The 288,358-nt window shown below is 45.3% G+C and overlaps 1 protein-coding gene across 6 annotated transcripts; it reads left to right on the forward strand.

The window, feature by feature from the left end:
* Positions 1-68,093: 68,093 nt before the first annotated feature.
* On the forward strand, positions 68,094-180,738 carry ADPRH (ADP-ribosylarginine hydrolase). 6 transcript variants are annotated; one of them, XM_086955503.1, is made up of 6 exons: positions 68,180-68,248; positions 78,802-78,875; positions 108,700-108,750; positions 131,667-132,009; positions 147,175-147,535; positions 178,365-180,738. In XM_086955503.1, the coding sequence occupies exons 1-6, from the start codon at positions 68,188-68,190 to the stop codon at positions 178,750-178,752; spliced, it is 1,278 nt and encodes a 425-aa protein (XP_086811629.1). In that variant the 5' UTR covers positions 68,180-68,187; the 3' UTR covers positions 178,753-180,738. The 6 variants fall into 6 exon arrangements, with proteins under 6 accessions (XP_086811631.1, XP_086811635.1, XP_086811634.1 ...); XM_086955506.1 differs by having other exon boundaries at positions 68,186-68,248; positions 108,700-108,808; XM_086955505.1 differs by lacking the exon at positions 78,802-78,875 and having other exon boundaries at positions 68,094-68,248; positions 108,700-108,808.
* Positions 180,739-288,358: the final 107,620 nt, after the last annotated feature.

Genomic DNA, 288,358 nt, shown 5'->3' on the forward strand with positions numbered 1-288,358 from the left:
CACTAGATCAAGCGCAGCCTCCTGCAAGTGTCCTCATTTCTTTTAAATAGCAATTGAGCTGCAATCAAGGAAGAAACCAATAATGTTAAGCCTCGGCTCTTCTTTCAGTAACTCGTGGTGTTTTACTCAATTACCAAGTTGAGAACATTACACTGCCGACGACATTGTGAACTGCACATAAAAGGTAAAGCCTGCTCATTTTTCTCAGCACCTCGCCTCGCTCTAAAACATGATGCAATTGTCGTCCTCTCTCTGACATCAACTAGGAAGTCACCCACGGTTGTATTCCCCGCATCCTCTGAACCTCTTCCTTGGGGGTACCTTCACCCTTCAGTCTGCTTGATATGAATAACTTAGGCCCCAGATGATGGTGATGGATAAAAGACTTTGATATATACCCCTGGGGATTGACAGTGAAAAGAGACTAATGGGCCTCCTCAAGCACTGCGTTGAGCCAGCCAAACATAACATAACATATCAATTTGATGGTTTTGATAATATATCATACAGGTACCTCAAATAACAATTGATGTAATATTTTCCTCCGAAACGCAATGCTGTCTATAAGATTTCACTGGTAGATGCAAAAGCAAGGAGAAATGACTGACGCTTGTCCAACAATGTTAAAAGAATATCTGCAGCACTGTAACATTGGGGCCAGATGTACGTAGCTTTTTTGAGGTTGCTAATGGTCCAATTCGTACCAAATCGCAAACCGAATTTGCAATTTGGTATTCAGAAGGGGTGTGTTTAGGACGTCCCTTACTAATAGCGACTTGTAGAGTGTGTGAATGTTTTGCGACTGAAATATAGTCGCAAAACATTCACTTTTTACCGCCAAGTCCGAGTTGATGATAACCCATTCGCAAATGGGAAGGGTTCTCCAAGGGACTCCTGCCCCTTTGTGAATGTTGTAGAAAACCTTTTTTAAGAGCAGACATTGCCCACTCTTCAAACATTAAAAGAAGACAGTTATTTTTTCATTTTAAAACAGATTCCATTTTCCTTTAAGGAAAACAGGCTGCATTTAATAAAAACAATGCTTAATTTAAAAGCAATCACAGATGGTGGCCTCCTGACCCCAGCAGACCATCATCACTGTGATTTTTGTGATTCCCAAGGGGTCGCAAACCAAGACCCACCTCATGAATATTAATGAGGTAGGTCTATTTGTGACCCACTTGTAATCACGAAATGTGTGAAACACATATTTATACATAGCTGTTTCCAATTACCAAATAGCGAATCACAAAACATTCGCCATTAGTTAATCGCAAACCCAAAGCCAGAGCAACTTGTCCTTGGTAACTGCAATAGTGATGAAACGCTAATATCAAAAATCATTGCTGGTTGCGAGTTAGTGGAGCTCTAACAGAAACTACTGCAAAAAAACAAGAAAGTTAGAAGATTCTCTATCAATGGCAAAAATCTCACATATGCCTAATGTTGGAAATGGCCCTTTTTGCAGGGTTATCCCCAAACTTTTTGCTTCTTCCTCCCTTGTTTTTCCTGACCTGTGGTTGTTGGCAATAGGACTCCGGGCACTTTACCACTGCTGATCAGTGCTAAAGTGCATATGCTCTCTGTGTAAATTGTTATTGTAATTGGTTATCCCTGATTGGCATATTATTATTACCAAGAAGTCCCTAGTGAAGTGCACTGAGTGTGCCAGGGCTGGTGATACAAATACTACTAGTGGGCCTGCAGCACTGATTGTGCCACCCACATGAGTAACCCTAAAATGGTGTCTCGGGCCTGCCACCGCAATGCCTGTGTGCAGTCTGTGAACTGCCATGTCCTCCTGGTCAGTGTCCCCACTGACCAGGCCTAACCCTTCCCTTTCTGTGCACATTGGTCACCCCTATGGAAGGCCAATGGTATTCCCTTGGGCAGGGTGCAGTGTATGTGAAAGGTAGAGCATGCACTAGTGCAGGTGACATGCTCTGGTAGTATATTACAGCCATTTTCGTTTTTCACAATTGTAAGGCTATCTTGCCCATAGGCTATCATGGGGAATGCTGGCTACAGTGTTTACCTACTTATCTTCCCATAGGAGCAAGATGGAAAATTAAAGTGTGGTATCCCTGAACTCAGAATTTAATAACACATCTTTTAGGAAGGATGGTTTTTAAATCCTGTGTTTGAAAACAGCACTTTTAGAAAGTGGCTGCTTTCTTGTCTGACCTTTCTGTGTGCCTTGGCCTGTTTGTGAATTGACTGTCTGGTTTGTGAGTGACAGGGCTGGGGGATTCCAGGAGACAGAATAAGTCCGCCCAGTGGTGAATAGAGAGATCTGCATCTAGATGGGAGGGAGGAGTTGCACCTGGGACCTGAATAAAACTGTGCCTGCCCCCCACAGTGCTGGCTCCACCCCCTGTGGTGCGTCTGATGTCTCTGCCCTGCACTGTGAAAGAAGAGAAGGAATCATGTAAACAAAGTGCTCCAGGGCTGTGCTTTCCCTCCACAGTGCTGGCTCCACTTCATGTGGGGCGTCTGATGTTTCTGCTCTACACTGTGAAAGGAAAGAAGAAGTCATGTAAACAGAGTGCTCCAGAACTGGTTTGGACTGGGCTCAAAGCCCTTCTGCACAAAGGGAACAAAGACTTTTTGGGGAATAAGTACAGGACCCCAGACCACTGAACTTTAGATCATCCTGGAATCCAGAAGGAACCTCTGCCAAGGAGAAAGCTGAAACTGAAGACGGAAGACTGTCCTGATGTTGCTCTGCTGGACTGACCTGCTGTTGCTTTGCTGCCAAGGAGAGGGGAAGGACCTTGCTTTATGCTTTGTCCCCTTGCTTAAAGGAATCTCCAAGGGCCTGAGAAGAACTGGCTCCCTGTTAAGAAGTCCCAGGAACAAAAGGACTTCACCCCCAGCTTCCCTGGACTCTACTGAGAGAGTTCTGTACTTCCTAGAGTGCTTCAGCCAGTTGTGGTGCCTCTGGAAGTTGTACCTGTGTTGGGAAGCTGGGAACCAAGATTTTAAAGACTTTCTGCAAGTTTTAACACACCGCTCACTTGCGGAGCGCATCCCCGTCATTGCGAGGAAATTCCCGCCGCTACGAAGGAAGAGAACGTCGCAGCGCCAGTTGCCGCTGCCAAAGTCATTGCATCCTCCGTTTGCGGGACGCACCAGTCCGGTGCAATAAGATACCATCGCTGCGAGTATCGTCGCAGAGCCTGTCGTCACTGGGTGAGATCGCCGCACTGCTTGCTTACGGATTGCATATAAAGTGGGTTTTAAAAGGATGTCCAAAAGTGAAAGAGAACTCTACACAATAAGATGTTCCATCATCATTTATATTTCATTTTTCATTTTTTTCTTTTTCAAACCATCATTTGAAATTTTTCGATCAAAATTACATTTATACACATATAGCGTTTTAAATACAAAAGTGCAGAAGTGATCCAAAGTTTATTAGAAGAACCAAAAAACCACATCAATAACATTTACAAAGTGAATAATATAGGGTTTCTAAAGGGATTATTATACAGAAAAGAATAGAAAACGACCAGTTATTTGATGAAAATGAAAGGAATATATGTCTCAGTGACTATCATGAATCATAGCCGCTGTTTGTAGAATTCGTTTTCTAGGGGCGTCGACGGCAAATCGACCCAATTAGTATAGTGGGTCTCGTCAGGACTGGAAAGGTGTAGGGGACTTCTGTGAATTGGGAAAAGTGAAATATATAAAACACTATTACTACCGTGATTACTTTCATTTACTTTACTTTAATTTAGGAGGCTTACTGGTGAGTTACCTGATTTTATCAAGGCACGTTGGCAAAACTGATATTGAGATAGGGGTAAAACACCATATGTGATGAAAATAATTACACTTACAGTTAACCCAGCCGGGTACTGTTGCGTGATGTATCAAAAGGAGAAATAAGTACCGAATTAGTATTCCGTTACTTAACGTCTCATTTATTTTATTCTGATTCTCAAGTAACTTACCACTGTACTGGTGTAATTACACAGTCTCTAGTTGGATGAAGACTGGATAGGTCATTGTGGCAATCAGGGTGGCACCTTTAATAAAATGATTAGAAGTAAAGACCTTTGAATTGCGTCAAACATCTTATATCATTTAGCTAATATCCGGAGGAGTAATTCTTACCCGAAAGTACAGGTGCGCTCTTCTCTATATTTTTAGTCCACTGCCAGGTTGAATAAAGGATATATTCAAATGGAGGAAAGTTTCGTGGTTGCACAATGGCACCAACCAGGTGGTATATTACCTTTAAGAAAATGAAAATGTGGCATTGAGAATCTAGTCCAGAGTTCTTATCTTGTTGTCACGAAGTCAAGCATTTAATATAAAGGGCAGCGTCTTACCCAGTAGCGTGAAGCACAATCACCTGTTCGCTCTTCCTAGGATGGGAATCGATGACGGACTACGTGCCCTCACGCATGTTTACACAACGTTCACGAGGACGCAAAGGGAGCCTGTCTGGGAGCCTTGTCTGTCCACGTAGGGACGTGAAGATAGACGAGTAATAGATCTCGTATAAACCCACTGCATACCGAGCTCCGAATAGAGGATCCCGTCCGCTCTCCACTTTACATAAGAGATAAAGGATACCATTACCCCATCTCTATAGTCAATCCAATGAACTACAAAAACAGGCCATAGTTATTTAAAGAACTGCGATCTTATGACAATATTAATCCAAAAACAAAAATTATAAATGTACATATATAATCTTCAAGTATGTCTAAAGTGTGCAAATATTTAGAGCTGGTACATCAATTCTATACAAGTATACCTATTTTCATGTTCATATATATGAATAATACTATAACATGTTAGAACCATACAGTGCATTGATTCCTATCGCAATATGTTTTGTAGAGAATATTTGAAACAAAATATACAAACACAATATATATAACTAGTTAATTATATGGTCACAATTCCATTTCGAGCATACAATAGTTAAAATTCATTTCGGAACATTTGCAGCTCTAATTACAGAAACATTTTATTGCAAGAGGGAACGTGGCCCCATACATCATACAGTATAATCTTATTGTACTTTCTTAAAGGAGGGAAGACACATAGCCTCTCTATTCCTCCGCTGAGTTCAATCCATGATTGATAGAATTAACCTTATCAATCCAATGGCATTCACGTCTTTGCAATATTTGAGCGATGTTACCACCTCTCTCTGGTAATTTAGCAACATCAATCACCTGCCATTTGATATCATCTGTCGTGTGTTTATGATCTATAAAATGTTGTACCAAGAAAGCAGTAACAACAGATCATCTAATAGGGCTACGGTGTTGGCTTATCCTTGCTTTAATCAATTGTTGTGTCTTCTAATATAAGATAGTCCACATGGGCACTAAACATAGTACACAACATTTTGAGTGTTACAATTTGAAAAGGAATCCAATTTATATTCCAATTCACCTTGTCTAAATGTCGTTATGTTTTCCGTAAATGGGCATATGACACAGTTACCACATTTATAGTGGCCAACAATGGGTGGGAGACCCCATGCTGTTTCCAAAGTACCCAGGTTTTTTGTCAGTTCCGTAGACAATCTTACTAAATGATCCTTTATATTTTTCGCCCTTTTATATGCAAAAAGAGGGGTTTCGAGTGAGGGATCTATGCTTTTGATAATTTCCCAATGTTTAATGATGGCATTCCTAATTTTATTTGTGTGAGTCCCAAAGGTACTCATTCAAACAATTTTGGATATCTGCTTCTTTGGTTTTGCCAAAAGAAGTTCTTCCCTCGGGCAATACCAAGCTCGTTTGAGCGATCTTTTGATTATTTTCTTTGGGTAGCCTCTTAGCAGCAACTTTCCTTTCAGTATCTCAGCCTCTTTAAAATAATCTTCCCTTCGGGCACAATTGCGACGAATGCGCAAAAATTGCCTGAAGGAAAGCCCATCTCTAAGGGCTCTCGGATGTTGACTCTTATATGCCAACAACATGTTTCTTTCAGTAGGCTTTCTGTGTAATGACGTAAAAATCTTGCCCTCCTCATGTTGAATATTTCGATCCAAAAATGCAACCAAATTTTTGGGGAAAGTGGAAGTAAAGGTCAAATGTGTTTGTACATGATTGAGATAGTGTACAAATTCATTGAAAGATTCAGGATTACCTTTCCAAACCAAAAAGATATCATCCAGATATCTTAACCAACATCTAATGTTGGTATGCTGAGGGTTCAAATCACTAAGAGCATAATGTGTCTCAATAAAATTCATGTAAATGTTTGCTAAATTTGGGGCAAAAATTGCGCCCATACTAGTTCCGCAACATTGTTGATAATATTGACCATTTGATACAAAATAGTTAGTTTGTAGTGCAACATGTAATAAAGCAATTATAAAAGAGCTGGCACATTAAAAGGTCTCGGTCTTGTGTCCAGAAGTTGTTCAATAACTCTGATACTGTCTGTTTAAGGTATATTAGTATATAAGGATGTAATATCCAGATTTGCTAACCAATCTGTTTCCTCATTAAAACTCATGTTTTCTACCAAATTTATCATGTGTGTCGTATCACGTACATAGCTATTCTGTAAAGGGACAAAGTCCTTAATAAAAAAGTCAATATACTGCCCAAGGGAAGAACTTCTTTTGGCAAAACCAAAGAAGCAGATATCCAAAATTGTTTGTGTGACTACCTTTGGGACTCACACAAATAAAATTAGGAAGGCCATCATTAAACAGTGGGAAATTATCAAAAGCATAGATCCCTCACTCGAAACCCCTCTTTTTGCATATAAAAGGGCGAAAAATATAAAGGATCATTTAGTAAGATCGTCTATGGAACTTGCAAAAAACCCCGGTACTTTGGAAACAGCATGGGGTCTCCCACCCATTGTTGGCCACTATAAATGTGGTAACTGTGTCATATGCCCATTTACGGAAAACACAACGACATTTAGACAAGGTGAATCGGAATATAAATTGGATTCCTTTTCAAATTGTAACACTCGAAATGTTGTGTACTGTGTTTGGTGCCCATGTGGACTACCTTATATTGGGCAGACACAACAATTGATTAAAGCAAGGATAAGCCAATCTGTTGTTACTGCTTCCTTGGTACAACATTTTATAGATCATAAACACACGGCAGATGATATCAAATGGCAGGTGATTGATGTTGCTAAATTACCAGAGAGAGGTGGTAACATCGCTCAAATATTGCAAAGACGTGAATGCCATTGGATTGATAAGGTTAATTCTATCAATCATGGATTGAACTCAGCGGAGGAATGGAGAGGCTATGTGTCTTCCCTCCTTTAAGAAAGTACAATAAGATTATACTGTATGATGTATGGGGCCACGTTCCCTCTTGCAATAAAATGTTTCTGTAATTAGAGCTATAAATGTTCCGAAATGAATTTTAACTATTGTATGCTCGAAATGGAATTGTGACCATATAATTGACTAGTTATATATATTGTGTTTGCATATTTTGTTTCAAATATTCTCTACAAAACATATTGTGATAGGAATCAATGCACTGTATGGTTCTAACATGTTATCGTATTATTCATATATATGAACATGAAAATAGTTATACTTGTATAGAATTGATGTACCAGCTCTAAATATTTGAACACTTTAGACATACTTGAAGATTATATATGTACATTTATAATTTTTGTTTTTGGATTAATATTGTCATAAGATCGCAGTTCCTTCAATAACTATGGCCTGTTTTTGTAGTTCATTGGATTGACTATAGAGATGGGGTAATGGTATCCTTTATCTCTTATGTAAAGTGGAGAGTGGACGGGATCCTCTATTCGGAACTCGGTATGCAGTGGGTTTATACGAGATCTATTACTCGTCTATCTACACGTCCCTACGTGGACAGACAATGACGCGCGGCTCCCTTTGCATCCTCGCGCACGTTGTATAAACATGCGTGAGGGCGCGTAGTCCGTCATCGATTCCCATCCTAGGAAGAGCGAACAGGCGATTGTGCTTCACGCTACCAGGTAAGACGCTGCCCTTTATATTAAATGCTTGACTTAGTGACCACAAGATAAGAACTCTGGACTAGATTCTCAATGCCACATTTTCATTTTCTTAAAGGTATTATCCCACCTGGTTGGTGCCATTGTGCAACCACGAAATTTTCCTTCATTTGAATATATCCTTTATTCATAGTGGCAGTGGACTAAAAATATAGAGAAGAGCGTACCTGTACTATCGGGTAAGAATTACTCCTTCGGATATTAGCTAAATGATATAAGGTGTTTGACGCAATTCAAAGGTCTTTACTTCTAATCATTTTATTAAAGGTGCCACCCTGATTGCCACAATGACCTATCCAGTCTTCATCCAACTAGAGACTGTGTAATTACACCACTACAGTGGTAAGTTATTTGAGAATCAGAATATAATGAATGAGACGTTAAGTAACGGAATTCTAATTCAGTACTTATTTCTCCTCTTGATACATCGCGCAACAGTACCCGGCTGAGTTAACTGTAAGTGTAATTATTTTCATCACATATGGTGTTTTACCCCTATCTCAATATCAGTTTTGCCAACGTGCCTTGATAAATTCAGGTAACTCGCCAGTAAGCCTCCTAAATTAGAGTAAACTAAATGAAAGTAATCACGGTAGTAATAGTGTTTTATATATTTCACTTTTCCCAATTCACAGAAGTCCCCTACACCTTTCCAGTCCTGACGAGACCCACTATACTAATTGGGTCGAAACACCATCGACGCCTCTAGAAAATGAACCCTACAAACAGCGGCTTTGATTCATGATAGTCACTGAGACATATATTCCTGTCATTTTCATCAAATAACTGGTCGTTTTCTATTCTTTTCTGTATAATAATCCCTTTAGAAACCCTATATTATTCACTTTGTAAATGTTATTTATGTGGTTTTTTGGTTCTTCTAATACACTTTGGGTCACTTCTGCACTTTGTATTTAAAACGCTACATGTGTATAAATGTAATTTTGATCGAAAAATTTCAAATGATGGTTTGAAAAAGAAAAAAATGAAAAATGAAATATAAATGATGATGGAACATCTTATTGTGTAGAGTTCTCTTTCACTTTTGGACATCCTTTTAAAACCCTCTTTATATGTTATTGATTAACGGTTGTTATATTGATTAATTATACAACCAATGTGCCACATGAACCATTGTTTTTGATATATTGTGTATACCCTGGTTCTCTTGTGAGTAGGGTCTCCTTGTCTCTGTTGTGACTGCTTACGGATTGCATCACGTCACTGCGAGAGTCGTCGCAGAACCATCTCATCAAGGGGCAGCAAGAGGAGAAGATCGCCGCTGAGCCACACTTCGTCATCGCACCGGAGATCGTCGCCGCCCCAAAGATTGTCGCATCGTTCCTTTTGCGAGCCGCTTCCACTGAAACCTGTGCCCCGGAATCCATGCAAGGTATTGCATCCCTCCCCAAACAGACCAGAGTCACTGCAACACGCCCGCTGCGTCCAGCGGGGTTGTCACATCGCCTCCCCAGGGTCTCTGGAGTGACGCATTGCTTGCTTTTCACCGCTACAGCTTTCACTTGGAACTTTGTCGCATCTAAAGGTACTATTGGCTAAAACGTGACGCAACTGTGGATTATTTTAACGCAACCTTAAGAACTCTTTTGAAACCATTTTCTTGAACTGTGTATGTTGGATTTTGTCGTTTTGGTCTTGTGTAGTTTAGATTAAAATACCTTTATCTTTCTAAACTGTTGTGGAGTCAGTTTGTGGTGTTTTCACTGTGTTACTGTGAGTGTTGGTGCAAATACTTTACACATTGCCTTCGATAAGCCTTGACTGCTCGTGCCAAGCTACCCGGAGGGTGAGTAGAGGTTATCTAAGAGTGTTTCCTCCTTACCCTGACTAGAAGCAAGGGTCCCTATTTAGACAGTGGTACCTACCTCTGCCAACTAGGGACCCCCAGTTCTAACACCTAATATCAGGTGGAAGGGATGAAATTCGATAGGTTCAAGAAAGTGGTCAAAGAGTTGGCATGCAAGATTGAAAACTCAGGCTCATCTAAAAATCCCATCAGGCTCACCTGATTCTGATGTGATTCCTGCGCACCCCATTCAGAGTACGTGCCACCACTATGAGAAGACAGGTCACTTTAAGTCAGTCTGCAGAAGTGAGAGTGGGAAGAAAGCAGAACCTCAGGTGCTCCAGAGTTTTGAGAAAGCCCCTGTGAAGTAGAAATCAAAGTGCAGCCTTCACTCTCAACAAAGGGCCAGAGGAGTAGCTACACATAAAACACCTTCAACGTTATCGGCCAAATCAGTGTTGTGGTATGAGAGACATCAAAAGGCAAATGTTTTCTTAGTTCGAACCATCAAACCCACTGTGTCTGAGCAGGACATGAAGGAACGTATCACAGACTTAGATGTGGGTGGGACCACCATTCTGTTCCTAGTAGACACAGGAGACACTATCAGCGAAATGAAGGAGACTGGTTTTGCAACATTATCACACCCACCTGCACTCAATACAACAGATTAATGTATATAAGCTTATGGACCACACCAACCCCTCCAATGCATATGTATTTTCAGCCAGTGCCTCAGACATTTACTATTAGACTGAGATATGCGGTGTAGGCTGCTGCAGGATAAGGATGTCTGCTGAGCTTGTGTGTGGTGATCAAATTAGGACTCGTCATGATACTCTGCAATGTTGCACACAGTATGCTGGTAAATGTACATAAACGTATTGATGCACTATTCCCAGCACTGTTTAGTGGCATAGGCAAGCTGAAAGTGTGGCCAATTCATCTCCATCTAGACACGGACATAAGACCCATTGCAAAGCACTCTAGGGGCATACCTTTAAGCTTTAAAAAACAAGCTGAAGATGAACTGAAAATTTAATGGCGTTTGACATTCTTGAACCATCACAAGGTCCTACATTCTAGGTCTTAGCTATAGTCCCTGTTCCAAAGAAAAAGGTCGGTGTTAGATTGTGTGTTGACATATGCCAGTTCAACTAAGCAATCCAAAGGAAAAGGCTTTTCGCCCCCAGAATACAAGATATGATAGACCAACTCAATGGTGCACATGATTTCTCCAGCCTTGGATACTATCAACTAGAACTGGCATAAAAAACTCGATACGCAAGACATTTTGCAACACACTGTGACCTGTGCTGACACAATAGACTCAGTTTTAGTGTTTCTTCTGCAGCGAAGATTTTTCAGGAAGAAATAGGACAAGTAATTCAAAACATTCTGAACTGCATAAATTACAGCGATGACATACTGGTGCACAGAAAGAACATAGAGGAACATGGCATAGCGCTCATGAAAGTTTGTCAGGCACTACAAAATTCCAATCTAACAGGCAACGACCCAAACAAACAAACTGCCCACAACACCACCACTGGATAATATGTCTGCACTCCGATTATTTCTGGGGCTCGCTAGGTATTGTTAAAGATACATACCAAAGATTACCGTCATAAGTGCACCCTTGCGCTCACTTATGGAAAAAGGGTCTATTTTCAAGTGATGTCTGCAACGCAAGTTGGCATTCCAAGATATAAGGGACAAACTTTCAGCAGCTGACAACCTTGCATACTATAGCAGCGCTCTTCCCACTGAATGGGCTGCTGATTCAAGTCCTATTGGGTTTTGAACCATACTACCACAGAGAGCAAATTACTCCGGGGCACTGAACTGAACTCGAATTTACACACTCAAGCCAAAAAAAAATCTTGTGAAATTGTGTGGGCTTGTGAACATTTTCAACTCATTCTATATGAAAAATACTTCACGGTTGTGATTGATCACCAAGCTCTAGTTGCAATATTTGGCAAAGCACAAACCAAGATGCCTCCTTGCATACAGAGGTGGGGACTGTACCTTCAAAACTACAAGTTTTAAATCATCCACTGAGCCTGAAAATACAAGAACCCTGCAGGTTTAATTTCTGATGTTCCCATACAAAAGGTAAATAAAAATGTTATCTATTACAGAGGAGAGCCTCAGATATGTGGTCTGACAGACTCACCCATGTGCAATGCAAAAACGAGAGATAATAAAAGCCTTTCAACAGGATCCCACTCTGTGTGTGATATTTACCCATACTGTGTCTCAGAGATGGCTAGAGGAGAATCACAAAAGACATCCCCACAGATCGAAGAAAGACCTCAAGGCAATAATGAATGTCAAAGAAGAGCTAGCCTGTCATCCAATGAGGCTCGTCCTTTGTGGAAGCCGCCTGGTCATCCCTCGGATGCTCCAGGATCAAGTTGTTGAACTCGCCCATGAAGCGACAGGGGGACAGGATAAGGAGCCAGCAAGAGGCTCCTCAGACAAAAGGTCTGAGTGAATGAACTACGCATGCGTTTACCACGCATGCTGGTACCATGAGGTCTTAACCATACAAGTCTTAACCATGCAAAAGCCTTTACCACGCATGCCTTTACAGGTAAGTCTTACCCCCAACCCCTGCTCTGAGACCTAAAACGACTCCCTCCCTTCTGAAAACCAACTCCCTCTCATCGAGCCCTAAAGAATTCCCTGCCCCAGCCCTAAAAACTACAACCCCTCCCCTAAAGCCTAAAATCGACCCGACCTGCCCTGAGCCCTAAAAACTACCCTGCCCACAAGCCCTAAAATGTATCCTGATCCCTGCCCCCACCCTGAGCCCTAAAACGGCCCCCAAGCCCCTACACTAGAGCTAAAACTACCCCTCTCTCCTGAAAACGAACTCTCTGCCCAAGCCCTAAAAACAACCCTCCCCTCCCTAAGCCCCTAAAAACTACCCGACCCCACCAGCCGTGAAAACAACCCCAACCCTTAAAAACTACCACCTAGCCCTCAAAACGCGTCCCCAGCCCCAATCAGCTCACTGCGTCCTCTACCAATCCTTCATGGTTCCGTCCAGCAGCAGCTAGACCGCATACTGCCTTAACCACGCACATGCATGATTAAGGCATATGCATGGTTAAGGCAAGCATGGTAGCTCTTGCGTTGTTGGAACAGGGATGGCTCTGCCCGCACTGTTCTGATTGTTTGCCAGTTCCCGCAGCTAGACTACTTGGTGGAAAAAAATGTGGACTTTGTCAAGTATGCCAAGTTATGACGAAACAAAGCTCTTCTGACCCACTTTAAATGTCACTAATACCAACCAAGATTTGGAAGGAGTAGTTGTTGATTTCTTTGAGCCAATACTAAGGGGTCAATATTTGCTTCTGGTCATTGACAACTGCCGCTAAAACGGCGATAATGGCCTTGATAAAATGTCCTTGTGAATTCCCATAGCAGCCCATGTTCTGGTGTTAATCTGGGCTGCTATGGGAATTCACAAGGGCATATTATCAAGGTCATTATCGCTGCTTTAGCGGCAGGAAACTGCTGCTAAAGCGGCGATAATTGAATCGCCTTTCTTGATAATATGCCCCATTGATTCTAGCTCAGATGGATCAAAAGAGGCTTTAAAAAGCATGAGCCATGGTCCCCCGGGGGACAGATGCTTTGCAAAGATTACCTGTCACCATTTCCTTGCTGACAGCTGTATTCAGGGGTTAGGGTGCTGCCAATGAGGAGAAATGTTTGCCCAGACAGTACTACTGTGTTGTAAAATGACAAATTAGCAAAATATTGGACCAAATGTGCCATATTATGCTACATCATTGCACCTCTTCTGTGTCTGATTACCTTTGTACCTCTCCAGTCTCTGCTGACCTGGGTCACATGCTCTACAACAGCTCTGCTGACCTGGGGCTATAGCTCTACAGCAGATCTGCTGACCTAGTTCTCTGGCCCTACGGTAGCTCTGCTGACCTGTTTCACTGGCTCTACAGCAGCTCTGCTGACCTAGTTCTCAGGCTCTAGAGCAGCTCTGCTGACCTGGTTCTCTGGCTCTACAGCAGCTCTGCTGGCCTGGTTCTCTGGCTCTACAGCAGCTCTGCTAACATGGTTCTCTGGCTCTACAACAACTCTGCTGACCTGGTTCTCTGGCTCTACAGCACCTCTGCTGACCTGGTTCTTTGGCTCTACAGCAGGTCTGCTGACCTGGTTCTCTTCCTCTAGAGCAACTCTGTTCACCTGGGTCTCAGGCTCTACAAGAGCTCTGCTGACCTGGTTCTCCGGCTCTATAGCAACTCTGCTGACCTGGTTCTCTGGCTCTACAGCAGCTCTGCTGACCTAGTTCTCTGGCTCTACAACAGCTCTGCTGACCTGGTTCTCTGGCTCTTGAACCGCTCTGCTGACCTGGTTCTCTAGCTCTACAGAAGCTCAGCTGACCTGGTTTTCTGGCTCTATAGGTGTTCTGCTGACCTGGTTCTCTGGCTCTAGAACAGCTCTGCTACCCTGGTTTTCTGGCTCTACAGCAGCTCTGATGACCTGGTTCTCTGGCTCTACAGCAGCTCTGCTGACCTGTTCTCTGCCTCTAGAGCAGCTCTGCTGACCTGGTTCTCTGGCTCTGGAGCGACTCTGTTGATTTGGTTCTGAAGAACCGGGTTTTAAACCCAGCGGCACCAGGGGCACGCCCAAAGTCTTCTGATTCACCTGTCTTGGTATACAGAGACACGGAATATTTCTAGGTGGCATCAAAGGCCAAATTTATTAGCTGCAGCGGGTAACAGAAGTCCTAGAAATACAACACGGTGTACAACTCAGGAGACTGTTCAATTTTGTAAGGCAAGACATCCCTTTTTATGCCAAAATTCACATTACGAATGCACACCCACTGCGCAAAATTCTAGCCAATAAGGTACATTCTCAAACAAAGTATCACATAGCAAAAACCTCAGTTTACATTGCCCCAACCCACAAGTTAATTATTAGGAATGTCCCAAATCCAATCTCCACAAGCCGGACAAACCCATAATTGAAAGCACAATGCATGTAATGAAAGAGCATAGAAAAGAAACAATGACAGATAGCGAGCAAGATAAAGCATGTGTAAAGAACCTAAAAGTTAACGATGTCCTGAACAGTGATTGGCAATCTCAGACAACAATCAACCAAGGAAATTGGCTTAGCGAGGTCACTTTCTTACAGTTCACCTTAGAGTCAAGAAAAGACCTAGTTAATAAGTGCATGAACAGCGAAGCCCATGAAACTTCTTTCGTTCAGTTCCCACCACGGGCCCACGGGCCTACGTGATGGCAACACAAAATGGAGGCACGGACAAAATGGAACCCATATTCGAGACAAAGTCTCTGAATACGTAATGAACTTGCTAGTTAACGTGACAAATTCACTCCATATTAGCCGCACTTACTAAATACGGTACAACATCACCAAAATCGTGACGGAACCATAACCTCACGAGACAAGACAACATTTCACAGAACCTCAGGCCCTCCTTTTGCCATTACGTAGGCAATAACCCAAACTCACGTTAATCTGAATCTAGGTCTATATCAATATTTATCAGATCATCAAGATCTCGCTGGAGCATCATCCTACTATTCTCTACTTCACTCGAGACAGGTCTCTGCACACACAAGGTGTGGCTACAAATGGCGGGACCACACTGGATGCAAAGACAACAAGAGAAGAGAATAGCTAAAACCATACCAAAAAACATCAGAATCTTCCATCCCCATTTCGGCAGTAGTCCCCAAAACCATCCAGTCAATGAACAGTCTCCTTCATCCACATGAATAGACTCAGAGACCTTATGCAGTCTAGAAATGGCCTGGTATACTGTAGGGGCATTGTCTGGTATGAAAACACATTACTAAGGGCACCTGCAGTTTCATTTACAGTGGCCTCAACCACTCTCGTAAGTTGTTGTATGTTCCTGCTATTGGCCATAGGACCCCAAAACGGTAGGAAACCCTTGAAAAACTCTCCTACTTCCTGTGCTGCGGTATCTTCCTGATCGAAGACACCTCTACGATATCTTGTCCTATGATAGTGTGGAGCAGCAGTGTATGTAGGGGGAAGCAAAAATGCTACATAACAAGTTCCCGAAAAATCAGGTGGCAACCATGTATAGGCTCTGTCGTGACAAACAAAATACGTGCCTTTAGCTGGCACGAACGGAGGAGAAGTCTGAGATGTATAAACATAGGTGTGAGCACACACACACTCTTACCTAACTGAGCTCTCGGATTCCGACCACTACCTTGCAAACAAAAGTGGCCTCGATGTGGTACAATCCAAATCGGGGGAGACCTTTTTCGTCTCTCCTTCTCTGTCAAACTAGTACTGTATCCAGTCACGTTCCAACCAACATAAGCCTGCACCTCATCCTTAGGGATAGTATTATATGCATCAATATCTCAAATCATATCTACTATTCCCTTTATCAAGGCACTATTTCTCGGATTGTCTTTCACGGAACGTAAGGGATATACCTCATTTGCATAGATGAACATAGTCTGAAAAGCCCATACAGACCCATTGAAAGAAAAAGGCAAAACCAAATAAGGCATACCTCTATCTGTCATATGAGGCATAAGACCACAAACCCAGAAAATAGTGGTATTTACTACCAACTGATGCTGATGCAACAGCTGTATAAACGTATTGTTGACAAATTCTGACCTCCTTGTCTGTTCATGTTCAGGCAACGTGTAAAATTGGTGCGAAGAAACAGTAGTAAAGGAAAGCATAGGTTGGGAAGTGGGTGCAGATTTCGATGATGTAGCATAAACAATCCAACCCACACAAGCTAATGTGATACTTAAAAACATAAAAGAGCACAATATTATAAAACATTTGCTACGTATTAATGTACAAAATCTCATCTTAAAATTCATTTTGTCATCAACGCTCTCAGTTACAAAAAACTCCATCCTCTAACGTGTTGCTCACTGCAATTTTCCCTCTTCACTTAAGTGTGCGTCCAGGCGTCCTAGACATCCTTAGAACCGCAGACCTTATGTCAATACGCGGGTCACCCCTTTAGAACTTATACCGTGACCCTGCAGCTGAGCTCGGATGGTAGCTCAAAAATAAAAAAATAGAAACGAAAAAGTTTCTTGTCTGAAAGAGTATAGTTCTCAAAAAAAAGCTCACATTTTATTTGTCCATGTTAGTCCTCGGATTATAACGTTCTTTACCAGACACCGTCTGATCCTTGAAAAGCAACTCTGGTTGGGGAGTATCGAGTCTCATATGCGGAGGCACAGCTTCTTGCAGAACGTCGTCATCCACACGTTCCGACTGAGTCCATTTCAAACATGCATCACTAAAAGGCACAAATCTCGGGACCCTTTCAGTCTCGGAATCAGCAATTCCCTCTCTGACCTATTGGTCATATGGTAAGGGCAAAGGTATCCTTTTACAATGGGTGGCTTGCACCCAATTTTTCTTGCTGCACACCTTGACAGCAGTCCTAATTGTCAGTAACACCTGGAATGGACCCTTCCACCTCGGTTCCAGATCCTTTGTCCTCTGGAAATTCCGTATTAGAGTCCAGTCACCAGGTTGAATCGAATGATCCGCATCCACAGAAGCTGAAGGTAAAGTATCGTGCACCTGTTGGTGAAGAATACACAATTTAGCAGTCAAGTCATGTAAGTAATCAACCAACATAGGATGCTCGATGTCACAATATTCATTCGGCCTTGGCACACTCCAAACATTCGCCGGGCGACCAAAAACAATTTCGTATGGGCTAAGTCCCACACGAGAATGTACTGTTGTCCTCGTTGATAAAAGTGCCAACGGCAAAGCATCGGGCCATGTAAGACCAGTGCTCGCTTGTATCTTGGCCAATTTAAGCTTAAGAGTGCCATTGTAGCACTCAACTAAACCAGCTGACTGGGGGTGATTCGCAGCATGAAATTTCTGTTTCATTCCCAAACCTGCACACACTTTCTTCATAATCTGACCCACAAATTCACTTCCGTTGTCACTCCATACCATTCTCGGCAAACCATACCTAGGGAAATATTCCTTGAGCAAAACCATGGCTGTAGATAAAGCAGTATTATCCTTGAGGGGGTAGGCCTCTATCCATCGGGAAAAGGCACAAACAACCACAAGGACATACTTTAGGTTGTTGCATCTTTCCATGTGAATAAAATCCAGCTGCAACACCTCAAACGGATACATTGAAGGAGCAAAATGACCTGCTGGAGTTGGGGTTACCTTACCATGATTATGCATCAAGCAAATCATGCAGTTTTTCACCAAATTCTCAGCACATTTAGGAATTCCAGCATTCTGCCATACCGGAGCCAACAACTTACATATCCCTTTTGAACTGATGTGAGCCAATCCATGAGCCATTGTAACCACTGGGAGCACATATGCATCCGGCAACAACCATCGCTGGTGCTCTGACAACTCAACTCAACAGCCAGTCGAATCCAACGTTCCCGTAGTCTCTCTCCACACATTCAATTCTTTCACAGTAGCTTCTGCCTGAATCGATTTCACACTTTCTAATGTGTCTTCACACATTCCTCCTGCCATAACCCATGTAGCAGGACCTGCAACATACATACGCCTCGTCAAATCTTTCGCTGTTTCTCTCGCTACTTCATCCGCAAACGCATTACCACGACCAACATCATCCGTAACCTTCCTATGTGCACTGCATTTCACAATCGCAACTTGTGTCGGCAAAGTAAGTGACTCAAGAAGTTCATTCACCAATTGTCCATGCTGAATTTTTGTACCATGAGAAGTAAAAAATCCTCTTTCTCTCCACAAACGTCCAAAGCTATGGGCCCCACCAAATGCATACTGGCTATCAGTATACACATTCACTCTCTTTCCTTTCGACAACACACACGCTCTCGTCAATGCAATGAACTCTGCTGCTTGAGCTGAATTCTGTGGAATACGTGCAGTTTCAACAATCGTGTGCAAAGTCGTAACTGCATACGCTGCAGTCGTATCGCCATTCGGAAGCTTACAGCATGAACTATCTACCCATAGAGTACCATCTGGATTCGCAAGAGGAGTATCTTTCAAATCAACTCTACCCTTCGTTTCCTCCTCTGTCCGAAGACAACAATCATGCTGTTCCTGAGCATCTGTCTCTACAGAAATCGGCAACAATGTAGCTGGATTCAATGTGTTGCACAGCTTAATGTGCACATGACTAGCCAAAAGCGTCAACTCATAACCTGACAAACGCAAACTAGTAAGGTGCTGAGTTCTTGTTATATTCAATAAGGTATCCACTGATTGTGGGACCATCACAATCAACGTATTATCCAATACCAAACCAGCAGACTGTCGGATAGAAACAGCTGCTGCCGCTGTAGCTCTCAAACAACTCGGCAACGCCCTAGCTACCGGATCTAAAGTAGCCAAAAAATAAGCACATGGGCGCTACTTGTCTCCAAATTGTTGTGTAAACACTGACAACGCAAAACCTTCTCTCTCGTGTACGTAGAGTGTAAAAGGCTTACTGTAGTCAGGGGGACCCAACACCGGAGCAGAACACCATGCATCACGCAATTCAGAAAAACTCTTCTGACATTCATCAGACCAAGGAAGAGGAGTCGGTGTATCCTTAAGGGTAAGTGCCAACAAAGGTTTCGCCAATAGAGAAAAATTCGGAATCCACTGCCTACAATACGAGGTGATACCCAAAAACGCACGCACCTCTCTCTGTGTGGATGGCACAGTCATTTGAGCAATCACTTGAAAACGCTCTGGGGTCAATCGTCTTCCCTCCTTCAACAAGAGATGACCTAAGTAGGTCACTTCTTGGCGGCAATACTGCAACTTCGAAGGTGATAATTTATGGTGAAGGTCAGACAAATGTTGCAACAAAGAAAGTGTAGCCGCTTTACAAATCTCTTCATCATCAGCAGCGACCAACAGATCATCCACGTACTGGATAAGAGTCGCACCAGGAGGCAAGACAAAAGCATCAAGCTGAGTTTTCAAAGCCTGACTATAGATGGAGGGACTCTCACAATAACCTTGAGGAGCGCGCTTAAACCGGAAGCTTCGGCCTCCTAAAGAGAAGCCAATAATATCCCTACTTTCTTCAGCAATCGGAATACTAAAGAAAGCATTCTTCAGATCAATAACAGAAAACCAAGCCGCTGAAGCAGGGATCATAGTCAATAAGGCAGTAATGTCCGGAATAACAGGAAACTGTGGCACGACAATTTTGACCTCTCGAAGGTCAATCACAAACCGATACACACAGATGGCTGAGAAGAGTCAGTACGCTTAAGGACAGGCAAAACAGCACTATTACACACATTACCTCTTGTTTCTTCACTCACATCTTTCTCAACCAAATCATAGATAATCGCTAAAAGAGCTCTCTCACCATCACTAGAGATCTTGTATTGGGGAATGCGAGGTAGCTTAGCATTAAACTTGAGGGTAACAACATAGGGTGGAATCTACAAAAGGACAACATCATTGGGACCTGTAGCCCACAGAGTATAAGGGAGCGAACGCAATTCCAGTGGAAGCCGATCTTTAGACAAATACATCAGAGAAATCACTCTCTTACCCAATGTAAGCTGTACTCCCGAAGGAGAACAATGTAATATCGTTTGCAATGTTTTCAACAAATCCAAACCCAACAGATTATCACCACAACCTGTCGTTAGAATAAGGGGTGCTTCTAATTCAAAAGGACCAATAGAAAGAGGCAAAGGACTAGAAACCGGATTACGAACTGGGGCGCCAGAAAATCCCACCGAGACATTCATCAAGCCAGACAAAGGTGTGCCAGGGAGTTTAGAGTGCATGATAGAACTCTTAGCCGAATCAGTATCCAAAAGAAAAGGTTCTAACACACCTGATGTAATTTCCATTCTGGTCTACTGGAACTGGCACTACTTCCCTCTCTTTGTCCATGGCTGTCCTAGCTATCATTAAAACCAGCACTCTCGCTTTCAACATAATAGTCATCCGCGTAGTACTGAGCAGACTGAATAGACGAAACGTTCTGTTGATCAAAATAATTCATAGAGTTCTGATGGGGAAAGGAACGTTCATTCTGAGGAAACGTACCAGGTCCTCTACCCCTAGGTGCTTCCTGAAAACCACCACAACCTCTCTGACCAGACACACCATTCGTGCGTTGTAGCAAAACCGGACAACTATTCTTGAAATTACCTTCTTCCCTACAATTAGCACACTGATTAAGGCCTAGCGGAAGTCGCGGAGGAAAAGACTCAGGCTTCTGCAACAATCTCTGGAACTGTGGAGGCTGCTGAAACTGGGAAGGTTGCTGACGCTGATTAGAGCTAGGCAGATACGCCTGCTGTATAAGAACCTTTGTTTTCAATTCTTTAGTCTTCTTTTCTGCTTTATCCTTCTCATCTTTATCTCTATTCTCGTAATATTGTGCAGTAGCCAATATCTGGGCCGAAGAAGAAACAGCCCATGAACTCTCAGAGTCCTTCAACTTATTACAAAGTTCAGGAAGCAAATTAAAAACAAACTTGTCCACAAACAATCTTTGACCACCTTCTGTACTCATGTCCTGACCACTGTGATCAATGAATGTTTCTTCAAACCTAGTGAAGAAATCAGACACACTCTTGTCTTTCTTCTCTTTGCATGCTGCTAACTTGTCCCAATTCACTCGCATAGGAGGCATCAAGGTTTTCATTAAATTAATTATCCTACCGGATAATTCAGCAACTAAAGCTTCAGGCTTGGCAGCTCCTACCTGTCAACCATCTGCAGCAGCAATATTAACCCATGGATGTCCTAACTCTACCGCATGATCCTCGTGACGGATCTTCGCCCACAGAGGTTGAGGGACTACATTACCCAACAACATATCCACGTCAGCAAAATTCATAACACACGCATCAACTGTCTGGGACAACTCCTTATAGTAACCAGCAGGATTCTTACGGGGGTCAGGCAAAGCCTGCTTAAGAGCCAGAACCTCTGCTCTCTTCCAAGGAACATGTACCCACACTCGCTGAAAATGAGCCGGTGCAGCCACAATACCATTATTAGGATCAGCAGCAACTGCCTCTCTCCATACAGGGGGAGCCTCTCTCATCGGATACTGCTTCACTTTCCTCCTAACAGAAGGATCAGGTTCAAACAATGACTTAGAAGGAAGTCTACACCTAAACGCAAGAAGCGTCTCCACCGCTTCCTCAACATTGGGACCCACTATCGTCCCTTTAGAAAATTCAGACCGAACATCAAGCACTTCCTGCGGAATCTGACCCAACTCATTATTTTCCCATTCTTCGTGAAGGAAAGTACACATTACATCAAAAACATACCTTTGCTTAGGCGGATCCCACTGTAAGAAAACATCCATAACCGCTTGTAAATTATACCAAAAGATCCAACACTGCCCGCTCTTTGGGACTAGGAAGCTGACTACGACTCTGCTTACGTTCCGAAACCGGGGTCATACTCAGTGACCCAAAGAGTGGAAACAAAAGACTAGCAACAGTCTCCGTCTTCCGTTTTCGAGCAGAAGGAGAAGAAGTTGACATAAGGACAGGAGACAAAGTGTTTTGAGGTGATAGAGACATAGGGTCAGTAGAAAAGGAAGTCGAAGGCAAAGGAGAAGAAGGCAAAGGAGTTTGAGGCAGAACTGGTAGCAAAGCTGGCGGCCCTAGAGAAGGCTGCGCCAATGGAGAACCAACTGTGGAAGAACAGCTGGCGGCTGAACAACACCAGGGGGTTGAACAACTGGGGGTCGCAGAGGTGCCGTAGCACTCTGCACATAAGGGGGTGGTAATCTCAACAAATGCGACATCAAAGGATCCTTTTCAGGGTCATTTGTCGCATTCGGAAGAAGAGGGGGCAAGGCCGGATAACATTTGTCAATGGCCATACAATGTTGTCTATCTGACACCTCAATCGCACGATCTTCTTCATCTTCTTTAAACTGCCTAGCAGCTTGCATTATCGATATATTCTTTTCTTTCCTATCTCTCTTAGCTTGCTTAATTTCTCGCTGTTTGGCTTCCTTTCGCCAGAGGCGGAAAGAGTCAAACATCGCCAGCCGGGCTTTCTTCCTAAATAGCGCAACTTCTAGGTTATCTAAAACCTCTGATTCAAAACTACCATGTTGGGACCATCGTAAGACGCCATCCTTCCTCGTATAACGGGTCCATACTTCATTAAACGTAATGGGACCCATACCATGCTTTGAATAGAGCTCATACGTTGGAGTTCCAACCGGAGGTATCGGCCACGAGTCCTCCAATCGGGAATCCCTGTTACAACTACAACAAAACCATTTCCTAAATTTGCTAAGATCAGGCATCTTATAGCTCACTAATCTAGCTTCAAACTTCAAGGGGTTATCAACACGATATACTCGCAAATATACGAGCCCCTCGACTTTGGTAATTGCAACAACCAAATCAAAGAAACCCAAGAAACGGTGAAAGAAAGGTGAGAGAAAATGACAGGGCGGTGCGCCAGTTGAGGGGGAGGTTCCCATAGATAAGGAATCCCTTGCTGGGTCTAGTGCCCAATCCCTGTTCCTGTCCCAGTGTGGGTAGATGGAAGAGAGGGAGAGTGGAGGAGAAATGGCTGGTGGCTGGGGTGGTTATCCCCTGAGTGTAGTGTGTGTGTGTCTGGATTCCCCAGTATGGTAGGATCCAGTGGTGGCAGCTAAAATGTGTCCATTGCGTGAAGTCCCATTCCCAGTTCCCAGAGTATGGTGCCTGGTGCTCAGTAAGAGGAGTACAGGTTGAGAGTCAGAGGCAGTGAGGAACTGTCTCACCAGTCTGGAGGGGGAGTGTGTGGATGAGTGGTGTGTTGAACTGGAGGAGTTGGTGTGAGTTTTTTTGAAATAAAAGGAGCTTTTACAGGAGGTGTACCTCTGGTGGTGTGCAGGGGGTCCTGCAGAGGCACTGGATAAGAAGGTGGACATCTGGCGGTGTGCTAGATGCCTTGCAGAGGCATTTGGGAGTGATTCTAAAAGTAGTGGCTTGTGTATCTGATGATCCTGTGTAGGGGAAGAGGTTCATGTGTAAACCAGCTAGGTCCCAGTAGGATGGTAGGGGTGTAGGGGCTCACGTCCTGTCTCAGTGGAGGTGGAGTGAGTGTGGGATGGTGTGTCCCACGGTTGCCCGAAACCCTATCTCAGGGCCTGGAGGGTTCCCTAAGGGAGCACCAGGTCAGGGGTCTAGGCCGTACTTACAGGTCATTTGAGGAAGATCTTCCTGTGTCTAGAGGACGGGGAGTGTCTGTAACCAGAACTCCAGCGGTCCTGGTGTTGGGCAGTACCGCTCCTAAGTGGAGGGTGCAGAAGTCCTGGTTCGCTGGGCATTTGACCGTCTAGAGTGCTTGACCGTTTGTGGGGCCTCTGGAGGTCGTTCCCCGAGGAGGGGGGAGGTCAGGTTCAGGTTCAGCCTGATCTGGAGGGAAGGGCATCTGTAATCAGTGTCCTGACCAGTTTTGGCTTCCAGGGGTACCGCTCCAAGGTGGGAGGGTGCAGAACTCTGGAAGGGGGTGCAGAGGGACGGTGTCCTTGTCTCTGACCCCGGTGCAACCTGAGGGTTTAGATCCTAGGTTGGGAGATTAGGAAACTTCCAGGTCAAGAAGGAATCTCTGCCAAAGTAGATCAGCTGAAGAGACTGAGGGGGGAGTCTAATGTGTTTAGACTAGTGAGAGGTTGCCTACTGTAGTTTTTACTGGTTAGGCCCAAATGTGAGTTATGCGTATTGTGCTATGACATTATGCCTGTGACACCTCTGAATTTGTTTTATGCATTATGTGTCTTACCTACACCTCTGAATGTTTTTATGCATCATGTGTTTTCCTTCCCTTACACCTCTGAATGTTTTAGGCATCATGTGTTTCTCTGGTACCTCTGAATGTGTTTTGATGCGTCATGTGCCTTGTTCTTACACCGCTGAATGTATGTTTATACATCATGTGTCTTTCCTACACCTCTGAATGTTCTATGCATCATGTGTGAAACTTCTGATTGTTCTATGATCTACAAAGTGCTATTTCTAACAGTATTTCTAGTTCTAAAAGTGTTGATTCTGACAGTGGCCCATGTGGCCCTGTCCTGTAAATAATCCCTTGTGAATATTGCCTGTGCCAGTTGGCACAATGTATATTGTGTGATTACTATCTGATGTGTTTTGACAATACAAAAGTTATTTTTATATAACCTTGTGTGGAGTTCCTTTTGTAGTGTGTCTAGGATGTTGTTGCTGTTGTGTGCGTGCGCAAATGCTTTACACATTGCCTCCGGGATAAGTCTGTCTGCTCGTGCCAAGCTACCAAGGGGGTGAGCAGGGTTTATCTTGGCGTGTGACTCCCTTGCCCTGACTAGAATGGCGGTTTCTGCCTAGCTTTGGCGTCAGCCTTAGCCAACCAGAAATAGCCAGTTCTAACAGGCCCCAAAATGCAACAGTGTGACCAGAATTGCGGCATTCTACGTGATAGCAAGGCGGATACGGCTACAGGCAGTAGGAGAGAGGATCTGGAGACGGGAGGAGCAAGTCTACAGACAGCTGATAATGCTCTTCCAACTCATTGAGGCAGAGATCTTGCAAAGGTACAGGCTACACCCCCACACCATCCTGGACTTGATTAGGGACCTGTACCTACTCCTGGAGCACCCAACACCAAGGGTGCACGCCATCCCACCCCATGTGCAGGTGCTCTGTAGCCTACACCTGCTTGCATCTGGGAGTTACCAAGGGGTGATAGCTGCAGTAGGTGGGGTGTCCCAGAGCTGCCTGTCCCGTTTCTTCCGGACGTTCCTAGTGGCCATGATGCAGAGAATGCATCATTACATCAGCTTCCCTGACACACATGCGGAACTGCTAAAGACCAAGACTGACTTCTATCAACTGGCACAGTTCCCACACGTCATCGACTGTATTGATGGCACAAACATCCCAATCTGCCCACCTGCTGCCACAGAGTACTTATACAGAAACAGAAAGTCTACCCACTCTTTCAATGTAAAGGTAATCTGTGATGCTGCCAACATTATCACAGACATTGTGGCCAAATTCCTGGTAGGCACCCACGACTCCTACATCTTTCAGAACAGTGGGATCTACACACGACTGACAGCAGGGGAATTCGGAGAAGGATACCTGCTAGGTAAAACACTGTGATACACCCTGATAGATATTGCAGATGTATGTGTTTGTGCACATGGGAATAATGGCTCTCTCATTTCCAAATATGTAATAGCGCATATGCCGTCTGCTCGTTCATTCTGACACCCTACCTGAACCCATCAACCCCGAGCGAGAGACGATACAACGTGGCACACAAATCTACTAGTGGTAGGTAATAACGGGGTAAACCCTTGATACTAACCGACCTGGGTCATAGTGTAATTGCAGAAAAGTGGTCGGCTATGCAACATTTCATAAAACAAACTTTGCAATGAATGCTTAAAGTGGTACACAAAATAAAGGAAATTAGAAAACTGAATTTTAATTCAGCTGTATGCAATAATGTTAATTTCATTCACATATGATATATCTCTCATTTCATCACATACAGTGTAATTACTAACATTGTTCAAATAGTAATCACATATTATAGTATACATAGAGAACCTTGTGATCTATTTGAGACTGGAAATGCTCTTAGATTGATTTAGAATTGTTCACAGGACACAATTCCTTTTCTTTGTCCCCCCATCTATTCCAACCACACCCTACCCTATCTGTTTGAACCCTTTTCTTTTGCACCTACGGAGCACTATAATATGTGATTACTATATGAACCATGTTAGTAATTACACTGTATGTGATGAAATGAGAGATATATCATATGTGAATGAAATTAACATTATTGCATACAGCTGAATTAAAATTCAGTTTTCTATTTTCCTTTATTTTGTGTACCACTTTAAGCATTCATTGCAAAGTTTGTTTTATGAAATGTTGCTTAGCCGACCACTTTTCTGCAATTACACAAATCTACTAGGAACGTTGTGAAGCGCACCTTTGGGCTGTTAAAAAGCAGGTTCCGCTGCCTCTACAAAAGCAGAGGCGCACGGCAGTACTCACCACTCATCTGCTGTAAGATCATTGCAACTTGCGCAATGTTTCACAACCTTGCGACCAAGAAAGGTACAGAATTGGAATTAAGTGATTATGAGGACCACGATGACGAATGTGCACAGCCTGAGCCCAACACAGCAGGAGGGTCGCCAGCAACAGATGGGAGACAGAGACGGGCACAGATCACACGCAACTACTTTTAAGTAAGTAAAGAGACACAGCCAGGTGAAGTATGTACCCAACGTAGTTTAATTTTTGGCACTACGCAAGTACTGAAAGGCACAAATGTGCAACACAAATGGTATCCATCAATAATGGGAGTCCTGGGTCACTTCCCCATTCAAGGTCATGGAGTGTGGGCAGCATTAGTCCTTTTCAGCCACGCCTACCGGTGCCAGATGAAATTGGCTGGCTGTCCTCACTGGGTATGTGGGCAGTGGGAGCACCATGGATCCTGCTGCTCCTCCGTGTTTCAGCAATAAGTGGGTTGTCATGCTGCACCTACTGGTGCTTTCCTCGCTCTCAGGTACATCCAGAGCAGCAGTATGTGCTGACTGCGCATTAAGCAGCACCTCTACAGCACTCGTCACCCTTGCAAGGCCCATGGACACCTCATTGCTGCTGTGTGCTAGTCCCTCTTGCATGTTCACGCATCGCCTGCAAAGAAGGGAAGTGGCTGTGGCCAGGCGGTTGACTGCCTTAGTGTGTTGCTGTGCTTGCTGCCTGTTCTTACGCCTTGTATTCCTGTCCTGGTCAAGTTTGGTGCACAAGAGCAGCACGGACTGTGACATGTCCCGCTTCCCTGCAGCCATCTCCCTCATGCCTGATGCCATCTCCCTGTTTTCATCCACCAATGCGCTGATGCCCTTTCCTATTGTTGCCATGTTTCCATGAGGTGCCTCATCTGGCGTTGCACCGACTGGATGACCTTCCCCTGCATACGTTCTATTTTCACCATGCTACCCTCCAGTCCACGGAAGACACTGGGACCCTCCACATGTTGTGAAGCACTGCTGTCTCTGGGCCTGTGGCGTCTGGTACCTGTGCGGGCACCCTCGGGCTGGGCTGCTATATGGTGGTGCTTTCTTCACCAGCCAAGGTTGTCGTCTCATCCCTCACCGTGTCACCTGCTGATGGCTCCATTTGAACTAGTGTGGCAACTACATGCCTCTTGCTCTTTTGAACTGTAGGTGTTGTGTTGTGCCTAAAGCCTTAGCCCCCTGCTAACTCAACATGTATTTGGTAAGTGTAGATACATGACTAAGAAGCAGCTGCGATTCCCCCAAATTAGCGAACAAACCACCTCGATGTCAGCATTATGCTGACGACATTGTTTACTAAGTCAGACCCCAATTTGCCTCCAGTGCCTAATCACCAACGTCATTCAATACATCCAAAAGCTGGGGTTGGAACTCAACCATACAAAAACAAAAGTGAGTTACTTTTCAGCTAACTCAAGAACCAACCATCCCACATTTAAGTGGAAAGCAGACGGAAATAAATTAGAACTGGCCAACTCATACAAATATCTGGGAATGGTAATGAATGCCGGACGATCATTCAAGGAGTATTTCTTTATTTATTTATTTTATTTTTGACATTTGTAAAGCGCGACAAATACCCGCAGGCATCTCGGCGCTGAAGAAATAAATAAATAAATAAATAAAATAATAAATAAATAAATTATAGGGGCATGATGCAACTAAGTTAAACCAGCTGCTATCTGCCCTATTCTAAAGCATTGTTCAGCTTCTGCAACATATCTCACAATCACAGATGAGACTGGAGCTTGATTTGTTCCATCAAGCCTAGGTCAAGATGGATGCAATCATCAAATTATGCTGGAAGCTCCGAGCCACCCTACCAGTATCACTTGCTGCCCTGTGTTGGTCGGTAATGGAGTGGCAGCCCAACAATACCAATTCTTGGCCAATAGCCCTTCAGCAAGTACTAACCAACCTACATTTGGCCAACGCCTGGAATTTAAATCTTGACTTTACCGCTTTAAAAAAAATCACAGACAAGGCGGTCAAACTCGATTCTTGGACAATTGACAAAGCAGAGATTGCCCTCAAAAGGCATGAATGGATGGTTCTTATCACCTATACCACTTGGAGACCACAAAAATACCATCACTATCCACGGTGCAGCACCCATTCAACACTCACTCCTTCTATTGCGCATCGCTGCCTTTCTATCAAAAGATCAGTTCCCCATTTGACAGAATCCTGGCCAGACTTCCAATGCAGTTTATGCAGCTACACAGAAGAAAGTGTATTACACATCTTGTGCATTTGTTCAGCTCTTACTCACCTTAGGCAGAAACTGTTATGACCTGCCCTGACAGCTCTTCATATGATGGTGCTCCTAAATAGGCACAGTATCCAGATTTCTTGCAGGGCCAGAAAGTTTTTGCTGCAAGTGAAAAGGCTACTTCTACAGCAAACCGCGAACATTCGCGAAGCATAACCTTTGCACTACATCGCACTTTAGACTACTGCTGTACTTCGCCATAACTGTTTAAAATGTAGCTAATCTTAGAAGTAGACTTTTATTAAAATGGTTATATTTACTCTGCAAATTTTAACGAACAGATTGCATGTTGTTTTAATCATGTTAAATGTAAATTTAATTCTCGCTGTGCATATTACATGATTTTCATTAATCCGCAATAAAGAATGTGCTTACTATTTTTGTGTGAGCTCTGATATGTCGGTACATAGAACATTATTGTGCAGATGGGGAGTGGTTGCACACATTTTACAAATAACTGACTATCATAAGGAGAAGGAGTAACAACATCGGTTGTACATTTCTAGACAATGCACTAAACTATTTAGACAGGGTTACAATGGAACAATTAGCAATTTGGCCAGAACCACACAACATGCTGGATCCATTATTGGAATCCAGGTCTGTAGGATGACTCTGCCATGGCCGGTCCCAAGCATGGCTCCAAAAGAAGGCGGTTATGCCGATTATGCGTGAGGCTAGTTAACTCAACATGTAAAAAATCATAACTACAGAAATGCCAACCAAAAGACATCTGGCCTTGCGGAGAGAAGAATCTTCTTCACAGAGATCTAGGACACCTTGTGGTGAAAGCGAACGATCCCTGGAAGCCAAAAAGAAGAAGTACCTCTTTCGACCAAGAGCATCACCATCAAGACATGAAATGTGAGGACCATGCATGAGCCAGGCAAGACAGCCAAGCAGAAGAGGAGATACAAAAACTACAAACTTGCCCTGTTTGGCATCAGAGAGACCAGATGGGCACAGTCCGGACAGAAAATACTGTCTCCTGGACGAATGTTGATGTATTCTGGACAAGAGGAAGAGAATGCCTCACAAACTCAGTGAGTAACACTGATGCTATCGCCAACAAATCTCTGATTGGATGGGTAGCCCATGGTGCCCAAATCATCAAAGCGACCTTCTGCACAAAGAAAAAGAGATTCATCACAAATGTTATCCAGAGCCATGCACCTACAAATTACAGCGAAGAAGAGAAACTCGCTAGAACAGTTTTACAACAAACTCAAGTTCATCCTGCAGAAGTTCCCTGATAGAGCCATACTGATGGGGGGGCCTCATTACCAAGATTGGAAGAAACAACATTGGGTTCACTGAAGTAAAAGGCAACAATAGCCTTGATGACATGAATGGGAATAGTGAAGCACTTGCAGATCTTGGCACCCTGAACATTCTGGTGATAGGAAGCTGTGTGTTCACATGCAGAAGAATACACAAGGCAACATGGTTGTCACTAGACCATTTAGCAGAGAATCAAATCGACCATGTCAGAATTGACAAGAAGTTCGGGATGCCTCTGCAGGTTGTGAGAGCGATTAGAGGAGCGGATATGGTGTCAAACCATCACCTTGTAATGGCCAGACTGAAGGTAAAGCTGAAGAAAGCATGGATGGAACTGGCAAACCAGCACCAGTGATATGACACCACACTCATCAAAGATGGACCGACTGGAGTGGGTGCAGTAAATTTAACCCTTCAGAAGTTCATCACTTTCCCTACTGTAGCACAGGCTGGAGTGGGAATAGTAACCCGCCGAAGGCCAACACTTTCCCTACTGTTCTACAGACTGGAGTAGGAATAGTACATTTAACCCCTCTGAAGTCCAGCACTTTCCCTACTGCTGCACAGGCTTGAGTGGGAATGGTAAATCTTCCCCACTTCCATAGTCCAACACTTCCCCTACTGTTGTACAGACTGGAGTCGGAATAGTAAATCTTGCCTCTCCGATATCCAACACTTTTCCTTCTGTTGCACAGACAGGAGTGGGAATAGTACATCTTATTCCTCCGAAGTCCAGCACTTTTCCTACTGTTGCATAGATTAAAATAAGAATATCAAATCTAACCCTCTGAAGTCCAACACTATCACTACTGTTGCATGACCCGAGTGGTAATAATAATTTTAACCCCTCTTAAGTCCAAAACATGCCCTACTGTTGCACAGAGTAGAGTGGGCATTGTAAACTTAACCCCTCTGAAATCCAACACTCTACCGACTGTAGCACAGAGTGAAGTGGGAATAGTCAAGTGTTTTATGGGGTTTTAAATTTGTAATATTTAATTTATTGTCTAAATTGAATTGCTTGAATTGTTTATATTGTTCATGGTTTTATTGTACATGTAGTATATATATGTGTTTGTTTATTTCATAGTAATACATTAAAATAATTAAAAGATTTATATAATATAAAATAAATAATTTTTATATACATAAATTATATAAACACACACACACACATATATGTTTATATGTCTGTGTTTATATATTTATTTATAGCATTAACTAGTAGTGGATTTAATGCCATTTACATGTTATTAACTTTATATACTAAAATACCTAACATTTACAAATTTAAAATCTATTTATGTTACAAAATCGATATTTTTTTTATATTTTTGGACGATATTAGTGTCAATTATATTTTTCATGTTATTTTTGTACATACCATTATAAGTATAGGGACACAATTTTTTGATAAACAATATTCATATCAAACAATATTGTTTACCTCGATATTGTGTCAGTTATCCGTTTTTATATATCACGTCTCAAATGTTCATGCTTTCTCACTTTAAAGGTACCATCTTGGGAAAATTGTATGTTCTTGTCATCAGAAGTGATACTGCTCTAGTCTTTAACCCACAAACGTGTGTAAATCCTTGTTGACTGCCATGTTATAGGTGGGTGCACCTTCAGGCGGCAATTTCTCTCTCTTACTAATGGGAACAGAGGAGTTCCTAAATGAAATTAGCATTTTTTTCACTAAAGTCCCTCTATCAAACCACTTGTTACAAACAACAGCAATCCGCCACACTAACCAAAAATAACCAATCCAAGCACAATTCTTGACATGAACCAACTAAATCTAGGGCAACATCCAATGATTTAATTAATAAATGATAGCACAATTCACAGCACAATCTACTAATTGCAACACATCCAGCTCAAAGGTTAGCCAATTACAACGTGTCACTGCGTGTCACCATACAACAAACAAATCACAGTGCGACTCACAGCGATATAATATTCGAATCCATGCCACTACAATGATTAAATGATAATCAATTCATAAGAAGGGTGATCGCTCAGTAACGGCTAATTATCGACCTATTAGCCTTATTGATGCTGTACAAAAGATTGTGGCTCACCTACTTCTGGGTAGGATCCAGAGTTGGATCTCTGATTATGATGTTTTAAGTCATCTCCAGGCGGGTTTTCGGCAACATATGGGGACCTTAGAGCAAGTTTTTAGATTTATGCTATTATATTGGAAGGTGGTCTACCTAGGGGGAGGTCTGCTGTTTGCGGCATTTGTGGACCTTAGGTCCGCTTTCGACCTAGTACCTAGGATTAAGCTCTGGGAAGTCTTGTTGGATTTGGGCATGCCCAAAGAGCAGGTGGCGTTGCTTATCAATCTGCATTCAAACACCTATGCCAAAGTAAGATGGGGTGGTCCAGGGGAGGTCACCAACAGTTTCAAAGTTGCCAAGGGGGTTAGACAAGGGTGTGTGTTGGCCCCCACCCTTTTTTTCTTTGTTTATTAATGGGGTGACTAAGTATTTTTCTAACTTTCCAACGGACGCCCCCTCCTTTGCTGGAAGGAAAATTCCCCTCCTCATGTTCGCGGACGACACTCTTATTATTTCTAAAATGAGTCAGGGCCTTCAGTCCGCGTTGGCCCGTTTTGAGTGTTTCTGTAGCGAGCATGAGTTAGAGGTGAATGTCTGCAAGACCAAATTTATGGTTCTGCGAGGCCCCATGGCGGTGAAGGCCAAGGTGTCGATGAGCGGAGCCATTTTGGATCAAACGGAGGTCTTTACATATTTGGGTGTCACATTAAGTGAGAACTTGAGCTGGAAACTCCAATTGGATCTTATGACCCTGAAACATGCTCAACTTGGGGGAGCCTTATTGAAGGAGCACGCAAAATCTTTCACTAAACCTCTGGCACCGTTGGTAAAAATCTATGGCTCCAAGATAATTCCTTCAATTATCTACGGTGCAGAACTGTGGGGGTATAGTGATTTATCCACTCTGAGGGTGGCTCAGAATAGGTTCCTCAGAATGGCAACTGGTCTCCCACAATCAACACCTTGCTTACCCCTACAGCTTGATTTAGGTGTTAAATCTATCGAGGACGTGGTACGGTATAGACCACTGGCGTTCTGGCGTCGTCTGTGGACTACACCCGAATTATCCCTGTTTGCTGAGGCCATCGTTGAGGTGAGGGGGCTCGAAGGGGCCCATAGGGTACCCTGGTTCTCTCATCTCAGGATGCTTTTGAAAAATCTGAGCCTGGAGGCACTATGGGTTGATCCAGCACGTGCTACCTTTCCATCAAAAAAGGCACTCAAAGATATTTATTGGCGCTGGATCGCTGAGAGGAGATCCACCATGGTTGTTGGTCCTACCATGTCACTGGAATTTTTGGTTGTTAAGGATGTCCCTAAATACGAAGCTTACTGGGACTTAATAACCACGCCAAATGATCGTAAACTGTATCATCAATTACGAGTAGGCTTGTTACCCGTGCGGGGGCTTACGCACTCCTGGTCGGCTGGTGGCAGCGATAAGTGCCTTTCTGTGTAACAGCAGTAGAGAATATTGAACACTTTTTCTTCTGCTGCCCTATGTACTCGTTACCCAGAAAAGTTTGGCTTTTACCAGTTTGCCGCTTATTAAGTACTAGATCTGCTGTTGCAGCGATTAGGATTCTAAAAACTGATACTTCTGCCCCTATCACCATTGGTGTAGCAAAATTCGTGAGTTGGGCTTGGTCATCATTGTCTAAATGTAATACTCTTTTTAACATGGTTTTAAAATGTAACGTATTTATTATCTTATATGTAAAATTGTATGAACTGTTTTTTTATGTATTTTGTCTTTTATGATGCAAATCGAATAAAGACCTCTTGACTGACTGATAATCAATTCTTGATGGCTTTACCTTAGAAAAAGAAAAAGGGAAAAACAAATATCTTCAAAAAGAGTTATATAAACAGGTCTTCGGGGAGTGGTAGCAGACTCCTAATCAGTATGTTAACTCCTGTGCACTATAGAATAAACAATTACTAATCTGGATTAATATGCATTCAAAACTAGACCTTTGGTAAATCCGAATCATGGTCTGGAATTGGTGCCTCACAACACACACCTCAATTTTAACAGACATGTTTCAACAACAAGTCTTTGTCTCGAGGGAAGCCACAGCGGACCAATGCTGGAATCGGGCTAGCAGGCAAGTACAAATACGATCTCCGTATGCACCAGAGATCCCGCTGTTGGTCTGTGAAGCGCAGACCCATGGTGGGGACTGGCATAGACTACGAACGTGGGAGGAGGCGGGGATATCTACTATTGGAGATCTCTATGAAGACACCACCTTACTCCCTTTTAATGATTTATTAGAGCGATACTACCTCCCCAGAGGTGATTTCCTTTTACATGCTGCCCTGACAACAGCTCTCTGTAAACATTGGCAGGAGGGGCTGACAGAACCTTTGACTTCCCTGGCATGGCAGTATATCTTATTAGCGGCTGGGACGATTAAGGCAGTCACTTGCCTCTACCGACGCCTTACGCAGGAAACACAATGCCCTCTAACAGCCCTACGTCTCAAAAGGGAGGCGGGCTTAGGCGAGCCCATAGATGGGAATCTGTGGGGAGAATTGGTAGAAAGGGCTTGGAAAAGTTCTAGAAATGCGTCCTTCCAGCTGATACACTTTTTTGTCTACCGCAGGGCGTACCTTACTACGTGCAAGATTAACGAATACTTTGGGGCCCAATCTGCCTGCCCACAGTGTAGCCTGGAAAACGCTGGGTTCTTACATATGTTTTAGGACTGCCCGCTATTGGGAGGGTTCTGGAGAGAGGTAACGACTAGACTAGAAGACACACCAGAACGGGATGTGGCGCTGGCACCAGAGTGTTGCTTCCTACACTGCCAGGAATAAGGTCATTAGCATATTTATAGATCTGGGGTTGGTATTGGCCAAAAGGGAACTCACTAGCCATTGGAAGGCGAGAAATGCTCCTAGCGTACTAAGATGGACAAGGGAGCTTATAAAGTGGGCGGACTGTGAAGGGATCTTTAGACTGCTAATGACCCAGAGGACTGGAAGTGAAAAGACAATGAAGGCGGCGAGAGCGTAGGTGGCATTAGTAGAGGTGTTAAAAGAGCCGAGCAGTGATAACGAAGCACCTCCTGACAGGGCTGACCCAGATATGGGGAACTGAATGCTTGATTTATTGAGTGACCACGATGGCCGCTTAGGAGATCGTGATGCCCGATGGGGGACCTGATGGGAATGGGCCCTCTTAGGGAACTACATTACTTGGAATAACACGCCCGCTGCCACGGAAGACTGGCTAAAACTGCCATGCAGGGCATCCGATGAACAACAAGCGACATGCATGAGGGAGGGGGAAGGGTTGATGTTGGGAGGGAGGAGGGTTCCTCTTTGTTGGGTGTTTCTTGTTACTATTGGCACAGAATATTGAGGCGATGCATGCCTATTAAGGGTGCGCAGAGGCTGACAGGTCCGAAGACCCTGAACTGCATGGAACTGCACTAGGTGAATAACCCATCCCTTGCGATGGCACAAGACCAATGCCTCCTGAGAGGAATCGACCTGAGTTTAATATGTATGGATGTAGACGACTGATTGTTGGAATCGAATTGTAAGTTCAGGCTTATATCTGTAATGTTACTGATTGCTCTATTACCAATTAATAAAAATCTGTTTACAAAAAAAACAAGTCTGTCTCGAGATCTTGCAGTTTTGACAACATTTGATAATCAAACCACAAACTGAAACAATAAACACATCAACCACAATAAGCACATTCAATAAACATAATGAATACCTAAAACTTCATTTCACACACCAAGCACTCTCACACCCAATTAGTGGGCATAACTCAAAAGTGAAACTAAAATATCTAAGTCGCAATAACCAAAGCTCTTAGTATCATACAAACCAAAGATGCATAGCCAAAGTGCGCTCAACCTGAATGCATTTTTCTTGACACTGAAAACCCAAACTACAGATCCCACAATGCAATCTAAACGCACAAAAATACTTTTTCAATGACGCTCTATACAACGACAAATCACTCTATTTATACTCATGTCTCTTTAATTCATGGATCTGCTTGAGGAACGAGGGAACAGTGTCATAAATCCAAACAGGACCATTGGGATGCGGGAGTCCAGACTAAATAGAGGCAATTTGCAATGCATATCCCATCCCTGGTGTCCTTCTTGAACCTGAAGTGGTAATACAACTGTAGCTACTTAATATACAAGGACACATTCTCATGGTAAATCAACGCGGTCCCAATAGGTGAGGCCTTGGAAGCATTCACTCTCAGTGAAACAGTGTGTTACAGAAACAGCACTCTGTACCTGGAAAGTGACATTTTTATTTTAGTCTGTTAATGCTAAAAATATAAAACTCTTCATCAGACATGTTGCAAGCATTCCTTCCTTTTGCGTGTTTGCCGTACAAAGATAGTATCACATCTTTTCATCATAATAGTCTTTTTAGTGGGTTTGCCACCTTGCTAGTATATTAGCAGCATAGGCATTATTTCTGTCGAGACCAGTCAAAATATTGGAAAAATATGCAAATGCCCCTATTTTTCTCCTTCGAGGTTTATATTTAAAACATCATGAACATGAATAGAACAGTTGGAAAATTATATGAGAGTTGACTAATCTTTCTAAATATTTGAATGCAAAGCGAGGCAAAACTCCAATGCTAGGAAAGAATATAAAGGATTTAATCCATAATCCTATTAGTTTTACATAAACTAGTCTATGCTTTATAGAATCTGAAAATAGAACCCAAATGTGTTTTTCATGTAACAAAGAAAAGAAAAGGCGCAACCCAAATTTTCAGATGTTCCAGATTAAATAAGGCTTCTGTTGTACATTCCAAATGCATTTCTGACAACCATCCAACTGGGACTTTACTACGGGGACTAGTATATTAAAAAAATGCCACCACATTGTGGTTGTCGAGCTACGACGTGTATGCGAGAGCGAGTGAATCACTTTCGATGAATTTCTAGAAAGAGTCGTACAGGGCGCGCTCGCGCCACGCCCAATGGCAATTTTAGAAAGAAATTAAACGGAAGCAGAGAGTGGTGTATCCAGCTGCCGTGGTCTATCTGAACTAAAAGCAGCACACAGACGGTCCCTGATGGAAAGTGGATGTATTAAAACTGCTGCTTTTCCACCTGCCAGTGTGTCGGCTGGCCGCATCCTGAGATTACCGGTAAGTGATCCTTTTAATGTAATTATGTGAGGGCAGTCTGGACTGATGGGGGAGAACGACTCAAGAAAATATATGTGAAGACTTCTTTGTTCGGGCCCTGGCGTAATCGTCGGAGTCTCGTTTGGAAGCGCTCCGAAAGTTAAGGGGAAAACCCGAAGTAAACGTGAGGGACGTCCGGATGTGGTCTTTAAACCCCATGTTTTAATAGTAAACCCAAGATTACTCGAGCTTGTTGGGTCTCGTTCAAGACTGCGCTGTCTGTTGGGAAACATACTGTTAAAAGTGCCCAAGGGCGCCAGTCTTTCAACTGGAGGACGGCTGGTGTCTGGGGGAAGGGGGGGCGGAGGGGCCGGCTGTGGCATCTTGTGGGTGGTCAAAGAAGTTGGAGAGTGTTCTGATCTTGAGTTGGAATTGGGTTCCAAGCTTGTTGCAGAGTTCTTGGGACGGGGTGACGTCTGTGGCTTCGATGCGTGGGTTGGTGAATTCTTGGATGACACTGAAGAGTTCCTTGGAGTTGGCGGAGTTGGTGAGAGTTTTGTTCTGGATGAAGTTCCTTTTGGTTGTTCTGATTTGGTTGTGGTAGTCCGTCATGGCGTGCCTGTGGGTGGAGTAGATATCGATTGTCTTGGTGTTCCTCCAGTTCTTCTCTAGGCGTCTGCAGGTGCTCCTGCTTTTTAGAGATCGTGGTGACCCCAGCGGCTTTCCTGGGGCGCTGTTTGCCAGGGTTGCGTATCGGGGCGAGCCCATCTGTGCATTTGGAGATCCAAGTGTGGAGTCTTCTGGCTGTGATGTTTGCGTCCGGTGCCCGGCTGTGGCTGTCTCGGGTGAGGGTGGAGTTCAGTTGTTCGTCAGTAACCTTACTCCAGTTTGTTTGTGGTGCGCGGGGCTGGTTTTGGTGCCGTGGGTTTGTAGACGTTGAAGTGAACGCAGTGGTGGTCGGAAAATTGAGGTTGTGTTGTGTGGCTGAAGTGGACGCTGTTACCTGCAGCGAAGATGGGGTCGAGGGTATGTCCTGCTCTGTATGTCGGGTAGTGACGAGTTGTTTGAGTCCGATGCTGGCAAGGTTGTCACAGAGGATGGTGGAATTGGGGTCGCTGGGGCAGTCCTTCCTCTGGATCTTGTATCCGTCCGGGATGGTGGTGGTAATGTCGGGGCAGAGGTCTCCGTGAAAAAGGCGGTGTCGGGCAAGCTGGAGTCTACAAGGTTCCAGAGTTCCATGGTATGTTTGTGTATAGAGCACAGGTCGAGAAGGATGCATCTGAGGGTGTCATCGGTGCTGGAGTCGGTGGTGTTGGAGGCTGGGGTGGTGGTGAAGGTTCGGTGGCAGTGGGGGCACGAGAACTGGCCATGGGGTGTGTTCAGTGAGGCCTGTTGGCAATCTCTGTGAGCTCCAGGATTGAGTGCATGGAGAGCGGTGGAGTCCTAGGGTTGTAGGTCCAGGGTTACTGACTTTGGCCGCGGTTGTGACGCGGAGGGGCGCAGATGGGCTTGCCTTTGGCACACCTTCGGCGCGCCAGCGGCACAACCCCGCAGCGGCCGCCATTAAGTAGGGGAGGTGTGAGGGAGGAGAGGCTGGGAAGCGGGAGCGGGGGTTTTCTGAGGGGAGGGGCCACAGGGGCAGCAGCGGCGAAAGGCGAAGGAAAATAAAAATAAAATAAACAATGGTGGGATTTGAGCAAGACGGGTACAATAATTGGCACAGTATCAATACAATTGCAATAACAGTGGCACAACAGGGAAAATGAAAAAAAACAGCTGACAATGGTTACAATGGATTGCAGGCAGTCTGGTCCCAGTTGGAGCGGGCAGCAGGCGCAGGAGCGGGCAGCAGCCTCGAGCCTCCCAAGGAGGAGGTCGGGTCTGGAGGCAAGAGACGGCACAGCGGAGCTGCAGGGAGAGAGTGGATCCAGACTGAGGGTCGGAGGTCTTACGCGCGCTCCTCCTTAGCGGCCGCCATTAAGTAGGCGAGGTGGAAGGGAGGAGAGGCTGGGAGGCGGGGGATTACGGGGGGGGTGGGTCTGCAGGGGCAGCAGCGGTGACAGCTGAAGGAAAATAAAAAATAAAAGAAACAGTGTTGGGATTAAAGCAAGACGGGCACAATAATGGGCACAGTACCAATACAATAACAATAACAGTGGCACAGCAGGGAACATTTTTTTTAAACGGCTTACAAAGGTTACCGTGGATTGCAGGCAGTCTGGTCCCAGTTGACTTGCGGCAGGTGCAGGTGTGGGCAAACGCCTCGAACCTCCCAATGAGGAGGTCAGGGTCTGGAGGCAAGAGACAGCACAGCGGAGCTGCAGGGAGAGAGTGGATCCAGACTGAGGGTCGGAGGTCTTACTCCCTTTGGTGATAAGCCATGTTTGCCCAAAAAAATTCTCTTACATTTTTTTTGTTCTGTAAATCTTGTCTCCAGTGCTGGAATAGGAAGAAAACTCCTCAGAGGAACACATATTTGTAGGTCAAGATGTGGCAGAGGAAAGGGGGTGTAGCTTGACAAGCACAGTCTGACAGTCTCGCACAACTATTATCAAAAAATCTGCTACAAAGAAATTGGAAACAAGGGCAAAGGTGACAGGAAATCTGAGTTAGTTTACTTAATGAGTCATAATTGGACTGCATTTTTAAATATCTTACAAGGTTAAGACACCTGCGGCATTTTTGTGTGGCCAGCAATCTTTAGAGTATTATAATTTTATTTATTTTAAAATCTTATATAGCGCGCAGCTACCCTAGGGCGTCCCGGTAATAGCAGCATTTTCTTTTTCAGCTTTGTTTTTATTATACAATAAAGCACAATACAACAATACAGCAAACTAACACTCATCAAAATTCCCAGGGTTACGCAGATGTCATTATTAGGTTCACATTGAATGTAGTAACATGCAGTCAGGGACTTACTGATGATGCAGGACACTCAGGCAATGAGGGCAGTGCGGTGGGTATTGAGTCTGCACAGTCCTGGGCCAGGAAGGAAGGCCCTTGATCCTCCCTGAGAGCAAGGTAAGTAACTGAAAGGGCTCAAGATTCCTCAGGGCGAGATCTCGCAGGCATTAGCACCCTGTAATCCTCAAGGTGTTCTTGGCAGTAGACCAAGTCCACAAGCCAATCTGACAGTTTGGGGCTACCCCTGCGACCCCTATTCCTAATGAGTCTTCATTTTACAATAAATAGCAACATTGCCGTCAAGTGGTGAACGCCTGTCGGGATGCTGCTTACAAACCCTAGTAGAACGACGAGAAGGGGTTCTAGGTACAGTCTGCTATCACCAAGTCAATGCAATCCAGTATTGCTGTCCAGTAGGTACCTATCGCGGGCAGGACTAAGCAAGATATAGGAAATCTGTGTCTGCTGTCCTGAAGCGCATGCAGCATGCCTTTTTCAGCAGGCCCATGCTACACAAGACCCCTGGAGTATGGTATAAACAGTGTAGGACTTTTACGTGTATGAGTTTCAATCTATAGTTTGACGACAGCATGCTTTTTTGGGAGCAGGAATACCTCCACTTGTCCCATGTAAGGTCATCCCCCAGGTCTGCCTGCCACTCCAATAGGGCTGTGGGTTTAAGCGCAGGGGCCTTTTCTTCATTGTATAGTACACGCATGGGATTTGTCTCCTAGGGCAAGGGATGGCATGAACGCATGCCTAGAGCATGCAATGCTGCAGGTTCACGGGGAGTGGACTTTGAATGGTTTTACAGGTGCTGCACACACTATAGTAGAAGAAGATGTATAGCAGTGAACAGGCAGAGTGGGCCTGAAGGTCCCGCAGGGACTGGAATTTGCCACTGGGGAGGAGGACGCCAATCTTCTCGAAGCCCAGCTTAGGCAGCTGGAGCAAGGTAGACTCATTGGCCAAGCGAGGCAAGTCTGGGTAGTCAGCAATGGGGAGATTAGGAGAATAAAGGCAGTCCAATCTGGCCCCGTGGCAAACACAGTGCCAGGCCCAGAACATGCATTGAATGATGTCTATGTCCTGGGCCTGGCACTGTCGCATTTTCCGACTCTATCACCATATGCAAGCGTTGGATATTATGCACCCAATACTGTGCAAAACAAGCTTGGGCACAGGAATAGTAAAATTAATTGTCAGTAGCACACACACCTCTCCTTCTCAAAAGAGAGCATCACTGTCTCCCAGACCAGACGTGGCTGTTTGCCGGCCTACGTAATCTGAATTGAGGAAGCATGTGTACTTGAGGAATGCTGCAGTGAGTGGGATTGGGATGTTTACAAACATTGGGGAAAGCTTTAGGAACACCACAATGTAAGCAATGGCAATACGCCCATTGAAGGACAGATTCAGTCTAGTCTACACCAGGTGGCGCTCCTCCATCCACTCCGTCACCTGGCCAAAATTCTCTCTCCAGATCTAGGTCACTTCTCTACTCACAGGAATCCCTAAATACTGGACACTGTCAGTTGATCATTTGAGGAGGTACTTGGTGGGGAAGTGTTCTCTGCACTTGGTGAGCAGTAACAATGTTGATTTCAACCAGTTGATTGCAATTTCAGTGAGGGCCGTGTACCAAATGAATTTGTGCAGTAGAGGTGCAATGTTAACAGCCATGTTCCTCACGTAGAGGGTGACCTCTTCAACATACATGGATACCACAAGCCATTACAACATGTAGTAAAGGCAACCCCCCGCGTTCAGCGTGGGGTTGCCACAAGCGTGTCCCCAATGGCACCATGGCAATGGCATGTTGAATCGGGGAAAGTGGGCAAGCCTGTCTGGTGCCTCCATTTATAGCTATGGATTTCGAAACCTTCCCGTTGATGTGACGTCTAGCGGCCTGCAGAGTAAACAATAGCTTGATCGACTGGCGGAAACCTTGGCTAAAGACCATTTGCCATAGGAGCAGAAATAAGTACTACCACTCCAGCAAATCAAATGCTTTAGTCGCATCAAGGAAGGCAGCCACTGCCGGGAGTTGAGGGTTTAGTGTGTGGAGGAGAACAAAGAGGGTGCAGAGTTTATGGTTTGTCAAGCAACCAGGTACAATTCCCAAATGGTCTGGTCTCACAATCTCAGGTAGGAGTGGCAGGATACAGGCCGCTTTCATTGTGGTCAGTATTTTATTATCCACATTGATCATAGAGAGAGGCCAGTAGAAATCGCAGTTGTTAGCTGGTTTATTAATCTTAAGGATGGTGACCAAGAGGATCTCTCTCACTGAGAGTGGTAAGTACCCAGTGTCCCTGACTTCCTCATGCATATCTAGGTGATAGGGTGACAGAAGCTTTGCGTATTCCTTATAAAGGCGGATCGTAAGACTGTCCACTCCTAGGGCCATGCCTCCCGCTATACCGGTAATAGCCTGAACAATGGCTTCCCTGGTGAAAGGGGCGTTTAAGTAGAGTTTATGATTATTATCAAGTCAAATTAGTTGTATGGAATCAAAGAACTCGGCAAGCCTGTGAGGCTGCACCTCCCCTTGGGATGTGTAAAACTCGGTATAGAATTTGAGCCCGGTCAGAGTAATACCATTGGAAGCGTAGTGGGGTTTCCCATCAGGATCCAGTAGATCAGTCATTTAGGAACTGATCCAGCACTTCTTGGTAGTGCCACAAGCTTTCGACTTGCCCTATCTCCCTTTCTATAGTGACGGGCTACATTGATGCGCTTTATACGTTTTCATTACATAACATAAGTTATTTGATTCTCATTGGATGAAATGCTAAAAATGTAAGGGGAAGGGCTGCAGGAAAAATATATTTTTTCTTGAAAAAGCCAGGGAAAGTCCTTTCAGGGTAGAGCCCAAGGTTGAGCTGAAGCACCTTTTTAGGTCTCGCCTAGACGAAAGCAAAAGCGAAGCTTTTGCTGTCTATGCGAGACAACTTATGTTGCCACTTTTCTGGGAATATTGTGGACATCAGACTGTTACGAGCTTTTTCTGCTGTAGTCAGGCTGTCACGAGCTTCTCCTTTGGAGATTTGACCTCGTGAGCGCGCCTTGACTGCATCTAATGGGCCGTGCGCTTCCTTTAGTCAGTTTCACTTTGTTTCATTTCAAAGTGCAGGCGTCAATGTGTCTGGTAGTTGTTCATGTGGAGTGCCTTCTGAGTTCGTGAGCGCGCCTTGACTGCATCTAATGTGTGTGGCTTTTTTTTTCAACGTGGCCCGGGCGCTTGCTTCAGTCAGTTTCGCTTTTAAGGTGCAGGCGTCAATGGGTCTGTTACTTGTTTTTCAACGTGGCCCTGGCGCTTGCTTCAGTCAGTTTCACTTTTAAGGTGCAGGCGTCAATGGGTCTGGTACTTGTTTTATTTCCATTTAATGCTCTTTGGAACAACAATTTTATATTACTTGTGTGTATTACCACTGGCCAGAATTTCAAAGACTTATATTCACGCAGGTGAAATAATACTATTGTGATTAGGGCCGATTTTTGGAGTCTGACCGTTCAGAGTGCAGAGTGGAGCTTCAGAGTGGAGCTTCAGAGTGGAGCTTCAGAGTGCAGAGTGGAGCTTCAGAGTGGAGCTTCAGAGTGCAGCTTCAGAGTGGAGCTTCAGAGTGGAGCTTCAGAGTGCAGAGTGGAGCTTCAGAGTGGAGCTTCAGAGTGCAGAGTGGAGCTTCAGAGTGGAGCTTCAGAGTGCAGAGTGGAGCTTCAGAGTGGAGCTTCAGAGTGCAGAGTGGAGCTTCAGAGTGGAGCTTCAGAGTGCAGAGTGGAGCTTCAGAGTGGAGCTTCAGAGTGCAGAGTGTAACTTCAGAGTGGAACTTCAGAGTGGAACTTCAGAGTAGAGCTTCAGAGTGGAGCTTCAGAGTGCAGAGTGGAGCTTCAGAGTGCAGAGTGGAGCTTCAGAGTGCAGAGTGGAGCTTCAGAGTGGAGCTTCAGAGTGGAGCTTCAGAGTGCAGAGTGGAGCTTCAGAGTGGAGCTTCAGAGTGGAGCTTCAGAGTGCAGAGTGGAGCTTCAGAGTGGAGCTTCAGAGTGGAGCTTCAGAGTGCAGAGTGGAGCTTCAGAGTGGAGCTTCAGAGTGGAGCTTCAGAGTGGAGCTTCAGAGTGCAGAGTGGAGCTTCAGAGTGCAGAGTGGAGCTTCAGAGTGCAGAGTGGAGCTTCCGAGTGGAGCTTCAGAGTGCAGAGTGGAGCTTCCGAGTGGAGCTTCAGAGTGCAGAGTGGAGCTTCAGAGTGGAGCTTCAGAGTGGAGCTTCAGAGTGGAGCTTCAGAGTGGAGCTTCAGAGTGCAGAGTGGAGCTTCAGAGTGGAGCTTCAGAGTGCAGAGTGGAGCTTCAGAGTAGAGCTTCAGAGTGGAGCTTCAGAGTGCAGAGTGGAGCTTCAGAGTAGAGCTTCAGAGTGGAGCTTCAGAGTGCAGAGTGGAGCTTCAGAGTAGAGCTTCAGAATGCAGAGTGGAGCTTCAGAGTGGAGCTTCAGAGTGGAGCTTCAGAGTGGAGCTTCAGAGTGGAGCTTCAGAGTGCAGAGTGGAGCTTCCGAGTGGAGCTTCCGAGTGGAGCTTCCGAGTGGAGCTTCAGAGTGGAGCTTCCGAGTGGAGCTTCCGAGTGGAGCTTCAGAGTGCAGATTCAGAGTGCAGATTCAGAGTGCAGATTCAGAGTGGAGCTTCAGAGTGGAGCTTCAGAGTGCAGAGTGGAGCTTCAGAGTGGAGCTTCAGAGTGGAGCTTCAGAGTGGAGCTTCAGAGTGGAGCTTCAGAGTGGAGCTTCAGAGTGCAGAGTAGAGCTTCAGAGTGGAGCTTCAGAGTGGAGCTTCAGAGTGGAGCTTCAGAGTGGAGCTTCAGAGTGCAGAGTGGAGCTTCAGATTGGAGCTTCAGAGTGGAGCTTCAGAGTGGAGCTTCAGAGTGGAGCTTCAAAGTGGAGCTTCAGAGTGGAGCTTCAGAGTGGAGCTTCAGAGTGCAGAGTGGAGCTTCAGAGTGGAGCTTCAGAGTGGAGCTTCAGAGTGGAGCTTCAGAGTGGAGCTTCAGAGTGCAGAGTAGAGCTTCAGAGTGGAGCTTCAGAGTGGAGCTTCAGAGTGGAGCTTCAGAGTGGAGCTTCAGAGTGGAGCAGAGTGCAGAGTGGAGCTTCAGAGTGGAGCTTCAGAGTGGAGCTTCAGAGTGGAGCTTCAGAGTGGAGCTTCAAAGTGGAGCTTCAGAGTGGAGCTTCAGAGTGGAGCTTCAGAGTGCAGAGTGGAGCTTCAGAGTGGAGCTTCAGAGTGGAGCTTCAGAGTGCAGAGTAGAGCTTCAGAGTGGAGCTTCAGAGTGGAGCTTCAGAGTGGAGCTTCAGAGTGGAGCTTCAGAGTGGAGCTTCAGAGTGCAGAGTGGAGCTTCCGAGTGGAGCTTCCGAGTGGAGCTTCCGAGTGGAGCTTCCGAGTGGAGCTTCCGAGTGGAGCTTCAGAGTGGAGCTTCAGAGTGGAGCTTCCGAGTGGAGCTTCCGAGTGGAGCTTCCGAGTGGAGCTTCCGAGTGGAGCTTCAGAGTGGAGCTTCAGAGTGCAGAGTGGAGCTTCAGAGTGGAGCTTCAGAGTGGAGCTTCAGAGTGGAGCATCAGAGTGGAGCTTCAGAGTGGAGCTTCAGAGTGGAGCTTCAGAGTGCAGAGTGGAGCTTCAGAGTGGAGCTTCAGAGTGGAGCTTCAGAGTGGAGCTTCAGAGTGGAGCTTCAGAGTGCAGAGTGGAGCTTCAGAGTGGAGCTTCAGAGTGCAGAGTGGAGCTTCAGAGTGGAGCTTCAGAGTGGAGCTTCAGAGTGGAGCTTCAGACTGGAGCTTCAGAGTGCAGAGTGGAGCTTCAGAGTGGAGCTTCAGAGTGGAGCTTCAGAGTGGAGCTTCAGAGTGCAGAGTGGAGCTTCAGAGTGGAGCTTCAGAGTGCAGAGTGGAGCTTCAGAGTGGAGCTTCAGAGTGCAGAGTGGAGCTTCAGAGTGGAGCTTCAGAGTGGAGCTTCAGAGTGCAGAGTGGAGCTTCAGAGTGGAGCTTCAGAGTGCAGAGTGGAGCTTCAGAGTGCAGAGTGGAGCTTCAGAGTGGAGCTTCAGAGTGCAGAGTGGAGCTTCCGAGTGGAGCTTCAGAGTGCAGAGTGGAGCTTCCGAGTGGAGCTTCAGAGTGCAGAGTGGAGCTTCCGAGTGGAGCTTCAGAGTGCAGAGTGGAGCTTCCGAGTGGAGCTTCCGAGTGCAGAGTGGAGCTTCCGAGTGGAGCTTCCGAGTGGAGAGTGGAGCTTCAGAGTGGAGCTTCAGAGTAGAGCTTCAGAGTAGAGCTTCAGAGTAGAGCTTCAGAGTGGAGCTTCAGAGTGCAGAGTGGAGCTTCAGAGTGGAGCTTCAGAGTGCAGAGTGGAGCTTCAGAGTGAAGCTTCAGAGTGGAGCTTCAGAGTGGAGCTTCAGAGTGGAGCTTCAGATTGGAGCTTCAGAGTGGAGAGTGCAGAGTGGAGCTTCAGAGTGGAGCTTCAGAGTGGAGCTTCAGAGTGGAGCTTCAGAGTGGAGCTTCAGAGTGCAGAGTGGAGCTTCAGAGTGGAGCTTCAGAGTGGAGCTTCAGAGTGGAGCTTCAGAGTGGAGCTTCAGAGTGCAGAGTGGAGCTTCAGAGTGGAGCTTCAGAGTGCAGAGTGGAGCTTCAGAGTGCAGAGTGGAGCTTCAGAGTGGAGCTTCAGAGTGGAGCTTCAGAGTGGAGCTTCAGAGTGCAGAGTGGAGCTTCAGAGTGGAGCTTCAGAGTGCAGAGTGGAGCTTCAGAGTGGAGCTTCAGAGTGCAGAGTGGAGCTTCAGAGTGCAGATTCAGAGTGCAGATTCAGAGTGGAGCTTCAGAGTGCAGAGTGGAGCTTCAGAGTGCAGAGTGGAGCTTCAGAGTGGAGCTTCAGAGTGCGGAGTGGAGCTTCATAGTGCAGAGTGGAGCTTCAGAGTGGAGATTCAGAGTGCAGAGTGGAGCTTCAGAGTGGAGCTTCAGAGTGCAGAGTGGAGCTTCAGAATGCAGAGTGGAGCTTCAGAGTGCAGAGTGGAGCTTCAGAGTGGAGCTTCAGAGTGCAGAGTGGAGCTTCAGAGTGGAGCTTCAGAGTGCAGAGTGGAGCTTCAGAATGCAGAGTGGAGCTTCAGAGTGCAGAGTGGAGCTTCGGAGTGGAGCTTCAGAGTGGAGCTTCAGAGTGGAGCTTCAGAGTGGAGCTTCAGAGCGGAGCTTCAGAGCGGAGCTTCAGAGTGCAGCTTCAGAGTGCAGCTTCAGAGTGGAGCTTCAGAGTGGAGCTTCAGAGTGGAGCTTCAGAGCGGAGCTTCAGAGCGGAGCTTTAGAGCGGAGCTTCAGAGTGCAGCTTCAGAGTGCAGCTTCAGAGTGGAGCTTCAGAGTGGAGCTTCAGAGTGGAGCTTCAGAGTGGAGCTTCAGAGTGGAGCTTCAGAGTGGAGCTTTAGAGTGGAGCTTTAGAGTGGAGCTTCAGAGTGGAGCTTTAGAGTGGAGCTTCAGAGTGGAGCTTCAGAGTGGAGCTTCAGAGTGCAGATTCAGAGTGGAGCTTCAGAGTGCAGAGTGGAGCTTCAGAGTGCAGAGTGGAGCTTCAGAGTGCAGAGTTGAGATTCAGAGTGCAGAGTGGAGCTTCAGAGTGCAGAGTGGAGCTTCAGAGTGGAGCTTCAGAGTGGAGCTTCAGAGCGGAGCTTCAGAGCGGAGCTTCAGAGCGGAGCTTCAGAGTGCAGCTTCAGAGTGCAGCTTCAGAGTGGAGCTTCAGAGTGGAGCTTCAGAGTGGAGCTTCAGAGTGGAGCTTCAGAGTGCAGAGTGGAGCTTCAGAGTGGAGCTTCAGAGTGGAGCTTCAGAGTGGAGCTTCAGAGTGCAGAGTGGAGCTTCAGAGTGGAGCTTCAGAGTGCAGAGTGGAGCTTCAGAGTGGAGCTTCAGAGTGCAGAGTGGAGCTTCAGAGTGGAGCTTCAGAGTGCAGAGTGGAGCTTCAGAGTGGAGCTTCAGAGTGCAGAGTGGAGCTTCAGAGTGCAGAGTGGAGCTTCAGAGTGGAGCTTCAGAGTGCAGAGTGGAGCTTCCGAGTGGAGCTTCAGAGTGCAGAGTGGAGCTTCCGAGTGGAGCTTCAGAGTGCAGAGTGGAGCTTCCGAGTGGAGCTTCAGAGTGCAGAGTGGAGCTTCCGAGTGGAGCTTCCGAGTGCAGAGTGGAGCTTCCGAGTGGAGCTTCCGAGTGGAGAGTGGAGCTTCAGAGTGGAGCTTCAGAGTAGAGCTTCAGAGTAGAGCTTCAGAGTAGAGCTTCAGAGTGGAGCTTCAGAGTGCAGAGTGGAGCTTCAGAGTGGAGCTTCAGAGTGCAGAGTGGAGCTTCAGAGTGAAGCTTCAGAGTGGAGCTTCAGAGTGGAGCTTCAGAGTGGAGCTTCAGAGTGCAGAGTGCAGAGTGGAGCTTCAGAGTGGAGCTTCAGAGTGGAGCTTCAGAGTGGAGCTTCAGAGTGGAGCTTCAGAGTGCAGAGTGGAGCTTCAGAGTGGAGCTTCAGAGTGGAGCTTCAGAGTGGAGCTTCAGAGTGGAGCTTCAGAGTGCAGAGTGGAGCTTCAGAGTGGAGCTTCAGAGTGCAGAGTGGAGCTTCAGAGTGCAGAGTGGAGCTTCAGAGTGGAGCTTCAGAGTGCGGAGTGGAGCTTCAGAGTGCAGAGTGGAGCTTCAGAGTGGAGATTCAGAGTGCAGAGTGGAGCTTCAGAGTGGAGCTTCAGAGTGCAGAGTGGAGCTTCAGAATGCAGAGTGGAGCTTCAGAGTGCAGAGTGGAGCTTCAGAGTGGAGCTTCAGAGTGCAGAGTGGAGCTTCAGAGTGGAGCTTCAGAGTGCAGAGTGGAGCTTCAGAATGCAGAGTGGAGCTTCAGAGTGCAGAGTGGAGCTTCAGAGTGGAGCTTCAGAGCGGAGCTTCAGAGTGCAGCTTCAGAGTGCAGCTTCAGAGTGGAGCTTCAGAGTGGAGCTTCAGAGTGGAGCTTCAGAGTGGAGCTTCAGAGTGGAGCTTCAGAGTGGAGCTTCAGAGCGGAGCTTTAGAGCGGAGCTTCAGAGTGCAGCTTCAGAGTGCAGCTTCAGAGTGGAGCTTCAGAGTGGAGCTTCAGAGTGGAGCTTCAGAGTGGAGCTTCAGAGTGGAGCTTTAGAGTGGAGCTTTAGAGTGGAGCTTCAGAGTGGAGCTTTAGAGTGGAGCTTCAGAGTGGAGCTTCAGAGTGGAGCTTCAGAGTGCAGATTCAGAGTGGAGCTTCAGAGTGCAGAGTGGAGCTTCAGAGTGCAGAGTGGAGCTTCAGAGTGCAGAGTTGAGATTCAGAGTGCAGAGTGGAGCTTCAGAGTGCAGAGTGGAGCTTCAGAGTGGAGCTTCAGAGTGGAGCTTCAGAGTGGAGCTTCAGAGCGGAGCTTCAGAGCGGAGCTTCAGAGTGCAGCTTCAGAGTGCAGCTTCAGAGTGCAGCTTCAGAGTGGAGCTTCAGAGTGGAGCTTCAGAGTGGAGCTTCAGAGTGCAGAGTTGAGCTTCAGAGTGGAGCTTCAGAGTGGAGCTTCAGAGTGGAGCTTCAGAGTGCAGAGTGGAGCTTCAGAGTGGAGCTTCAGAGTGCAGAGTGGAGCTTCAGAGTGGAGCTTCAGAGTGCAGAGTGGAGCTTCAGAGTGGAGCTTCAGAGTGGAGCTTCAGAGTGCAGAGTGGAGCTTCAGAGTGGAGCTTCAGAGTGCAGAGTGGAGCTTCAGAGTGCAGAGTGGAGCTTCAGAATGGAGCTTCAGAGTGCAGAGTGGAGCTTCCGAGTGGAGCTTCAGAGTGCAGAGTGGAGCTTCCGAGTGGAGCTTCAGAGTGCAGAGTGGAGCTTCCGAGTGGAGCTTCCGAGTGCAGAGTGGAGCTTCCGAGTGGAGCTTCCGAGTGGAGAGTGGAGCTTCAGAGTGGAGCTTCAGAGTAGAGCTTCAGAGTAGAGCTTCAGAGTAGAGCTTCAGAGTGGAGCTTCAGAGTGCAGACTGGAGCTTCAGAGTGGAGCTTCAGAGTGCAGAGTGGAGCTTCAGAGTGAAGCTTCAGAGTGGAGCTTCAGAGTGGAGCTTCAGAGTGGAGCTTCAGAGTGGAGCTTCAGAGTGGAGCTTCAGAGTGCAGAGTGCAGAGTGCAGAGTGGAGCTTCAGAGTGGAGCTTCAGAGTGGAGCTTCAGAGTGGAGCTTCAGAGTGGAGCTTCAGAGTGCAGAGTGGAGCTTCAGAGTGGAGCTTCAGAGTGGAGCTTCAGAGTGGAGCTTCAGAGTGCAGAGTGGAGCTTCAGAGTGGAGCTTCAGAGTGCAGAGTGGAGCTTCAGAGTGCAGAGTGGAGCTTCAGAGTGGAGCTTCAGAGTGGAGCTTCAGAGTGGAGCTTCAGAGTGGAGCTTCAGAGTGCAGAGTGGAGCTTCAGAGTGGAGCTTCAGAGTGCAGAGTGGAGCTTCAGAGTGGAGCTTCAGAGTGCAGAGTGGAGCTTCAGAGTGGAGCTTCAGAGTGCAGAGTGGAGCTTCAGAGTACAGAGTGGAGCTTCAGAGTGGAGCTTCAGAGTGCGGAGTGGAGCTTCAGAGTGCAGAGTGGAGCTTCAGAGTGGAACTTCAGAGTGGAACTTCAGAGTAGAGCTTCAGAGTGGAGCTTCAGAGTGCAGAGTGGAGCTTCAGAGTGCAGAGTGGAGCTTCAGAGTGCAGAGTGGAGCTTCAGAGTGGAGCTTCAGAGTGGAGCTTCAGAGTGCAGAGTGGAGCTTCAGAGTGGAGCTTCAGAGTGGAGCTTCAGAGTGGAGCTTCAGAGTGGAGCTTCAGAGTGGAGCTTCAGAGTGCAGAGTGGAGCTTCAGAGTGGAGCTTCAGAGTGGAGCTTCAGAGTGGAGCTTCAGAGTGCAGAGTGGAGCTTCAGAGTGCAGAGTGGAGCTTCAGAGTGCAGAGTGGAGCTTCAGAGTGCAGAGTGGAGCTTCAGAATGCAGAGTGGAGCTTCAGAGTGTCAAGAGCAATGCCAATAGCTCTAACTTTAACAAAGGCAAAACCATTGCATTGTAAATGCTTGTTATTTTACCGAATCACATGCTCATGCTGCTGCCTGGTTTGTCTACATGCACACAGGCAGAATCACTCGGTACAAAATGGCTCCTGTTCACTCGTCAGTACGGTCTTGCGCCGCCCCACCTTCCCCCTGCCAAATACATTCATTCCAAATACTGCTTATTTTCATATCAGACTGACTTCTCACATCTGGGATAGCAGGGGCACCTTCCACAGTGATTAGTGCTTCACAAAAAATAATTCTCGGCTAGCGCTCAGAAGCCTTGAAGCTTTGATTGAATGACACTGCAGTTTGATGCCCCGCTCGTTTTTTGATGCTATGCGTTCCAGACACTGATTTTATTAAGACTCACTTGGAGCTCTAAACTGTCACTTGATCTTTCTTTAGGTCATTTCGTTTGCCCGGAAGGACTAACATATCTGTGAAACCCTCTTCTTTTATAGTTTGAGCATCGTCTTCGTTTAGCAGGATAAAATTATACATTTGAAAATACAAATATCCGGGAAGAGCAGAGAGCAAATCTCCGCGATGTTGGGCATTCTCCTATCATAAAGGAAGCGTGTTGGTGGGACCTGTGGCATCTAACGCATCATTTAACCCTATATGCGTGGGCACCTACCACAATAATGTATAGGATGAGTTTGTTCCGTTCCCGTTTTTAATTTGATGTAAAACTCAAATCACTGCACACTCTCTACTACACACTCTCTACTACACACTCTCTACTACAGTCACTACTCTCTACTACACACTCCCTACTACAGTCACTACTCTCTACTACACATTCTGCTACACACTCTCTACTACAGTCACTACTCTCTGCTACGCACTCTACTCTCTACTACACTCTACTACACACTCTCTACTACACACTCTACTACACACTCTCTACTACAGTCACTACTCTCTGCTACGCACTCTACTCTCTACTACACACTCTACTACACACTCTCTACTACACACTCTACTACACACTCTCTACTACAGTCGCTACTCTCTACTACACACTGTACTACACACTCTACTACAGTCACTACTCTCTACTACACACTACTACACACTCTCTACTACAGTCACTACTCTCTACTACACACTCACTACACACTCACTACTACAGCCACTACTCTCTTCGACACACTCTATACTAGACACTCTCTACTACACACTATCTACTAAAGTCACTACTCTCTACTACACACTGTACTACACACTCTACTACAGTCACTACTCTCTACTACACACTACTACACACTCTCTACTACAGTCACTACTCTCTACTACACACTCTACTACACACTCACTACTACAGCCACTACTCTCCGACACACTCTATACTAGACACTCTCTACTACACACTATCTACTACAGTCACTACTTACTACACTCTCTACTACACACTCTACTACACACTCTACTACACACTCTACTACACACTCTACATTACACACTCTACATTACACACTCTACATTACACACTCTACATTACACACTCTCTACTACACACTCTCTACTACACACTCTACACTACACACTACTACACACTCTGCTACACACACACTCTACTACACACTCTACTACACACTCTACATTACACACTCTACATTACACACTCTACATTACACACTCTACATTACACACTCTCTACTACACACTCTCTACTACACACTCTACACTACACACTCTACTACACTCTACTACACACTCTGCTACACACACGCTCTACTACACACTCTACTACACACCCTCTACTACTCTCTACTACTCTACTACACATTCTCTACTACTCTACTACACACTCACTACTTTCTACTACACTCTACTACAGACTCTCCACTCTCTACTCCACACTCTCTACTCCACACTCTCTACTTCAATCTCTCTACCTCAATCTCTCTAATTCAATCTCTCTACCTCAATCTCTCTACTTCAATCTCTCTACTTCAATCTCTCTACTTCACATTCTGTATTACACACTCTCTACTACACACTCACTACTCTCTACTACACACTCTCTACTACACACTCTACTACACCCCCTACTACACATTCTCCTACACACTCTACTACACACTCTACTACACACTCACCACTCTACTACACACTCACCACTCTACTACACACTCACTAGTCTCTACTGCTCACTCTCTACTACACACTCTCTACTACACACTCTCTACTACACACTCTCTACTACACACTCTACTACACACTCACTACTCTCTACTACACACTCACTACTCTCTACTACACACTCACTACTCTCTACTACACACTCTACTACTCACTTACTACTCTCTACTCACTCTCTACTACTCACTACTACTCTCTCTACTACTCACTACTACTCTCTCTACTACTCACTCTCTACTACTCACTCTCTACTGCTCATGACAATGCCATTTATTTATCTGTTTCCAAAACCAACACATAAATAAAACATTTGTCATTTACAATGCCAAAAGCGCTAACTTTTGCAAAGGCGAGACCGTTGCATTGTAAATGCTTGTTAATAATCCCAGGCTCAGTCTGACTCCCAAGAATCCAATACATCAAGAATATTTGTGAGGGGCAGTGTGAGCCTGGTTGCTGAATTTTTATCCAGAATGTCAGGTTAGTAGGCCTTGGAGGTAGTAAGACAAGGTTATGCCATAGATTTCTGATAATCTTCCACAGCATTACTTTTATACCAATCCAGGAAAGAGGCAATGTTGGGGGTAGTGTAGACTTTGTTACTGAAAGAGGCTCTTGTGTACCAAAACCGGGTGGGAGCTACAGGCTAGTACTATACTTGAAGTGGCTAAACACAATTGTACACTATGTTCCCTTTGGGATGTTAATGTTGCAATCAGTGGTCAATGTTGCCAAGTCAGGACTTCTTAGCGACATTTGATTTCCAGGATGATTATTTCTGTGTCCCGTTAAGGGTGGACCCTCAGCAGCATATGAGGTTGGCGATTCAGGGGAGGCATTTCCAATTGAAGGCACTCCCCTTTGGTCTGGCCTCGTCGCTAAAGATGTTGATGAAAATATTGGTACCTGTTTATCTTTTCTACATTTGCAAGGTATTCAGCTGTTTATATGTCTAGATGACTGGCTGATAACTGATTCTTCTATTTTTGAAGATAGAGGCCAGAGGTGGTTGGGAGCTGGAGGGGGCGGGGGGGGAGGGGTTATTCACAAGGGTTCGGAAGTAAAATAGAGTTAGTCAGAAACACAAATGTTGCTCTTCAGAGGTTTGCACCACAACTAGAGAAGGCCTCTGCCCTAGTAAGAACGTGAATCAGATGGAAAAGGCCTACCTGAATGAGCAAAGGGGCATGAAAAACAGGAACTGAGCAAAGGTGGTTTTGAAGATCTTTATATGGATGAATGTCCTCTCAGCGTTGAGAGTGATGTATATTCCAGGTTAGGCTATAATCTTTTTTAAATTATTTTTTTTAGTTTCAGCTGTGGTTAGGCATACATCAACAAGCAGTATTTCAACAGTCACGTAATACATTGGTACCGTATCCAGGGGAAGAAAGTGTCTATTACATAAGAGCATCTTCTCAGTCTCTGCTTCGCCTCATTTCAAGTTCCACCGTCGGGGAGACACAAATATTTCCACGATATACGTTCCATTTGCCCCATTTTTTATCCCACTTCTTTGGGCACCCTCGAGTTTTAAATACTTCCTTTTCTGCTATCATACAAATATCGAATTCTTTTGTCCACATTTGGATAGAAGGTGGCCTGGCCGCCCTCCACCCCTTAGCTATTTCTCTTTTGACATGGGTATATCCAAGTGTGGCTAGTTGTTGTTCTACCTCTGTGAGGTCTGTTGCCGCCCATATATTAAGTAGACCCAACCCTGGTGTAAGAGTCAGCGCTTTCCCCAAGGCAGTTTGAATATGAGTCGTGGCCCCCTCCCATAGTCGTAAAAGCACTGGGCACTCCCATATCGTGTGGTAAAAGGTAACTGTTTGGCTGCAACCCCTGAGGCATCAGCCATGGCCCCTATCCTTGCCAACGTCACTCCTGTTAGGTATGATCTATGGAGAATCCTGAATTGGATCAGTCGGAAGCGGAGGGTAATGGCCGCTTCTCTTGAACACATCAGGGCTGCCTGCCAGTCATGGTCATTGAGTGGTCCCAGGTCTCCCTCCCACTGCTCTTTGAGCTTATGTAGAGTGTGAGTTAGGTTATTACATATTTTTTTATAGGTCAATGAGATGGCTCTGGAGTGTAGTGGCCCATCTAGCAACCGGTCTCCCAGCGGTGACGACTCTGGTATCTCTGTAAGGTCTGGCAGGGCTGTGGTGAGGGCGTGACGGATTTGTTTGTATCTAAACAATTCCCCCTGCGTCATCTTATTGTAAAAGTCCATAAATAAAGATCAAAATCCTTAGGAAAAAATCCAGTTTATTGTCAGAGAGCACAGTACATCTGTTCAGGCTGAATTGCAGTTCAGGATGCCTCAAACGCATTCTAAAATGATGTCACACAAACTGCATAGCAAGTGCCACTGATCAAATGAATACACATTCTAATATTAAAAGGGCAACACAAATAAAAGGGAAATACAAAATAAGACTACAAAATAAGACTACAAGATGTAACACTTATATTGATTCTGGAGCTCCTCGAAGCGTAAGATCACCCCTTTTTTGATCAGGTCTCCAATCACTGAAATTCCATTAGTGTCCCACTTGTCAAAGCTGGGCTGATGGCAGAGAGAACCTAACTTCTGGGCATACCATAGTGGCGTTGCATTTGTGAGGACATTTTACCACCCTAGTCGTGAATTCACCTGGTGCCAGATGGCTACAGTATGAGAAAGAGGCCCAAAATAGCGCCCTCGCCTAACTTTGGAATATAGCGATCCCAGGTAACCGAATCGTCCGGTCTGATATCTATCTAGCAGATATGCTGGATCGTTAGGAGAACGATAAATCCAATGGTTTATCACCACTAATTGGGAGGCCCAGTAGAAAAGTCTAAGGTCTGGGAGGGCTATTTCTCCATCATACCATCCTTTCGTCAATTTTTTAGGCCGTAATCTTTTTAACTCAATTTCATAACAGTTTCAAAACCTTTATTCCTTCTTGCATAGAGATCATAAAAGTGCACAGTACAGAAATCGTGCCAATTTAATTAATTACCCGCGTCTACACCACGCTTGAGTTACATGCTGAAAGCAGATTAGGCCTAGCCCTAGCCTGCTGCACAGATTCACCCTGCTACATGCTAAGAGAGCCATGCTTGGTCCCAGGTACACAGTCTTATCTTATCTCTGTTTATTTGACTCCTTATTGGATTGGTGGCTGGAAAACAAGGTTAAAAGATAGGCTGCGCTGTGTTTTGAGGCCCAAAAGGTTTCTTACACATTAAGGCCCCTTGTCCTGAAAGCAGCCTTGTGTGATGTAGATTTACATATGTGAATGGCCGCCATCTGGGGTCACAAGCTGTCATTTTCTTGTTCGGCCTCCATTTAGACCCACCTGACGACTCATTGCAGTGGCATCACGCAGATAGTATACAAGTCGAACGAGTCAATTTCTCTCCTTAGCCAGAGTCCCGTAGCAAATGTAAGCAATACAAAGTGCAACTCAAGTTAAAATGCGCAAGACATTTTTTTAATGAACCGTTAATATTCTACAAAAACAAGATCATAAAGGTAGATTCATCAAGCCGAAATCGGCACGCAAAGGGCCAGATTCTGACAATCTGGCCCTTTGCGAGCTCTATTTTCGCATTTGGGATTCATCATCGCAAATGCAAAAATCACAATTCTAGAAATCGCTAAATTGCGATTAATTGCATTTAAGGAATCTCAATTTGAGATTCCTTAAATGCAATTCATGAACCATTTTAAAAATGCGAATTCGCAATCTGGGGCCACTTTTTACCGCGAAGTCTAACTACATGGTAAATAGCAAAAACCTAGAAAAATGCACTTTAGTGGATTTTTTCAAGTTGTATGTTACACACACACATGTCCTTTGGAAATGTGTGTGCGCAACACCAGTGTACATTACCATTTATGGGGTGCTACAGGGTGTCCTTTGGACACCCTGGCACCCTTGAAATTGCTTCCTTATTTGCGATTCGTTAATTGCTAATCGCAAATAAGGAATGACTCCCCATTCATTCCTATGGGCCTTTAGGCCTATAGGAATGAATGGGAAAGCCATTCCTTATTTGTGATTAGCAATTAGCTAATCGCAAATAAGGAAGCAGTAGAAATCGCATAAAATATTGCGATTTCTACATGCATCCCGTTTTGCGAGTCTTTAATAGCGAATCCTTAAAATTCGCTATTAAGGACTCGCAAAACAGGACCATGATGAATCTGGGGGTAAGCTGTATGCAAAGATTGATATTTTCGTTACTGACCAATACAGTTCCACTTGGTTTTCCTACCAGCCATTGTTCTGCTCCGTTCTCAGCGTTAGCTATTTCAATTTTGCAGTTTTCTCGATCACGTAAGTTACCGACTGATGCTGAGAAAGGAACTCCACGTTGGTCAGAATGAAGAAAGTGTTTCAGAATGCGCAAAGAGTTGAAGGGGGTAACGTGGTGATTGTTGAAAGGGTTAATATGTGGGACCTTACCAGGGTTTCAGTTTTCAGAGGAAGTGTGTCTGAATTGTAGAGTAGTTCCAGTGAAAGCTGCGGATGTCAGAGTCCGAGATTACGGAAGGGAACAACTTTAGTTTTGAGTGTGGTCGTGAAAGAAATGTCCTGAAATGAATTCACATAAGAATAATGGTGGGATGCCTACAAAAGGCCGTTAGCAGGACCACTAATCAGCGTAGAACAATTCCAATCAGTTGCAATGATCATGTTTTGAGGTGGCTGCATTTCATACCGTCCTTTTTTTGCTGTTGCCTTTCATGTTCTGTGTTTTGTTTCTGGATCTTTTAGGGGGTAGTGGTGTATGGTAACTTCAGTATGCTTCGGTGTTAGTATGCTGGTGTGATGGAATGAAGACGTGCGGAATGCGCTTTGGAGGAGGTAGGGGCCAGTCAACCTGCAGAACAGATGGAGTTGAATCATGCGAGGCTCCTGAAAGTAACTTGGGTTATTCACTGGCGCATGCAGGTCCTGCTCTGGGAGGCAAGGTGGAATGAAAAGAATGACAAGCAGCTGGAAGTGTTCCAACCCCTGCCTCAGCGGTATAACCATAAAGCCCGGTGACATAGTGAGAACATTCCTTTCATTTGGACACGCTGATAGAGCAGGTTGAGTTGGCGACACTGTTGTTGCGCCCACGCCGGGTGACGTTGTGCAAAGGGCGGCACACCTTTTCCTGAGAATTGTAAGAACAAAAGGGTATATTGCTGTGTACTTTGCCCGACAGAGATGACATGCTCAGGTGTACTGCGCACGTCACATCCGCCTCCCCCACCCCTGCTTCGGGAAGTTGTGATCATGGGCAATACACTTTGAGTATGTGACTGCAGCCTGTGGCGCACACGTCCTTCTTTCAAACCACTACCGGCGGCAGCCGCACAAACCTTCTGCTAGACTCAGCGTGGCATAGGAAGTTGGTCATGGGCCTCAGTTCAAGCAGGGGATTCTCTGGTCAAGTCTGTTTCATGAGGGGCAAATAACATTGTCATAGGAGGCCATCAGGGTAGCTGAGTGGGCTGCGTGCCTGCTTGCAAGTCGGATCTAAGTGGCTGCGACTGACACAGTCGGGTGCAGCCTGCTCTTTCCCAGCACTGTACAGCACTGCACAGTCAATGCATGTATTTATTGTATAGTTAAGACCTTACAAGTGTATCAGTGTGTTCAAAGCAGGCCTGGGCATAGTTCGCAGAGTTTTGCTACGCAAAATTCTGTGAAGTTACAAAAAACCTCTGCGAAGTTCCGTGAGTGGCAGAGTGCAGTGCGAACTGCAGTCTGTGCTGGTATTCCTGCCGCTCGGGTAGAAATTCTACCCAAGCGTCAGCTCTCAAACTTACCGTTCGAGATCGCAAACTTACCGCTAAAAAACTCTGCTGCACATCGCGAAGCAGAGTTTTCTGGAATCCGCGAACTCCGCGGAGTGCGAAGTGCAGACAACTCCGTTAAGGGAGCGGAGTTAATAGCCCAGGCCTAGTCCAAAGTTTAATATGGGCAAATGATAACATCAGCATACGCAAAGATTGTCCTCTTTAGCTCATAAAAATTGCCAATTTCTTAAATGATAAATAATTCAATCTTATTGCTATTAACCTTTTTGCTTCCTCAAATTTGCTTGAAAATGCACCATTTGCCCACTCTTTTAAAAAAAAAAATAGTGGGAGAGAACGCCCCCTATGCCCCTTAGGTTGTTGAACCCCCTGTATGCCCCTTAGGTTGTTCGGGCTTGCACACTATGCTCGTTCGCCAAAGTACAATACGACTATAATTTTACGCTGCACCAATTTCAAATGTCACCAGCCGCCATTGTACATTGCTTACGTAACTCTGGCACAAGGAACCGCAAAAAACTTGAACGTTCATTGCTTACTTATAACACAGCTGATAAGCTCAATTATGTAAACAAGAATTTTATGCCTACAAAAGTCTTTCATGCAATGGCTAGGCAAAGAAAGTATTGTCATAATCTTATCTTTGTTGCCAAATCCTCACTAAAGAAATGTTTGGTCCCTTAGCCTCCCTCCCGTTCCCCTAAGCCAATGGCAGCGTTGTGATTGGTGCGGCGCAGCGGAGAGCGCCCCAGCCAGGCGCCTGTAGGCCAGGTGGCCATTTTCAGTGCACAACTGCGCATTACTGGTTTGATTGTCCCTCGGGCTGAACAAACAGTCAGCATTCAAGACAGTGGGCATTTCTGTTTTCTCTGCATGCAAAAAGCAGAACCATGAAATGGTAGTTTTACCATTTCATGTTTCTGCTTTTCACACTGCGAGATAGCAGTCGGGCGATGCCTCCACGCCCCGATGGAGGAGCAACCACGGCATATACCAAAAGCACTGAAACAGATGTGTTGACCATCTATCGACTGGAGGAAATTAAAAGCTCCTCTGCACTTCTTATAAGCTAAGGATTTCACAGTGTCTTTGAATCAAAGTTGAAAGAATCTATGATAACATTTACAAAAAAATATAAAATGCAACAGGCATTGTTCTGCAATCCCGTAATCAGGTCCTAAGTTCATAATGCAGGATATAGGTAGCACTGGAAGGTGAAACATTGAGCAGCCGCCTACAAATTCTGATTTCCTCAGCCTGCATAGCAGAGACATTATGATACCCGCATATCCCTACTCCATGAGTTGTTGTAGGGACGCGCTGCAGACTATAAATCTTAAGATAGGGAGAGATGGTGCCCCTTCCATCCTTCTGAGCAGGATTGAACAAGGATCCAGCCCCCCTCCCTCGGTTTGAGTGTGCTACTTTCACTTGTAGTTGCCATGAATTACCAACATCACAAGTAACAACTAAATTACAAATGTTCCCTTGAAGCTTTAGGGATACCAGGCATTTCCTGCCAGGCTCACAGGCCATTCTGTGGGATTTCCCAAAATTAGTCAGCATATCAAGATTGCCTGTAAAAGGTACCAAGGAGTCAACCAGAGTACACAGAGCACGGAGTGCCTTGCCATTTAAACAGTGTCATTGGCATATAGTAATGCTGGGACAGGGGAGTTGGTGATTTTGAGCACGTCCCTAGTAGCAACGGACAGATGGGTGCTAGGATAATTAATGTTAAAGGAAAGGAACAGGGGTGCCAAAATACACCCCGCTAGCTACAGGAAAAACATCAGATACTTTGCTTGTCTGGCTATATCGCACCCTAGCCCCTAAGGATTAATGCAGGGAGTGTCAAAAATGAACTTGGGGAAATTCCACCTCAAAATGAATTAGAATCATCCAAAATGTAATCATGTTCACGCGATTGAGTCCAGAGGACAAGTCCATAAAGGACATGTACAATGGGCAGTGCCTGGCGATGCTATACATGCTCACAATCAAATGTAAATTCAGGCATTGCTCCACTGTACCAAGCCCAGGACTAAAGCCATTCTGGCACAGAGATAGAATGTTATTATCATCAACCCATATTTGCAGAGTGCTGAAAATATTCCTCCCCAAGTCCTTTACAGAGCTGTCAATGATATGGGTTACCTATAACATTTAGGGATCCTCTATCGTCTTTTTTGAAGATTGGAACTATTGTGGAGAAGGTCGAAGATGCCATGATATAATTACACAAGGAATTGTTGAATGGATGAGTGAGCAGGGGTCCCCACAGACCCAAATTTCATTTAAATAAATCCATGGGGACTCCGTCAGGCCCTGGAGCTTTCCCTCTAGAGCTAAGTCCAATTGCACCCTCCACTTCCTGGAGGAAGACCTGAAAAGGAGTGGCAGGATATAAAAGCTCTCGTAGCCTGGCAGCACACATCTTATCTTCAGTTAGATGGTAAATGGAGGCAAAATGCTTCACCCACTACAAGCCAATGTGTTATATAACAGGAAGAAGAAACTGAACAAAAAAGAAGTAACATTAAAAATGTACCTTAATGTAAAATTTCCTAGCTAACGTAACGGAAAGTTTCAATTCTATTAAGGACAAGGAGGCGAGGATTATGCAGTCCTTTCTTCTCTTTATTATAATCAGCACTTCAAAGAAAAACCAATCAAAACGTTTTTATTGAACCACAACTCCCATGAGCACATGGGAAACAGTGTCCATAGTAACCAACAGCCAATGATGGATCCGTCCGCCGTATAACTAGCCATGACGTCCTCTTCTATTCCTCGTCTTCTCTGTGAGGCAGAAATCTCTGTAAGACACCTCATTCTTTCTGGTCGTGTCCTAAAGTAAATAAGGAGACCGTTATCTAGTCCTTCTGACCAGAAGCAAGGCAAGTCAATACACAGTATGAAGAGAGACTACGAAGCTTGATGATTTGTGTTTAAAAACAGTACAGATTGTAAACAGTGAACTAAGAAAGGTAAAAAACAGTGATTCCCACAATGCATTGCATAAATACTCCGTTGAAATACCTCAAAAAGTAGTACTTACTGAAATACGAAGGTACACGGGGGGGACGAGACCGCCCCGGCTCGGGTGGGATAATCCTCGCCTCCTCGTCCTTAATAGAATTGAAACTTTCCGTTACGTTAGCTAGGAAATTTTACATTCTATGTCAGGACGGAGGCGAGGATTATGCAGTTTCAAAACTTATCCACAACAAGCTCTGCTGCGCCATAGATAGGCTTGAAGTAGAACTTTTTGAAGGTAGACTCCGAGGACCAGTCTGCCGCTGCCATGATGTCCTCTAACCTACCACCTACCTGAATGGCCTTAGAAGCCATGGCACCTCTAACAGAGTGAGCTCCAAAAGTGGTCACATCTATGCCCGCCTCGGCCATAAGCCAACGGACCCACCGGGCAATAGACGGAGCCGAAACCGCTTTGAAAGGTTTCTTCAGTGCAATGAGGAGTTGACGCTCCCCAGGTGGGCGACAATCCTCGGTCATATTCTCGTACGCCTTGAGGCAACGCACTACGCACAGTTTTGAGTGGTCCGAGAAGGACGGGTACGATACTGACCTGATGCTAGTCTTTGTGCGCCTAGCCACTGTTAACGTCACCCCTTCCGGAGTGAATACGCGTGCCGAGATGTCTAACGCACGCACGTCAGAGACTCGTTTACACGAAATCAGACACAGCAACATAGTCAGCTTAGCTGACAGTTCCTTTCCAGACAGATAGCTGTTGTCACGCCAAGAGGCAAAGAACCTGAGTATGATATTGACATCCCAGAGGTTGGAAAACCTGGGTTCAGGAGGAGTAGAAAGCCTGGCGCCCTTCATGAGTTTGCAAACCCAAGGGTGTTCTCCCGCCGGCCGTCCGTCGACGTGAACATGCCCCGCCGAAATGGCGGACCTGAAAGAATTAATGGACTGATACGTCAACCCCGAGTCGGACAGTTCGGCCAGGAAGTTCAGAATGAGGGTAATGTCAGCCCCCACCGGATCGGCGTGTCTTCCCAGACACCAACGACGCCACCGTTGCCAAGCCGATCGGTACCTCTTGACCGTACCAGGGGCCCAGGCCCTGCTGATGAGTTCCGCTGCTCCCGCCGAAAGGCGGTCGTCCTGCCAACGTCCCCGGAAATCCTCCATGCCATGAGGACCAGGGTCCCCTGAAGTACCAGTGGGTGCCCCTCTCCCAGAGGCCCCGAAAGTAGTGACGGAAACGAGGGCAGTTGAATTGGACAGTCCCAAGACAGCTCCAGCAGTGAGGGAAACCAGGCCTGAGCCCGCCAAAAGGGGGTCACTAGGACCAGAGAGGCCTGCTGACGGCGTACTTGAGCCGCTACTCGAGGAATCATGAGGAAAGGAGGGAAGGCGTACGCCTGTTCTGTCGACCAGTCCTGTAAGAAGGCATCGACCGCGACCGCCTCCGGGTCCGGTCTCCAGCTCACGAATCTCTGAAGTTGACGGTTGAGCCGGGAGGCAAACAGGTCCAGCGTGAACGGACCCCACGTTTCCTGCAAGGCCTGAAAGACCGCCGTGTGCAGCCTCCAATCGCTGAAGTCCAGGAAGTTTCTGGAATGCCAGTCCGCTATCGAGTTCTGTGCGCCTGGGAGATACTCCGCCGAGACAGAAATCTGTTTCTCCAGGCAATAGTGCCAGAAATCCTTCGCCAGGTTCGCTAAGGCCTTGGACCGAGGTTTGCCCAGGCGATTGATATACTGAACCGCTGACATGTTGTCCATGCGCAGCAGGATACAGAACGACACTTTGTTCTGCGTCAGAGACTTGATCGCAAAGGAGCCCGCCAGAAGTTCCAGGCAGTTGATGTGGAGCCGAAGTTTGCCCTCCGACCAACGGCCCCCCATCGTGATCTCGCCGCAACGGGCTCCCCAGCCCGCTCTGCTGGCGTCCGACTCTATGATCAGATCCGGGTTGGATCCGAAAATCGCTCTCCCGTTCCATGCGCTCATGTGTTCTATCCACCATCTCAACTCCACTCTCGTTTCCACCGTAAGGGAGATGAGCTCGGAATAAGTCAGGCCTTTCCGGAGATGTTGTGCCTTCAGGCGTTGAAGAGCCCTGTAGTGTAGCGGGCCCGGAAAGATCGCTTGGATCGAGGAGGAGAGGAGGCCCACAATACGAGCCAGATGTCGAAGGGAGATCCTGTCTCTCCTCAGGGTCTGAGAAAGTTCCCTGCGGATCTTGTTCACCTTCTGCTGCGGGAGACTGAGGCTGGCCGCGTCGGAATCTATGAGGAAGCCCAGAAAAGAGATTTGTTTCTTCGGAAGGAGGTCCGACTTCGGGGCATTCACCACAAACCCCAGATCCTGGAGTAGGGCAATAGTCATGGTCAAGTGTGACCATAGACGATCCGGCGACTGATCCATGATCAGGATGTCGTCGAGGTAGATGATCATCCGAACCCCTCTCTCGCGTAGCGTTTCCACCACCGGCCGAAGGAGCTCCGTAAAGCACCATGGGGCCGACGAGAGGCCGAACGGAAGGGCTTGGAATTCGTAAACCTCCTCGTTCCACAAGAACTGAAGGAAGCGCCTGTGAGGGGGAAAGATCGGTACCGTGAGATACGCGTCTTTCAGGTCCAGACGGACCATCCAATCCCCTTGAAGGAGAATGTCCCGGAGAAGATGGATTCCCTCCATCTTGAAATGGCGGTAGACCAGCCACTCGTTGAATTCCCGTAAATTGATAACCGGGCGGAACCCCTTGTCCTTTTTCTGGACCAGAAAAATATTGCTTAGGAAGCCCGCAGGGTGCAGGCGCGTTCTGCGAATCGCGCCTTTTCTGAGGAGATCTGCGATTTCTGTGTCGACAAGAAGCTTGTCCTCTGAGGAGAAAACCAAGGGACGAGGGCGAACCCTCTGGTGGGGAGTGCCGTAGAATTCTATCCTGAAACCTCTGACCGTCTGGAGGACCCACGGGTCTGAGGAGATCTTGCTCCAGTTGTGGAGGTGATCCCGAAGCCTCCCTCCCAGAACGGATGGGGAAAAAAGGGTAACACTCACCGGATGGGCCTCCCGGTGCGTTTGCACCGCTGTGGTAACCTCTGCCGCGCCCTCGGCCGGCGCCTCTGCTAGGGTAGAAGTTCCCCTGGCGACCATCGTTCCAGCCATTGTTCCGGCGCTGCTGGGCCTTGTTGTTAGGGCCTTGCTGGGGCTGACGGCCGGAGGAGCGACCCCGTCCTCGTCCGGCCCCTGCAAAAACCCGTCCAGGAAAAATTTTCTTTATGGACGTTTGTGCTCTGTCGAGTGCAGAGAAAGTTGTCACGAACTTGTTCAGTTCTCTAATAAAAGGCTCCCCAAAAAGCCTGCCTTGTGCAATAGGGCCCGCCTCCGACGTGGCCAGATCTCCTAATTTCGGATCAATCTTAATGAGGAGGGATCTCCTCCGCTCTGCCGCCAACGCACAATTTGCGTTCCCCAGGAAGCATAGGGCCCGCTGAGCCCAACCTGCCACGACCTCCGTGGACATCGGAGTCCCCGACTCCTTGGCCCTCTCGGCCAACTGGATGATCTGGGTGACGGGGCCTACGGCGTCCAGGAGCTTATCCTGGCAGCTGCGCCAGGAGCGATCAATACCCTTCCTGGGGTCTTTCATAAATTTGGCGAAGAACGCAGAGAGTTTCTCGTCAATATCAGGAGTGGCTGCCACTCTGCCCTCCAGCTTAGGTCGAGGGCATTCACCCCGCATGCGGGTCCGAATCTCCTTCTCCAGGGGTTGGCGTACTTTACTAGCCACGTACGCCGCCACCTTGGGATCAGGGGTCCATTCCGACGAACGCGGATGGTAGATCCTCGACGGATCAAACATGTCCGGGACTTTCTCATCCCCTTCCAGGGACTCTGAGGAATGCGACGCAGGGCGCCAGGGGCGTCCTGAGCCCTCATCCTCATCGTCCGAGGAGGTATCATCCTCGGTTACACCCTCTCCTCCAAGGGGAAACCCTCGTCTAGGTCTGAATTCGCGGCGACCTCGCCGCCATCATCTCCGGGGAAGAAGCCCTCCCGGCAGGGTACATTTTTAAGCGTTCGCGCACTTTTATGGAAGGAGTCCCTCAGGCGATCGAACTCCTCCAAGTGCCCCGCGTGACGCTTCGCCGACTTTACCCCCCCCCCTGCGCGCCTTTGGCTCCGCGGTTCACAGGAACTGCGCCACTGAACACCCCGGGGATACTTTGAGTGAGGGCCTCCACACTCTCCCGCAAAGGAGCCAGCACCGAATCCAGCGCGTGTGACAACGCGCGGCCAACCGCCGGCGGCAGTGGTTGGGAGCAGCCAGGGTCTTCCATCCCCTGAGTGAGGGGAGTCGACTGTTCAGCAGTCTGCATTGTGTGAGGGTGAGAGCACTAAACACCTTTAACTAGTTACAGAAGGTAGCCCCCTCGCCGGTGCTCCGACAGTACTGCTGTCAATTAAAGGGTGCGGTGACTGACAACCGCCACTAGAGGGCGTCGCGCACGAGGGCGCGCTACTACACCGGCCCGGTGTCAGGCGAGGGTTGGTGAGTCAGGTGATAACCTGCCTCAGCGCACCGACCCGAGGGGCAAGCGCCGCAGTCGCAGCCTTAACCCGAACAGTGGCGCCCTACGGAGCTAAGGGGAAGCGAAGGCGCTCTCCACAGAGCCCGCGATGAGAGGAACGGCAGAGACGGCGCAAGCAGCGCCTGACGCACGCCGAACTGCCGAGGATCTGAAAAACAAATCAAGCGCACCGCTAAGCAAGCGCTATTGCACAAGCAAACACAAATTAATCCACACAAGACAACCAAACGTCAGAAAGATAAAAGGTTTGACTTATCTGACTAGCAGAGAAGAAAGAGGAATAGAAGAGGACGTCATGGCTAGTTATACGGCGGACGGATCCATCATTGGCTGTTGGTTACTATGGACACTGTTTCCCATGTGCTCATGGGAGTTGTGGTTCAATAAAAACGTTTTGATTGGTTTTTCTTTGAAGTGCTGATTATAATAAAGAGAAGAAAGGACTGCATAATCCTCGCCTCCGTCCTGACATAGAATCACAGCACCAGCTGCAGAAGGACCCAAATAAAGATGGAGCTACCTCTACTTGTTGGAGGCTCCCGAGCAAATAAGATTAAGAGTAGCCGGCACATGCTACCCAATTAGGAGGCAGAATGTAAGAGTGACATTGAACGCCAATAAATTGTAAGCAATCTCCAGGCCCCTTGTAAATACTATCTCTTGCAAGTACGAGCACATGAAGCTCATGTGCTGTCGCAGGCGAGACCAGGACCTAAAAAAGGTTCTGTCTATGGATACTATACATACCACATTAAATAAAATGTCTAAGAATGGACAACCAAGTGCAGTAGCAGGCCTGCTAAGAGGCCTATGACCTTAAGCAATACCACAGGGGGACATGCAGAGCTGTTCAAAGCTGTTTTACTGAAAACCATAAACTGTGCTCCCCTCTCATTTCCGCAGCCTCCACACTGCTAAGCGCTGAGACGCTTTCACCAACACACCCTGAAACTAAGGTGCAGCAAGCTGCCCACGTAGAGGCGAGAATAAAAGATAGTGAACACCACGGCAGTGAAAGGGTTAAGTTGGGCGCAATGCCATTTGCTTGAATGAAAGCCAGTGACTCATTTTCGAAAGCATTGCAGTAAAAGGTCCAGCAGGGTGCGCTCACACCGCCCCAACCGACATTTCAACCAGGAAGTAAAAGCAGGAGGTTGAACATGACAGCTGGCCGGCGCCCCTGTGCTCTGGGAGTCGCACGCGGACGTTCCCTGTTGAAAGGTGAGTGAGAGAAAGAGTTGCTGTCCCCACCTGTCCGTTCTTCGACTGGCCGCGTCGTGAGATTGTAGACGAGTGATCCTGTATGGAATGAATGTGGCGGCAGGCAGGGCTGAGGGTGGAGTTTGACTCCACCAATGTTCAGAGACTTCTATTTCTGGTGCATGGCTTAAGTGTGCCTTTTCTTCATTGCACCTAGCGCCTAGTATCTTGGAGTACTTGGTTTCAAAGCACTCCTAGTGTTGTGTTGAAGGGGGAAATGGACAGCAAAAGAAGGAACCCCGGGTATTCATAGGAAATAAAGTATTTTTAGAAAATGCTGCGCTGCTATTGAGAGAACAACGAACTATGGGAAGGTAGAGGATTTGAAATCCTGGCCGGAGGAGAAGGAAATGCTCGGCGGAATGGCACCAAACCGAAAGTGAAACACAATGCTCTGTAAGTGCGCCATGTATTCTATCGCCTGTTAGCACATCCCATAACTTCCTTAATCCGCCTATTGATCGTTTTTGTATAGATATCCTTATTTTGGGCTTCTCGCGCAATAAGACTTATTCCTCCAAAATATGTTTATTTTATTTGTCGAATGTAAGTATAAGTTTTCCAACACTGTACTTGGTAGCTGCGGGGCTGGGGTCACAGGGGGAGGAGTGGTGAGCACTATGTGTGCATGACAGTGGCGGCTGGTGACATTTGAAAGTGGTAGGGCGTAAAAGTGTTTGAGTGCCCTTAGGCGAGTGAGTGTAGCGAGCGAGTCCAGTTTATGGTGGGGCTCGGCGAAATTCGGGGGGGGGGGGGAGAGAGAAGGCAAATGGTGCATTTAAGCAAATTTAAGGAAGCAAGAGAGTTGATAAAGCAATTGTGAAAGTTAATTATGAAATAAAGAGATATCCTGATAATCGGGTAGGTAACTTAAAAAGCATGCACCTTTAATTCCAGCTACATGCACATCATGTTTTTCCACTTAAAACAAGCCTGTTTTACTTTCACGATACCCGCGTGTTTCCTTGCGTGCAAGGAATGGGTGCTTCTTTCTCACTCATAGAATATAGATGGCATTAGTCTAGTAGAGAGTGGTGGGTGAGAGGAGAGAAATCCAGGAAAGGGGAGCTGGGTGGACAGAGACCTAGAAAGGTGGAGGGATGTGGGTGAAAGCAGGAGAGTGTTCAGAGAAAGGAATGGGGAGCTGGGTGGACCGAGAGAAAGGTAGAGGGGAAGCTGGGGAAGAGACTAGAGATCGAGAGGTAGAGGGAGTGGTGAGTGAGGAAGAGGGGGAGATGATCTAGAAGAGGAGTGAGAGGGAGAGAAGTAAGGAGGGAAGTGGTAGAATAACTGCTGGCAAGGGAAGGAATTGGTGACCAGCATAGAAGGGAAAGCGGATGAAACGAGGAAACTTGGTGGGAAAGAGGAATGGAGAGAAGTGGAGTGTGAGTGTCAGAGAGAGGACAGAAAGGAAAGGCGGAGAGGTGAGTAAGGCAGTGAGGAGAGAGACGGAAGGCGTTGTGGGTGTGAGGAGAGAGAGAGGGGGAGAGAAAGGAAAAGGGTTGTGGTGGGTGAGAGAACGAGGAAAGGCAGATGTGTGGTGGGTGAGAGGTAGGGAGGCGAAGAAGGAATGGGGAGTAGTGGTTGAGAGACAGGAATGAAAGGTAGAGGTTTTGGGACGAAACTTAGAGAGGGAGTGGAAGGAAGGACGGGAGAAAAAGAGGAGGGAAAGGAAGGTAGTGGCGGGTGAGCCTTGTGAGAACATCTCTTCGCGGAACCAACGTGTCCCTTCCTTCGGAAGTAATCCGCGCGTGGTAAGAATATTCTGCTCTGGTTTTCATCTCGTCCCAGGAGGGAAGTTTCTGCAAAAGGAGCGGTAAGATTCTTGTTCAGAAAAGAGCCCCAAAGCTGCGCCCACCCCCTTCTCAGCTGCTCGGCACCCTCACAACAGCCTTGTTGAAGTCTTGTTTTCGGGTCTCGTTCTTTTTTGTGCTTGGAGAATGAACCCTGGGGGTGGATAGGTGGGGTAGGGTTTACTGTGTGGAGAACTTGGTCATTGAAAATCTGAATCAGTGGTGTCACTTGTGGCTGCCGACATCTATTTCCATGACGAAATGTGCACTCTTAAAACCCCACACAAAAACTCTGATCCTTCCTTTGTGATCCGGGTCAGATTGTGTGAAAACCTCTCTCTCGTGAACCGCCCCCGGAGTCTCTTGGGGACAGACCTAGTTGGCAAGGAAATCATTCAAAGAGGCAGACTCACAGAATTCTGATGTGACGAAGCTTTGTCAGTGATCTGCATTGAACTCGCGCCCAGTCTCCTTCGTGCAGAACTTCAAGGCGCTAAGAAGATGTCCTGTCCTGTGCGTGCTGCTCATTGTTACAAGGCAAACAGCAGCCCAAGATGTTTAATAAATTAGCCCAAAAACACAATCCACATCAAATGACGCGCTTGCTAGGGGATACTGTAAGCCAGCTCAGTGGGTTAACAGCGGGCTCATCTACTGTATTGTCGTGTTTTGCAGGCTGTTTCAGGATCGCTTATTTGTACCATTCTTTTTTTATTTTTTTATTCCTTTTCTAAAATAACTCGCATTTAGTTTCAGTTGCTGCAGTTTTATAAAGCGCGTTTCATTACAAAGACTCATATTTATTGCAGTTTCACCCTCTGTTGCTGTCGTTCACAATCACAGGTGCACGCCACACAAAAGACCACGACACTTAGAAGGGATGCATGAATCCGAAATTCAAATTTGGTTCACCCCACGACTAAAGAAACAGGCAAAGCCGGGTCGCAGCTCGTGCCCTCCCCCACGCAGGCTCGCATTTGTAGTCCAACAGGGGCCTGAAGTTTGAGCACGGGGAGAAACCAGGCCTTAAGACAGCTGAATTTGGTGTGGTAATTCAGTAAACCTCCCAGCCCAGCTATACTATTCCCCACACTCTGTATTTACCTAGCCTTGCCCTGCCGCTGAGAGGCTATGATGTCTACATCTACCTGCGGAGTCGCGGCATGTCGCAATACTTGGTGGGGGAGGGGTGTTAAAATTAAAACAAATCTTACCTGACCGCATTACACAAATAGATGTCATTCTCACACCGGTCCGTGAGCTGGCGTGCACTTAAGACGTAAATGCCGGTTTCGCTGAGCACAGACAGGGGGACACAGTCCGGCGTCCTTCAGTGAATTCACTGTTCAGAGCGCAGGTTCAAATTTACCCCACCGCCTACGTCTCAGCCGAACCAGACGCTGCTCCAGCAGCAGCGCGAGGATTGGCATGAGCAGTAGTGCGCATGTTCTGTTTAGGGTTTAACAATTTTTGCTACCAGCCCGAACATGCGCACTAGGCTGCTCATTAGAAGAGCGGCATGGAATAACCTTCGCTCTTCTAATGAGCAGCACCTAGTGCGCATGTTCAGGCTGATAGCAAAAATTGTTAAGCCCTAAACAGAACATGCACACTTTTGTTGTGCCCTTCGCCGATTTGCACTGAACTCCTGCTGCCCCGCCCCCTTCGGAGGCGACTGCCTCCGGGATCCCGGGAATGTAATTTACAAATGTGAGTGAGACTAACGGCAATAGCACGCACTGCACACTTGTTACTCCACTCCTGCCTCAAATTAATTAGGGGGGCAACGCCCAAGCGCCCTAATGGACGCACCGCCCCTGGTGCATGACTGTTTGGCTGGCCGGTCATGCGCACCTTGCATGTCCCCACCAGGCTGCATTACACAACCTGGTCAGGAACATGTACAGGCTCTCATTCCCCTCTGAGTGCCGAACCACAGCGGTCAGACCAATCACACCGCTGCATTACAACGTTGAGATTGGTTTTAGCTGTGGCTGGCAGTGGGAGTACTTGCAGGGCGGTGACGTGGGGAGGGGGGGGCAGGGTGGGGGATAGTAATGTATGGATTACGGAACTTCCCAGGTAAGTAAACATTTAAATAAAATGAAGTTTGTTGAGTGCATTGCATCCCCATATGCGATGCAGTGTGCGCAACAAAATTAGTTTTATTTATTTAAATGTTTACTTACCTGTAAAACTCCGTAATCCATACATTACTACTCCCAACCTGCCCCTCCCCACGTCACCGCCCTGCAGGTACTCCCACTACCGGCCGTGGCTGATTGGTTTAGGGGAGGGAGCTTGTGTGTGCTTCCAGTTCTTGCTTCCGTTCTGGGATGTCGGAAGGGAAGCGAGGAGCGACTCGGCCGGCTGAAGAGGAAAGTGTGTGTGTTTGTGGGTTTTTTTTGTTTTTTTTCATACCCTCATCCCCTGCCCTGCCACACCTGTTCCCTGCCAGCCACCACTGTTTTTTATTTCAAATGCTTACCTTTTTGGAATATGGAAAGCTGTTAGAGCGGTTTTTGGACATTCTTCGTTTGTCGGGCAGCAAGGAAAGTTTTTCTGTGAAGGCGGTGTGCTTCTGAAAGGGAAATATGTAGGCCTGGGCAGTGAACTCCGCTCCGTTCGCTGAGTTTTTTTGCACTCCGTCGAACTTGACGAGTTAAGAAAAACTCTCCTTGTAGCGGAGTTCTTTCCTTGCTAGCTAACGTTAAGTTGGCGAGCGTGAGTGAAAAAAGTCCAATGCGTCAACTTCCTCGTGAGTTTTCTCCTCAATGTGGGTGGTCGCTACGCGTGATGTCGTTCTCTCTGATTTTACAGTGCAGGATTAACCATGGGGCTAAAAATCGGCACAAACTGCCCTGAGGAAGACTGAAAGGTAGGGGAAGATGTCTCCTGAGCTGCTATAGCGCTCAGTGAGTTGCATGGCAATACATTTTTGCACATGAAGGGTTGCGAGGTGGCTCATTAATGTTTTCTTTTATTGACACATCTGAGTTAGTTGGGGCTGATTATTGTGGAGCTGCAGTGGTGTCTTGTCTGTTGGTCACAGCTCTGTGTGCACTTGTAGGCTAATGTTTTAATTATTGCATTCTGGTTGGCAGAACTGGGCTATTTATGGAACCCTTGTTTGTCAATTGTGCATTGTCTTCCTTTCTGCACAGCAGTTTTTTCTGGTATGGAGAGCAGGAAGTGTGTGCAGGGGAGGTGGATGATGTCCTACCCATCTGAGGGGAGCCTGCCTAGGGCTCAAAGATCTAAAGCCTAGGGAACTGGCCCATACAGGTCCTGTGTATTCGACTGAATCCCAGGTCCAGTCCATGATTGAGGTGGCGGTGCCTGAGCTGAGGCCTTGGCTGCCAAGCCTAAGAAGAAGGAAAACCATGACAATCAATCAATCAATCAGAATCTGTAATCTTTCGGTTTTGGGTGTTGCCTTTCAGTCTAAAATCAGCACCTATGGTCTTCACTGAAGTCGCATTCCCTCTGGTGGGGGTTCTGCGTCACTAGGGCATCGCATTTCTTCCATATCTCGATGACTGCCTGGTGTTCTCATCCTCCCTGGAGACCTCTGTGGCTCAAGTCACAAGAGTACTTCTGATTCTGGAACATCATTGGTTTCTGGTGAATCAGAAGATGTTCTCAAAAAAGAGGAACCAGGAGCTTTTTTTAGCAGGTCCAGCACACATACTCCCTAACAATACTAGTTTAAATAGAGGGGTGTGCATTCCCTAGGACATGTAGTGATGGTCTGCTCTGTAAAATAATCTCCCATTGAAGGAAGTGCCCTCACACACCCTGAGATGTGTCATGCTTCATCATTTGGGCATGCTCCTCATCTGGCCAGTGCTGCAGTGCCCGATGGGCACCCCAAGGGGGCTCTGTAGCAGAGTTCTTTTTTTGATGTAGCTTTTTGATGAGTGAGAGTGAGAGTGTGTGGGCTAAGGTGAGTAGTGATGGAGATAATTATCCTTTTTTTTTTTTTTTTTTTTTAAATAATTTTTTATTGTAAACAGGCTGACAAAAAAAACAATACATATAAATGTCCAAGACATGGAAAATATCAAGAGAAAATTACTATAATATACAAATCAAATACATAGGAAATAAGAAGTACTAGGGTTATCATTAAAAAAACACCAAATTTTACATATAAATTCATTAAACAGCAGGGGGAAAGTAACTTATATATTTCATAATGAGTCAAATAAAGATAAGACTTGATAGTCATAACAAGTCAAGCAACAAGTTCCCCATTTTCTTTCAAATTTGACCAAAGAGCATCCCGCCCCTTGTGTTTGCTAAGGCAAATTCCATGGAATATATTTCCATTACTAGAGCCCACCAGTCCCAAACCGTAGGTGGGTCCGTAGCAATCCAAGCTCTTGCGATAGTTAGTTTAGCACAGGAAATTAGTATAGTTGCCAAAGGAGATTGAGGGATTAGGGAGGTATTACAATCTAACAGAATTAAGGAAGCAGAAAGCATGGGCAACCCAATCTTCTTGATTCTGCATGCATCTTGTACCTTATCCCAAAAAGGCTTAAGCTTGGGGCAAGAGAATAACATATGTACTAGATTAGCAGCTACTCCAAGACATTTGGGGCATTTTGTGCGATCTGTGAAGTCAGGGTTGGGGGACCACCTAGAGATTCTTGCCGGAGTGTAATAGAGCATACAAGTTGTTCTAAACTGCTGTAGCCTAAGGCTGGAAGATCTGACTAACTTATTAATATTAGATAACGAGTTCTCTATTTGCTTTATGGTGACATTTAAGCCGAGTAGGGCCCCCCATTTTTCCGTTATTTTAGACAAATCATTTGTTTTATATTTTACGAGTAGCTTGTACGCCCCGCTAATAACTGATTTGATTTTTTTAGAATACAAACTAGTCCATATGTCACATTCCGTAATATTTCGAATCTTTTTTTTATTAATTAAAAAATCATGAATCTGTAAGTACTTATATCTGGAATATTCTGGTAAATCGTATGTTGTTTTAAGCGTACTAAAGTCAGCAAACCCCTGTGGGCCATATAAATCTGCCAATGTATTAATTCCCTTCTCGGCCCAAATGTTATTAGTAGTGTCGGAGAAGACACTTGGAAGACATGGGTTGCCCCAAAGCGGTAACTTTGGATGAAAGAATGAAGTCCTGCTATAAGTCAGTATGTTTTTCCATATCTTTACTATATCCCTGGCCGTCTTGAACCTTACCCTCTTGAAATAGTTTGGGTCATTTACTCTAAACAAAAACATGTTTGACTCTTGTTTCAGCATAAATTGATGAAAAAAATTACTTTCCCCTTTAAGAAGTAAAGAACGTATTCGTAAAACAAATGAAGACCAAAAGTACAACTTAAAATCAGGAAAATTAAGCCCTCCCTCATTCGTGGTGTTTTTCAAGTGTTTCAATGATCTTCTTGCTTTTTTGTAGGCCCAAATGAAACTATTAAGGATACCGTCTAATTGTTGAAAAAACCGATTGATGGAGATAATTATCCTATAGAGCATCTGACCAAGACTTTTAGCATGCACGCTCTATAGAATCATTATCTCCAGTTAGGGCTACCCTGCTTTTACTTAGGTTAGTGAGCCTCATGTATAAAAGTTTAATGAACCGGGCTTCCATTAAACTATTTTAACTCTCGCATCACTCCACTACACTACTCACCTTAGCCCACACACCCTCACTCGCCAAACAACTTCATAAAAAAAAAAAAAGAACTCCGCTATAGAGCCTCTTCGCGGGTGCCCGTCTGGCATTGCAGTGCTGGCCCGATGAGGAGCACGCCCAAATAATGAAGCATGACACCACTGGGGGTGTGTGAGGACACGCTCTCCGATGGGAGGTTATTCCACAGCCCTGACCATCACTACCTGTCCTAGGAACTGCACATCCGTCTATTTAAACAAATCAGAAGATGTCCCATCTGACGCCTGTTCAGGACCAGACTTTCATTGGTGCAAGGGTTCTAACCAGCGCAGGATTGGTTCAGATGACAGAGGAGAGGATCAATGGGATTCACTCACATTTGTCCGAGTTGATGGTGCAGGTCAATCCCGCTGCAGCAGACTGGATGCAGGGAGATCTTGAAGCAACAGTTTTTCTGGAGCTTTGGGCCAGTTTCCATCTGAACAGGATGGTGAGACACATTCTGGATAATTGGTCCCAGGGAACACTGCTCTTCTTGACAACCGATGCCAGCTTGGCTGGTTGGTGCACGGCAAGTGCAGGGCATGATGTCAAGGGTGCAGTAGTTGAGGTCCTACAAATGGAGCAAGCTGGAGGCAACTCATCTGGCTCTGCATGCTTTTGCTTCCGTGTTGAAGGGCAAGTGTGTCCTGGTTCAAACGAACAACAACACAGCCAAACCTTATCTGAACAAAAATGGAGGCACAAGATCTCCAGCATTGTCGAGGACCTCCGATCAGATCTTTCTATAGGCACAGGACTACTTACTAGAGCTGAGAGCGATTTATTTAGGGGGATGCTGAATGTCAGAGCAGAAAAATTGAGCAGGGAATATTCTCTCCTCTCAGGACTTTTGTTTGACCAGGCAGGCCTTCCACAGGATTTGCAAGGAGTTGGGGACCCCAGTAGCAGATTTGTTTGCATCAGCTCAGAATTGCCTTCTTCTCCTGTTCGGCTCAAGGTTGAGGGAGCAGAGGGCTTGGGCAGTGGGTGCCCTGTCTTGTCCTTTGCCAAAGGGGATACTTTATGCTTTTCCGCCATTTCCTCTTCTTATAAGGTTTCGAATCAGGTTGAAGCAAGAGGATTCGGTGGTGAGACTGGTAGCTCCAGCACGGCCATCTGACAATGTCCATGAGGATCAGTGAGAGGTTCATTCTTCCAGCAGTGCTAATCCTCATTCCCCAGAAGAGGTGAAGTTACATTCCTTGCATGTCAAGCAGGCGAATCTGCTTTATATGGATAGAGTTTCTGATTTCAGGATTTCTTCTTCTTTGTTTGTGAATTTTGGGCCTGCTAGAAAGGGTTCTAAACCTTCCACTCAGGCTCTGAATAGGTGGATCAGGTCCCTGACTGCATTTGTGTATAGAGAAAAAAGAACTCCGTGTCCAGTTGGGGTGGAAGGTACAGCCACTAGAGCCATTTAGGGGCTCAGTGTGCATCTTTGGTTGAAATTTATAGGGCTGCAGCATGGGCTACACCTGCTACGTTTTTACAACATTACAGAGTGATGCTGGGAATTGACCTGAAGGAGGTTTTGGGTTAAAATTGCTGTCTTCTATGAAGTAATAGGCGGTTTGGTTACAGGATTAAATAAACTGTTTGGTACATAAATAATCGGTTGTCCTGATCGATGTTATTGCTTGTTATGTCTCATTAAGTAATTAGGGGGGGAAGCATACGAGAAGGTAATGCTTCAATTATTTACTGGTAATTGCATTACTCGGACTACGTTTTCAACTTAATTATTTGACCCCTCCCTCCCTGTTGGTACCAGGCCAACTATACTAGGTGGGTGCTTGTGTCTACTAAACCAGGAGGTGATGAGGGGGAAGGGGCTTTTCAATTTTGTGGAAAGGGAACTGGGTGTGTCTGTGAGGCACGGTGTCCTCATTAAGTAATTAAGTTGAAAATGTACTCAGCTTAATTGCATCAATTGAAGCATTTCCACATTAGCTTGACATCATGACCTGACACATGAGATGTAGCCAATAAACTGCCTCGAATATGCACTGGAATCCAATGAAGATGAAACATGAACAGTTACTTGATTTGCACATGTTGGGAATGCTAAAATGAGGTGGTTATTTATACTCGTCACTGAGATGGAACTGTGTCCTAGATTTTATGAAAGAAAAATCTGTAAAGGTTCGCCTGACCCAGGGGACAAACCTTACACTGAGGCAGGAAGACGACTTTGAATCAAGGGATGAAACCTTTCAATCTTATTTTTGGGTTTGAAAGGTGATTACAGCTAAAAGGGTACGTCTTAGGAAGTGGAAGAGTAGGAATCATGATAAAGTTGAAGGCTGAATTAATAAAATCTCAAAACTGGGTTCAAGGCAATAGGCTACATTCATCACCAAGAATAGATTGAAGCTTTTTGTCAAGGTTTTCACAGTATGGAATTCTGTGACCAGCTATTTGAGGGATTTTGATATGTACTTAGGTTACTGATAACTTCATTCTGTATTTTGGTAATTGCTAAGGTGAATTGACATAGAGGGACTGGTAGATTGTGTATTATATGTTAAATATTAACTTGAGTTATTATTTCATTTATTTGGTATTGTGTTTATCATTCTTTAATAACACGTTTTAATGAAATATTACTCATGACACTTCAGGGATTTGAGCAGAGCTTTCGTTTCCTGACTCCAGTTAAAGCTCTCTGCATTCTGGTTCTTGTACCCTTCTTTATAAGGACATAATAGACACATGGCTGCAGGCACTGGAGTGTAAATAAAAAAACATTGACTGGTTGACTTACCTAGGCATAGAATTTTTAAATTTGAGAGGTGTCTGCGTGTAGCTTGCAGATCAGTGGTGTAAATTGGAGTGTAACTGAGGGAGAAAGATAGTGTTACATTATTTATAGGATTTAAAAGTAAGCCATCCAGCTTTTCTGCTTTCAGGTTGAAGTGGCCTCTTATCTCCTTTGTTTCTCCTGCCTTCAGTTTTGTCTTTTCATTTAACTGTGTCTTTTCTCCTCTTCCCTTTCACTGTCTTCTGTGGCTTCCTGACTGAAGTGCTTTTTCATCTCATCTTATATTGGTTTTCCGCCTCAGTCTGCCTTTTGACTAATCCACACACGCAGTACCAGGTGAGTGCATGCATCATTCTGTTTTTTTTATTTAGTTTGCTCCCAAACAAGTTCAGGGCTCGACAAATCATAAAAAAATGCTCTAGACTTGCAGGTCTAGTAAACTACAAAATCTCCTCGACTAACTTAAATGAACTTGACCTCAAACTCTGAAAACTGAGCAAATTTGTCAGGTTAACAAGATTTAAAAGCATTTTTATTACTCATTTACTTTGTGAGCAATAAAGATGCCTTTAAATCTTGCTATCTTGTCACATTTCTTCTGCTTTCAGAGGCAGAGGTCAAGTGTCCAGTTTGTATTCCTACTCACCAGAAAGGGCGAGTAGGACCTAAAAATAGCTCGTCCTTAAGCACGAGTGAACTTTTCAAGCCCTGAAGTTCCCCCAACAAGCTTTAGTAAACTCAGGGACATTTCCTCATTCTCTTTCAATCGGGACCTGACACGTGAGATGTAGCCAATAAAGTACATTGAAACATTTAAAGTTACTTAAATTAGACTGATTCTGTCAGACTATAGTTTGTCATCGTTTTCAGAAAATTGCATAAGCTTTCCACTTTTCATTTTTGTGACAGATTTTGGTAATGGGCTTGCTTGTTTTAAGTCTCTTAAAAGCAAAAGCTATTATGGACAAGCCTGAGATGTTTAATGTAAAAGTAGTTACTGTAGACCCGAACAACTTGTTTTGCTCTCTCTACTGTATTGTAATGTAAATGTAAAATGTTTTATTGTATGATTAATTAAAATCTCAATAATGAAGGTAAAAGAAAGACACTACAAAAAAACAGTACACTAAGCCTGGGTGGAATTCGAACCCCGTGATGTGCAAAAAGAACTCCTCCATCATATGCGTTGGTCCGCAAGCGGCGAACTGTGTTAGCATTCGTACACTATGCATTTTATACATACCCTTAAGAAGCAGGTTTTTATTTTCCCTTAATTTAGTCAGCAAATCTTGTGATTGGCATGCCCTATATTGATCATTCTTATAGTCTCTACTGGGCAACATTTTGACACATGTTTGTTTGTCTTTGGTGGTTAGTTCAACCGGTCTTTGAAATCATACATTTTCTGTAATGCATTCGCCATATCGGGGTTCATGTCTCCCACCTTTCGCATTACTTTGTAGGCACCTACTGGCCCTTATTCCTCATAATTAACATTTAATAATTACATACTAAAAATATATTTTTTTCAAGGTTTTATTTGGTTTAAGAATATTCATTTTCCTATTGTAATCACTTGGTGATGCATTCATTGATATTCATGCTACTTCCTTTGAAGGACTGGGTTATTTAAGACCCAGCGGTGCCAGGGGACAACACCTGAAACCTTCGTGGGTAACCTGTTCCGGCGTACAAATGACAGAGACACGGGACACTTCCTTCGGCGTCAAAGATTCGAGGTTTATTTACTGCAGGGAACACAGAAGTCACGTGAAGTACACAGCCGGTATGTTCGCGGGATCTGATTCAATTTGCTACTGTGGATCGCTCCTTTTTATACAGTTTTCTCTCATAGGTTAACATGGTACACAAAGGTTTACAACTTGGTTCCCATCATAATCCCCGAGAGGGGTCGCTTTGATGTATTCAAGGTCCGGAACATAAGTACAGAAACATTCGGTGGTTCCCAACTGTAAAAACCCATCTTCCCACCATTAGTACATTCCAATCGGCAGTAAACAGATCGAAGAAGGAACAAGGACAGGTGCAGAGGAAGGCAAAAACAGTGGGGAGATAGGAAAGGGTGTAAAAGGGGTGGTTATCGGGAAACACGAGCTGCAGGCATCAAAGGGACGTGCCTAATGAGATGCACGGCTGAGACAGTAGACCGGCACGGCAAGATGTGCCTCGAGTGGGGACATCTGCCTTACAGTATCATCCCCCTCATCATAAAGACACTTTCAAAGGAAATGTGTCTTCCACAAGAGTCTTGGGAATCCCAGGGTCGCGAAGCGGACAGCGTCCGTTCGCTGGCTACTTGAGGGCAAGAGACAATATGGATGCCGTATCTAAGATGGAACCCGTGGGTACAGATAGATTACCCCACGAAACAAACGAACGGTTTAAGTTAGTACAGCGAAACTGCGTACACCCACTAAACTCGTCATTTGCGGTTCATAGATACCAGACTCGACCATATTCGTACGAGTCGAAAACACCACTTACGATCGTCACGGAACCTCAGACGCTCCTTTTGCCCTCATGTAGGCAAGCACTAGTCAGAATCATACTCGATATTCATCAGACCGTCTAGATGTTGCTGCAACATAACTCTGTCCAACTGAGCTCCTTTGGTAACAGGCGGCTGTCTTATACACGTCGTAGCACAGAGGCCACATAAGGCAGGACCACACTGCACACAAAGGCAACACGTGAACAGAAACGCTACAACAACTCCGATGATCATCAGAATCTTCCAACCCCAAGTCGACATCAGGCCCCAAAACCACCCAAGCAGCGTCCAATCCCCTACGTCCACGTGTATGGACTCAGAGATCTTATGCAACTTTGAGATGGCTTGATAGACAGTTGGAGCGCTATCTGGAATGAAAATGCAGCAGCTCGAATGGATCACCTTACATACTCCACCTCGATCTGCTAAGACCACGTCTAAAACCATGCGGTTTTGTAACGTCATAAGCCTATCCGCCTGAAGTTCTGTGGTGATATTACCAAGGGCACTGGCAGTGATATTAGCTGTCGATTCCACCACTCGGGTCAATTGTCTCAGGTTCCTACTATTGACCATAGGTCCCCAAAACGGGAGGAAACCCGTGAAAAAGTCTCCTGCCTCTTAACCGGCAGTGTCCTCTTCGCTAATCACGCCTCTCACAACTCTAGTCTTGTGATAGTCTGCATCAACAGTGAACGTCGGAGGCAACAGATTTGCGATATAACATGAGCCCACAAAGTCGGAGGGCAACCACGTATACGCACGATCATGGCAGACAAAGTATGTACCCTTGGCAGCCAGAAACACAGGGGACGAGACCATCGGCAGGATATAAGTCTCGAAGCAAGCACTCTCTCCAAGACGAGCCCTCTATCTTCGGCCACGACCCAATAGACAGAAGTTACCAAGGTGGGGTACGACCCATATCGGAGGCGAGCTCCTAAGCTGCTTGTCACCAGTGAGCGCACTATACTCGACCTTACTCAGGACCCTATAGGCTTGTACCTCTTCTTCTGGAATGAGCGACGGTTCATAGATATCCCTATCTAAATTATCTATCGCTATAGCCAAAGGCTTGTGATACGAACCAGGACCAGAGTAGGGAGAACGTGGCTCTCGATTGGGGTAGGAATCTAGTGCGCTTCGAAACATTGTTTGGAATGCTCGAGCTGAACCCTGGGAACTATAAGGAAGAACCAGATATGGAATTCCCTTATCCGTGGTATGTGGCATTAACCCGCACACCCAACAATTTGTAGTATTAACCACTAACTGATGCTGATGAAGGAGCTGAATAAAGGAATTATTTCTGAATTCCGCACGTCTAGCCTGTTCGTGTTCGGGTAAGATATGGAAAGAATGAGGGGATGCAGTGGAGGTAGATTTAGGTTCAGAAGTAGGATTAGGTAAAGCAGAGGGTAGGAAGTACGGTATCATGTAATACACCCCACCCGCCAATAACGAAGACAGAACCATAAACAGAAGGAAACATTGAAACACAAAACATTTGGTACGAGTTATCTGCTGTAGTTTGAATCTTTGCGCCTGAGCTTCTTCCAAGTCCATCAGCTTCGAAAACGCCATCCCCTAAGACCGTCCACAACGTTTCTTGACGCACTTCGTTCTGTGTAGCAGTAGTCAATCCCTAGGAGTTCCCAGGAACCGACGGTCTTAGACCTAGTGTCAAGACCTACTAACCAGAAGGAAGTACACGCGCGGCCCTACGGTACACCTGGATGCAAGGTATCTTATTCACAGATATGTACAAAGCCTCTTAGCTGTGGAAGTAAAAACACATAGATGGAACGAAACTCAATATTTACAAAAATAATCACAGTTATACGGGTGTTTAGACTGAACGTGGCAAATGGGATAATGTAGATGTCGAGGGACATAACGAGATTTTATTAGTCTTTAGTGTTGGATCGCAAAAAGTATCGAGTTTTCCCAGGACGTGTCTGTTCATCAAACAATGGATCCGATGAAGGAACAGAGTTTTGTTGATCAGTCGATTGTTCAGATCTTGAGTCTTTTGATTACAAATGTTCAATGTCGTTCTGCTGCACTGAGGATTCTCCAGCAGGTTCAGCGTCACTAAAAGGTACAAAAGTCTGGAATTTCTCTGTTTCAGACGAAGCAATGCCTTTCCTCACCCACGAGTCCGCCGGTAAAGGTATAGGTACCTTTTTCGTATGGGTGGCGTGCACCCAGTTTTTGCGCCCTTCCAAGCGGACAGCAGTTCTCGTGGCGAGGAGGACTTGAAAAGGGCCAGTAAAGCGGGGTTCCAAATTCTTCTTGCGAGCAAAATTGCGAGTAACCACCCAATCTCCTGGTTGGAGCTGGTGGCCTGGACCCTCCGTCTGCGTCGGCACTGCTTCGTAAACCTGTTGGTGAATTAACCTCAGTTTAGCAGTCAGATCATGAAGATAATCAATCAACATTGGGTACTCAAGATCGGAAAACACACTTGGTTTAGGGACCCCCCAAACATTCGCAGGACGGCCGAACACTATTTCATAGGGACTGAGCCCTACTCGGGAGTGTACTGTCGCCCTTGTTGACAACAAGGCAAGGGGCAAAGCGTCAGGCCACGAAAGACCAGTCGTAGCCTGAATCTTAGCTAGTTTGAGTTTAAGGGTGCCATTATACCCCTCAACCAAACCTGCTGACTGGGGATGATTGGCGCTGTGGAATTTTTGATTAATTCCAAGGCCCTTACACACACTCTTCATCACACTCCCCACAAACTCACTTCCGTTATCAGACCATACAATTCGGGGCATTCCATACCGAGGAAAGTATTCCTTCAGCAGGATTTTCGCAGTAGACAGGGCTGTATTGTCTTTAAGAGGATAGGCTTCAATCCATCGGGAGAATGCGCAAACCACAACTAAAACGTATTTCAGGTTATTGCATCGCTCCATATGGATGAAGTCTAGCTGGATCACTTCAAAGGGATATGAAGGGGGAGCAAAATGGCCGGGAGGTGTAGGGGTTCCCTTACCAGGATTGTACAACATACATATCATGCAATTCTTGACCAATATCTCAGCACATTTCGTAATACCATCATTCTTCCACACAGGAGACAACAACTTGCAAATACCTTTCGCACTAATATGTGCTAACCTGTGTGCCATTGTCACAACAGCCAGCACATACGCATCTGGCAACATCCACCTCTTATGCTCCGACAAATCGACCCAACAACCATTCGCATCCAACTTTCCTGTACTCTCTTTCCACTTCGTCTTTTCAGTATCAGTGGCCTCATTCTGAATCATTCTCACACTCTCGATGGTATCCTCGCACATACTAGTCTCTGCAGGCCACCTAACCGAACTCGTCACATACATTCTAGTGCTAAGGTTCCGCGCAGTCTTCTTAGCAGTCTCATCCGCAAACGCATTACCAACGGCCAACATCATCCGTCACCTTACGATGCGCGCTACATTTAACAATCGCCACCTGCTTAGGCAACGTAAGCGCATCCAAAAGATCATTCACAAGCTGTCCATGCTGAATCTTTGTACCATGCGACGTCATAAAACCTCTCTCTCTCCACAACCGTCCGAAACTATGCGCGACGCCAAAAGCGTATTGGCTGTCGGTAAACACATTCACTCGTTTCCCTTTCGCCAACACACACGCTCTAGTTAAAGCGATCAGCTCTGCAGCCTGGGCAGAGTTCTGATTCAATCTCCCAGCTTCCACGACAGTATTCAACGTTACCACAGCATAGGCAGTAGTCACATCACCATTTGGCAATTTAAAACATGAACCATCCACATACAAAGTTCCATCGGGATCTTCCAAAGGAGTGTTTTTAAGGTCCACTCGACCTTTTGTTTCCTCCTCAGTTCTTAAGTAACAGTCATGCGCTGCTACTTCATCTGACTCTGCACTAATTGGCAATAAGGTCGCCGGGTTTAGAACATTACAACGTTTTATCTGAATATGACTTGCCAACAGCGTCAACTTGTACCCAGACAACCTCGCGCTCGTCAAGTGTTGGGTTTTCGTACGATTCAAAAGAGTGTCAACTGCATGTGGCACCATCACCGTAAGCATATTATCCATGACCAATCCTGCTGATTGTCGGATGGACACCGCAGCTGCCGCTGTTGCTCTCAAACAACTCGGTAATGCTCTACCTACCGGGTCCAAGGTCGAGGAAAAATATGCACATGGACGTTGCTTATCGCCGAAAGGTTGCGTTAAAACACTCAACGCACAACCTTCCCTCTCGTGAACGTATAGTGTAAACGGCTTGCTGTAGTCAGGAGTACCTAACACAGGAGCCGAACACAATGCGTCACGCAGTTCAGAAAAACTTTTCTGACATTCTTCCGTCCATGGTAAAGGAGTTGAAACATCCTTGCACGTAAGAGCCACCAATGGTTTCGCTAACAATGAAAAATTAGGAATCCACTGTCTGCAGTATGACGTGATACCTAGAAAGGCACGCACATCTCTTTGGGTTGTTGGCACAGATATTCGTGCAATGGCTGCAATTCTCTCTGGGGTCAACCTCCTTCCCTCCTTTGACAATAAGTGACCTAGGTAGGTTACTTCTTGACAACAATATTAAAGTTTAGAAGGTGACACCTTGTGATGTAAGTCACAGAGATGTTGCAACAACGACACCGTAGCAATTTTACAAATGTCCTGAGTATCTGCAGCCACCAATAAGTCGTCAACGTATTGGATTAAGGCTGCACCAGCCGGCAACACAAATGCATCTAGTTGGCCCTTCAAGGCTTGACTGTATATCGATGGACTCTCACAGTAGCCCTGAGGAGCACGTTTAAACCGGAAGCTACGACCACCAAGAGAGAAACCGAAAAGGTCTCTGCTTTCCTCAGCAATCGGAATACTGAAGAACGCATTCTTCAGATCGATCACTGAAAACCATGATGCCGAAGCTGGGATCAGAGTCAGTAACGCCGTGATGTCAGGCACAACAGGGAACTGAGGAATCACAATTTTATTTACCTCCCGTAAATCGATAACAAAACGATAAACAGGTGGTTTGGAAGGATCGGTACGTTTCAAAATAGGCAGTACAGGGCTGTTGCACACGTTTCCCCGGGTCTCCTCAATAACATCTTTCTCGATCAAATCATAGATCGCCAACAGCGCCCGTTCACCGTCAAGAGAGATTCGATACTGGGGAATACGTGGCAGTCGCACATTAGATTTCACGTGAACAACATAAGGGGAGATGTCAAGCAGGCCCACGTCATTTGGACCTGTTGCCCACAAAGATGCAGGAAGAGAACTCCATTCCGGTGGAAGCTTATCGAGAGACAAGTACATTGGAGAGATAACTCTCTCACCTAAAGTAAGCTTCACCCCCGCAGGGGAACAATACAAAGTCGCATACAAACGTTTTAGCAAATCCAGGCCCAAAAGATTTTCACCACAACCAGTGGTCAAAATCAACGGAGCTTTCAGCTCACGAGGCCCAATTGTAAGTGGCAAAGGGCACGAAACCGGATTGCTAACAGGGGCGCCAGAGAATCCAACGGAAACATTTGTTAAGCCAGACAAAGGTGCGCCAGGGAGTTTCGAATGCATGATGGAACTTTTCGCTGCACCAGTGTCCAACAGAAAAGGCTCAACGACGCCCGATGTGGCAACTGCGACGTAAGGCCCTCTCTGATCAACCGGAACTGATACTACTCCCTCTCCTTGTCTATGGCTGTCCTAGTAATTACTGTCGTCAATTCCCTGATCGACGTAATAGTCATCCACATTGTACTGCGCAGATCGTCCTTGCGATGATCCACGTTGATCAAAACAATTATTGGAATTTGACGAATTGTCTGAACGATCATTGGGAGCACCGCGACCCCTACCACGTGATGTCTGCTGAGAACCACCACAACCTCCTCTAGATATGTTACCACTGTTACGCTCATTGAGGACCGGACAGTTGAATTTTAAATGACCCTCCTGTCTACAATAGGCACACTGATTGTACCCTAACGAAGATCTCTGCGAAGAGGAGTCATTTCGCGATTGCGACCTATTAGATTGCGACTGCGTTCGATTACGTTGTTGCGAATCATTCTGATTCGAACGCGGAGGATACGCCTGCTGCAACAACACTTTAGTTTTGAGTTCTTTCGTCTCTTTATCAGCGCGGTTATTCTCTTCTTTCTCCCTATTCTCATAATACTGAGCCGTAGCCAATATTTGAGCAGATGTAGAGACAGCCCACGCACTCTCAGAATTTTTCAGTTTGTTGCTTAAGTCGGGCAATAAGTTTGAGACAAATTTATCCACAAACAACCTCTGACCACCCTCGGTACTCATATCCTGACCACTATGGTCGATGAATGCCTCCTCAAATCTTGTAAAGAAATCAGAGACACTCTCGTCCTTCTTCTGTCTACAAGCTGACCATTTGTCCCAGTTCACCCTCATAGCTGGCATAAGCGTTTTCATTAGGGTAATGATTCTCTGAGGAAGAGCAGTAATAATCTGTTCAGGTTTCGCCCCACCAATTTGTCGTGCATCTGCCGCAGTAAGAGTAGCCCAATCACCACCTAATTCGTTTGCATGATCTTCCTGACGAATCTTAGCCCACATTGGTTGCGGTACGATATTGCCAAACAGCATATCGATATCGGCAAGATTCATTATCGTAGCATCTACGAGCTGCGACAATTCCTTATAATACCCTGCAGGATTTTTGCGAGGGTCAGGCAAAGATTGCTTCACCTGTAAAACCTCCGATCGTTTCCATGGGAGATGTATCCATACTCTCTGGAAATATGGTAGAATAATGGGGTTAGCATTAGGATCGCCAGGCATCCACACTGGTGGAACTTTGCGCATGGGATACTGACCAGACGCATCTGATTGTCTCTCAATATCCTCAACGAACAATGCTTGAGGCATCATAGAGGGGCGGAGAGCCAATAATTGCTCAACAGCACGTCGAACATTAGTACCCACTACCATTCCGCTCGAAAACTGGAGCTGTAGATTGGTCAAAGCAGTTAATACATCGTCCGATGCATCTGCCGATATTTGGTCACGCAAAGCCTTGCACATTTCTTCAAAAACATATCTTTGTGTCGGTATATTGAATTGACAAAATGTATTCAATACCGAACGTGGTGGATTCCTATAGGGGTGCAGCATCCATGCCATCGCCATATTGTACAGCGCAGCACGTTCCCTATTTCCAGGAAGCTGACTACGTCTTTGTGGACCGTCCGAACCAGCGGACTCAGAAATAGGTCCAAGAGAATTAGCAAAATTAGCAGCAACTAAAGGGGTACGACGTCGAGTAGATGGAGAAGTATACGATAGGGTGGAAACAAGAGAAGAATCGGGAACAGAAGGAACAACAGGAGTAAGTAAAACAGGAGCAGTAGCGGGAACAGGAGTATGAGGAAGTACAGGCGGAGGAGCAGTAGGAACAGAAGCGGGCAAAGGAATAGGAACAGTCGGAGGAACAGGTTGAGGAGCAGGTACAGGAGCAGGTACAGGTGGACCCACAGGAGCTGCGGCACCCTGTGCGTACGGAGGTGGTGACTTCATAAGATAGGACATTAAGGGATCCTCAACTAATTCCTCCTTCTTATCCGACTCCGTTGGCAAAGCGGGATAACATTTATCTATAGTCATACGTTGAAGCCTATCAAAAACTTCCTTTTCCTTTTCTTCCTTATCACGCTGAAACTGCTCTGCTTTCTTTACAATGGTAGCAACACCATCTCTCTGATTACGTTTTGTCTGTCTGATCTCTTTCTGTCTGGCTTCTTTGCGCCATAACCGAAAGGCATCAAACATGGCCGGCCTTGACTTTTTCTTAAACAATTTAGCCTCAAGGTTATCTAAAATCGGGGTCTCAAAACTACCATGAGGTGGCCAACTAAGGACACCATCTTTTTTGGTGTAGCGAATCCAATATTCATTAAAGGTAATCGGACCTAACCCATGTTTGCTGTAAAGCTCATAAGTGGGAGTTCCAACCGGAGGTATCGGACACGAGTCCTCCAGCCGGGAATCCGTACCACAACGTCTGAAACAACTGAACAAAGTACTACGACCAGGCATCTTGCACACTAGCCGAGTTTCACAAACTTCAAGGGTTACGGGATTTACCAAGTCACTGCAAAGAGCAAAAACCCTCGGTTTTTGGCGGCTGCAGTCGTCAAATATCACAACAAAGAACAAAGTACGAAGAACCACAAATGCAATGGAACCATGCAACCACTAAGCAACCACAACCAAGGACTCTGGGAGCGACCCACAAATACTTAACTCAAAGATCGATGGCGTCACCAGGAAGGCCCGTCAATCGTCTCGCTGTACCAAGGTCTACGCCAGGCGCCAAAACAGGTCTACAGTCAGGGCAGCAGTCCGTCGCAGCCGTCAGGAGGCCGGAATCTTTGCGGGAAAAGTCGTCAGGCCACTTATTCCGACAACAGGATCGATGAAGCGGGTGCACCTTCCCTCTGAGATTTCACACGAAGTTCCTCACGATCGTCGGGCTTGGACCGGTACCACTGATGCAGCCCCACGTTGGGCGCCAACTGAAGGACTGGGTTATTTAAGACCCAGCAGTGCCAGGGGACAACACCTGAAACCTTCGTGGGTAACCTGTTCCGGCGTACAAATGACAGAGACACGGGACACTTCCTTCGGCGTCAAAGATTCGAGGTTTATTTACTGCAGGGAACACAGAAGTCACGTGAAGTACACAGCCGGTATGTTCGCGGGATCTGATTCAATTTGCTACTGTGGATCGCTCCTTTTTTATACAGTTTTCTCTCATAGGTTAACATGGTACACAAAGGTTTACAACTTGGTTCCCATCATAATCCCCGAGAGGGTTCGCTTTGATGTATTCAAGGTCCCGAACATAAGTACAGAAACATTCAGTGGTTCCCAACTGTAAAAACCCATCTTCCCACCATTAGTACATTCCAATCGGCAGTAAACAGATCGAAGAAGGAACAAGGACAGGTGCAGAGGAAGGCAAAAACAGTGGGGAGATAGGAAAGGGTGTAAAAGGGGTGGTTATCGGGAAACACGAGCTGCAGGCATCAAAGGGACGTGCCTAATGAGATGCACGGCTGAGACAAAAGACCGGCACGGCAAGATGTGCCTCGAGCGGGGACATCTGCCTTACAGTATCATCCCCCTCATCATAAAGACACTTTCAAAGGAAATGTGTCTTCCGCAAGAGTCTTGGGAATCCCAGGGTCGCGAAACGGACAGCGTCCGTTCGCTGGCTACTTGAGGGCAAGAGACAAAATGGATGCCGTATCTAAGATGGAACCCGTGGGTACAGATAGATTACCCCACGAAACAAACAAACGGTTTAAGTTAGTACAGCGAAACTGCGTACACCCACTAAACTCGTCATTTGCAGTTCATAGATACCAGACTCGACCATATTCGTATGAGTCGAAAACACCACTTACGATCGTCACGGAACCTCACCTTCTGTGCTCCTGCTCTGTCCAGCCACAAAGCCATTCATTGCATTTTGGGCCTCAGAGCCCTTCTTCATGTGGCCAAAGTCATCTTGCTGAAAGCAAAAACAACAATTGCTTTATATACTAATATCACATCACTTACAAACATGAGTCCATAACTCTCGTGAATGATCAACACAGAATCACGAACAAAAAATGAACTATTTTTGCCTCATTATTCCCTCAATTTAGCCTTCATGCCACCGTGCATAGAATATCGACTCTTATTTCAGGTACTCTCACTGCCTGGTTCGCATACCATCTCAGTCTATTTTCAGTCAAATGGAGGGGGGAGGGGGTAATTTTGGCCTCTAGTTGGAAATGTACACCCATAGTATGCATGAAAACGTATTTTAAATATTGTAAATACTTGTAGAAGACTGCAGCTAATCTATAAACATTAAGTACTGTTTTGATATCACATGGTTCTGCTGAAGTAACTTTGAGGTTTTGCAGGAGTTGATGATACCATGTAGGAAGCTGGCTCTGTATATACTATACCAAAGTAAGGTATAGTGTGCACAGAGTCCAGTGGAACCGCAAAGGTGGGCCGAGGTAAAAGTAGATAATTTCTCTATTTGGGGTAGTGTGGATGAGCAGTAAGGCTTTATCAGAGGGAAGTTTTAAGCATTTATTGTACACACGCAGCCAAGAAAGGGTGTCACACTCAAAGACTGAACTCAGACCAATTGGTTTGCATAAAATTATTATTTAGTGTTATTTTATAGGCAATATTGTACTCACAAAGGCAATGTATCACGAATATGCATTTGATATTGAATTAGCTTTTGTTACAGCAATGTGTAATTTGGCAATAAGCAGTCGCAATTACTCTATAATTACTAGATACCACACTGGTACATTTCCTAAGAGAATGGAAACAAGTTAATGTGTTTTATCCTACAGTGTACAGTTTTTCAAGGTTATTCGCCTGACCCTCTTAGTCCTCAAAGTACAAAAGTGAGTGTACGGTCCTTGAGTAGGATTTGGTTAGGTGGGCACTCAGTTCGTAACACCAGCAGCTCAGAAGCGGCTGAGTTCAGAGTGCAGGGGCCACTCGTTAGCCAAGGGGCTAAGCTCCGCCGTTGGCTTGGGGACTGCCGATGGGCAGGTCACCTTGTTAATAGAACAAAAAGCTCTTTGGATCGAGGTTAGCACCGAAGGTGCCCAATTGCCAGCACAAACACTACACCGTCAGTGGCACCGAGGCGGCCAGGTGTAGAATGTGGTCGTCTGGAATCCCAGAGTTTCTCAGTGTGGACTGTCGGTCTTGGTCTAAGCGGCAGAGTCTGTCAGGATTTCTGAGAGGCATTGAGTGACCAGGGCGGCGAATAGGATCTTTGCAAACTTGTGACTGCAAGCATTTACAGACCGAGTCTGTTGGGCCATCGCGGTTGGGCTCTTCAGTAAGAGAAGCCGTCTGAGTGTGGCTTTTGGTTGCTGTTAGAGAGATTTCACAGGTAATGACTGCAGGCTTGGGTTAGAAGCTTATGGGGGTTCAGGAGTCACTGCAACCCAGGCTAGGTTCATCGAGGGGACCTCCTTAAAGTGTTGGTCCCCCTCGAGTGCTGAATGGTGGGGGACTTACGGAGTCATCCAGAGTTAGATCGGTTGGTCTTGAGCAAGTCCTATGCTCACAGGAGACCAAATCTTTCGTTGGCTGCAGGACACACCTGGATTTCGCTGTATTTTGAGGTTGGGACTAGCCGGTAGGGCTGGGGGCAAGTCATTAGGTGTCCTCCTCTTCTTCAGCACGGCTCTTCGGTCCTTCTTCTGGTCAGTTCTTGTCTGAGGAAGCAAGGTTCAGGGTTGCCCCTAAATACTAAATTTATGGGTGCTACAGGTAGGTACAAGTCGGGACCAATGGGTCCTTTCCTTGGGGTGGGCACACCCCCTATTATGCCACCCTACAGTGGGAGGGGCATACGCCTCACTGTGGTTGGCGGGGTCCCTGCACCTTCAAGATGGCAAGGACTTATAGTTGTGCTTCACCTTGTCTCCCCCACCTGAGGGGTGGGGTTGGCAAAGGGGGGGGGGGACACCTCTCACCCTAACTAGGTGTTCCTGCTGATTCTCAGAACTGGTGGAGGCCAGTTGCTGGGAGCAGAAAATTACTGGGGTAGCTTACAAAGGCGGTTGGCCTTTGAAGTTTCCCCTTTGTGGACCCAGCCCATCCAAGGGGGGGAGGGGGAAGCTTGGCCCCTCATCCTAGGATGTGCTTTGTTTCGGGATCCCAAGAGCTGCAGGCTCTAGACCCAGGGGTCTAGAAACATGTCAGGTGTTTGCAGCTGGCGAGTAGCCACTCAGCCAGGACACTAAAGTTGGGTCGTTTTTCAGGGGGCAGCTTCAAGATCCCCTCTGAATGCATTTTTCATTAAATCCCACACTGGCTTCAGTGTGGGTTTAATGTGCTGAAAAGTTTGATACAAAACGTCCCGGTTTTCAGTAAAGCCATTATGGTGCTGTGGTGTTCATAATGACAAACTCCCAGGCCATATACTCTTTATGGCATTACTGCACTTACAATGTCTAAGGATTGACTTAGACACTGTAGAGGTACAGGGTTCATGCACCTGTACCCTCACCCCTGGTATAGTGCACCCAGCTAGAGGGGTGGCTTACCTATGCCAGGGCAGTCGATTGTAGGCAAGGCACCTAGGGATGTGTGCCATGTTGACTCTTCATTTTGTTCTGCACCAAAACATGCAGCCTGCAATGGCAGTGTGTGTGTGTGTGTGTTTGTGTAACTGTACGGGGTATCTAAGGGTGGCACAATAAGTGCTGCAGCCATTAGAGGCCTTCCCTGGTCACAGTGCCCTTGGTACCTAGGGTACTTTTATGGTACACCTGGTGCCACCCCGCCCTCGAAAACCCTCCTATCCCGACTGACCATGCACGTAACTTTGGCATCATACAGGACTCGTCACTCACAATGAATCGCAAGAGCAACGCTGTCTTCTCCGCAGGCTTCAACACCTCTGCATACTAAGTAAAACATTCAAATGGATATCGGCCAACTACAGGAAAACGGTTCCTTATGCCCTCATCACCAGCAGATTGGACTACGGCAACGCCCTCTATGCCAGAACCAACAAGAAAAACCTCTGCAAACTCCAGACCATCCAGATCTCTACAACCAGACCATTTCTCGATATCCCAAGGCACAACCCCATCACCCAACACTTCTGTGACCTCCACTGGCTCCCTGTTGAACAAATGATAACTTTCAAGCTGTTCACACACTCCTACAAGGTCCTCCACAACATCGGACCTCAATACCTCAAGAACCACCTGTCCTTCCACACACCCAAGAGAAACCTACAATCAGTTTATCTCTCCCTAGCCACGTTCCCACGCTTCTACAGGAACAGAGCAGGTGGAAGGTGCTTCTCCTACCTTGCAGACAAGACCTGGAACGAGCACTTAACCTCTGGCGAACCCCGAACCTGGACTAATTCAGGAAAGACCTCAAGACCTGCTTCTTCAAACTACCCCAACAGAGCTGCACCCCCTCCCCCAGCGTCTTGAGACCCTAACGGGTGAGCAGTGAGCTCTACAAAACACTGATTGATTGAGTCTGCACTGCTACAGCCAGTCGGCATCCAGACCACACTTCTCCAAATAATTATCTTCTGTAGCCATCACTGTGGGGGTGCTCGATTAAAGACTTTCAATTTCCTTTCTCCATCTTGCACATTACTGACCATTGTTGTCTAGCACTTGCACTCTCCATCACCACCACCAATGCCACCATAAACCCAATTCCCAGCATCCTGGTACCATGATCGAACCAGAAAATTAGCTGGTACAATCTCAGATTATAGTATTCCTTTCCGATTTCCTGGACTGGGTTTAGAAGCATGTGGAAGAAGGCAGCACAAAGAGAGGAAATTACTATTCCAAAATGCATCACCCAAAGCTGTCTATGGCCCCCTGAAATGAAATGACTAGACCTCCCCAATATTGGTTATTCCATTCAGTTGGGCCTATGATATAAAACAGAAGCAGCATGACCAATGACACACTTAAGTGAGCCCTTGGTTTACTAAATTACTTCCAGGGGTTTCATCAACTCATGCACGGCAGCCTCCGGACACATTCTTAACAGAGTAGTAAATCTCCCAAGTGTTGAGCATATCCGTGAAAAGCTTGTAAAAAGCATAACTCTTGCAAGAGATTTAAATAAACTAATTGTGCAGGCATGCTTGACTTCCAGTCCATTTCTATCTCGCTTGTGAATCATTCGTAGTATGCGGATTCATCAGTAGAGAGAAATAGGTGGTGGAATCTCTTTCCTGCATATTATATAAATTGCACGTCTACATTTACTTGCAGAGGAAAAGGATTCAACACTGCACAAGTACCGCTTCCAGAACTTCACTAGTTCAGAATTCGTTTCATACAGAGCCAAAGTATCTGTGGTCCAATCACTGCTAGTATGAGAATAAATGTGCTTTCACCATTTCCGATAATATCATATAATACAAAGTTCAACAGTTTTTTTCAGTTTGTAAATTCAGCACTAAAGGGTCTCATTAAAAAAAGAACCAAGTTGCATCACAAAACGTACTGTTGTCAGGACATTCTGAGAGTGGCATATATAGTGATACTCCCCTGAGAGCTATGAACATTATAGTTGAGCCCTTTAGTAAAGTGCATTCAGTGAACTTGCCAAGTTAACGTTTTATTGCATAAGATAAAGTTGTTCACAAAAACATTTAAACAGAACATCAAGTTTTAAGGCATTTATTTCAAAATCAGACGTCCGGACCCAATCCTCAAACGCCCTTGGCACAAGGTTGATTTTTAAAAATGTGGGGACTTTATTCTGCGGCTACTGAACATCTCTGTAACACCTTACATGGAGGCAGATCCGCAGCTTTATTCTGCTCGATTTTTGCGCTGCTTATGATACGGTGTCCAATAAAATCCTACTCCAGCGCCCACAGGATATTGGCATTGACGGCTCTCCTTCCTTTTAGAGCGATCTTTCCAGGTTATATCCCACCCATCCTGCAGTTCCCAATTGCAAGATCTGCACCAGGGTGTTCCCCAGGTCTCAACTCGTGAAATCCTTGGGGCTTGAGGTGGTGTCTCATGGGGATGGCACCCAGCTCGTGCGCTCCAACTCTGACAACCCCCAGGTCCGACCTGGCCAATTTTCAGAGGGGAATGCTTACTCTTCCAGAGTGGAAGGATGTCAACTGCTCATGTCTGAACACAAGCAAAAATTAAACTCTCCTATTATGAAAGATACCTACTCCTGGGGCGATCACAGGGGTCCCCCTTCATTTGGGTCCCCCTCACCTAAGACTGCTGTAAATAATCTAGGCGCCTGGGTGAATAGCACCATAACTTTTTAAGCACGGGCGAAATCTGTGGCAGTCCAATGTTTCGGACTATGGCGAACTGTCGAGCCCTTTCTTGGATGTTTCCACCTTTCCACCCGTACAATCATCATTCAAGCAGCTATTTTATCTCGGTTCGGTTATCGCAATATTCTATTCTGTAGTCAACAAGTAAGTGGTTAAAATACTCCAGCAGGCTCGAAATTGCGTGTGTAGACTTCTGTTTTCCATCCCAAAATTCGGCCCTGCCTCTGGTCTGCTTCACAAGCTGCATTGGCTTGGCGTTTCGAGGACGATTTTGCATACATGCTATTTCATACCACCGGGGGGATCATTTAATTTGCCATTAACAAGTGGCTTTTCCCGTACAGATGGTGTTGCTGGCGCGCTATTTGAACACCGTTTCTTAGTACCCAAAAAGCAACAGGAGTGTCTTCCATACTTGTCTGCTCCACGAAAGTCATCTACTTTTAGAAATTTACATTACAGGTACCATAGACCGGACGGGACCATCTCCTACACCTTTAGGACTCTACTTTTCTCACCTGATCACTACATCTGGATCAGAGATTGTCTTATACAGTTTGAACCGGCATAGAAACTTTGTTCTCTCTATACATGTCTGTTCTACTACTCAAAGAAACGCTGTGGTTTGACAACGTCACTACAGTCTATTTTAGCCTTGAAAAAGTCGCCTCAAGACGAAACACGTGTCGGCTGTGAATTTCTTTTTGTCTACGTGCCAACTGTGATGAAGATTTGAAAATTAAAAGACTTTTCTACTTTTCGGACAATTTTTTGAGTCGTGCCATTCATTATGTCGCATGTGTTTTGACTTAAGTCACTGTGGTAACACATTTTGGGTGGTGCTCTGTCTAACTAAGTTTTTGGCTTTATTTGTATTGTGGGCTTTCCTACATACATTGTAACACTGTGGATGGCACGGTGTCAGACATTTAGCACGCTGGAGAATATCCCTGTATAGAAACTCTGACTATTGATACAAACTGTTACAGAGGTCCTGGCTAGCATATACCACTGCCATCTTGTGTTCAGTGCATTGGCTCCCTGTGGAGAAGCCTGTGCATTTCAATACCCTTTGTACCACGCATAAGGTCTTACTTTCCCGTGGGGGCCCCCATTTTGTCAAACCTGCTATCCATTTTTTGTCCTTCACAGTCCCTACTTTCAGCCAACCATAACCTGGCTACTGTCCCTCGTGACAAGAGAGTGAGAGCGGGAGGCCACTAGTGTCGTTCAAAAGCCCTAGCTCTCTGGAATGCCCTTCCTCCTTATATCAAGGAAGATCCAAAACCACTTGTCATTAAGGAAGACTCTAAAGACCTGGCTTCTCTCCTCCTAGGACTTTTTTTGGGGTATCCTCTTCTCAGGCCGTTGCAGTTGGTTTTTAACTTCTGTACTAGTGCTGGAAAGCCCAGCATCTGGGCCAGCTATGCACTTTTTTCGTTTTAGAACATAAAGAAGCAGAAGGAAAGTTGTTAAGCATGAGGAATACAGGTTTAAAACGTCTAGGAAAGTAACAGAGTGGCGATTGCCAAGAAGGTGAAACCTACCTTCAGAAACTACTGCAAAGCTTTGCATGTATTTTAGTTTCAGCAATTTCACATTATCCAGTATTGCCTACTGAAATATAAAGTGCAGCTCTGTCGTCCGAACAAGAGGGGTGGTGGTGATATTGTTTTCTTGTGCTTGAGAAAAGGAAATGACTCGCAAACCTGGCTTTATCTGTGTTTTTTTTCCATAGATGTTCCTGATTCCGGGGACATTACTAGGCCCTTTTCTGCTGCAGTTTAGCATCTGTGTGGAGCATGTGGGTAAATTGCAGCTGGGGTTGCTGTGGTGCATGTGGGGAGGTCGGTGAGGTGCTGTCAGAGCTAAAGCTAGGCTCCACATATGCCCTGTACCCATACCCGGTGTTTTAGGGCCTGGAATTACTGTGTCCAATATTTGCAGACTCAGTTATTGTCGGCTGAGAAACTTGAGGCTACTCGGAAGGGTCTGGGATTGGACCCATGCCACCACCACCACAACTCCATAATTTATTTATTTATTTATGTTTTACATTCCTAAAGCGCGCAAATACCTTCCGGTGTCTCGGCGCTAGAGTTTGCAGATTACGGGGGTTCCACTGACATCTTACTGATTAAAGAGCCAAGTCTTGAGATGTTTTCGAAATGAAAGTAGTGAGGAAAGATCTTTGACAAAGGAAGGGATCTGATTCCATAATTTTGATGCTGCCACTACAAAACGTCTATCTCCCCATGATACTTTTTTTGTACATGGGATTTGGAGCTGTTGGGCCGAGGATGAACGTAGTGTTCGACTGGGTTTGTACACTTTGAATGCTCTTTTGAAGAAATCAGGTCCATTATTCTTCAAGGCCTTGTGAATGATACACATGGCCTTAAACTTTATCCGGCTTCTTATTGGTAACCAATGGAGCTCGCGAATTGTAGGAGAGATAGAGGCGTGCTTGGGTATACCCATGAGAATCCTTGCAGCAGCGTTTTGGACAAGCTGTAATTTGCTCAAGACTTGCTCTTGTGCGTTAAGCAATAGACCATTGCAGTAGTCCACCTTGGATAACACCAAGGAGGACATTAAGGTTTTACCTGCAGTTGGGGGAAGAAAAGGGAGCAGTTTCTTCACCATTCTTAGGGTAAAGAAGGAGGCTGAAACCACGGCGTTGTCATGGCCAAGGAACGTAAGCTTATTGTCGAAAAGCACGCCCAAGTTTTTCACCTTGGCTACTGGTAGTGGAGGAGCTCCCAGTTCCGAAGGCCACCAGACCGGAGACCAAGACGGAGTTAGTTCGCCAAAAACCATCACCTCCGTCTTGTCGGAATTTAACTTTAAACAATTCCGGTTCATCCATGAACTGATGGCCTTCATGCGCTCCTGAAAGTTCGCTGCCACTGCTTCTCCATTTTTGTGTATCTCCAGGACCAGCTGTGTGTCGTCGGCATATGATGTTAAACCTATACCGAACGACTTAATTACCCTCGCCAAGTCCGACACGTAGATGTTAAAAAGTGTCGGACTTAGCGAGGAGCCCTGGGGAACGCCACACGGGAGAGTGAAATCAGGAGAGCAGAAGCATCCCATCTTCATGGACTGTACTCGGTTGGCCAGGAAAGATGCCAGCGTTGCTCTGGCCCTGCCCTGAATGCCGAAGGCAGCGACACGGTCGATCAAGATGGTGTGATCGACCGTGTCGAAGGCCGCAGATAAATCAAGGAGTATCAAGATAGCTACACCACCCTTGTCCATGATTATCCTGACCTCCTCGGCAGCTTTTATCAAAGCAGTCTCCGTCCCATGGCCCTTCCTAAAACCAAACTGCGTGTTGTCAAGTAGATCATTCTGATCAATAAAAGCCGACAACTGTTGGTTCATTACCTTTTCAATTATTTTAGAAGGGTAAGGGAGAGAGGCGATAGGACGGTAGTTTTTAGGCTCTAAAGGGTTTAGTGCGGGTTTTTTTAAAAGAGGAGTTACAATTGCCTTTTTCCAGACAGGGAGATAGACACCTGTCTGAAATATGGAATAACAGATGTTGCTAAGTACTGGGGCTATTAGGTTGGATACTGATTTAATGATACGTGGAGGACATGGGTCCAATGGTGATCCTGATTTAACGCTATTTATAAGCTCCACCATGGACAGGGGTGGAGAAAAGACCTCAAAATTTGGGTTTGGAGACAAAGGGGGGGACTCTGGGGTGGCAGAGTCGGTGGTTGTTGTTTTGGTAAAATTGTCAAAAATATCCATAACCTTAGCCTGGAAAAAGTCCGCTACCTTATTGCAGAATATTTGGGATGGTTCGATTGGGGGGGGGGGGGGGGGGGGGGGCTGGAGGATTGGCTAACTCTTTTACCACCTGATACAATTGTTTGTTCGAGTTGAGAGCACGTTCTATTTGTGTGCTGTAGAAGGTGCGTTTTTCAGCAGTGATCAGCTTTCTGTAGCTGAGCAAGGCTTTCTTGTAAGTATCTCTATCGCAATTGTCATAATTCCTGCGCCAACGCCGCTCCAAATTTCTGCAGCGTTGTCTTTCGAGCCTTAATGACTCCGAAAACCAAGCCGCAGAAGGTTTGGTGCGATTTGGCTGCTTTAATGAGGTCCAACTGGTTGACAGTAGACAAGAAGTGAAGCTGACTCAGAAGTGACGATAATTGATGAGAATTCACTTTGGGTGTGGGAATAGCCAAGGTTGATAGATGGGGACTTTACACTTGCATCGTTCCTTCTCGTTATAGTAATCTCTTCATGAGGTCGTCCTTCCTGCCTTCCATAGAACGCTACCAAAGCTTTTTTGCTAAAATACAGATAAGTCATGCCTATAAGATTACTCTCTCCCATCAAACTTCCAGTTGTCATTTTTTTTCGTTTTTGAAAGAATGCTACTCTCTACAACAGAAAGCTAAGATTATTATGTTAAAGGATTTTACAGTGATTAGCTGAAGCCGTTAGAGAAAAAATGCCAACCGGGTCTCATATGTTCGCCGCTCAGGTGCATTAGCTGGTGCAGACTATCGCATGGTGTGTGGTGCCGAGGAGCAATTCACTCAGATTTTGCATCTCCACCGTGCATTACTCGTGTGTGTGTGTGTGTGTACGCTGTGGTAGGCCTGTACAGTTTTTAGGTCGAGCATTCAAGACTTCTTGTATATACTTTTGCATATACTTGTATGTGAATGTACTTTGTGGGCTCTGGAGATCAGCCCTAGGACTTGTCTGCTTCCGCTTAGGGACTTTTTTTTCTGTTCAACTGCCTCTATTTAACTGGCTTGATAGAAAACGACCAGTAGAGGTCAGTAAAATACCAGAATTACTTTCTGCTGAAGGACTTTCTTTTTTTAATTTTTCTGCCAACTGCCTCTATTTAACTTTCTTGATAGAAAACGACCAGCCGAGGTCCGTAAAATACCAGAATCACTTTAGCATTCTCTAGATTCCAGTCCATAGAAATTGTCTTCCACTTGCACCCTTAGACAAAAATATTTTTCTCAAATCTTGTATTTTCAGTGATATGACCACCTAAGGCCCTGAATATATATTCAAGCCAGAGCTTTGGACTATACTATTGCCCGCTGAAAGACAATATTTCTCTCCATGTGTTCCCATACATGGCGTGTCACGCAGTTTGGTACTTACTTTCCCTCCATGTTAAAGAACAGTAGATGTTTCAGCAACCAGGCTAATGTGCTGCAAAGCTAAATACATATAAGGTCCCAAAGGCAAGAAGAATTGCATTGCAAATGCTTGTTTCGTTTGGCAACGGATCTCTTCTCGCGAGAGATCATGTTGAGATCCGTTGCCTAAGCAAGCTATGAATACCGAAGTTGCAGCCCGTTCGTGTTAACAAAGGAGGAGCAAGCGGGCACCTTAGCACCTGCTCTAACAGTAGAGGAAACAATTGATGATCTTGTGAATGCAACTCTTGCAGAACCAGCTTAAAAAAAAAAAGGAACGTTTTGTTGAATATGATGATAAAAGTGACTCCACCTCAAACGTGAGATATGTGCAAGGGGCACAGGTGCAACGTAGGTTTAATCATATTGGAGACATGTTGTGGTTTCAGCATAAAGAAATTCAAAATTATTAATATAAAACCCCTGTGGCTGAAGGCCTTCCAATCCATTGGGTCATTCAGGGAATGTACTTAAAAGAGTGTAAAGAATTGTAAAACATTTTATTCAAGTTTCCTTTCAAAAAGGTATCCTTTAGTGTCATTTGAGGAATTTCCTAACATCAATACAGTTCTGGCCAGCATGGCTTTGCCATCTTCTCTTCCATGAGAAGAAGTGTCTTTGTCATATTGTATTGATAAAAAGATGGACTCTTCCGTAAAGAGCTCCTATGCAACCTGAGATTTTGTGTTTCGGGAGGCGGCATAAGCCGCCACGCCTCTCAGACTTTGCTAAAGGACTTTCAACTCCTATTGGATTGCCTTCAAAATCAAAATGATCCAACAGATTTTTTGGCAAATATGGGTATTTTGGCACACATTTTGGGCAGATGTTTAATTTGATTTTCTCTGGTCCTTGGCTGGAGCCTCAATTACAGTTCTCCGCATCGTTGCTTAAAATCATTGAAATTGGATTAGGCTAAAACAGCATTGATTCTACATTTGCCAATTACTGATGAGAATCATTTTTCATCACAACTGGATGATTTAGAAAAAGCGGCAAATGAGGAAAAGGTTTTTTACTGACTGCAAAGTAGTATTTTGTTCAAAAGTGCTACGATCAGGCTTTTCACAACAAACCGCCCTTTTGAGGCCGGGTTCGTGGTGGGGCAGCTACGGCAGGTGGAAATCCCAATCGCAACTGTTGCAGTCCAAAGAAAACTAGCAACAGAACAAATGACAATCAATTCGATATGGTGGATGGAAAAATTAGCCATTTTTCATTCATTGTTAAGAACGACCTGGCTTCAGACAAATGGGTTATGGATATAGTTCAGGCTGGCTAGAATTTCTATTTATTCCTCCAATTCCTTTTTACATTAAAACACCAATGCCCAAGTAACTGGTGAAAAAGCAAGCTATTTTTCAAGGAGTGCAATCCTGTCTTTAGAAAAGCGCAACAGTACCAGTTCGACAGATGGAGAGGAAAAAGAGTTTTTATTCCATCATTTTTCTAGTTCCTCAGCCAGCTAAGAAATTCTGTCCAGTCCTAGATTTGAAAACTCTGCGCAAATATGTCAAATGTATCGCATTCACAATATCTCTGCAGAAAATAATTCCATTGATTTCAGAGGAAGACTTTTTAATGGTATTTTCACGTCCCAATACATCTGGATTGGTAAAACATGTCTTCATGTTGCAGTAGAAAACAAACATTTTCAATTCAAAGTGCTTCCTTTCGAGCTCGCTTCTTCACCAAGAATACTTACAAAGGTATTGGCTGCAGTTGTAACATATTAATACTTGCATTTTTGCACAGAATGCATATATACCCATACACAAATGACTGGTTAACTGGCATCTTCTCTTTCAGAGGCTCAGGAAGATGTTCAGATGTTGTGCAAGATCCTTCCATACCTGGATTTTCTGTTATGAAAAAAATCACAGCTAGTACCAACTTGAAAGAACAAATCCATACGACCATTGTTTGACTCAGATTGAGCCAAGTCTTCCTGCCACAGGAAATGGAGGAAAATCTATAGTTGCATCTTTGTGCGCTATTACAGAAGAGATCAGCTGGTGTTTGCTAATGGCGGATAATCCAAGGGTTGATGTCAGCTTGCACGGTGGTAGTGGCCTGGTCCCACTTCCATCTGAAACCGCTGGTACCATATGTTCTGGCACAAAACTCTCCAGTCTTTCTCCAGGCAGACAGTCGGAATATTCCTTCATCAATAGAAATATTTTTATGCCATTAAGCTTTGCAGGTGGCAGATATATTTGGCCATCTAACTCTTGACTTGTTTGCATCTTCCGCCAGTCCCCTGCTCCCTCGGTTCTGTACAGAGAGGCCATGTCTGGAGGCTTTGGGACTGATGTCCTTTCCATGGCTCCAGGATATGCTGTATGCAATTACCTCCATATCCCCTGCTCCAGCGGGTGCTTTAGAAGATTTGAAGGAAACAGGTGGCAGTAATTCTAATAGCACTGTTCTGGTGAAGGAGGCCTTGGTTCCCTTTGCTATCCTAATTAGCAACTCCACTCTATTTCCTTCTTCGATTCAATCGGAATTCACTGGAGTATCCAATTCTATCATTTAGACTGATACATCAGATAAGACGGATGGTTTGAAATTTAGAGGGCTCAGTTGCAAAAGCTAGGTTGCTGAAGAGAATTATCTTGTGTCATACAGACTATAAAGAAAAAGTCCACACTCCGTGCTTATGCTACGTATAGGAAGAGCTTTTGCCCTTGATGCTCAGTTCTGAACCAGGACTCTGAGTCAACGGATCGTTTAAAATTCAGGATTTTTAGGGGATGGGCTTGATAAAGATCTAGCGCCTTCCACATTATCTTCTCACTGGGTAGCTATAAAAGTTTTGCAGAGAATTGAGGGGGAGGTTTACCACCCATTTTCTTTGGTGAGAAAACAAATAACTTTTTCTTTAAAAAAATAAAATCCAGGTGTAACTTCTCCGATTCCTTCTGGGGATCCCTCTGCTGTTATAGAAGGTTTACAAAAAAGATCATTTAAACCTCTAGACCAAGCAGACATTTCTTGGGTTTTTGCCAAGATATCCATCCTCATTGCGATTATTTATGCAAGATGGCTGGGAGATTTAACATCTTTGTTCATTTGTTACCTATATTGAAAATTATTTTCAGATAGTTGGTTCTCAGACCAGACGCTAAGCTAAGGCACAAAGTGCAATGTTTTTTTATTTCCATATGACCTATTTCTTCCGTTTCTCCAGGATTTTGATAATGTACCTTCAACTTTGGTTGTTAAAAAGACACTTTTGGTATATTTAAACAAGAGAATTTGGATCAATCGTTGTTTGTTTCCTACAGTATAGCCTGTAAGGGAAACAAGCATTGGCATAGCCAATAGGTCTCGCCTTTGGGACCTTATAAGTATTTAGCTATGCAGCACAATATCCTTGGTGCAACAACATCAACTGTTACGTGGCTAAACACTTATAAGGTCCCAAAGGCGAGAACTATTGGCTATGCCAATGCTTGTTTCTTTTACACAGGTGTGCCCTGAGTCAACAGCAAGATTTAACAACTGTGTTAAATATAGATTCAGGATGTGCACAATCCACCTCAAGACCTGTCTTAGATTAAGCCTAAAACAAAAGTAGGAGGCATTTGAGTTGGTCCACAGAGATGAAACAAGACCTCTGCATTAAGTGTTCTGTAATGTGACTTTTACTTCACTTTATAAGTGTGTGTGTGTGTGTGTGTGATAAGTGTGTGAGAGTGTGAAATTGTTTGTGCGTGATTGTGAGAGAGTGTGTGAGTGAAAAAGTGTATGTATGTGAGAGAGTGTGAAAAAGTGTGTGTAAGAGAGTGTGAAAAAGTATGCGTGCAAGAGTGTGTGTGTGTGACGGAGAGAGTGTGAAAATACGTCCCTATAATTCTTCTAAAGTGCCGTTCCTGAAAGGTTGCTTTTAACCGGTCCATCGCTGAGGTGTCTTCTAGCAATCTAGCTCAAGCATGAGAGGAGAGAACTAAAAGAAAAAACAAGGAAATGCTTTTATACTCTCCTTGCCAGGCCGTAGGCCTCGGATAGAAAAGCAAATGTGTTAAACATAATGATTTGCAGTTTCTTTGGGAAAATATGGCTGGAGAGCGATGTGACTTTTTGATTAACTCCTGGCCGGACAGAAAAATGCGAGGAACATTTTTATTGTTGTAAAAATAAGCCAGTAGTTTAGTTCAATGTTGGGTATGTGAGACAATGTAAACAAATTCTGCTGGCACACCGAGTGGTAAATTGATTTTTTTTAAATGTGGAAAATGCACAAAATAATTTAGGCATTAGTTTGGGACGGAAAGATGTACGAGGCGTGGAACACTACTCGTCAGGTAACAAACATGCAGTAAGGTGAATATTACAGTCCATTTGCTTGTGGTTCAATTGTCGTATAAAAAGGGAGGGAGGGAGGGGGAGAAGGTAGGCAAGCGGCAAAAGTGAAAGTGATTGGTAGATGCTTCGAGGGGAAGAAGGCTCACAGTGTAATGCCGGTGACCTACCCGCATACTAGATCGAGGGTAGCAAGTGGTGTGCGATGTGAGGGAGGGAGGGGGAGAAGGTAGGCAAGCTCCAAAAGTGAAAGTGATCGGTGGATGCTTCGAGGGAAAGAAGGCTCACCATGTAATGCCGGTCCTACAAGCATACTAGATCGAGGTTGGCAAGTGGTGTGCGATGTGAGGGAGGGAGGGAGTGGGAGAAGGGAGGCAAGCGGCAAAATTGAAAGTGATCACCACGAAGCAACTTAATGACCCATGACGGAGGAGACAGAGGGCGGCTGCGCGCATGCACGCTCGCGTGAACGCAAGCGCTAGGCTAGCCAGTAACACTTTGAAAACTCACCTACTAAATGTCTGTCCGACAGCTCATGCACTGGCTCAGTGAGACCTAAAAAGAATTCAACTTCCACTATTAGTCGGTGGTTAGACAGACAGGCTATTTCTTGTGCTTTAGTGGGTTTAGACTTACCTGACAATGTGTTGGCAAAATCGGATAGGGTCATAGCTTTATCTTGGGCTGAATGTGTTACAGCAAACAAATGATGGACGGAATGCTGAAAATGCAAACATTCTCCCCCATTCAAAAGATCTGGGTTAAATCCATTGTTCTTTTGCCCACTATGCCACCCCAATTGCACCCAGCCATGTGCACCAGCCATGTGCAAATCAGTCTTGACCCTGTGCCAATTGGGAACAGTCCAGAGCGAACTGCCAGGCCAGGTCCTTGGACCGGAAACAAGCATCCTGGGACCTGTTTCATGGTATGTCGCACTTCTTCATCCAGGCTAGCTTGAATCCAGTGGCATAGTGAGTATGGGACACACGTCGGGGCATACCCATCCCACTTAGGGTGAAAAGTGTTACAGCAAAGGAATGATAGACGGAAGGCTGACAATGCAAACATTCTCCCCCAGTCAAAAGATCTGATTAAATCCATCGTTATTTTGCCCACTACGCCACCCTAGTTTGGACCCAGCCATATGCAAATCAGTCTGGACCCTGTGCCCCATGGGAATAGTCCAGAGCGAACTGCCAGACCAGGTCCTCCCTGGACCGGAAACCAGCATCCTGGGACCTGTTTCAGGGTATGTCGCACTTCTTCATCCAGGCTAGTTTGAATCCAGTGGCATAGTGAGCAAGGGACCCACGTCTGGGCATAAGCAAAATAATGATGGATTTAACCAAGATCTTTTCACTAGGGAAGAATGTTTTGATTTGCTCTGCCTTCCGTCCATCAATTGTCTTTTGCTTTCTCGCCCTAAGTGCGCCAGGTATGCCCAGACGTGGGTCCTTGGCTCACTGTGCCACTGGAATCAAGCTATCCTGGCTGATGAGGGGTGAAACCCCGAAACCGGTCCTAGGATGCTTGTTTCCAGTCCAGGAAGGACCTGGCCTGGCAGTTCGGGCTGAACTGTTCCCATGAGGCACAGGGTGAAGACTGATTTGCATATGGCCAGGTATAAACTGAGGTGGCATGGTGAGCAAAAGAATGATGGATTTAACCCTGATCTTTTAAGTGGGGGGGAATGTTTTGATTTGCTCTGCATTCCGTCCATCAAATGTTTCTTTTGCTTATCTTGGGCTGAAGGAGCATGTTATTTGCTTCAAGAAATATGCAGAGCAGCTACGTGGGTGAAATCTATTACTTGTCTTTTGACATTATAAATTGGAAATGTTCAGAAACACTCGAAATGTGGTATTAATCCTAGGCTATTGGCGCCTTTGGGTGGAGATAAAACACATATTATATTGAAAGGTGTAGAGAACCACTAAACTCTACAAATTTTGAGCCTCAACTCAATATACAAATTACTTCACGCCCCAGCACAGGTCAAATTTACATAAAGGTTTCCCTATTATGGTCACGAACAGTTCAGTGTATTAGAATCATTCAGGTAAATAATCATTCGGTTGTTCGTTGCTTTATTTCCTCGTTGTTGTCTTTCTAGTAGTCAAAGCAGCCTCAGCCAACATGTGTTTCGTCGCTATTGGGGGGTCTGTTCCCACGACTTCCTCAAGGCTAATGCTTCAAATCTGTAATCTTTGAAATGTGGTGATAATTCCAACCCACATTGGGGTTCCAAATCCTGCGACGCGCTGAACTGTTCAGTCAAATTCTCTTTCATTTTTTTAAATCCTCCATTTAGGTATCTTCTACTTTGGTAGCACGTCGTTCCTCATTGTAACCGGGTTCAGTAAAAACGAACAACCAAATAGAATTGTTGATTATTTACCTGAATGATTATAATACACTGAACTGTTCCTGACCATAATGGGGAAACCTTTATGAAAATTTGACGTGTGCTGGGGAGTGAAGTAAATTGGAAATGTTGTCTAATGTTACAGACCGTTTTGTTTTTTCTATTATAAAGACAACAATGAAGTAACTGTTGCAAATACACTTTGATTTTGAGCAGCCTATAATTGTCTGTCAATCTTGGCTTGGGTACATCCTCACATAGTGATCATTACAAGGAAAAGGACAGACTTGGGGGTAATGAAACTAATTTCTTACAGGTTTTCTTCATTACCCATAGGATAGTCCTTCCAGTAAGATGCCGCCTTTCCTTTCTATGACACAATTATTGGGTTAGTAAAAAAACAGAATATCTGGAGGGAGAGATTTTATATGCATGACATATTTGTATGTTAAAAATAAAAGGCTCCTTTGGTAGCGTTCAATGGGAGGTGGGATGACCTCACTAATTGCTTACTATAAAGAGGAGGACTATCCTAAGGTTCATGAAAAAGCCTGGTAAGTAATTTCCTTCAATAAATGTAGTGGTTAGTGTTGTAGATCCTGAGGGATGGTATCTCTTGAGTGGTGGAACTTCACAGTGAAAACAGGACTCTGGGTGCCTACTGCACTTTTTTTGTTGGATATACAATTTGGCCCACGACCTCCATTCAAAAAACACTTCTACTCTTGTAATATCATAGTCAAAAGTCACACTGGAAATTCAAAAGAAGATAGAACTATGATACCCCTCGTGGCTAATAAAAAGCTAAATTAAGTAGTGGTAGTGTTTCACCATTTGAAAGGCTGGTTATAACAACCAGGGCCCGTAATTCTTTCTTTGTCTACCTAGTATTATATTGTTTTTTTCAGATGCATAACCAGCAGTGCAAGAAAAAGTATGGCGCCACTGGCTTTGCGAAGGTATAATCTGTTTTTTTGGAGTGGAGTGTGGTGCTGCAGTATTGTTATCATTACTAAGGTAAAGAAAAATCAGAAAATTCCATTTTGTTATCACGTGGAAGTAAACCTGCGTTTAATAATGCTCCATGTCTGTAGGAGTGAGTGGAGGGCAGCGAGGAGGCCCACGTTAAGTATGAGTTTTGAGTATGGAAGTTTATTTTCACACTAGGATTGTATTTATTTTTATTTCTTTATGATTTGACAACCATTAGGGAGATAGCATTCGGCAATGAATCCATTAGTGAACAATACCAGCATAATAATTGCAGTTTACCTATGTCAGGATTATCACAGTATACAGTGTTTACACCTTGTATTTTGCCACATAATCTGCGTATCTACATAAAAACACAGAAACATAAATTGCCATTATTCATATCGCATTGCAAGAAATACCCAGAACATATTCCATGTGGAGGAAATAAGAGTGACCTCAACTGTATAATGCCATGGATTATGTGTGGTGTGGAGGAGAAAATTGACAGACGCGCAAACAATAAGGAGGACTAACTTTTACACTAGTTAAAAGTTTTTACCGAGATATGAGGCATGTAAAACCAATTGGTTTGCTTTGGATCAGAATCTGTGATGTCAGCTGTCATGATACACTATTACAACTGGGGTATAGAAAGATTGGAAGCCTCTGTAATGAGTGAAAGTCTCTACCTCTCTTCAGTGAGTTAAAGTCACTACTCCTCTTCAGTGAGTTAAAGTCACTACTCCTCCATGGAGAATGAAAGTCACTACCTTTTGCCAAGTGTCCTGTGTGCTGATTGAAACTTGTGTAGGGTCTCTTCAGTTTCAGTAGTTGAGCCCTATCTCCTCCCAAAAGAATCACTGTCTCTCAATCTTCCTCACTACCATGAAGAAAGGCCTCTTGTATAATGAAGTGTACAATGAAGTGTATTCAGCTAAAGGAGTGACATTTTTAATTTGTGATTTTGTTTTCTGTAATTTTATTGCTTCTAGAATGCTTAAATAAGTTCTGCTTGGACATAGGAATCTAACGGAGGTAGCACAAGCTTGCAAGTCAGTATGGTAGACCGCCATTATATCGTTGATGAGAATGGAGTAGTCAATAATGCTAGCTATTGGCCTCCCCTGACTTTTGGGCCTGAGCTGAACTCGAGTCAACATAGTGAGGTAATATAAATTTTTATAGTCAATTGTGTCCCCTAACGTGAACCCCACCGTCTCCATGTACGAGCTTAAAGTGCATGTAACTTCCCTTCTCGACTTGCTATGAAGACGCAAATACATTTGCGTCCAACGTTAACATGTCCTCTTTCAGATCCACCATGATAATTCAGTTCCCAAGTATGCCTTGCCAACGTCTTTTCATGGTGCACTTCCACGTTTTCCCTAGCCCTGCAAAGCTAGGCCCTGATTTCTGCCATCAAGCCCTTTCTGTTCTCTGTCTCCTGAAAGCTGCAACGTGGGATGTCTCCCTGACCTCTGTCCTACTCCCTGCGCGGCGAGCGGTGCCCGGCTCGGCCTGCTTGCCTGCCAAAGACAGTATTTTGCCTTCAAGTTATCAGTATAGCCGAGTTCAGCTCTTCGAAAACACATTCCAGTCTAGCAGAATAGATAAACATTTCCCCGGCTGCAGAGCAAAGGGCCTGGCCCCTCTGTCTCCATGCAAGTAATTCATTGCTCCTGTTACCATGGTAGGCCCATGGCCCCTCGCATTACACGCAGACACGTAGTCACATATGCACGCATTAATAGTCAGTATAGAGTAGCCTCTGCCCGAGAGACCTTTCCTTCTAGATAATATAGTTCCCCAAACACGAGATATCAGATATGATTTAGGAACGAGTTGATCTGACATGCCAGACTTCTGTCTCTTTTCTCTAGTGTTAAATGTCAAGTCCCCTGCACCCTCCAGCCTCACGTCAGTTACACGTCATGCTGCTGCGCGCGCATGTTTGCCACAGATTTCTGCTGACACTGCAAGATTCCACTATGTATCCACCCACTTGTAACAATTTCATGTGACGTTTCTAGCACACACCTCTGTGTACGCCCTAGTGCACGCCTTCTGATTGCGTATTGCTACGCACATGTGTTCTTATCTCGTTTCTCTCAGCTATTACGCCTTCTGTATTGCTCGCCATTATGTACATTAACTATAAAAGTTCTGTTCTGTCAATAAAGTAGGCTCTATCCCTTCCTGATCCTTTATGGTGAAAGGAACATGATATCCTGGTTCGAACCATTCCATTTTATGGAATAAAACCCATTTTGAAACTCAGATGCCACGGACTTTGTCTCTTTATTATCGATTGAGTTAATTTATTGAATTTTACCGCATAGAAATTCCGACGGTAAATTACTATTTACCACATTAATTTGGCACCCGAATAGGGACCCCTCCCCCACCCCACGCGCCGGTAGGTGCGTTGCAGGCTTTGCCCCCTGCCCCAGCCAAGACGGACAATTACGCCTACCCGCAGGATTTCCTGTATCTCCCTCAGGCCTACGGAGGTGACGGAGACTGCGATCAGCACCCAGATGAGGCGGTGAGGAGTGCGGAGGATCCCGACCAGAGCCCAGCCAAAGAGAACAAGGTCCGAGGTATCTAGAGGCCCACCAGTTCCGAAGTATCTACGTCACAAGTCGAGTCGAGTCCAGTCCGGTCCAGTCCAGTCGAGTTTCCGAGGCCTTCCGTTCCGTGCTTCCCGGTGAGTACCGTTGCTGGGGACGCATCTAGACGGGTGCATTACTATGTATCCGGTAAAGACGGGTTTGGGTACACAGACCCGGTCTGCACTGTTTTAGCAGTGTATCTGTACTGTTTAGCAGTATATCAAGAAATTCAGACATTCAAGGGTTCGATTTTGTTCTCGTTTTAGAGTTCTAGGGTAGTCAATATGTGTTTGAAATGTTTTTTTTGTGATTAATGTCGTGGTATGAGTGACTGTCTGATATACATTACTGTGTTTCTGTGTAAAAAGTGTGTTCAGGTTCAAGTAAGTATCAAGTGTCAAGTACCAAGATGCCATTGTTCAGCAGATAAAAGCAGATAGGAACAAGGAAAGGGATACTAGAGGAAGCAATTCCTGTCCCACCCAGGGACACTCCCGGAAATTTTATGTACCATAAGCATGGCTTAGAGGCCATCTTATACCTAGATTTATGGGCCGATTATACTAAGAACCTAGAAGAGAAATATAGATGGCCCGTTACACGGACATGGGATGCAGATTGCATCATGAGAGTAGAAGAAGCACTATGGAAAAAGAAAGCCAGACAATCTCAGAAAGATTCCATAGAATTGTGGCGTAAAGAATCAAATAAACGAACAGAAAAGGAATTCAGAAAAGCGGAGAAACATAGGGAAGATTCAGAAAAAGCCAGAGAAAATGAACTAGTTGAGGAAGGTATACGAGTCAAAGCAGAACAAGTAGACCGACAGCGAAATACTCTTGCGAGTGGTATGTATCCTCTTTTGGCCGAGGGTTTACCTAAGGCCACCCCGGAAGTACCAAAAGATTTGCCCCCTCCATTAGTTCCGACTAAATTACGCCACAAGACCACAAAGGACATATTCCTTTCTCCCTATTTAGACGACGTAGCTCCCGCATATACAAATCCACGTGTCCAGGCCCCACCTGCTGACGGCACCCCACCCCGAGATAATCTACACCCGCCTCCGCAACAACAAACTCCCCCTCCCGTTCCACATCCTGCGCCTGTTCTCCCAGCCCTTCCTGCACCTATTATTCCTGGCATTCATTCACTAAATCCTTTTGGACCTGGCACCTCAGGAGGTGCGACAGGAGGTTTCCAAACACCGCCACAAACACATAGACTGACTTATAGGGATTTAGCAAAGCAACGTACACCTCAAACAGCGAGTTACGACATACTTAAAGAGCCTCTCACAGACTGTAGATATGATCCAGTACCCGGTATAGAAGACAGAATGATGCTAGCATCAGTACGCCTACGACGAGTTGCAAACTATTTAATGATTGATCATCTAGACAGAATATACCATTTTGTCCAAACGGGGGAAGGTCCTGAAAGTATTGGCCAGGCCATGGCATACCAGAAAGTTGATACTCAAGGTATGATATTACGTTTCTTCATAAATTGCTTAATAAGAGACCAAGATAGGCCTGGTGTAGACAAGGAAGAAATGAACGCACTTAACAAATGGGGTCAGAATATAGCAGACGGAAAGCATGATAAACAGAGTTGTATAGATAACATGTACAAAAGGATTCGAAAAGCAGTAGTAAAAATACACGAACGAAGACAGCCTGAAGGAGAAATAGATACAGACAAGAATGAATCCTCGGAGGAGGAGGAACAACCAGAGACCACAGCACAAACATTGCAATTACCAGTTAGAGAAACAATAGCATACGTAGGTAAGGGAAGACCCTTTAACAATACAATACGTCCGGTAGGTCCAGAAAGTAAGAGACTTTTCCAAGCAGCCATGTCAAATCCAAAGACTCCTGAACATTTGTTTCAGGCTACCGATAAAATACTTCAAGAACGAATGGGGTACCATGTACTCAATGCCATGGACGAACAAGAACTAGCCCGGTCCGCCGTACAATGGGCTGACAATTCTAGTACGTATAATGATGATGCAGTAGCTCAGACGTTTCTGAGCCTTTCCCCTGATGAACAAATATTAGCTGGTGTATACATGATTCAGCATCTCATTACGTTGTTTAAAAGCCAACATTCTGATCCAGGCCCCTTACCGGACATATTGGTAGAACTGCTCTCTAATAGATGGAGAGGCCTAGGTACCGATTTAATTAAAGAAATACTAGAACATAGACTCAAGTACAATACTTTTCTAAGACCACAGTTTATGTCAGCTCCACCACCCCCAGAAAGAAAAATGTATTACTTCGACAGACAGAATCCCTTACGAGAAGTACATCCAGTAAGAAAAGAAGATGACACACTAGAACGTGTATATGTATATACACCCCTCACTAAAATAGAATTGCTAGAAATTAAGAAACTAGTACCCTGTCACGACAAAGACCCTGCAGGTTTTCACCGAGAAATTAAAGATATGCTACTCATGGGTGACTACACGTACTCAGATATCATGAAAATGTTAAAAGTACTGTTGCCAGCTGGCATTTACGAGAAACTCAAAGAGAAAGAATGGGAGGTGGGAGATAAAAAGATTAATTGGACTGAAATAGAAGACGAGGAAAATGGTCGTACTCCAGGGTTAGGCCTTGGGGAAAAAGCTAAAGCATTACCAGGATTAATTGTACAGGTTTTGCCAAGATTATTGACAACAAAAAAGGAAGACTGGGATGCAATCTCAGCCTGTAAGCAGAAACATGATGAAGACACTAGTGATTATTATTCTAGATTCGAGAAATGTTTTATTATTAATAGCGGCCTGAAACCAAGTAGCGAGTCATACCCGCACCTTTTTGTAACCAAATTAGTCGAGAATTCCCTGCCCCAGGTTAAGAACCGTGTATACAAGGTCGAAAGTACATGGCAAGCAAATACGCCATCCCAAATGTTACAAATGTTACAGTACCACCAGAATAGAATTAGAGAAGAACAAGATCACAAACAAAGACGTATGAAAGACACGAAAATGAAAATGCTAGTTGCTCAGTCAGTCCCAGCTGACGGTCAGAAAAGGGGTATGACACAGTCTAATAATTCGGCGGCTCCCGTTAAAGGGACATGCAACTACTGTAAACAGCCAGGTCACTATGTAAATGAATGTACAGTCCTGAAACACAACATATGTTATGTTAGAACTGTATTTCTTGAGCGCACGGCTACCCAGAACGGGTGTCCCGGCGCTTTGGCAGAGAGTCCTGAACACAACCAAGAAAAAACCCAGCGGCAAAAACACTGTAGGCCCACTGGTTAGGTGGAGAATAGAAGCGTCTTGAGCTCCTTTCTAAAGGCCAGAAGATTATTAGCCTTGCGGAGTGATAGAGGGAGCTCATTCCACAACCTGGCCGCCATAAACTGGAAAGACCGGCCTCCCATCCGCACGCGTTTGATCACTGGTATCTCCACTTTAGCCAGGTCAGCAGATCTTAAACTCCTCCGGGGAACGTAGCGAACAATCCGCTTCCTGAGGTAAGCTGGGCCAATGCAATGGAGGGCTTTAAACGCCAACGTAAGGACTTTGAAACTAATTCTGCTGGGAATAGACAGCCAATGCAGCTTTCCACGCAGTAGAGAGGCACTGGCTCTCCGTGGAAGGCCAAAGATGGCTCTGGCCGCCGAGTTTTGGACCACTTGCAATCTGGATACCAGATATTTAGGCAGACCAGCCAAGAGTGCGTTAGCGTAATCTAAACGCGAACCCACGAGTGCTTGCACAATGTTCTTGCGGTATTGAAGGGAAAGCAGTGGGAGAAATTTCCTCACCATCTTCAGGATACCAAAACATTTTCCCGCCAGGCCCGTGATGTGGGGACGAAAAGAAAGACTATCGTCGAATACCACACCCAGATTTTTTACTTGGGCAACTGGTTTCTCAGGGGGGAACATGTCGGAAGGCCACCACGATTTCCAGCCAGGGTCTTCAGCACAACCGAAAAAGAGCAACTCGGACTTATCCGAGTTACATTTCAGGTTCTGGTGCTGAAACCAAGCAAAAACAGCACTCAGGCAGTCTCTGATTCTGTCGCCATTAAAAACCTCTCCCTTCCTGCAAGTGAACAGGAGCTGGGTGTCGTCAGCGTATGAAATGACCCGGGCTCCAAATGCCTCCGCGACCTTCGCCAAAGGGGCCACATAAATGTTAAAAATGGTGGGGCTCAGGATGGATCCTTGAGGCACCCCCACCTCTAGCGAAGGCATTTCCGTGGAGAACGGAGGAGCCCAGATCACCTGCCGACGGTCGGTTAAGAAGGATTGAAACCAGTCCAACACCGTCCCCCGCAGACCGACCTCCCGGAGTCTTCGGAGGAGGCCGGCGTGTGGGACGGTGTCGAATGCCGCCGACAGGTCCAGCAAGACCAACATGGCCTTTCCCCCAAGATCAAGCGTCTCCCTGATGGCGTCGGTCACCTCCACAAGAGCTGTCTCCGTACTATAATTAGCACGGAAACCAGATTGGGAGTCATGCAGCAGATTGTTATTCTCTATAAAGGTGGTAAGAGTGTGCTGAACATGTTTCTCCGCCACCTTCGCCAGAGCAGGGAGAAGGGAGATTGGTCTATAGTTGGCCCACTGTAAAGGGTCGAGCAGAGGCTTCTTAATGAGCGGGAGAATAAGAGCGTGCTTCCATTCTTTAGGGACCACTCCAGAACTCAGAGACATGTTGAGCAAGGGGTTCAGCAAGTTGTTAATAGCTGGTGCCACCGAGCTCAGGCATTTGGCCGGACACGCATCCAAGGGGGATCCAGATTTCAACCGGGAAAGCAGCTCCAGAGAGGACTCGCAGGATAGCGGGGGGAACGTCGAAAGAGTGGGCACCTGCTCGGCTGCAGCGACTGGAAGGACCTTCAGATCACTTTCCACAGCTGCGTCCACTTCCAGGGACTCCACCCGATCGAAAGAGTCCTGAATCCTACGGATCTTGTCCACAAAGAAGTCAGCAAGCTGCTTTATCCACTCCTCAGTATGGGAGTGAACCCTAGCGGCCGCCACCGGTTCTGTGAATTCCTTCACAATTCGGAATAGTTCCTGGCTCGTGTTATCAGCCTGGTCTATTCTATGCTCGAAGTAGATCTTTTTAGCTTCGGCAATCTGTCTGTGGTAAGATTTTATCGCACCCCTGTACTTCAGTTTCTCCTCAGGCGCGTAACTGCGCCGCCAGAGCCTTTCAGACCTTTTGCAGTCCTGGCGTGTTTTCCGCAGAGTAGCGGTAAACCAAGGAGCGGAATCCTGGCAGGGGGCTGTCCTGACCGGTTTCCGAGGGGCAAGCTCCTCGAATCTTGTCCGAAGCCAGTCCTGGACTAGCGGCAGGTCGACTTCTAAGTTCCCAGTCGTAATGCAAGGATGTGCATGGAGTGCATCAGCGAGCATATCAGCTGACACCAGGTGAAAGGCTCTCGCTTGACGAGACCCGTCCTTATAAGCTCTTTGACACGTCTGGAGCTCAGCTAACAACACGAAGTTAATTAAATAATGGTCGGACCATAGAACCGGCAAAGGGGAGGCCACCTTAATTGGCACAGTGGAAAAGATTAAATCCAATGTATGCCCTTTCACGTGCGTTGGACTATCGATGAAAGAGGTCAGTCCGAGCATCTCGGTAATGTCCCGTAGTTTAGATGCATCAGCGTCAGTTGACAGGTCCATGTGCAGATTTAAGTCGCCCAACAGTACACAGTGTGCCGATCGCACACAGGGTACTGACAGTGCCACCTGTAAATCCTCGAAGAACGAGCCTAAAGGCCCTGGAGGTCTATAGATCAGAATTCCTGTGCAGGTATGTGAAGCCGACAACTGGAGACTAAAGCCCAGAGCTTCACAACCAGCGATATTATCTACAGGATAAGAGGTGCAAACAAGGGACTTGTCAACAACTAAGGCCACCCCACCACCTCTGCCTCCAATTCTATCCCTCCTTAAGATGGTAAAGTTGGGGGGAAGGGCACTAGCGATGTCCGGTTCCGAGCCAGCCCCCAACCAAGTCTCTGTCAAAAAAAGACAGGAGAGTTTCGAAAGCGTAAGGAGGTCCCAAATTTCCATGGAGTGACGCGCCAAGGATCTGGTATTTAACAAGGCACACTGACATTCCAAGGGGAGGGAGAGGGGAGCGCGAGATGGAGATGATAAGGGACGCCAAGAACAACCAGGGCACCCTTTAGCCAGATGTCGACCTCCAGGGAAAAGACAGATACAGCCACTTTTGGGGGGACGGAGCGCACATAAAGCGGCCGCACTATACCTAATCATCCCACACACCTAGCCTAGATGTCAGAGTCCCGCCTCGGCCGCCTCCGAGACGCTGACGAGCGCAGACGGGCAGGACTCTGGCACGACTCAGGCGCAGTGAGGGCGCCACCGCTGCGCGTAACCGCTGCGCGATTTCAAGCGAGCTTTAAATAGCGTGCTCTCCGCGTCCCAGCTCACCTGGACGCTCCAAGATGGCGCTCACACTCCACTACCCAAGGCAAGATGTCCGCCGTCAACCACAACCTCCCCAGAACCGGACCCGCCAAACAGCGGTGGTTGTTCCAGAAATTATGTGCAAGGTAGGGGGCAGGAGGGGAGCTAAAAACGAGGGATAATGCAAATCAAAATAAAATTAAATGCCAAAAAACGGGGCTTTAAAATGCAGCAGTGCAATGCACAAGGAAACGCGACCAGCGCGACCAACAGCGAGGCGCCAAGTGAATTCTCAGCCTCAGGATACCTTACCAGCATAGCCACAGGTAAAACTAAAGAGAGACCCCGTCAACCTAGACAGGACCAGATCCAACATCAGGTCCAGCAACATGTCCCACAGAACACCCAGCCAATGCATGCTCCCCAACAGACAGTACAGACAGTAGCGGTACCACAGCCACAGCCTATTGCCGCGACACAGCAAGTTTCACAACAGATGTACCAGTATGCACAATCTGATTACCCCGATTATCAGCGATACACATGAAACAGCCTAGAGAGGGAGGTTGGCTTGCCTCTTATTGAAATTCCTGTAGATCAAGAGGGTCCTTATGTACATAGTCAAGTATTAGGAAAGGATAGAAAGTTTCTGATTGACACAGGGGCAAGTCGAACAACAATAAGTCACAATGAGGTTCCAGGGGCACCCCTCTCAGGCTCACAGAATGTTTCCCTTGGTTTTTCAGGACAGCCTATTGTTAATGAAGTATCAAAACCAGTTCCCCTAGCAGTTGGTCCATTGTCACGCACTACAGTCTTACTACTCACGAAGTCATGCCCGGAAAACTTGTTAGGTATCAAGACACTGAAGGCTCTAGGAGCCGTGATATGTTGCTCTCCGGAAGGAATTAGACTATTTCTGCGTGACTTTAAAGGTCACTATGTGTTACGAAATTTTGATGACAGATTGAAAAATGTACCAAAACATTTGTGGGCGAAAGGCCCAACTGATGTAGGTTGTATGCACATTACACCATATCGTGTTACACTCAAGCCAGGAGTTGTACTGCCCCGAATCCGACAATACAAGTTACCACCCGATGCTGTAGTGGCTTTACTGGAAATCATTGAAGAGCTCATTGCACAGGGAGTGGTTGTAGAAACTGACTCCAATCTATGTAATTCCCCTATCATTCCGATTCTTAAACGTACTGACCCAAATGCACCACCCGTTTACCGGTTGGTGATTGATCTGCGAGAATTAAACAAATGTATTGTGCCACAGTACCCTGTGGTCCCCGACATCTCATCCTTATTGACTGCTATTGATTCAGAGGCGACGTTCTTTACTGTAATTGACCTCAAGAACGCCTTCTTCAGTGTCCCCATAGATCCGGAAAGCCAATATCTCTTCGGATTCTGTTTAAATGGACGAAGCATCAAATTTGCACGCGCACCTCAAGGATTCACAGAAAGCCCCAGCATTTACAGCCAAGCATTAAAAAGACAACTTGACAGTATTCAAATGCCAGCTAACACTGCCCTGCTGCAGTACGTCGATGATCTGCTGATCACCGCTCGTAGCGAACCTGAATGTGAACACGCATCACTGACAGTCTTACATTTTCTGGCTGACAAAGGACACAAGGTTTCCCCTTCAAAGTTACAATTCTGTGTTCAGCAAGTGGTGTACCTTGGGCACTTGCTGTCCAAGAGGGGGAGACAGCTAACACCTAACCGCATCGAGTTAATTGCACACTTACCGCAACCTACGACACAAAAAGAAGTGCGGGCTTTCATTGGCCTCACCTCTTACTGCAGGCAATGGATTCCCCAGTACGCATTTCTAGCCAAGCCACTTATACAGTTGACAACACAGGAGGCAGCGACTTCGACTGTCCTCCCTTGGACTCAGGAACACACACAGGCTTTTGATGAATTAAAGAAAGCATTATGTCAAGCACCAGTTTTAGCAACACCTTGTTACAGCAAACCCTTTACACTCTTTGTTACAGAACGTGATGGTACAGCATTGTCTGTCCTCACACAAGACCAAGCAGGTTCACATAAGCCTTGTGCTTATTTTTCAAGTACATTAGATCCAGTAGCCCAGGCTCTGCCTGCGTGCTTAAAATCAGTTGCAGCAACAGCCCTAGCAATCCGACAAAGTGATTCCATAGTGTTAGGACACCCCCTGACAGTACAAGTTCCACACTCTGTGGAAGTTCTTTTAAACAGGACACAGACTCAACACTTGACCATAGCTCGGCTGACAGGTTATGAATTGACATTGTTCCAACCACACATAGAAATCAGACGCTGTAACATACTCAATCCTGCCACATTGTTACCTTCGAACATTACAGATCCAGTTCCACATGACTGTATAAGAGATCATTAATGCAGTAACAAAACCCCGACGAGACTTGACAGATGTTGCACTAACGAACCCAGACCTGACACTTTATGTGGATGGTTCATGCATGAGAACAAGCACAGGCGAACTAGTGGCCGCATATGCCGTGACCACTGAAACTGAAGTCAAAGAAACACACTGTATTGATACATTGTCTGCTCAAGCTGCAGAGCTTATTGCTCTGACCCGAGCCTGTATAATAGCCAAAAACAGGAATGTTAACATATACACAGATTCACGTTATGCCTTTGGAGTCGTACACGACTTCGGTGTCCTCTGGCAGGAAAGAGGTTTCCTGACCTCTCACGGAGCCAAAATACAACATGGTCCCCTCATTCAAGCATTATTGGAAGTAATACATCTGCCTTCAGCCATAGCCATCATGAAGTGTAAAGCACATACTAAAGTTACCGATACCATTTCCCAGGGTAACGACCTGGCAGATCGAACAGCAAAACACACAGCTCTGACTCATATACATGCAGCTGACATGACAAAGACAATAGTTCCGACACCAACACATTGCATGACAGTTAAGGATCCCGCACTAGATGTAATTGACATACAGACACATGCTACTCCAGATGAAATAAAGAAATGGACTGAACTAGGAGGGGTCCAGACAGATCAGGGATGGATGACGAAGGGAAAAGCCACATGGTTTCTCCCCGACTCTATGGTTCAAGTTATGATCAACACTGCACATAGTCTAGCACACCTGGGAGAAAAAGCCATGTTAGACAGTTTACAAAATCTCTGGTACAACAAGCATTTACGAGCAGCAGCAAAACAGAAAGTGCGTACTTGCATGATCTGTTGTCAGTTCAATCCAGGTAAAAGCATCCCCGTAGAGCAAGGTGGATTCAATCCTCCCGATTACCCTTTTGAAGTCCTCCAGATGGATTATATCCAGATGGAACGATGTCGAGGATTCAAATATGTCCTCGTAGTTGTTTGTGCACTTTCTCGTTGGACAGAAGCATATCCAGTCCCAGATTACACTGCTCCGACCAGCAGCTGGTTCGTGAATTCTTCCCACGGTACGGTTTGCCTCGTGTCGTGTATTCAGATAACGGCCAACCATTCTCGTCCGAATTAATGAAGCAGGTTTCACTCCTGCTAGGATATCAGTGGAGGTTCCACTGCGTCCGACATCCCGAGGCAGCAGGTCTCGTGGAACGCCACAATCAGACATTGAAAACACGTCTTGCTAAAATCTGTGCCGAGAAAGGGGTCGACTGGATAGTCGCCTTACCAGTTGCATTGTTTTACATGAGAATGGTTGCACACTCTAGAACAGGGCTATCCCCGTATGAGGTGGTCTTTGGTAGGCCACCGAATATGTGGGGGACGCCTATACCAAGAAAAATTACTGATGTTGATAGTAATATGTTGACAGATTACCTTGCCTCCTTGATGTCTGCACTACAATCATGTAGTTCACAGGTAGCTGCAGCCTTTCCCGACAACACCGAGGTGAAGCCACACGAGATTACACCGGGAACCTTCGTCTTTGTGCGCAATTTCGACAGGAGAAGTCCGCTGGAGCCCCGCTGGCAGGAGCCGAAGCTCGTCTTATTGACCACGAGGACGGCCGTGAAGTTGGAGGGCCGCAAAGGATGGGTCCACATGAGTCATGTTAAAAAAGTTTACGGATCACCACCAGAGACTGACTCTTCCTCCCCCTCTAAGGACTGCCCAGATTTCAGTGACTCTAAACTCCCCCTGGTAGAGAAAACTCCTCAACAAGAGTATAAATCAAAGCTGAGGTCTAGCAAGTCAGACAGTTTAATTGTTTAAGTCCTCCCCTAGGTGAATCGGTTAGACAAGTTTCTGACATGTACCCATTAGACCCCAATAGAGAGAGAGATAGACAGAAACAGCTCAAGAAACGAGAATATTGTAAATCTCTTCGTAGTGACTGTATTGTGACATTATTGATTTTGTTTTTTCTGAGTCTTACGATTATTGCTACAAGTATTCTGCTCCACATGTATTTCCCTCTTTCCATACATGCACATTTCTTTTCAAACAGTACTGTCGAGCATACCTTCAGTGAACTGCCCCCGCATGAGTTGTCTTACCGACTTGCGCTGCGCAACAATACTTTTATCAGTATGTTACATCATTCCCATCAGACCAGCAATGCTACCAATTGTTGGATATGTGGCCGACTTCCTCCCTATCAGAAGTACAAGGTAGTCTTGCCCCTCTTCCCGTACCCATTCACACATAATGGTTCCTGTGGTGCCTGGTTTAGTTTAATAAATTCTTTGGACTCTGCGTCCGTAGTCTACAAAGGTAGTTGGATATGGGGAAATCTGAATACAGTTCTGCATAAAGCATGTTACCCTAACAAGGAGGGTCTTCCACAAAGGACAGGGACCGATCTAGAAAATGAAGTATATGGATTAGGTAATTATACACTCAACCTCATGATTCTAAATGTTCAGTCTGATACAGGCCCAGACTTGCCCTCCGTGTCAGTATTACCCGTCAAAGGCGAATTATGTGTTAGAAAGAATGGTTCAGTACCTCTAGGTCATAGTAAATGTACTACTGTGATCGAATTCAGTGATAAAGGCAAGTCTACATTCAAAGCTACCCGTCATTCCTATTTCATTTGTGGTCATACAGCCTATATACGTTTGCCACTAGATTGGGATGGGACATGTTATATTGCATTCCTTCTGCCACCTGTTTTTCTAGCTCCACCTGATTATCATAGAAACTCCCATCTAGTTCATAGACCCAAAAGAGATCTCCCGATTGTCGACTATACTGAAACGGCATGGGAACGATACACAGATTTCAATAAAGGTTTCTTTCCCTATTTAGGTGCTGTCTTTAATAGTAAATCTATACGTCACTTAACCAGAACTCTCGAAGCAGTAGTGAATGAAACTACTTCCGCCCTAGGTAACTTGACCGAGGAACAGTCTGCTATGAGACTTGTCGTTCTTCAAAATCGTCTCGTCCTTGACGTCATCCTGGCCGATAGGGGCGGGGCCTGTAAAGTCCTCGGATCGAGCTGCTGTGTTTTCATTCCTAATAATGCACCGTCAGTATATAAGGCCATTACACGTCTCCATAAGATTGCAAGTCAGATACACCAGAATCCAGGTACTTGGACTTGGTCCGGCTGGTTCTGGAGCTTGTTGTCAGCCTGGGGATGGAAAGTCCTATCCTTCCTCGGAATAGCCCTTCTCATAGTATTCAGTTGTTGCCTATGTTTACAATGTGGGCCGGCGATTTGCGGCTTGTGCGCCACATCCTGTTTTCCTCATCCAAGTCCACGTTCTAAATCCCGTCTGAAAAAGGAAGAACAAATGATGTTATATGAACAAGTAGATGGACTAATGAGGATAGATATATCATGAAGGGTTCGTAGGGGACAAGGAGGGAATGAGGTAATATAAATTTTTATAGTCAATTGTGTCCCCTAACGTGAACCCCACCGTCTCCATGTACGAGCTTAAAGTGCATGTAACTTCCCTTCTCGACTTGCTATGAAGACGCAAATACATTTGCGTCCAACGTTAACATGTCCTCTTTCAGATCCACCATGAATGGATCGATAATTCAGTTCCCAAGTATGCCTTGCCAACGTCTTTTCATGGTGCACTTCCACGTTTTCCCTAGCCCTGCAAAGCTAGGCCCTGATTTCTGCCATCAAGCCCTTTCTGTTCTCTGTCTCCTGAAAGCTGCAACGTGGGATGTCTCCCTGACCTCTGTCCTACTCCCTGCGCGGCGAGCGGTGCCCGGCTCGGCCTGCTTGCCTGCCAAAGACAGTATTTTGCCTTCAAGTTATCAGTATAGCCGAGTTCAGCTCCTCAAACACATTCCAGTCTAGCAGAATAGATAAACATTTCCCCGGCTGCAGAGCAAAGGGCCTGGCCCCTCTGTCTCCATGCAAGTAATTCATTGCTCCTGTTACCATGGTAGGCCCATGGCCCCTCGCATTACACGCAGACACGTAGTCACATATGCACGCATTAATAGTCAGTATAGAGTAGCCTCTGCCCGAGAGACCTTTCCTTCTAGATAATATAGTTCCCCAAACACGAGATATCAGATATGATTTAGGAACGAGTTGATCTGACATGCCAGACTTCTGTCTCTTTTCTCTAGTGTTAAATGTCAAGTCCCCTGCACCCTCCAGCCTCACGTCAGTTACACGTCATGCTGCTGCGCGCGCATGTTTGCCACAGATTTCTGCTGACACTGCAAGATTCCACTATGTATCCACCCACTTGTAACAATTTCATGTGACGTTTCTAGCACACACCTCTGTGTACGCCCTAGTGCACGCCTTCTGATTACGTATTGCTACGCACATGTGTTCTTATCTCGTTTCTCTCAGCTATTACGCCTTCTGTGTTGCTCGCCATTATGTACATTAACTGTAAAAGTTCTGTTCTGTCAATAAAGTAGGCTCTATCCCTTCCTGATCCTTTATGGTGAAAGGAACATGATATCCTGGTTCGAGCCATTCCATTTTATGGAATAAAACCCATTTTGAAACTCAGATGCCACGGACTTTGTCTCTTTATTATCGATTGAGTTAATTTATTGAACTTTACCGCATAGAAATTCCGACGGTAAATTACTATTTACCACAATAGGGAGGATCAAGCCGTCTACTAGAGCTACTGGCTGCGTCTAAGGCCAGTGATGCTGTCCGCACATCTTCATGCCAGCTTTAAGGCTGCCTCACCCTCCTTTTCACACTTTCTCCCTCCCAAGAGTCCTGCAAGCCAATCAAGAGGGTGGGAAGAATTGGTAAGCCTGGAAAAGGTGGACATAGGAGGGACGTGGTGCAACCAGGAAAGGGGATGTGACAATGGGAGAGCGTGAAGGGACACTTTAGAATCCGTGTTTACAAAGTTATTTCAAGACTATGACATTTGCAAAGTCTCTGAAAATTCCTTCTGTGAAAGGACAGTTAGCTAATGAAATTAATTTAAGCCTGTCTTCAGAAAGGTCATCCTGCATGAATGTTGACCAAACGTAGGTTTTCGATCTGCTCATCTGGAAGTTGTATGATGCTTGTTTCAGTCAGAAAACATGAACAGTCGAAAATTGTGCTTAGTGGTTTAACTCGCCTGATTGCAGCATGTGTGATTGGCAAATCACACGTTTAATTCTAAATGCATCTTCCAGTTCCTTTGAGATTGGATGCGTGAGTGCCAATCCGTTGGCAGTATTACCACCTATGGAATAATCTACCAGTAATCTGCACGATCCCAAATTGAAATAAAATTGTTGTTGTTAGAATCCCACATTCAGCAGTTCTCCGATGACATGGGTACATCCATGCAGGAAGCCACCAGGCCTAGAGAACTGGGATGAAGGTAGTTTCTTTGAAATAACTCTGCAACAAATGGTTTTCTACCGTGTAAAGAACTTAACAACACATAGATTGAGTGGCTGATAGGCAGCGTCTTGCACAGAGGTCACTTTAACACAAGTAGAAATTATGATTTTTAATAGCATGTTATAATAACAAAAAACATTCTTTCACCTGTTCTAAAGCCCCAGAACATAAAGTGTCAAATCTAGTAAAATATTAATGTTTTAGATCACACAAAAGCAATATGCATTATAAATGTAACATTTGTTATTCATTTCTCCAAAAAGTAAAGTATTTGAGAAGAATAACCATGTTCTCTAATAGTTGTTCCTAAAGGTCTGTACTAATTATAGCAATTACCCTGACTTGACTAGACAGAGGGACATACTGTAATGTGGCGCAAGAAACAACACGCTGATAACATGGTTGCCTGTTTGCCATTGTAACACTGGAACCAAGTAGTGCACACAGTAGTGTCTTCATTGTACAGTCCCTTTGCCTTGGTAACCTGCTGTACACAATATCCTAGTTATGCTGCTTTGTACAGATCCAGCCTTAGTTTCACAGCAGAGTAACAATTCATAAGGATTTAGCTGCCACCCTACACTAGTTCGAGGAGCCAGGACACAAGAATGTAATGCCTGTACATGGGGAGTGCTGGTGTACTGCCTCTACATAGACACCATCCTGGGGAAAAACCACAGAAGGCATACCTTAAAGCAAAATCTGCATCTGTCTTACAATGCACTCTGGGAAACTGATCCTCGATTTCTTCTAAAATTGGCACCAGCCTTGTGATTAATCACTAAATTCATTGAAAACGTATACAAGATGTGAGGTGAGTTGTTTCTTATAAAGGGAACTGAATTCCTTAAGGCATCTTGGCACTGACCTTACTAACAACATCGGAAAAGGCATGGAGATAATCACTGAAAGAGATAAATATTAAGAGCTTTCCTAAAAATAACATAGGCTGGTCCTCCTTTTTGGGCATGCCGAGGCAGAGTGCATTGAAAATAGAGGAAGTAACGAAAGAGAAGGATGCTTACCTCTACCCCGTTAACCAACCCCCATCAACCTTCAGAGCTTTTTTAAATCGAGGGACTGATTGCAGGAGAGAGGAGCTAAAACGAAGGGATCGCTTATACTTGGAAGCAATCGGATAAGTAGCATGGAGCCTGTTTTATAAAAGGCTCTGTGGGCAGAGCGCCTTTTACTGGAACCTTCTATAAACTGGCAACCACTACACCTTAGTGCGAGCCTTAGAGAACCTATGAAGTCTGGTGAAATCTATGATCAGTCATTATGATATATTCGTACTTCTTGAGTACCGTAAATAGTTGACTCTGGAAGGGTAGTGTAGCAGGCACTTGCTAAATTCAATCTAGAAATGATAACCTGAACAAATCACATTTTTGAGTGGTGCAGAATAAAAAGGTTTTCTTCAATATCCTCTTTTGGCAGTAGCCGAACAATACCCACCACAATGGAATGCAGTAGGTGGAAATGCTACCAATGTAATCTTGTCTGATTGCATTCGATACAGCCACAGGGACTGTTTCAGTGCCTATACTAGTTATTAAACTAATCTGGTAGTATCTAGCATCTGGCGCTCTTCAAGATGTTTAGGAAGCCGCTTAGCCAGAACTACTCACCATTGTTAGTGACTGTTGGTAAAAGAAAGATGAACCTATAATGAGCTTCTGCCGTAGGGTCCGAATTTGACCTTCTCGGTATTATTCGTCATGCCTCATGCACACTACTGTCTTAGGGACCCCTCTGGTTGCATTCTACAACTGAGGAAGCTTGTAGCCCACACTGGCATTCTGCATTATGCTAGTGTGAGGAGCCCAGTAATGAAGCATGCCACCTCTGGCTGGGTGAGGACTTCAGTTCAAAAAAGGATTTTTTTTCTTAGTGATGAAACAATACACACGTCGCTGTACAATTCAGCTTGGAGTATTTATGTGGTATATTAATTTCAATACATCCCTTCCTGTACAAGTCTGAGAAGTAGTTGCCAGAAGAAGTAGACTAGGGCTGGGTAGTCAGTGTCTTCATCTACATAATACAGGCAAATCAATCTATTTCCTCTTACACTAGCATGACACATCTATGATGAACCATTGCAGAATAGAGAAGAACAAGCATTCCAAATTGTCTTCGTACTTTCCAATGATGTTTGATGTTGAAGGATTCTCTTAGTACAAGGTGATTAAAAATAGAGAAGGATCCAAGCAGTACTTCCAGTGTCTGTCAATTGTGATTTAACCACTTTAATCCATTCCAAAGTGTCTGCATGCTGCATTGTTCCTTCATCAGGAAGGTGCACTTGTGATGCAGGAGTGAAATGTAAAAAACATTTACACACCTCCATTTCTTGTAGAAATATCATCTAGTGATGTAAATAGAAGCCACTACTTGCTATATTCAAACACGTGGTCTCTAGTTTATATGTATGTATACAGTATTTCTGTAGCACAGACATAGCTAAAAGGAAACTGAGCACTGAACATGGTAAAAAGCAAGCATTATATCAACGACTAATAGGAGAGAAAGCTAAGTTGTGAACGGCTAATGCATTGCGATGCAGTGTTCCTTAAAGAGAAATCTTTTAACTCTTTCTTACATTGGAGCAGCGTTGGGTGGTCCTCATGAATACGACAATATTGTTCAAGATCCTTGGTGCAGAGGTGGAAAAGACCAGCATTCTTGTTTTTATTTCCTTTTTTAGGTCTAGTTCGACCTACATTCAATGCGAAGCATTGATTGCTGTCTGCTCGACAACTATTGTCAGCCGTTTTTGGTAATGTGGTCACGAGAGTGGCACGAGCGCAGATTTGCGCAGATTTGACCTCGTGGGCGCGCACGGCGCCATGCCTATCTCCTGCCTCGGAAGCTCCAACACCACACACGCATGCGCATACACAGAGACACACACACGAGCGCCCAGGCACCCATACATACAGAGAACCTACCCCCGCCGTCGCATACACACACACGCGCACACACACACACTGCATACACACCCCCCCCCCCCCCCCCCCGGAAGCTCCAACACCACACACGCATACACAGAGACACACCCACACGAGCGCCCATGCACGCACCCATACATACAGAGAACCTACCCCCGCCGTCTCATACACACACGTGCGCGCACACACACACACACACACACACACACACACACACACACACACACACACACACACACACACACACACACTGAATACACCCCCCCCCCCCCCCCCCCCGGAAGCTCCAACACCACACATGCATGCGCATACACAGAGACACACACACGAGTGCCCATGCACGCACGCACCCATAACACAGAGAACCCACCCCCTCCGTCGCATACACACACACGCGCGCGCACACACACACTGCATACACACACACACGCCCCCCCCCCCCCCCCCCCCTTACCTCACCGGGCTCTTTTCTTGATGAAATCTCTGTTTTCTTGTGGGCTCCTTCTGCCGGGCTCCCAATGAATGTATGGATGGGTGGGTGGGCGGGGGCGATGCGGCCAGGTGCTCCAGTGCTGCTACGGCGGGCGGGGGCGACGCGACCAGGGGCTCCAGTGCTGCTACGGCGGGCGGGCGGGGGCGACGCGGCCAGGGGCTCCAGTGCCGTCAATCGCCTCTTGTACGCCATCAGCAAGCGGACCCGTAGAAGCGGTCAAGAACACTCTGCGCCTGCGCGGAAGTGCGTGCGCCCGCCTATCATCACTTAGAGGCTGAACCTTACGGTAGGCGGCGCGGGCTGCAAGGTCCCTCTGACTCATGTACAGCGCTCCAATACTTTCAGGCCGGCTTCGCGCTATATAAAGCAACAAAAAAAACTGGTTTAAATTAGTGGTAGAATCATTTTGGATGGCGCTCTCACCTCTGTCTGCCACTCCCCCTGTGGCATTTGCACTGACATCCTTCGCTGCTGGCTGCTCCTTCGTTTTGCCACTACGCGTAGTGACTTTCTGCAGCATTTTCCTTCGGGTCGTGACTTGAGCTCCTCCGCGCCCACGGACTACCCCACAGTATAACCGTACCATAAAGGCAGGGAGACACCAAAATGGAGCTCTTCGCTGAAGAAGGAGGAAACCTACAACCTTCTGGGCGGTAGCCGAAGAGAGTTTGATGCAGGTATGAGCAGAGAAAGAGCCCAAATATCCAGCTTTATGCAAAGAAAAAGAGCACGTTTTTTTTCTTTCTTTTTAACTACGTCTTTTATCTTCCAGACCACCTCTATCCGGTCTATACAGTCTCAAAACCCAGTAGATAGCCAATAATAGCAGGTAGAAGGCAAGAGGTGTCTAAGGTGTCCCCAGAAAACACACCAAAGAAAAGGAGGGGGGGCAACTCAGCCCCACCACAGCATAAATCTGTGCAACCATTCAACAACAACTGGTTCAAATATGTTCTCTCAATGTTCCAAGCTTTATTATAAATGTAACAAAAAGATGTTAATATTTCACTTCTGTACTTGGATTTTCGTCACAATAAAATACACTGAACATAATCTTAACAAATTTTATTTACCAAAGTTTAAGCTGTCGCCATTATAAATTACAATAACTTTTATTTTAGTATTAATTATTTAAAAAAATTAAAAGCCATTGTTATTTGTAATATCAATACATGTAAGTCACGTAAATCCAACACATATTGTATTACAAATGCTAAAGGTGTCACATTTGCGAAAGTTATAACTATTGGCATTGTAAATGACAAAGCTATTAATTTCGCTATTTTAAAAAATAAAAGATAAATAAAAAATTTGGCATTTACAATACCAATAGCTCAAACTTTCCAAATGCGAGACCTATTGCATATTGCAAATGCTTTTTATACTTCTTAGTCTGCAGTAAGGTGGTGTCCTGGCTTGGAAATGCAGTGGTATTACCACCTGTGCTGATGGATGATGAAAAAACATGAAGGCCTCTTGCTTGGCCTCTTGCTTGATTTCTTCCTTTAAAGACCGTTTTGGTGGTGCCACGTTCTATGCAGTAGTGTCCCTTTCTATGCAACTGGATTATGGGTAATCATTATCTATTCACTCCAGCTCTAAATCAATACCTGCCACCTTCAACAAACCGCTTAAGTACTGAAGATATGGTGCAGAAACTCCAGATTTATTTCACATGATCGCCATATGCTAGTCGATGCCTAATGTTTGGCATGCTATGCTAAATTTACAAAATGTTTGTGTCCCGCTCGAATTTACTAATTAGGGTGTCACAATATTTTTGTGAATATATTGGTGAATATTGGACTTTTGAGTTCAGCTGTATAGTCCTAAGTAGTTTACTGTTATTGAAAGAAAGCTTGTATCGGTTGCTCCCATATATGATCCTTGGCTCCAGGAACTAATGACCTGCTTTATTTCGTAGATTCTCAACCCCAGAAAGGGAAGGGATGGAATAGAAATGCATTTAATAAATGTTGTTCTTTAATCAATTTTCTAGAGGATGAAGTTTTCTATATTGAATAACTTTTACATATATTTAATCTCTGTAACAAGAAATCAGAGTTTTTATGTGTTAATTTGCTATAAGGTTAATGGCTTTTCTATATAGCTAATCTTTTACTTTTGTATTGGTAATTGCCAGTAAAACATAACTGAAAAGCGAATAATTGTGTCATACTTGATCTGACTCAATCTTCATACCACCGCCCATGTGGTAGGTCTTGACAGCTGCCTACAAGAGTCCAGGAGATTTTGGCGGCCCAGCACTCTAGCTGAAAAAAACATGCAGCACCTGGTTGGCAGGGAACACATGAAGCCTATATTACTCTCTGCAACTTCTGGATCTGGGAAAGAGGGTTATAGGGCAGTAAGAGCTCAATTGGAATATGAATGCTTTCAAGATATAGGATAAGAATATGTACTTTTATTAACCGATATTGGCAAGACTAATATTTCTATCATTTAGGCTTATCAAAAGCACTCCCTCTTGTGGATCATACAAATGAGTTATAACCTCTAACTGTAATCTTCCCACCAGTATGTCTATGTAGGATGTTTGAAATGTAAACCTTCTCAATCACTAATCATTGTGCAATATTCTCTTGTTTCCAGATTTTGCCAAGAATCTCGCATTCTCTAGGCATGTCTTTAGAACTAACTGACCGGTATGTAGCGGCTATGGTGCTCAGTGGGGCCGGTGATGCTCTCGGCTATAAAAATGGCAGTTGGGAGTTCTGCAGAAGTGGCATGAAGATCCATACAGAATTGGCTAAGCTGGGCGGACTGGAGAGAATCGATGTAGAAGGATGGAAAGTCAGCGATGATACAGTCATGCACTTGGCGACTGCTGAGGCGCTGGCTAAAGCAGGGAAGGACTTCAAAATGCCCAAGCTCTATTCTCTCATTGCAAAGAAGTACCAGGACTGTATGGAGGACATGGACGGCAGAGCTCCTGGTAATATGACTTTTTAAATCTGTTACTACTGTACTTTTCTCTGCTGCAGCTCTGTAGCACAGTCATATGTGACAGATATATTCTGTACCCTGTATTTGCTGCTGCTGGAGACACTGCAGCTCCCCTTGTACTAGTAAGGAGTGCGGTTTGGAGGACAGGAATAGATAAATACATGTACAGTAGTTGCACAAAGCGGTGGGTCATTCTGTCGCATGAACTTAAGTGCTGTAAATCAGGTCTGAAGTTAGCCTCTCTACCACACAGTTCTCAATATGGTTTTCTATCCAGGGACGGACGGCATGACTCAAGGGTGGCGGGACAGGAGTGGGCGTGGGGAAGGGGGCTACCACGGGCACGTGGCAGCACAATGACAAAAGCATAAAAAAAATTAGACTTACCTTGCTGCCGGTTCCCGCCGCTGCCTCTCTGTTCCTTACTTGTGCTCTGTCCACGTGGCGTGGGACAGGAAGCCTAAGCTAGGTAGGCACCAGGCTATGCAGCGTTGTGATTAGTTATGAGCGTCCTTGGGTATGAGCGTCCTGTTTGAACGCTCAACCAGGAAATGGGAGCATTGGCTTCTCCATGCAGGCTGTAATGCGCCCGAGAGGGCCCACCAAACAGTCATTGCACACTTAGGAGTGGGCAAAAAACTCCTGTCCCGCTTCGTGAGCAGGGCAGCCACGCCCACCAGCAAAGGAAGGAAGCATAAAATGACAATACCTAAGAGTTATCATTTAATGTTTCTTTTCCTTTACACTGCTCTAAGCAGTGGGGTGATGCTCCTCCGCCATAGCAGAGGAGCCGCCACTGTTTCTATCACTGTGTCAGGGAATAGACAGCTGTCCCACAGTGTCAGCTAGTGGCCATTAAGTTATTTAAATTTTGTGGAATCAAATAACCTCTGGTTTGCCTCTGATCTGCCACCCAAAAGTAGAGAGTCACTGAGAAAAAGATCTCGTCTAGAGGTTGTGATCAACTTTAGACCCATTTTGTTTAGCAAGAACGATGGATTAATAAACAATTGGGCTTTCAACATTTACAATAACATAGGGAAATCTGTTTTGATGAGAAGGTAGCCCTGTTAGTTGAACCCCCAAGTTCCCTTATTCTGTCTCACACACACACATACACATACATACATGTTTATTTTACTCTATGAAGACCAGTGAAAAAAACCTACATTATGAGGGCCACCCTTTCTGATCATCGGAGAATCAAAATGATCATGTATTTTATGTTTATTCTTTAATGACAGTATGAAAATTATATCAGATTTTCAAACAATGATTATGGGAATAGTTTTGAGACTTTCTGACATAACCCCCTTATGAGGACCGCATATGTCCCGTATCCAAGAGTTATGAAGGCCATTTTTACACAATACATAAAGACGGCAAACAGCTTTACGAGGACCGGTGTGTGTTTTTATACAAGTCTGTTTATGAGGACCAGATTATATTTTGCATATAGTGTCTTCCTATTTGGTACAGTATATATTTGTCAAAAAAACAGCCTTTATTTGGATCCCTTTCGTATGTGACTGACTATTTATTACAAAATACATATTCATTTAGCAAACATTGCTTTCTTATTTCATCCAGCGTATATTAAACTGACCATACTGGATTTAAAATAGTGCATTATTTAGACAATACCTTAAAAAATAGTTCCTAACTGCTAAAATATCTATCTTTTCACTGTGTTTCCCTTTGAATTTGTGTAGTTCTGCATCCTCAATTCAGTTGGTATTTTGGACATTTGCGAAGTGAAGAGCTGCTTTTCAGTTTCCAGCTACATGTGCTATATTCTTAAAGTGGTAAAAATGTAGGGCCCCGATTAGGCATTGTAGCACTTGTAAAACTGTAAACGCGATCTCCATCTCGTTTGTGAAGGAGTATCCCATTCATCCAACTCTAATTATGGCATTTGACAATTTGTACGTAAATTCTGTCCATACATTGTGAAAAGCTGGTTAAACGTCAAATTCAACATAAGAACTTGAAGTCACTCAGATAAGACCTGGAAGGCAAGAGTAGAGCTGAACCTATTTTGATGTTTAAAATGGGGATACATAGGTGTTTGTCTTTCTGTAGCTATGAGTTTTACACATGTTTAGGTGCCTGATATGTCTGGGCTTCTATTACCATCCTATGGATCATTTCTTAGTGTGTGTCAAAAAAGTGTAATCTATTATCCATCACAACAAGGACCATATGATATTGTGTGTTAAACATCTGATCTTTTCTCCTATCATAACAATGACCTCACTGATGCTAATTTGTGCTGTTATCAATGCTACTGTTATCAAGCATGACATTTTTTCTATTCAATAAGGACTATATCACCTAGTATATTACAATTGCATGTGGGTTTACCATTCACACTGAGAAACAAATAATATGGCATGTTACATTATTTTGTTCTTTGATACATCACATTGAGGGCCACATCATGGTGTTTGTTAGTAGTATGAGCGAATGCCTATTCATCACAGAGGGCATTTTCATATTGTGTGTTGCAGGGTTGTGCATGCTTTCAACATCACCAGGAGAAAAATATCACAGAGTGTGTTACAAGTCAATGCTTGTTAGACCAGTCAGCCTTAGGGTGGTAGTCCCCAAAGCGTTTTACCTTCACCCCCACTATATTTCTGAATTTGCTTTTGTTTGCCTTATGACTGCTAACCAGTGCTAAAGTGCTTGTTCACATTCCCTAAAACATGATAAAATTGGGCTACAGACCCCATTGTCACATTTAATTTATTTGCAAGTGCCTAGTAAAGTGATATTGCATGTACCCACAACCTGTAAATTAAATGCTATTAGTGTCCCTACTGCAAAAACAACAGTTGATGTTCACCCCAGTACAGAGATCTGGGCCTAAATTCATCGTTTTTTTGCACTACACACCACCCCAGTTCAGACATGGCCATATGCAAATCAGCCTTGACCCTGTGCCTCATGGGAACAGTCCAGCCCAAACTGCCAAGCCATGTCTTTCCTGGACCGGAATCAAGCATCCTAGGACCGGTTTCTGGCTATCAGCCTTCATCAGCCAGGATAGCTTTACTCCAGTGGTGTGGAGAGCACGGGACTCGTGTCTGAGCATACCCGTCCCACTCGGGGTGACAAATGCAAAAACAGTTGATGGACAGAATGCAGAACAATGTCATACATTCACCCCAGTACAGAGATCTGGGCCTAAATCCATCGTTTTTTTGCACTCCACACCACCCCAGTTCAGACATGGCCATATGCAAATCAGCCTTGACCCTGTGCCTCCTGGGAACAGTCCAGCCCGAACTGCCAAGCCATGTCTTTCCTGACCAAAATCAAGCATCCTAGGACCGGTTTCTGGATTTTGCAAACCATCCACTAAAGCAGAGCCGTGGGTATTCTGTACTGCACAGGTACGGCAATGCGAGTTTAAATGCCGGTAATCCAATACCAAACGGTACGAACTGTCAGGCTTGGTCACAGTAAAAAGTGGGTTATTCATTGGTGACACACAAGTCTCAATTACGCCTTGATATTCCAATTGTTCAAGGATTTCCGCAACGGAAGCCTTAGCTTCACGTCGGATGGGATATTGAGGTTGAGGCTGTAATCTCGTGGTGTGGGGAAAATTTATCCCAACACAATGCCTTCGGTACAGAGCTGGCGCAAGGGCCTTAGCCCACTCTTCTGCAAAATTCAGCGCATGCTCTCCGGAGACTGTGTGCGCGAAACTAGGGAGGATTACCTCCTCTCCTCTCGGAGCTGCGAGAACAAAAGGTGGGGGCCAGTCAGCCTCCTTTAACAAAATGTCATAGGTAGTTGTAAGATTTTCCCAAAATACCCCTTTTATGGTACGTTGTATGTCACCTTCAATTAAAAGGACTATTTTATGAAGTCTATCAGGCGGAGCTACTCTGGTATCAGCTGTCTCTACAACAACATATTGGTCAGTCGCTGTCACTTTCAGTAGTGGATGCAGGGCCTCTCGCACTATGGTAATCTCCGCTGCGCTGTCCAACAATGTCAGCGCCCATGTCTGATTCCGAAGCTGCGTTCTCCCGATCTGTGGCATATCTCGCTGTTAAAGCGGCAACTTTATTCTTCTGAAACTGGGGTCTTTTCGGTGTCGAATCATCCTGCTTGCCTTTCGGGTGGGGCTTGTCGCGTCCCTGCTGGCCACCCCGACCTCTGCCGCCTCCTCCACCACCAGTTGATGAGGCCGATGAGTCCTGAAAAGAACGAGGAGAGCGTTGTTCAGAAACCTGAAACAATCAGGCGATTTTACGTTTTTATCGTCGCGCGATCGCGCAAGTCATAAACACATTCTGTAGGTGAAGGCACTGGTGATGCAGGACGTGACCCCTGTTTCTGTTGATTTTGTTTACCCTGTTTGTTTTTTCGGCTAATTTTGTATTTTAGCCTTGGGCTGGTCGTCCGTTTCAGACTTCTGCCCATGGGGTTGTTTTTTCTCTTTTGTAGAGAAAATCTTGAGACCCAAACTATTACGGCCCACGGTCTTATAAGCCGCCGTAATAATTTTTGGTAACTGTCGGGTTTATCGGCATCGGGAACAGCCTGCAAAGCATTAGACACCTGAAAGCTTACCGCATCTCCCTTGACATTCGCAAGAACGAGATCGGAAACTACGTCAAAACTGCTGCACAGCTGCATACCCAATTCAACCGCTGCCTCAGGTCCGTGGTCATCTTGAACACGCTTAATGACCGAGGGACGGACAGTCGTTGACGAAGTGCCGAAGCACCTCGTATACACTGCCGCAAAAGTCTTACCCCAAGACTCCCAGTCACCAGCTTCTAGTATCAAGTCTTTCGGCAAACTAATTGTCAGAATCCTGTGTTTTTCAACAGGAGTCGTGTTAGGAAACACTGCTTTCAACTGGTCAAATTTTTCGGCAAGCCAGAAAGGCATATCATTCTTATTCTGAGGGGGCTTGCCCATCACTGCATTAACCATGACCGGACTAAGCTTCATTCCCCTCGGTCCGGCTGGAAGCGCCGCAACACCTGTCGCCCCGCCCGGGAGAATGCGGGTAATGTATTGTACTAACGACCGAATTACACTAATTGCGACCGTATGCAAGAGACGTAAATCTGCACCGGGAACCGCTCCATGTCGAGGATGCGGTGTAAATCCAGCTAAAACAGGCCAGGTAGCGCCTGGAATGGACAAAGGACCTAACCTTGTGACTAACAAAGTGTGGCGTAGGGCGCCATTAAAACAAAATCGGTGCTGCCAAGCATTAATCGGCACTTCCTGTGTCCTATACGGAACATATTCCTGTGGCACGGCAGTGGGTGTATAAGTTTCAAACACACCAGTACCTGCGTTCACAGCAGGGAAGGTCACCCACGAGTAGAAAATCCCGAAAGGGTAAGCCACTTCCGCACACACCACCGTAATAACTGCCATGCCATCTAATTCAACGTTATAAGCCTGCGAATGATTGCGGACCGCAATTCGACTATGCTGCAGTATGTCAACCCAGCCATAATGACACAGTAAGAAAGAGGTACAACAAAAATTCCGTAGCATAACTGGGTAGTAATTCAAAAGGAAACCGTTTGAAAGGATTCAAGCTTGAAAAGACCTATTTAACTATAGGTAGATTTTGTCCGACGCAAAACAAAAGGGGATGATGGACGGAGCGTTTGAGCAAATCAAACACTCACCCCCAGTCACTGATCTAACCCTAGCGTGATTTGCACAGTATTTTGGTGCCTACCTGACCTGCCAGAGCGAAGGGAATAGGGCACTCGTCCACGAGCACCAGCCGCCATCTTGGGGCAGGGTCGGGACGCAGTCTAGCTCTTCTCCACTTCCGGGAGAGAGCTATTTAGAGCGAGTGAGCCCTCTGCTCTGTTGATTCTCATTTACACATTTCTTGAAACTGGAACGGATAACTCCCACTAGCGCTGTTATTTTAGACTAAAAATTGCACAGTTACTCTGTAGGGTGTTAGAAACGAATTTAGAGAGAAGCTGAATGAATTCTGGAAAAACGAACAAATTTTAAAAAAACGTCTTTTTAATTGTGATGACAATGCTTTTAATATTGCACTAACCCTAGCGTGATTTGCACAGTATTTTGGTGCCTACCTGACCTGCCAGAGCGAAGGGAATAGGGCACTCGTCCACGAGCACCAGCCGCCATCTTGGGGCAGGGTCGGGACGCTGTCTAGCTCTTCTCCACTTCCGGGAGAGAGCTATTTAGTCCTCGCTCAACTAGGATGCGCAGCGGACGAGCGCAGCGGGCGCGCGCATAAGACGCGCCTAAGACAAGCCCGTCTGCGCCCGTCCGAGCCAGATCCGGGCCCAGGGCCACTCCCCCTGGTCCTGTTGCTATCCTACATACAGCTTCCACCCTACGCTATACTTCCACACAGCTGCAGGAATGGAACACAGGACTGGGTATGTCTTGTCAAGTACTTCCGTTATTAAAACACTCATTATCCACACCCATATCATGTGCAGGTTGCTCTTATACTCTGCCACCTCCCCTGTCTGCGACAAATACTATAGACCACCCCTTTATAACTGCCAGCGCTCCTCGCTTAGCGACACAGTATACTAGAGCTGCACTCATTAATTCACGCTCTCTCCCCAAACATAGTCTGGACATTAGGGAGAGCATTATTAATCATGAACTGGACATCTTATTCATCACAGAATCATGGGGAGATGATGCATCTGGCCCTGACTTTGTTCAAGCTACTCCTGAAGGTTACAGTGTAGCTAGACAAGATAGAGCCTCGGGGCGAGGCGGAGGCTTAGCCATTATTCATAGGGACACTTATCGTGCCAAATTTGAGCCCATTCTAAGTACCAATTGCGAAGCTCTCGCATTTACTATCAATCTTACACACAAACAGGCGTTTAAAGGAACCCTGGTGTACAGGCCACCTGGAGCTCGAACCAAATTTCTAGCTGCACTCATTGAAATTATGGAATCAGCAATAGAATCCCCGACTTATACAATTCTTGGGGACTTTAATTTTCCATTGGAAAACAAAGATACACTCCAACTTATTACTGATATGCAGGCAATAGGACTGCAGCAGCTGGTGAAGGGCCCCACGCATGAAGCCGGACACACTCTGGATGGCCTGCTTACGAATGACCATGGCATTGAGTTGGTAGCAACACTACCTTTGATCTGGTCTGACCACCAAGCCATTATTTTTAGGATCCGGATGCTACCACTCAAACCCCCTCAGACCAAAGATAGGGCACCAGTGGGGGCGCGGATGTGGAAAAACGCAGACATACCACATCTCTCAAATCTCTTGCTGTCATCTGCTCCAGAAAGCGGAGACGATACTGAAACTATGTCCATTAAATTTCAGGAATGGATCTTAAAAGCAGCGAACGAAGTTGCTCCTGAAAAAACTTATCGCCCCAATAGAACCACTCCATCTGCCCAGTGGTATACAGAAGAGCTGCGACTCCAGCGTCAGTTCTGTAGAAATTTAGAAAGGCGCTGGAGAAAGCACTATAGTCCATTGGCTAAGCAAGAATACAAAAGTGCTCTGGCTATATATAAGCAAGCTATCACCACACAAAAGAATCTTTTCTTCACTGGTCGTATTGAGCACGCCCAGAACTCAGCTAGGATGTTATTTCAGGTGGTGAACTCTCTGTCCAGTCCTCCAGCTGGCTCCACAATAGAGAACTCGCAGGAATTCTGTACCGCCCTAGCCACATTTTTTACTACTAAAGTAATGGATATTTACTCCACTTTTTCTAAAGAGCCGGTAGGAAGAACCGCTGATTTAACTATTCAACCAGCACTGAAGCACCCTTCCTTTACTCAGTTTCAGTCAGCTACCGAAGAACAGGTCAACACACTTGTTGGCAAAATTAAATCAGGCTCTCCGTTGGACCCATGTTCTCCGACCATAATGAACCAACTACACAATGTGGTTACCCAGCCGCTGACCAACATATGCAACTCCATCTTTAGGGCAGGTGTCTATCCACAGACCTGGAAGAAGGCTATTGTTAAACCTTTGATTAAGAAGCCATCTTTAGACCCTACCATCACTTCCAACTACAGGCCAATTGCCTGCCTTCCATTTCCTGCCAAAATAGTGGAGGCAATAATGAATAAACAGCTCTCTGAGTTTATTGAACAACATAAGCTCCTAGATGACACTCAGTTCGGGTTCCGGAAGGGACACAGAACTGAGACAGCATTGATAAAGGCCTCGGATGAAATTCGAGAGATCATGGATTCGGGAGGTGCTGCAGTGCTCATCTTATTGGACCTGTCAGCTGCTTTTGACACGGTCGACCACGCCATCTTGGTCGACCGTGTCGCAGCCCTTAGAATTAGTCATCTGGCTAAAGACCTTATAGCCTCCTTCCTTGTTAATCGCAAACAGGCAGTCAAACTGGGCAACTACTACTCGCCCACTTCTGAACTGCCCTGTGGAGTCCCTCAAGGATCCTCGCTAAGTCCCACGCTTTTTAATATTTATGTTGCGGACTTGGCGAGGGTTATTAAATCACATGGGATGCGATTAACTACCTACGCGGATGACACCCAGCTTGTGTTGGCGGTGCATAAGAACGGTCCAGTGGTAGCAGCTAAGTTTCAGGAGGGGTTACTGGGTGTACAATCATGGATTTACAGTAACTGCCTGAAACTTAATGCAGAGAAAACCGAAGTTATGACTTTCGGTAAGATCTCCCCCGAATGGTCCCCAACTTGGTGGCCCAGTCAGATGGGCTCCCCCCCGATTCCAGCTGTCAAGGTTAGGAATTTGGGAGTGATCTTTGATAACAGGCTATCTTTTGGTTATCATGTCAACAAGGTGGTCTCTGCTGCATTCTTCGTGCTGAAGAAAATAAAAAAACTCATGCCATACCTACCCGCTTCGGCAGGGAAAACACTGATCACCACCTTAGTGTTTTCGAAGCTGGACTATGGAAACGCCCTCTTCCTTGGCACTCGCAAATACATCCTGAACAAACTACAGTCCGTGCAAAATATGGCAGCACGGATTCTGCTTAATATTCCTTGGCGACACTCTACTTCAGCAGCCATACGCCATCTACATTGGCTAAGAGTGGAGAGCAGAATCAAATTCAAGGCTCTCTGCATCGCCTATAAGGCCATTCATCAGACTGGACCAAAGTTCTTAAAGGAAGCTTTTCAGGTGTACATACCTGGAAAGAATCTAAGATCAGCAGCAAGCCACCTATTGCATGTTCCCCGAACAAGAACGGCCACATGGGGAGATAGACGCTTCCTGGTAGCGACCCCCATACTGTGGAACACACTCCCCTTGGATATTAAAACAGCACCAACACTCATTGCCTTCCGTAAGGCCCTGAAAACTTGGCTATTTAATCAATAAGTTCCTGTCCTGAATTTTGTGTATCCTAGAGCATCTCATTGCGCCTAGACACCCTAGGGTATTAGTTGCGCATTAAAAATCCTATAAATAAAATAAATAAATAAATGATCTGGGTTTAATCCATCACCATTCTTTAGCTCACTCAGCCACCCCAGTTCAGACATGACCATATGCAAATCAGTCTGACCCTGTGCCTCATGTGAGCAGTCCAGCCTGAACTGCCAAGCCATATCTTCCCTGGACTGGAAACAAGCATCCTGGGACCGGTTTCGGATTCATAATCCTCATCAGCCAGGCTATCTTGAATCCAGTGGCCAAGTGAGCAAGGGACTCACGTCTGAGCATACCCTGCCAACTTAGGGCGAACAAAGCGAAACCAATGTGGATGATGAACGGAGCGTTTGAGCAAATCAAACACTCACCCTCAGTCAACTGATCTGAGTTGTAGAGCATGCAAACACACTTGATGAATATTTGCATGCAGAGAGCCTGTGTAGAAGATGATGTGATCCCTTTCTACTAAGACCAGAGGTATGGGGCCGCTCTTCTAAAACCCAAAGAGACCTTCTTTAGATATAATATACTAGCAAGGGAGGGTAAGACTGAGGTGTTATTTAGCCTTCTTCCCTTTAGCATTTTAATATGCTTTCTCCCTTTGTATCTTATGGAATAGTAACTATGCTGTTAACCTTGTTGCTTATAGTATGTTTGCTTGTATTAGCTAAGATACTGCGCCTGAGAACACAGCATTAGAAATAAATATTTCAAACTTGCACGTGTCTTCATTTACTCCTCGTTCTGGACTGGTATGTTAGTATAACTAAAGAGTGTTCATGTGTTCCACCTTACCTGAGGTATCCTAAGTCGCATGTTCTGGGTTGTCTAATCATTGGTAACTTTGCTATAGGACGAAGAGCTAATGAGACACTGATGCTAGTCTGGTAGGGGATTTTGGGTACTAAGGCGAGTTTTTGGTACACCCTAATTCACTGAGGTCCCGAGTCTCTGTGCACAGTTCTGTGACTGAGCAGAATCTCTAACATTAGATCTTTACAGTAGGGCTGACCTCCCATATAAAAAGCTTGCATTCAGAGTGCATAACTGGGCACGTGCCAGTGCTGACCCGTGCTGGCCCTTATTCTAACTCATAAGAGCAACTACCCTATTCATAATTTATTTTCAGGGTGAGACCAGGCTAAACCTCACTGACAGAGAAACTCGGAAATACAGATATGAAAGAGTCCACTTAGTATTTGGTTCCTAACGTTCCCTTTTTATTTGTGAACCAAATTCAAATAGGCAGTCTATTGATGTAGATTGAAATTTATTCCAACTGAAATGTTTCTTTGGATTGAGGAATGAAATAGGGACAGCAGATACTGGATACTCTCGCTTCATAGTGTTTATTTATTTGACATTCTTTCTGCATTTACCAATATTTACCTAATTTCTCCATTTATTGATATGTATTCACTTGTATGCTTGGTCTGGAAAATATGTTTGCATCTAGTATTTTTTCACCTCTAAGTACATTCTTGCTTGTGTGCGTCTAGCGATTTTGTGCAAAATTAAGTCACAGTACAAGTAAAAGGTTTTTTAGCCAGGTGTGCGAAATACAGATCATGTTGAGGTTGTTAATGCATATCTGTACCATTCAAACCCGAAGATATTGCATATCAATGGTAATATGCAGGTTGCAAAAGGTCTTATGCACCTGAAACCTCCCATAGCAGTACATGCCCTAAAGTATGCAGGGAACCTGTGCATTGGAGAAAGAAGGAATTAGAGTTAAATTTGCACAGAATGTCAAGTGCCTTATAGGCTTGCGAGTGGCCACAATCCACACTTTTTATTAACATAGAGGTCTCATTTGACCATCAACTGAAAACTGAGAAGGAACATTCTTCCTGATGTGGAGCCAAATGGATGAGATTAGTCTGCACAAACACTGGATCGGAAATTTATATAATCGAACAATGTGTTTCCCAATTATTTGGATTCTACAAATAAATATGGACAACAAAGCAGATTGAGTTATGTCCTTCTGTGTATAAATCACTTAAAATGTGAAACTGGGATCCTGACCCGTAGATATTTAGGTATCTGGGTATCGTCCATAAACCATAGTGGGGGAAAGGACCAGTATGCCTGCAGAAACTGGTTCCCCACTATACTCCTACCAGAGCCTTTTACTCGAATCCATTATTTGGATTTACCTACAGTCGTTGAAGAGAATGAAACCTTGAGATGCATGCATGGGCATACTAGGACCTAGACTCAGTAATGCCCTCGGTCTGAACTTTTAATCCAGACCCAATTTCCAGTTCGGAAAGCTCCTCAACTATTCAGACTTGTCTTGAGCAGAACTGAACACCAGGCAGAGCCTGCAATCGAAGAATCTAGATAAGGTTACTCACCATCCACCTGGAATCTAACCCACTTACTGTTTACTTATATTCCTCTGTCAAGTGCTCTGAAATGGCCAAAAGGAGACCTAGCATTTACTAAAACTCCTAATAACTATGTCTTTTAACCAATTTTGAATGTAAGTTGTAAGAAAAACATTTATGTCTCTGCGCCATATGCGTACTGTTTTACAACTCCTAGAGCTGAAAAGGATCTTAGGGACAGACATTTTATTAAGCAATATTGGCTTATTCCAGCAAACAGTAAGTGTAGTACACCATCTTGCCATAAAAGGGATAAATGAACTGCACTTCTCAAACAATAAACACTTAGTTACCCGTGGACTGAGACTAGTGGTAATTGAATTCCAAGCAGCATTACTTCCCACCATGGTTTGGAGCCATTGTGCCTTGGAGGACACCTTAGTCTGATGGGTGGTCATTGTAGGTGGAAGGAGACTAGATCCATTTAAGGTTTTCAGCATAATCACTATGTGATTTACATTCAGTATCTTTGTAAGTAAATGTAGCCTCTGTGGATATCCTCAATCTGACACTAATCCATCCTTCCTGGACCTACAATAGACACATAAACCTTGCTCATCCACTGGTATACCCTGGTATCTTCATGGACACCCTTGATCCACTCTCCACAGTCACATTGTCCTACCTCTCAAATAAGTTAGACAATCATCCAGCAGTACCATAAATACGCTGGGCAATTAATCTCTGAATCTTTCATCATAGGGTCAAACCTCAAATCTGATTGAAGAATTTTTTTCCCGCAAAGTTTTAAATAGCGCGAGCTTGACCCAAAATCAGGTATCGGGTCCCTTTACATGAGCATCAGTTGCTTTACATGAGGACACATTAATTTATTTTTTGTTAGGCATGGGGAGATTAAGTGAATTGCCCGGATTAACAGTATGTTGAACGCCCCTGCTGTTAGGGTTTTGCGGCATACATTGAGAAATAGACATTGACATGTGGTTAGGCAGGGTTCCCCATGTCAATTCATTCCCACTCCCTAGACGTTCTGCCAAGAATTGGGTCCTTTATGGACGGTCCCTAGCAGACGTAAAGAGACGTTCTACCTGTAAGCCGATGCTTGGCTTACTTCCGTGACCACGCCCCCTTCCTTCTTTCCAGTGCGAGTTACCCGCCATTTCCCCCGGCGTCTTGCTCGATTCCCTTTTCCCGTCCTACATTCCTTGCTTCCCTGACTTTCATCCGTTCGAGGGCTGTTTAGGAGGCACTCTTGGGTCGGAGACTGTTCTCTGTGCCAACACACTAGCTTCTGCCTCTCCCAACACCTGTCATGACTCAAACTCGTTTGCCCAGATTTGAGGTCGAGAATGGAAGGCGATTCCATGTCTGGTCATCAGTATGGCAGCTTAGTTGCCCAGTCTGAGTAGGTTGAGGAGGGACCCTGCTTTGTCTTTAAGTAAGCATATCTAGAGAACCTCTGATGTCTGGGGCTGTAGTATGGTTTAGGTCCTCTTTTTGTGTGCATGTTATGTTAGCATGGCTTATTAGAAGTTTAAACGCCATTTTACCTTTTGCTGCTTTTTGCACACAACACTGCATAGCTTTTTTTGCAAGTTAGCTTTCACGAAGGTCTATATATATGAGAAAAGGTTTGTTTTTCGACATCTCTAGACCTACATCGTGCCCCCAGTCTGTACAGTGAGTGCTGAGCTGTCAAGGTTATCATAACATGTGAGCCTGTTTATCGGCATGTCCGTGTAACACATTCTAGTCACAACATTTTGGCAGCTGTGAGCCAAGCAAGATTCTGGCGCCTTTATCATAGCACACTTGCCATAATTTCGCACACTTGGAAGATTCCAGGGATGCAGAGAGCCTTGCTGATCCAGATGTAATTTACACTTACTGAACGGAAAGGTAATGGGTTCCCCCAAAACAAGCCCAAGAGACCTTCTTTAGTTTTTAATACATAGTTCCTATATAGGGAGGGTGTTAAAACTAGGTGCTATATCACCTGTTTGCACTATCATTGTAATATGATTACTCCTTTTGTATTTTATGGAGTTGTAACCATGCTGACCATACTATTTTTAATCATATGTTGGCTAAAATACTGCGCATGAGATCACGTCATTAAAATAAATATTTTAACCTTACTGTGTCTCTTTTTAGGGCTCGGCCTACATCCCACGAAGTGGGTGTGGCTTCAGAGCCCTCTTGAGGGACTTCGGCAAGGTAACCTAGAGATTCCAGAGCAGCGCGTGAATTGTGTTCGTTATATATGGCAGCTACATGGCAATTGGCCCTCGCATGGCTGTGTTTTTACAAGCCAGCACGCAATAGGCCATAGTCTGTAGATTTTCTCCACTTCCTGCATATTCCGTTCGGAGACGTGCACCAGAAAGCTATATTTCATCAATTACCAGCTGTCAGGGGCCGCCGTAATTGAAGCCAGATGTTGTGCGCGCATTCAGCACTCTCCAGTTAAGTTTTTGGCCACGAGGCCAGGTCCAACAACCGTGAATCTCCAAACTAGGCCCCTCAGACCAATCCTAGCACTGCTCTCCTACTGTTGAGAGCAGCGCTGGGATTAGATGGGAAGCCTGTGCTGGTTTCTCAGGGATTGTTGGGACACCATCAGGAACAGGACAGAAGAGGAGCACAAAGGCGGCTGGCAGAGTCGGTGGCAGGACAGGTATTTTTTTTTCATCATTATTATTTCTCGAATCCCCGTACTCTATCCCCCCTCTCCTTTCAACCACCCCCATCCCAATTGAGTTTTATGGACGCCGTTGGATTAAAAGAGGCATCTTTTGTTGTATTCTCAAGGGCACTCCTAGTGCACTCTTTGGAAGTAGACCAGTGAACCTCAACCACTGGGCATCCATGGTGGGTTTCCAATAGCCCCCTCCCTGAATAGTGCTCTAGGATGCTGTGAATTTGCACCTTACATGTAATCATAGACCTTTCAACGTGTCCTCACGGGCCTTTATGCTAATATTGGTTTCATAGAAGCACACCCATTCTACATTTCCTTAGCTCTAACTTTGCATCTGTGCATTGACTCGGAACAGAAAGACCACTCTTCATAGGACAAAACTGCCTTAGAAGCACAGAAATAGGAAAGAATTGCGGTTGTGCTTCCAGAGCTATTTCGTTAATGTGGCTCCATAGGAATAAATATTTAAATAAACTCCATTTATTTTGCACTTCACTAACTGGATGGTAGAAACGGAGATTCATGACAGTTGTTGCATTTAAATGATTCTTTGAATTTTCTTTATTAAAAGTGAAATATAATTGAACAAAGTGGGATTGGCTAGGTGTTTAGATTAACACAACCCTACACTGGAAAAATAGTTGATGTATGACTCCTGTCGTTGTGTTTTTGTTCCAGGTCCCACATGTGTAAGCAATGCTCAGATCCTGAAGCCAGATGTCCCAGAGGGCTGGAAGATTCCATTTAACAAGAGGGAAGGTGGGTGTGGGGCAGCGATGAGAGCTATGTGCATTGGGCTGCGATTCCCACGGCCCGAGCAGCAGGACCTCCTGATCGAAGTCAGCATAGAAAGTGGGCGAATGACTCATCACCACCCTACTGGCTATTTGGGATCCCTGGCCTCTGCACTGTTCACCAGCTATGCTGTAAACGGAAAACCCCCACAAGAATGGGGCAAAGGGTTGATGGATGTACTGCCAGTGGCTAAGAAGTATATCACAGACGCCAACCACTTTGTATCAGAGAATCTGGAATCCTGGTAAGCAAAGGGCTACACTACATTTCTTAGTCTTGTGTGTTTGAAGCTGTTTGCTGCCTGCAGATCCGACCTCCCAAACAGCCACTTCCCTCATAGCTATTGGCACCAATAGAATTGGTAAAAAGTTGTTTAAGTTGGGGTAGCACATAAATGTAATGTATTATAATAATATTCTGGATAGTGCATGCCCCCTAGTGTATGCCCCCAATTACTTTGAGGCTCATTCATAGACTTTATTTAGAAGTCATTGGGGTTGCTAATGCGACCCCTTGCTTTGCTCCTTGTGACTGCTGACAGTGCTCTTTTTTTAGGTAGAGCTTAGCACAGCGCGCATTCGCTGCCTTAGGAAATCGAACTCTTGGAATCACTGTAGACTTTTCACACGCTCGTGAGTTTTTTTTTTTTGGAGCATTTTTTACTATTGGGCTTTGCGTGCGTCTTTGTAAAAAGACAGCACGCAATTGGGCAAAGGCTTGTGCATGTCCCACCTTTCGCAGGAAATGTATACGCCCACAGCCTATGGCTTGCGGTTACGAGCAGCGGCGCAAAGTTATGTATCAGATTTCACGCGAGCGCGCAAGCTGGAAGCTGCAGCTTCATTCCTCGCATCCCACAGCGTTTTGCCTTTGGGAGCGAGCAGCTGCAGTGCCTTTTGAAGGTGCTTTAGAGATTTTGACTGAAACTCTAGAATACTAGAGTAAGGAGGCACCCATGCTGACATTGACTGCCACAGCCTTCCCAAATTAATGCCAGTTTAAGACCTCTGCTCCTTCCAAGAGACTTGACTGGATTTAGCCGCAATCACGCCACTGATCTTTAGTTTGAACAAAATCCTGTGTGCAGATCACATGCAAGCTTGTATCTGAAGCTGAGGAAGGAATATTCCAAGGCCCGTGAAGGCAGGATATGTTCATCTGCACTGTCACTCCATTCGGCTGACAGGAGCTACACCGAGTGGGTGTTTGTGAAGTGATGCGTGGAGGCTCGTCACTTGCCTGCCCTGGATCTGATACTCCGTACCATCCCTCATCCTCCACGGTCTGTGGGATCTTGCCCCGCCCACCACTCTCCTTATACAAGATGGAGCTCGCGGCAGTATCTGCGTCACCCCCAGACCTGTGCCTGCCCCTCTCTCAGATCCAGTCACTCGATATATATTGCTGCACTGGCGACTGACTCTTCCTTTCCTCTCTTTTAATTTTAAATATCTTTTCATAGCTTTGTAGAGGTGTAGTCACCTTGCCTGCACAGTTAATGTACATACCTGGCAGGCCCTTTGGTTTAGCGGCAGGCTTGGGATAGAATAAGTCTTGTGTAGTCTGACACATGACTGACTCCGGCCCAGTTCTGCGGTGTCTTGAGAAGCGCCCCCTTGTGATGCATTCTCTTGAAATGAATTTCACCTAAATTACTTCCGCAAACACAACATCCTGTCTGCAATAAAATTAGCTATAACCAAATAAGCACTCAGCATAACTCAACTTTATGCTGTCTACATCTTGTCACTCTCCTTCCCCTACATGCTGTTTATAGTTCGAACCTAGCGGAGGCAAAAAACATACTTCTCGGCGCTCTTCCGAGGTATGTGTTGCTATATTATTTAAGGCTCGCAGTGTGTCGGCATGCCAGTGCTGAATAATGTACTGCATTGCTAAACACTCATAACGTCCCAAAGGCAAGACCTATTGGCTATGCCAACCCTTGTTTACTTCTAGGATGAGGTTTCTAGGGCAGAAACATAAACAAGATCACTCAGATATGTTCATGGTGCTAAAATGAAAAACAACCTTTTAAATGACTACTACTTCAGGCTAAGTTCACTGGAGCAGCAAACTGTTACACATTGTTGGATGTTTGACCATCAACCAGCCCCAGCTGCCACCTAACAGCCACCTTTAAGACCTCCCTTACAAGGGCTCTGTGCAACTGGAAAAGTTACTTTCAGTTTCTTTCCTCTGCTGCTGCAATCTTTTTAACTTCACTTACAAGACCTCTAGAGAGGAGGAAAGAAATCCTAAGGCCTGAGGAAGATAGGTCTCTCAGTACCATTTTTTATCTTTAGTCTATTATGGATTTGGACATTGGATGTTCAGCTGAGAAGACAGTGGTGCCAAGTTCTGCAAGATTTCTCCGCTTAAATGGACGCCTTTCTATTGCTGCCTGCCTAACAAGTTTGGCTTAAGTTAAAATAATTGTACATTTGAGACCACTTACTGCTTCGTAGCTGCTCTCATTGAAATCTGCATTGAAACAAATGACTGAAAATTAAATGCAGTGATTTTATTCTGGAGGTCGCTGTTAAGCTCGAATTTAAAGCTCTCAGATCTCAGTTACTGGTTTAAAGAAACATGCATTTGCAAAATTGTAATTCTTTGGCATTTGATTTGACTTGAAGACCCTTATTTATACCTGCTTGGAAGTTGGTATATTGAAGTGGATATAGAAATATGGGTCCGATTCACAAAGGTAAACCGAGACGAAAGTCTAACTTTACGAATTTTGATATTCACTAACAGCATTTACTACACCTAAATGCCCTTTGTGAATACCGAAAGTTTAACTTTACGACGTTCGGTATTCACAAAGAGCATTTATTAGTAGTAAATACCCTTTGTAAATACCGAAAATGGTCAAATTTGAATTTCGTCTCAGTTAACCTTCGTGAATCTGGCCCAATATGTGGTTGGCCTTCAGCCCATTTCCTCATATCCTCACCATGACCACAGTGGTGGCCAAATGGCAGTAAAATGTAGCCTACATTTAGAAAAAGGTAAAGGCAATATGCAGCAAAAGTGTGGTTCTTTACCCAGCATTTTCTTCACTTATTTCTATTTCCTTTCTAGTTATGGAAGTTGGCATGTCCTTCATGTAGGCCAGAGACTTATCACTTGCCTGCTTGCAGCTGGTGGTATATAAAATATAAAGAAACCAGGGCTCTTGAGTGATCAAGGCCCGCTACATCTTGTGCTCAGTGTCAGGGGGCTCTGTGCTGGAACAATGAGGACTCCTTGATTCGTGTGACCCGGTCACACGAATCAAGGAGTCGTCATTGTTCCTTTATTGGATTTACAGTTTAAATAGAAAAATCGCTATAAATGCTGTAGCATAACCAGTTTTCATTATTGAAGTGCAATTTTTGTTAACATTTCGGTGTACCTAGGGACCATTTTGCAGTATGTTTGTGAAGTATGTAAGAGGTATGGATGTGGTGTAAGTGCAATTTGTTCAATTGTAATGTTTTGTATATTGTGTACATATTTGTATATAGAATTTGTTATATAAGGTGTTTTTGCACAGGGAATATTTCTTTCAAAAAAAGAAAATTCAAGCAATATCATTAAATGATGCAAATGATTAAGCAGACGTTTGTTTCATTCATAGGGGTCAGTAATAAGTTGCAGGTTAAAAAAAACTAGCAGTCCTGGCACACATACTATCTGTAATGCAGCAGTTGCATTAGAACGGGCTCTCCAACGGCAGTTTAGATTAGTAAAATCAAATTTCTGAATGTATTTCGAGTGTGTGCTTGCTTGGGAGAGTGTGTTTGTGTGTGAGATAGCATGTGTGTTTGCGTTTGTGTGTCCGTATGTGTGAGCATGCGTGTGAGAGTCAGTAACAGGTAGTGAATGAGAATGAGAGAGATTGGTTGTCAGTGAGTGAGTATGGGTGAGCCAGAGCGAGAATGAGTGAAATAGACTAAGAGCAGCTGTGAGGGGAAATAAACAAGATTGAGTGAAAAGGCAACATCTGTCTGCTTCCAGCGCAAAGCACTCAGGTGCTGCTGTAAGTTGTGTAGCAGCATGGATGTAATTAAGAAGTCACTGCTGCGAACCCTGGAAATGCCTTTGTATCCACTGGCCTCAGGGGTGACAAAATCAGTGGCAAGAACAAAGGGGCAGCTCACTCTTATGGGCCCCACCCTCCTTGTTTTGCACAATATTTATTACAATATTTATTACACCAATAGGGAATAATAACCTATTATTTCCTATTAGTGTAATGTAATATAAAATTTAGCACCAGCAGTTGGAATGGGAACTTCGATGGCAGCTGAGCCAAGTGAAAAAAATATATGTTCGAGGCATGTGTGGATGTAGATACATATGCTTAGCATAATCCTGCCATCTAGTATTGGGCTGGGATGTGTGCAAGTTGTTTTTTTTAGAAGAAAGTCTTTCGAGTCATGAGGTGTAGTGACTCCTCCTCTTAATTGTATTGTGCATGGTTCTCAACTCCATTGTTAAATTGTTTTCTATCATTGTCTGGTTCAGACGTGTGCCTCTCTGCTCCAGTTCGACACCGTCGTCATTTACTTTTTCAGACTATCACCAGTATTGTTTCGATCATGGCTATTCTCCGCCTCCCTAGTCGGTCTATCAATGTCGGCCTTATCCAGGTGACTTATTTCAGCTGTGACCCCCCAGGGCTTTCACCCTTGTAGCGGAATTCGTCTTCGTTGCTCCCTCCAAAAGACATCCACTTGGCCATGGAGCGCATGCTGTTTTTGGCCTTGTTCCCTCGCCAAATTTTCACGCACCAACCTCTATCAGGTGTGTAACTTGTGCCTTTCCCCCGAGCATGATGAAGCTACCTGTGAGGGCTGCTGGTCTTTCCGATCAAAGAAGAAGCTGCAAGAACATAGAGCTCGATGCCTCGAGGTGTCTTGATGCACTGCTGAAGAGATGCCAAATCTTTTCGGTTCTGAAGATCCGGAACAGGAAGTCCAAGCCCATCCATCGGCCGCTGGCGAGGCACCTTCTCTCTCGAGGACAGTTCTGACATAGAGGTGCAGGATACCACTCTAGGGCAAACAATGAATACTTTGCTCCCTCCACGCCGACCACAACAGACCACTACAAAGAGTCACCTGCCTCCCCCTGATCGACTAAAGAATGTTGTCTGGCCGCCACTGCCTTCGGGCTATGGTCGGCAGCTTCAGACACACCAGGCCTCAACTTGGTGCTGAAAAAACAGCACAGGCAGCATGCACCCGAACTGACGCCTGCTCCTTCAGACCCGGAAACTTTTGCGTCAAATCGCCTCTCCATCTCCGTGCCGAAAAATCTGCCTTCCTACCCAAAAGCCTCGACACCGAAGATCGTTGCATCGAAAACTTCCACATCGGAGCCAAAATCTTGGACCTTCTCTAAGCATTCTTCGGAATTGATGGAACCAGTCCTTAAAATACTTCAAGAGGAGTTTGACTCATGCAAAAAGCATATGATACACTCTGCCACCAGACCCCCCTCACTGGGGCAGTCAGCCAAAGGACAGATGTCGTTTGAGGAAGCTTTGGATGTCCCCATCCCACCAAAGCACAAGAAAAAGGAGGACCAGGCCATTAGCCCTATGCACACCAATCCCCCGCCAATGCCTGCTGCACACCACACTCGATCACCACCGCCTTTCCCTGCATACCCTCCAACAGACTCCCCAGAGGGTTCCATATGCCCATACAGGTGACGGGGGAAGAAGACCAATTTTTCATCCCACCGAAGGATGATCCATAAGACTCTTACATTGAGGATCCACCAGCAACTACAGACTCAGATATGAATCCAGCTAAACCCTCCCCCTCAGACGAAACAACCAACTACAGTGACCTGTTAGGCGGGGCTGCCACCTTCCGCAATGTTCCCTTAAACAATATTATTTGAGACACACTTCTCTCCTCAACGTTCGGCACAATATCTGCCAATGTTGAAAGGTTTGATCAGACATCCACCTGATATTTTCAACAACACTATGAAGTCCAGGGACATCACACCCAGGTTTGGCAACAAATACAAACCATCACCCAACAACCCCACATACATTAAAGGGCAACTCCCACCTGAATCGTTAGTGGTGGCAACAGACCGTAAAAGGGCTAACTATCATACATCTGGTAAGGCACCCCACAAGATAAAAAAAAAAATAAGAAGATAGATGCCACAGTTAAAAGGATGACTGCACAATCTGTCAACCACTGGAGAATTGCAAACTCCATTGGCCTCTTAGCTCGCTACGACAGGGCACACTGGGACGAGGTGGAGGACATCCTCCAACATCTCCCTGAGGGCGTCTCAAATTTGAGTTAATCTTAAACACCTCGATTCACTGTGCCATTGATGCACCGCAGCTAGAGGCCTAAACTCAAGTATCATCCTTTAGAAACATACCTGGCTACGAGTCTTAGGTGTTAAGCCTTGGGTTGAACAAAATCTGTTGGTTCTTCCCTATGATGGGGAACATCTTTTGGGTCTCAAAAATAAAAAAGGATAGTTTGATGGTTTAAGCCATTGGGGCACTGCAAACACCATTGTAATGTTACTCCTTTTGCCACTTCTCTCATCGTAGAGAATCCAAAACTACCTAACTGAGATCTCAAATTACTTCCAAAAAACACACGCCCAAACTTTCTACCCAAGGTTATACTACAAGGGCTCATATAGGAGCAATAATTCCAGAGGTAGAAGCAAGGGCTGTTTCAATAAACCTTCCTTCACCACCACCAAACCTCGACTTACCAACCTTCCCCCCGATCACACAGCACCTGTCTGGGGACGACTACAAGGGTTCTTTCCCACCTCCTGCAACATCACCTCTGACACCAGTGGGTGTTGGATATTATCCAACATGGTTGTTGTCTGGAGTTCACCTCCACAGTTCCAAATATTCCACCTCTGAAAGACAAACACTCAACAGGCCATCAACAGTTTCGCAGGGAAGAAGTTCAAGGTCTGTTAAAAAAGGGGGCCATAGAACACATGCCATTACAACAGCAAGGCACACCCTTCACAAAAAGGATGGGTCTTTAAGACCAATAATGGACCTCAGACCTCTTCAAGATGCAATTCCTCTACTTCAAAAGGCAACTTCATGGCTGCACTCGACCTAAAGGGCACCTACTTCCACATTCTAATTCACCTGGTGCATCCCCAATAACTCGGGTTCGTATTGAGCGGCCAACACTTCCACTAAAATGTGTTTACAATTGGGGTCACTACAGCCCGCAAGGTTTTCACCAACTGTCTCACGGTAGTAGCTGCTCACCTATGCAGACAAATCAACACGTTTTCCCTTATTTAGACGACTGGCTCATCAAGTGCACAGCTCGTCAAAAGTGTTTTTAACACACACAAGCCACCATAAACCTGCTTCATCAACTGGGTTTCACTATCAATGCAGTCAAATCCCACCTCCAAACCCTTCAAATACAGCCTTACCTAGGAGTCCTCCTCAATTCACAGCAGGGGATAGCTTACCCCAATGCTGCCCAAATTCAATCCTTCCAGGCGCTCATTCCCCAGTTTCAGCCTCATGAGCAAGTAGTAGTGAGAGCATTGTGTGTCTTCTCTGCACCATGGCTTCATGCATAGCCATAGTACTTCATGCCGGACTCAAAATGTGTCGGTTGCAAGACTGCTTAGTACGGCAATGGATTCAAGCGGAGGTAAATTGGGAGATCTAGTATTAGTGAGCAGTCAAGCTTGCTACTCTCTGCAGTGGTTGAATACTTCCAATCTCCCAAAAGAACAAACTTTTCTTGGCCCAGTTCCACAGAGCACCATAACAACGGATATCTCCCTCACGGACTGGGGGCGCATTCCCAGGAACTAGCTTTTCAAGGGCATTAGAATATCAATCAAATACTTCCCCATATCAGTCACCTAGAGTTGCTAGCTGTTCATCTGGCGCTCAAAGCCTTCATTCCTTACCTCATTGGCAAGGTAGTCCTGATCTAAACAGATAACATGACTGCCATGCATTATCTGCAAGGGTAGGGGGGCACCAGGTCCTCTCAGCTCTCTCATCTAGCCCAGAAAATAGGAAGATGGGCTTTCCGATATAACATTCACCTGTTCACGTAGTACCGCCGGGAGTGGACAACGACTTTGCAGCTCTCCTCAGCAGGAGGCGCCAACAAATCCGAGAGTGGGAACTCAACTTTCAAGTCCTCCTCCCATTCTTCCAGCATTGAGGGTCACCCACACAGACCTTTTCGCCACTGCTAAAGAAGCCAAATGCCTAAACCTCTCCGCTAGGTTCCCACACCCAAATTCCAGGGGCAACACACTATGGATGAGTTGGTCAGGGATATTTGCTCACACTTTTCCACCTCTCTCACTGCTTCCAATTGTGGTTCACAAACTTCGGTAGACATCTCTCACCCTTATTCTGGTGGCTCCCACATGGGCCCAACAACCATGGCTCACCACACTTCTAGAACTATCAATAGTTCCCCACCAAGTGCTGCCCAACTAGCCGGGCGTTCTAACGCACAACCATAAAGAAGTTAGACACCCTGACCCCAGGTCGTTTACCCTTGCAATCTAACACCTGAAGTCCTAGTGTTTGGTTATGTAGATCTACCACAACCTCGTATGGATATTCCCCAAGGGCATGTTATGCTGCAAAGTGGAAAACATTTGTTCGTTATTGCCATTCTAAACACATTGATCCTCTAGGGACAAAGTTCAGGACATTGTCTGTCTGTTATTTGTTTCATTTACATACCTCTGGGTTCGCTTTTTCCTCTATACGGCTACACCTAGTAGCAGTAGCTGCATAGTTCCACAACAGACAGCACACTTCTCTATTCAGGATTCCGATTCTTAAAGCCTTCTTATAGGGTCTCAAAAGAGTAATTCCTCCTAGGATACCACCATCTCCCACTTGAAATCTTAATATTGGTTTAACAAGGCCAAAGGACCCTCCATTCGAGCCCCTACACTCCAGCTTTTATTCTGGAGTGTAACATTTTAATTGCCATCACTTCACTCAGACATGTCAGTGAGCTTTTTTCAACTACATAAAGATAGGATACCAATCCTAAATATTTTTCAAAGATGGTATCTCAATTCCACCTAAATCAATTCTAATGAATTGCCTGTATATTTTTCAAAACCAGGCTTAGTTGTGGAAAGGGCTCTACACACTTTAGATGTAAAAAGGGCACTCATGTACTATATTGTGTAGAACCAAATCAGTTGGGGAAAAAACAAACTCTTTTAGCCTTTTCAAAATACACAAAGAAAGGGCCATTTCTAAATTATGCATTTCACATTGGAATGTCAAACACATCCAAACCTGTTATTCTAAAGCTGAAAGAAATCTACATGTCCCTCCAAGAGCTCACTGTACTCGTAAAAAATTAGCTTCAATGGTTTTCTTAGGAAAATACCTATAGTTCACATATGTAAAGCAGCCACATGTCCTACAGCCATTACTTTTAAAAAACATTACTGTGTAGATGTCATGTCTTGTCAACAAGCTAATGTGGGTCAAGTGATTCTACGTACACCATTTCAAACAACTGCAACCCACAGAGGTTAGCCACCGCTTATGAAGAGAACTACTTTACAGTCTAAGCATGTATATGTACAGCCACATATGCCTTAAACTGAAAAAGTTACTTGTCCAGTAAGCATCTGTTTGTGGCATGTAGTGCTGTAGATTCGCATGCACCCACCTTCCTTCCCGGAAACCTTTGGTGGTTTGAGCTAAATATTTATTACGTTCATTTCACATGGTCATCTCACTATACTTCACTATACTTCTCACTCCATCCTCCCCGTCCTTGCGGAAAACAATCGAACAATGGAGCCGTGGACCATGTGCATTACTAGCAAGAGGAGGAGTCACTATACCTTGTGACGCAAAAGACTTCCTTCGAAATAAAACAACTTGCACATATCAGAGCCCAACACTAAATGACAGGACTATGCCAACCATTCGAATCTACATCACTGCATGCCACAAACAGATGCTCACTGGGTAAGTATCATTTTCCTTTTAAGTGTATTTTTAGTGTGTGCATGTTCGTGAAATTGTGTGTGAGACAGAATGTATGTGTGTTTTGGTATTGTGAGCGTACATGTGAGTGAGAGTCAGTGGCTGGTAGTGAGTGAGAATGAGTGAGTTTGGTTGTCATTAAGTGAGTATGGGTGAGTGAGAATGAGTGAGTGTAAAAGTGACTGAGCGGCTGAGTAAAAATGAATAAGAATGAGTGAGAGAGTGTTAGAGTGTGAGTGTAACTAAATGAGACTGATGAGTCGGAGTCAGTGAGACTATGTTAGTGAGTGCAATTGAGTGTGAGTGAAAAGCTACAAGTTAGAGAAGAAAGAATGTGGGTGAGAGTTGGAATATGTATTTCACAGCATGAGAATAAGTGAGAGTGAGTGACAATGAGGGAGAATAAAATGAAGTGCAAGTGAAGAAGTATGAGTGATCGGAGTAAGAATGAGTAAGAGTCAATGAGTGTGGGTGAGTTATAAGTGAAAGAATGAGTGCAGGAGAGAGTGGTAATGAATTATTGAGAGTGAGTGTTTGAATGTAAGTTGGTGTGAGTGAGAATGTGGTGTTATGCTTGCAAGTTTACTGTTGCTCCTGGCATACTGAATGTAACTTTTGGCTTATCAAAGCACTCGCAGCAAAATATGTGTGCTGGCATACTGGAGACAAATCTTAGAATAGTAGCCATTTTAGACAAAATATTGGCACTGCCTACTGAAGGCAATTTTTGGTATAATAAGAACCCATGGTACTAGTACTGGCATACAGGATGGATATCAGTCCTCGTACATGTATGGGGCACCAATGGAAATATACTGGTGTTGCCATACTTGAAGTTTTTGGCATGGGGGGCACCTATAGAAAAATGGTGGTGCTAGCACACTGTAAGTAATTCTTGACAAAAGGGAAGACAACTGCGACAAATGGAAGGGAGCCACCATGAAAATGCTGGCCCTGGCATACAAGAGGTAATTTTTGACATAAGAATATATATGGCATTAATTGCGCAATTATGACATTGGCATATTGTATGCGATTTTTGGAAAAAGGGGCCAGGCATGACATACGGGGGCACACATGACAAAATGGCAGGCACTGGCACAATAGAGGTACTTTTTTAATATAATTTGGGGCACCTGTAGCACATTTGGGAAAAAATTTGATCAACTCCTATCGAATGTCTGGTTTCATTAACTTGGCACACCATGAAATGGCTTGAATATTTTATGAGTGCCCTTACTGAGCCTACGAACTTTCTGTGGAAATTATGCTTTAACATGCACTGATTCTCTCTCCACCATTCCCCTCCTTTCCCACCCCCCAAATTCTCATTGGGCAAGGAGACAACTTGCCATAAATCTCTTTAAAGGATGTCTGGCTCACTCAATTCTCTTGCTCGCTACAATATAGTGGCAGTATTATGCCCCACCACTTTTAAAAACCATGCGAGGTGGAATGTAAAATATATAGCAATGCACTTATTGTGGAATTTTAGTGTTGTCAATTGATGTAATCGGGGTTTAAATCAAATTACATCACTTCTGTGACTTCACTGGTTGCCTGTTCGGAAACGGATCTGCTTTAAAATCTGCTGTTTAGTGCATAAGGCACTCCACGGCAAAGCCCCCAGCTATCTTAGTGATAGACTCACGCGCGCGCTATCAGCCCTCCAGAACACTCTGGATCGAAATCACTCCTTGTGGTTCCTCGGAAAAAGAAATCACCCACTGGGAGGGGGAGAGGGGATGGGCATTTTTCCATCTAGCCCCTTCAACTTCACCTTTGTGAATGTACCAACGATCTTCAATTCCGACGACTTCTCAAAACCGCACTTTTTCAGTCCCCGTCGATTACTCTGTAATGTCCCTTTACCCACCCGACACTGACCTCAAAGCACTACCATAGCACGGAGATATCCCTTTGGGGGTGATTCGGGTGCTCTATAAGACACAATAAACATCCAGGTTCAACAGTCATATGACAACATTTTCTGTGATGTCATTTAAAAAAATAAATGTTGTTGTCCTCATACCACCATTATATGCAAATACCAGCCTGTCAACCGATCTATACCTTCCCAGGCTTTTGCGATATTTCAATAGCTCCTGCCCTTCCAGTATCCTGACTGCACAGACCACACAGGTGTAATCATTGGACAGAAGGGGTTACACACTTATAAAACCATTCTAGTCCTGGAAAGCTACCCAAATCTTAGAATGCATATTGGACTCCAGATCAATATCCATTTTTGCTGTTTTTCTTACTGCTTGTAACCAATCCATCCCTTGTGGTGGGGCAGGTTCAATCAATTTTTTAAGAATTTCCCGCATAGCGAGAAGGATTAGATAAAATTGCAAAGCCTGTTTACCCCCAGTGATGACACTACATGGCCTTTCTTCTACCCTCAGCATTATCAATCAGAGGCTAACTTTGATGTTTGTGTCAAAAATGTCGTTAATTATCTTTTCCACCTCAGACCAGTACTCCTCTCACTGAGGGCATTAAAAAAACACATGCTCATCATTAGCACTTATTACTCCGCACCTGCGACATTTGGGGGGGCATCCGTTACAAACTTTACTAGTTTTTGTGGAGTCCAGTAAAGTCTATTTGCCGTAAAGAGGTGGTTCCTCTTCAAGTTCGATGGTTTAACCGTTTTGTAAAGCAACTTGAAAGAAAGCTGCCATAATTTTTGTGGCTCAGGAATCTGCATCACCTCGTCCTATATTTCGTAGGGGGCTTTGATTTTTTTCTCCTCAGAAGTCAGTAGTGCATGGTAGCATCCGCGTATTTCCTTCTTCACTATAGTTTCGGTCTTTAATTGTTTTTCGAACTCCCAAAGACTCTTAGTCTCATGATTATTCGCCTCTCCCAGGACTTTAACTGAAGAAATCTAAACCGAGACACGGAGATCCCCGTCTTACACCATAATACTTCCCATGGGACCACTTCATCCATCGCGATCAGGTCCCCCCAGACCTCTATTCCTGCCCTCCGAAGTGGGACGATCAGTTGGTCCTGCAAACATTCAGGCGTACCAAGTGAGTCCCATATTGGAGCCTCTCCTGAATAATAACAGATTCCTGATATGTTCCTGAGCTTTACCCACTAAATCGGAGCTGCCTTCAACATCTTTCATTTTACTTTTTGGGAAAATTTCTTTGCACCAAACTTAAATAAAAAATCTCCTCCCCCACCCCACTCCTTAATCATCTCCTCACACAAACCCCCCTAACCCCCCCCCCCCCCCCCACACCCTGTGCCCTGGTGTACATAGTAAAACCCTGCAAATTTTAAACTGGAATGCCATACAGTATAATTTTACGTCTGGTAGTGCAAGCCCCCCTTATGCCAATTTACGCCCTAGTTTCTTCCAGGATATACGCGCTCCACTATCTGCCCAATTCACCTCTGTGATGTCATTACTGTCAAAGAGTTTATGATGTCACTTTCTCTACCTATGGCACTGAATCGGCATCCCAAGGCTCATTTAGAGTTTGTCAATGTTGGAGAAGAATTTAGAGTAAGGAAACGTTTGCTTAACTGCTGGTGGCAGCATGGGCTGTTTCACTGGTGGTCTTTGAACGGTGGCCTCCCATCTACCACAAGGCTGCTAGCTTTTATGCATCGGGAGATCCACCCTAATTGGGGCTGACATCCTGATGGATATCTTCCTTGTCCGGATCCACTCTGTAAGGTGTGAAAGACTCGGGTAGTAAGCAAAACAAAGCCCTCGCATGCATAGAGAAAACTCAATTTGCGTTAGGGTCACTTCAGTCTTAAGAATTTGTGTGTGGAAGAAGTTTGTGCAAAATAAAAAAATGCTGAGTGGGCAAAAATAAAGCACGGCACCCACCAGGCTGGCTTAAATGATCCTGCTGCTTTGCAAGTGTTTTGTTGCAGAAGTTGCTTGTGTGTTTGTTCATAGGTGAGGGGTCGGTAAAGGGATGCCTTTAGACATGTCGTTGCCCAATGAGTAAGAGTAGGGTAGAAGGAGTGTAGGGTTTTTCCACTACATGCAGAATATGGTGGGGTGGGTCTTGCTTTCTGCTGCTCAAAACAGTTGAGTTTATATGTTTAGGTTGTCTTTGCAGGTGTAATGTTAGCGGGTGTAAGTCTGCCCTTCTGCGTAACCTGAGTCAGCTTTTAAAGCGGAAACTGATGCTTGGCGTCTCACTGGACCCTCAGTTGCACTGGCAAGTGACTGTCCTTCGTGTGTCCTGGTGGCAATTGTGCTAGTGGTGTGGGGACAGTGCGAGTTGCTACTAGCCCTAGTGCAATTGTTCTCGGGCCAAACCTGGAGGTGCCATATTAGTAAAATGGCCTGATCTTATTTTACATGTAGGCAAGGGAGTAGCCAGAACATTAAAATAGCACCCACTTTGAACTAAAGCGCTGATGCCACTAAGCAAATAAGCGAAACCCTTCCTAAAACAACTTCTGTGTCACTCCCATCCATCCATGCATGCATCCATTAATTCTTTAACTCTTTGAATCCACCTGTTGATATCCACTATTTCACCTTTACATTTTCTCATCCATTGATTGTCAACCATCATTCATCCTTTCCCTATTCTATTCATTCATTCATCTATCTATCCAAACTGCTGTCCACCCATCCACTCTACCATCGATCCACCCATTCATCCATTCTGCCACCCATCAATGTATTCAATCTGCCACCCATAAATCCATTCATTCTGCCATCCATTCACGTTTCAACCATCCATCCAATCTGCCATCTATCCACTCCACCATTCATCCATATAGACACTCTGCCATCCATCCACTGTGACAGCCTTCCATTCATTCTGCCATCTATCCACTCCACCATTCATCCATATAGACACTCTGCCATCCATCCATTCACTGTGACAGCCTTCCATTCATTCTGCCATCTATCCATGTACTCTGCCATGTATCCGTCCACTCTGCCAGCCCTCCATTCTGTAATTCATGTACTCTGCCTTCTACCCATCCATCTACTGAACCATCCACCCACCCATCCTTCCACGCTGCTATCAATTCACCCATCCACCCTGCCATCCATCCTTCCACTCTGACATCATTTCACTCATGTTTTGACCCACTCATCCATCCCTTTACTCTGCCATCCTTTCACCAGTCCATCCACGCACCCATCATCTCTTTACTCTTCCATCCTTTGACCTGTTCATTCAGATATCATTCACTAATCCTATCACCTACTCATTTATCCACCCACTTATTCATCCACCCACCCACCCACTCATTTCCACACTTTTCCTTGCTCCTCCTTGATCTTGGATTAACTCTGTATTCCAGCGTTAATAATGAGCTTTTGTCTGTTGAGCTAGGAAAGAGGCCTATTAAAAAGACCACCCCTGCTATGGTGGGAGTTCACAACTCCCCTGCATGTGGGATTAGCTGTGCGGTCTAGCTCTTTTAGGGTATTCACATTTTTCCTTTGAACTTTGAATTTTATCTTAATTTGGGCCAATTTTTCTAGTTCCAATTTCTCTTATTTCCCAGAGCAAAGTTTCTGCCATCCCTGCTCTTTGGTCGGATTTGGTGTATTTATTTTAAAAGCACATGCACACAGCGTCGCAGAGACTCACTTGGACTCCAGATGCCCACGATCACAGGGCAATTCTTACAAAGGTCTCAGGCTACACAAAGTACTCGCAACAGCGTCGCTAAAACATTTGTGGGAACTTTTGTGTTCCTGAATTTCCACAACAGGAAGTCAGCTCTCCTCAGGCACTTGGGGTTAAGTTACTTCAAGATACAGCATAGCAAAGTCCTTTCAAGCAAGGGGACACAGCACACATCAAAGTCCCTTTAGCCTCTCCTTGGTTGAGGAAATCTCTGCTCCTTCCTGTGTAAATGAAATGCTCTCATGAGAAAAGTCTAGTTCCTTTTCATACAATTTATATTGCAACTTTCAGTGGATAATGCTCATTAGGATACATCCATAAGGTGAGGAGAGTTAAAGTGCATCTGTGGCAGTGGGAAGGTGAGGGTGGTCAGTATGCTGTATGAAAGAAAAATTATTGTGGGAGAATAAAAGAAGAAACCCCTATACCCAAGAAGCAACATAACTGTAACGTAGCTAATTATGATAATTACCCTGGTGGGAGTGATTGCGGACCTGGTTCACCCGGACCAGTCCGGCTTCATCCCACATCGTAACACGGCCCTCAATCTTCGGAGGCTCCATGCGGTTATGGCGCAGGCACATTTGCTCACAGAACCGACGGTGCTTGCCTCGCTTGACGCAACGATGGCGTTCGACTCGCTTGAGTGGAACTACCTCTGGGCTGTGCTTGCTAAATTCGGGTTTGGGCCTGACTACATCGGCTGGGTCCGGCTCCTCTACTCTTCCCCGCTTGCCAATGTGACGGTGAACGGCCGTCTGTCTGCCTCGTTTGCCTTGCGCAGGGGTACCAGACAGGGCTGCCCGCTGTCGCCGCTCCTGTTTGCTCTAGCACTTGAGCCGTTGGCTGCGTGGATCCGGGCGCATCCCGACGTTGCAGGTATCACATGGTCGCCGGGCTTTGAAGATCGCATATTGCTCTATTCCGACGACATCCTTTTATATCTTACCTCTCCCTGCCGGTCTCTGATTATGGCGTTTGATGTACTGGGCACTTTTGGTGGTTACTCAGGCCTGGTCATCAACTGGTCCAAGTCCACCCTCTATGTGCTGTGTGGCGATACTCCGCGCCTCCCTCGCGGTTGTGCTATACAGATTTCACAACAGGGATTCAAATACCTGGGCATCTATATTTCAAAGGATGCCCGTGCTCGTTACGCTAATAACTTACTCCCTCCGCTGGCGCGGCTGCGGCGAGACGTGGAGGGCTGGAAGAGATTGCCGATATCTCTGCTGGGTCGGGCGGCATTCTTTAAAATGATGTCCCTGCCGCGGTTCCTCTATGCGCTCCAAAACATACAAGACCCAGTGCCTGCCAAATACTTCAGAGAGGTTGAGAGCCTGCAGCGTAATCTGTTTTGGGATGGTAGGCCGCGGATCTCTATTGCTAAGCTAACTATACCGTGGTACCATGGAGGCATAGCTTTGCCTGACATGTGCCGCTACTACTGGGCGTCTCAGCTGGCGGCTGTTAACCACGGATTTTACGGACCGGCAGTCAATCCTGGATATGCCATGGATCGCTGGCTCATGAATGATGGGAATTACTACAGGGCGTTGTACTCTAGGTCTCTGGATCGGAAACTGATAGGACCCACTAGGACGGCGGTGCACCTGTGGAGGGCGGTGACCAAAACTCTGGGTTGGCAGGGTAAACTCACCATGGCAACTCCCCTATACGATTCTGACCTGCTTGGGAAATTGTGGCACTCCAAGGGGTTCGACAGGTGGGATCTCATTGGTATCTCTAGGGTTGTAGATATGATGGCTAGGGGGGAGGTTAAATCTTTTGAGGCACTGCAGGCCGAGTTCCAATTGGATAATACGGAATACTTCCGATATGCACAGCTTCGGCATGCTCTCACATCTTCTATCCCCATGGGAGAGAAAGTGCCTGAATCCTCTCCGCTGGAAGATAGGGTACTGCACGGCCATATGCCGGATAGCGCCATCTCCTTGATCTATAAAAAGCTTATTAATGCACGGACTGATCTGCTAGCGAAATTGAGAGACCTCTGGGTGAGTGACGGGATTGAGATGGATGAGGAGGAATGGCAGTCCGCGGTTGCTTCCCCTAAGGAGGTGGCGATCTCAGCCAGGCTGAGACTTGTTCAGTTGAAGGTACTCCACAGGGTTTATATCACAGGCCCAAGGGCTGATACATATGGGACTCTCCCAGGATGGACTATGCAGAAGAGGATGTGGCGTAGTAGCCACCTTTATGCACATACTCTGGGAGTGTCCGGCAGTTGCCTCGTATTGGGGACGTGTGCATGAGGTAATGAGAGCTGTGACCGGTGTGACCCTGCATGCGGAGGCCCGGCGCTGCCTTCTGAACGTGTGGGGCCCGACTGATTACAATGTGGCTCAGACCCGTTGGATCACCCTGGGCAATATGATAGCCAAAAGAGACATTGCCCAGAAATGGGGTGCTTCAAATTCCCCCACCGTCGGCCTGTGGAAAACCAACATGGACTGGTGCATGCTCCGTGAAAAGACTGTTTACATGGCTCGGGGCAAACCCAAGATGTGGGGGTCGATCTGGGGAGCGTGGAACTCGTATAGGAGAGACATCTGTGCACCCCCTGAGATGGCACAGCCTGAGGTCCGCCTTTCTCCGTAGCGCCCCCTTCCCAAGGTTCCAAGTGTTGTATCCTGAGTCTCTGCTCCCCGTCCATCTGGCTGTCATGCATCCTGTTGTTAGGGGGATGTACGAACCCCGCCCCCTCCCCGTGATATGTGCCCAGAATATCCTTTTTTGTCCTCAGCCTTGCTTTTCCTTTCCTTTCACTTTCTTCTTTCTGTTCCTTCCTCTCTTTCTCTCTCTACCTTTCTCTTTCTTGACTCTGGTTGTATTTATTGTTATTTAGTGTTCTCTATTGTAAAATTAAACCTGACCACTCCTGTGCCTTGGTTTTGGACATGTTCCCGATTTGCAATATGATGCTGCCTGGCCTCCGGGATGTACGGCTGAATAGCGGTGTACTTGTTTTGTTAAATAAAGGTTTTCCCTTTGGACTTTGGAATGTAACTGTTCAAGACTGTAAAGGATTGAACCTACTTCGTGGTCAAGAGGAACCTCTGCCAAGGAAGAAAAATTGAATAGACTGAAGGAAAGGACTGACCTTTCCTGAGTGTTCTGGGGCTGGCCTGCGGTTTGCTGATTTAACCAAGGAGAGGCTAAAAGGACTTTGATGTGTGCTGTGTCCCCCTGCTTGAAAGGTCTTTGCTATGCTGTGTCCCTACGTAACTTACCCCCAAGAGCCTGAGGAAAGCTGGCTTCCTGTTGTGGAAACTCAGGAACACAAAAGTTTCCAGAAGTGTTTCAGCTACGCTGTTGCATGTGCTTTTTGCAGCCTGAGGCATTCGTGAGGATTGTTCTGTGATCTTGTGTACCTGGAGTCCAAGGGAGTCTTAGCGACGCAGTGTGCGTGTGCTTTGTGCAGCCTGAGACCTTTGTGAGGATTGCCCTGTGGCCGTGCACACCCGAAGCTCAAGGGAGTCTCCGCAACACTGTGTGTGTGTGCCCTGTTGCAGCCTGAGATCTGCATTATCGCCATCGGCCGGACCGGCATCTCCAGGGGAGCTGTGCCAGCGGCCTGAGCCTACCATTGCCAGAAGCAGGACCTCGAACCAACCCCGTCAGGGGAGGGCCAAAGTCCCACTGCCCAGAATCAACTAAGTTGCATCAGTGGCCCAAGTCACGAGACGAGGAGAGCAAGGTCGCACCCCCCAGGTAACGTGTGTCGCCAGCTGGGACGGGGTGCAGGATCGGAGAGAGATGCTGTCGGCCTCTCCCGTTCTTGCAGCACGAGCCTCTGCTCAAGCTCGTATCGCGGCCCATACTTGCCAAGGAGTGGCAGTACCGGGCCGGAGTGTGGAACTGCACTTTGGTTTTCACCCTAACCTTGTTGGGGGCGTATGTTGGCGGAAGCTGACCTCGAGTCAGTACGAGAGGCAGAGAGACCGTCTAAACCACCGTGATCAAACTGCCGGATTATTGACTTGCGCATTGCATTGTGTTTGCATAACGAAGTGCCTGATTGTTGCATTACGCATTGCATTAGTCTGCATAACAAACTGCCTGATTGTTGCATTACGTAATTGCATTATTGTTGCATAATGAACTACATGATTGTTGCTCTACCCATTGCAATATTTTGGCACTACGAACTGCTGGATTGTTGCATAACAAACTGCATTATTTTTCCATTGCAGAGTTCCTGATTCTTGCATTATGAACCGCATAGCATTGCATTAGGACTGCATTGGATCATCTAGAATTGCTCATTAATACCGCCAGAACCTACAAGGGCTGGCTGGCCTAATGCCCGGCCAGGAGGAATATTACAAATACGCATATGTTGGAATTTTATCGTGTTGGATTTTTATCGTGTGGTCGCATCGAATATCTTTTAATATAAACATATACTTGTTTTTAGGTCGAGGACTGCGTCGCACTGCGTAGCAGTGTGGGCGGAGCTCTGAGATTTAATGTTTCTTAGTAGGGGGCTTGAACCCGCCCCTCTTCTCCATTGACTGGCTTCCTAAACGGAGGCCAGCCATTGGAGCAGAGGGGCGTCACTCGGTTCAAGCCCCGTCTTTTCCAGTTTCGGGGGGGGGTTTTTTTCTCTTCTTTTTAGTTCTCTCCACTTCCGATTGGCTGGAATTTTACCTTCCAGCCAATGGTAAGAGGTTGAACGAAAACCACGCCCCCGAATCTTAAAACGTCAGCCCGACCGTCGCCGGAAGAAGTTGTCCTCAGGAGAGTGCTTGTTGTCCTGCCCCCCCCTTGTTGTTTGTGCTTGCTGTCCTGAACGCGACCTCAAGGCTCGAAACCGGGTCTCCTGCACCCGCGTCAGCAATTTAAGCTCCTTGTATTTTAATGAGTTTTCCTTACACCGAGGTCTGTTTTGGAGAAGGGGTTCGAGGAGGACTTATTTTTTACGGACGGCGAAAACTAACAAAGTTGTGATCTAATTTTTTTGCAACACGTTCAGATCGTGCGCCGCAGGTGTGTTTTGTTCAGGCCTCACATTGTAAGCAGCAAACCTATGAAATAATTCAAAATTATTCAAAACAATGTGTTCCAGTATCCGACTTCTAAAAAAAAGAGCATTGGCATCCTCTGTAAAGATGTCCGATGCGGGAAAAGGACACGAAGCGAGTTTAGACGGTGTGTTCTTTTTTCAAACTGAATCTCATGCTAAACAGAGGCTCCCGTCATCTTCATGTTTTTCTCTTTGATGGACGTGCACAGTATAACTAAGCACGTCACACGTGTTGCATTTCATAGGCTGCCCCTTGTGCTAGCGGATTCGGGGCGCTTTTGCATAGACTATACATGAGGATGCCTTCATTATAAGGAGGGCCATGGCTTCATTCAAACCATCTAGTCAATGGGTTGTGCACCGCTCCTGGATAATTATGTGCATTTTAGACTGTGCTCTGGGATATCACCTCCCTCCTGAGGTGTATTCGATAACTCTACTGGTCGCACACCAGTTACGTCACAGGTGTGTCATCCTAGGCACAAGTTTCAAGTGCTGAATATCAGCTAGGATAAACGATGTAGTTCATACAGTGGTTTAATTCATCAAAAGTCTTTAATTCTTATCACCACCAGTTCATTCACGTTAAATTCAGATTGGATCACATTAGGCGTAATCCTAAATCATTCCAATGCATTTCGGTGCTGTAAGCACCTTCATCAGGGAACGCCTGAAAATAAACAGATAACATACTATGTAATCAAAAAGCTTCATCTCTGTCTCACCAAAACATATTAGTCAAACGTGTGCAACTTGAATGTAATACTTTCCACTTCGGTATCTCTATAGCAACTCCTTTAAGGAAAGGGCAGTGCTTCCTGCGTGACACTCGTTAAGGTTTTAACCACCCCGTTCTGAGCCGTAGGTACGTGTATCATTACGCGCTTACTGCTGCCCGCATGGGCTTTATAAACGTACAGAGTGCGTTCTACCTGCCATTTGTGAGTATCTATACCCACTGCTCGCCTCTCACCTTAATCTCCACGGATTGAGTCTGTTACGCGAAGCCCCTCCGCTCCGTTTGGCTGCGAATTAAGTTCGAACGCAATTCACTCGCATGCGCACCTTAAAGGAGTTCTGGAGTTTTTTTTAAGAGCTACCTGGATCTAACTTTATCGACACCGAGGCACACGCCTCGGATTGTAAACATTCGCTTATAGCGCATCAATCTCACTGGTTCTACCCTATACACAATCTCAAGTTTCATACTTATGCATGCATGATGTCAATACGAGAAAAATACTGTTCCTAAGATAAAACTGAACATATACTGTCAAATTCACCATGCACAATAATAATTCAACATTACAGGTAGCATGTAAATTCCATTCGTTCATTAAGCCCATTCGGCTTCAGGCTACACAAATGGTAAATCCAATAATTTTCCCTCTGTAAGAGGATTTTTTTGTTCAAGGGTCCTTCCTTTTTTAGAACAATTTCCAACACGCAAGCCCTCAATTGGCTTATGTTATGTTTCTTGTCCACAAAATGTGCTGTGCTGTGGATTTCAATTGGCCAGTTCTTATATTGCTTTTATGCTTGTTCAAACGAGTCTTAAGTTTCCGTTCGGTGTGGCCCACATAACCCTGTCCACATGGGCATTTCAGTAGATATATGATATTGGTAGTATCACATGTAGCATTGAGATTTAAGAAAATTTTATGACCTTTCATCGGGTGAGTAATACTGGCACCCTTCATAATATTATGGCCATTACCACAATTCAAACATGGTACTGTTCCTTTGAATGTCTGTTTGTTTGGCATCTCTTTAGGAGTGTTCAATAATTCACCGATGTTTTTTCCCTCTGGTGAATGCGAACAGTGGTTCCTGCTGAAATATTCCATTGAAGTCAGGTTCCAATTTAAACATTTGCCAATTTTTTCGAATAATTTTTTTGAATTCTGCGCTTACGTTGGAATATTTGCTAACATGTGATTCTTTGTTCCTTGCTTTTAGATGTCGCTGTTAGTAATTCTGACCTAGTTTTTCTTTCAGTTCTTTCCCTTGATTTTCTGATTATGTTTTTTGGATATCCTCGGGACTCAAACCTTTCAGCCATGATGTATAGCTGTTGTTGACAAATTATCTCTTCAGAAACCAACCTTTTCACCCTAAGAAATTGGGAGTAGGGTAAATGTGTTTTTAATGATTGAGGATGGTGACTTTGATATTGTAATAAGTTATTTCTGTCTGTTGGTTTATGGTATATGTTAGTGGTAAATGTTTTTCCTACTTTTGAGATCTCTACATCCAGAAATTGTATGATATCCTTACTTATGTTCCAAGTGAATCCAATTCTGTAATTTTTGGTATCCAGGATTTTCAACTTTTGTTTTAATGACTCTTCTGTACCTTTCCTTATCAAGAAGATATCGTCAATGAACCTCATGAACATGAGGAGGTTAGTGGCCCATTCATCGTCGTGATAGATATGTTGGTCTTCGAATGCCGTCATGAACAAGTTGGCATACGCCGGCGCGGCGCAATTTCCCATCAAGGTACCATTTATTGAATAAACCATTTATCCGTGTAGCAAAAATAGCTGTTGTATAGTGTGAACTGCATGAGTTTCAATAGGAACACTTGTAAGTCGTGGGGATATGTACTCTACAACAAGGCACTCTCTATGGCTTCCAGGCCTTCTTTGTGTGGTATCGAGGTGTATAACGATTTTACATCAACTGTTGCCATTATGCTGTCGTCATCCATCGTCACATGTTGCAGTTTTATCAAAAAGTCAGTTGTATCTTTTATATATGAGAGACTCTTATACACCAAAAGTGTTTATCAATATATTTTCCCACTGGTTCGTGGATACTCATTTTTGTAGAGACAATTGGGCGGCAGGGTGGTTTAAACGGGTCTTTATGTACATTTGGTACCATGTACATATATGGGCTCCTGGGGCTGTCTTGTGTGAGGAACTTTCTTACTTTCTCACTGATGGTTCCATTGGCCACTGCTTTCTTAAGGACATATTGTAAAATCCTTTTCATTTCTTCCGTTGGATTCGCTTGAATTTCCATATATAAGTTCGGATCCTCTAAATGTTCTTTGACTGTATTTTCGTAGAATGCTGTGTTGAGTATCACCATCGCTCCTCCCTTATCAGCTTTTTGACAAATTATTTTCTGATTTTCCTCTATGCTTCCTATGACCCCAAACTCCTTGTTGGACATATTCCGATGTTTGTTTTTCTTGTTCGTGTTGATTTTGCTTATTTCTGTTTACATAGATTTTCAAACAAGTCAATAGTTTTATGCGACGTGGGTGGCATGTAGGTGCTCTTGGTTTTCAATCTTTTTAGTTCATCTTCCTGTTTGGGTGTTGGGTCTGTTATCACATTTTCAAAAAAATGTCAAAGTTTCATTTTCCGAGTCAGTTTGAAAAGGCTCACTTCCAGTTCAAGTTGATTGGAACGGGCTGTTGGTACAAACGACAGTCCTCATTGTAGTGTTTCTATTTGAATTGTACTCAGTTGTTGATCTGAAATATTTATCATCAAATTCTCTTGATCACTTAATGGTTTTTCTTTTTGTCCTTCTTTGAAGTCACATTCCTTGTTTGTGGCTGAGATTTTTCTTTTGCTTTTGTTTCGTCCCCTCCGGGGTCTACTATTTCTTCTAGGCCTTCGCCTAAAAAAGCCTCCGATGTAGATTGTGCTTCTTTATTCTGTGGTCTAGGTGTTTTGGTTGTTCTTCGCGACTCGTTTGTGGATTTTTCGCTGTCGGTTGAGGATGTATCCGTTTGTGAGGTATATTGTCTGGTTTGACGGCGTTTAGCATAGACTTCAGCCCAAGTATAAACCTCTTGAAGTTTATAATCCAATGTGTCTTGCTTATATTTTCTTAATTTCCTCTCATTTACCTCTTCAGTGTGACGCTGGAGTTGACTATTTATTTCATCGAGTATCTTCTTAAGTTCGTCTTCTGAAACTCCTTTTTTAAGTTCTTCTGTTGTGGTTTCAATTTCTTGTTTGAGTTCTTCTAGAATTTTAGATAATTCCTCTATTATTAACAATATTAAATCTAAACTGCATTTGTTTAGAATTGCGTATCAACGATCGGTAAAGGGTTTGGAGTAAGTTTATAAAGCCCATGCGGGCAGCAGTAAGCGCGTAATGATACACATACCTACGGCTCAGAACGGGTGGTTAAAACCTTAACGAGTGTCACGCAGGAAGCACTGCCCTTTCCTTAAAGGAGTTGCTATAGAGATACCGAAGTGGAAAGTATTACATTCAAGTTGCACACGTTTGACTAATATGTTTTGGTGAGACAGAGATGAAGCTTTTTGATTACATAGTATGTTATCTGTTTATTTTCAGGCGTTCCCTGATGAAGGTGCTTACAGCACCGAAATGCATTGGAATGATTTATGATTACGCCTAATGTGATCCAATCTGAATTTAACGTGAATGAACTGGTGGTGATAAGAATTAAAGACTTTTGATGAATTAAACCACTGTATGAACTACATCGTTTATCCTAGCTGATATTCAGCACTTGAAACTTGTTCATTCAAACCATACCATAGATGGTGTAATACACAGGCCTGGCCCTCGCACAGTGCATAGGCTCGGTCTGCACTCTCAAAGGGTCCTCTTGGCCCAGCCATGTGCACTGGCAGCTTCTAGGCGCTTTGGCATTCAGTATACAGGATATTTCCAGCATAAGATGGGTCTCCGGCTCATTCATACTGATGCCGCTGGCCCACTGACACCATGTGCTCGCTGTCACTCGCGCGAGGCCCTGGCAACCCAGCCAAGTGCATGGACTGACTGCTTCAAGGCGCGTTTGCATTGAGTACACAGAAGGATATTTCTAGCATGGGTCTCATACTCGGATGGTATGTTACTGATGCCGCTGGCCCACTGACACATTGTGCTCTGTCACTCGCGCGGGGTCCTAGCGGCCCAGCCATGTACGCTTGCATCTTCCGGGCGACTATGTATGGAGTCACTTGAATACAAATAGCAGGGAAACAAAAGCCACCCTGTCCTGCTGCACGAGTTCCCATGTAGAAGTCCCCAAATGCTAATGCTGCAAGTAAAAAGTGGGTATCTGCCGTTGCCCAGCCTGCCAGTGCCCCCCGCGTGGATTCATTTTTGTCTGCATGCTCCAGTGAACCTCTGGTCCCTGTTTGTGCCTCTGGTCCCTGTTTGTGCCTCTGGTCCCTGTTTGTGCCTCTGGTCCCTGTTTGTGCCTCTGGTCCCTGTTTGTGCCTCTGGTCCCTGTTTGTGCCTCTGGTCCCTGTTTGTGCCTCTGGTCCCTGTTTGTGCCTCTGGTCCCTGTTTGTGCCTCTGCTCCCCGTTTGTGCCCTCTGCTCCCCGTTTGTGCCCTCTGCTCCCCGTTTGTGCCCTCTGCTCCCCGTTTATGCCCTCTGCTCCCCGTTTGTGCCCTCTGGTCTGTGCCCTCTGGTCCCCGTTTGTGCCCTCTGGTCCCCGTTTGTGCCCTCTGGTCCCCGTTTGTGCCCTCTGGTCCCTGTTTGTGCCTCTGCTCCCCGTTTGTGCCCTCTGCTCCCCGTTTGTGCTCTCTGCTCCCCGTTTGTGCCCTCTGGTCTGTGCCCTCTGGTCCCCGTTTGTGCCCTCTGGTCCCCGTTTGTGCCCTCTGGTCCCCGTTTGTGCCTCTGGTCCCTGCTTGTGCCTCTCTTCCCGGTTTTCGTGCCTCTGTTCCCTGCTTGTGATCCGGTTTTTCGTGCCTCTGTTTCCTAGGGCGTTACTGGGCAGAGAGCTGTGTATGTGTGTGGCTCTGTCTGTGTGTGGCTCTGTCTGTGTGTGGCTCTGTCTGTCTGTGTGTGTGTGTGTGTGTGTGTGTGGCTCTGTCTGTCTGTGTGGCTCTGTGTCCGCTAATACTTTCTAATTCTCACCTATTGCCATTGTAAATGACAATACCATTTATTTATTTTCTCCTGTCTTCGACAACGTTGCTTGGAAGTCATAAACTCGTCCGAGAAGCAGGGGGCAGAAAGGATTGGTGATTACGGATGTGTATTGGCAAAAAAAAAAGTAAATACAATGTTCAGTGTGCATTTAAAAACAGCACTCGTATACGGGCCGGAATACATAACTTGTTTAAAACGGGTAACTCCCTATCTACTTTCAATACCGATTATGGTTCATTCACTGTACCCCAGACTGACTGCGCACGAAGGATAAAATGAACTGTGAACACCCTGCTCCAACAGCGGCTGCACAACTAAACTGAACCAATCACAATCCAAGACAAGCAATTCCTGCTGCCTATTCGGAGAGCCTGTATGAGAGGCGGGCGTAGGTGGGTGGGTAGACGCACACGTGCGTTTCCATAGACCGCGTTCTTTTACGTAACGTATCTCCTTCTTTTGGCACCCCCAATAATGTGTTATAGTTTTGCCCAATTGAAGTCGCCATGAGGTTCAGTTCTAAGATTGTGGACATAAGCTGCTTGAACCATTTCACTCGTACGTTTCGTTGGACGGATGTGCACCATAAACAGTGGGGAGGGACCACAATCTCAGTCAGACATAGAGAGGGGACTATGAGGTTACGTGTTTCTTGATTTTCAGGTGATGCATCCAACAAAGTCCAGGAACCGCACACACAGCACAGTGTTGTTACTTCCCCAGTTGCCAGTGCTGAAAAGTTGAGGGATCCCGGCTCCGCAGCTATTTCGGAGCCGCTTCTTTTATCCGTCAGACCCAGGCAAACATACTGAATGTGTCCTGGTGTCGTTATTCCGACACCGCGATACATTCAGGCGTGCAGCTGGACAGCGCTTAAGTTTCACTCACGGAAAAAGACTAGTTATTAGCTGACTCGTACCAGCGTAAGTTTGAGTCACGAGTCTTTGCGAGCTATGTGCTGGGTGCTATTTATAAGCAGATGCACAAACCCAGATATTTTCGGTACACACCCTGGCGGCAAAAACATTTCGAGAACAGAGTGGCAGAGTACATTAAAAGCCAATAAATAATTAGCAAGAGCGGAGGCCTGGGTCTGACTTGACTTTAAGAGAACTAGCCTCACCATCAAAACACGTTGGCATGTACATGCTACAACAAACACGAAGTCAAGCTAACACAAAGAATTCCTGAAAAGTGTTTTTAGAAGGTGGAAGTGTCCCATCTTAATGCATTAGATTGTATCACTGTATTGAGCGCCATGTACCCAGGGCTGGCGCTAGGCATGGACTGGGTAGCTTCACATGGCTTCCCACTTGACCCACCAAAATGGGGTTCCGCACTAGTGCGACACAAGACAGCAGATCTTGGCAGCACACCGGTCCAATTGGTGAAAAAACTAGAAAACAACGGCAGACTCCTCAAACATTACCCCCCCCCCATACAGTTCCGTAAATAAGAAGTTTGTGCACTCCTTCCTCAGTTCCCAGCCGTTTATTGGTACTGCTGCTTCAGCGGACAATACATAGAAACACACAATATCAAAATGTGCACCCAACCATTAAATAATTGCTAGTCCAAGAGTCTTGAGAGATTTTTTTTTTTATTGGATTCCTTTATTTCAGTCCATCAAAACAGCCAACTTGTTTCGTTCAATGAACTTGAACTTCTGCAGGGCTCTTTATGATAATTATTAATTCATGCAGTGATCGAATCCAATGAGTCAATTGTCAACAGTCCTGGCCCAAATGGGAAAGTCATCTCTAATTCCAATGGCGGGGATTCTACCCCAATGTAGACCCTTAAATCACTGCATAAATCAATAATTATTTATTATCCGAATAATCAGAATGTTTTTATCATTCCACTGATTTCACTTTCTGTTACATCTTTGCATCTCTGTAATCAATAACTATGTAAGTGATATCCGTTATGTCATTTATTACTCCCTTATCGGAATTTTGAAGACTTTTTCTACACCTGCATACTTCCGAACCCTACTGATTTGGGCGGTATGCCACTGTATTTTATTTTCGGCAGCCCTACTGTCTGCTGCTTTTATGCAACTAGGGCAGGCAGATGCCAGTTCCTGCTAGGGGTCCTGGAACAATTTTCAGAGTGGGGGTGCTGCTATCAATGTTACATTATTGAAGTCGAAGAAATTGTGAAAAATTCAAAGAACAGGTCTAGCAAATAAGCGATGCCCATTCAGCAGAAGAGTGATAAGGGTGTAGTATGTTGCTGGTGGTGCATTTTGGAATATATTGTTGCAAATATTTTACTAAAATATGTTGTGGTAGTGCACTGTGATTTACAGATACCACTTTTGCACTGACATGCCGTTTTACTGCTACAACTATGTTATGCACAAGTGATATTATGAGGAAATCCTCTTTCTACAAATATTTTTATTTTCCTAATCACCAAGTAATGTATCTTGATCCTTTTAAAATCTCTACTGCTCTACTACTTACTCTGTGTGTGGGTGCTAATGCAATAGGTCTCGCATATGCAAGCGATTAAGCTATTGGCAATATAAATTACAATGCCATTTGTTTATGATTTAAAAAAAAAAAAAGAAATGTCATGAACAATGCCAATACCTCTACCTTTAATAATGCCGAGACCATTGCATTGTAAATACTTGTTCTATGAAACTCGTGCGGAGTCCTTTTGTGGTGTCATCATTGGGTCACTGTGAGCGTTGTTGCAAATACTTTACACATGTGTCTTGAAGATAAACCTGCCTGCTCGTACCAAGCTACCAAGGGGGTGAGCAGGGGAATATCCTTTCCCTGACGTGGGAGCGAGTTGGCTGAGGTAGGCCAAGTAGGGTTGGCCTACCTCCGCCAACTAGGGAATCCCGGTTCGAACAGAAAGTAAGAGCAGTCATAAAGTAGTAGGAGGGCTGCGACATCCAGGAGAGACGGTATCAGTATGTGCCAAACTGTGGTGAAGCAACAGTTAGTACTCAGATATTCAAGGAGTAGAGGTTCACCACTTCTACCAAAATTCAATTGGATCTTGCCTGGGCTTATCATGTGATGCAGTAGTTGAGATCTTTTTGTGATGCAATATAGCGATCCTGTACCAACCGCCGCAGAAGTAGAACAGTAGCAGTAAAAAATGGGGCTGGATAAAAACTGATAAATAATAGAGACGTAGCTTATAAAAATTTGATAGGAACACGCTGAAAGCAATTGAGAAAGAGAGCGCAAAAGAAAACATAATGGAGGGCGTGAAATGGAGTTTAAGGATAAGAAAGAGTAATCAGAAGTACATAACAAGACATAACCAAAACTAGAGAATTTTTCAAAAGAAAAAGAAATAATGAGTAAAAGAATTGTCAGAAATATAGGACTCGAGGAAGATACAACCATAAGAAAATCATGCAGCGAATAGAGTAGGCTATTGATAACACGAAAAGAAAGTTGGAAACGGCACATATTGGGTATTAAATAAAAGTAGTAGAGCAAACAAGATTGTACGAAATAAAACGAGAAAGCAAGCATAGAGGATGGTCCTTGGTGATCGTGTGAATAAATACTTAACACCCTATTCTGCATAGCTCATCTACTCTATTACAAGACTGCAGTTAGTGTCTCTTGAACGGTGTGTCCAGATGTTGAAAAACAAGTTTTCAGTATTCAACATACAGCATACAATACTAGAAATAGTGACAACGGCACCACAGAGACACAGCAATAAATAACAGTGCAAAGCTCAAAGAAATAGCAAGAATAAAAAAAAACAGCATTAAGAATAGCATAGCAAAAAGAGAACTTTAAAAGAAAGTAAGAAAGTGGACACAGAACATTAGAGCAGGCAAATAGTGCAGTGTAGAAATAAATCGAGAATTTCAGTACTATCCAGAAGTAAAATATTTAAAAGAAAACATAAAGCACACTGGATTAGTACAAATACTAGTGCACATAAAAGTCCGACAGGATACCAAGAATGCAGAAATAGTATCATGTATCACAAATGAAACATGCAGAATTAGGCAAGAAAAGCATGAATAAAGCACACAGTAACAGAACACAATCAATAATGCCACTGGTGACTAAAAAAATAAGTGTATGGATTTATTGTAAAAACGAAAATAGGTTTTGAACGCAGAATGTAAGACTGTAAAATAGTGTACATACATAAAATACGCAATAGGAGACACTAGACAGTACCCAGAAATATTACAACCAAAAATGGAGTGCTGATTAATGTAGAAATAAAGCACACAATCGAGCAAAAATTCATTAGAAATAAGGGCACACACAGAAGAAATCATCTGAACCCTCAAGTGAAGCGCATATAAATTAAGTAAACATACCTCTATTTTTTTTTTTTTTTTTTTTTACAAATAAGGCCAAACGTCAACTTGATCTTCAATCAATAAGGTTTTGAATACATTATTATGACTTTACAGTATAATTTACACTGACCACGACTGAGGTTAACATTTGCACCTTTATTTTTCTCTTCACAGGTCATACTTTGAAAATCAGTGGCAAGATTACCTGAGTAAGAGGGATCTCCTTGATGGCACGAGGCCTGCTGTGTTCCCAGAGGCCTACGGTGTTGCGGAGCGAGACGATTTCTACACATCGGTCAGCTACAGCGGCTGGGGCGGGAGCAGTGGTCATGACGCCCCCATGATCGCATATGACGCCATTCTAGGTGCGGGCGATTCGTGGAAAGAGCTCGCAGACCGCGCATTTTTCCATGGTGGTGATAGTGACTCCACAGCTGCCATTGCTGCCTGCTGGTGGGGAGCCATGTATGGCTTCAAAGGAGTGTACCCCGCCAATTACAAGAATCTGGAATATCGGAAGAGGCTGGAAGCAATGGGACTGGCTTTGTATAAGCTCTGTTAAGAGGAGGATGGCATGAGGCAGAACAATGATTTCTTACAGTTGCTAAATGTCTGTTTTTAGAATGGACAATATCTAAACAACCTGGGGCCTTTTTTAGAATGATTGCTAGCAAATTACAGGCTAATCTGCTGCTCGTTATCATTTTCTTTGCTGATTTGCCATAATAATGATTTCTTAAGTAAACTCACTGATTTTAATATTTTGTTTTTGTGTTCTTAAAGAAAGTTATTTTAGGGGTGTGACACGTCTTCCCATTCTCCGGCTTTCCACCAGCTAAATTTGTGCACAAAAGGCATGTACAACTATTCCTCGATCGCAAGAGTGAGCGGACTATCGAAGGATGGCATGGATAAGCCTGTCGCCAAGAAATCATGCTCCGGATCAGGCTGCGACAACAAAGGGCACTCTGCGACAAGACCCGGCTGCACAAAATGGCGACTGGCCTGGACTGGAAGAATTGGAAGAAGCTCATAGACCAGACTGCTGCCTCTGCAGGTGCTAACATAGCCTGGGGACCTGCTCCAGCCATAGTGCTCCGCCCAAACGGCACCCCTGGAGAGAGTCGCAATGGACCAGGGGCAAGAGGAGTGCGGGCGGCATGGGGAAAGTTGGCACACCTGGATGCTGAATTGATGCCCTGACTGAAGAGGCGGGAGGTGCTGCACCACCAGCCTCCTCTTCCACTCAACCTCTTATGGACAGACTCCGGAGTTGTAGGTAGTGATGGATTTCCCCTTCTTGGTGGGTGTGCAGAGAGAGGGACCTTCCCCGCTTGTGGTGGAGTGGAGAGCATACTGGAGAAGCGAAGGACCCTCTGGCTCACAGTATGTTAGAGGTAGACTTGGAGACTGGGACCCACTAGGCCACATACCATGCCATTAGCCAGCCAGGTTGAAGCAAGAGGATATGGTGGCAATCTTCAAGGATTGGTAGGACAGCGCTGAGTGAGGTAGGCCCGCATCACCCATACTATATGCACAGGACTAGTGTGGGAGCTTCCTAGGCCTGCCACACAACACACCCAGCCACCAGCCCCTGCCGCTGCGCCAACACCAGCAGCCAGGCCCCCCACCTTACCTGCTGCAACTTCTGCAGGCCCACCGGCTGCCAAGGCCAGGCCCCCCACCAATGTGCCTCCAGTGCCTGCCGCACCTGCGCCACCAGCTGCTACAACACCTGCAGCTCGTCCTACACGATCTGGGCCAGCCACATCCGCTACACAGCGGCCGAACAGCAGGCGGGGCAATGGGCATCTCCATGCCTGCATGAGCGTGGAGCGGCGAATGCTCCGTCTACACCAGCGGCAGTCGCAGCAGCAAGGAGCCATCCAGCTCCAGCTGCAGAAGATCGGCCGCAATGTGGCGGGAGTCGGACAGCGGGTGGACCGCATGACGGCGGCCATTGAGCGCATGACGGCGGCAATGGAGGCTAATACTGCAGCGCTGGGGAAGCAGCGCAGTGTTGCACGCAGGCGCCACCACCAGCTGTTGAGCCAGATGTCGACCTATAGTCGCTCAAATTATGTGGCAGCAAATGCCACCACCCAGCTGTCGCGGCGCTCTATGACCCAGCAGCACCAACTGGTCCAGTGCTGCAAGGAGATTACCCGGGTGCTGGAGCACTTGACCACCGCCGTGATCCCACTGCTTACACCTGTGCTACCGGCCATCGTAGGGGGAGATGATGCGAGTGAGGCTGCCTCCAGCGTGAGCAGCAACTCTGCCACGCAGGCCCCCCCACCTAGGCGCAGCACCAGGGCTACGCCTGGTCCATCTGCCCAGGATGAGGATGAGCCTCAAAGGCGCCTGGGAAATGTGCGCAGGAAGCACCAATGACATTGTGTCAGGGACACAGGCGCAGGCTGAAGCTAAGCCTGCCATGAACCTTTACATGCAGTATGCTGGAATACTGGATTTTTTTGTAAATAGTTGTTACCATGACCCTTTTCTCTTGTGATTCAAACAAATACATTTATTTTGCTGCACACATTCGCCTTGTGTAATCATTACATTTTGCATGCAATTGTGATATGTGGGGTGGGGGAAGGGGGTGGGCTAGAAATTGTTAGCTGTGATGTGGTTGCGACGTCTGTGGCCTTCAGCTGGGTTCTCCCCGCGTGCATGGTGCGCATTTGCTGGTGGCCGGTCGTCCCCCTCAGATTCACTGCCTGAGATGTCAACTGGTATCCGGCGCTTGGTTGCAATGTTATGAAGCATTGCACAGACAGCCACAATGCGGCAGCACGCTGCAGGACTGTAATACATGGCCCCACCTGTCTTGTGCAGTATACGGAACCTGCTCTTGAGCAGGCCAAATGTCCTTTCAATACAGTTCCTTGTCCGGATGTGCGCAACATTGTAGCGCCGTTGCTGAGGTGTGGCAGGGTTGAGGTAAGGTGTCAGGAGGTATTCCTGTAGGGCGTAGCCACTGTCACCTGAATGAGAGGAGCAGATGTTGATTGCCTGTGCAGCGCAGTTACTTCATAGCAATGTGACATTGTCGACAAAGTGTACTTACCAAGTAGGTGTCCTTCCCCAAACTCCCCCCTGATCAGTCGTGTGTGGAGTCCGCTGTGCCTGAAGATGAAGGAGTCATGGGTACTCCCTGGGTACTGGGCCACAATGTCAGTGATGATGCTCTTGGCATTGCAGACCATCTGTATGTTGAGGGAGTGGTAGGACTTTCTGTTGCGGTACATATACTCCGTGCCAGCTGGTGGGCAGATGGCGACGTGGGTACAGTCTATGCAGCCGAGGACATGGGGAAAATGGGCAACATTATAAAATTGTAGTTTAGTGAGGTCCAATTCCTGTTGGCTCTTGGGAAATGTGATGTGCCGGTGGAGCTGGCTGAGCATGGCGTCAACAAAAGTGTGGAGGCAGCGTGACATGGTGGGCTGGGATATCCCCCCAGCAGCGGCTACTATGCCCTGGAAACTGCCGGAGGCCAGGAGGTGCAGGCTGCACAATACCTGCACATGTGTGGGCACAGAATTGTTTCGCCTTGTTGGGTGCTGCATGATGGGGTCGAGTTCTTGTATCAGCCAGGTGATCATTTCCCCATTCAGCCTGTATTTTGCATATATCTGTTCTCTGGTTTGGCCCAGCATGGTGACCCGCTGCCGGTAAATCCTTGCCTGCCTCATGCGTCTCCTCCGTGCTGCTCGCTGTAGCCTTCGCCGCCTCACCACCATGTACATCCCAGGCATTGTGGAACGCCTAATGCTGCTGCTGAATGTCCTTATGTGTGATTGGTCAGGCCTGGACCTGTTGGTGATTGGCTAACAGTTTTTCAAATTTGCCTTCATCATGGCTTTTATGGTTACCACCTGCTTTGAGCTGTCCTTAAATTGCGCCGCGCAAACGTGCGATTTTGCGCTTTTTCGCTAATGTATTTCTTTCATGAATGCCGATTGCGACAATATTGCGTTTCGCTAATCATTTCGCAGATTCCGTGGTTGGTCGCTATTTCCGTATCGCTAATGCTCGACTTCCCGGAGTCTGCGACTATTACTGCGTAATCGCTATTCCAATCGCAATTATTTTTTAGCGATTTCGCTATTTCGTACTTGAATGCCGATTCCGTCTTTTGCACCCGCAATTGCGTTTTCGCAGCCATTGCGGGCGCTATTTCGCTTCATGAATCAGGCTGATAGTTTATATCAGTGTGGAGCGCCACACTGCAAAGCTAATTATTTTTTTCTCAATGATTGCTTGTTAAGGGTTGCTAGTAAAAACCAGCACATTGTCTGCATGGGCTATAAATATCTTGAGCCTCCTTTCGCTTTAGTAGGTGGAATAGTCCCCGACTGTCTAAAGTACACAATAGCTCTATGTATAGTTTACGTAAAAGTGGAAGGAGGAGATCTCTGGCTGATCCATCGGTCTGTTTTGTAATTTGTTGAGGTACACACATTTGCAGAAGCAGAAGTTTTTGGGCGTTTATTAATCCATCTCACACATTAATGCCATTGCCATTTTAAAGCGCTCTATTGCTACCCAAAAGGCTCTCTAAATATAAAAAGAGCCAATTAAGTTATGCACCATTTTGCAAACATTCGAAGGTCACTCAGTTTGTGGTCTCTTGGGGGCATATTAGCAAGGGGAAGTATCGCCGCTTTTTCGGCGAATTGTGCCGAGAAAGCGGCGATACTTCCAGAGCCCTAGCCACAAGGGCATTTTAACGCCTGGCTCAAGCCCACTTTGCATGTATGCGACAAACATCGCTAATGACATGCAAAGTGGGCGTTCCCACGTCCAACCACATGTAAAATGTGGTTGGAGGTGGGAACACCCTATTACCAAGGCAGGCGTTGGGAGAGGCAGACCTGCGATACCCCCATGTTATCAATGCCCTAACACCTGGTCAGAGCAGGCGTTGGGAGACCTGCGATAAACGAGGTTGTCGATTATAACGCTGATTTTACCCCCCCATATTATCAATGCACACATTAGCGCATGAAAACAACGTTTGTTTTCATGCGCTAATGTGCCATATCGCCGACTATCGCCGGATTTCATTTCGCCTACGTGATGCGCATTGATAATTGCGCACTATCACAGTGAAAAAATCCGAGGATAGCCGGCGATATGGGAATGTGCGTTTTCTAACGCACTTCTAGGTAATGTGCCCCTTGGTTTTTAGTCTTGTCCTCAAGAAGAGCACTGCTAAAGCAAAGTCTGCTTTTTTCTCTCCAAGATCATCCTTGAAGGCAATTTGATAACTGCTGTAGGCTATTGATGCTTACTTCACTATTGTTTTCCTACATTGCAACTTGGCATGAAGCTGCAGACATTATTCAATATTGTATGATGAATGAACATGCACATTCATTTCAATGAGAAATGTAGCAAATAAACCTTCAAACGACGTATCTACTGAATAATTGCCCATATTCACAGAATCTTGGTCACCGTAACACGTGCTAAATGCATCATTAAAACTGGATCCAGAAACCAGTCAAGTAGTATTAATCTATTGGACAGGCCGACCCTATGTTCTGCAAGTGCTCTCATTTGGGCACAATATGGGCAGGAAAATAATATTGTTGAGAGCATGTTATTAATCAGGATTGCGGGCTTGGCAAACTTTATGATGATGCAAGGTAATCGGCAAGTTTAAATCAGAATAAAGCCCAAACTATCCACAGGGTGTCAGCATTGTGCAAGAAATGAAGGGTCTTGAAAGGATTTCTTACACCAGCTGTACAAGTTACTCAATATATATGTAATTGTGAGGATTAATACCCCTGTCGAGGTGTTGAAGTACTTTTGGTGAGTAGCACGCTTCTCCGGGACCCAATGTTAGTAGTTATTCCAGTAGTAATTGGCTATTATGGGCATTACTCGTATGCTCCAAAGACGATTGCATGCATTTATTCCACTCGCTTTTGGCAGATTCAATTAATAGGAATCTGTGGTTATTATTAGAGGGGGGATATGGGAGTACATCAAGATGGTTGTTGTGGGGGTGAATATATAGACTAGAGGAGATTACATACTGTTAGGTTGCATGGAAGTGGTTTCAAAGGACAAGAAGTTGTGAACTATGGGCAGTTTGCAGAAATACAATTATAGGGGGCAAGTAATACGGCTAAAGTAGGCTATGCATGCGGACGGTGGAAGGTAAGGGGAGGATCATTCAACAGAAAGAATGGAGAGGGAAACAATTGATGGCTTTCAGTCAAGGACAATTTTTCTTCCAGGGTTTTTGGAATATAGTGGGGGTTGCCTTTTAGAATATTGGCATTTGAGATAGTAAATGCTAAACAAAAGCCACAATACAATACACTATCGATATGGGGTGCTGATGCTCATATCCACCCACATAGCACGCGTAATTGGGTTTGTAGTTGGAATGTGTTGTTTGTTTTGAGGTTATGTGTTAAGTGTTTCCATATCATGTGTGATGACGACAGAAGTGTGGTTATTATGTTATAGGAGATAGTGCCTGACGGTGTGCGAAATGGGGAAGTGTAAGAGATAGATGCAGATTTTTTTACATTGTGGGGTGTTAGTTAGCACCAATAAGCTCAACAGATCCCTTTATGATGCTGTTAAAGCCTTAACAGACAAGAAAGCCAAGTCAATGAAATGCAATCAGTGATATGGCACTGGTGCTTAACATGCAATTCTTCCCTGGTGTGAAAGAAGTAGTTTGAACAAAATAGTGCATTATGAACAGTTTCATTGGCTCAGGCCATCTCCAGGATTTCGAAGTAAGGGCGGATATGCATTCAGGGTGGGTGGCTCAAATAAACTTGGTTTCGCATGGGCAACGTAAACGTATCAAAAGATATGTACAGGCTTCCAAAATATATTCTGGTCAAAAAAACTGATCCTATACTGCAGATAGATAAAATGTTTTACAAAAGCAAACGAGGGAGAACTAAAGGGATCAGTACCTCACCAGTCATTGAAAAGCCTCTCCTCCACCTTGACAGCCCCTGCCCTCAGTGGTAACACTGTCCACTCCTTGCATAGCATCACCCACTCCCTCGACTGCAGCACCCATCTTTCCAGGACAGCTCTCCTACCTGCACAGAAGGGCATGATGTTCATGTCTGGGTCTCTCTACTTCCAAAAACATGAATTATTATCTATGCATTATATGCTGGGGACAAGCTGTTTCTAGTTACTTCATCACAAACTGATTTCATCCCTGTAAATTTCTCATGCAAGGAGATGTGGCAGAGACTGATGAAGGGGCTCAGTAAAGAAAGGGTTAGAGATGGAGTCTGTTAAAAGGGAAACCCCGATGGAGGGGCTTAGACAGGTGAAATTTTCAAACGTCCAGTAGCAAGGTAACAGATCACACTGACTCCTTCAATTCTATGTGCTGTTCATACCAGACCATTCACAAATCCTGTGAAAATCCGCAGTGTGCCTGATTGAGTCCAATAATTACCTTACTCATCTTCCCATCCTTCTGCTAAACCGATGACCTTAACATTCATACACTCCATCAACCTCTGCTATGGATTCCTATAATCTCCTAATACCGCTTAACTATAAGCAAATTAATAAAAACTGAATATCATCTACAAAATAACATCAGAATCTATCCCTGACCAACTATTCATCACCGATACCTGGCTACATGATGATGTGCCAAGTACTGGCCCCATTTGTTTCTATCTTGCAAAGTGCTTCCTCCGCTCCTTATCAGTTGGCTATATGTTGGCTATATGCTGGTTTAATCTCATGCTGCATTCTGGGAGAAGTAGTGTGCGGAAGTTTGTCGAGCTTTGCACCTCATCAGGTGTTCCTGTGTAAATATCCTATAAGTTCTCTCTACACTATCCCGAGGTGCTGTAAGGAGTGGCAAGAAGACGCCAGTATGGGGAAATTGCTTAGTGCTCGCCTTAAAGCTGAAACCCGTTGAGCCCAGGCAAAGGAGGTGAAAGAGGCTGCCAGATTGGCCTGAAAAGAGAATGTCCGAATCTGCCTGAGCTTTATTCGACTTTTGAGAGTTCAGAGGAAGAGGAATTACCCTCTATTGCGTCTTCGGATCAAGTCGGCTTAACGGGTTTGGCTGATAACAAAACAGCTATAGCTGTGCCTGGGCTAGCTCCACAAGAGATCTTTGGGTCTTTGGGTCCGAAGGGCACAAAAAGCAGAGAGCAACAAAAGAGGCAAAATAATTTCCATTATTCCTGAAAAAGGCAGTTTTGCAGTCTCCTTCTCTTGGCTCTAGTCCTGCCCTTAAACTCTCTAAGGAACCTTCGGGTGCCATCTATCCATCAGCTCTAACAACACCAGTAGCAGTAGATTTGATCCCTTTGAGTTTGGCAAAAACGCAAGCAAATCCGAAAGCTGGTCTCACTGCAATTACTGAGTCACACCCGGGCCATACACCCAATCAGGCTGAGACAACATCTCTAAATCCGCCGACCAATCAGGAAGGGAGACAAGGGGGACATTTAGAGTCTGTGGAGATCCTGGAAAATTCCAATGTACCAGAACCGACCGTAATTACATCTAGTACCCCCAGCACAACTTAGACTCCTCAAGCTAAGTCAGTACCTCAGGTGCAGGCTCAGGCCCCCTTACGAAAGACTCTACCCTCAACTGGAGCGAGGTCGCCTGAGGGGATGTTGGAAGGGAGCTCCTCTCCTGCTGTTGACCCTGCCCATGTTATCTCTAGTTCTAATCCGGAACCAATTGGTGAATTTCAGGTGAGTGTCAAAGACATGTTAAACTTAAGCCTGGAGGAAGTCTGTGAGTTGAAAAGAACTCAGAAAGACGAACTTGCCTCTATTTATCAACGCCTAGAGAAAATTGAAGGCACAATGACATCCTTTGCAGTTAGATTGCAGGAGGCAGAAGTCAAGATCTCAGCCTTAGAGGACCAGATGACCATCGTAATGGGCGAGGCTAAAGCGGCAGTTAAAAGCAAGCATGCCCATGAGAACAAACTGGAGGAGTTAGAAAATCACTCTCGGAGGGCTAATCTTCGGATAGTGGGAATTCTGGAAGGAATTGAGGGCTTCCAAACCTTGCAGTGGGTTAATTTATTTATCAAACAAAAGGTCATCCCAGAGTTTGAAGGCGATCTCACCATCACCAGGGCTCATCGTGTTCCTGCCTGCCCGTTTCCGAATTCTACGCTAGCAGGGACAATTCTGTGCGCATTTTCTCCGATATGACAGCTGGACACAGGAGGAAAGAATTTGTGAAGATCCTCCATTTATTTAAAGCTAATGGAGCACAAGCATCCATCGCCCAGCAGTCCAAATTGAGGGTCCTGGTGAAGGGCACATTTTTTATGTTTTCCTATTTGGATGAAGCTCAATATTAAGAGATCTCGCAGGGCTCTGGGGTCTAGGGTGGAGATTCTGTTTATTGTGATAACCCTATGGGCAGGGGCACTGGGGGAGGTAGGTGGGTTGAGCAATGCTTACCCGTTGCTTCTTTCATTGCAAGGCCCAGCAAAGGCTATGCGGTTTGTTTAGCTGCTATCTGATTATAGTAGGGGTTGTATCCTTATTGTGCATGCCTGCTTGTCTGTTTATGTAATTGTTAGTTTTTTTACACATTTGCTGGGAGGGCCAGGGGCAAGATCAGGTGTAATTACATTACACCCAGGTTAGAAGGGGGGGGAATGTGGTTGGTGTGGTTGGGGGGTTCCACATTTCAGGGGGGTCACAAGGGGTGGGTGGAGAGCATAAGGAGCGAAAAAATGAAGTCCCTTTTTTCTTTTTTGATTCCATTCAGGTCTTATACTCCCGTTTTGTTAGCTTGACTCTGGGTAAGATGTTTAAGGGGCTCAAGGCTGGTTTAGATTTCAACTATGGCTAGTAAAGAACTGCTGAAAGTGTGGTCTTTTAATGTTAACGGTCTTAATAACGAAAAGAAAATGCGGGCAATCGAATCATGGATTAAAACTGAAAACCCGGCAGTGATTTTGTTACAAGAGACTCATATACCAGCTGTTAAGCTGCCCAATTTTTCGATGTTCAGAGTTTGGGCTGCCTATAGGGGTTTTTCTTCATCTTCAGCCTCCCATAGAGGGACAGCAATATTTTTAAGCAAAAAACTTCAGGCAGAGGTTGTTAATTTTGATAAATATCTGCACGGGCGCTGGTGCTGGGTTACCTGCTCTCTTAGACAAAGTAAGAAACCGTTAACTTTTGTTAGTATTTATGGCCCAGTTGAGGATAATTATAAGCCCTATGAGGATCTTTATCTGTCCCTAATTCAGGTTCCTGGGGAGTTGGTTGTGGGGGGCGATTTTAATATCTTAATGAATCCTAAAATAGATTTGTCAGTGAAGGGTTTAAAGCAGTTGAAACCTAAATCCTTAAGAACCTTGCAACATTATGGAGCAACTTTGGATCTTCAGGATCCTTGGTGTATGGCTTTTCCAACTAAAATAGCGTATACATGTTGGTCAGGCAGATTTCGTTATTCATCACGCATTGATTTTTTTTTTGGTCTCACAGAAGTTGAGTTTTAGCCAGCAAAGATTCCTATATAACGGATTTTCCGATCATGCCTTGTTGGTTCTTGAGCTATTTTTAGGTAACTGCGCTAGGTCCCCTAAACGGTGGCCGTTGAACAGGCAATATTTGAATGAAGAGGACTGGGTGAACTTTATGGGGACAGAGGTTAAGGAGTTTTTATCACAAAATATTGAGTCTGCACCTCTGAGTGCGGTATGGGACACACTTAAGACCTTAATTCGTGGTTTAATTATTGGCAAAAATGCAGACATTGTTAAAAAAGTTAAGGAAGATAAGAGAATCTTGGAGCAGAAGATCCAAGTGTCCTACTCTGCTTTTTTTTGGTAACCCTTCTGTCTCTAATCAGCGGCAGTTGGATCAGGCTAAGGGGCTCTCAGTGCCCAATATTACACTCAGAGTGATGCCTCCTCTCAACAACATCGTCAAAAATCTTATGAGGAAAGTAATTTTACGGGCAGGTTCTTAGCTTAGCTTAGGCTAGGGAGCAAGCCGACTCAAATCAGATTAAGACACTGAAATGCCCCTCAACTGCCTCACGTATAGACGACCCAGTTAAAATTGGGGAAATAATGCAACGGCATTATGAGTCCATTTATGGTCAACATCAGACCGTGAATATGACCTTGTTAGAAGAATTTCTGCAGAACAACAGCCCCCCAACACTTTCGGATTTTGAGAAACTTTCTATGGCAAGCGCCTTCACTATGGACGAGCTGGAGGGCGTTATTAAAAGTCTACCTAATGGAAAGGCCTGTGGCCCGGATGGGTTTCTGCCTGAATTTTTTTAAGTCTTCTTTAGTTCAGTGGCAAAAACTTTCCTTTGTTTGGCAAATTCTATGCTCGAAGGGGGGGGAAATACCAGATTCCTTTAGACAAGGCAACATAGTCAGCTTTCCAAAAAAAGGCGAGAACAGCGAGTATCCAAACTCCTATCGCCCGATAACGTTATTGAACTCTTACTATAAAATCGTTACTAAATTGTTTTCACTCCGGTTTAATCATCACGCGGCACAATTGATACTTTGGACCAGAACGGTTTTATCGCCGAGAGGCAACTAGCATCTAACGCACATTATCTATCGGAGGCTTTAGATTATTTCGAGTCTAAAAGGATACCCGCGTTAATCCTTCTACTAGACGCCGAGAAGGCTTTTGACCTTGTTGTGTGGGAAACTCTGTTTAAGATTCTAGATCACTTTGGTATCTCTTCAAACATCACGGCCCTGATCCATAATTTATACAATAATGCGGAAGCTAATGTAATTGTTAACAACTCGGTGGCCGGACAGGTCAAAGTAAAATGGGGCACAAGGCAAGGGTGCCCTTTGTCACTGATTTTGTTCACTTTTTTCATCGAACCATTGGCAATAGATATAAGGAACTGCTCTGATATCAGTCCCCCTATTCCATCTATGGCGAAATTGAAATTATACGCCGACGATATCATGCTTATTATCAAACCAGAAATAGAGGTTCAGGCCAAAGTCTTCCAGGTTTTGGAAGACTTTGAGGCGCTTGGGGGGTATCGCATTAATAAAAGGAAAACCAAAATTTTACAATGCAGTGCAAGTTTGGATCTGCACCCAGACATCCTTGCTTGCGCCAACACCCATCCTAAAAGATATTTTGGAGAATATTTCTCTGAAAGAGTCTCTGATTTATATCATCTGAATTTTCTTCCGCCACTGCGGAAAATCCAGGCTTTGTTCTCACGATGGAACTCTTTGCCGATATCCATTTTAGGCCGGGTTGCCTTGATTGAAATGTCTGTTCTTCCTCTGTTTAACTTTTTGTTTTCAACCATTCCTTATTGTTTGTCAAGTGCCTTTTTCACCCAAGTAGAGTCTATGTTTACAGCTTTTCTTTGGGCACAAAAAAATCATCACATATCCCACTTAGTACTTTATACGAAGAACAGGACCAAGGAGGCTTAGCCCTCCCAAACCACAGGGATTATTACTATGCCTATTTTGCTCAGTATTTGTCTAGATTCAAATCTCAACCTCAGTCAAATTTTTTATCATTTGCTTTATGGAATTAATGTGCAAGGAAATTCAAATCCATTCCCCATTGTTTATTTTCCAATACCCTAAGCAGGTCCGCTATAAGTGCCTTCACTGTTTTTTAAAAAAAACGACAGGTGCTTTATAAAAGATATTCTATCCCGGTAGTCAATTCAACCACTTTACTAGCTGATATTTTACCACTAGCAGGGATCACACAATCCTCAGAACTCACTCTAAAATGGGCGTCGGTAGGACTTTGTAAGGTTTTAGACTTTCTGAGGAATGGAAAATGGCAGACCATGATCGAAATGGCACATTTAATCGTCCATGATTTTATTCTTTTGGGGTCATATAACATTTTCCTTAAATTCCTCGCTGAGCTAGATGTCTCTCAAATTAGCGAACAACATCAGCTACCCAACAAACGTTTAGAAGATGGATCTGTCAGGAAACCAGGGGCATGGAAAAAGCACTTAGCATCAGTCAGGGCCCTAGATCTTGGGCCAAAGGCTATTAAAAAATGGAAGGATATGATCGAAAGAATAAGAACACAGAGAGAAAGTGCTCTCAGGCAAGAATTACTGGAAATGATTGCATGGTAGGCTCAATAGGACCCAGCCATGCGATATACGTATATAAATAAACATTTCTAAAAAGCTCATACAAACACAATAAGCACGAAAGAAATGAGGGTACTTATCTTGTGAGAAGCAGCAACAAAGAAGGAAGATGGCTGCATGCTCATGGACTATAAGCTGTAATGGAATGTTGTTTGAAGTTCTATATTCTCTTCATTGTTATTGCTGAGTTGTGGCAATAAAAGAGATTTGCATAATGTTGGCCTCCGTGTCATCCTATAAAATCCCATAAAATCAGTAAGAAATTGGACATCATCCCAAGACACTCAGTAAAGGTCTCTCAAAATCAGACTCACCCCCAAAAATAAGGGCTCTATATACAGTATTCTTGCATAAAATGTTAGAGGAACTACAAGGTCAGCATGGTACAAGCAAATAGTATCATAATTTCAACAAATCATATTGCAATATTCTAAAATATCACATAACCCTATCACTCTAGCACGACCCCACTTCATGAATGTTCCTTGCCCTGCTGATTTAATGTCATCCTGAGGTGTTGGGACATACGAGTTACATAATCAATTGAGAATCATTACGAATGAATGCAACAAAGTGTGTTAGTGGAAGAACATTGAGAATGTTACAAAGGCTTCCTCCTCCGAGTTCTTCGAGAACTATGTCATACTGAAATTAACAATTCAGGTCTTGCTGCAAATAGAGTCAAGTGGGAAATATAAACACAGAATGAGCAGCGTAATTTTGCATCCATTTTGAACAAGATGGCACTGACTCCTAAATAAGGCCTAGTTAATTCTAGGCCAGAGAAACACATTTATACCCTTCATAATGATTTTGCTTCAATTGAAATAACTTTATGTCAGCATACAATTTCAAAATGAACGTTAGAGCAACCAATATTAATACACTTTTGAGTTCAAACACACAAAAGCTCCCTCAAAAGGGACATAGTAAGGGTCCACTAGCATGCTGAATGCTTTGGGTCTGGTTGCTGCCTTTCGCGTTTTTATATCGCTCATTGAAGCAAAGGCAGTCAATGGTGTCTGAATGATTGAAGAATTGACATGTGGAGTTCTTGATGATTTCAGGCTGCTGTTGGTAAAGTTTTGAACTGCTGTAGTACTGTTGTTGAAAAATGCTACTGTATAAAGTAGAATAGAAAAGAAAAGGTTCAACGATCCACCAGTACATTCTGAAAAGTTAAAATGATTTGCCCAAACATTTGGTTGTTCATTTAATAATGTTAAAAAGATATTAGTAAATTATTGTTACTCTTGTGAGCAACTCTTATGAGAGGTGGGGTGTTCATGTAGATTTCACCAGAAATGTTTCAGTAAGTTCTCTCTCCGCAAGTTAATTGCTATTTAGTGGGCTGCAAGAGGCCAAAGTCAGTGGGGGATGGTCTTAATGAAACAAACAGACTATGACGATAAAATGCTGCAAATGTTGGCTATCCCAGAGCATTTTAAAAGATCACACCCTAGAGAATTGATCAAGCTAAGAACCACTATTGAGGATATGACAGCAAGAGCTCTGGACTTGGGGTATATTTGTCAAGATGAATTCAATTTCCTCAATAAAACATGCCCAAAGACACCAGCCCTATATGAGCTACCAAACACCCATAAAGATGTTGTTAATCCCCCAATGCGTCCAATTATCTCCACCATCGGTTCCAGTACGGAACCGCTGTCAAAGTTTGTGGATTCATATCTGTGCCCTCTAACACAGAATTACGCCTCGTATATCCACGATACAGGTGACATCATAAGCAAGATTGAAGGTATGCCCTTTATTCAAGATACTGAGATCTGAGATCCTTGTAACGCTTGACATTGAGGCTTTATTTACTAATATCCCTCAGTGTCAAGCGATACAAGCGATCGCCGCCCTGTTGCGGAGGTCGGCTGGAGATAAACCGGATGGCTTTATCCTTGAGTGCCTAGAGATAGTACTGAAGAACAACTACTTCGATTTTAATGGCACTATTTACAAGCAGCTGAAGGGGACCAGCATGGGAGCATCTTGTGCTCCCAGATTAGCAAAAACCTATATGGGTGAATGGGAAATTAAGCATGTTTTCAATGAGGCGTCACCATTTTTTGGACCAGGTCATTCTTTGGAGACGCTTCATTGACGACATCTTTTTTGTGTGGAAAGGAGACCATGCATCTCTTCAGGAGTTCATTTTATGGTTGAATGCGAGCAATGCCAACTTGAAATTCACTGCAAATTGTAGTTCCACCAGTGTGGAATTCGTAGACATCCTGATATCAGGTGATAGTGGCTCCTTGGAGGTCAGTCTGTTCAGAAAGCCCACTGCAAAAAACAATCTTCGTGCAGTACAACAGTTACCATTGACTTGTGAGAAGGACTCCACTCCTTTTGGAGAATTTGTGAGGGTCCGGCGGAACTGTTCTAATATGGTTGAGTTTCACAAACATGGTGATGCTTTAACGACACGCCTTCTGGCTAGAGGGTATCCTCGAAGATTGGTACGACACGCGTACAAAAGGGCAAAGTATTAAAATCGCAATGCCTTGTTGGAAAGCACACACCAGAAGCCTCAAGATCGAGTTGTATGTGTCGTCAACCACTTTGCCTTGAATTTTAAAATAAAAACCATCTTTTAAAAAAAAAGGAATTGGAGAAATCTGAATAGTGATGAGAATGAGACACAATTGGAACAACCTATAATAGCCTACCGCAAAAATCGCAATCTGCGTGACCTCTTGGTGCACACAAGACCGGTGGTTAAGACTTCACGTCAGACCTCTATTACAGGTTTACCAGCCATATCAGGTAACCATAAGTGTGGATCGTGCCACGCCTGTGAGGCCGCTATTGTTACAGAAGTGTTGTTATCATGGTCGTAACATTAAGCTGCAGGATCTTACCAATTGAAGAAGCCAAAACATAGTGTATCTGCTCATGTGTCCGTGCCGGTTGGGTTAAATCGGGGAAACCGCAAGAGAGTTTTGGGTTCGTTTTAGCAAGCATAAATCAGCCATACGAACAAGGAAGATGGCAGCACCTCTTGTCCAACATTGTGTGGACAAAGAACATTCTGAGAGTGACATTAGATGGTGCATTCCAGAGAAAATAAGAAACAAAGCGGGTTTCCCTATTGATGTAATTCGACCTTGGACAGTGTGAAACAAGGTCTTAACGAAGAAATCCAATGGTATGTGACTCAATCGTGGTAATCTGCATAGTATCCCTTATCATTTGGTGAACACAGGTGAGTGTGTGCTATTGTACCAGTTACATTGTAATACAATGTTGTCTGTGTTGTCTTGATATCTGGCTATTTAGTCCATTGGACCTTGTGGTCTCTGTTGTATGATATTCTTTAAACTTTGTATTTATTTAGGGGACATATATTTTCTTTCCCCTGTAGAGTTGCTCCAACTAATGGGGATAGGGTATGAGGAAATATGTCAATGGATGGATCCTTTGAAAATTGGTGCTACTATCAGAGTTGGTGTAATCACCTCATGCCACCTGGTGTACATGGTTACCTTTTGTTTATATACCTCACCTTTTTTTGCTCTTTTTCAATTTTTTGATTTTCTGTGATTTTTGGATTATAGGGGTTTATTGGGTCATCTTCTAATAAAAGCGCTACGTAGTTTGCATTCTACTAACCTTGATTCATTTGATTGTATTGTCCAATCTTTGCCTTAGATTATAGAACTGGTTTGTGTGTTTGAAATATGTTGTTTCCTTGTGAGACGGAGGCCCGTTTGTCCTCCTTCTGTGCTTATTGCCATTGCACCTAATATCTGTACTTGACTTACGGAATGGTTCTCTTAACCTCGCAACATAACTGGTTCGGGTGTTGGATGAGGTCGTTTTCCTTACATGACGGAGGCCAGTTGTCTTCCTTCAGTTTCGATCACTTTTTTACCTTATTTGACTCTTCCAAGATGTCGATGAGTTTGTCCGTCATCTATTTCTTTGACACAGGACTCGTGTGGGTTATTGATGAAAATGCGTGCGCTTCGCGAGAATATTCCAGTATTTATACCAGAACGGTGGAGTCAGTCCTAATGACAGGGCGGACTGAGGATATTGCGTGTTACCGGTTGTATGGGCCGTATTCCACTACACAGGTGAGGAGCCAGGAAGTTTGGGTTGCTTGCGTTAACGATGCCGATTTGCTGCTGCAACAGGATGTTTTCAGGATATTACGGGTAGAAGAGGGCGGCGGTTGATTTCCCTTGAGCAATGCATTAGACATTGTTTTAGATGCAATTTTGTTATGTAGCCTTATGTTATATGCCTGTAAGGCTCGTGTTAAGTTATCCTTGGAATCCTTATGACGCCAGGTTAGAATGTGTGGTTTGCATCCTTTGGATGTTGTGATCAGTTATACTGGAGCTGTCTCTCCTTATAGCTGCTCCCTGGCGCTCACCTGTATTTCCTATTTAATACTTATTAAAGTATTCTTCTACAACTGCTTGGACCATCCTTCATTTTTACAATTGGCGACGATGGATTTTGGGACCCTGATGTTGGCTTATAAATTTTATGAACATTTCATATATTCTACTTCCGTGTAGAAAGAAAAACTTTATTACCGGAGCATCGGCACCTCAGGAACTTCGGACTTTTCAAAGATATTTAAGGTCAGTGTTTGCTTAGGAATCTCACATTTTGGAGGTTTATCGAAACGTACCTCATGGCAAGACCTCTGTAACCGTTGAATCTCCCGTTCGGCTGCATCTTTTGAGCTGCGGTAGAGATTCGATGTGACGGAAGGACACGCAAGAAGTTGTGGAACGCTTGGAAGTATTCACTGAACGGAAGTGAGTAATCACGCAAGGTCACGCAACGTGACCCTACACAGCGGCCATTTTGGGACAGCATTCGTAAATGGCATCGGAGCAGTGAGAAGTTAGGAAGTAGGATCTTCTTATCGTCAACAAATTTTAAAAAAAAAGACATTGGGTTATTAATGAAATAAATTAACGGAGACGTGTGGGAAATTGGAACATACAGGTGAGATTGTCGGGGGTATCATTTGTTATTTTGGAAAATTGCGTAGTAAATTTTGTTTAGGAAAGAATAACAGTTTTATGGAAAAAGGAGACAAAATTGAAATTGTAGAGAGTGAGATGGCGCAACAAAATTTTACCATAAGCGCTCCTGAGCTATTTTGGGCTAAAGGTGCTCAACCGAATATTAAGTGGATTGAGTGGAAAGATTACTTTATTAACTATATTGATGCAATAGATGAAGGAAAGAAGATGAAACCTGAGCAAAAGAAGAGAATCTTGTTATATTCGTTGGAACCAGTTGGATTAAAAACCCATTCGCGTATGAGTAAAACTGAGGATTCAAGTTTGGATGTTTTTGAGAACTGTATTAAAGATATGGACAAATACTTTGCACCAAAGTATGTATTGGTGTGACTAGACATAAATTCTTTCAAAGGAAACAGACTAAGCAGGAGACTGTTGATGAGTGGATTGATGACTTGAAGAAATTAGCGATCGACTGTAATTTTAGAGATTTACACGCCGAGCTAATAAGGGATCAATTGGTTATGCATAACAATAATTCAACCTTACAAGATCGCCTGTGGGTAAATGGCTATGCGCCATTAGATGATGTTTTAGCCATAATGAGAAAAGCAGAAATGTCTGGTAGATGTTCCTCTGTGGTAAAAGAAACAGAACAAGAGAAAGCCTCTTCGGCAATTTGCAAGATTCAACCTTCAAGTCAATCACAGACCAGGTATCAGCCTCAAAGTCAATCACTAACCAGATACCAGCCAAATTGGCAAGGAAAAGGGACAAGTCAGCCTACTAGATACCTAAGTAAAGAGACTAAAAAGGAAGAAAGAAGATGTTACCGTTGTGACAGTAAAGAACATTTGGCGTTCAGTAGGAACTGTCCTGCTTTGAGAAAAAAATGTGGAATTTGTGGGCTGGTAGGACATTTTAGTAAAATGTGTCGTAGACGAAGCACCGTCAAATATATTTGGGATGAAGAAGAGGAGGTTGAGGAACTGGATGGAGAAAGTTTTGATTGTATTAAAAATGTGAGGGGGAATTGTGTAATTAATATTTCGGAAGAATCTTTACAAGGCAAACCCCTATGTAACATTTCTTTGGGTGGTGTTGTAGTCGAGGTGTATGCAGACTCAGGTTCTCCTTACACGATTGCCAATGAAGAGGTTTGGAAGAAAAACTTTGTAGGAAAAATTGGTAATCAATTGAATGCTTCTGATATTTGCCCTATTAGCTATACTGGCAATAGTATTGAAATGCTAGGTTATCGATGGCTTACCTTTTTATTCAAGGGAAGGAGTACAAGAGGTAAATTGTATGTGTCGAAAGTGGGACCATCAGTATTGGGGTGGTTTGATCAAAATAATGTGAACATAATTTTTGACCCGAACAGTGTCGAAAAAGTTTTGGTAATGGATGAGGAGAGTAAGTTGAGTGACATGTTGTGTAAAGAGTTTTCAGGAGTGTTTGGTGAAGTGCTTGGAAAATTGAAAGGTTTTGAGCATAAAATATTACTCAAGGCTAATGCTGAACCTAAGGTGCACAATGCGAGACCCATCCCCATGTTAATCACAGAGGAGGTAAAAAAGGAGTTGCAGGGCCTGTTAGCTAAGGGGATCATAGAAGAGGTTGAGGCGTCTGAATGGATTAGTCCTGTTGTAGTTGCACGGAAACCTAATGCAAGATTCATCTATGCATAGACTTACGCCATTTAAATAATAATATAATTGTTGAGAAGTTTCCGTTACCGAAGATCAACGAAATGGTGTCTTCTTTAAAGGGTGCCACTTGGTTCTCGACTATAGAACTCCGCAGCTTATCACAAGGTGGAGTTAGAGCCAGAATCTAGGAGTCTCACGGCTTTTGTTACGCCGTTTCGTTCTTATCAGTTTAAAAGGATGCCATTTGGACTGGCATCAGCCGCGGCTGTATTTCAGCGGTTGATGTACAGATTGCTGGGGAATATGGACATGATTTCGTTTTTTCAGGACAATATTTTGGTTGCTGCTAATGAGAACATTGTAAATTCAAAGGCGCCATGTTCAAAAGAGGAAATTAGGGCCTTCCTGGGTATGGCTGAGTACTGTGCGAAGTTTGTGAGCAATTTTGCATCTAAGGTATTTAATATTCGGAATCTACTCAAGAAAAATGTGAAGTTTGAGTGGACAAAATGTTGCCAGGATGATTTTGTACAGATCAAAAAAGATTTACAGAACGTTAATGCATTGGCAAGTTTTGATCCAAAGGTGGAGTGCTTATTGACAACTGATGCGAGTGATAAGGGCCTAGGGGCAGTATTATCACAAAAAGATGGAAATGGAAAAGAAAGTATTATTTTATTTGTCTCAAGAGCACTTTCTCCTGCTGAAGCAAGATACCCCATCATTGAAAGGGAGGCATTGGCGTGTGCATGGGCGTTGGAACACTTTAGAGCTTTTGTGTGGGGCAAACCAGTGGTCATTCGCACTGATCATCGGCCATTGGTTAAAATTTTATCTTCTGATGGCATTTCTGGAGCTTCGGATAGAATGGCTAGGTTATCCATGCGCATGAGAGAGTTTATTTATAAGATGGTTTACTTACCAGGTAGAGATAATCTAATTGCAGACTGTTTATCGGGATTGTCTGCCCTGCTCGAAGAGTGTGAGGATGATCCGTGGGGAAATTTTAGTGTTGCCTTTGTACATGACTCAGGGATGCCTGCTATTAGCAGTCAGGAGTGGCTGGAGGAACAAGATAAAGATGTAGAATTTAGGAAAATTGTGGAATACATCTGTAAAGGTTGGCCAAAAAAGTATAGTATGGAAGACGGACTTAAAGCATTTTGGGAAGTAAGAATGGAATTGTCTCTTGAGAGTAACATACTTTTCAGAGGTGATAGAGTCGTTCCCCCTGTTTCCTTAAGGAAGAAGATTTTAGAGCTATGTCATGAGGGACATTTTGGCATTGGCAGAAATAGGTTTATCGTGAAAAACATGTTTTGGTGGCCTGGTATAGACAGGGATACTGAGAAATTTGTCAAGAATTGTGATGTGTGTAATTCTGCAGACAAAACTCTCAGGACTTTGAAACTGTGTATGAGTGAGGGGTTAATTCCTGATCTACCATGGGATACCATTGCTGTGGATATTATTGGACCTATCGGGGAAATGAAAGAATTTGGGTTGGTTGCCATAGATTTATTTTCTAAATGGCCTATCGTGAGGTTTGTGGATAAGGCAGACACACATACTGTTTTGACGTTTTTAGACAAGATTTTTATAATGGAAGGGTTACCCAATTGCATTCTGACAGATAATGGTGTACAGTTTTTATCACATATGGCTGACAATTATTTTCGGAAATGTGGTGTCAAGCACAAAACTACAGCCCAAACAATCCTAGCGGAAATGGCACAGTTGGAAGATTTAATAGGGTAATTAAGGGTGTTATTCAGGCGGCCGTTAACAAAAGAATGGATTAGAAGGTTCAGGTACAGAAGTCAGTGTGGTCATACAGGACAACTTCACAGGCTAGTACAGGGTTGTCTCTGTTTGTTATGATGAGAAGCAGACTACCAAGAAGCAAATTCAACCCAGGTTGGTTGATGAAAGGCAAGGTCACAGAATGGTCTCCAGCAATGGTCAAGAGTGATCGGGATTTGGTCCACGCGAAGAGTAAAGAGTACTATGATAATCACTATAGCACGAAGAATGTGGAAGTTGGTGTAGGAGATTGGGTGCGGGTTAGGAAACCTTTTAAAGTACCCAAAGGCGAAAGTGTTTTTGAACCATCAAAACAAATTATTGAGGTGTTGAGGAATGCAGTGAGGTTAAGTGATGGTAGAGTGTGGAACATGAAAAGCATTGCTATTAATCCCAAACAGTGTGGTGATGCGTGCGACGGAGTTGTGTGTGACCATGATAATTACGAATGGATTGAGGACCATTTTGATAACAGTTGTTTACAATCACAATTGTCTGGGGTGGAAAGTAATATCAATGAAGCTGTTGTTGGCTCTCCACTGGTCAATCAGTCCTTTTGTGAAGGGGGAGGAGGTGTGGTTAGTACTAGTGTTAATGCTAACAATAACAGTGATGGTGGTTCCAGCGTTCTGGAGCGTGGTCATGGAAAAAGAACATGTGTTTTACCTTCTTGGCTTAAGGACTATGTGACGAAATGAACCACTTTTATTTTTAGTTTGTTTTGTACTATTTCTTTTAGTTTTCTTTGGTTCCTTGTTTCCCTTGTTTTTTTTTATGTTTCTTATTTGTTTCCCTTCGTTGGAAGGAGGGGGGATGTGTTATGTTGCCTTATGTTATATGCCTTTAAGGCTCGTGTTAAGTTCTCCTTGGAATCCTTATGACGCCAGTTTAGAATGTGTGGTTTGCATCCTTTGGATGCTGTGGTCAGTTATACTGGAGCTGTCTTTCCTTATAGCTGCTCCCTGGCGCTCACCTGTATTTCCTATTTAATACTTATTAAAGTATTCTTCTACAACTGCTTGGACCATCCTTCATCTTTACAAATTTTGTACACGCTTTTTGATAAAGCAACTGGCGTCAGGTAGTAAAGGGTACATTCTGAGCCTATTGCGCTTTGTGGTCAATTTGGGACTAGCCTGCGTGTATTCAGGAAGGCAGACTTTTTTTGAGATTAGAAAAGACTGTGAATATATGTCATTTTGAAGTAATCAAGTCCAGGGTAACGTGGAGTTGGTGTCATTTATATCTTTCAGCTTAAATAAATAGCGAAGTTGACTATCTAATAGCATAGAAGAAGGAGGTCCTGTGGAAGATGTGAGAAACCGGTAGCTTGGAGGTAATTATTAGGCATTGGAAACTTTTGGATGAGACCTACACAGTGAAGAAAGGTGAAGAAAAATATTTTGGGAGGTTGAAGTGTTATATATCTCTCTTCAGTGTGGGTAACCTATGATAGCTAAGAAGACAGTTTATACAGACGGAGATATCTTAAGGACACAAACCATAATGTAGAACGTATTGTTGATGCGACCTACCTATATTAAAGAGGAGGACAAGTGTAAAAACGTTTACATTGGTGGCTGAGATATCATTTATCCTTTTTCTAGTAACGTCCTCTTGAGTAGGTCGGAGAAATTTTCTTTCCACGTATTTGGATTCTGCAGAGTGATCTTCTAGTGCCATTACATTTGCTCCAAGATACCCTTATGGTGTTATCTGTTCGCTTGAATTAGTACACCATGTGGAGGTCTCCACTAGTGGTTGATAAAGTTGTGTTGAGATATGCCTTCTTTATACCTACAGGAATGAAGTTTGGGGTCTGTCTGACCACTATCTCTCTGTGACAAGTGAAAATATACAGCATTGAGGAGCTTTAGGTAAGACAATGCGGTCATCTTGTCATATTACCATAATGAGGCGAAGGGTAGCCTCGCGTAGGAACTTCTCTAAGATAGGTGACACTCCTGCATTTTTGGCCAGCATCCCTATTGACATAGGCATTCATTGGATGGTTCTCCCCATGAGTGCTGTGTATATCTACACATTTTTTTTTTGTTTTGTGTATTCCATTCTTACAGGACTTGAGAGCTGTATTCTGTAACCACTCTTTGAGAAGTGGTAGTTCTCGAGCCGGTCTATACATATATGTCTGTTGGTATTGCAATATACCACAGTGGAACTGCTTTTACAGTAAGTATCCTTACAGGAATAGAACGGGTTTATTAGGGACTGGCAACACTGGCTAATTGGCTATATTATTAAACAAGCATTTACAATGCAATGGTTTCGCCTTTGTTAAAGTTTGAGCTTTTGGTATTGCTTTTGACAAATAGTCTTTTCTAACTTCTTTGAATTATGTGTAAAACGTTGATGTGTTTTACTTTACACAGAAATATGGATTGCCTCTCTGGAAAACACCCTCTCTGCACATGCCCTCTTTACACATGCCTTATCTTCACTTGCCCTCTCTACACACGGCCCTGTGCAGAGAGATCATATGGAGAGAGGCATGTGCAGAGAGGCCGTGTGTTGAGAGGCTGTGTGCAGTGGTAGCGCATGTTGAGAGGGCATATGCAAAGAAGAGTGGGGAGGATGCAGAGGTAGGGTAGGAAGGCAAAAATGCAAGGAGGAGTGGGAGGTCAGAAAATAGTGGGAGAGCAAGAGAGAGGGCAGAAGGGAAAGGGAGGGCATGCAGGAAGGCAGGAGTAAGAAGGAAGAAGGAAGAGAGGTCAAAAGGAAGAGAGGGCAGGAGAGAGGGGGAAGGCAAGAAGGAAAAGAGGCAGAATCTCAAGACCCACTATTAAGAAACATGTAGAGGGAACACATAAGTGAGCACTAACAACAACCTTATATAGAAAATAGCATTAGAAATATACCAAAGCTACAATCAACATCATGAATAACCTGTGCCTAAGACCACACAAAGGAAGCCAAAAACAGCAAGTTACCTACATTTGGCAATGCTTTCTGGGGGGGATATTCCATTTAACTACAGATTCATCCCCTTCAAACTATTTCCCAAGCACCAGACTGAATTCAGAAACTTTTCGTTGCAGTGCTCCTGCGCAACACTAGATTAAACTGTGCAGCTCTCGTTGCTTTGGCTTCAATTAGCCCTGGAAGCGATAGAGTAGACCGACATAGGCACCACAACTGCGCACAGACTTCAGTTTCTTGCTCAAATCTGCTCACCACTACAGACAAGGAGCAGAAAGCAATTGTCTGTTCCAGTGTAAAGATCTTGAGATCTCTTCCAATAGTTAAGAGACCATTCCACAGAACAGGTAGATAGAGAGGAGGGTAATAAGGAATCTAATGAGTATCCACAGAAAGAGCATTATCAAAGCGCGCTTGCTCCTCTGATGGTTACTTCTAACTGCAGTTTCCCCACTTTTAGGATAGATACCAAAGCAGTACCTACTGAAGGTGAAGGATCTGTAAAGTGGGCTCAGACCATTATATCTACCAGGACCAAACAGACAAAACATCCTTCACATCGGACCTGGCTGTCAAGGAAGTAGCACTTCCTAAACGTGTAAGACACCCATGTCGCAGCCTGGCATATGTCACGGATAGGCACTCTGCAACCCAATGCAGTGGTGGCAGCCTTAACTTGGTGAAATGGGCTCTTAGACCTTCCAGGGACTGCTTTTTGGACAATGCATAGGTCTGTCCTCAATATATAGAGTCCCTTTGTACATAGCCTTACCCTACACCCCACTTAACACCACAAAAATCTGATTTCCTCACTCAACTGTACTTGCTGCGATTGATGTAAGCTTAAAGATCTTTTGGTGATCCAACAGATGGAAGCTTCTTCTCAGTTTCCAAGACATGACGGGAGAGTCAGACTGTGCAACATGGAAAAAAGTTACCACTTTTAGCAAAAAAGGCAGTCTGAGACCCCAGTACCAATCTGCCTGAAAAAAAGCGTGTGAGTCTCAGTTGCGCTGACAGTGCCAGGAGTTCTCACACAAGCAACATTTAATATACTGCATCACTATTTAAACAAGGACAGTTGGTCCAGCAAATGTATCTTTAATAATTACCAAAGCTAGGCCATGCTGTGCCAAAGACAATACAATCTGTTTGGCTTGCTCACGGACTGCACCACAGGCCCAAAATAATTGACTTTGTAGATGGACACCTGTCAGCAAGGATGACATCGCAACCTCAGGTAGATTAAACGCAGTTAACTGCCTCGGCTTAATGTCTGCACATGAGTGTGCACATTGCATATTTTGAAAGTGCACTACCCTCTGCTGGTGCTGTGACAAAAGTTCCTCTTGAAGTCAAAGCCTGACCAGAGGACAGCTGCGAATACTCAGAAGTTCATTGTATCACAATCTCCTGGACCAACAACTGAAAAAAACAGGCATGTTCTACATTTCTTTTAATGAGCATACAAAAACAATATGAAACTAGGCGTATGCAACACCTTTTCAGTGCCTATTAATTAAAAATTAATAAGATAGCTCATACTAAAAAGTATGTAGATAATATAGAGGACCCTTCAGCGATACTGGCTAGAGTACAGCAATAGTTAAATATTGGATTGCTGTTATTTTGCAGACACACAAGATCACCCATTTAACATTAACACAAAAAAATGAGCAGGAAGGCCTCATGCAGATTACAAGTGAGTAACAAATGCATGAAAATTAAAAACGCAATGCCCCAAAGCCCATAATGATGTAACAACTGAAGGGGGAAAAAATTAATTAAAAAACGCGGAGGACAAACTACATAAGTTTTCATACCAAAAATAAAAAAACTGTTACAAACACTATCTCCTACTGTATAAAAAACACGACATCTCCAATAAGGACTTTTACATTCAACTCAAGTATAAACATAAATAGGAGATATATGTATATCCTAAATACCTCGACTTCCATACACAAAAATATAGTAATACAATTAGAAAAACTTGGGAAACATCTAAACAAAAGAAGCACGTCTTATCACTTTAGCAAATAAAAATATTAATAATCTAGAATCACTGTCCAAACTACACTGGGCCAATATGCAGTCGTACCATTTTCACTGTCTACCCCGTGCCTTAATGGAACTTGAACTCTAAAAGACAATTCATTTAAAACACTACCTAGTGCTAAGATACATAGACTATGCGTCGATAGCCTAAATCACGCCACCTGTGCAAAGAAAGACAACTGAACTTGAAGGCTACCTTTGGCAAAACCAAGAAGCTGAAAAAATAAAAATGCAGGCATGTACTGCCAGCCTCTTAATAGACCTTTCCTTGTCAAAGGAAAGCAGGTAAGGTCATGCGTAAGTGGTTAACTGGATAGGACGCCAGAGTAGAGGCAGAGTTCTTAAAACACTTGTTTTGGGCATAGAAGATGCACTGCTTGGCCAGGTTTTTGGTTTTTTTACAGTAATACAAGTCAAACAACACTCAGTATGGTGGAGAGAGGAAATTGGGGTGCGTTTTCTGTGTTGAACTAAAGATGATAAAAAACGTCTTCGTCACTTAGTACTCACTTCCATCATAGCTGCACTAGGGAGGGAGCAGTCAGACAAAAAACAAGTTTCACTTTCAGTTCGCCACTAACTTGGAAATAAAACTGAATGTCCAGATTAGGCTGCCAAAAGTTAAACAGTGAGCCTTGATCTCTTGCATTATGTGTAGTAAACAGAACTTCCAAAGTGTGCACATCATATGCGATCTGAAGCATGCGATCAGAGTGCCACCGTAAAATAACGCGTGCTAAAAACCAGAAAAGCTCACGGTCTCCCAACTCAGAGTACTACGATACCGTCCATACTCAAACGGGCCTACGGAAAAAACAGAGCACATCCAGATTAATAATTAGCCCTGGCCGATGGAGAAAACGGATTACTATGCATTATGTAACGACTCCCCACTACAGAACGTATACACTGCATGCTCACCATTTGACAAATTAGAGGTGCGACGCCCGCAGTAATACCAGGCGTAGAGTTTTGACATACAGCGTGCATTGCGCCCCCCGGGTGGGGGGGACGTTCCATGTTCTAGACGAGAAAACAAACTGCATATATTGTTAGGACAATGAAACAAGGTACTTTTTGTCTTTGATATTAAATTCATTTGCGGCGTTTTTCAAAGGCTGCAAAACGTATTTGAAGTCAGAGAAGGTTCTAGACAACAGATGCGCTACAAAACATAGTAAACATAACTACAAAACATAGTAAACATTATAACTAGATGTTGCATCACGACCCTGCGGTTCTACCGTAGCATTGGACTATAAACTCTAAGAAGCATTAGTAGCAAATGGCACAACACCACTCTCACGCCATTAGGCTCCGCTATGCTCGGTTTGTGCCATGTTATTTAAACTACCTGCAAGGCTTTAAAGTATTAAAACAGATCTGCGACAGTTTGAAAGGCAAACTCCGAACTACATGTAGCGCCCACGCAGAAAAGAAGCAGTGTGTTGAATGCCAGACATTGTAACTATACATAGCGTACTCGTGTACAGAGTGCTGACAGGCTAAAAGGCAACACACCCCTCCCACTATGCACCGAAGGTAGGATGGTATGGCTCTCACATCATACTACTTGCTATAAACAACACATACAGGGCAGAAAAAACCAGGCTCGTGCACCGCACAGATTTGAGTAGAACATCTTCTAAATGTCACTAACACCCCCAAGAATGGACTCAGTGGATGACGTCGCACTGCACCCTCCCGGTATACATAGACTTCGGGCCGTGACGTCACAACGTGGCTCCCAGGTCCAGATGTCTAATGTAACAAATCCCGTGCTACAAAGAGGACACCCCCTGCAAAGTGTCAGGTCACACATTGAGGTCCGCTGTACAGGTCGGAGACTCACGCGCAATGCAAAGTAATCTCACCGGTTCTCACCGGTCCTCTCCAGATTTGCTTCGAGTAGGGTAAAGAGACAGGCATGGTAAAAAAAACCTCTCTGCGGGAGCAGCCCAGCCCTGTCCCAACTGCGAGCAACGAAAAACAAACAGCGGGAACCGCACAGCGCCCCGGGGCCAACTAGGCAGCTCAGGCCGGGCTCTGACCCCCGGGACGGGAGTCCCACCACACACAGAAGAGCTCCACGGAGCCCGGCACCGGGCCTTACCTGCAGCCGTACCCGGGTCTCCAGGACCATGCAGCGCACAGTGCCCCCGCCGCTTTGTTTGGGCTCTTCCCCTGCTCCTGGACCCGGCCCTCCATGACTTCCCCTCTGAACCGCCCCGGCTTGATCGGCTCATTGTAACCCGATCCCCGCAGTCTAGCCCATTGACGCCCCTCACATGTGTACAAGTATTTCACAGTTGGACCGGTGAGAGCGGGAAAGGCACGGACAGCGGGAGGGGGGGCGGGAACCATCAAAGCACTCACCTGGACTTCCTCCGGCGGCGGTCGGCAGCAGAGTGACCAAACGAAACCAACAAAAAAAATAAACCCCGCCCACAACCGCATGACGTTGTGGAGTGAAGAAATCGCGGGAACGCCCACGAATCTAGTCCGGCCATGACGGACAGATCTCTGTTCCAAAGGCAAGCCTCCATTTATGGAGCTAGCCAATGGAACAGAGGGGCGGATTCCCGACCAACATATTATTCTCATTAGGTTTTCGACGAGGCGAAACCTAAAAATCTTCGATGTTGCCGGTATGTTTTTTCTCACTACTTTTTGGTGATGGTAGCACACACTGGGTGTGGTGGCACAACTCAATACTAACCCTGAGTAGGTAGGGGCGTATTGGGTTATGTTATGTGGTTGTCTTCAAGTGGTAATGGTGTAACATGAGTTGGTAGTATTCAACGTCAAGGCAATGAAATAAATGACCGTCTTAGTGGTTGTCGTGGAAATTGGTCCAATCGATATTGATGGTATTCATATATTATATGTGGGCCTGTTTTTGCTTATTGTATTTTATACCTTTCAGGTGTTACCTTTTCCCGGGTGGAGTAGTTCATATCTGGCAGGTCCTGAGGAAAGTGGTGTTCCATCATTTCGCAGCCCCCGAAACGCGTCGACCACTGCCTTGATTACATCCTTCTATATGCAGTTGTTGTACTTGGTCCTTCCAATTACATTGTCATTCTGTACTTGAGTTCCCCAGATATGTTATGAATGTGAAGGTTTGTTTGGGTTGGTGTGAGTATGGTTTGAATGGTGGTGTGTGAATTTGGTTATATTTCTCTACCTGGGTCTGTGCTGTTTATATTGTAATCATTGTTTTTGCCTTTTTGTGATTATGAATGAATTTATAACTGATGCTTATGAAAACAAAACATTTTTTTTAAAAAGTACAATGATGAAAATGAAATAAAATAATATATTTTTGTAATTGTTGGAGTATTTGTTTATTGATCAAATAATTCTGCATTGGGTGCTCACATTAGTTAGTTTAGAGTAAGTCGGTTGTAGAATAATTCATGGTCTAGAGGGAGCTCTCTTTTTGTGTAGAGGTCAAAATCAGTCCATAGCTTGACAAATGGTCAGTGCGTGCTCGGTGACTGCTCTCCCCATCGCTATTTCACCAAACAGCTATACTGTCCCTCATCCCAGATAATACATGGAGAGAACATATTCGACCGGACGGAAGACAGAGCAGAGACAGGAAAGAGGCCACTATTTAGAAGGGTTTGCCCTACCACCTTTTCTTCCCCTCCTCTATTATTTGTCGGATAGCAGGGTCTCCAACTCTCACAGACTCCTGAAGCCTGAGCCAAAGATGTTGTTCTGGTAGCACTAAAGGCAGAACCGCAAGTAACTGGTGTAAAAAGAAAACCTAAAGCCTAATACAAAAGAGACCTCCAGTGCACACAGAGGGGCTTATTTATGAGCTCATGCATCACTTTTGCGCTGACGGTGCATCACTTTTTGTGATGCACCAGAGGCGCAAAAAATGAGCCTTGTTCTAGGTAGATTTGTCACTTTGTAAACCCCTGCACCACATTATACCTGAGCCAGGTATAATGTATGCAGGGGGGGGCGTTCCAACACACGAAAGGGTCGTAGAAGTGACGCAGTGAAATCTATGCGATTTCACTGCATCACTTCTATGATGCAAATGCTTCAATATCTTACGCCTGCCTCATAGCAGGCGTAAGACTGACGCAGGCATATTTCACATGGGACTTGACCATGTGTAATGCCCCATTGCTGGAGTTGCGTCACTTTTGTGACACACTCCATCAATGCGCCATTTTTGCGCCTACAGAAATGTCAGAAATACTGACGTATCTGTAACTCTTTGCGACATGATGCATCATACTGTAAATATGACTCATCATTGGTGTTGCAAGGGCGGCGCAATGAACAGTGACGCATCACTGTTTGTTCGCAGCGATGCGTCACTTTTCATAAATACGGCCCAGAATGTTTATCTTGTGTACATCTATTGATAGTGCAGGTACATCTGCTGGGACCTCTTTTTTCTCAGTACTTACTCATGCTATGTGCATGCGCGGCCTGGTAAAGAGGGCACCTACATAAGGGTCACAGCTTCACTCGCACAACTCAGCACAAAAGCATTGTAACCTGCAAAGTGATGCTTCCCAACTCTACAATCGCTACACACAAAACACGACAGAAACCATTAGATCATAAACTGCATTCTCTTGTACACGGCAATATAGACACATCTCACTCAACACCCGCAGCGACAAAGCACACCAGGCAGCCTATCCCCACCACACAGCAGCACAGTCAAATAGTGTGTGCGGCAGGTTGTATTAAGTGGTGCTGTGAAGGAATTGTATCTCGAGGGACTTTGAATGTGCTTACACACAAGATCCTTAGTTGATTTCCCAGAATTATCCTGATAATTCTGCGTGTGAAGGCAAAAATCAGTTACTAGCATGTGTAAGAAGTTGTATGTACCATTCCTCCAGCTCCCGGAGATGCCTTTGTAACAGGCCTACCTGGTATCTCAACCTTGGTGAACTCACATGAGATGGTGAACTCACATGAGACAGTCCAGCCCAGCGGGAACTAAGACTGAGAGGCACTGAGATTTTGGAAACATATCAGCAGGTATCTTTCAAAGAGACCAAGTGAGCTGCTCACTCATAGTATGTATGATCATGCCATTGCCAATGCTTCTTGTTAAAAGAGCAGTCCAGATTCCTGGTTTCCAATCCCACTGACATTCGAGAAGCACCCAGACAATCTGCTTGAGCAATTGCCACAAACACGTGCGAATCATCATGTGTCGTACTGAAGCTGCCGGGCCTAGAAGGCTATTGAAGGAATGATTATATATTTAAAGCTGCATTGTTATCAATGTTGTGTCTTAATGGCAATAACGACATACAAGTGCTTATCCTTGAAGAGCTTTATTCCTCACATCTCATCCTGACCCTGTCCCTACTCCAACCTCCCTAGTTCCTGTCCCCCGGCTCCTCCCATTCCTGCTCCTCCCTTTAACTCCACCCCCCAACCACTAGACTACATCACACAATCCTACATCTCCCCCTTCCTTAACAAAATGAGCTTAATGTCCTCAGTGTTCGCAATTCTTCAATCCACCACACGGGTCGGCGGACAGCCTGTTCTTCAAACCTCAGTAGTGTCGAATCAGTGGTGGGCTTGGCTTTGGTCAATCTTTCCGTTGTCTTAATCAGGGCATTCTTGACCACGTTGCATGTGAACTGTTTACTCTCACATTCCGCAGTCATGATGTTTCCTTCCTGTGGTGTAACTGCTGTTGGTTCAGATGCTCGATCCCTTTCATGAGTGGATAATGTTCTGGTCCTCTTCCGAGCACTCGCATCTACTTTTACTTCCTTTTGTCTTGTCCGGTCGAGGGCAACACTGCCCTCCAATTCAGGGTCATGTATACCAGACAGTACGGTACTATCTGACGAGACTGTCTTGGTTTGGTACGGTAACTCATTTGCGGCCTCGGGTTATCGTGGGCTATCTGTGCATAGGCATGTTTCTCTCTTATCCGATGATGATCTCTCTCTACTGACACGTCCGGCTTTCCTTGCGGAGTGACTGGCTGGTCCCTTCCCATCCGGTGACTAAGGTTCACTGTCTCTGTTTTCCTTTTGTAGGTCCTTTGAGTCAGCCTCGCGGACCCCTACAGGGGTGACGGTGTATGACCTATGTCTGGATATAATTGTGACTGACATGACAGGTTGTCTTGTGGAGTGACTGAGTATTCAGAGACCATAGTGTGTAACATGTTGCTCTTGACAGGAAGTATGTCCTTTGGTTCCATGGTGCGTTCGGGTGGTTGACGCCATGGCTGTTGTCGGGACCATGACTCGGTCGACTCACGGGATTGAACAGACGTGCTTTCTGAGTCAGAGAAGTCTTTTGTCGACTTCCATGATCGGGCAGACGTGCTCTCTGAATCAGAGGAGTTCCTGGCCATACCCCTTTTAAAGGATCGGACAGACGCGCTCTCTGAACCAGAGGAGTTCCTGGCCACACCCCTTTTAAAGCGTTCCTTTGCGAGTGTATCGAGTAATGGATTTCTGAAAGGAGTAGGCCGTGACACGTTGTTCTTTGACTCAGGGTTGTCTTTAAGAAACTTCTCCGGGCGCCTTCGTCGACTTGTCTTTGACGTTGTTTCATTTGAGAAGTTGTTCAACAACCACATGCTTGTTCTTTGTGTTTGATCTCGAGGTTTTTCATCTTTGCCTTTCTCACATATCAACGACTTCTTCTCAGTTTCTTCGTTGTCCCGGGTGCCATTGATGCGTTGGTCTTTTCCTGTTCGTTGTTGGGGAGGATCAGTTCGTCTTATGCGACCTATTTCTTCTTCCCACTTATTTGGTGCTCGGACACCCATGATACAGGTGTGATGTGTTCTCCTGCTGGATGTTCCCTCAGACTCATCTTCACAACTTGGCGAAGAGTGTTCCTGCGCCGACTTCCAGTTTTTACCATTTTGATCTCTTCTATAGTTTGTCTTCCTTACTCTCTTGTTGTGCAGGTTGCCATCTTGTCCAGGGGTGCGATCTGTCCCACTTGATGCTCCCTCCTCGTCAGACTTTGAATGACACCTTGAGGGTGAAGAACTCCTTGAGGTTGTTCTTTGACTGATTGACTCGGAGTACTCCTTGTCACTTTGTCTCTCCCGTTGTCTTTTCACTGGTCTGCCTTCCCTCTCTCTCCTTTTTGTTTTGTGTATTTTCCGAGTTTCATCAGTCCAGGCATCTTGATATTTTGCCTTCAGAGGCAGGTCCTTTGATATGTCTCTTGCCTTGACGTGTATTCCAATTTCAGCCTTCCTAATGATTTCTTCTAACGACCAATTCCCTCGCAGGATCTTGAGCTTTGTGTCTGGGTTTGCGCAGCCTTCAATTATTCGGAGTCGAACTGCGTCCTCATTCGTAAAGGTGTTGAAATGGCAGCCTTGTACCAGGTTTTGCAACCGAATGATGAAAGTTGGCAATGGTTTGCCTGGTTCCTGCCGAGCTGTGTTGAAAGCGATGCGATCATGATCCACCTCTGCTTGTGCAGAGAGACGGGCACATAGCTTCTCTTGGAGTCTTTCATAGATTTCTGTGTCTTCTTTGGAAAATGTTCTGATTGGGCATCGGCCCTCAGGACCCACCAAATGGAGGAGCAGCATTAGACATTTTCTCTCTCTTTGTTCACCATTGGCGTCCAGGAAGTCACCCAATGTTGCCAGCCATTGGTTCCGTTTGAGACACAGACTCCAAGTATCCGTTTGCACCCCTGGGGGTGGTACTTCGATGCAGGGATTGAACCGTTGTGCTACTTCTTCCCCCGCCATGAGAGGAGGATTCTGATAGATTATATTCGCCGGGCACGGGCTGTTCACTCGTCTTCTCGTCTTCTTAGCTGATCCTCTTTAGTCGAGGCCTTCGGTCTGGTTACTTGCTGGCACGTTGATAATCTTTGCAACCATCACAGTATGTGCAAGTGGATCAAACTTAGATTTCGTGCGTTCCGAAGTGTCCACCACCCAGCTGCACTGTGCTAGACACAGGGCTCCTTCTCTTTCGAGTTGCATGCTAGTGGCAGGCGGTTACCGACTCTTCCGTGGTGATGCTGGGCACGTTTGACATCTTTGTTCGTTCGGGCGTTCCCTGTAGACTAGCGCAAGTCCTCCAGTCACTTCAGTGTATGTTGTGCTTGCTTCTGGGACTGTCCTTCGCAGTCTTGCCCTCTTCTGAGCCTCGTGCGGTTCTGTCCAGCAGCTCCTCTCCCTTTTACGCTCTTCGGTATGTGTTCACCATCACCTTTACCCGTTGCTTGCGTTTGCTTATGCTTGTTTGCTTCTTCTCTCCAGTGCTTGTTTATGTTTCCTTATTACACTTTTTGCGTTTGCTTGGGCTTGTTGCATCTGAGGCTTGTATGAGCTGGTGCTTGTTGCCGTCGCGCTTGGTATCGGCTTACTTGTATGAGCTGGTGCTTGTTGCCTTCGCGCTTGGTATCGGCTTATGTGTTGCATTCGTGACTTATATTTGCCCACATTTTTTTTAATCGCCCCTTACGTTTCCTTGTGCTTGTTTACTTGTTCAGCCTCTTGCATTGGCTTGTGCTCATTGCCTTTCTGATTGTCTTCGCTGGTGTCTGTTTGTTCTCACACGTCGTCTTTGCTTGTTCATAGATATTTACCAGTGCTTGCCCTTGTGCATTTACCAATGCTTGTTCGTTTACATTTATCAGTGTTTGATTGTGCTCACCGTTGGTTTCATTTGTCTCTGGCATTTATTTAGATCCGTTCTCTTATTCTGCTTGCATTTGCTTAGGCACGTCTCATCACACCTTTGTATTGGCCAGTGCTTGTTGGGCCTAGTATTGCCTGACTTCAAATGGCCGCTCAGCACTTTTAACAGGGGCTGGAAAACGACATGCCTGATCCCAAAATGGCCGCCCATTCACTTCATGGGGATGTCCTTTACACTCGCCTGACTTTAAGATGGCCGCCACCATTCATCCACGAGGTTTGAGCTCCTCTTCAATCTCAGTCACACTCGGTCTCTTCCTGCACTCACCGAGGGTCCTTCCTTCCAGCAACCAGGATTTGCCAGTTCCCCTTTCACCTTCTGGCCACTTTCCACCATTCAGGTAGGCCAATGCAGGTTTCCGCGTCTCGTTTACCGCGGCGTGCCGTTTCTCACGCATCGGGGGTGAGACCCGATGGCGGCGGCATCGGCGCTCTTGTTCTGGCGCCTCCGCGAGTTTCGCTCGCTTCTCGCTGCACTCGTCACTTGTGCAGGACACTTCAGGGAGGCTGGGGTGGGCTCCCAGTCCCTTCCTTCTTGATTCTAGGCTTCGGGGCACACTCCCGAATTTGGCGCGAACGGAGCGCCGGACACCAGAGGGGGAGCGTCTTGCTTTTCACTGCTCTAACGTGGCCACACACGATCTCCTGGTCGTGGGCAACTTCTCCACCGCTGGCCTCAGGCTGTAGGCGGCGGCAATCACGGGGCACAGACGTCTCGAACAGCGATCGTGTCTGGCTGGTGTCCTGGACAGGTCAGCTTCTTTTTCTTGCTCTCTGGGATTGCTAGTGGGTCACCTGATCGCACCCTCGTCGCCAGTTGTCGTGTCTTAATGGCAATAACGAAATACAAGTGCTTATCCTTGAAGAGCTTTATTCCTCACATCTCATCCTGACCCTGTCCCTACTCTAACCCCCCTAGTTCCTGTCCCCCGGCTCCTCCCGTTCCTGCTCCTCCCTTTAACTCCACCCCCCAACCACTAGTCTACATCACACAATTCTACAATCAATTAAAAGAAACTTTATTACAGGCATGGGCAACAGTTCTGCAAAGCAGCTCATCCTCTTCTCCTGGGTGCAGACAAACAATAGGTTTGGCTCTGTTAATTTCCTGCACCCCTGCACTGATGGAAAGGTGAGTATTGCGCTGTGTTTCTTGTTAATGTTTTTATTTAGGTTCTCTCTGCTTTATTTCTCATGCACTAATGTATTACGTGTGCTTAATACCATCACAACATTACTATGTTAATAAATGATAAAACCTTATTGTGAGGTTGGCTCTTTGGATCATGTCAAAGATGCAACATTACACATTGCCCAAGAAGTGGGTGGTTGGGCTCCGGGACACCCACTGGGGCAGCTGGGTTGTATCAGATCACTTAAGCAGATACACTTCTACGAAGAACGAGCTCCCGTACATCATAGATGCCAAAGATCATGCATTCGCCTCTGGGAAATAATGGAAATGCCATTGCCCTATGCCTCTCTTACAGTCATACACAGGTGACAGTGCCAAATACTAAAGTTAGACAACAACAAGCAGTGGTACCTAATAGAAATGAGAAAGCCATATATTCTGAACTAACTTTTATGCATTTCATGATCTGTCATACTAATCGATACAGATTATACATTGGTCAAGCCAAATAATGCAGTGAGGTGACCAAATGTGCTTGGTGCTCAAGCAAAGTGAGATACCAACATGTAATATACAATATAAGTGTATCACAAATCAAAGAAGCGGCCCACATTGCTCAATTAGATTAACCAAAAAGTGGGTCCTCTTTGGTAGTCAACAGCGTTTCGAACCTATTTAAGATATTAGGATCATCATCAGGACCCAAAAATAACAAGAGCCCCAGGGAAAAGTTAAAACTGGAATTCTATGTGAAGAAGCATAACTTAAGGACAACGAGTGGATGACCATAAATGTTCTGAATCGTGGTCTGGAAGCCCTTCCTACATAAGGGGAATTGGAGAATGAGGTGTATTTAGCCCGGGAGAATGCTTAGATTAGATTAGAAGGCCAGGTTAGCAAGTATAACCGTCTGGCTGCCTGGCAGTTGCGCGTGTATGCAAGCGTGTGTAGAGCCTGGGGATTCGGGCCCCTAGATCAGCGCCTACAGGGGAATTTTAAAGAGTGGGCTTGCAGCCCAAGAGTGCTCCCACTCGCGGCCCGGCGCCTATGCTTGTAAGCTAAATAGCGCCTCAGCTCACTAGTGATCAATCTCTAAGTAACCTTTATGCTACACAATATACAGTTCCCCATACTAAGCCAATTGGGACCACCACCACCGACCCCGGCACTGAATACACACAAGCCACACACAATGATATTGGACCACCCACGCTCTGATCAATGTGCACGTTCTTGAATATGCAGACACACAACCACTTAATTGCAGCAAGCGGCATGGGGTCATATTAATAGCAAAACAATAAAACTGCAAATCGCACAACATAACTTTTTTATGGTTAATTGCTTCAAACAAGCACAGTAATGATTTGAATGCTGAATACACCTAAACATAATAAGCATACTGGCCATGTTGCAGTAGACGCTGAAGGCAGTCGCTCATTCTATTCTCTGTTCATTTTCATTCAGCAGTTACAGATGGCAAATCCAATCGTTCATGTCGGCGTTCCTCCGGCCTCCTCCAAACGTCTGAATCTTGGTGGTTTCCCAAACCCGGACCCCCACTCCACCACATTTTGCAGAAGTAGCATGTAGTGAGTCAGTGCTCCCCCACAGCACTTTGTGTTAGCAGAACCTGTGTGCCATGCGCTGTGCCTACTGTAGCCAGTGCCTCCCTCATGCCATGAGAAGCAGCTTGCCTCAAACCTTGCTTTGTCCCATTGCTAGAGGCCCTCCACGTTTGTCCACCTTCTTAATAAGACCCCTTAGCATTAATGACTGGACAAATATTCAGACTCTGGCTGCTTTTCTAAGGGTCTGCCTTAAGATTTGTCTTCAATATCTATGTTGACCCTCTTTTTATTGCAGAACACAACTGCTACTGCAATACATAGTGGAACACTTGCGTGTGACTGTTTCGGATTAAAACATTGTGCTCATCCGTTCACCTACTCATCCAGTTACACACTCACCCATCCATCCATATGCTGGCCCACCATGCCACCTCAGTTTAGACCCAGCCATATTCAAATCAGTCTTGACTGTACTCCAAGCAGAACAGTCCAGCGGGAACTGCCAAGGCCAGGTCCTCCCTGAACCGGAAAACAAACTACAGCAACCTAAGACTGGTTTTACCCTGACTGGGGCCCTTCATTTGGGTGTAGCTTAGTTGCATATAGCTGGGTCCAAACTGCGTTGATATGGTGAGTGATGGAATGATGGAAATAATTCTGTCAGCTACTGGTGGTGGTTAGACTTATTGCAATCATTCCTCCCATCGCCTTTGTGTGTTTGTCTGTGTTTTTGTTTAATTTGCAGTTTTACATTGCAAACTCAGGCCAAGAGGATTGGAGCGCTTTACATGAGCACCAGTTACATCACACAAGGTCCAATTCCTGTTTTTTTTTTTTTTTTTTTTTTTTTTTTAAGCATGGGGATACTAAGGGCCTGATTACTAGTTTGGCGGTGTAGCGCCGGTCGTCCGCACCTGCAAACCTGTGGCAAGGCTGCCCGGCAGATTAGGGGTTTCCTCCTGTCTGGTGGGTATTTTTTTAGCATTCCCACAGTGGTGCCTTTAAAAACAGGCAACGCAATGGGAATGCCAAAAACAGTTCTTGCACGGCAGGGACTGAAAAGTCCATGTCGTGCAGGAACTGGTGTGCATCCACAGGGTGCAGAGGCATGTATTGTAAACCCTCACGGCGGCGGTCCCACCAAGCACATGGATGCCTCTTGACCGCCTCAACACCGCCAGGGAACGGTGGTTCCCTGGCAGCTGCGTCGGGGCTGTGGTAGCCTTCCATCTCATAATAGGGTGGTGATCAGACTGCCACTACTGCGCCCCCAAGTCTGGCTGTCTGTTGACTTCTATGTAAATCACCATGGGGTGGCCCAGTATCCCTCAGAACCTAGGCAATACAATTAAATATCAATAATGGTTCTGTCGGGTATGCAACCTGATTACTTCAATGTATGCATCAATTCATTTCAATTCAACCAGTCCTATGGTTACTTAAAACTGTGCTCCAAACCAGGAGCTTGCTCACAATGCAAATCCAATACCACACGGGTTCAGGGTAACCAACTATTTTTAATCTATGAATTAATTTTTCATTCATAAATGACCCTGTTTACACATGATTTATTTACTTACAATTTACAAAATACGGCGCAAAATAAAATTACGTGAATATGAATATAATGTGACATCAAGTGAAATTAGTGACATTCAAAAGTGCTTATGTACAAGTGAGTGAAAGGGGGGAAGAAGTAGGGGGGAAAGCCTTGTTTGGTCAGTTACAGTTTGTGATGGTAATTATCCCAGTAATCCACTCAATTGGGTTATCATAAGAACTGGGTATTCTCTACTGATCCAATATTTTCAGTATAGTCGACGTTTTGACCCTGTGGGACGCCTTAGTTGGGGGTCTAGGGCGGGTCTTCTTCAGGACAAGGGACAGTGATATAGCGCCGATGGGTCTCCTTGCGATAGACCCCAAGTTATTTGTTGTGGAAATTATTCCTGGCGTAGAAGAAATGTACATCTATTAGAAGAAAAAAGGGGTTCCCGCCATAATCTCTAATGGGGTCCTCCTAGGGCTTGAAGTGATTTATGGTGCTCCTTAGGGCAAAAGTCGCCGTGTTAATCGGGCGATCTATTTCGAACAATACATTCTTCAACCAGGACCGAGATCCATTAAATCCGCTCGCTCCTGCAGCATTCAGGCAATGTGCCGGTAAGCTATGAGCCTGTGAATACCAGTTACTCGGTCTCGAGGACGTCGATGCACGCAAGCATTTATGAATGAAAAATTAATTCATACATTAAAAAAAGTTGGTTACCCTGCTGTTGCATACCCGACAGTCTGTTGACTGCTAGACTCGTAATCAGCCCCTAAGAGATTTACCTAGAATCTCAGGATGTTGAGCCGACACAGGGGCTTGAACCTAATTGCCCAATACCAAAGTCGACAGGTCTGGCCCTAAGGCCAACTCTATTTGTATACATTTGTTCACTGCTAAGTTGAATCTAAAACAGTGATGCAAAAGCACAGCTTATATGTTAGAGGGAGATTCTACAGGACTCTAAGGGCCTCATTTACGAGAGGTGGAGCATCGCTGTGTGAAAGCACCTCCTTGCGACACCATTGATGCGTCATATTTACAATATGACGCATAATGTCGCAAGGAAGGACAGATACGTCAGTAAAACTGACGTATCTGTCAGCGCAAAAAGTGACGCATTGCTGGAGCTATGTTGGAAGCCCGACGCAACTCCAGCAATGTTCCTTTCACACGGGACAAGCCCCATATGAAAGGGCCTGTGTCACCCTTACGCCTGCCATGAGGCAGGCGTAAGGTTGTGACTCACTGGCGTCCTAGAAGTGGCGCAGCGTAATCTCATAGATTTCCCTGCACCACTACTACGACCATTTCTTGCGGGGGAATGCCCACCCTTCATACATTATACCTGACGCAGGTATAATGTAGCACAGGGGCTTATGAACTGATGCATCTGTCTAAATGCTTCACTTCGTAGATGTAGTGCAACATGGCACATTATTTATGCCACCGCTGCGCCACTAAAAGTGATACAATGGTGGCGCAAAACTGGCACAAGGGGCTCATGAATAAGCCTCTAAGTCTCAGGGGACAGACGTACAGGTCCTCATGTTCACTTCTAACATCTAAGGCGATCAGATGACAATCTCGCAACAAAAAAAAAACCTGCTACACAAAGTTTCCCTTTTAATGGCTATAACCCACTTTTTATTTTTGATCATTACTTCACTGTTTCCTATTCATAAATTGTTTCATTATTGGTGGTAAGAGAACTCGGAGGGTGGTAAGGGATTGGCAGATTATTTTACCACCCAGGGGTCTTGGAAGAATTGTTGTCCTTCTACTGGACAGGCAGAGGAGCCTGCTTCAGCCGATTCTTCGCCCAACAGGCTCAGATCAAACATGTCAATAGCTTCCTCGAAGGTCAAAGAGCCACAGTTCTTCTCTTTGGTTTTCTCTGTGGGCTTCAGTGCGAGCTTGCTGGGGCAATTTTCCATTTGTCGAGCAGGGGGTTGACTCTTCACACCGCAGAGGCCGGTTGGAGCACCACAATTCATCAAAGACTGGTCATCTTCCACTGTGAGAGCCAGAAAGCTGCTATGCTGCCCTGCTGGAGGAAGGGGTTTACTGCTGCCCTGCAGGGAATTCGAGATGTGGGCCTCATCAGTATGTTGCCCAGATTGAGTGGACTGCAAGGGGCAACAGCCGCCTACAACTGGTACGCTGAGGCTTTCAAAATGGTGACTGGATGTCCATGTCGAGCAGGTGAGTTGAGAGTCATCGCCAGGGGCCTGGGCCCAGGGCTCTGGCGCATTCAGTGTGTAACCCCCCTGTGCCTGAACGTCTGGCATAGACGAGACTTTGATGTTTGCTGCTCCTGAAGAGTCTTCTGCATTGGTTTCTGTATAGTAGGAGCCAGCGCTGCATGAGTGGTGCTGCTGCAGTTCAGAAGCAATCTGGTTTTCCATCAAGCCTGGCCGGCTGTTGGCCACGGAGCTTGTCTGGCACTGCTGATGTTCCACAGGAACCCCTGAAAATCCAAGGAGACATTTAAGTATATTTCACCCATAGAAATCAGGGAATCCTCCAGCACAACAGGAGCTCTATAGCGCCAAGAGCATTGGGGCAGAGCCTTTTCCAAGCAAGGCAAGATGGACTTGTGGCTTGCCAATGCTTGCAGAGACTCTGGCCCATAGGCACAGCTCGAAGACTCCCTCGCAACAAGTCTACCCTGGGACTTAAAACATTGTTCATGAGTTTTTGGACCACTCCATATGTGAGGATGATAATCTATTTGCAACCCTTACAAAGTTGCTCTTTGAATTTAAAGTTGAGACTTTCCAAATACAGCAGGTTCCTATCTAGGAAAGTGCTTCTTCTGTCCTAAGGGCCTAGTTAGGCTCGCATTCTGCTACTCACACACATCATGGAGATGAACAAGTTTGTTCAGTGCACTTGGTGTGATTTGGAAGGAATGAGAAAAGATTTGCAGGTAGCACACCATGACAAGAATTGTCAAAGCCAATACGTCTGAGTTTAAAGAGAGCACTGTTCAAACTCCTTTGCCTCACTTACAAATCTATGTCAGCACTAGGTCCAAAATATCTCCAGCACAGACTTACCCCGTGCTTACCTGACAGGAATCTAAGATCAAAAATCAACTTCTGCCACATCTTCGGCGTATTCTTACTTCAAGATATGTAGGCCGGGCATTTTCCTATCTCAAACCGCACCACTGGAATAAGCTCCCTATGTTTCTTCATGCATGTACCAGTTTTTCTAATTTTTAAAAACATCTCAAAACATGGCTGTTCTAACTAGATGCTCTCTCGATACCCTCACAACTCCTGCCTGTTAGAGCGCCGAAATGTCCTTTCAAGGATGAGTCGTGCGCTATACCAAGATCCAATTAACACAATATTACCACATGCAGTAGTTGGACATAGGAGCACGACACACAGGAGAGAACCTGCAAGATCAGGCAGGGATGGCTTTAGGTGCAAATAGTCCCATATGCAATTCTGTTGACACCCGAAGGGATCATATTAAGGTTTAGCACAGCGACCCAGTATACTGTAGTGTAGTTCCTATTTTCCCTTTAGGCCCTGCGCATTGGAATAACATAAACAGCAGTGTAGACGTAGGACTGCGGTCTTCTAGGTCTCTACTGACTATGTTAGACTTAATTTAGGTTTGCGCCAGCTAGCACAGAGGTCACTGGAAACTTTCATGACTGAATAGGAAGTGAACAGCTTCCCTGGCTCAGACAAGAAGGGATTCAGCTTCCGACAACCGCATAAACATGACAACTTTGCTCCTCAGAAATAAGAGTCAATCTCTAGAGTAGTGTGAAACAATAGACAGCTATTTCACTCAGTCAGTTGTGCAGATTTACTTTCACCAGGGTGCAGAGAATAGAGAGACGGGCGTTTTCAATAAAAGATATTATTTATTGAGCAGTTTTCCTTCTCATGCAAGATAAATGAATTGCCACAGTTGCAAGACTTGTTATTATGAAAAGTGCGTACAGTAAAAGGAGTATTACTAAATAATACTGTAAAAGCATTGATATGGTTTCTTAGCCATAAGATAGTTAAAATGAATAAAAATATATACATTCATATATACATTGGCTAACGACCTCAACTGGTGCTTCTAACTACGCCTACCCCAGTGTACCTGCCCTAAGCCTAATACATGGGAGGGAGTAAGTAGCAGTTTAAGTTAAGTTGGTTTTGCCAAGAGTTTGTTTCAAGAATTCTCTCTAAGGGTTTAGTCAGCACCGTACCTCTGGAATAGAATGCAGGAGGTCTGTTATCTCCTCTCAGGACCCGATATCCCAGTCACCCGCAAGGGTAGGCTGGAAACGCCAGAGCTGGATTTTCTCTGCAGGAGAAAAGACAGCGTCTTTCTCAGCGCGTCAAGGAGGAGGGGCAGCGTCCGTGGGCTTCTCGCATCTGCTGGGCTCTCTGCAAGGGGACAGCTGTTCTGCTCCAGTATTCACCACCACCGTGTGCTTACTTAAGGCAACATTGGTATATTTATACCTGAAAGGTGCGGAGTTTGACATAAGTTTTTGAACATAAGACGTCAATAAAGATGTCACTAAGAACTGGTCGTTCTTACAGTGCTCGCAGGAGTTCTATTACTAATGATAACAAAGCAAGCGGGGCTTTCCCAGGTTGCTGGGGGTTTGGTATGTCGAAAGAACTCGGTGTGCTATCTAGGAATCTAAGGAAGTGGCTTCTGCTGTGTCATGGACTGTCATGAACTGCAGAGACGAGTTACTGAAATATGGCTCTGATCGCTATGCCATTATAGGGTTATGTATTGATTATAGCCGCATAGGGGCATGAGGTCACAATATTGATCGGGGTCCTAGATAAAACACAACACCCACTCCACGAATTTATGTCCATCAAGTTACTAAAAACTAAAGCAATAAGATGTATTCCTACCCACCCCAAAATACATTTTGCATTTGAAATGGTGTACTTGAAATGCATGAAAATGAATAGGTACTGTACGTTATCAAGCATAGTAATCATTCAAAAAATATTGCATATGTAATTATTTGAACAATTCTGCGAAGAATTACACATGAAAAAGTCTCTAAATACAGAAAAGAAGGGCGAGACTATTTCATCACATATAAATAAAATTGCTGTAAAATGTGCTAGAGGCTAAGGTAAAATGTTGTCTCTAGAGCTACTAAAAATAGAAGCTCTGTTCTTTATGAATAGTTCTACTTTAAGCAAAGGACGTGTGCCAGAAAAAAGGTAAATATTTTGGAAAAAATTATTTCATGGTGAGCGGGGAAAAAAAAAATAGTTCAAAACGCTTTTCAGTAGCATTGGTTTATCAAAGCTGAAGGCCGAATTCAGAGTTCATGGGAACGTTTTGTGCCGGAATGTTTTTCCAAAAAGTTATTGTTTCTGTTCAGGGGAGAACATAATTTCAGACAGGCTCGCAAAGAATTGGTCTACATATTCAGGTGACAGTTCGACCAAGTTCGATAATGCTGTAACTTGGCAATTGTGAGAATGATTGCTATCATCGATTTCAGGATCAGCAATGCTCACAGAAGGTCGTACCTGGGTGATGTTGCTTTCACTTTCTGCTTCACTGCCACCACCTAGTCGTAGTGCAGGAGTCTCAACGAATGCCGTCATCAGGATTGGTAACCGCTGGGGACAACACGATGCGTGAGCCGTTACTGGACTTAGCAAAGTATCGACGTCCATTGGTATTGCTGATGGTAGTGCAAGACAGGTGTCTAACACGCATTCCTCTCCGCATAGCATACATCGAAGCACAGGTAAGATGCAGGTCTGCCATATAGGTCTGAATGAAAGAAACCAGGTCATGTTTAGATCTCGTAGCCGGGCTATCCCAAGGACTTTAGTTATGCGGTCCCGGTAGCCTATTGCTAGGATCGTTTCTTCCATCCGTGCCGGAGTCATGTCTGCGGTTTGGTTTGCCATATCGGAGCAGGAGAGTCAAAAATAAAATACCTGCTACGAGTCCCAAAAGTAGTGGTAGGCCGCCAAAGGTCGAATGTACAAAATTTGGAAAGATACCCAGGACTGCTTCAAATGGTGTTAATAGTCCCAAAATAGTCCCGAAAAATAAATTCGAGATACCACTGGCATTCGACATATTTAGGGTTTGGCTGAGCATTTCTGTGAAATGCACCGGGCAATTTGTTGATAAAAGTGTATGTATCTCTGCTGCCGTCCTTGCAATTTGGAGATCATACGTCTCTTTTGATGACGAGATGGGCACAGTTGTCTGCAAAAGTACAGACTTCATTCTGCTTAAAGTATCAATTCGTATAGAAGAGATATTCAAACTAAGCCAAATCGGAGCCACTGAGTCTCCAGGGCCATTCGGATACAATGCTTGCATACAGCAAGTGACCATGGAACTCACGCTTAAGAGATATGCTTTCCCTGGCACCAAGCCACAACAGCTGTGATCCGTTATTAGAACGTAACTCCCGTTAGAAAGTTTCCTAAAGAATGGCTCTATTTGTGCTGCAGGTGTGCTGTGCTGGTGGCATGAAAGGTTGTTTAAAGTACCCTCACAGGCCCCATGTAAGTTAATACCTTGGCACAAAAGTATACCGCTTAGTGAATGTTTACACTCATTACCACTAAGAAATAAATTTTTGTTGTTGTCACTATAACATTTGTGTGTATAAGGTAATTTCCATGATGACTTAATGTATCCTTTACCCAACTTTTCATACTGGCCTGCCGGTATATGCTCAAGGCAATTTTTAAATTGGAAAGTTGTTATCGGAATCGTGATAATCCCGTGTATTATCCATTCAATGAGAGGTCTTTCTGACATTGTCAATGGCAATCTCTCAAGTTTTTCGATGCTCAGGATTGTATAGTCTGCTCCTTTCTGTGCCAAACTGATTTGTTTATCAGTAAGGTTAAAGATGGAAAACAATGACGTTATGTTGATTAAACGCCATGACACATAGCCCGAACGGAGATTTTGCAACGTCCAGCCTAGCTGTACAATAGAACGTAATTGGGACTGGCCATGTTGTAACATTAGCAAGTCCTGGTCTATTATATCAATAGCAGATGATACAATACTGTCCAGTGAATATATTCTGGAGGACAGAGTCATTAACCCATTGTCCACAACAGAAAGTGATTTTTCCAAATTAATACAATCAATTTCTCGTATTTTCTCGGCTGTTTCAATTTGAGTTTCTTTCCAAGCCTCATTGTATGCCGCATATATGCTGGCCGCTATGAAACGTTTTTGACGCTGTTTGCGTGGTAACATAATGAAATCGCGCAAGTCAGCACCATCTTTAAGTAAAGACAAGTGTTGCTTAATTTATGCCAGTGTGGATGTTTGTAGCACTGTATGTTGTTACTATCCCTGGATGTTGTCTCTGGGAGTATCTAGGGTCTGGTCTGGTCATTTTTAACCCCTGTACTTTGTTCAGGAATCTATCTTGACAGTTATTCGTGTCTGTAGGCCAGATTAACCACTTTTTCCAATCAGGATGTGTTCTGTTTTCATTTAAAGTTTGGGATACGTCTAATTCAATATCTGTGGTTGCATTATCATGTATTGGCTTTGGAATAGACGGTTTGTTAAGGTCTTTAATCTTGGCTAGACCAAGACAGGTTGTTTGTTGAATTGTGTCATTCAAGAACATTATTTGTTCTGGGATCATGCAGGCTCGACATAATGCTTCTAGCCCTTGTACCTGACAATCTTTTGTACCCCAGATGGTTTTTGTTTCAATGTTATTTTTCCAGAAATCAAAACCAAATGTAATAATTTTTTCATACAATGCTTCTGAATATATCAATTTAGTATTTGTCAGCACGGTTTTCGTCCCTGTTTTATCCAATAGTTTATAATAAAATGTTTCTGCATTACTCGTGTTAAACCCTGAGAAGTATTGGAATTTCTCATAGAATGTTTTTGAACTGCTTTTAGGTGGAGTAGCACAATGTTCCCATTGGTTATATTTAAAAACATTTCTAGGTTGAGCAGATTTATGTAAGTAGTGGTCTGCGTAATGTGAAAAACAGTACATCTGTTCATAATTAGATGAACCTTGTAAATAATCATGTTCTGTAAATTTTGCTGACAACACCAAATCTGACATCATATCATTTATACTTTTAAAGTCCCAATCATCAGAGAATGTACATGGTTTTACAAAGTCACTTAATGAAACCTTAAACTGGTGAGGATATTTCAAGATCTCGACTGGGCCATAAATTTCATAGTCTGTTTTGTCCCAAACTACCCCGCCGGGTATTGGAATGGCTGTGACATTTACTGATGATAGTTCTCTTTTCTCAACGTGAGATGATTTGTGAGGTTTCAGAACTAAGTTGATGTTCTGACTTGCTGTGTCCATTGAACTGTAATAAATTTTCCTAAAATTAAAAACTAAAATTAGGCATAGTAGGAGTATAAGTACCCCGATACAATCCAATGCTCAATCAATGGTGCATTCAGATATGCTTCTTTGATTTGATGAAAGAGTTCTGTTGCTTTTTCTTTAAAAGTCTTTGTTTCTGGCGTCACTTCAGGGTCGCTTTGATCTTCAGAAAAGTTGTTGAAGTTGATGAAGTAGCCAGATGTAGTTCTGTCGATTGTTGGAATTGTTTTTTCCCATTTGGCTTTCATTAGCACATACTCTGATGCCACATCATTGTAGACTGGTGTTTCATGACGAACCGTTTCAATTTGTGTTTCAAGAGGCACAAGTTCCATGGCATTTCTGCATAGTCCTTTTGTATTCACTGCAGGATTATCAAATGTGATTAGTCTTTCAGTTTGAACCTCTTGGATACTTGCAAATTTGGGTATTCTGTTACTTCTTGGGAGTCCACTGGGCCTGCTATTGATTATAGGCCACATGATTGTGGTTTTATAAGGTCGATTGATACAACTCTGTTCTCCTTTTTACCAGCAAGGGGCGGTAGTACTACTGATCTTGTTCCGTTGATTGATAAGACACGTACTGCTTTTCTGTAAGAAGGCCCAAATTCCTTCTTCACCGCTATTTTCTCTCTGACCAGATCCCCAATCTTTGGATTCCAGACAGGTCTTGCTGTGACAGGTGGTGTGTCTTCAGTGGTGGTTGGCTGTTGTTTTAACTTTATGTTGCTCAGGGCTTTTCTTGTTTCATTTAAGTCCTGTAAAACAGCCAAACAATCTTTGATGTCAAAGTCTTTATTCTTATCTTCTACCACTGAAGCAAGACTATCTAAGTCCTGAACATGCATTCTAGTTCCGAATAATAGTTTGTAAGGGCTGAAACCTTTTAGAGAATTTCTTGGCAAGTTGTTAAGACTACGTTGGACACTTATAAAATGTTTGACCTACCCAACACCCAAACCTAATATCTTTGCTGTTATAGATTGCTTTATGTCTCGTTTTTTTTCTTTCCACTACGCTGTTTCCCTCAGGATGGAAGGGACAAGAGAATCGCAATCCAATCCCCATGCTGGTCATGTCCTCCTTATAAGCTCGAGAGCTAAAAGCAGGACCCTGGTCAGAATGAAGCATGGCAATTGCATATGTGCTGATAAAGACTCGCAAATCTTATATAACAGTTTTGGCGTCAGCCGAGCGCTGGGGCCACATTTTTAAAGTGAATGTAGTCTTAAACAATTAATAGGATGCTGGATTGCATGTGTAGATAGCTTTATGCTACCTTCATAAATGGCCATGGCATTGCTGCGCTTGACTCGTTACTGCGGTCTCTGTTGCAGTCTGGGCAGTTCTTTACAAATTTATAATGGTGCAGGCTCATGTCCGGCCACCAGTATGCTGATTGTAATTCAGTCAGAGATTCCTTCATCTGTTTGTGCCTTGGACATTAACCCATGTGTGCGTCTGCTATTAATAACTTTCTCCGATTCGTGTTTGGAATTACCCTATCCCCCACTCCAGGGATTCAAGCAAAAGGAACGGAGTTTGCATCAATTACATATGTATAATTGAGTAGATAGTTCACAGGTAATGCTGCACAGTTGTCTTTTGAAGACGTTTTTACTGCCAGCATGGTTTCCCCGTCTATGTATTTTTCTGAACGTTTTTTTGTGGCTACGGAAGCCGGTTTACTTGCTTCCACTGTGGCTGTCTTAGCCAATGAATTCCCTGCAACGTGAACGCCATCACGTCGATGACTCAGAGTGTGTATCACGTGAGTCTTTTGTAGTTCTTTTTGTAAAAGAACTACTTGTTTCCAAAGCATTTTATGCTTGATTGTGGCACCTGTGTAACCTTGTAATCATTTTGAACCCAGCTTTGCAAATCATTGTTGTAAGAATTGACGCAAAAATGCGAATCGCACCTGATTAGTGTCGGGAATTCACGTTCGGCATTTTCAAGCGCCATCTTTAAAGATCTGATTTCAGCTCGCTGAGCCGAACATTGTCTCAGTGATTCAGTTTTTGTTATTTTCGGTCTGAATTTACCGCAGAGCCAGCGACCTTTAACAATCGTGCAGGCTGCATCGTAGGATTTATCTTCTACATTGTAATGCTGTACAAATCTGTCTGTATAGATTATACAGGAGTACTGTTCTAGAGGGAGAATTTCGATTGGCAGAGGATATTCTTTTTCATATTTTAAATCATTCAGTTTTTTCATGTGCGGGGCAAAATAGTATTTCACGTCTTCTGCAGCAACAGAGTTTTCCCACTGTATCCATTTCAGATCTAGTGACACTGTAGGCAGGTTTACTGGGCTGAATAGTGCCTTGAAGGTGGATTCTGCTGTGAGAACAGTGATCCTTTTGCCTTGTGCTAGAGCTCGTTCTTTCGCTATAGCAGTTTGCACTGCCTTTACAGTATTTTCTGTGAGATTGAATGTTTTTTCTGCTTGTGTGTACAAATGTGATTTGTAAGCTATTGGTACCTTTTCTCCCTCCTTAGAGGTCAGGTACGTGAATCCGCATCTTCCTGGGATGACCCGGATTACAAGGTTGCGTGTATTGTCACGTGTTTCTAATTTTGTTTTTGCTAACATGTCTGTTTGCAGTGATCTCAAAATTTCTGTGTGTTTTTGAGTCCAGTTGATTGGTTTAAAATCAGGTTTTATTAATTCGTAGAGAGGTTTAATTCTCTCAGCATAGTTTATAATGTAAGTTCTTCCGAAATTCAGGAAGCCTAGAAACGATTGTAAGTTCAGTACAGCGCACTTCTCTAAGAAGTTGTCCGCTAGGCTTTTTCCTTCACTTGATAATTCGTATCCTAAGAATAAGACTGTTAGATGGGCAATTCTTGACTTTTTAAAGTTGAATTTGTAACCCTCTGCTGCGAACCCAAGTATTATGGTGTTCACTCTTTTCAAGTGAGTACCCAAGTCGTCGTCAGTGAGATAGATGTCATCGACATAAGATAATGCCTCATCATCATATATTTGTAGTAACTCCGTTACTCTGGCTGAGAATAGTCCTGGGCTGTTCTTGAATCCCTGTGGGAGCCTACAGAAATTTTTCTGTGACCCCATTATTGAGAAAGCGGTTAAGTACCTACTTTCTGGTGGAATGTTTTGGCAAAAGAACCCATTAGATATGTCTAATGTCGTTTTGTATTTTTTGCGAACTATGTTGTTCATTAGTGCCGCACTGTGCGAATTTTGTACTGCAAATGTTTTGCAACATGAGTTAAGGTGTCTGTAGTCCAAGACTAGACGATACGAATCGTCCGGTTTGGAGACAGGAAACAAAGGATTGTTAATTTGAGAGGTGCATGTTTCAATTACCCCTTGGTATTCAAGTTGATCTAAAATCTCCCTGACCTGTTTTTTAGCTTCTTGTTTAATTGGGTACTGCCTTTGTGCAGTTGGCTGACTTTTTAACTGGTCCTCATCCCATCCTACATGATTCTTATATAATGCTGGTGCCTGGGCTACTGCCCATTTCCTTGCATATATATATTTAGTGTGAATTGGAATGTGATTTGAGAAGGCAGGCATAATCATTTCTTCGCCATGAGGGCACTCCCTGACAAACTCTGGGGGCCAATCTTTCTCGGCTAACAGGATGTCATAGCCTTTTGAGAGGTTATCCCAAAATAGACACCTTATTTTTCTAGTCTTAGCTCCCTCTATACGCAGTGTTATTTCGTATATCTTATGAGGTTCGCTAACTCTGGTGTCTGCAGTTTCTACCTGAATGTATTCATTCGTGTCCACTGTCTCCAGATGACTCATCAGGATCTTGCGAGCTATGCTGATTTCTGCTGCACTGTCTAGCATTGTCTGAGCCCACTCTCCGTTTTTCAGCTGTGTCCTCAGTATTCTTCCTTGGGAATTGTCATTTTTTACTTTGAGCAGGTTCCTTGTCTTTGGACTTGGTGTGCTCTTCCCTTGGATCTGACCGTCCTCTTCTTTCTGATTTCTGCGAAAAAGATCGAGAGGGACGTGTATCAATACTTTGATATCTATCAGGCTTTTTCAAGTCATCCCTATTTCTAAGGTTATATCTTTTCTCAGAGTGTTCCCTCTGGGGAGACTGGTGTTCTCGAGTCGGAGTTCTTTTCCTCCATCGAGGAGACCTTCCTCTGGACTGGTAAACTTTTTCTTTGGGAGTGGACTGTTTGTTTCCATCCCAACTCCTTTTAGGAGTGTTTAGATTATTTTTAATAAATAATATTTCAGGATTTTTGAGTAGTTGGGGTTTTACTGGTTTCCCACCCAAACTATCTCTACCTAATTCTTCATAGCATTTTTCTATAATTCTGGCAAGCTCAATTGGTTGATCTGTTATATCTGTTTCTTTCAATTTCTGGCGGATCGCCACAGATGCTGCTTCTCCTTTTATGTTGGCTAGTAATATAGCCGAGACCTGCTTGAAGTCTTTCAGTAATTTCATACCAAGAGTTAAAGCAGGTTCTGGACCGTATTCATTCTGAATTTGTTTTAGCACATCCGGTATTACCGCCATGGACGGAACACCATGTGTTTTTGTGTAAATGGAAGCAAAGACTGTACCCCAAGTGTCACAGTCCTCCACATGTGTTGCGACCCCCATTGGAAGGCAGATAGTCAGAATTCTGTGTTTCTCAATAGGGGTAGTATTTGGGAATACTGCCTCTATTTGAGTAATTTTCTGTGCTAACCAGAAAGGAATTTGTTCCCGTTTTGCGGGAGTTTTTCCAAGACATGATTGTATGTTCTGTGGTGTAATTTTACTTGCGTTCCCCTGATGAGGGGTCAGCTGTGCAACATTAACAGCTGTTTGGACTGTTGCAGTCCGCATTACATATTGGACTAACTGTCTATGTATTTTAATTAGTAATTTTAGCTGTGCTAAAAGTTCTTCTTTTGACATTTTATCAATGTCTGGATGTGGTGTGTAGCTGGCTAGAACCGGCCACGTTGCTCCTGGTCTACCTAGTGGACCGAGCCCGGTAATGTGATCATTATGTTTTCGGGCGCCTTTAAACTAGAGCAGGTGCTCTTGGTATTTTAATGGGATTTCAATCTCCTCAAAAGGAGCGTATTCATCCGGTGGTTCCTCTATTTTGTAATAGTGGAACTCGTGTGTTGTAGCGTTTGCCGCTGGAAAGTTTATCCAAGAATAGAATACCTCTGTCTACCGATATTCGTGTGCCTCTATCACGAAAATGACTGTACCACCTCGTGATGTCAGTCCGTTTTCTATAAGTTTTGAAGTTATAGATTTTCTTATGTTTGCCGGGATGATAATCGCACCCGGTTCATTAATCCCTGTAACATCGGGACCCAGTTGATTTGCGTCTTCTGCGACTTCATTGGTTCCGTTGTTATTGCCATTTTCTGACATTGTATTACTGAAGGTTTGCAGAGCAGGTTTCCAAGGAAACAAAGATTAGGTGCACAATATTTTGGAACACTGTATCCTTCAACGTTGACTAAACCAGAAACTTTACATAGGAATCTCTTCCTACTAAGTTCAGGAGGATTTTAACCTTTCACCCACTCCAGACGTCTATTGGAGTATTTACGGGAGAAAGGGTCTGTGTGAAAAAGCACGACTGAGTTACTCTAACGTCTTGCGTTAGTTTTATCGCCTTACCAAACGTTGGGCGCCATGTAGTGTAGTTCCTATTTTCCCTATAGGCCCTGCGCATTGGAATGTAAATGTAAAATGTAAATGTACATGCATTTATATAGCGCAAATCGCCCACATCTATGCGCTTGCTTAGGGAACCCGTCCTGGTATTCCCCTGTGAGATACCCCGGCAGGGTATCCACAAGGTGAAAGCCAGGCATCCCGCCGCGAGGGGCCGTTGTGGAGATTCAGCAAGCTATTGCCCAGAGTCGCAGAGTGTGAACCCATGAGTCGAGTAGGCACCGGAGTGAGAATTATCGAGTCCGTGGAATTATTGAGCCCAACCCCCGTCGGGGCGGGGAATTGAACCCTGGTCCAGGGCCGATCTCAGCTTCCGGGTCTGCCGCCTCTAACCCCTGAGCCACACTTCTCCACGTAACAAAATAACATAAACAACAGTGTAGACGTAGGACTGCGGTCTTCTAGGTCTCTACTGACTATGTTAGACTTAATTTAGGTTTGCGCCAGCTAGCTCAGAGGTCACTGGAAACTTTCATGACTGAATAGGAAGTGATCAGCTTCCCTAGCTCAGACAAGAAGGGATTCAGCTTCCGACAACCGCATAAACATGACAAGTTTGCTCCTCAGAAATAAGAGTCAATCTCTAGAGTCGTGTGAAACAATAGACAGCTATTTCACTCAGTCAGTTGTGCGGATTTACTTTCACCAGGGTGCAGAGAATAGAGAGACAGGCGTTTTCAATAAAAGATATTATTTATAGAGAAGTCTTCCTTCTCATGCAAGAGAAATGAATTGCCACAATTGCAAGACTTGTTATTATGAAAAGTGCGTACAGTAAAAGGAGTATTACTAAATAATACTGTAAAAGCATTGATATGGTTTCTTAGCCATAAGATAGTTAAAATGAATAAAAATATATACATTCATATATACATTGGCTAAGGACCTCAACTGGTGCTTCTAACTACACCACCCCAGTGTACCTGACCTAAGCCTAATACATGGAAGGGAGAAAGTAGCCGTTTAAGTTAAGTTGGTTTTGCCAAGAGTTTGTTTCAAGAATTCTCTCTAAGGGTTTAGTCAGCACCGTACCTCTGGAATAGAATGCACGAGGTCTGGTATCTCCTCTCAGGACCCGATATCCCAGTCACCCGCAAGGGTAGGCTGGAAACGCCGGAGCTGGATTTTCTCGGCAGGAGAAAAGACAGCGTCTTTCTCAGCGCATCAAGGAGGAGGGGCAGCGTCCGTGGGCTTCTCGCATCTGCTGGGCTCTCTGCAAGGGGACAGCTGTTCTGCTCCAGTATTCACCACCACCGTGTGCTTGCTTAAGGCAACGTTGGTATATTTATACCTGAAAGGTGCTGAGTTTGACGTAAGTTTTTGGACATAAGACGTCAATAAAGATGTCACTAAGAACTGGCCGTTTTTACAGTGCTCGCAGGAGTTCTATTACTAATCAAAACAAAGCAAGCGGGGCTTTCCCAGGTTGCTGGGGGTTTGGTATGTCGAAAGAACTCGTTGTGCTATCTAGGAATCTAAGGAAGTGGCTTCTGCTGTGTCATGGACTGTCATGAACTGCAGAGACGAGTTACTGAAATATGGCTCTGATCGCTATGCCATTCTAGGGATATGTATTGATTATAGCCGCATAGGGGCATGAGGTCACAATATTGATCGGGGTCCTGGATAAAACACAACAATACCAGGGAGCAGGTCACTATGGGGCAGCTTGAAACCGTGGCCACTGAGTGACAAAGGCTCTTCACAGCCAGGGTTGTCCATGTCAGGGGAGCCAGCCAGGATCCAAGTCACTGCACAAGCTGCGAAAAATCCAACTAAGATTGCTACACCTTGAGTTCATTAAAAGCCTCATGCGACATTGCGAGACTAAGATGATGCTAGCTGTCACTGCAGCTAATACAGGTATGTGTTAATAACTTATTACTTTTACTATCACTTTCTTATCACAAAGGCGTTTCCTACCAAGCCATAATGTCCATTACGTGCAGAGTGCACATAAATGGCAAAAGCTGCCAACACAGAACAGTGACACGTCCAACAGACCACCACACACAAAGGTAGAAATGGATTCACTGTTTGAAGGGATACAGATCCAAAATAGAAAGTGAAGTTTATGTGTTTGAAGCATTCTAGATTTGGACAACCCATAGGAATTTTTAAGAGGAACGGACAAAACGAGATCCTTCTTTTTCTGCATAAATATATATAGAATGTAAGTGGTGTGCTTACAGGTCGTTTGTTTGTGAACAGTTATATGTGTGTATATATTTTCTTTACACCATTAAAAAATCATCTGAGTACATTAGCAGCAGCTTATCGGGAAAAGCACTTTTAAAAATGGATCTTTGCAGCAACAAACAGTTTGGAAAAGTTGTATTTTGTGGCCACCTTTCGGCTTGATAACCCTTGAAACGTATTTTTAGCAGAAGCTACAGTGAGGAAGGTTTCATATATCCAAGTGACAACACATTTTATGCAAGACAAGAGGTTCCTATCCTCTTGTCTTTCTTTCATTTATTCCCAAAAGCCAGAAAGAGTTCATAAGCACTGGTAATGAAAAATCTAAGAGAAACTATAATACCCAGCAGGCTCTTGGTTAAAACTACCAACAACGTACATGAGTAGTGAAAATGAAGGCTGTGTATGAGGGTTCAGATAACATAACTCTTCCTTTTCTTGCTGCACCTCAGCAGATAGTCACGTGCATTGTATTATCTCATAGGTCTTTTTATATTCAAAAAGTATATTTTAGCTGTTGATACCTTTGCCTGTCATGCTCGTGCTAATTTGTAATTTTTTGCACCTACTTGGCATTTGGTCACTACTAGCCCAACGCGGAGACATCTGAAGCTCTTTTGTTTATTTTGGTGTTCCGCTAACTAGAGGTCTTGTTTGAGAGACCTTAGCTCTTTTGAGGCGCTGATTTCACATTCACAGAGACTGCTTTGGGCATTTGGAAGCCTAAGAATAACTTAACTGGAGTATACGCTTGAACACTGTGTTCTGCTACCACCTACTGGCCATTTTGCAACACTGCAGGGCGTATTTCAATGACAAGAATATTTTATTTATTCAAGGGTTTTATTTAAAAGTTTTTCTTTATTCAGAAATAGACCTTAATGACCACATTGTAAGTGGTGATATGTTTAGGGAAAATGTGTTGATTCCTTGGTGGTAGCATCTGTAAAGAAAGCGGTAACTTCGTCTATGGATGCTACTGTGTAAAATGTTTATTGTAAGTGTATTTTTTATTAGTGGAAGGAGGCCAGACATTGTACCTACTGGAAACGTGGCAGCTACAGTCAATACATAGATCCCTGTTCCACAGATCCGACTAACAAACTGCAGTGCCACTTAAAATGCTTATAAGAGGAAACCTGTTACTATGGACCAGGCATGTTCTTCCAATGTTATGATGTTTAGCTTTGTTGGAAAATTGAATACAAATACCTCACATTTCTTTGAATCTGGTTCTCAAACAGTTATTGAGTTATTGAACTCTCATGCCAAGAGGTAGCAAACAAGAAGTCAAAAGATCACACACCGCAGTTCTGCTTGGTTTTACAGAGACAGACTCTGACAATCAGGTTTATACTCCTAACTCAGACACAGATCATGAAGATTCCCACTTCGATTGGTTTGGTCTTTTTTCCTCATCCTGTTTGCTCAGATTGGTTATCTTTGCCATATACTGCAGATTTGCCCCTTATACGATTCGAACTTTTTTTGATGAGCCTATTTTAAACAGATTAAAAACAGTGGGCAGATTTACAAGAAAGTGACGCATCTGTGAAGATGTGTCACTTTCCCTGCACCACCTTGAGAAACCCTTGTGCCACTATGAATGCACCGTATTTACAATACGGCGCACCATGGTGCAAGGATTGACAGATGCGTCAGAAATTCTGACGCATCTATTGATGCAAAAGTCACGCATTGCTGAAGTCGTGTCGCAAGCACCACGCTACTCCAGCAATGCAGGGGGAGGCCTATCCTCATTGTGCTGCGTCACTCCTTACCTCTGCTTCAAGCAGGCGTAAGCATTTGATGCAATGGTGTCCTAAAAGTGTTATCGCGGAAAAATTGTGGAACTCTCTGCCCATCGATCTTAGATTCTGCCCTTCTGAATCCATCTTCCGGGCCAGACTCAAGACTTGGCTCTTTTCTGGACTCTGATTTTTATCCTGCTGACTCCCTCCCCGCTCCTTTCTTCTCACCCGGAGGCTCAGGTTCTAGCGCCGGGACACCCCCTCGGGGGTAGCTGTGCGCTCTACAAACTACATAAATAAAATAAATAAAAGTGGAACAGTGAAATCTTGTAGATTTTACTGCGTCACTTCTACGAGGCTATTTTGCGTTGGAATGCCCACCCTGCATACATTATACGCGACGCAGGTATAATGCGATGCAGGGCTTTACAACGTGACGCATCTCCCTAGATGTTTCATGTTGTAAATGGGCCACATTTTTGTGCTGCTGCGCAAAAAGTGACGAAACTGTGGCGTAAAAACGACGCAAGGGGCTTGTAAATCAGCCCTAGTGTCTTTGTCCTTTCATGCTTGACCAGATTTTGGAGACGCAAATGTATGTTGATTAAAATTGATAGTAAGCGTATTGAATTGGCTTCCTCTGAAGTAGGACCTTCTGCCGGGGCTTTCTATTTGGGGAAAACTAGAGCAAAGAAATCAGAGAATATGCTACTACTTTTGCACTTCAATTTCTTCTATGCAAAATTTAGAGGCTAAACATACAATGCCTTTTATAACGTGAATTGCGCTGTTCATTTCTCCTCTAATAAGGGTATGAATTACTTTTGTCTTACAAAAAATAAAATGTACACTTGTTTTACCTAAATCCATAGGTCCTTCCAACAGTTCGGTGTTTCCACATACAGATGTAAAGAGATCCAATTAGGCTTCACCAACTCCTTTCTTCTACCTCATACAGGCCACCTTGTAATATATTAGTAGACTCAAGACCATCCACAGAAAGGGACAACAAAACCTTCACTCTTCCATCTGATTGGTTTTTGAAGCAACGTATTTACGGTCAAGAAGAAAAACAAAAATTATAACTACAGTAAATCTCAGGCGCTTCATATCTTTTGTGGTTTATCGTGGTTTCAAGATGGAGAACATTGTCCATCTCAAGGACTGTCTCCTTGTTTGTCAGATTAGACCTCAAAGATGCGTATCTAAGCATTCCAGCCTTTAAAGCTCATAGGCACTTTCTCCAGTTTTGCTGATACAATCAGATGCATCAGATCATATTTCTTCATTTGGTCTTTCTCCGGCTCATTGCTGTTTCACCTAGCTTCTCATACTAGAGGTCGCACACGTAAGAGCGCAAGTTATCAATCTATGATTAATTTTGACATCATTCGTATGCATCAGGACAGGTTTCTCCCACTTGCCTACAAATTATCATGTGACTTGGAAAACCTAGATTTTATGATCCACTCTGGGAAAACCCATCTTTTCCTAACTCAAGTTTTTGGTTGCTTGGGATCCCAGATCTATTCAATATATTGTATTTTATACCTTCTCCAGTTTAGACTGGTAATGTTTTGAAAAGAGCTCTCTCAGCTTATCTTACATCTGTAAGAAATCTTTCCAGAATTGTCAGGCTGTTAGCCTCTTCTATCCAGGCCTTCTACCAGGGCCTCTTTATTATCCTACCCTTCAATGTCTGACCATATATAATTTTCTCAAAGGTCTGTCTTATTCTGATTTTATTCCTTTGGATGCAGAGACAACGGAAGAGTCTTCCTACTGTTTGGAACATCTTCATATCTGGAATGGAATGCCCATCTACAGTTCTACCCTGAGTCTGATGCCAGTATATCAGGCTTGGGTGCTCACGACAAACATTTCTCAAATAGTTGTCCATAGTCTCATCAATTATTATCACTTACTTTGTGACTAAAATGTTCATAAAGTATCGAGTTCCTTGTTCTAGCCTCCTACAATTGAACAACCTCACTGTGGTAAAGTATATACAGGAGGCAGAAGATCAAAATGGTTTGTTTTTGCTCCAATATCTGTTGATCCAGAAAATCTGCTGTGGGTTCATCATACACTGGTAGATTGGAACTTATGCTAACTAACAGACTACAGTGATTCAAAAGTTTCATTCACCAATTTTCCAATTTAAACAGAGCTAGTGCTGCTTCACGGTTACCAGAAGCTGTTAAGCTACCGGTCACTATTGGCTCTGTTGTTCCTGTGTATGACCCAAGCTCAGTGGGAACCTTAGTCAGAGACAGTCCATTCAGACGGAAGGAACTGGATTGGGAAGGTCAGGGAACATGAATGGACATCGTCCATCTTTAATGCCTGTGGAATCTAGTACCCCTTTACCGGGTACTGCAGATCCTTTGAGACTACGCATTGGTTCCAGTACAGTCTATACCTATGGTGGGAAACAGCCTTTACATCACGGCCATTACACCGCAATGCCATTATAAAGCGGTTGTTACAACAACCGTGTTGTTACCACACAATGCCATTACTGCGCAAGTCATTACATCGACTTGCAGTGGATGGTGCGCTAATTTTAGGAATAGTATAGTTTACTATTCCAACACCTTCCCTACTGTTGCATAGGCTGGAGTTGGAATACTAAATTATACATTTCTAATGACTGCACAACATCTACTGAAAGTAAATGTAATGACTTGCGTAGTTACGGCATTGCGTGGTAACAACACAGTACCTTGGGATAACGACTGTTTACTTGCCTTCTTGGAGCTGAGAGAGTGCCTCTGTCATGCTCCAGATTTAGGAATGCCTTATTACAACATTGTGGTTTTGCTGTTCTGCCATGAAAGGGAGAGTTGTGCCCTTTCTGTACTCACCCAGACACGTGGGGGTGCCTGTTGACAAGTAGCCTATTTCTCAGCTACATTAGATCTTGTAGCTTCAGCGTTGCCCGGATGTCTCAAATCTGTTGCTGCAACAGGTGTCAGCATTAAACGATGTGAGAGCATTGTGAAGGGTCGTACATTTACTCTATATGTACTGCGTTCAGTTGAGCTCATGATGACTAGAACCAAGACACAGCATTTGACTAATAATAGGTTGACAAGATATGAACAGGTGTTGCTCGCTGCAGAGAATATCACTTTGAAGCTTTGCTCTGTCCTGCTACCTTGTTTCCTGTTCCCAGTGCTGATGGGGAAGATCGTGAACACCATGACTGTCTGGATGTTATTGAGCTTTTCACCAAGCTGAGACCTGACATGGTCCGCGACCCGTTGTCTGATCCCGATCAAGTGCTTTTTGTTGCTGGCTCATGCTTTAGAGACAATGAAGGTAATCTGGAAGTAGCATTTGCTGTCTGTAACATCTCTGTAGTGGTTGAAGATGCTTGTTTACAGGAATTACACTCAGCGCAAGTAGCCAAAATTATTGCCTTGACCCGTGCATGGTTTTTTTCTCTGAGCAGATCAGAGTCACCATCTATACTGATAGCCAGTATGGTTTCGGTGTAGCTCATGACTTCGGACAGCTATGGTTACAGAGAGGGTTCCTGACATCATCAGGCTCTCCCATTAGGAATGGGGTATATGTGAGACAACTGTTGGAAGGATTGCAATTACCAAAGGAGGTGGCGGATATTAAATGTGCTGCCCATGGGAAGAGAGATGACGGGCAACTGCTATTCTTATGAAGTTGCTTGTTTTAGTGCTACACATGGATACCTTTTCAATGGGGAATATGTTGGCGAGAGTACAGAGAAGACCAAACTCAGCATGATGCTAGCTATTGCAAACACATGGGATGAAGTCAGGTGTTTGCAAATGGAAGTAACAGATCAGGAGCAAGCGGGTTGGATCAGAGAAGGTTGTGAGTAAGGAGAAGGTGACATTTGGATTTCAACAGATGGTAGGGCAGTGTTATTGGATTGTTTGTTTAACCCAATGGTAAGGCATATTAATTGAGCAGCTCACAAAGGAAGGGATGAAATGGTGAGATTGTTCAGGCAGACGTGGTTCAATCCGAGATTTCAAGTGATTGTAGAAGCAGTTTGTCATAATTGTGTCACGTGTCAAAAAATGAATTCTGAGAAAAAGACGGTTGTTGTTCTTAGTCACATTGGCAGATCAGGGGGTCCTTTCAATCGGATTCAATTGGACTTTATTGAGATGCCTGTGTGTAATGGATTGAGATACATCTTGATTGTTGTGCGCATCTTTTCTTGGTGGGTGGGAGCTTATCAAACTAGAAGATGTGACAGTCTCTCGGTAGCAAAGCTATTGTTGAGGGAGCCTATTCCACGATTCAGATTTCCAACTGCATTGAAATTGGATAGAGGAACTAATTTCCATAGCGAAATCATGAATCTATTGTGTACTGCCTGGAGTATGGATCAAAAACTGCATTGAATTTACAGGCCGAAGTTATCAGGCATTGTGGAGCAAAATAATGGCACCTTAAAGGCAAGGCTGGCTAAAGCGTGTTCTTCAACATCTTTGAAATGGCCTGATGTGTTGCCCTTGGTTCTAATGAGCTTGTGCAGTATTCCTGACAGGAGAACTGGGTTGTTGACACTTGAAATTTTGAAGGGAAGGGCGATTAATCCTGGGCGTAGTACTTCGCTACGCCCACGGAGTGGTCGTAGTGTTGCCTACTTCGCCATTTGCGAAGTAGGCATAGCAGGCAACACTACGCCCACCCCGCAGGCGAAGCAAAGTTGCCCGCCACCCGCCTCCCTTCCGCCCTCCCTAAATACTTAAATTACATTTTAGAAATGATTACAAATCACTTACCTTGTCCGCCGCATCCCCAGGGCTCCCGCTCGTCATCGCGCGATTCGCGCCGCCGTCTTGGATAGTAATGCGCATGCACGGCCGCCCGCGCATGCGCATTTCTCGCGAGAAATGCGCATGCGCGAGCGACTGCGCATGCGCATTACTATGCTAAGTTGTTGTACAAATATGTGAACGCTATGGATGTGAGAGATTGCTATGTGTGTATACAATTACCAGCTTCAGTTGCGGTGGGAATTAGGTATCATCACCTACCCTTGACGTTTGGCATTACTTTTAGTTTGCTCCTCAGCATGTTTTACGGAAAGGGTCTTTACAAGTACTATTTCTCGAATTATGGTTTGGTACTTTCAGCTATACCATTCTATAAACATCTGAACAAATATGATTATTACAAACAAGAAGAGAGAATAGGAAAGTATTTTGTACCCACAGTAACACTAGACGCTGTTTATGCACATAGACATAGCCTAACCTGCACATAAACTGACATAGAAATAAAGTTTATCGATCAAGTGGAGGATAGACATGGAGGTTTAACTGTTAAACTAAACAATAGGGAGGGAACTTTGAATGAACCAAGGAGGAATTAGCTCACAAGGCTAAAGGAAGTTATGGTCCTATAGCTCTAGATTGGGAACAATGAAGCAAGCTTTGCATTTAACAGGTACAGACCCATTTTGACACTATTTTTGTGGGACAGAGCGTTTGTGATCATATCTTTCTAATTGATGCTTCTTCAAAGAGGTTCCTTCAAGAAGCAGTGCAAGTGGTGTGGGGGAAGAATGCATATGTTTGGCTTCCAAATAATTGGTATGGTACTTGTTATGTGGCAGTTGTGTTTCCAAAGATATATCATGTGGATGATCTGGAGAGTTTGGAAGGAAAATCGAATCATAGATAAAAATGTGGACTGAGTGCTGGTGAAGTTGTAGGAGACATATTTGGAGCCATGACATCTAGCTTGGGAGGAGTGTAGAATGACATCAAGATTAGAAGGTTATCTACCATTGTGGATAAGTTGTCAGTTAACACAGCTCAGTCATTGTTACTCATAGATGGAGACATGGTTTTGATGAGGGTGATGGTGATGCAAACCTGTCTTGCTTTAGATGTGTTATTAGCAAATGAAGGCTGAGTCTGTTGGATGCTGAAGGTCCAACAGTGTTGTACTTACATTCCTGATAAAAGTAAAGATCTGAGGGAATATCTAAGTGACATCACTGAGATACACCATGAGATACATGACTTGGCAACCAAGGGAATATGGGAGAAGATTGGAAAAGGATTTGGTATGGTTGGAAGTTGGTTTGCTAACCTAGGTAAGGGAAATCTTGGATAAATCTTGATGCCAATCATAATTATTGTGATCTGTGTTATCATTGTGCTAGGTATGATGAGGGCACACAAATGGCATAAGGCAAGGCAAATGGAGAACTCTTTTAGAGAAAGAGGGAGAAGTATGGAAAGACTACAGGACAGTCATTATGAGAATCTAAAACGGTTAGAGGAGTTTAGACTAAAGAGACTAGCTGCAACATCTGTTTAGATCAGCCTACTCTACAGGGATTTAAAGGCGCTTTGTGATGACTCAGTGTCATAAAAGGGGGAACTGATGTAGCAGACATTGCAGTTTAGTTGTAGGGGGGCATTATAATCACACGTGCAGAGCGCACCCACATATAATCCTTTGTTGTATTAACTTTAAGTTTAGGAATTTTGAAGTGTAATAACATGAAACGTGATGTATTTAGGCCATTGAATAGTAACACCGAGAATTAGCGTAGAAAGTGAATGTAACTAGCGGCAACATTAACCCAAAGAGTTCAAGTTGTGCAACTGACAGTCATTCATTTATTAAATGTGCTAATTAATTTTGTCATTACATGTAGGTAAAAATATTAGTTGAAAGTGCCTTGCTCTCCAATTCAAATTTGTAAACTTCACATGCCATTTTCTTATGTTAGCCGAATCTTATAGGCCTGAAATGCATTTTCACCTGGAAGCTCTCGCTTTAGAATTAACAGTTTGAATTTCATGTGTGCTCTAGAATTTGGTCTTTCTCATGTTTTCTGTGTTGCAGGTAAAAGAATCGCTCTTGTTAGTTATAATAATGTCTTTGTTTTATTAGTCAGGCAAGGAGAGAAAAAGTTACATCTTATAGTTTGGATCGATAAAGAAAGGTCGTTGTGCTTCACACAGGAGGCGGCTTGGGAACCAAGGACAAATTCCTGTCAGAAGAATACCATTGTCCCCTGCAAAACTACCTTTAGGACAGTACCCGGAGCAGATTGCGTGAAAGTTTTCTATTTTGTATAGCTGTAATTAGAGAACGTGCCCACTTTTTCCTCTGCCTTTGGAGAGAGAGCATCTTAAAACAAGCTATGTCTCAAAAGCTTTATGCTATCTGGCCCATCGATGCTGGAAATACTTCTTAGGAAGACTCCACATGCTGACACTTCTATTTTATTCCTTTCCTTGAAGATGCTTTAGTAGGGATGTCATTTTAGCGTTAGTGTAGGGATAGATTAATGCTTTATATTCATCAGATGCAGGGAAATTTGGGCTCATGCTTTCTGATCCTATGCATCTTAGTTTTTTTAATTGATTGTTTTGCTTATGTTACATCATCTCAACTGGATTAGCAGATTTGGCTTCATGCTAATTCGGATGAAGTTCTATTCTCTCATCTTGAGGGGCCTTTATAGTCAGTAATTTTTGGCTTTGTAATAAACGAACTAACCTTACGTAGTTGTCTGTGGTTACTATGTGTTCAGAGGAATTCCTAATGAATGAATTGGAACTAATAACAAACATTCTCCCCTCCACGCTTGCATGCTGCAAAAAAGAACCATTGGATTGTGAATTTAGAACAGGTCCAGAACTTATGGGCCCAACCCTTTTGCAACCATACACTCACATGGTGTTGTTTGGTATCCAGGCATATAAGGGCGTCCACACCCGACAAAGGGATAGTAAGTGCTGTACAAATTCTATAATACAGTACTGTCAGAACTGTCTTGTCCTTATCCTAAAAATATACATGCATTGTCCCGTGCCAGAAACCAAAATTCTGCAAGATGTGATTAATATGGGCACCTAAAACGTGTTATGGTATGAATAGCTTTGTTCTAAAAGAAGCTTCCAGTTGCCGGACTTGGATACTGTTCCTATCTTTGCTCTACAGTACTTTTATTTTGTTGATATTTGATTCTGCTTGACACATCTTCTGGATTAATGTTTGGTTGTGTGCTTCTATCATCTTGGCTTTGGTTCAAGGCCCATCTATCAGTCAATCAATCAAAGTCCTTTATACAGCGCGCGGCTACCTAAACTGAGGCGTCCCAGCACTCAAAAGTAAGACTGAAGAACAGGATCAGCCAGTTATATCTACACTTGTTTTACGAGCCAGGTTTTTAAATCTTTCCCGAAACAGTGTTCAGACTCGGCCATGTGAAGACGGATGGGCAAGGTGTTCCAGAGCTAGGCCGTCAGTACAGAGAAAGACCAGCCACCTCAACGGACCTTGGCAAACCTCTGGATGCGCAAGAGTCACAGGTGGTTAAATCTCAAGGCTCTGTCCTGATGATACTGACAAAGCCAATTTCTCAGACATTGTGGACCTTTGCTCCTAAAGGCTCTAAAAGCCAATGTCCGGGCTTTGAAGTCAACCCTCTCGGCAACCGGAAACCAATGAAGCTGCTTCAAATGACGTAAGATGTGATGAAGAAAGGGGACCCGCCGAATCAACCTGCCCACTGTATTCTGTATCATTTGGAGTCTATGAGTCAAGAAAGCTGGAAGACCCAGATATCAACTGTTAGCGTAAACCAAATGCGATGTCACCAGCACGTGGATTATGATCTTTTGGGACTCTTCTGGAAGAGGATGCAACAGCTTCCTGACAGATCTTAAGTTCAGAAATCAGGATGATGAAATCTGCTGAATTTGAGTCGTGAAGGAGAGATCAGAGTAAAACATAATCCTTAAATATCTAGCTGGAGTAACCAGTGTTGGTGGAAGATTCAGTTCAGAGGGCCACCACAGGCTGGATGGAGCCAATTGGCTGAAGAACAGCACCTCCGTTTTGTCCACGTTCAATAAAAAAATTGATGTCCATCCATTTGGAAATGTCTTTTAAACCATCTTTGAAATTGAGAAAAGCTGCTTCTGAATGTTCTCTAAACGAGAACACAAGTTGTGTGTCATTTGCATACAAAACAACCTTCACTCCCCAGGTATCAATAAGGGTGGCCAAGAGGCCAAGCAAATGTTGAAAAGCAGAGGGCTGAGAGCAGAATCCCGAGTCACCCCACAAACCAAGGGCTTGGGCAAAGATGGGAATGGACAAACGAAGACCCGTTGAGATCACATCTATAACAACACAGTGCCTAGGAAACCAAAATAGCTTAATCTATTCAATAAGCTAGAATGTGCTACTGTGTCAAATGCTGCTGATAGGTATAGCATCACCACAATGATGGAGGCACCTCCATCCAGAGCCTCTCTAACAGTCTCAGACACTTGCAGTAGACTATTCACTATGCTATTGCCTGCCTTGAAGCCAGATTGAGTGTCATGAAGCAAGTTGTTAGCTTCTACAAAGGAATACAGTTGGTGATAAACCAGCTTTTCTAAGACCTTCGTGGGTGCACGTAACAATGAGATGGGTCTAAAATTGCTGAGCACCCCAGGGTCCGCATTGGGCTTCTTTAGCAGCTGCAATAGGAACGCCCGTTTCCATAAAGCTGGAAAAATGCTAGATTTCAAGGAGGCGTTCCAAATCCTGTTGAGAATAGGATTTACAATGAGGTCAGCCTGTTTAAGAAATTGAGGGGGACATGGATCATCTGAGGAGCCAGAATTACATTTCAATAACTCCTCAAGAGAGTCCATTTTGGAAATTAGGCAAAATTCCGGTGGGCAGATACTGGGCTATCAGATGATGTTAAAGGTCCTGCTGAGCAAACTTCTATGAAAACGTTGAGTATAGTTTTTGAATTTTCTCTTCTAATAAAGTAGAGAGGCTAGTGCATAAGGCAGGAGATGGATGAAAAGCAATTTTAGTCACCTCTGGTGTGGTAAACGATTTTACAATATTAACAATTTCTGTGGACAAGCTTACAGCCTTCTCGAAGCACAACGAGAAATGCTCTCATCGTTTGCCATGTAAGTTTGTGGAATTTTTTAAGGGACGCCTTATAGGCGTATTTTGCTGCAGGCTCATAGGATCTTCTCCAGCTATGCTTCACCTTCTTACAGAGGCTTTTCTCTGCTCCAAGGTTGGTGGAGAACCGGGGAGAAGATGGCTTAGATCACTTGGTTATTACTGCTTTTAAAGGAGGGACAGGGTCCAGAGCCTTAGAGACAGGGGCGGATTGGCACTGGGGGCACTCGGGCATGGGCCGAAGGGCTGGTGTCTCAGTGCAGTCTGTGGACCAGTTTTTCCCCATTTACCAGTCCACAGAGAGCACTGACAGGGAGAGAAAATCAGCTTCGCCCGGTGTTGCGTCGTTTTATCTCCCCATCGGGATGATCTCCCCCTTCCCATAAGTCCCGTAGGGGGAGACCAAACCAACGGGGGAGAGCATCTAGTTAGAACCTGGCCAGTTCAGTGATGATCAGCTGTGGCCTCTCCTTGACCCCCTGCCCTGCCAAGCAATCACTGATGGTGGGCTGGGGAGGGGTGAATGTGTGCCAGATTCTGCCTCCCAGGGGGCAGGTGTTGCTCAGGCCTGTGAGCTATTTTCACCTCGGCCCCCTGGGGCCCGCAGCCCAGAAGCAGTGTTTGCTTTTACACCTGCCACAGCCCTTCAATCAGGGTATAGTGGGAAGGAAGAATGGGTATAACTGTAGGGGGCCAGGTGATGTGGGGAACTGCACCATCTTCACCTTAGCCCCACCCCCAGCCCCATAGATGGCCCAGAAGCTATGTTTTTGCTTTAGACCCTCTCCTGCCAGGCCATTGCCCTGAAGCAGTGAAGGGCTGGGGAGGGTTGGGTAATTTACAAATAGCTGGGGCCTTGCTATTTTCAGGTGCTCCTGTGCTGGAGGGCTGGGGAATATTTTTTTAAGACAAAGGGGCCTCTCTGTTTTCAGATGCTCCTGCACTGGAGGGCTGGGGAATACTTTTTTAAGAGTAAGGGGTCTCGGTGTTTTCAGATGCTCCTGTGCTGGAGGGCTGGAGAATAAATTTTAAAGATAAAAGGGGCCTCGCTGTTTTTTTTCAGATGCTCCTGCGCTGGAGGGCTGAGGAATAATTTTTTTATATAAGGGGCCTCAGTGTTTTCAGGTGCTCCTGCGCTGGAGGGCTGTGGAATAATTTTGTAATAGAAAGTGGCCACACTGTTTTCAGATGCTCCTGCGCTGGAGGGGCTGGGAATAAATTGGTAATAGAAAGGGGCCTGTCTGATTTTCAGGTGTTCAGTTCGTAGGACATTGTCACCTTGGCCCTGTGTCCATCCCAAGAACAATATCCTCCCACTTACATTCCTTGTGTGTTTCATGAAAGGGCATGGCCGTGAATGTGGGCCACGCCTGTGAATGTGGGCCTTGCCCCGCGAATGTGGGCCACGCCACGCAAATGTGGGCCATGCCTGCAAATGTGGGCCACTTTTCATCAGTGCCCGGGCCAAATTGGGATCCCAATTCGACCCTGCTTAGAGATCCATTGATTGAAAAGGATCAAATCACTGTCGGGATTTCCTGAGAAGGATGGCAAAGTAGATTGAAGAGTGGGCAAAAAGGACTCATTCATAACATTTTGCCAGTTCCTCCTCCTTGAGATGCTGTACTTATCTCTGGCTGGTTGCCCACACCATAAAAAGTGAACAGGACAATAAAATGATCAGTCCATATCAGGCACAAGGGGGAATACATTTGAAAGCTGGCGATGTTGGAGAAAATTAGGTCCAGTATGTGGCCCACTCTATGGGGAGGGGTGGTCACTAACTGGGTCAAATTAAGGCCTACCAAGGCCTGAATCAGCAAGGACGGCTGGGAATATATTGGGACATAAACATGTGTATTAAAATTTCCCAGAACCGTAAAGTTGGCATATTGTAAGAACAATTGGGAAATGGTGCTGCGTACAGCACCCTGAGACTGCAGTGGTTATTGTTTTTAGGTTTAAAGCATTTTTATTAAGACAAAAGAAACATGGGGAAGGGAATAGGAGGTTAAGGTTACATACAATGCAGCGAAGAATAAATTGAGGCGTGTTTAAGAAGCGAAGGTCAAGGGGGAGGTCACTGGTCCAGGAGGGGAAGACATCAAATGTAAGGCAATAAGGCAATTCACATAACCCTCTCATGTACCCCAACCCCCCACCCAAAGCTGAGCGCGAGTAGCCAACAGCAATCTAACAAAGCATAACCCAGTCCCTCCGAGCCCCCCCCTAAAAAGGAAAAGGAAAAGAAGGAAAGAAACCATACCCCAACTTCCCTGTCCAATGGCCCGTATCAGAATAACCCGCCCCAAACAGCCCACATCCCATCCCCTAAGATCGTACCCCCAATCGTTCTAATCCCCCGGGGTCGCCGGTGGTGTCAGCCTAAGAAGACGAAGGTACCTCGGGCATGTGAGTTCCCGGAATTCCGTGGACAGTAGTGCCAGGAAAGGCTGCCATAGCTCCTCGAACTGATCTACATTCCCAGCTACCGTTAGCGACATCTTCTCCATGCCCAACACCTGCCAGAGTCTATGTAGCCAACCAGTAAGGGAGGGGACAGTGGCGGTACGCCAGTGGATAAGAATATTCTGGACCGCTGAGCCTAGCGCGATAGCAATCTGCCTACCCCTGCGAGACTTCAACGGGTACATTAGGTCATTGGGGAGGCCTAACAAAACATACGCGGGGAAGCGCGGCAGCTCAATTCCAAAGTGCTTATCTACCTCGTCCAAAACCTCCTTCCAATAAGCAGTAAGCACCGGGCAAGCCCAAAGAATGTGCGAAAGGGTACCCTCTTGTCCGCAACCCCGCCAACTCCCTTTGTCGGTATGTTTATGCATTTCATACAGCCTCTCCGGGGTGTAATACCAGTAGGTAGACACCTTAGTAAAGGTCTCCGTAAGCCCAGTGTGGTATGCTGAGTGCCTCGCCCGATATGCGATCCTGTCCCATTCCTTGTGGCTTAGTGTCCTGCCCAGTTCTCTGTGCCAGCGCTCCCTCCCCGGGTTATGGTAGTGGAACGCCGGAAGTTGAAGGAATTTATACAAATCAGTAATGAGCTTGGCGTCCGAGGCCCGGGTCACCAGCCACCGCTCATATGGCGTGATTTGGCGGGATGCAACGTCGCGTACCTGAGGCTGGAGAGCCCAATGTCGAACCTGCATATAGCGCAGTCTGTCCATCTCCGTCAGGCCGAATTCCTGTCGGAGCTGTTGGAAGGGAATCACGCCCTCCGGCCCGTAAATCTGGAAAAGGGCCCTGCAGCCCGCGCTCACCCAATGGGAAAAGGCTCCCGGCTCCAAGCCTGGGGTAAAGTCCGGGTTACCCACTATGGGCGTGAACGGCGAAGGGAAGGTAGTCAGTTCACGGACTTCGCAAACCGCATCCCACACCCGCAGGGGGACCCGTGTAACAAAGGAGGCGTAAAGATTAGCCGGGCGATGCGCACGGCGCAGGAACGGAACCTCCTGGAGGGTACGGCCCGCCACCGCCTGGTCTTGGAAAAGCCAGTGTTTGTCGGATTCCCACCTGCTCCACTCCACCAAGTATCGCAGTTGCACCGCTTGAAAGTACTTCCGGAGGTCCGGGATGCCAAGACCCCCCGCCTCCGGAGCGAGCGTGGAGAGAACCCTCTTCATCCGAGGCCTGCGGCCTTGCCAAACGATGCGGGAGATGTCAGCCTGCGTTTGCTGTATCCAACCCACAGGGGGCTGGAGGGGTAGAGCGCGAAAGAGATACAGAATCTGGGGCAGCACCGTCATCTTCACCGCCGCAATACGGCCCAGCCACGAAAGCAGGCCTTTGCTCCATCGGCCGAGTTCCTCCTTGATCTTCCTGCTTAGGGAAGAGTAGTTGGCCGTCACCATCTCAGGCAGCGAGGGCGCCAGCAGGATCCCTAGGTACGGCACCGTAGATGAGGACCACTGCATGGGGAAAAGACGCTGAAGGTCTCTCCTGGTGTCCGTGGCTAGTGACACGTCCAATGCCGCCGACTTGGCCATATTCATTTTAAAGCCGGCCACACGTGCAAAGGCGTTCAATTCTTGGACGCAAGCAGGGAGTGACCTCCTGGGGTCGTCCAGGGTCAGCAGGACATTGTCCGCGTAAAGGCTAACAGTATGGACATATTGGCCCATCTTAACCCCAATAGCGTCAGGATTATTGCGGACCCGCTGGGCGAACGGCTCCATGTAAAGGGCGAACAAAAGCGGCGACAGGGGGCAACCTTGTCTCGTACCGCGTTCGATGGCAAAGCTACCGGTGCTACACCCGTTGACCCGCACCGACGCCGATGGTCTTCTATAACAATTAAAGACCATGGTGCGAAACTTCTCGCCGATTCCCAGTTTCCAGAGAACCAGCTCGAGGTACGGCCAATGAACTCTGTCAAAGGCCTTCTCCGCATCAACCGATAGCAACATCCGCTCCCCCGGGATACGTGAGGCCTTTTCTAGTATGTGCGTCACTCTCTTGGTGTTGTCCACCGTCTGTTCACCGGGTACAAAGCCAGCCTGGTCCGCCTCCACCAGTCCTGGTAGGTGCAGGCCAAGCCTGGACGCTAGGATCCCCGTATATAACTTGAGGTCAACATTTAAGAGTGAAATGGGCCTGTACGAACCACACAAGGTCCGATCCTTCCCGGGTTTCGGGATGACCATCACCGTCGCGTTAAGAAGGTCCGGTGGGACAGCGCCAGGCTCGGAGAAGGAGTTGAACAGTCGAGCCAGGATTGGTGCTACCGTGGAGCAGAAGGTCTTATAAAACAAGGCCGTGTAGCCATCCGGGCCCGGGGCCTTACCGTGCTTCAGTCGTGCTATAGCGGAGATGACTTCCTCCACATGGATGTCCCTCTCTAGATGGTCCGCCTGGGCGGGCTCTAGCACCGGGAGGGCCACTGACTCCAGATAGTCCTCGGCCTCCTGCGGTGAGGAGGGCTCCGCAGCGTACAATGTATCGTAGAAGCTACGAAAGGATTCCGCCACCTCCGCGCCACCTGAAACAGTAACCCCGTCCGCGCCTACCAGTTCCTTTACCACATTACGCTGCTGTGCAACCCTGAGCCGATGGGCCAGGAGCTTACCACACCTGTCCCCCCTCCCCGAGTAAAAGGCATGCTTCAGGCGCAAAGCAGCATACTCCGCCCTATCCAGATCCAGTGCCGACAGGAGCTTCCTCGCCGCCTTCAGGGGCCCCTGTTCGGCGGTGAACCTGCTCAAGCTCCCTGACCTGCGCAGTCAGCTCATCCCTCTTACGCTGTCGTTCCCTGTTCTCGACTGAGGAGATGGAAATAAATTCCCCACGGAGGACCGCCTTCAAGGCAGCCCACTGCGTTGCCTGAGACGTGTCGGAGTTGCCATTGTGAACCAAATAGTCCTGAATGACCTCCCCTATGCCCTTCACAACTGACTTCTTCTGTAAAAGAGTATCACGAAGCCGCCACATCCCTCGTGAGGGAGAGGCCACTGGCCATTTGAAAACACCAGAAACTGGCGCATGGTCGGACAGGGACAGTACTCCGATGTCTGCCGCCGTGGCGGCAGTGCGCAGCGGGCCACTCACCAGGAGGTAGTCCAGCCGCGAGTAAGTGCGATGCGCATGGGAAAAATAGGAATAATCCCTATCGGTGGGGTGCATAGCGCGCCAGAGGTCGTGCAAATCCATCTCCACAATCCGGTCCTTTACCGCGCGGGAAAGTTCCCCCGTCTGCGGGGAGCGCTGCGCCGACCTATCCATAGCTGAGTCGAAGACGATGTTAAGATCTCCCCCCAGGACAACATGGCGATCAGGCGAGGCAGTGACATCCACCAACACTGAATCCAGGAAGCGATCCTGGTGATCATTCGGGCTGTAAACGGAGCCAACCGTAAAAGCTATTCCCCCAAGTCGCATGCGATATGCAAGAAGCCTTCCCTTTTGTTCAGCATATTTATACAGAACCTCGCCTCTAAAGGAGCTAGCTAGAAGGATGGCTACGCCCGCAGTCTTGTTCGCAGCTGAGGAGAAGAACTGAGTGGGGAACTTGGCAGAGCGCAGCCTATGGCAATCTTTGGGCAGCAAATGGGTCTCCTGCAGAAGGCATATATCCGCATGCGTCCCCTCCAACAGGGATAGGATCGCTCTACGTTTCACAGGGTTATTCAGACCCTTAACATTAAGGGTCACTACCTTTAAGGACGGCATTCCATCCGGGGAGCAGAAGCGCTATGCAGCAAGCAAGGGATCAGCGGGCGGGGCACATGGGGCGGGCGCGCGGGGAAGGCCAGGACAGGCCAAGCAAGAGCATGAGCAACATTGGACGGGACCCCCCCCAACAACAAAACAACCCTTACACCCTCCCAATACGTATTCCTGGCAACTGGCCAGAAACATCAACAAAAGCAAATGGAAACACCCCATTGTCTCAGTCAAGCCCGATCGGGCAAGTCCGTAGAACCCAGCAATGTGGACGTTCAGCCACTCACCTCCAACCTCCCCCTCCCAACCCCCGTCCCCAACTCAGCATCGTAGAGGCTAAGAATCTCTCCCCCCGGAGTGAAATCAGGCCGTCATGGCCACGCCATTGGAGTCGGGCAAGTTTCAGGCTGCTGTTCTCAGAGCATCCGCCATATCCGCCCTGATGGTGGGAGAATCAGGGCGACTCGCGGCCGCCGGTGACAGCCTCCTCGTCGATCTCCGTCTGCTCCGTCTCTCTGGGCGCCTCCATGTTGGCGTAGCCCCGTCCTCCTCCGTGGCCGTGAGTCCCAGCACTCCGCAGATGTCTTGAAGGGAGCGCAGTTGGTGTAGCGCCCCGTTCCATCTAAAAATCAGACGGAAAGGGTGTCCCCAGGAGTAGGGCGTCTCGTGCTCGCGCAGAAAGTCAGTGGCAATCCTGAAGGACCTGCGCTTCTGTAGTGTGATGGCGGACAGATCTTGATAGAGTGCGACAGGCCGCTCCCTGAAAGTTAAAGGCTGCTTCTTTCGGGCCTCCGCCATGATGCGTTCCTTCAAAGGAAAGTTGGGCAAGAACGCCAAAATGTCCGGGGGGGGCGCCGATGACCGGCGCTGTCGGCCCACTCTATGCGCTCTGTCGATGCGGACCGGGAAGTCTGCATCTTCCCCCAAAATCTCACGGAACAAGTCCTGCAGATAGGCCACCAAATCGGTCCCCTCGTCGGTGGACGGGACACCCCGCACCCGGATGTTGTTCCGTCTGGACCTGTTCTCGAGGTCCTCGGAGTGGGCCTGGAGCTCGACACATTGCTCCCGGAGGCGAAGAACGTCCTGCTGAAGATGGACTATTTCTTCGTCTCGGCGCTGGCCCGCCGTCTCCACAGTTTCCACTCGCTCGCCAAGGCCCTCCACCTCTCTGCGCACCTCGCGGACTTCGCTGGCCACTTCCTTCTTCAATGTCTGGAAGTCTTCCTTGAGGGAACTAAACAATTCCTCCATAAAGGACCTTGTGACCGGTGGTTCGCCCCCAGCCACATCTGCAGAGGCCCGGGAGGATCCCAGCGACGGTTGTGTTCTGTCCCGCAACTGCTGGGCCCTGCCAAGCATGTCCGGCAGGGTGCGGTCCCCCTTCCTCGAGCCGCCTCTTCCAGACATCGCGGTCGCTGTAGTAGTCAAGGCCCAAGTCCGGCCGCTTCAAAGGTGTCCAGTCGCCCGTGGGCGCCAGATGTGGAGACCGCACTGATAGCAGGAGTGCTGCGTCACAAGCGACAAAATGGCGGCCCGGCCCGGGTACAGCTAGCCGCGACACCCGGCCAAGGTGGCGACCGGGGGCCAAAGCAGGAGTCTCTCCGCAGCGCGTCCCTCGGGGAGTTAGACCAGTAGTATGGGCGAGAGCAAGCACCCGCCAGCCAGAGGCACGGACGGAGGCCACCAACGCCAGCTCTTCAGGGGCAAGATGGCGGTAGGGCGGGGCCAGGAAGAGGCCCGGGCTGGCAAAACCACTGGCGACCCCCGGAATACCGTGATCGAAGAAAGTCCATAACCAATGTCCCACAACCTCACCGAAGGGCCCATATGGGCCGGCCCCCATGGTGAGGCCGTCGGCCGTCGCCTCCGGGCCGGGATCCGCACCGCGTCGTGTGTCGTTGTCACTAGCGGAAAGCCAAAGTGCCAACACAAATCCAAAGTCGACTGTGCCACCAAAACATCGGCCACCAAGACGCCGGCCGGAGGATTCTGTTACTCCCCGGAGTGCGGATGGTCCAATCCTCTCCGGATTGTCTGCTTTCAGCACCAGGCCCAGCCGAGGCGCCCGGACAGCACCGCAGTTCGCTCCGCCCCTCAGGATCTCCTCCGTGCTCTAATCTTTGAACAGACTTTCGAAGTGCTTCCTCCGAGGCAATGAGAGCCAAAGTGGTATCAATGCGTGCACCAGGAACTCCGGTACATTTCTCTCGCCCGCTGAGCAGCAGCGGGGGAGAGAAGCGCAGAAAAAAGGGCTCGAGCTGAGCTGGGCCGGAGGAGCTACGGGAGGAAGCGTCCGCTCACCCCGCCATCTTGGCCACGCCCCCCCCCCTGGTTATTGTTTTTAAGGTTTTTATATAGCACCAAATGTTTTCATGCAATTCACCTCAGAGTGCCAGGGAGAGTGCAAGGCAAAGGAAGAGACCTGCCTTATTTACAGTAGGGGTGGGGATGTTCTGCTTGTCCGTATGTAGAATAATGATGAAAGGCCTGGGGAATCCTATTTTGTGGAGCCAATATCACAGCACAATGGTTCTTGCCTTCAGATGAGAGCTCTGCTGGAGACTAGGAAGTTCTTATATAATGGTCACTTAAGTGGCTGATGACATTGTATAGCTCGAACATGCAAAGTGACTCTTTTATTGAGGAGCACTAAATACAAGTGTCACTCTTGACATGGGATGTTTGGCATCTAAGCAGATTCGAGATCATCAAAATATTTGCTATCGGAATGTTTCATAGTATGAACACAAAGCACAGCTCGACAGCATGAATAACTATGAATGTCAGTAAAATATTTTGCTGAATCATTGCAGCAAAGGGCCCATAGCGTGCAACATAACCCTGGTTGTGTGCTGCATAGTTTCTATAGCCATATCGCAATATCCTGTCTGCAACATCTTTTTGCAACAGATATTCAGTTTACATGACATCATAGTTTTTGATAGGGTTTCCCAGTTAAGCGCACAGTTTTGATCAGATGAATTGCATTGGCATCATACACTTTTTAAGTCCACTAGCTATCACTCCAGACAGATGACCAGGAGGAATCAGTTCATTGAACAACACTTAGCATGCTTTCTCGTAGACCATCAGACGCATTAGATCAGGTGGATTGCCTTGACCAGATTTTCCTATATTGACGCATTGCATAACATCACAGATACATCTCCATTCTACTGTACCTTTCGAATACATCTGGAATGTCACTTCCCACGAGATCCAAAACCTCTGTCCCACGTTTGTTATACAAGAGATGGTCCCGATAAATGCTGTACAATATCTGTCCTACTCTATGCAATTTAGAAGCTTTTTTTCAGATGCCCACCTCCAATATACTACAGAATACAAAGCAGGAGGTAACATATAGGTGACCACCAAGTTCCTAACAATCCCTTAGTTTAAACTCCCACCTATACGTGTGTGCCCTGTTTAGATGGTAAGTTAGATGAATCCTGGGCAGTACACTTAAAGTTATCAGACCATTGGTGAATCCACGCTGTGGTTCATGTCTTCATGTCCTCAGCTCCTCCTCCTCCCACTTTGATTGAAGGATGCTCTGAGTATGAGCTAGAGCCAGTATTGGACTCTCGAGTCAAACATGGCCAATTGCAGTGTCTGCTGGCTAGTAAAGGACATCAAGCCTCAGAGCATTCGTGGGAACCAACTTCTTTTTTAGATGCACTTAAACTTGTATCAGAGTTTCATAAGAAATTTATTTTTAAGCTTGGGCCCGCCAATGTTCCTATGTACTGGCTGGAGGAGGGGAGGGGGGGGCTGTCAGGTCTAGGGCTCAGAATGATGCAAGGAATATGGAGTTACAGTGCTACCACTACAATTAAAGATGACAAAGTCTAAATGCCATCCTCTTAATATTGCATCCACTTGCATCCCTCTAGAATAGCTGATTAGAAGCATGGGGAACGGACCTGTGTCAGCCGGCCCACCAGAGACCATAGAGTGACACGTCAGGGTCAGATGGTTGCACTTGCAGGGATTGCAATTCCAGGGATTCATTCGGTATGCGTTTGCTTGGGAATGCTTCGCAGATTACTCTCAGCTTCTCGCTTACATGAGTTTCCCACTCAGTTTTGTGTACCTGCACCTTTGTTGTTTTCCTGTTGCGTGCAGGTTCCTCCTTGGTTCAATTGTTTGCTGTTTTGCTTTTCTCTAGGTGTTTCACTGCTTTTCTCTTCAGTTGGAGTACCTCTAGTCTCTGGGGTTTCCTGGGTACCATGACTATCCTGGTGGTTTTCTTTGGAGCTCGATACAGTATACCATCACCCGCAGAGTGGTGAGTCATTCCGTCATACTTGCCTGCTACAAAGCAGTGTTCACTGGTTTGTTTTCCTAATCTTTAAAATTCTTGTTTTTGTTTGTATCAAGTATGATTGTACCTGTAACCTGCCATCTACATATGGGTGAGGTGAAGCATTGTACTGACTACCGAGACGGGCTCCAGGTTCTCTCCCTCTCACTTTCTTTTTACCTCTCAGCTCCTCGTTTTCCCCAAATGTTAGTAAGTCTGACATGAAGTCAGCTCTGTAAATTTTGTAATAGTTTCAAAGCTTTTTCAAGTGTGCAATTTTGGGTGCCAAATTATTTCTACAAATTAATAATTTTGATGATGCATACAGTCTTAACTGATGAATTAAAGATATTGGATTTGAAATTACATTAATATATGGTTTGGAAGAGTGATTAATAGTGTATTGTAGTCATGCCACATTTGTTTGTGTGAGACACCATTTCATTAAAATGGAAGCAGTTGTTGCTGTTCTGCTCCTGGTCATTTCCCCCTTGAATCAGTGACTTATGCAATTCTACTCCCCTCACAGTTTCTGCGGAATACAGGGTGCTATGACGTAGGAAATAACTATCCTTAGAAAGTGTGTATTGTGAATGAAGCTTCCCATCATGTTCTTAATGTATCATCATGAAGGAACTGGAGGTTCTGATATAGGCCTGTAGAAGAACATTTGTGAATGAATCTTTGTCTGAGAAATGTTTCATATTGTATTCTACATTTCCGGAGCGGAGTTGCTAAAGAAGCAAATAGAAGATTTCTCAAACCTTAAGAAATCGTTTAGTGCTAAGTATTATTACTTATTACAAATTTGCTTTTTATTTGTCCGATCTGAGCTAACCATGATCATGCCATGTTGAGTCAGTGAAAGCAGACATCAAAGAAACCGCTGGAGTCGAAAAGGATCGCCGATACCAGACACTCTTGTAGCTGAAAAAAACAAAAAATCTACTTCATCTATGGGTTGAAAGAAAACAAAGAATTCTAGATGAAACACATCTATAAAAGTCCTGAAATAGGGTACAATACAGCAATTATACCGGAGCACACCACCACGTGCACATATGGCCGGGATGCCTATCACCCCCTCCCAACACAATCCCCAAGGATAGGAAGACGGACGCAGTTCTGAACTTTTGGAAGGCGGGAGGGAGTTACCCTCCCGGCCGTATTTATTAAAATATGAAACAAAATTAAAACCTTTAAAATAACAGTTTCATATCATGTACAATTTTTCATTTATACATTACGATGCAGTCACGTTTATTGGCAAACCTTAACAAATCTCTAATACAAAGGTTCTCCTAGTCGAGTCTAAACATCCTGCAAATGCATACTTTCTAAATAAAAATTGTACATCCTAACATTACGGGCCAACGGCAAGGTCGTAACCGGTGTCAGATCCCTACTACCAGAACTCCCCCCTCACGGTGTGAGGGCCGGGCGCACAGAGGACTGTACCTCTGTGCCAACTTCCAATTTCCCTTGTCTTAGCGGGGGCCCCTTATTTAACTCAACGCCATCTTAATGGTCGTCCGAGGACTCGTGTGAGGTGTCTAGAAGGTAGCATGGACCCCCCTCTCACCCCACACTGTTCACCACATCCGCCGTCGTGGATATCCTGGCCCCGGGAAATTCCTAGGAGGGGCATCGAGCCGCCTCCTCCCCTGGGAGGGGCCTATGACCGCCTTCCCTTCGGCGACCCCATACTTAGTGGGTGCCGCCTCCCCGTGTGAGGGACCAATGGCCGCCTCCCCCCGGGCGCTCCCATCCATAACGGGTGGCGCCCCTCCTCTAGGGATCTTGAAATTACTGCTCACCGATCATGACCTTACCGCCCGACCAAAATAAATACGACGTTTTCTGAACCTAATGAAGAGAGCGATAAAGCGGTAAAACTTAGCATTGCAATATTCGTCCACTTATCTACACATGCAACACATTTTAATTAGGCTGTGATACTCCGCTAACTGAGTGAGAAAAATTCTTATGAAGCAAATTATTTTATTGCAGTTCAAACATTGACACCTTTATTACACAAAAAACTCTGGAGAAAAAGATACTATCAACACAAATCAACTTCATTGCACTACTAACGTTGCCATAAGGGGCTGGTGGGTGGGTCAAAATTGCTCCTTGTTCCGTCGAGGGCTCACGTGCAACGAGGGGTGCAGCTTCCAAGCACAGGAACAAGAGGATGCTTCTTTGGACTGTTGCTCCTTTTATTCCTCTTCGGGAGGGCGTGTACCCTCCTCTGGTACGCCTACGGGGCGTGGCCAACGGTGTAGGTGTCTAGGACAACCCTTCTTGGGCGGGAAAAGGCGCGCCCCGGCTACGCCGCTTCGGGCATACCAGCTGAGACACGCCCCCCGCCCAAAATGGTTTCCCGGGGGGATCCGGGCACCCTACCATACGTTCGGGGGGACCGAGTGGTCGCCCCTTTCCATATGGCCGGGATGCCTATCACCCCCTCCCAACACAATCCCCAAGGATGGGAAGACGGACGCAGTTCTGAACTTTTGGAAGGCGGGAGGGGGTTACCCTCCCGGCCGTATTTATTAAAATATGAAACAAAATTAAAACATTAAAATAACAGTTTCATATCATGTACAATTTTTCATTTATACATTACGATGCAGTCACGTTTATTGGCTAACCTTAACAAATCTCTAATACAAAGGTTCTCCTAGGGGGGCGTGGCTTGGACGCCGATCGGGATGGCGGCGTGAGCTCGCAGCTCCGCGCGGAATCCCGCTAATTCTCCTGTTTTTCGGGACCCTAGGCGACCCGGAGACGACGTTCCTGCCCTCTGAAGTGTAAGGGGACAGCTGGACGTAATCGGTGAATCGCTGGGGGACTGCTGGCCCCGAGGAGATCGAGGGAGAGGCGGCCGAGGTGTAGTCCGGGGTGTGAAGAAAATGGCGGCGAGGAGGTCGGACGGTCCCGAACTTCAGCCCTGAGTCCGGCTGTCGCCGAGCAGAGAGGGACCCTGAACCCGGCTGCCCAACGCACTGGGATTGGCGGCACGAAGCCCTGAGACCGGGGGACGCTGCCCGATTCACCCAGGAGATCAGGGGTTTTCGTCGACCACCGCCCTACGGCTCATCCTCCCCCCACAGGCCCAGTGGGGGTGACGGAACGGAGCTCGTCCGCCTGGTCATTGCTCCTGAGACCATTGGCGGTGACATAGCACTGCCCGGTGCCCGGCGACCGGCACGGACCCACGGGGGAACCCGCAGTACGGGTGGCCGGACTTGTGACGCAGCGCCCTGACATGGCGGCGATTGGAGGGCCGAGGCCCGGGAGCCGCGAGGGGGACTCGGCGACATCGACCCAGCTGAATGAGAGTCCCTCCCCGGAGCTTGACCAGGAACAGCGGCTGAACCGGCGCTTGGATGCCATCCTTGAGGCGATCACCTCCACTAAGGAGGCGTTGCACAATGACATTGCCCAAGTGGCCACGGGCCTGGGGCTGCTACGCGCGGATCACGCAAAGCTGGCGGATCGGGTCAAGGATCATGACCAACTGTTGCTGGACCTGAAGCCATCGGTGGTGACCGCGGAGCACAGGATTACAGACATCTTGGCCCGACTGGACACTCTAGAATGGAGGGCGGAGGATGCCGAAGGCCGCAATAGGCGGAACAACGTGCGGGTCGTAGGCCTGCCGGAACGGATTGAGGGGGAGGATGCGGTGGCCTACATGGAGAACTGGTTCCGCACTGTGGTGGCGCCGGAGGGGCTTACTCCATTTTTCACTCTGGAGCGGGCTCACCGGGTGCCCGCTCGCCCGCCGGGGCTTGGCCGCCCCCCCCGACCAATGGTGGTGCGGCTCCTCCACTACAAGGACCGAGACCTCCTCATCCAGCGGGCCAGGATGTCGGGCCCTTATGAGGTGGAGAACAGCAAGGTAACGATTTTTCCGGACTATACGCAGGCGGTCCAGAAGGACAGGGCATCGTTCCTTGCTGTGAAGAAGGAGCTCAGGGAGGAAGGCATTCAGTACTCCTTGCTCTACCCGGCCAAGCTGCGGATTATCATGGATGGCACCACACACTTTTTCCAGACTCCGGACGAAGTTTGGCAATGGCTTGAGTCGTACAGAGCAGGGACGGATAGGACGCACCAAAGTCGGCGAGACCAGCCCAAGCAGCCCCGGGTGCGGCAGTCGCAACGCATCAGGTCCCGCAACAGGCGCCAGCGGGAGAAGCGGGAGGCTCAAATGGCGGCGGAGAAGAGGGACGCACTCGCGGCGACGGCGGCCATTACAGGGTCGCAACAGAACAGTGAACGGGCCGAAACGGACTCGGGAGGAGAAGGCAGCAGAACAGGAGAGGAACTTTCGGAGGCAGAGAGCCAGAAGGGGCCGACGGTGACCCCACAGACTTCGGATACTATTTTCTGCGGCTGAGATAGACTTGGGACTAGATCGGGACTTCATGGTAGGGTGATATCCTGTCACTGGAGGGCGGGTTGCCGGGTGGGGGAGCTGAGTGTATCGGAGGGGATGAAGGGCGGGACGCGGGCTCCGCTAGCTGGGGTTGGCGGCGACTCACCCCCCCTAGGCCCTTAAGGTCAACTGTGGTGGAGACCACAGGGTAAGTGTGCGAGAAGTTGGATCAAGGTTTGGATGGGGGCGGCCATTGGGTTTGTGTGCTCTGTCCAGGGGAGTGGGGTTTGGGGAATGTTTCAGTTTTGGGGTTGTTTGGGGGGGTGCAACTGCATTGGGGGGGTCATGGACCGTTGTTGTTTGACTCGGACTGTACGGAATTGGAATGGGGACATTACCTAATTTGAAATGCCTAACGTGGAATGTCCGGGGGGTGCGGACTATGGTGAAACGTCACAAAGTACATGCATACCTGGTGCGCAGGGGGGTTCAGATCGCTATGCTCCAGGAGACTCACCTCACCAAAAAAGAGTGCGCTGCCTTGCAGAAAAGATGGCGGGGCCAGGTTTTTGGCACCACTTACTCAGCGTATGCCAGGGGGGTCTTGATCTGGGTGAGGGCGGGGATACCCTTTCAAGTGCTGAATCAGGTAATAGATCCGGATGGCAGGTTTGTAGCGGTGGAGGGGAGATTGTATGGACGGGATGTGGTTTTCTGTTGTGTTTATGCACCGAACACTGACCAAGGCCGATACTTTGATAGCCTCTCGGGGTCCTTGGCCTCTTTCCTGGCGGGTCCGATAGTGCTAGGGGGGGACTTCAACTCGATTACCGATGTGGCTCTGGATAGGTCCCATCCCCCCCTAGTAGACTCTCCTGTGCGCAGGCTGGCCGCGCACAGGAAGGACTGGCAAGAACGATGGGGGTTGCTGGATGTCTGGAGGGAGAGGCACAGGGGAACCAGGGATTACTCCTTTTATTCCGCTCTCCATGATTTACATGTCAGAATTGATTCGGTGCTTTGCGGGAGCTCCCTAGCCCCATTGATTACCCATGCTGAGTACCTTGCTAGGACGATATCCGATCATAACCCCCTGTTGGTGCATATTCAATGGCAGAGGGAGCGCTCAGTAATACCAACATGGCGGCTTCGTCCGGAGACGCTAGAGGATTCGGTGTTCGACGATGCGGTCCGGCAGGGCATTGATAGTTATTTCGGCGCGAATGAAGGAACGGCGACGAGTAGGTCTACTGAATGGGATGCAATGAAAGTGGTGGTGAGAGGGGTGTGCTTGGGCAGGTTCTCGAATGCTCGAACGACTGTGCTGAATGACTTAATGAAAGCGGAGGAAACTTTGAGGGACCTGGAGCGCCGCAGGCCAACTAGGCCAGGTCTACAGGCCCAGTTATTGGAGGCGAAGGAAGTGGTAGCCGCGGAGACGGAACGTTTGAGATGTTATGACTATAGGCAGTACATTATCAGGGCACACGCAGAAAGGGACAAGGTGGGTACCCTCTTAGCCAGATTAGCTAGCCCGGAACTTAGGGGTTGCCCGATCCTCAGCATTACTAACGCGCAGGGAGAGATGGTGTACTCCCAGGCAGCTGTATTGGACCGCTTTAGGGGTTACTATGAAGAATTGTACCGGAGTCAGTTGGGAGTGGGGGTTCAGGACATCGTGGAGTACCTGGGGGAGAGGCCGCTTCCGGTCTTGGACGAGGACGACGCGAGGGACCTGGGTAGCCCGATCACGCTTACGGAAATTCGAGTGGCTATCAAACATATGGCCCGTAACAAGACGCCCGGGGTGGACGGACTCCCAGTCGAGTTCTATCAGCACTATGTAGACGCTCTAGCGCCCAGGCTGCTGGTGGTGTATACGGAGGCCTTCGAGAAGGGGGCATTGCCTGGCTCCATGCGGGAGGCCTTGATAGTACCACTCCTCAAGCCTGGCCGGGATGCCGCGGACGTGAGGTCTTATCGCCCGCTGTCCATGCTGACGGTGGATTATAAGATCCTGAGTCGCATCCTAGCCACTAGATTGGCTCCGCACATGACGGGCCTGGTGCACAGGGATCAAGCCGGGTTTATACCCACGAGGAGCACGGCGATGAATATCCGCCGCCTGGTGGGAATAATGGACGCCATCTTGGATGGGGAGGGAACGCCGGCGGTTCTGTCCATGGATGTTGAGAAGGCCTTCGACAGTTTGGAATGGCCTTTCTTGGATGGAGTGCTGGAGCGGTTCGGCATGGGCGATGGGTTTCGAAGGTGGACGAGGGTCTTGTATACCTCGGCGACGGCGAGAGTTCGATTGGGCGGCTTGGTATCTGCCGCGTATCCGGTGGGCAGGGGAACACGACAGGGATGCTCTCTCTCCCCTCTGTTGTTTGCCCTGGCGATGGAACCCTTGGCGGTCCATGCGAGGTCAGGAGACCGATACGCGGGAATAGTGAGTGATGGGCAATGGCACTATATATCGCTCTATGCGGATGACCTGCTCCTGTACCTAGCTGACACTTCGGGGGCACTGGCTGGAGCGATGGATCTGCTGTCCGAGTTCGGCCGACTGTCGGGCCTTAAGGTCAATTGGGCAAAGACCTGCGTGTTTCCGCTGAGAGCGGGATCACCAGCCCCCAGCAGTGACTTGGGTGTGGCATGGGAACCCTCGTGCATCACCTACTTGGGTGTCCGCATTTACCACTCGGCTGCTGACCTTTTGGAGGGTAACATTGGCCGTTGTGTCCGGTCACTGCGGGGTAGCTTGTCTTTCTGGTCGACCCTCCCGCTGACAGTCCTGGGCAGGATAGCATTGTTGAAAATGGTGGCGCTCCCCCGCTTCCTTTATTATTTCCGAACGCTACCTGTCTGGATTCCCCAGGGGGTGTTTAGGGAACTGCGGTCACTGATTATTGGCTTTCTGTGGGGGCATGGCCGTCGCAGAATAGCCTTGAGCACGCTACTTCGCCCTAAGCTGGAGGGGGGCATGGCCGTGCCCGACCTTGAGCTGTATTATCTGGCGGCGCAGTTGCAGGTCCTTACGCAGAACGTAGCCAGGGTGTTCCGGGGGCCGGAGGAGGACCGGGGTCGGGGGATACAGCGCCACGTGCTGTCGTACATCATTATGCAGCAACGGCTCGAGCCACGGGCCCTCACCATGGAGGAGCGGACGCTCCGGCTGTGCTGGCAGAGGAGCCTTCGGAGAGCGAGGGCATCGCGCCCTTATGCCCCGGAGATCCCGATCGGGATGTTGACGGCTTTGCCGCACGGAGGGGATTGGTCCCCGTTGATGGACTGGGAGGATGCGGGGTTGCAGGTGGTGGGTGACTTGTATATAGATGGGGCGTTGGCGCCGTTCGACGTGCTCCGGGACCAGTTCGGACTGCCTGAGGGGGGCTTCCTACTACACGCGGCTGTAGTGGCTGCCATGCAAAAGCACTGGAAAGAGGGGCTCCTGGAGCCCGCGACGACTATGGCATGCCAATATGTGGTGATGGCGGCTGGTACACTCAAAGCTGTGACGTGCCTCCATAATAGGATGCTGAACGACGGGCTGGAACCACTCCATGGGCTCAAAGCTAAATGGGAGGGGAGCGTTGGCCGGCCCATACCGGATACGGCATGGGGCCATATCCTGCGACGCACGTGGAAGGGCACCAGGAACGCACGCTTCCAGCAGGTCCATTTTTATGTGCTCCATAGGGCCTATTTAACTCCAGAGAAACTACAGCGGCACTTTCGGGTGCCGGATGCCTGTTGCCCCCGGTGCTCGTCCCTTGGGGCGGACATGGACCACTTGTTTTGGGGGTGTCCACAACTGAGATCTTATTGGGCGGAGGTAGGGGAACTCCTGAATGAAGTGACTGACAGGGAGGTAGAATTCGACATGGCGGCGTGTCTATTGCTCTGGTTCCCGCATACTAAGCGCACCAAGGTGACAAGTAAATTCATAGATCTGGGCCTGATATTGGCTCAAAGGGAAATATCGTGGCACTGGAAGGCCAGGGGGGGTCCCTCACTGCGTAGATGGAAGAATGAGTTGCTGCGATGGTCTGACTGCGAGAGCGTGCTCCGGATGAAGCAAGCAGTGAAGTTGGGGAATGAGAAAGCTCTGGATGCGGCGCGTGCATGGGAGTTAGTGGTACAGGCTCTGCGTGATGCTTTGGTTGAGGATGAGGACGGTGAGAACTAAGCCGCTGGACACCGCGGGGCGAACACAGAAGTATCTTACTACGCACTGTAGTGGACCCATCCAGTTCAGTAGAGCGCAGCACACACCTTAGCAGTTGCCAGGGGGGGGGGGGCGTTGGGGGGGTTAGTTGTAGAGGGGCTTGGGGAGGGCCGGAAGCCATTGGAGGGTCACTGGTGGAGGCCTTGGAACTACTGGGACAGGGGGTATTGAGTGGCGGGCAGACTGATTGGGTGGGACGGCCTGGCACGAAGGCCCGAATAGCCTAGAGTAGGCCCCGACGGGGGCAATTACGTTGATTCCACGGAGATGGCTGACGGGAATGTTGTTGCGGGTGGGGGGGGTAAAAGCAGATAAGTAAAACGACCTTCCGCCAGGGTCCCAATGGGACGTACACTGTGTTGTGTTCCTCTCGAGTGATCTGATATGCCGCCCGGCCTCCGGGATGCGGGCTGAATGGCTGTGTACAACTGTGAACTGTTATTGGACGGGGGGAGCCCACAAGTGCACTGGCTGTTTACTTTTCCTGCTGTTTATAACTCTGCAATAAAAATATAATTTAAAAAAAAACAAAGGTTCTCCTAGCCGAGTCTAAACATCCTGCAAATGCATACTTTCTAAATAAAAATTGTACATCCTAACATTACGGGCCAACGGCAAGGTCGTAACCGGTGTCAGATCCCTACTACCAGAACTCCCCCCTCACGGTGTGAGGGCCGGGCGCACAGAGGACTGTACCTCTGTGCCAACTTCCAATTTCCCTTGTCTTAGCGGGGGCCCCTTATTTAACTCGACGCCATCTTAATGGTCGTCCGAGGACTCGTGTGAGGTGTCTAGAAGGTAGCGTGGACCCCCCTCTCACCCCACACTGTTCACCACATCCGCCGTCGCGGATATCCTGGCCCCGGGAAATTCCTAGGAGGGGCATCGAGCCGCCTCCTCCCCTGGGAGGGGCCTATGACCGCCTTCCCTTCGGCGACCCCATACTTAGTGGGTGCCGCCTCCCCGTGTGAGGGGCCAATGGCCGCCTCCCCACGGGCGCTCCCATCCATAACGGGTGGCGCCCCTCCTCTAGGGATCTTTGGTCCCCAGGTGTCGGGTCGACTGCACAGTCCGCCCCGCCTCGCAAGCTCGCGAAACTGTAAACCAAACAAAAGACAAGAAGCGTGAGTGCATGACATTAGCTTCACAACATGTGCAACCGCACATACCTTTTATAACAGTTCGAGGACCATCGCCCCAATTGTTTCACCATTTCCACACTCTGACCCCTGGCTGTAGCCTCTGTAGCAGCCCCTAGCCCGAAGGAATGGGTCCCAAAATCGCTCGGGTCCAAGCCCGCTGCCGCGATTGCCAACGTTAACACCCGCTGAAACTGAAACCTTGTCAGTGGGGTGGCGTGTATGTCTCAGCAAGCTTCCCCCCCATGCTACCGCCCTTTGCACCAGATATTCCTCAACGCACTGCACCGGGCACATGGGGGACCCTCGCATGCGCTGGACAACCATACTGTCTCCCATCGCACCCTGATCGGTTTTAGACCTGGCTATCGTGATTACCATTGAATCACCTTTGATCTGAACGTGTTCCCGACACAGGCCTTCCCCACATCCTTCTTATTTCTTGCCACCAGCTCGCTCACCCGCATAGCCCCATGGAATGCTAATGCGAAAGCGGCCCGGAATAGCACTGCTTCGGACTGGGAGGAACATGTCGCGGGGAGCACCGACATCAACAGGGACAATCTTTCTAACCCAATCGGGCGCCTCTCGTCTACTCTACGACCCTCGAGGCGTTGCCACCCTCGCAGTGCCTTCTTTACCAAAAAGGACGATGTAGGGTCCCTGATGCCATACGCCTGCGCCATGAATGAAATGGCGGCCCGGTGCCTATTGGCCGTTGCTGCTGATCGGCCTGCCTTGTGGAGTGCTACCAAAAACTTCAGCACATATTTCTCCTGCCCCCACTTATCCCCTCCTGCTGGACCCAAAAATGCACAATAGGAACGAAACGCTCCTTCGTACGCCTTCCATGTCCTGGGGGCTAAGCTGGCTCCCACGAGGTCCTGTAATCCGGGGTACCGAGTGACCAGAGAGCTTCGGGAAATGGTGCCGCCACTAGATCCGCGGAAGGTAGATAACCCCTGAAGGCCTGCATGTGGGAACGAGAGAGTGCATCAGCCGCCTGGTTCAGTACACCCGGCACGTGCCTTGCCCTAAACTGAACGTTCAGTCTCATGCACAGTAGTACAATTTCCTTTAACAATCTCAAAATCCACTTGCAGCGTGCTGCCTGGTTATTTATGCATTCAACCACGGTCATGTTATCGGACCAAAACACCACTGAGCGATCACGGAACTCGTCCGGCCATGCCTTCAGGGCCACCAAAATGGGGAACAACTCAAGAAACCCAATGTTACCTGTGAGCCCACTGGTGTGCCACCACGTCGGCCATGTTTGCGCCGACCATCGATTACCAAAGATGGCGCCAAATCCTACGCTCCCTGCCGAGTCGGTCCACAAACCCAGCTCGTCCGAGGATGCTGGTGGTTTGTTCCATACCACTCGACCGTTGAAATCCGCCAGAAATGCCAACCATATGCGCATATCCTGGCGAACCTCTGCAGACAGTCTTGTGCGGTGGTGCCCTTCCTTGAGACCGACCATGGCTTGTGCAATAGAGCGGGAAAAGGGGCGGGCCATTGGTATCACTCTGAGGGCAAAGTTAAGCTGGCCCACTGCTTGTTGCAACTGATGGAGAGTTACCTTTTCTTTGCTAATGCACAGTTCTAGCGAGGCCCTAAATTTCCTTACTTTGTCCCTGGGCAAACGGAAGCATCCCTCCACTGAGTCGAGCTCAATTCCAAGAAACTCGAGTGAAGTAGATGGGCCCACCGTTTTCCCCGGTGCCAATGGCACGCCGAATCGTTTCATGAGATTGCAAAATTCCAGTAAAGCCTGTGCACATTCAGTGTCACCGGCTGGCCCCAAGAACAAAAAATCATCCAGGTAGTGCATCACCTGTGTATAGCCCGTAGCTCTGGTGAACGCCCATTGCAGAAAACAGCTGAATTTCTCAAAATAAGCACAAGAGATGGAGCAACCCATTGGCATACATCTATCCATGTAATAGCGTCCTTGAAACACAAAACCTAACAGACGCTGATCCCGAGGGTGTACCGGGAGCAACCGGAATGCTGATTCAATATCGGATTTAGCCATCAGCGCTCCCGGCCCCAGGCGATTCAACATGGCGACGGCCTCATCAAAGGATGCGTACCGCACCGAACAGACTCCTGGATCAATCGCATTGTTTACCGAAAGACCCCTAGGAGCCGACAAGTTATGAATTAACCTAAACTCACCTGGGTCCTTCTTGGGGACTACTCCCAACGGTGAACAAATGAAATTAGGGACTGGCGGGTGCCTATATGGGCCGGCAACCCGGCCCCGGGCAACTTCCTTCGCAATCTTGCTCTCTACCACCATCGGGTGCTGCTGAACGGACAGTTGATTTTTACACAGTGAGTCCCCCTGAAAATCCCCCGCCGGGATGTGGAAACCATATGAGAAACCGTCCCGTAACACCCCAGTGGAGACATGATCAGGGTATCCCCCGCCGGGATGTGGAAACCATATGAGAAACCGTCCCGTAACACCCCAGTGGAGACATGATCAGGGTATTCGTTTAGCCAGGGGATCATTGCCATGATATCTACGGGGGTAGGTAGTGGTACCCCTTGGCCGATGTTAGACCTGTTTGGCACCTCCTCTACCCCCGGTATCCCCATTCTTGGCTCTGCACGAACTCTCAGGGTGTGAAGAATGTCCGCATCCTGCACACTCATGCCTGAACTTACATGTCCCCTGTGGCCTCGTGCACTTGCCTCTGTTAAAATTCCAGCAAACCCCTTTCCTACCCCCATTCCCACCACTCCTGGGTTGGTGATCACCAGCGGGGCTTGCTCGAAAGGGCGCCGCCGATTGATGGCGGGAAGGCGCCGACCCATACTCACCGAGCGAGGACGACTTCGTCGTGCCCGGCAAGAGCTGCTTCTGCCAAGAGACGGAGTCGAGACAGTCCCACGTCAGAGACGAATCGTGCTCCTTGGCCTTACGAAACTTACTATCATAACCCCTCCATTGATCCCCCTCATATGTGTCATAGAAATCCATTATGCGTGTCTGATAACAGGCCAATTCACCCAAAATCTCTGGCTTACGTTCACCCATAATAGCAGTAAACATCCCAAAGGCCTTGGCCCAATTAGAGATCGTCTCATCTACCCTGAAGGCCGCCATTTTTGTGCGCCACACACTCGGATGCCACAAATCCTTTTGAGCCTTAACATACTCGATCTCGTGATGGTCAGTCAGGAGCGAAAACATATTCACATATTTATCAGCCCAAATCATTTCCTTCGTGGCCAGTGGAATATGCTGAACTACTTTTTCCCTCCTTGAGGGCAAAGACCCCCCATTTGCCATTGGCAATGGCTTCTTACCAGACTCCATAGCTGGTCCCGCTGATGTTCCACCGCCAGCCGCTGGTTCTTCCGAGGGAATCTGTGAGGGGACAAGAGGGAGATTCGCCTTCGCAGCATCTCGTGATTGCCGCAACTGCTTCATTAGCAACCTAGCCTCTTTGGCTGTGTCTCCGGGTGCCACTGCGCCCTCGGTATTTTTCCCAAGCCATGCGGCCAACTGGGCGGCCAACTCCGGAGGCATTTCCTCCTCACTGGTGGGCGTAACTACAACCGGAATCGGTTGGCCTGCATCCGGGATCGGTACCGGGACCTCGACTGGACTAACTGGGCTTGCCGGGGGTGACTCGGGAACTGGGGCCTCCCCCCCTGCCGCCCTATTCCTGGCCCTTTTACCTCTCCCTGCGGGGACTACTCCCGGTAATGCTGGCCCGATGACTTTCTTCGGTCTGCCCGTATTGTTCATTGCCGCCATCTGCTTTTTCATGCTCGCCATATCTTTCATCAGCATGCGGAGCATCTGCTCCGTCCCTGCCTTCTTTCCGGCCTTCTTGCCAGGCATCGTCGTCGGATACCCGACCCTTGCTGCTTAGCTGCTCAACGAGGTCCTGGAGCCGGAGGTCCGAAGTGAAGAGAAGGCTTCTGGAAGAGAAACACAAACATTACAAGTTCTCAAAATTGCTCCTTGTTCCGTCGAGGGCTCACGTGCAACGAGGGGTGCAGCTTCCAAGCACAGGAACAAGAGGATGCTTCTTTGGACTGTTGCTCCTTTTATTCCTCTTCGGAGGGTGTGTACCCTCCTCTGGTACGCCTACTGGGCGTGGAAAAGGCGCGCCCCGGCTACGCCGCTTCGGGCATACCAGCCGAGACACGCCCCCCGCCCAAAATGGTTTCCCGGGGGGATCCGGGCACCCTACCATACGTTCGGGGGGACCGAGTGGTCGCCCCTTTCCAAAATGTAAGCAAGAGAAAGATTAAATTAAGGAAGCCATTGCACCTGCTCTGCGGGCATATACAATACCAGTGTTGGCTAAGAAAAAATGCAAAGAAAAGAAAAAGCATCCACGAAGGATACAACACCATAATCATCATCTCTACCACACAATACGAACATTCAAAGGCAAGCCACCCTTCAAATAAAGGAACATCACAGATAATTAGGGCGATTGTGCATTGGGTACTTTTATGATGGACACGGATACTGAAGAACAATTGGAACAGTAACCATTGAACGCATTTCTGCCTGAAGAAATGTCTGCAAATTATTCAGTTGTACAAAGGGCAGCTTTCAAGCACAGTGTCTCTTTGGTGTTAGCATTAAAATAGGATAGTTTGCTTATAGAAACCTCATCATGCAACTGCAAATAATGTTCAGTACTTATCTATATTGAAAGCAGTTTCAAAAAGCACATCAGAAAAAATCAAAACACCAGAAAATACTAGATCAGTGACCCCAAGTTCAGAACTGAAATGCAAAGCTGCTCGTAAGACCTCATTTGCAATAAGGGTCTGTGCTACCTTACTCCATGATAGTTCATGCTACATGCAAGAGGCCTTATCCTCAAGGAGATGGGTCCCCACCTGATAAAGAAGATGGATTGATGCTTGAGGGAAAGAGGGCAACTATGGGAGTGGCCTTACACTGGAGGACAGCTAAGTCTGAAGCTCACCCAAGCTGCTAAAAAAGACACAAGTGAGAGGAAATGTTAGAATGCATACATGATCTTACATATGACTACCTATTAAGAACCTAAGTACTATTTGTAAACTACTGATACATCATATACAGAGGCAGGCAAATAAATAGCCCTGGGACAATTGCCCCAAGATTCTGCAGTCTTAAAGGGTCTGTTGAGATCTATCTGGTGTAGCAAGAAACTTCACTTGAAACACTGAATGCGCCAAATGTGTTTGGTGCTTCAAATGGAATACTGTATGTTTGTATGAAGCTATAGTATTCTTGAAATGTCATTTGTATTTGGGGGGTTTCTTTATATCCTTGCTCAGGGATAGAATGGGGCAACACCACTGTGTTTGTAATAACTGCAATGAATATCCAGGAAAAAAATAATCATCAAATCCAAACAATTAGAAGCCACTCTCGAATGGACCATTTCTCAGAGAACTGATAGAAAGAACGCCTTTCACCCAGATCTCAATACAACAAGCTACAATCTGATCAACGAACAGGGTTCTGGCCAGGGAGGGACAGCATCTGCACTAATTTCCATTTAGGATGGTCTGAAAACAATGAAAGATAAAAATGGAGTAGCTGTACTTCTATTTCTACCACTTATCTACACCATTTGATATAGGGCACCACAAGTCACTATTATTAACTAAAATAAGTCAGCTATGAAGGAACCATTATGGACTAATCTCCTCTGAGTCCTTTCTTAGCATAATCTCAGTTTGACCATTCACATCTACACCTTAAAACATCAAGTTTTGGTATCTCTAGGACCAATCATCTCTTCAATTAGCCCACCCTCAGAACGTATTAAATACTTGCAACTGATGTGCTATAACTACACTGATGATACTCAGAGAGTACTAAAACTGGTGGCATGGTCAATTTAGTCAATACAAGTGAGAAACTTGGGAGTTATCATGGACACAGCCTGCAAGTTAATCAGGCAACAAAATCCACATTCCTTATCCCGAGGGCATGACAACATATTTTACCTCACCTGGGCCCTTATTTATGAGGCCTTGAATCAGTTTTGCGCCGCCGGTGCGTCACTTTTTGTGACGCACTAGCGGCGTACAAAATGCGCCTTGTTGCGCCATATTTAAAAAGTGACGCATCTAGGTAGATGCGTCACTTTTTAGACCCCTGCGCCACATTATACCTGCGTCAGGTATAATGTATGCAGAGGGGGCGTTCCCCCGCAAAAAGCCTCGTAATAGTGACGCAGTGAAATCTATGAGATTTCACTGCATCACTTTTAGGATGCTGTTGCGTCAAAATCTTGCGCCTGCCTCACAGCAGGCGTAGACTGACGCAATCCCTTTCACATGGGGCTTTCCCCAAGTGAAAGGACGCATTGCTGGAGTTGCGTCACTTTTGCGACACACTCCAGCAATGCGTCACTTTTGCGCTTACAGATGCGTCAGAAATACTGACGTATCTGTAAGTCCTTGCGACATGATGCGTCATACATTAAATATGACGCATCATTGGTGTCGCAAGGAGTGCGCAGTGAAAAGTGACGCATCGCTGTTTTCACGCAGCGATGCGTCACTTTTCATAAATGAGGCCCCTGGAGTTTCCCCATAAGATCCAAGCAATCAGGTTGGGTGTCATATCACAACTAGACTATGTCATGGAGCCTCAGTCATAAAACACCCTCAGAGAATTCAAAGTGCTGCAGTGAATCCCAGCTGCTTTCTGTCACCAGAATATCTTTGTTCAAGATATTCTGTATTACTGACACAGCTTTACTGGTATGGACCAGCTTTTCTTCAAGCTAAGCTTAAGAGATACTTACAAAAAGGAATGCTAAAGATCAAGGAGGAGCAGGCTATTACACCTTTAAGATATAAAGATTGGAGCAAAAAACTTGGGGCCTCATTTATGAAAAATGTTACGCATCGCTGCCTGAAAACAGCGATGCATCACTTTTCATTGCACCCTCCTTGTGAGACCAATGATGCGTCATATTTACAGTATCATGCATCATGGCACAAGGAGTAACAGATATGTCAGTATTTCTGACGTATCTGTAGGTGCAAAAATGACGCATTGCTGGAGTGTGTCATAAAAGTGACGCAAGTCCAGAAACGGGTCAGTACACATGGGCAAGTCCCATGTTCAATGTGCCTGTGTCAGTCTTACGCCTGCCATAAGGCAGGCGTAAGATATTGACTCATTTGAGTCCTAGAAGTGGCGCAGTGAAATCTCATAGATTTCACTGCGTCACTTCTACGACCCTTTCTTGCGTCCGAACGCCCTTCCCCCCTCCCGCATACATTATACCTGGCGCAGTTATAATGTGGCATAGGGGTTTACAAAGTGACGCATCTTCCTAGATGCATCCCTTTGTAAATATGACCAACATGGCGCATTTGTTACACCATTGGTGCGTCACAAAAAGTGACACACCAGCGGCGTAAAAGTGATGCAAGGCCTCATAAAGAAGGCCCTTGACCTTTATGCCGAGAATATCCTCATTTACACCACAGATTTGGCAGATACCTTGTGGAGAATAATAACTCTGACGTCTAATTTTGGGAAGGTCTCCGGTTATGAGATCAACCGGGATAAAACAGAGATCATGTCCTGGAATGTAGAGGTGCATGGTGTGGCTAAAAAAGAAGAAATGAGGTATCTCGGAGTCATGATAACACAAGATATAAACAGGATCACTAAGGTAAATTGTGAGAAGGTTAAAAAGGAGGCTTGCAGTATTTTAAAGATGTGGTCACACCTTCAACTTTCTCTTATAGGAAGGGTGAACTTAATCAAGATGATAATTCTCCCAAAATACACCTTTCTTTTTGACACCATACCTCTCCCTTTTAAAAAAGAATGGTTAAAAACATGCAAAGCCAAATCAGTTCCTTTATTTGGTCAAACAAAGGTCCCAGAATAGCGTGGAAAAAACTAAGAAGGAGGGTGGAGAAGGGAGGACTGGCCTTGCCAGACCTGCTCTACTATTCGTGGGTTTTCCTCCTAAAATAATGGAAATAGTATTTTCGGCTACCCAAGTACAACTAGTATGGGAGGTATGTGGCTGTGATGGCAAACTCAGAACCAGGCGCCAATCAAAGTTTTTTATTCAAATACGCGAATCCCAAATATTTAAAAAAAGTTAGGTTGAAGACTCTTAAAAGCGTAGCACAAATTTTGTTCAAGGTTAGGAAAATGGCAAAAATTCCTTACCTTAGTCTACTTACACCTATCTGGGACTCCCCAGGTTCTCCAGAATGGACAAAGGACGCCCTAGCAAGACCTCTTTTACAAGCAGGATTTATTCGCTGGGAACAAATAATCACTGAAGGGGGATTGATTTCATGGGAACTATGTAATCAGCAAACTGATAACCAACTGTCAAGGTTTAAATACCTACAAATGAGAAGCTGGTACCAAGCTGATGAGACAAGCGTAGGAGCCAGAACGACTTGGAAACCCGTTTGACATCACAAACTGAATTAAAGAAAGAACTGGCAGCAATCTACTGGTCGCTGATTGACTCGGAGGAAGGAACCTTTAAGTTGCCAACAGAACTATGGGAAAGATACTTGCCGGAAGCACCTTTAGAACATCTATGGCAAGTATCTATGAGCATGTTATTTAAAATAGTCAAGCCTGTATACCTAAGAAGGAATCACCTTTTCCATCCATAGAGCCCACTGGTCCCCCCAGAGACTGTCAAAGTTTGGGAGAGGAGGGGATATTGCATGTCCTAAATGTGGCAGTATGAAAGAGGACGTTGTCCATATGTTTGTGACGTGCCCAGAACTTCAGGTCTTCTGGAGTAACGTGAGTAAGGCCCTTTTGGAATGTATGAAAATCAACATCGAGGTAAGCGTTACGCTTGTCATTTTTGGGCAGTGTGATTGTGGGGTGAAGGTTACAAACAATCAGGCCAAGCTGATCTTTTACAATTTATTACTGGCACGTAGGGAGATTTGCAAGTTATGGGTGTCTAAAAATAGTTCCTAGATTTTAAAATTGGGTTCTCTCTGTTAAACATATAGCCTCCCTAGATAAGTTCGGTCATAGTAATTGTGACTTTTGGCTCCGGATATTGAAATGGTGTGAAAGATGAAAGTTGGATAAGGTTAAAGATGTCCAATGATTAAGCCTGATGCCTTTACAAAATTCCTATTTTCTCTATGCTCCCCTCTTTTGGAGGTTGGTGAGAAAGGGTTTAAAGGCTGAACATGAAGGAAGGAGACCTACTTTCCAAGGGCGTTACAGTTAGTAATCTCCTTACCTGTCGATGGCGCTCTCTAATGCACTTGAAGTTTCTGGTTATTCCCGAGAAATGTAGTGCACGAGATTGAGAATGTTATTTTACTCTCCAATGAGGCAAATGAGGACAAAAAACAAACAAAAAAAAAGGAATGCTACCGTCCAAATTTACATCCGTACTAATCATGTCACAATGCAAGAAAAAACCTTGGGAGGCATATCCTTCCTTTAACTAACTCCAAAATTATGGAACTCACTTTCAGCAAAAATATGGGCCATTGACAACCACCTAAAATTCAGGAGAATGGTGAACACCTGAGATTTTCCTACATGAAACCAATGGAAATAGAGAGATGAATCTCACCCCACTACCTCCTCACATGAAGAGGATGCCTCAAGATCTTTTTTCTTGCAGAACCTCAAGTGAATCTAATTATTGTACCCAATCTCAATGGGCACACTACATTGAAAATAATTGGAATCTCTATAATTGCTAATCACTGAAAATAGAGGACAACCAAAAGCTTTTATTATTGCAGTGCAACAAATCTATTTGAATCCATCTGAATATTTGTTACTACATCAATAATGCTATGCCTCTCCCACATTCTTTAACACAATAGGTGGACGTTAGCTGCAGATTTAAACAAACGGATTACTGTAGTGTTTACAATGATTGGCACCCTCGTGCAGGAACCTTGGCTCGAGGGTGCTTGTTGTATGTCAAGTATTCTTTTAAAGTATGTTCTATGATCCGATGTTGAACGTTGCATGCCAGGATTCTCACCAAGTTATTCAGTTGTCAGAGATCCTGGTATGCGTCCGGAGCGTCCAGCTGTGGGTGCTTTTGAATTTGGAAATAAAGAAATACTTTCTCAATTCAAAGCCTCCTTGGACTTCACCACTTCATTTGGCGACAAGTGGACGAAGCTGCCTGTCCAGCACCCACTAGCCAAATATTCAAAATTCCTTGGATTCCTCATTGACTTTCCTGATTATTGTTTGCTGCATCTGCCCCAAGGGGAAGACCTCGTCGTTTCCTGCTCCTAATTTCCTTATTGGCGGAAACCGTAGCTCTGGCAGTTTTGGGCAGATTGGTGATTTTGGGATCGAGACGTTGAGATCGTGACGTCATTCATAGCGCCTTTCTCCATCAACGCTTCATCGCTTAGCAACAGTAAATGCCGCATGACGTTGTTCCTTCACGCAAGCGCAGTGACGTATGACACGTATGCTCACTGACGTTGGCGGCTATCTTGCGATCAACTTCATGGTTACCATGGTAACCAATCGAAGATAACGCAATGCCACATAAACACAGCTGGCAGCCGATAGCGCTGTCTCTCTCCAGCGATCTCCCTTCTTCGCTTCGATTCCAGGTAGGATCCAGCCTGCATGCTTCTACAGTGACGGGCACACCATTTAAATTTCAAATTACTACATTTATTTTCACACGCTTGAGCCTTCAATTTCGGTGATAGGCTCATCTGGCTACATTACTTTACATTATATTCTCAGTTTGCATGCAGCTATGTATTTTGTGACAATTTCATCTTTTTAAAGATACTTTATTTCATTTTACATTAACAATTACAATCAACATGTTGTTTAATTTATAATTGACTTTACCTCACCATCTTCTTCACACCTTGTTGATAACCTTTTACATAACAATGGCTTCTTCTCAGCAGTTTGCACAACCGCCTTCTTTCTTACAACAACCTGGAAAACCCAGTGTTCCATGACGCCAATGGGTAAAAGCATTTGAGAATCATATTGTGGTCATCGATGCTGTCAAATTTTTGCCAGAATGCAAAGTTGCAATCCTTTATGGTTGCTTAGGACTTGCTGCACAACATGTTTTTGAGAACTTACCTAAATTTCCTACTCCTGCTGGAGGAGCTGGTGATGCTGAGCATTGAAATTCTTACAAAGAGGCTTCATCACGCCTAGCGAAACACTTTGACCAAGAGTCGAACATTATGCTTGAAAGACATAATTTCTTTAGAAGAAAACAACGTGAAGATGAATCCGTTAAAGAATACATTGCGCAGTTGCGAGTTTTAGCGTCAACTTGTGAGTTTGAAGCGGATCCTGATATTTACATTTGTGATCAATTTGTTTTTTCTTGTTTTTCAAGAAAAATTCAGGAGCACCTTCTTAGTTGTAGAAAACCATCTCTCAAAGGAACAATTGATATTGTCAAGAGCATTGAGAGATCTATCGTCACTTCTAAGGTTCTTCAACATGATCAATCTCTCAACTCTTTCAAAACTCCAACCCAGGACATTGTCAATTTTGTCAATGCTGTCTCTACATATAAACTTACTAAACAAATTGTAAAAAAAGGGAATACTTTTTGTTATAGATGTAGTTCTAACGCACACCTGAGCAATTATCCTATGTGCCCTGCTATTGGAAATAGATGTGTTCTTTGTAAAAAGATAGGTCATTTTCAGGGTTCTTGCAGATCCTCAAAAAGACCTACCAGAATTAATAGCATTGACTATTTTGAAGCTATTGATGGTTGTACGGATCATTTTCAAGATATGGTAGTTTCTATCGGATGTAACTCTATTTTTACTCCTCATTTTGTCAAAGGTCCTTTAGGAACTGCATTCTTTGGGAATATAGAAATTCCCATCACAGCAGACTCTGGTTCTCCCATAACCATTTTATCAGCTGTCATGTTTCTTGAAAAATGGCAAGGATCCATCACTTTGTGTCAAACAGATATCAACCCTAAGTCATTTGATGAGTTTGACATAGATATGTTGGGATATTTTAACTCAAGACTTGAATGTTTAGGGAGGTCCATATTCACAAAGGTATATGTTGCAGTTAGAGGACGCAACATCATTGATTGGCAAGACCTTGCAAAAATTTGTTTACCTCTTATTCCAGGTTCTGATAACCCAATTTCCCTTGGTGATCCCCCTCAAGGTTACAGTCCTGCTGGCTCTAGGAATGATTCACAACCCAAAACAGATTGCTTATGTCTCACAGAAGATATTTCTGATATTAAAAAGGTTCTGGATACATTTCCCAATCTATTTTCCAAAAAATTAGTAACTGTCAAAGGCTTCCAACACCAAATTAGATTGAAATCGGATGTCCAGCCTTTTGTTCATAAGGTACGTCCTTTGCCTCTTAGTGCGAAGGACAAACTTAAATCAGTCCTTAAAACATTGTGTGATGTTGGTGTCATTGCTCCTTGTGACTCCTCTGAATGGGTTTCTCCAGTTGTTATTGTCCGGTAGAAATCTGGAGAGGTCAGGTTATGTGCAGACTTACGCACCTTAAATAAAAACAAACTGATTGACTGCCACCCCCTTCACAAAATTCATGAACTCCTGGCCAATTTGGGAGGGGCAAAATGTTTCTCAATCATTGACCTGCGTTCAGCTTACCACCAGATTCCCTTAACAGTTGATTCTCAGGAGTTCACTACTTTTGTCACACCACCTGGAGTTTTTAAATACCTTAAACTTTCTTTTGGCTTGGCCTCTGCGGCCAGCGTATTTCAGAAAATTATGGATAATCTCTTTAAAAACATGCCCGGAGTCCAAGCCTACCAAGATGATATTTTGGTCTATGCCAGTGACTGGGAAAGGCATGACAATCAGAACTGAAAAATGTAAATTTGTTACCCAGTAATTGGAGTACTTGGGTCATACACTTTCTCCAGAAAGAACCCCAAAATGTCACTTATCAAAGCTATTAGCCATGCCACTCCTCCCAAAGACAAAGACTCACTACGGTCTTTCTTAGGCTTAGCAGAGTACTACGCCCGTTTTGTTAAAGGATATGCACAAACAGTTGAGCCATTGTGTGCTCTCCTACGAAAAGGATCAAAATTTGATTGGTCTGAAGAAGTTTCAGCCTCCTTCAATCAAGTAAAAAAATGTATTGTGGAAGCACCCGCTCTTCACCCTTTTCATGACTCTTCAAAGAGTTTCATTATGGTGGACGCTAGTCTCACGGGGTTAGGGGCAGTTCTTGGACAATGGGTTTCAGGAAAAGAACACACCATAGCCTTTTCCTCAGGAATGCTAAAACCATATGAGACTCATTACAGCACTATCGAACGTGAGGCTCTTGCATGTGTTTGGGCCACAGAAAAGTTCTAGAATTACATTTGGGGACGCAAATTTGAACTGTTCACAGATCACAAGCCCCTTACGCAATTATTGATTGGTAACGGGCTTGGCAAAGAGTAAGCTAGGTTGGTTAGAATGCTTTCAAAGTTACAAGAATTTCATTTCTCCATTAAACATATTTCTGGAGGGAGAAATTTCAGGGCTGATTGCCTTTCTCGCATGGCTTTTCATGATCCCTCAGAAGTTGAGAATTTAGAGGACACAGAATGCGTAGTTGCTACTCTTGATGCTGTTAAATCATGTCCCAGTATTGCTGTAGAATCCTGGTTGGAAGCACACAACAAAGATCAAAATCTCAAACTTGTCTCTGAGTATATTGTTAAAGGTTGGCCAGAAAATAGGAAACTTGCCATTGAGTTGAAAGCTTTTGCATGGTTGCATCCGAGTTATCCCTAGTCAAGAACATGGTCATGAGATATGATTTATTTGTTCCTCCCTCCAGTCTCAGGAATGATATTATCAAGTTTGCACACCAAGGCCATTTAGGAATTTCAAAGACCTCACAACTCATCAAGATGTACTATTGGTGGCCATCTTTAGAAGCTCAGGTTACATTTTATATTGATTCATGTCCGGAATGCCTCTTATCGGATAAGAAATGGAAAGTTATTAATACACCCTTACCCCCTGTCCCTTTTCCTACCAAACCTTGGGACAAAGTTGGTTTACATTTTCAGGACCTTACGATCTTCTGCCAAATGACCTCAAATATCTCATTTTGTTGATTGATTATCACTCCAAGTGGGTTTACCATATGTTTTGTGACTCACCCAAATTCCACTAATGCCATTACATTTTTAAAGATAATATTTTCTGTGGAAGGTTTGCCTCCTGTTTTAGTCACAGATAATGGAACTCATTTCATTTCTCAAAAATTCTGTTAATTTCTTACTGAGTGTGATGTCAAACTTTTTAAATTTGCTCTTTACTCACCAACCTCTAATGGTTTGGTTGAAAGGGCAAATAGATCAGTTAAAGATGTCATTCAGACAGCTCTTTCCTGCCAACATGATGTTCAAGATTTTCTTGCACCCCAGGCGTTTCACCATTTTCCCTTTTAAGGGTTAGAGCTGCTCACACTAATTTGTTACTAAACTGATCACTTTACAAGCATGATAAGAACTCTCTTTGCAATGAGGATGTAGCATCTAGAGTTTTACAAAAACAAAATCTCATGAAATCAGTCATGATGCTGGAAAACATATCAATACTCCAGATTTGAAAGTTGGTAATTGGGTCCTCATTAAAAACTCAAAGAAAGTATCAAAAGGGTCTTCAAGGTTTTCTCCCCCAGTGCAGGTTACTGGTGTCAGCAAGGGCTCAGCCTTTCATGGTCATAAAGGATGGTGGAATACAAGATCGCTGGTTCATCTTTCTGATTCTCAAGCTGGTTCCTTACTCAAGTTATCCAGACAAGAATGGGAGGATTCTGATTGGATTAATGTAATTCATGATTCAGTTGCTGATCTTGGAAATTCCTCCTCCATTTTGGTTCCCAATATACATTCCAGTCAGGAACATGGTTCTGATCCTCGTTCTGTTGCGACCAAAGTTGATGCAGGTTTCTCGTCATCAGAATTGAAAGGTCGCTGTAGGAGATTGCCGTCAAAATTAAATAACTTTGTTTTGTCATGATGCTGGAATTTATTGATTCTTATAAGTTTGTTTGCTTATTTTGATTTCATATCAAGAGTGCTATAATGTACTTAGTTTTCTCATTTTAAATGTTATTTGTACTTAGTTTCTTGTGAGGAGGGAGAAGTAGTAGTGTTTACAATGATTGGCACCCTCGTGCCAGAACCTTGGCTCGAGGGTGCTTGTTTTATGTCATGTATTCTTTTAAAGTATGTTCTATGATCCGATGCTGAACGTTCCATTCCAGGATTCTGACAACGTTATTCAGTTGTCAGAGATCCTGGAATGCGGCAGGAGCGTCCGGCTGTGGGTGCTTTTGAATTTGGAAATAAAGAAATACTTACTCAATTCAAAGCCTCCTTGAACTTCATCACTTTAATTACCCACATGAATGGCATTAAACCTCGCTTAAAAATATCGCAAGCTATTAGCCGTGTTATTAGGTTCATATACAACAAATATTTCTTTCCCAAAAGTAATGGCGCCTGTCGTTTCCTTTTTTTACAGCAATTAACATGATAACTATGCGGTGTGTATCACTTACAACGCAACTATTACAACGTAATGCTGTTACAACGCAGCTATTACAACGCGGGATCCATTACATCGGATGCCATTACAACGCATGGCATTACATAGCAGATGGTATTACAACGCATACCATTACATCGTAAGTTTTGGTAAGTATATCATTTTTTTTTATTTTATTTAATATTATAATTTTTTTTTAATTATTATTATTTATAAATAAAAATATGTATTTATGTTTTTAAATATTATAAATTAAATATATTAATTTAAGTAATTTTTTTTATGAGTATAGGAGTATATGTTTTGGGGTACTGATGTATATGTTTTGGGGTGTTTGGGTATTTTTAGGTTTTAGGGCAGGGTTTGGGTTTTGGGGTACAGGGGTGTTTTTAGGTTTTAGGGCTGGGTTTGGGTTTTGGGGTACAGGGGTGTTTTTAGGTTTTAGGGCAAGGTTTGGGTTTTGGGGTACAGGGGTGTTTTTAGGTTTTAGGGTAGGGTTTGGGTTTTGGGGTACAGGGGTGTTTTAGGTTTTAGGGCAGGGTTTGGGTTTTGGGGTACAGGGGTGTTTTTAGGTTTTAGGGTAGGGTTTGGGTTTTGGGGTACAGGGGTGTTTTTAGGTTTTAGGGCAGGGTTTGGGTTTTGGGGTACAGGGGTGTTTTTAGGTTTTAGGGCAGGGTTTGGGTTTTGGGGTACAGGGGTGTTTTTAGGTTTTAGGGCAGGGTTTGGGTTTTGGGGTACAGGGGTGTTTTTAGGTTTTAGGGTAGGGTTTGGGTTTTGGGGTACAGGGGTGTTTTTAGGTTTTAGGGCAGGGTTTGGGTTTTGGGGTACAGGGGTGTTTTTAGGTTTTAGGGCAGGGTTTGAGTTTTGGGGTACAGGGGTGTTTTTAGGTTTTAGGGCAAGGTTTGGGTTTTGGGGTACAGGGGTGTTTTTAGGTTTTAGGGCAGGGTTTGGGTTTTGGGGTACAGGGGTGTTTTTAGGTTTTAGGGCAGGGTTTGGGTTTTGGGGTTCAGGGGTTTGTGTTTTGGGTTAATTAAATTATATTTACCATTTTTAAATTAATTAAAATATATTTAATAAATTAAATTAATTTTATTTCATTAATTACATTTTTAAATTAAATTAATTAAATTAAATAAATTATTTCAATTAATTTAATTTATTATCAATTATAAAAATATGTACTTTAAGTTAATTTTATTACTTTAATTAAATCTAATTATTCCCATTTTTTATTAAAATTACATTTATTAAATACATATTATTTTATTAAATTAAATTAATGGCTATTTTAAAATGTATTTTATTTAACTTTATTACATTAAATTAATTAAATTAACTTAATAAAATTTTTAAAAAAAGGTATACTTACCTATACTTACGATGTAATGCCATGCGTTGTAATACCATCTGCTATGTAATGCCATGCGTTGTAATGGCATCCGATGTAATGGATCCTGCGTTGTAATAATTCCGTTGTAACGGAATGCGATGTAATATTTCGCGTTGTACTGACACCAATCCAAACTATGCAGCTAAAAGTATAATTGTGGCAGTGAGCTGCCAGCTAGTGTGTGGAATCTAGGCATGCCATGTAGAATGTGGATATATTGAGCGTTGTGGATTTGTAAGATAGGTTCACGGATGAGGAGGAGCAGATGCATTTTCTTTATGACGTGTATTCATTGTATTATATTGGAATCAATCCCAATTCATTACTTGAATGACTCAACCTCTCCTTATTTTAATATTGGCAAAGAGTACCAGGAAGAAAGAGGAGAATGCCACCCCATTATATTTGGTAAGCCTGCTCTAATTTCCATTAGACATACCAGCTGTTCAGTGGTTGAGTGTCTCCCATCTGGTGGAAATGCTGTTGAGAAACTCTTTCAAATTTCTGAGGGTGAGGAGCTAGGTTTTAACCAGAACATAGATTATTTTAGCACTCATGGCACAGTGGAATACATTTGCCTTCCACAAAAGGTTTATCCGCTGTTTATGGACTCCTTGGCAATAGAAACACGATGTCAGGTACGCAACAGCAGGAATCCCTATTGCTGATACAAATTGTGTGGGGTTAAGGAAATACGCCCCGGCACCTGTAATAAATGCATACGCTGTACGATGTGGTGGCCATTTTGTGCAGTTACAATCATAAACACTGGAGAGTCTTATGGAAGGCACAAGCTGTTGGTTTGCCTTCTGCAGCTGAATCATTCAATTTCAAGGGACAAACAATGTCCCTGGACCACTCAGCGATAGGCACACCTGGTAATTACGGATTTTAGTGAGTACCTATAATCTTTTATCATTTACAATCTAATCTGTACAACAAGCACACGCTATCTGCAGGTAGAGTATCACAAATAAGTACTAGGGGTATATTTATGACAGGAGCAGTCTGAACAGTGACCTTCTAAATTCATCTAAAAATGATCTCCACTGTAAGGCACCACATGTTGAGGGACCTTCAATGACTGTGTGCAACAGTTTTGTCAATACTGCAGTGTCGCTAGTTTGGTATTACTGCATCTCAGACAAAGGTATCTACTTTTCTTTTGTTCATTTTTTATTTTCTTGCAGACCAAGGTGATTAGATGTGGTGCCGTTTTTTTTCCATTGTTTTCTCTTCCTCCACCAGCATGAAAATTTACTGCATGCTGGGAATTACCTATGACCTAGGAGACTTAGTGGGTGTTTTCTTGACTTACGATGAACTTTTAGAAGGTAAATATTGTGCTTTTGGAGCTTTTTCAAATGTGCAATTTTAAGGGGTGTATTATCTTAAATTAAAAGTGATTAATAACTTATTATAGTTATGTCACATTTACATGCAAAGCAAACACAAGGAGATGATGGACGGAGCACTGAAACTTTTCAGACCCTCATCCCCAGTCACAGATCCGGGTTGAATTCATCATAGTTCTTTAGCTCACTTCGCCACCCCTGTTCAGACCCAGCTATATGCAAATCAGTCTTGACCCCGTGCCTCACAGGAACAGTCCAGCCCAAACTGCCAAGCCATGTCTTCTCTGGACGGGAAACAAGCATCCTGGGACGGGTTTTGGACTAACAGCCCTCATCAGCCAGGCCAGCTTGAATCCAGTGGCAAAGTGAGCAATGGACCCACGTCCGGGCATACCCTGCCAACTTAGGGCAAACAAAGCAAACACAAGGAGATGATGGATGGAGCGCTGAAACTTTTCAGACACTCAACCCCAGTCACAGATCTGAGTTTATTCCATCATCATTCTTTAGCTCACTTCGCCACCCCAGTGCAGACCCAGCTATATGCAAATCAGTCTTGACCCTGTGCCTCATGGGAACAGTCCAGCCCGAACTGCCAAGCCATGTCTTCCCTGGACCGAAAACAAGCATCCTGGGACCAGTTTCGGGCAAACAGCCCTCATCAGCCAGGCTATCTTGAATCCAGTGGCAAAGTGAGCAAGGGACCCACATCTGTGCATACCCTGCCAACTTAGGGCGATCAAAGAAAACACAAGGAGATGATGGACAGCGCGAAGAATCTTTTCAGACACTCACCCCCAGTCACAGATCTGGGTTGAATGCATCATTGTTCTTTAGCTCACTACGCCACCCAAGTTCAGACCCGGCTGGACTGTTCCCATTGGGCGCAGGGTCAAGACTGATTTGCATATGGCTGGGCCCAAACTGGAATGGCATGGTGAGCAGAAAACGATGGATTTAGGCCCAGATCTCTGTCCTGAGGTGAATGTATGACATTGTTCTGGATTTTGTCCATCAATTTTTCTTTTTGCATTTACATGCAAAACACCACTTTATTAAAATGAATGCAGTTTCTAGTGTTCTGCTCATCCTGGTCCTGCTCATTCCCCCTCCCAATCAATGAACCGCTGCAAGTCTTCTCTCCTCACAGTTTTTGCAGAGCACATAGTGCTATGACGTAAGAGACAACTGTCCTTAGAAAGCATGTATTGAGAATGAAACTTGTCATCATGTTCTCTATGTATAGGTTTGAAGAAATACCACTGGTAGTTCTGATGTAGGTCTGTAGAAGAACATTTTGAATGAATCTTTGTCTGAGAAATCTTTCAAATTGAATTAAACACACATGCAAAAAAATGGACATTTTGCCCTGGTATGTAAATCTGGTAACGTATGTGATGGTAAATACGGTCACGAGAGAGGTTAAAAAGGGGATGAGAACTTCTATCCATTACTATTACCTACCGTGGGTGACTGGAGAATTCAAGGCAATCTACCTTCTACCAAGGTGGATCCTCTAGTTGTACACATGATGGTAGACTCTGGTGCTTTGAACTCTATAATTAGTCAAGAGTTGTTTAAGTCATATCCAAATAGGGAATTGTTACCAACTAATGTGAGTACTGGTGGGTACATGGGTCACAGAGTCAACATGTTGAGTTTCATTTGGCCAGTTTTGACATTTAAAGGGCGATGCTCAAAAGGGAAAATCTTTGTCGCTGACAAAGGAGAGTCAATGTTAGGTTGGCCAAATCAAGAAGATTTAGGGATAAAACAGAATCTTTGTGCTGTGCCACCAGTTTATTCTGGGACAGATTTAGAAGAAGGAAGCGCTTAAGATTTAGTGCACGCTTTAAAGGCAGAGTTTCACAGGTTTTTGGAGACAAACCAGGGAGTAGAGTGGAATGCAAAAAGCTCAAGCACCAATGGCAGACCAGTTAACCGCACTTCACACAAAGTTAGGACTGTTTAGAAACCGATGAACTACTTGTCCATTATCAGCCGCTGTTTGATACCCATGCGAAGCAGAAAACAAATTCTTTGTATAAAGAAGTGGAATGGTGCCAAATGGGATACATCGAGGATTGTATATGATATAGACTCAGATATCATACGGGTGACACTACTGGCCCATTTATTTTTGAATCAGCTATACATATTTCTGACAGATTTGGCTCTGGAATAAGGTGACTATCCAATTGCAAACTTTTGCTTGATCACATCAACAAATTGAAGACTTTCACTACTAATACTCATATCAGGAATCCACAGAACACTAAAACATTAGAGCCCCGACAAAGTTCAAATTTTGTTGAAACGAAAGCGTTGGCTAGATGTTCGTTTTATGGTGATTTTTATATATGAATATAAAATAAAGGAAGAATTTTTCCAAAAAAACACAAGTATTTGTGGACTGAGATATTTCCGGGTGGACTATTCCACGTCTTAATACTAGGGTGTAAAGTGGCTTAAAACATAAATTATACTCGGGGAAGGTGCTGTAACAGTGCATCACAAAGTCAGGACTGTGTGGAATCTTAATTAAGTGTCATTGTGTAATAACTATCAGCAACATCAGTATTGTTTTGGTAGTATTTCTAGACAAGGAACTGTAGAAGATGATATCAATATATTTTGACACATGCCTGAAAACAGGGAACTTGGTGAAGAAAACAAGGCAGAAATTGTCTCCACTGATTGGTTTGATCACATCCCTGGTAACAACAATGTGTTGGGATATACTCCTAAAGACAGCTGCCAGAAATTAAGAAGACGTAGCTGTTGGGTTCGTGTTTATGTATTACGTGAGCTGTCACGAGCGTTTCTGTTATTTAATAGCTCGTGACAAGCTCGTGCTCTGGGGAATGTGTTTGTGTTTAAATACCTGGAATGTGGGAAGTAAAGCTGTTGGGGAAGTTGTATTCTTCTTTAACTGGACACCATGACGAGAGGACACCAATAAAGCTGGTCTTCCTAATAACACGTTTCCTGCGTGTTTTCTCTCTTCCATTACTTCCCTACACTGGCGACGGGCGGGATTTGTTACCTGCTGATTAAGAACGGGATTTAAACTAAATTTCTATAACATTTGCCCTTCTTCTCTACCCCATCTTGCATCATAAGAATTTAACAAAAAGTTATCTTAGCAAGTCTTAGAATATTGTAAATCAACATGAGCTCCAATTCCTACTTAGCAAACTTCAACATATGATAATACCTAAGCCAACCAAAATACAAGAACAAAGAAATAGTGATTCTTTTGGTGACATGAGAATTGACCAATTGCCCATCACTAATAAATTCCCATCTTCAAAGTACAGTCCAAATATTATCCTTGACACTGGTCTGTTTTCATTCACTCCTAGACAAGTGATATTGTCAACATGTGTCCTTGCATCTCGGCAGCTGTAAATAATTCAAGCGCTCTTATAAAAAAGTACTGCTCAGTCGCAAAAGTGTAAAGATGTGATCTAATGCCTGAAAGGTTAACGGTGGGACCGATAGATCTAATCTTGCCTTCCTCAATCAACCAAAATTTCTGATCCTGGTCAAATCATAATCTGTGCCTCCCTTCCATTACCTGTGAAATGTAATAGTGCTAAGAATAGGAAACAAAGTTAACATTTACATGTAAAATTATGAAATCACTAATTTGTGAACCTCAGAATCATATTCCCATCCACCAGGCCTCCGAAGAGAACATATTCAACTGCATCCATATCAGCGAGTAGTACTGAGACTCATGATTATAGCTCATTAGAAGTAGATTCACAACTGCCTATCATTCAACAGCTCCAGTGCCTGTCATGAAGTGCGAGTCTAACCTTCCATGCCACTCTCATGTACACAAACTGTTGCAGAGAAGAGTGCTAACTCCTAAGAGGCATATTCTACTTGCACAATCCAGGTGTATCCCTTGACAAACAAAAGTGTCTGGTGGTTGGAAACCAATAGGCTCCCCAACCCATCTCGACAGCCGTTAGGTGTCCATGGAATTACTGATGAATGGCTATTGGTAAGTAAAGTGATGTTTGGCCATAAATGTCATCAAAGTTCTAATACAAGCATTCAACATTCAATCATCTGCATGCTGACCTGATATATACC

This window comes from Lissotriton vulgaris, chromosome 2_1, assembly GCF_964263255.1.
Source record: "Lissotriton vulgaris chromosome 2_1, aLisVul1.2, whole genome shotgun sequence".
NCBI classification, from domain to species: domain Eukaryota; kingdom Metazoa; phylum Chordata; class Amphibia; order Caudata; family Salamandridae; genus Lissotriton; species Lissotriton vulgaris.

What these genes read in the sequence shown, in the direction of transcription:
- ADPRH (XM_086955503.1), top strand. Translation starts at nt 68,188, where the DNA reads ATGACAGCTGGCCGGCGCCCCTGTGCTCTGGGAGTCGCACGCGGACGT. An exon ending in ATCCACACACGCAGTACCAG is followed by an intron (nt 78,876 to 108,699) that starts GTGAGTGCATGC and finishes TGTTTTTTTCAG; the next exon opens with ATGCATAACCAGCAGTGCAA. An exon ending in CATGGACGGCAGAGCTCCTG is followed by an intron (nt 132,010 to 147,174) that starts GTAATATGACTT and finishes TTTTTGTTCCAG; the next exon opens with GTCCCACATGTGTAAGCAAT.